Source organism: Bombina bombina, chromosome 4 (genome assembly GCF_027579735.1).
Source record: "Bombina bombina isolate aBomBom1 chromosome 4, aBomBom1.pri, whole genome shotgun sequence".
Taxonomy (NCBI): Eukaryota; Metazoa; Chordata; class Amphibia; order Anura; family Bombinatoridae; genus Bombina; species Bombina bombina.
The window spans coordinates 276,961,659-277,250,016 of NC_069502.1; the positions used below are offsets into that span (position 1 = coordinate 276,961,659).

At 38.3% G+C, this 288,358-nt stretch overlaps 1 protein-coding gene across 1 annotated transcript; it reads right to left on the minus strand.

Annotated features, from left to right (window-relative positions):
* Positions 1–23,202: 23,202 nt before the first annotated feature.
* On the minus strand, positions 23,203–213,151 carry SPSB4 (splA/ryanodine receptor domain and SOCS box containing 4). The gene is made up of 3 exons (XM_053709977.1): positions 212,739–213,151; positions 137,068–137,938; positions 23,203–23,791 (listed from the first exon to the last, which is right to left on the minus strand). The coding sequence occupies exons 2-3, from the start codon at positions 137,759–137,761 to the stop codon at positions 23,664–23,666; spliced, it is 822 nt and encodes a 273-aa protein (XP_053565952.1). The 5' UTR covers positions 137,762–137,938; positions 212,739–213,151; the 3' UTR covers positions 23,203–23,663.
* Positions 213,152–288,358: the final 75,207 nt, after the last annotated feature.

Sequence of the window (288,358 nt, forward strand, 5' to 3'; positions counted from 1 at the left end):
CTCTGTAACATGGTGACATGTTTTACAGATAGGACGTCGTCACTTGTAGAAACCAAGTTTCTTTTTTAACCATGTGCTTGCAGGTTTAATAGGAAGATCTGAGGGAGATAATGCATTAGCTAGAGTTTTACCTCTTCTAGCTACAAAATCACAGCCTTGCCTAAGTACATCCACAATTATGGGATCAGTGTGTAAAATTTGCATAGATTCCCTGATTATGTTACAAACTTTGTAATAATCTTTGCTGAAAGTTTTGATAAATTTCAGCTTGTTTTGTTTAGATTTTTTATTTTTGTTGTGTTTATATTTCAACAAGTTATCTCTTGGCATTTGTTCAACTTCACTTTTTATTTGATTTAGCAATTCGGAATTGTAGCCCCTTTTGATTAATCTTTCAATAATGATGGAGGCTTGTTGTTGGTAATCATTGTCAGTGCTACAGTTCCTTTTAGCTCGTATGAATTCCCCCTTGGGAATTCCTTTGATCACGTTTGGGATGGCAGGAATTGAATTCCAAAGTGGTATTCCCTGCTGTAGCTTTTCTAAAGAGAGAAGTTTTGATTTTTTCAGATAAATTGTCTCCTATAATTTCTAAATCAAGAAATTTCAGAGACTGAGCATCAATCTCTCCAGTGAATTGGATACCACACTCATTTAGATTTAGATATTTACAAAACTGTTCAACCTCATCCTCACTACCCTCGATGATGAAAAACAGGTAATCGATGTAGCGATAATATTGGATAATCTTATCCCTGAACGGATTGCCAACCGCAAAGACGTGGGTCAGCTCCCACCATGCCATGAAAAGATTGGCATAGGATGGGGCAAATTTTGCCCCCATCGCTGTCCCACGTCTTTGCAGATAGCAATCTCGTCCGAACATGAAGAAATTATGTGTTAGCAGGTATTCGATGGCTAATAGGAGAAAATGCTTAACATTTGGTTCAAACTTACCATATAAGTCAAACACATGATCCATAGCTGCCATCTCTTTTTCGTGTGAGATGGATGTGTATAAAGATGTTACATCCACTACACAGAATTTATAGGTATTTTTCCAGGATATATTTTGCAATTTATTCAATAAATCAGTGGTATCTTGTATGTAACTGGGGATTTGTCTCACTAAAGGCTGTAAAAAAATGTCCACAAGCTCAGATTAGGGGTTCATTGAGGGAAGCTATTCCCACAATGATGGGGCGATCAGGGGATTTTTATAATTTTTATGAATTTTAGGGAACATGTGAAAAACAGGTATGACAGGGAACTGTGGTATTAGATCCTCAATATCTGTAATTTCAACTACATTGTTGTTTCTGGCTGCTTTTACAATATTTGCTAGTTCCTTCTTGTATGTCTCTGTAGGATTATCATTAAGTTTGATGTAAACTAAGGCATCAGAGAGTTGTTTCTGTGCCTCAGCAATGTAGTCAGAGGTGTTTAATACGACCACATTGCCGCCTTTATCAGACGGCCTTATTGTTATATCAGTATTATCCTCTAGATCTTTAATAGCCTGTCTCTGCTTGTTTGTCAAGTTACTAACTGTGTATTTGTTTTTTTTCATGGTTTTGTCATATAACACCCTTAGCTTCTCCTCTACTGTTTTTTTTTTTTTAAAAAACATCAATGGCCTTACTTCTGGCATGCACAGGGTAAAAATAACTTTTACTTTTACATTTTCTTTTTTGTAGACTCTGATCTTGAGTCAATTCAGCCCTATTCTCTATAGACATATATTGTAGGTCAGTTACAGAACACCAGTCAAGGAAACTCATAGGCTTATTAGTATCATACAGAATGGCCTGGCAAAGCGAAGAGGTCCCTAAAAGATTTTACAACATTTGAGATCTATAGAAAATGAGGATTGTGACACTCCTGTCGCGAGACACTTTAGAGAACAACATAACTCTGATGTATCCAAACTAGCTGTACAGGGCATTGACCATGTCCCGTGCTGGAAAAGAGGAGGAGACAGGGAAAACAAATGAAATAAAAGAGAAATCTACTGGATGTTTTCACTTAAAGGGCCATAATACCCAAATGTTTAAACACTTGAAAGTGATGCAGCATAGCTGTAAAAAGCTGACTAGAAAATATCTCCTGAACATCTCTATGTAAAAAAGAAAGATATTTTACCTCAAAAGTTCCTCAGTAGCCACCTCCCATTGTAAAGGATTTCTAAGCAGCATATCAGTGTGTCTGTCCCGGGACATCTTAGGGAATGAGCATCGTGAACTCTCATATTATTTCAGCAATCAGGTAAAGGAAGCTTACTATGAAATCTCATGAGAGTTAAGTCAAATCTCATGAGATCACAGTAAGAGTTCGTGACCTCAGCACTGCTGATGCTGATTGGCTGCTGTTCATTTCTTCATTTTTTTTTTTATTTTTACCTGCAGCTGGGAGCAGGTGAAGTATAACTTTTTACACAGAACTTACTCTGCTGAGCTGAGGAGATTGTGAGGTAAAATATCTTCCTTTGTTACATAGAGATGCTCAGGTGATATTTTCCTGTCAGCTTTTTACAGTTATACTGCATCAGTTTCAAGTGATTTAGCATATGAGTATTATGTCCCTTTAACACCAGTAGTCCTCATGGCCTTAATATAAGAAGAGATTTGGATACGTTTACTTAATGTAATGTTGTCTCTACTAAATAGTGCAATATAGATATCTCTAGCCTCTACTGTCTTTTTGCATATTCCTACGTCTTAACAAATTGTTCTTTATAAATTTCATAAGTTCAGATGATATCTTGACAATTTCTGGCTCTCTGACAGTAACCTTATATGTACATCTAAATGTTGTTCCTTTAAATTTAGACATTTTAAGTCTTTGTTTCTTCAGGCATACTTTAGTATCCCATTATATTCTCTTTTAGAAATTTCAAAAGTCACGATAACTTCTTAATAATTCTCTGCCTAATGTGAAATTATCATTTCAAAATAAAATTATAAATGATAGTGAATTTTAGGAAATTAGCAATAATCAGTTGCTTTTATATATTTTTCATACATTAGTTATCTCCCTTTTGGTGCTTTATATAGGTTGATATACCTTTAAGAATATAGGTGCTAGTGTTTCCTCCTTTTTTCTTTAAATAGAAGGTGTGCACAGGTGTTCCCATATGCAGTGATCAAGTGCTGAGGCACGAAACATGTTTGCCAACTGGTGTCTCTGTACACACTGAGTTAACTTTTAACTCTATTTTTCTTGTTGCTACGTTGTGATTTTTACTTGGATTTATTAAAGATTTTTTTACCTTTTACTGAGCAGGTGTCTGTGGACTGTTTTGCGCTATATTTTTCCTACTGGTTTTCTATATATATATATATTTGTAATTTGAAAATTGGTAGTAACATTTAAAGGACAATTATAGACCCTACATAGTTGGATTAATAGTTACCATGTGAATAATTAAATTGATATATAAAAAATATTACCTTGATGCTGTTCCTTAAAATGCTTATAAAGGACTGTATCGTCTCTTTTATGTTCTATCCCCAGTATATGTTCTCTGATTAGATCTTTTAGCTTTCTACTAGTTTGTCCAAAATATTTCAAATTACATTCACATTGAATGAGATGTACCACATTCATATCGGTAAATCTAATAATCTCTGTAATCCTTAGTTCCTTACCCATTTTATCTGACTTGATCTTCTTAATCTTACTACTATATTTGCATGACTTACAGTTATGGTAAGGGAAAAAAACCTTCTATTTTCTCTCTATTTAAATCTTTAAATCCACTCTCTTTCTTATTTTTGTTTTTACCTCTATATTCAAGCGGAGCAAGTAGATTCTTACGATTTTTTGCTTTCTAGTAAATAAATCTTTGATTTTTCCCCAATCTATCTCCTATTATTGGATCTTTTAGTAAGAGGTGCCAGTGTTTGTTAACTATTCTTTTAAACAGTTTATGTTGTGCAGAGTAAGTTGTTATCTGTATTTCTAACTCCATTGGATTGGATTGGAACTAAGGATTACATTTGTAAACTTTTGTAGAATTTTCTTCTTTTGGACATTCTTATGTTATATACTATCTATCTATCTATCTATCTATCTATCTATATATACACACACATAATATAGATCATTATTAATTAGTGATTATCTACTGTTAAACACCTAGCGCTAAATACAACCCAGTTCCTTCTTTTCACTATCTTTCTATTAGGTATCTCTTGGAAAAAGATATCCCGCATTTCTGGTTTTTATATCCTTAGCTGCTGATATTAACATTTAACATTGACAATATATTCACAATTCTGTCAATTTTGTTTCCATTCTATTTTAAGTACACCACCAATTTATTGTGTACACCAGATATAACTATTACCAGCTATTTTGGTTATTAGTTTCTTTAATTTGTATGTACACTTATTACTTGCTGTAGTACATACAAAGAATATATAGCTTTTATCAGTCCTTTCTGGTCTCTCATAGCCAGTAACAAATCGTTACAGCCTCTTTAGCTTTGCGCACCCTACAAAAAGCTTACACCTACACTTGTTGGAGGGGTACTCTACTTTGTTTGCATATTTAGAGAGTACTACGTTTCTCTTTGTAATTACTGCAACTTCCCTTTAAAACTAAGTACACTAAGATTATAGCGTTGTCTTAATAGCTGCAATTTACCCAAAGTATCTCCAAAATCTTTAGAACTACTTATTATATCATCATGTGAGGTCCGAAACTCTAACATTTTAAAACCTTGTCAAGCCCCTGGCCCTGACAGCTTTACTGGAGCTTCTCGTAAAACATTATATTATCTTTAATTTTATACTACAAGGCATGTTAAGTACAAGAATTGTAGTCATGCCTACAGCGAATAAAGAAAGCCCACTGTGAAAGCCCACTGAAAGCTAACTTATTATGATCTTAAAATATGTAAAAATTCTAACCACCAGGCTTAATTCCTTTCTTCCATAATAAAACTAGATCATGCGGGATTCACCCACATAGTGAAGCCCTAGCTAACATAGGAAGAACACTTAATTTCAAAGATTAAGCAAAAAGTAAGATGATACCTGTATTGGTTTAGAAGCCATAAAGAACAACATTTTATATGACTGACAAGACATATCTAGAAGCTACTCTTGAAGCATATATTTCTGGTCTCTATATAAGCTATCAAAGCCCTATATAGTTCTGCCACAGTGCATTTTAGCATATATTAATTATGGTCATTATATATATATATATATATATATATATATATATATATATATAAAACCAGTACTCGCCAGGCTTGATTTATTTTTATAAAATATTGTACACTCCATCTCCATTTTAGCCGTTAATATAGCACATGTCCACCATAGCTGAACTTGAACAATGCCTTAGCGTGGATACCTGGAGAGGACGCTGATGAAACTTTGCAAAAGGACAGTTGTATGATACTGCCACCATTAGGCCCCCTACCTCCATTTACTGAGCCACTAAAGCCAGAGTTAAAGACTCAAGCTTGAGCTTGCATTGATCTGCCAAGAACAGCTGCATGAGACTGAATCTATGATACTACCAAAAGGGACCGCCATGTTAGGGGAACCAAAGAAATCTTAGCCATGTTTATCTTCCAACCAGGGGCAGAACTACAGGGGGGTGCATAAGCTGCAACTGCGATGGGGGCCCAGCTTTAAAAAATTAAAAAAAAAAAATGTTTCCAATAAAAAATGTTGACCTGCCACTGCCTGCACTGATATCATGTGAGTGTGATGTGATGCTTCACTAGTGTCTCTGACTACAGGGGTTAGTGTTTCTGTTTTACCCATTGGTGTTTATGTGTATGTATGTATGTATGTGACTGTGTGTGTAGTTATGCATGTATGTGTGTGTGTGTATGTTTGTGGAACCAGCAAATTACAGACCTTGTTACTACAGCATGGGGGGGGGGGCGATGGGTAAGCAGTGTCACAATACAGTACCACTATATACAGTATGGGGCGGGCTGGACCATGTCACAGACTACTGCGGTCACTTTATAAAGTACTGGGGCGGGTAGGCTCAGGCCAGCCATCTCACCGGCAGATTACAGACTGTGTCACTAACTCACTATATACAGTACTGTTGGGTTAAACAGTGTCACTATATACAGTAATAGGGGGTCAGACCATCTCACAGACTGTGGGCACAGGGTACCTCCTTTTGCAGACGTGTAATCTGATTCACATTTTTTTTCTGTGTAAAATGTTAAAAAAAAAAAAAATATGATATATATCAAATTCACCTTTTTTGGGGGGGGGGGGGGAAAGGGGCTTTTTAGATTCTTGCACCTGGGCCTTGTGGTTTCTAGTTACAACTTTGCTTCCAACCTTGACTGTAAACAAACCATAGTATATTTCTTCTATAAGGTATGACGAGTCCACGGATTCATCCTTTACTTGTGGGATATTATCCTCCTGCTAACAGGAAGTGGCAAAGAGCACCACAACAGAGCTGTCTATATAGCTTCTCCCTTAGCTCCACCACCCCCCCAGTCATTCTCTTTGCCTACTCTAAGTACTAGGAAGGTTAAAGTGAAAGAGGTGATAAAATGTTAGTTTTTATTTTCTTCAAGCAAGAGTTTGTTATTTTAAATGGTACCGGTGTGTACTATTTACTCTCAGGCAGCAGATGGATGAAGACTTCTGCCTGGAGGCTGATGATCTTAGCATTTGTCACTAAGATCCAGAGCAGTTCCCACAGAGGCTGAGGGGTACAAGAAACTTCAGTGTGAGGAATGTTTTCATGCTATATAGCAGTGAGGTATGTTCAGTCATTTTTTCTGGAGAGACTGTGGTATTTCAAAAAGGCTGACAGTATCCCCATGAGGGTAAGGGTAAGCAGTAATCCTAAGAGTTATAGAAGGGTATTACTAAGCTTGCATAAGGGGCTAATTAAAAAATGGTTGACACTGAGTTTTGAATGTTTGTGGGCAAACGTTTTTTGTGAACTGGGAGTGCTGTTAACGTTTTTTGGGTTACCAATAATCCAGGAGGGTCAATGTATGACCACGGTGGACTTAAAGGATGTGCATCTACACATCCCTATCCACAAAGATCATCACCAGTTCCTCAGGTTCGCCTTTCTGGACAAGCATTACCAGTTTGTGGCTCTTTCCTTCAGGTTGGCCACAGCTCCCAGAATTTTCACAAAGGTGCTAGGGTCCCTTCTGGCAGTTCTAAGGCCGCGGGGCATAGCTGTGGCGCCCTATCTGGACGATATCTTAATCCAGGCGTCGACTTACCAACTAGCCAAGTCTCACATGGACTTAGTGTTGGCTTTTCTAAGATCTCACGGGTGGAAGGTGAACGTAAAAAAGAGTTCACTTATCCCTCTCACAAGAGTTCCATTCCTGGGAACTCTGATAGATTCGGTGGACATGAAAATTTTTCTGACGGAGGTCAGGAAATCAAAGATTTTATCCATCTGCCGAGCTCTTCGTTCCATTCCTCGGCCGTCAGTGGCTCAGTGTATGGAGGTAATCGGACTAATAGTAGCGGCAATGGACATAGTTCTGTTTGCTTGCTTGCATCTCAGACCACTGCAACTATGCATGCTCAAACAGTGGAATGGGGATTATGCAGATTTAGCTCCTCAGATAAATCTGGATCAAGAGACCAGAGACTCTCTTCTTTGGTGGTTGTCACAGGAGCATCTGTCCCAGGGAATGTGTTTCCGCAGGCCAGCGTGGGTCATAGTGACGACGGACGCCAGCCTTTTGGGCTGGGGTGCAGTCTGGAATTCCCTGAAAGCACAGGGTTTGTGGACTCAGGAGGAGGCTCTCCTCCCGATAAATATTCTAGAACTGAGAGCAATATTCAATGCGCTTCAGGCGTGGCCTCAGCTGGCTTCGGCCAGATTCATAAGATTCCAGTCGGACAATATCACGACTGTAGCATATATCAATCATCAGGGGGAACAAAGAGTTCTCTAGCGATGATAGAGGTTACCAAAATAATTCGATGGGCAGAGACTCACTCTTGCCATCTATCAGCAATCTATATCCCAGGAGTGGAGAACTGGGAAGCAGATTTTCTAAGTCGTCAGACTTTTCATCCGGGGGAGTGGGAACTCCATCCGGAGGTGTTTGCACAATTGATTCAGCAATGGGGCACACCAGAATTGGATCTGATGGCGTCTCGTCAGAACGCCAAACTTCCTTGTTACGGGTCCAGGTCAAGGGATCCTCAGGCAGTACTGATAGATGCTCTAGCAGTACCCTGGTCGTTCAACCTGGCTTATGTGTTTCCACCATTTCCTCTCCTTCCTCGTTTGATTGCCAGAATCCAACAGGAGAGAGCTTTGGTGATTTTGATAGCACCTGCGTGGCCACGCAGGACTTGGTATGCAGACCTGGTGGACATGTCATCTCTTCCACCATGGACTCTGCCACTGAGACAGGACCTTCTGATTCAAGGTCCATTCCAGCATCCAAATCTAGTTTCTCTGCGGCTGACTGCCTGGAGATTGAACGCTTGATTTTATCCAAGCGGGTATTCTCCGAGTCGGTCATAGATACCTTGATTCATGCTCGAAAGCCTGTCACTAGGAAAATGTATCATAAGATATGGCGTAAATATCTTTATTGGTGCGAATCCAAAGGCTACTCATGGAGTAAGATCAGGATTCCTAGGATTTTGTCCTTTCTCCAAGAAGGATTGGAGAAGGGGCTATCAGCTAGTTCCTTAAAGGGACAGATATGTGCTTTATCAATTTTATTGCACAAGCGTCTGGCAGATGTTCCAGACGTTCAGTCGTTCTGTCAGGCTTTAGTTAGAATCAAGCCTGTGTTTAAACCTGTTGCTTCGCAATGGAGTTTAAATTTAGTTCTTAAAGTTCTTCAAGGGGTTCCGTTTGAACCTATGCATTCCATAGATATTAAGCTTCTATCTTGGAAAGTTCTGTTTTTAGTTGCTATCTCTTTGGCTCGAAGAGTTTCTGAACTATCTGCATTGCAATGCGACTCACCTTATCTTGTTTTCCATGCTGATAAGGTGGTTTTGCGTACCAAACCTGGATTCCTTCCTAAGGTTGTTACTAATAGGAATATTAATCAGGAAATTCCTTCTCTATGTTCCTTCTTTGTGTCCTAATCCTTCCTCTAAGAAGGAGCGTCTGTTGCACAACTTGGACGTGGTTCGTGCTTTGAAGTTTTACTTGCAAGCGACCAAAGATTTTCGTCAAACATCTTCTTTGTTTGTTGTCTATTCTGGAAAACATAGAGGTCAAAAAGCTACGGCTACCTCTCTTTCTTTTTGGCTGAAAAGCATCATCCGTTTGGCATACAAGACTGCTAGACAGCAGCCTCCTGTAAGAATTACAGCTCACTCTACTAGAGCGGTGGCTTCCACATGGGCTTTTAAAAATGATGCTTCTGTTGAACAGATTTGTAAGGCTGCGACTTGGTCTTCGCTTCATACCTTTTCCAAATTTGATACTTTTGCTTCTTCGGAGGCTATTTTTGGGAGAAAAGATCTTCAAGCAGTGGTGCCTTCTGTTTAGCCATCTGTCTTGTCCCTCCCGTTCATCCGTGTCCTGTAGCTTTGGTATTGTATCCCACAAGTAAAGGATGAATCCGTGGACTCGTCATACCTTATAGAAGAAAAGTAAATTTATGCTTACCTAATAAATTAATTTCTTCTATGGTACGACGAGTCCACGGCCCGCCCTGTCATTTTAAGTCAGATTATATTTTTTGATTTTAAACTTCAGTCACCTCTGCACCTTTTAGTTTCTCCTTTTTCTTCCTGTACCTTCGGTCGAATGACTGGGGGGTGGAGATAAGGGAGGAGCTATATAGACAGCTCTGATGTGGTGCTCTTTGCCTCTTCCTGTTAGCAGGAGGATAATATTCTACATGTAAAGGATGAATCCGTGGACTCGTCGTACCATAGAAGAAATTAATTTATCAGGTAAGTATAAATTTACTTTTTAAATCAGAACAGTCACTAAAGGAAAAGATGAAGCTGAACCCCAAGTAAGGTGCTACAATTTTGAGCTCTGATAACTAACAGCACATCCAGAACCTCAGTGAAAACTGTGGAAGTAATAGCTATACCAAGCAGAAGAGCTACAAATTGATATTGTCCAGGAAGACAAAAACATAATTTATGCTTACCTGATAAATTTATTTCTCTTGTAGTGTATCCAGTCCACGGATCATCCATTACTTATGGAATATATTCTCCTTCCCAACAGGAAGCTGCAAGAGTCCACCCACAGCAAAGCTGCTATATAGCTCCTCCCCTAACTGCCATATTCAGTCATTCGACCGAAAACATGCAGAGAAAGGAAAAACCATAGGGTGCAGTGGTGATTGTAGTTCAAATGAAAAAATTACCTGCCTTAAAGTGACAGGGCGGGCCGTGGACTGGATACACTACAAGAGAAATAAATTTATCAGGTAAGCATAAATTATGTTTTCTCTTGTTAAGTGTATCCAGTTCACGGATCATCCATTACTTATGGAATACCAATACCAAAGCTAAAGTACACGGATGATGGGAGGGACAAGGCAGGTACTTAAACGGAAGTTACCACTGCCTGTAAAAAACCCTTTCTCAAAAAAATAGCCTCCGAAGAAGCAAGGTATCAAATTTGTTAAATTTGAAAAGTATGAAGCGCAGACCAAGACTCCGTCTTGTAAATCTGTTCAACAGAAGCCACATTTAAAAAAGGCCCAAGTGAAAACCACAGCTCTAGTAGAATGAGCTGTAATCCCTTCAGGAGGCTGCTGTCCAGCAGTCTCATAAGCTAAATGAATTATGCTTTTTAACCAAAAAGACAGAGAGGCTGCTGAAGTCTTTTGACCTCTCCTCTGTCCAGAATAGACAACAAACAAGGTGAACGTTTGATGAAAACTGTAGTAGCTTGTAAGTAAAACTTTAAAGCACAAACCACGTCCAATATTGTGTAATAGACGTTCCTTCTTTGAGGAAGGATTAGGATACAAGCATGGAACAACTATATCTTGAGTGATGTACTTGTTAGATACCACCTTAGGAAAAAACCCAGGTTGGTACGCAGGACTACCTTATCCGTACGAAGGACCAGATAAGGAGAATCACATTGTAACACAGATAACTTGGAGACTCTACGAGTCGAGGAATTAGCTACCCAAAAGGAACTTTCCAAGATAAAGATTGATATCTATGGAACAAAAAAGGTTCAAACGGAACTTCTTGAAGAACCTTAAGAATCAGGTTTAAGCTCCATGGCGGAGCAACAGTTTTAAACACAGGCTTGGATCTAACCAAAGCCTGACCAAATGCCTGAACGTCTAGAATACCTGCCAGACGCTTGTGCAAAAAAATAGACAGAGTAAAAATCTGTCCCCTTTTAAGGAATTAGCTGACAACCCTTTTCTCAAAAACATCTTGGAGAAAAGATAATATCCTGGGAATCCAGACTTTACTCCATGAGTAACCCTTGGATTCATAACAATCAGATATTTACACCATATCTATGTTCAATTTTCCTAGAGACAGGCTTTCATGTCTGTATTAAGGTATCAATGACTGACTCGGAGAAGCCATGCTTTGATAACATCAAGCGTTCAGTCTCCAGGCAGTCCATCTCAGATTGATTCTATTTAGATGGTTGAAAGGACCCTGAGGTAGAGAGACCTGTCTCAGAAGCAGAGACCGTGATGGAAAGGATGACATGTCCACCAGATCTGCATACCAGGTCCTGCGTGGCTACGCAGGCGCTGTCAAAAACACCAAAGCCCTCTCCTGCTTGGTCTTGACCTCCGGAGAAGAAATCCCACTCCCCCGGAAGAAAAGTCTGACGACTTAGAAAATCCACCTCCCAGTTCTCAACACCTGGGATATGGATAGCTGATAGACAAGAGTGAGTCTCTGTCCAGTGAATTATTGTAAGACTTCTAACATCGCTAGGGAACTTCTGTTCCCCCTTGATGGCTGATGTAAGCCACAGTCGTGTATATTGTCCGACTGAGTATGATGTACCTCAGAGTTGCTAACTGAGGCCAAGTCTGAAGAGCATGGAATATCACTCCCAGTTCCAGAATATTTATTAGAAGGAGGGTCTCCTCCTAAGTCCACTATCCCTGAGCCTTCAGGGAGTTCCAGACTGCATCCCAACCTAAAAGGCTGGCATCTATTGTAACAATTGTCCCATCTGACCTGCGGAAGGTCATACCCTTGGACAGATGGACCCGACATAGTCACCAGAGAAGAGAATCTCTGGTCTCTTGGTCCAGGTTTAACAGGGGGACAAATCTGTGTAATCCCCGTTCCTCTGACTGAGCATGCATAGTTGCAGCGGTCTGAAATGTAGACGTGCAAACGGTACTATGTCCCTTGCCGCTACCATTAAGCCGATTTCATTCATGTACTGAGCCACCGAAGGGCGCGGATGGGATGAAAAAAACACGGCAGAAATTTAGAAACTTTGACAACCTGGACTCCGTCAGGTAAATTTTCATTTCTACAGAATCTATCAGAGTCCCTAGGAGGGAAACCCTTGAGATTGGGGCTAGAGAACTCTTTCCTTGTTCACTTTCCACCCATGTGATCTCAGAAATGCCAGTACTACGTCCGTATGAGACTGGGCAATTTGGATGTTTGACACCTGTATCAGGATGTCGTCTAAATAAGGGGCTACTTCTATGCCCCGCGGTCTAAGGACCGCCAAAGCGACCCCAGAACCTCCATAAAGATTCTTGGGGCTGTAGATATCCCAAAGGAAAGAGCTACAAACTGGTAATGCCTGTCTAGAAAGGCAAACCTGAAAAACGATGGTGATCTTTATGCATCACAATGTGAGGATAAGCATCCTTCAAATCCATTGTAGTCCTCTATTGACTCTCCTAGATCATAGTTAAGATGGTACGAATAGTTTCCATCTTAAATGACGGAATTCTGAGGAATTTGTTTAAGATCTTTAGATCCAAAATAGGTCTGAAGGTTCCCTCTCCTTGGGAACCACAAACAGATTTGAGTAAAAACTCTGTCCCTGTTCCTCTCTTGGAACTGGATGGATCTCGTACACAATGTAAGAATGCCTCCTTCTTTATCTGGTTTGCAGATAATTGTGAAAGGCGAAATCTCCCCTTTTTTTGGGGGGGGGATCTTTGAAATCCAGAAGATATCTCTGGGATATAAATTCCAATGCCTAGGGATCCTGGGCATCTCTTGCCCACGCCTGGGCAAAGAATGAAAGTCTGCCCCCTATAGGATCCGTTACCGGATAGGGGTCCGTTCCTTCATGCTGCCTTAGAGGCAGCAGCAGGCTCCTTGGCCTGCTTATCTTTGTTCCAGGTCCGATTGTCTCCAGACCGCCTTGGACTGAGCAAAAATTCCCTCTTGTTTTGCCTTAGAGGAAGAGGATGCCACACCTGCCCTGAAGTTTTTAAAAGGTACGAAAATTATACTTTTTTTTTTTTTTTTTTGCCCTTGATTTAGACCTATCCTGAGGAAGGGCATGACCTTTTCCTCCAGTGATATAAGCAATAATCTCCTTCAAACCAGGCCCGAATAGGGTCTGCCCCTTGAAGGGAAGTTAAGTAGCTTATTTATTAAAGTCACGACAGCTGACCATGATATAAGCCATAGCGCTCTGCGCGCCAGTATAGTAAAAAACAGAATTCTTAGCCGTTAGTCTAGTCAAATGAACAAGGCATCAGAAAACAAAGGAATTGGCTAGCATAAGCTTGTCAAATATATTCATCCAATGGAGTCGCTTAACTGTAAAGCCTCATCAAGAGACTCAACCCAGAACGCTGCAGCAGCAGTGACAGAAGCAATGTATGCAAGGGGCTGCAGGATAAAACCCTGTTGAATAAACATTTTTTATCCATTGGATCTAAAAAGCACAACTGTCCTCGTCAGAGGTAGTGGTACGCTTAGCTAGAGTAGAAACTCTTCTCTCCACCTTAGAAACTGTCTGCCAGAAGTCCCGTGTGGTGGTAACTATTAGAAAACATTCTTCTAAAAAATAGGAGGGGAAGAGAACGGCACACCTGGTCTATCCCATTCCTTATTAAAAAAATTTTAGTAAACCTCTTTAGGTATTGGAAAAACATCAGTACACACCGGCACTGCATATTATTTATCCAGTCTACACAATTTCTCTGGCCCTGCGATTGTACACATTCATTCAGAGCAGCCAAAGCCTCCCTGAGCAACAAGTGGAGGTTCTCAAGCATAAATTTTAAATGTAGAAATATCAGAATCAGGTTAAATCATCTTCCCTGAGTCAAAAAAAATCACCCACAGACTAAGCATATTGTGAGGTAGTATCATACATGGTTCTTAAAGCGTCTGTATGCTCTGTATCTACCCCCAGAGCTAACTGCTTTCCTTTAATTTCAGGTAGTCTGACTAATACTGCTGCCAGAATATTATTCACCACCTTTGCCATGTCTTGTAAAATAAACGCTATGGGCGCCCTTGATGTACTTGGCGCCATTTGAGCGTGAGTCCCTGAAGCGGGAGTCGAAGGGTCTGACACGTGGGGAGAGTTAGTCGGCATAACTTTCCCCTCGACAGAATCCCCTGGTAAAAGAAACGCTATGGGTGCCCTTGATGTACTTGGCGCCATTTGAGCGTGAGACCCTAAAGCGGGAGTCAAAAGGTCTGACACGTGGGGAGAGTTAGTCGGCATAACTACCCCCACGACAGAATCCTCTGGTGATAATGTTTTTAAAGACAAAAAATGATCTTTATTGTTTAACATGAAATCAGTACATCTGGTACACATTCTAAGATGGGGTTCCACCATGGCTTTAAAACATAATGAACACAGAGCTTCCTCTATGTCAGACATGTTAGAACAGACTAGTAAGTTTGGAAAACACTTTAAATCAAGTTAACAAGCAAATATATAAAACGTTACTGTGCCTTTAAGAGAAACAAATTTTGTCAAAATTTGAAAAACAGTGAAAAAAAAGGCAGTAAAACAAACTAAATTTTTACAGTACATGTAATAAGGTAACAGAGCATTGCACCCACTTGCAAATGGATGATTAACCCCTTAATGCAAAAAACAGATAAAAAAAAAAAAAAAAAAAAATGACAGACGTTTTTAAAAACAGACACAACAAACTGCCACAGCCAACAGTGGGAAGCTTCAGTTAACTGTTTCTATGCAAAATTTAAGCCAGCCATGTGGAAAAAACTTAGGCCCCAATAAGTTTTATCACCAAACATATGTTAAAAAACGATTAAACATGCCAGCAAACGTTTTAAAACACATTTTTACAAGAGTATGTATCTCTATTAATAAGCCTGATACCAGTCGCTATCGCTGCATTTAAGGCTTTACTTACATTACTTCGGTATCAGCAGTATTTTCTTAGTCAATTCCATTCCTAGAAAAATATTTTACTGCACATACCTTATCTGCAGGAAAACCTGCACGCCATTCCCCCTCTGAAGTACCTCACTCCTCAGAATGTGTGAGAACAGCAAATGGATCTTAGTTACGTCTGCTAAGATCATAGAAAAACGCAGGCAGATTCTTCTTCCAAATACTGCCTGAGATAAACAGCACACTCCGGTGCCATTTAAAAATAACAAACTTTTGATTGAAGAATAAACTAAGTAGAAAGCACCACAGACTCTCACGACCTATCTATGTTGAGGCTTGCAAGAGAATGACTGAATATGGCAGTTAGGGGAGGAGCTATATAGCAGCTTTGCTGTGGGTGGACTCTTGCAGCTTCCTGTTGGGAAGGAGAATATATTCCATAAGTAATGGATGATCCGTGGACTGGATACACTTAACAAGAGAAACAAACTCATGATTTTTGGGGGGAACAGGAGTGTGAAGGTAAATATCCTTTAAGACTATGGTTGTCATAAACTGACCTGGCAGGACTAAAGGAAGTATTGACCTGATAATGCATGAGGGAACCCTCAAAAAACGTATTTAAAGATACCAGACCCAGAATGGGTCTGAAGGTACACTCCTTCTTGGGAACAATAAAGAGATAGGAAGAAAACTTCTTTCCCTGATATGGCAGGGAAGCAGGACTATCTCCCCCAATTTCTATAGCTCATGGATACACTGAAAGAAAGCCAACCTGTTTTCTGGCATTTTTGAAATATGGGACAGAAACCTCCCAGGAAGAGGACGAGATTGAAAACCTATTCTGTACCCTTTAGAAAAATCTTCATCACCCAAGTGTCCTCAACAGACTGAATGACTTCTGTATTTGATGCGGACCAAAAGGAGCAAAAACTATTGTTTGATTTGCCCTTGGATCTGGATTTCTTATCCTGGGGAAGAAAAGTTCCCTTGCCCCAGTAACACAGGTGCCTTGTGTGAGGCTTGAACTCACAAACATTAGATTATGAGACTGATGGGCTATCAACTGCGCTAAGAAGGCTGGAATGATAGATCCAAACCTGGCCCAAACAAGGTTTTTTTTTTCAATGGATAGGGATAAGAATCTGTACTTTGAAACTATGTCTGCAGACCAAGATTTCAAACACAAAACTCTTCTAGTAGGAACAGCTAGGTCAATAATTATTTGCATTGGTGCAAATTATTTCAATAAACGTATTTATACATACACACACTATCATGATACAATCATGTGGAGTAGTTGATACCTGGTTTGGCTATCCGGCAGAGGTGGCATTGTGTTTCAGCCTGGAAAAGGTTAATGTTAATTGCCTTTTTCTGTGTGTGAAATCTGCTTTCAGAAAAGCTGTAAGCTGAGACCCCCTCCTTCCCCCCCTCCTTAGCCTAGTGTAACTGTGTGTAGGAATGCAGTACGCTCCTCCCCTTGGAGACTGATAGTGGGAGCTAAGACTTGTTTGCATTAGCTGGACTCATAAATTATAACCAGGGTGTTGTCTTTGACAAGACAAAGAAAGTTTGGTTTAAATATGTAGCAGAAAGACTTTTGGGTAAAATTGTCCTGGGACCCAAACCACTAACATCAGGAACGTCATTCTCCACATATCTAAAGTAACTTGGTAATAAGTTAGATATTGTGTGTAATTCTTTTCATATCCCATTTTTTTTAAAGAATTGTAGCTTTGCAATTGTATGTTATTTTGAATGTCTTTATAATTTTTCACTGTGTAACCTGTATTGATATTTTGTTATTAAACACGTAGAAAATCTAATTCTGTCTTTTGGGCTCTAATATCCAAATTCACACTCCTGTTGAGGCAAGGTTAAAGGCACGTTACCTAATTGTTAATTAGAGCAGTGTGGACAGGATTTGGGGAGTAATGAGGTGTCCCATTTAAGGTCCTTTTGCAGAGTTGCAAGGTTAAGGGAACCAGAGCTATAATATATATATATATATATATATATATATATATATATATATATATATATATATATATATATATATACACACACACAGGGAGTGCAGAATTATTAGGGAAGTTGTATTTTTGAGGATTCATTTTATTATTGAACAACAACCATGTTCTCAATGAACCCAAAAAACTCATTAATATCAAAGCTGAATAGTTTTGGAAGTAATTTTTAGTTTGTTTTTAGTTATAGCTATTTTAGGGGGATATCTGTGTGTGCAGGTGACTATTACTGTGCATAATTATTAGGCAACTTAGCAAAAAACAAATATATATCCATTTCAATTATTTATTTTTACCAGTGAAACCAATATAACATCTCAACATTCACAAATATACATTTCTGTCATTCAAAAACAAAACAAAAACAAATCAGTGACCAATATAGCCACCTTTCTTTGCAAGGACACTCAAAAGCCTGCCATCCATGGATTCTGTCAGTGTTTTGATCTGTTCACCATCAACATTGCGTGCAGCAGTAACCACAGCCTCCCAGACACTGTTCAGAGAGGTGTACTGTTTTCCCTCCTTGTAAATCTCACATTTGATGATGGACCACAGGTTCTCAATGGGGTTCAGATCAGGTGAACAAGGATGCCATGTCATTAGATTTTCTTCTTTTATACCCTTTCTTGCCACCCATGCTGTGGAGTACTTGGACGCGTGTGATGGAGCATTGTCCTGCATGAAAATCATGTTTTTCTTGAAGGATGCAGACTTCTTCCTGTACCACTGCTTGAAGAAGGTGTCTTCCAGAAACTGGCAGTAGGACTGGGAGTTGAGCTTGACTCCATCCTCAACCCGAAAAGGCCCCACAAGCTCATCTTTGATGATACCAGCCCAAACCAGTACTCCACCTCCACCTTGCTGGCGTCTGAGTCGGACTGGAGCTCTCTGCCCTTTACCAATCCAGCCACGGGCCCATCCATCTGGCCCATCAAGACTCACTCTCATTTCATCAGTCCATAAAACCTTAGAAAAATCAGTCTTGAGATATTTCTTGGCCCAGTCTTGACGTTTCAGCTTGTGTGTCTTGTTCAGTGGTGGTCGTCTTTCAGCCTTTCTTACCTTGGCCATGTCTCTGAGTATTGCACACCTTGTGCTTTTGGGCACTCCAGTGATGTTGCAGCTCTGAAATATGGCCAAACTGGTGGCATCTTGGCAGCTGCACGCTTGACTTTTCTCAGTTCATGGGCAGTTATTTTGCGCCTTGGTTTTTCCACACACTTCTTGCGACCCTGTTGACTATTTTGAATGAAACGCTTGATTGTTCGATGATCACGCTTCAGAAGCTTTGCAATTTTAAGAGTGCTGAATCCCTCTGCAAGATATCTCACTATTTTTGACTTTTCTGAGCCTGTCAAGTCCTTCTTTTGACCCATTTTGCCAAAGGAAAGGAAGTTGCCTAATAATTATGCACACCTGATATAGGGTGTTGATGTCATTAGACCACACCCCTTCTCATTACAGAGATGCACATCACCTAATATGCTTAATTGGTAGTAGGCTTTCGAGCCTATACAGCTTGGAGTAAGACAACATGCATAAAGAGGATGATGTGGTCAAAATACTCATTTGCCTAATAATTCTGCACTCCCTGTATATATATATATATATTATTATTATTATTATTTTTTCTAATTTGGGTTTTCTGTATTTGGTTATGTTGCACATAAAATGTGCCCACCACTAGTTGGTAGAGTCAATCTGAACTTGTTATTTAAGTAGACAACACTTGACACTATCATTATGTTAGCAAAATATCCATTGTTTTGCAGTTCCTTATCAATTCTGGTAAGTTCATTTAGGGACGAATATGAGCAGAGCTAGTCTTCTAAAGTTTGCAGTCTGCACTTAAAGTTCTCAGAAATGGAAATCCCACAATTTCACACTTAAATGTTTTGTTTATTTTTAAATAACGTTGCACTGATTTTCAGACTCCTAACCAAGCCCAAAGTTTTAGTAGTATACTGATGTATATCTACTCCAGCTTGCTCCTGTTTGTGTAAAGAGTCTTTTCATATGCAGAGGAAGGGGGACGTTTTTTTTCTCTTTTTTGCTATAGAACCACTTGCAGTGGGTGTTCCAGCTAATCTTTTCAACAGTGCTAAACTGGGAGCTTCTAAGTACATTTTTAAACGGTTTTATACTGGATTTTTATATCAGAATCTGTGCATATTATTCTTTATAGTAGTGTCTATTACATGCAGTTAAATGAAAATTGGTGTATACTGTCCCTTTAAGTATTCTAAACATATTTTTATGAGCAGATTTTGCTTTTCACATTTATCATCTACTGACTACTTTCTCACATAAGCGCTAGCATAGAAATAAACAAAATAGGCAGTTTTGTTTTTAAGAAGTACACTTTATTAGAAAGGGTCATTTCATTTACTCAATTTCACACAAACCCCATCCATGTGTGAGACTTTTTTTTACTATTTGACTGAGCATTTGTCAGCTCCATAGATGCCACATGTGTTTGGATAGGCAGTAAGGCACTGCAGGAATATGCTTACCATCAGGAGTTCTCTAAATTTATCACAACGTGGATATTAGGATACCTACTTGTAACCCAACTCCTGAAGCAAATGATGTCCCAGAAGTCAGTAAAGGACGTGTGTGCAATACAAAGATGGCAGATGTATAACATATTCAACACCTTGCCACAACCTCCATTTCTAATTTAAACAATGTTTTTTAAGATCAGGTTTAAAATTATATCACACATTAGAAGCAAACATGCTGCATTGTATAATGAAACCCAAGTATTTTGTTTTAAATGTACATACTTTCAGTTTCCTACCAATTCTTACAGACAACTGCATCTATAGTAGCATCACTACATTAAAAGATTGATATTATGTGCTGGTTTGCCACGCTGCCCTTTAACGGACAGAAAATGTCATAGCAACTGCAAATTTATTGTTCCCCTTTATACCTTGGTGGTTTATTCATCTTGAAATAATAACAATGGATCAAGAACTCCTATACTGCAAACAATTCATATCTCGTGTCTGTTCCTTGAGACACTCATTATAGGCAATAGCCAGAATGTGTAAGAATAATTAATGAGCTAAAAAGCATTTATGTGCACAACTAGAACTCTATGCAAATTAGCTTCTGATCCTTCACTTCGCTAGGCTGGGGCCTTGCTAAATAAAAAAAAAAATAATCAAAATTTAGAATTACTGCTATAAAAATAAAATTTAACTGCTGTCATATATCGTGTCCCATAATTATACTGCAAGATATTCATTTTTTATGGTTTGATATTATTATAACTCAAGTTCTTTTTTTTCCTTTTCTTTTTTTTAGCCACAGAAAGGTTAAAAAAGTAAAAAGAGTAATGCACATGGCAAGTAACAAAGAAAGCAGCATGTTTTACTCAGTTAAAGGGACATAATACCCAAATGTTGAATCATTTGAAAGTGATGCAGTATAGCTGTAAAAAGCTGATAAGAAAATATCATATGAACATCTCTATTTAAAAAGGAAGATATTGTATCTTAACATTTCCTCAGTAGCCACACCCAATTGCAAATACACTTTAAACAGCCAATCAGGGTGCTAGTGTCGGGACTTACATGTGATGGTGTATCTGGTATGTGCAGGCACAGTCACTGTATTTACATGCTCCGTTTAAAGAAATTCACCTTGAGAGCTCTATGAGATCTCAGTAACGCAAAGTACTGATGAAGCGGATTGGCTGTTTTTTTCATTGTCTATTTGACAGTTAGGAGTAGCTCTGGATCACAGAGATCTTACTCTGGTGGGCTAAAGAAATTCTGAGGTAAAATATCTTCCTTTTCTAGACAAAGATATTCAGGTGTATTTTCTTGTCAGCTTTTTACAGTTATGCTGCATCACTTATAAGTTATTAAGCATATGAGTATCATGTCCCTTTAAGAGGAAGCCTGGCAGGCTCTCTGACAATTAAAATGTTAAAAAAAAAAAAAGTTGGAAGAGCACATTTTTTTTTAGGAGTAGCTCTGGGTCACAGAAATCTTACTCTGGTGGCCTAAATAAATTCTGAGGTAAATATCTTCCTTTTCTAGACAAAGGTATTCAGGTGTATTTTCTTTTCAGCTTTTTACAGTTATGCTGCATCACTTATAAATTAAGCATATGAGTATCATGTCCCTTTAAGAGGAAGCCTGGCAGGCTCTCTGGCAACTAAAATGTTATAAAAAAAAAAAAAACTGAGTTGGAAGAGCACATTTTTTTTTTCATTTCATTTTTTTCTGTTTTCATTTTTAAATAGGATCCAATCACTTCTAAAAAGTTAAATAAACAATTTATCAAATATATACATTAAAAAGAGAAAACTATTTAAAGTTTATATAAAGTAAAAACCATTTCTTCAAATAAAAAGTGACAAGAATTTCTTTGTACAATAACATTATAAGAAGGGAAAAAAAAAATATTGACAAACATGAAATCTTGAAAACCTAAAGTATCAAGCATAGGTTTCAAAATACAAATCTGACAGAAATCAGCTTTGGTTTATTTTAACTAAACTGACAATAAGATAATTTGGGAAACCAGAAGTCTGCCTTTAATCCACACAGTCATATTTTATTTAATTCACACATAGTTTTCCAATTTCCAGATTAAAATAAATGGATGATTTTTTTGGTCAGAATAACCAGCCACTTGTTATTCCTTATAAATTGCAGGTTCCACTGCCATAAGGACACTAATTCTATTTGGTGAATTATCCGGGACTTGTACATAAATTTCAGCTGTATTTTAATTTATATGGTGAAAATCTAAATTAAACACTCTGTGGAGTATATCAAATAATTAGTGCATTTATATATATATAAAAAAAATGTCATTGGATTTTGTAATGTGTTTTCAATCTATAATAAAGAATCATCACGTTTAAGGTGGTTGGCCTTATGGCTTCTATTGATATGTACAGGTTGCTTGAGAAACAACACAGTAGATTTTACCTTGAATCATAAGTTGTGATTGATCAAGAAATGTTAATTCTACTAGGTGGAAATGATATAACTGGTGTGGATGGTAATAGTTACTAAAATATTTTCATGTGATTTTTTTTTTTGGGACCACTTAAAGGTATAGGCTTTAGATTACAAAGCAAAAACTGGTGCTATAAATGCAACAAAGAGCAAATCCCAAGCTTGTTTAATGCCCATACAAATGTATAGCTTGTGGAAAATTAGAAGTTTTTTTTTAATTATTAATGAATTAAAAAAATCCCTGTAATGTAGAAGTCTCCACCTCTAGTTAAATGAATCCAAACCACCAGTCAGTCCCAACCAGCCCCCTAATAGTTCCATTAAAAAGACAGTAAATTCAAAATAAAATGTCCATGATTCAGATGGAGCATGCAATTTTAAACAACTTTTCAATTAATTTCTATTGTCTATTTTGCTTTGTTGAAAAAAACATAACTATGTAGTCTCAGTAGCAGCAATGCACTGATGAGAGCTAGCTACTGATTGGTGGTTGCTAATATATACCACTTGCCATGGCTGACCCCATCTGTTTAGCTGGCTCCCAGAAGCACATTAATGCTTTTTAAACAAATTATACAAAGAGAATGAAGTGCATTTGATAATAAAAGTAAATTGGAAAGTTGTTTAAAATCATATACTCTTTCTGAATAATAAAATAAAATGTTGTGTTTAATGTCCCTTTAATAGAAAACATTCCAGAGCCTACAATACCACCAAGAATGCCACTGGCTGACAGAAAAGGCATCTCCTGATTGGCTAAAACAACCAGAAATAGCAGATATAAACATAAGAGGGTTGTTTTGGTCATTCAGTGGCAACTTGAATAAAATATATATTTTAATTAAAATTATATTAATTCAGCTTATATGTTTACACCTTGTACCCATTTGTACAGGTATTAGACAAGGTTAAAACTTGCCCTTTAATAAACTGAATCCTCCTATGGCAGTTTAATAAATATTTTGCACTTGTATCCCTTATTAAGTAATGATTTCAGTGCATTTTCATTTAAATCAGATATATGTATGTGCCTTTATCCCTGGAAAATGACTATTTATCTTCTAATGATTTAGATTTATTTCATATTTATTTTAATATCAAAATAAAAAAAAAATGAACAGCTATCAGGAATCCTCGTGTGCGTGTTCAGATAATAATAAGCTAATACTGAATGGAACATCAGGTGTTTTTTCTACTATCAGTAATGTTCGTTGTCACGACTTCCAGAAAGACAATAAAACAAACAATATATATATTAAAAAATTAAATAATGCTCAAGTGTCCACCACAACGACTTGTGTTTCCATGTAAACAATATTTGCTGTTTTGCATTATTTCTTTTCTTTGTTGTCCGGTTGAGGCTATGAAGGTCTGGATAATGTCACTGGTACTGTAAATAGTTTTTCAGCGCTTGAGGCAAAGGTAAAGACTCAATTTGGTGCAAACGGTCTCTGCCAACAGCAAAACGAACTGATCTCCGACTTAAGTCCATTAAAGGCAGTGGCTCCGCTAAAACAAAAAACACAAGGAGAAATGTTTTACTTTCAAAAGTAAAATATGAGATTTTCTCAAAAACATTATAAGAAGCTCCATTATTTTATCCAAGTATATACATAAAACAAAATGACGTTACAGCTTAATAAACACACACAGTCGCTAACATGACTCTGCTCCTCTGATTGTCCAGTAGCTCTGCCAAGGAACATTAACCCCTTAATGACCACAGCACTTTTCCATTTTCTGTCCGTTTGGGACCAAGGCTATTTTTACATTTCTGCTGTGTTTGTGTTTAGCTGTAATTTTCCTCTTACTCATTTACTTTACCCACACATATTACATACCGTTTTTCTCGCCATTAAATTAACTTTCTAAAAATACCATTATTTTCATCATATCTTATAATTTACTATAAAAAAAATTATAAAATATGAGGAAAAAATGGAAAAAAACACACTTTTTTTAACTTTGACCCCCAAAATCTGTTACACATCTACAACCACCAAAAAACACCCATGCTAAATAGTTTCTAAATTTTGTCCTGAGTTTAGAAATACCTAATGTTTACATGTTCTTTGCTTTTTTTGAAAGCTATAGGGCCATAAATACAAGTAGCATTTTGCTATTTCCAAACTACTTTTTTTCAAAATTAGCGCTAGTTACATTGGAACACTAATATCTTTCAGGAATCCCTGAATATCAATTGACATGTATATATTTTTTTTTAGAAGACATCCCAAAGTATTAATCTAGGCCAATTTTGGTATATTTCATGCCACCATTTCACCGCCAAATGCGATCAAATACAAAATATCGTTCACTTTTTCACAAATTTTTTCACAAACTTTCGGTTTCTCACTGAAATTATTTACAAACAGCTTGTGCAATTATGGCACAAATGGTTGTAAATGCTTCTCTGGGATCCCCTTTGTTCAGAAATAGCAGACATATATGGCTTTGGCATTGCTTTTTGGTAATTAGAAGGCCGCTAAATGCCGCTGCGCACCACACTGTGTATTATGCCCAGCAGTGCAGGGGTTAATTAGGGAGCTTGTAGGGAGCTTGTATGGTTAATTTTAGCTTTAGTGTAGTGTAGTAGACAACCCAAAGTAATGATCTAGGCCCATTTTGGTATATTTCATGCCACCATTTCACCGCCAAATGCGATCAAATAAAAAAAAAAACGTTAAATTTTTCACAATTTTAGGTTTCTCACTGAAATCATTTACAAACAGCTTGTGCAATTATGGCACAAATGGTTGTAAATGCTTCTCTGGGATCCCCTTTGTTCAGAAATAGCAGATATATATGACTTTGGCGTTGCTTTCTGGTAATTAGAAGGCCGCAAAATGCTGCTGCGCATCACACGTGTATTATGGCTAGCAGTGAAGGGGTTAATTAGGAAGTTTGTAGGGAGCTTGCAGGGTTAATTTTAGCTTTAGTGTAGAGATCAGCCTCCCACCTGACACATCAGACCCCCTGATCCCTCCCAAACAGCTCCCTTCCCTCCCCCACCCCACAATTGTCCCCGCCATCTTAAGTACTGGCAGAAAGTCTGCCAGTACTAAAATAAAAGCTTTTTGGGGGGTTTAGGTTTTTTTTTTAAAAAAAATAATAATTATTCTGCTGTATAGGACCCCCCTTAGCCTCCAACCTCCCTGATCCCCCCCAAAACAGCTTTGTAACCTTCCCTATCTGCCTTATTGGGGCCATCTTGGGTACTGGCAGCTGTCTGCCAGTACCCAGCTTACACAAAAAAGTGCTTTTTTTTCTTATTTTTTTTTTTCTGTAGTGTAGCAAGCCCCAAACCCCCCCCCCCCACCAAAAACCCCAACCACCTCATTGATCGTTTTTTTTTAAAGTAATATTAAAATGATTGCAACTTTTTCTGTAGTGTAGCGGTTCCCACCCGCTCCCTCCCCGTGCACGCGCCCGCCCCCACCCTCCCGTGCACGCGCGCGCGTCCGTGCGCGCCCCCGGGCATCCCCGCCCACGATCCCGCCCCCCTCCACATCTCCAGGGCCATCGATGGCCGCCACCCGCCTCCCGGTAATGCTCCCACCCACCAACGAAGGAAGCCACCGATCTCCGGTGCAGAGAGGGCCACAGAGCATCGGATGGCTTCAAAAGGTTATTGCAGGATGCCTCCATATCGAGGCATCACTGCAATAACCGGAAAGCAGCTGGAAGCAAACAGGATCGCTTCCAGCTGCTTTCCACACCGAGGACGTGCAGGGTACGTCCTCAGGCATTAACTGCCTTTTTTTTGAGGACGTACCCTGCACGTCCTCGGTCGTTAAGGGGTTAAAGGGCCACTAAACCCAAAATCTTTCTTTCATGATTCAGATAGAGAATACAAATTTAAACAACATTACAATTTACTTCTATTATTTATTTTGCTTAATTTTTTAGATATCCTTATTTGAAGAAAAAGCAATGCACATGGGTGAGCCAATCACATGAGGCTTCTATGTGCAGCAACCAATCAGCAGCTACTGAGCATATCTAGATATGCTTTTCAGCAAAGAATATCAAGAGAATAAAACAAATTAGATAATAGAAGTAAATTAGAAAGATGTTTAAAAATGCATTCTCTTTCTAAATCATGAAAGAAAAAATGTGGGTATCATGGCCCTTTAAAGGGACAGTCTACACCAGCATTTTTATTGTTTTAAAAGATAGATATTCCCTTTATTGTCCATTCCCTAGTTTTGCATAACCAACACAGTTATATAAATACACTTTTTACCTCTGATTACTTTGTATCTAAGCCTCTGCAAACTGCCCCCTTATTTAAGTTCTTTTGACAAGCTTGCAATTTAGCCAATCAGTGCTGGCTCCTAGGTAACTCCACGTGTGTGAGCACAGTGTTATCTACATGACACACATGAACTAACACCCTCTAGTGGTGAAAAACTATTAAAATGCATTCAGAAAAGAGGCGGCCTTCAAGGTCCATGAAATTAGCATATGAACCTCCTAGGTTTAGCTTTCAACTAAGAATACCAAGAGAACAAAACAAAATTGATGATAAAAGTAAATTAGAAAGTTGTTTAAAATGACATGCCCTATCTGAATCATGAAAGTTTATTTTGGACTCGACTGTCACTCTAAGGAATCAACTGAGTTTAATACCTTTGAGTACAAAGAAACTGTTTTACTGGCAAGTATATAAGGCCATCTTTCTATCTTACATCTATTTTATATGCAAGGCTACATGCACAAATCTTACAGAGCTTAAACACTTTACCTTCAGAAGACCTTCAGGTGTGGATTATGTTGGACTTGTATAAATATAATTCTAAACTAGAACACTCTTATTAGTGTACACCTTTACAATTTATAAAAGGGACAGTGCATTGTAAAACAGTTTTTTCCTTAATGTGTTTCCAATGACTTGTTATACCAGCTGCAGAGCATACAATGTTGAATGGTTTCTTTAGGTTTGTATATGTATATGTAATAGCTGTGTTTGCTCTTTAAACTAAAACCCATTAAAATTGGTTGATCTTGCAGGGAATTAAGATGTTCTTATTTTATCACATGCTTCTTTAGAGTATCTCTGTCTATAGTTCCAAAGTCCAATGATTAGAGAGAAAATTAACATTTTGTTGCTTATTTCTCATATCTCCCCACTGGGAGTGTAATTTCTTATGCTTGGTATATTCACACTGCTTTTGTATAGCCTATACTTAAGTATATAAACTTTCAGTATAGGTAGGGATAACAGGAAAAATTAGCTATTTTAAATGCTGATATGAAGGTAAAGGAGCTATCTGTAAACAACTTAATACACTTCAGCGGGTAGATAATTTGGAACAAATGAAAGGGGAGAAACATGTAGGGTAAATTGTCCCTTTAACAGCAAAATACAGTCAGTAAAGTTTTGGGCATCAAATTGAGAGCATGAATAAATTAAAAATGACACTAATATGATTGTGTAACTGTGTTTCAGTGTGTGTTGGTTAAGTATTACTTAATCTACTAACTACACTAATATTATTAATAGGGAACAGGCACCCTAAAATAAAAAAATGATGGGGGGAAAAAATGTTTGTATTCACAATGTAGCAACTAATAAAATGTATATTCTCTGCCAGATTGCTTTGATCTATTAATCACTTTTTTTGACTGCTAAATTGCCAGCACAAAGCTATATTTTAATATCAACAGCTGCCATTCCGTGTAACTGCCCTGATATCCCTGCCAAAGGAGGTATTGAAGAAAGCATTAAGGGCTTGGAACTAGCTTCTTTAGACTGTAGGGCTAAACATGCCGCAGACACTGCAGTGTGCTGTGGGTTTTTTTCCACAGGAAACCATAGGCTTCCTTATAGGCTATGAAAATACAAGTCATGGAGAATTTTACAGAAACATACTGTATGAAACACACACATTCCAATGTCTGCCCTTCTGTGAGAGCAGCACCTATTTAACGTTGTTGGCATAGTGCATTGGTCTCAAGCATTTTTAGATTTTGTGGCTTTGTGATACCCTCATTCATTTTTAGAAAAAAAAAAATAGGGCCTCCATTAATTTAGTCAGATAAAATAAAAATGAGTAACAGTATTGTTGAAAAAGATATAAACTAAATTTATATTTATATATATATATATATATATATATATATATATATATATATACACATACATACACATACATACCATTTTATGACCTAGAAGAGAGGAGCATTCATAAATATACATTATATTGTGTAAAAAATAAAAAATACATAACCAGAAGCCCAGCTTCCATGTTTTCCCAACTAAATTTCCGATGAGCCTGGAAGCATGCCCAAAATGAAATGTGTATTAGCAATTGCAGTTATATTTATTATATATTTATATTGTGCACAATTGGGGAAACTATATCCATAAGCAAACTGTTTAAAGGAAGCCTAGTAGATGGCATAGTCTAAAAAATAAGCCTTACAAAATGGAAATAGAATGAATAATTAAAAAGCAGACCATTAAGGGTTAATATCCCTGGCCCAGTGTTGCTACCCTTTTGTGTCTGGCTGGCAGAATATTCTAATTGGCTCTCTGCTCAAGTATGCATTTTGTTAAAGGGACAGTAAAGTCAAAATTAAACTTTCATGGTTCACATAGAAGTAAATTTGAAAGTTGTTTAAAATGGCATGTTCTATCACATTTGCTTTGTTCTTTGGTAGCCTTTGTTAAAGAGTAAACCTCTAAACGCTCAAAGGTGCTTAGGTCTGTGCATGTGTCTTTAGCTTTCTATGGCAGCCGTGTTTGCAACAATGTTTGTAGTATGCAAGTTTCATTTTTACTTTACTCTCCCTTTAACTTTGAACCTCTGTGGATGTAGTTTTGGTTCTGCTGTTAGAACTCTTTAAAGGTTTTTATGTTTAATTGCTCTAGTTAGACAATGGGTGCGGTCCCTTCTGATTGGCTCAAGCCACAGCTCAATTTCTGCCAAAGATAAGTGTCTGTCAATTCAGTATGAGTGTCAATCAAATGCACATAGGTCATTTAAACCCTTATCTCATGACATTAATATGTATAGCTTAGAAAAAAGAAGAGTAATAAGTATAATATGAAGAGTAATAATTTTTAAGCTGAGCACAATAAGCAGTCTCATAAAGCTCAGACCCAGAGCTTTTCGCACAAGAAAAGCAACATCAAAACACTGGATCATTATCTTAAAGGGACATGAATCCAAATTCTTTCTTTCTTTCATGTAATTGGCAAGAGTCCATGAGCTAGTGACGTATGGGATATACAATCCTACCAGGAGGGGCAAAGTTTCCCAAACCTCAAAATGCCTACAAATACAACCCCCCACCACACCCACAATTCAGTTTTACAAACTTTGCCTCCTATGGAGGTGGTGAAGTAATTTTGTGCTAGATTTCTACGTTGATATGCGCTTCTCAGCAGGCTGAAGCCCGGTTCCTCTCAGAGTGCAGTGAATGACAGAGGGATGTGAAGGGAGTATTACCTATTGAATACAATGGTCATCCTAACGGGGATCTATTTCATAGGTTCTCTGTTATCGGTCGTAGAGATTCATCTCCTACCTCCCTTTTCAGATCGACGATATACTCTTATATACCATTACCTCTACTGATTCTCGTTTCAGTACTGGTTTGGCTATCTACTTTATGTAGATGAGTGTCTTTTGGTAATTATGTTTTCTTTTATTTATGACACTCTCAGCTATGGTTTGGCACTTTATATGTAAAGTTCTAAATATACGTTTTATTCTTATATTTGCCATGATTCCGGTTAATCAGTATACTTCCTTCTTACAGACTGTCAGTTTCATTTAGGGAAATGCATATGAAAAGGAAAAAAAAAAGAAAATTATTTCTTACTTGAAAATTTTTCAAAATTGACTTTCTTTTCTTAATTGCGGGCTGTTAGGCTTGCGGGAGCGCAAAATGCTATAATTTATTGCGTAATTTTTGGTGCTAGACTTTTTGGCGCAAGAATTACGTTTGTTGACATAATTTCGACATTTCCGGTGTCTTAGTTGGCTCCGAGAGTTTTCGCGTAGTTGCGTCATCTATGACGCTCGTGTTTGTTGCAGACGTTCTTGGCGCCAAAAAATATTTTGTCTGTTGTGGGCGTCAAACTTGGAGCCAGATTTTTGACATTATTTAAGTCCTTATTTCATTTTGCTTCTGGTTTCCAAAGGCTTATTTTGTTTGCTTTTTTTCCCATTCCTGAAACTGTCATATAAGGAAATTGATAATTTTGCTCTATATGTTGTTTTTTCTATTACCTATTGCAAGATGTCTCAATCTGACCCTGTCTCAGAATCTACTTCTGGAATGCTGTTGCCTGATGTCAGTTCTACCAAAGCTAAGTGCATTTGTTGTAAACTTGTAGTTTGTGTTAGTTGTCATGATAAACTTTCAAACGCAGACAATATTTCCATTAGTAGTAATCCATTACCTGTTGTTGTTTCTTCAACATCTAATGTTCAGGATATTCCTGTTAATGTGAGAGAATTTGTTTCTTATTCTATTCAGAAGGCCCTGTCTGTTATACCACCTTCTAATAAACGTAAAAGGTCTTTTAAAACTTCTCATAAATTCGATGAATGTTTAAATGACCGACAGCATTCTGATTTATCTATCTCTGATGAGGATCTATCTGGTTCAGAAGATTCTGCCTCAGATATTGACACTGACAAATCTTCATATTTATTTAAAATGGAGTATATTCGTTCTTTATTAAAAGAGGTGTTGATTGCATTAGATATGGAGGAGACTAGTCCTCTTGATATTAAAACTAGTAAACGTTTAAATTCGGTTTTTAAACCTCATATATTTATTCCAGAGGTTTTTCCAGTTCCTGATGCTATTTCAGATGTAATTTCTAGGGAATGGAATAGTCTGGGTACTTCATTTCTTCACCTTCTTCAAGGTTTAAGAAACTGTACCCTTTGCCGACTGATAGATTGGAATTTTGGGAAAAGATCCCCAAAGTTGATGGGGCCATCATTACTCTTGCAAAGCGTACTACTATTCCTACGGCAGATAGTACTTCTTTTAACGATCCTTTAGATAGGAAGCTTGAATCTTATCTAAGGAAGGCTTATTTATGAGGTTCTTCTCATAAATTCTCTTGGCATTCTTTTAGAATTCCTAGAATTTTACAGTTTCTTCAGGATGTTTTGGATAAGGGTTTGTCTGCAAGTTCCTTAAAAGGACAAATCTCTGCTCTTTCTGTTCTGTTCCACAGAAAAATTGCTAATCTTCCTGATATTCATTGTTTTGTACAGGCTTTGGTTCGTATCAAACCTGTCATTAAGTCAATCTCTCCTCCTTGGAGTCTTAATTTGGTTTTGAGGGCTTTACAGGCTCCTCCGTTTGAGCCTATGCATTCTCTGGACATTAAATTACTTTCGTGGAAAGTATTGTTCCTTTTGGCCATCTCTTCTGCTAGAAGAGTTTCTGAATTATCTGCTCCTTCTTGTGAGTCTCCTTTTCCGATTTTTCATCAGGATGAGGCGGTTTTGTGGACTTCATTTAAATTTTTGCCTAAAGTTGTGAATTCCAACAATATTAGTAGAGAAATTGTTGTCCCTTCGTTGTGTCCTAATCCTAAGAATTCTTTGGAGAGATCTTTACATTCTTTAGATGTGGTAAGAGCTTTGAAATATTATGTTGAAGCTACTAAAGATTTCAGAAAGACTTCTAGTCTATTTGTTATCTTTTCTGGTTCTAGGAAAGGTCAGAAGGCTTCTGCCATTTCTTTGGCGTCTTGGTTAAAGCTTTTGATTCATCATGCTTATTTGGAGTCGGGTAAATCCCCGCCTCAGAGGATTATGGCTCATTCTACTAGGTCAGTTTCTACTTCCTGGGATTTTAAGAATGAAGCTTCTGTTGATCAGATTTGCAAAGCAGCAACTTGGTCTTCTTTGCATACTTTTACTAAATTCTACCATTTTGATGTTTTCTCTTCTTCAGAAGCAGTTTTTGGTAGAAAAGTACTTCAGGCAGCTGTTTCAGTTTGATTCTTCTGCTTATAATTTCATTTTTTTCATTATAAAGATTAAAACTTTTGATTTGGGTTGTGGATTCTTTTTTCAGCGGAATTGGCTGTCTTTATTTTTATCCCTCCCTCTCTAGCGACTCTTGCGTGGAGTTCCACATCTTGGGTATTTGCTATCCCATACGTCACTAGCTCATGGACTCTTGCCAATTACATGAAAGAAAACATAAATTTATGTAAGAATTTACCTGATAAATTAATTTCTTTCATATTGGCAAGAGTCCATGAGGCCCACCCTTTTTATGGTGGTTATGATTTTTTTTGTATAAAGCACAATTATTCCAATACCTTGTTGATGCTTTCGCTCCTTTCTTATCACCACACTTCTTGGCTATTCGTTAAACTGAATTGTGGGTGTGGTGGGGGTGTATTTATAGGCATTTTGAGGTTTGGGAAACTTTGCCCCTCCTGGTAGGAATGTATATCCCATACGTCACTAACTCATGGACTCTTGCCAATATGAAAGAAATTAATTTATCAGGAAAATTCTTACATAAATTATGTTTTTACGATTCACATAGAGAATACAATGTTAAACAACTTTCCAAAGTACTTCTATTATCTAATTTGCTTCATTCTCTTGGTATCATTTGTTGAAGAAGCAGCCATGCACTACTGGGAGTTAGCTGATCTCATTGGGTGAGCCAATAACATGAGGCATATATATATATATATATATATATATATATATATATATATATGCAGCTCTTGAGCCTACCTATGTATCCTTTTTGAACAAAGGATACCAAGAGAACAAACCAAATTAGATAAAAGAAAGGAAAGGATTACTCTGTGAAAAGCATTACTGGGCTAAAAAGAAGCTGCATCCATGTGGTAAATCGCCAAAGAACAAAGCTAACAATGGTATTGAGCTGGTTGTTCGTTCCTGTGAGTGTGCTTCTCGCTGTATGTGTGTGTTTTATATATATATATATATATATATATACACACACTGTATATATAATATATACACACATATACACACAGTACATACATACAGTCACACACATATATTGATAATATTACAGATTTCTTTACTGCATTATTTTTTTCTTGATAAATCTGGTGCATGAATTTACTGTAGCCAGAAGGCTTTGATCAGTTACCGCAGTAGAAACTGCTAAGAGCTCACTTGAACTTTGCTGGATTTCTAACTCCAGGTTTTCTTTCATCTTTTTTTAAAGCATTTATTAATCTGTAAATGCAGCCATTATTATATGTACCATTATATGTACCAGAAGTTATCTCACTTCAATGCAACTACTTTGAAGATGTAATGTTGCATTAAGTCATTGATGACCCAAATGCAATCAATGAAAGACCAAAGAAACAACAAACAATAAGAAAGAATTAGCTGATTGGGTTATTAAAGAGACAGTCTACATTAAAATTGTTATTGTTTAAAAAGAAAGATAATGCCTTTGCTACCCATTCCCCAGCTTTGCACAACCAACATTGTTACAATAACATTTACATTTCTAAATTTCTGCCTGTTTGTTAGCCACTGTTTCTTATCACATGCTTCTTTTATTAGCTTTTCACAACAGAAGACTGCTAGTTCATGTGGGCCATATAGATAACATTGTGTTCACGCTCGTGGAGTAATTTAAGAGTTAGCACAACACAGCACTAATTGGCTAAAATGCAAGTCAATAGATAATAAATAAAAAGTCATGTGATCAGGGGGCTGTCAGAAGATGCTTAGATACAAGGTAGCCACAGAGGTAAAAAGTATATTAATATAACAGTGTTGGTTATGCAAAACTGGGGAATGGGTAATAAGGGGATTATCTATCTTTTAAAACAATAAAAATGATATTGTAGACTGTCCCTTTAAGTACAGGAGAAATTAAAAAGTACATAAAATTGTAATGATTTACAGCATTTTATTTTCTGCATAATTGCTTGCATATAACTGTGTGTTTAACCCCTGCAGAAAGACCGCCCCAGAGCAGTAATGCACTACTGACTGATAGCTGAACGCATCTAGTGATCAAATTACATACGTGCGAGCCACCAATTACCAGATGGCTCACAGCAGTGCACTACTACACCTAAACCTACCTAAATATGTTTTCAACAAAGGATACCAAAGCATCAAAGTACATTTGATAAAAGACAAAATAAAAAAAGTATTTGAAAATTGCTTGCTCTGTCTGAATTATAAAAAAGAAAAAAATATTTGTCTTTCATGTTCCTTAAAATGGCAAAAAGCAGCAAATAAAAGCAATAGTCCTAAATGCATATTTTGCACATTACTGAAAGATGAAGAAAATGACAAATCAAAAGTGTATATGTACGAAACCAATATGCATAACTTGTTGAAAGTTTGAAATTGAAACATTTTAAAACTCTCCCTATATCAGGACATATTACAGACAGCAGAGTTATTAATAGCAAAGACTTAAAATGGCTTTAAAAATAAGAACGTTTGCAGCAAGTTAAGTATGCTTTTCTGCTTAAAGGGACAGTATACACCAATGTTCATATAAAAATGTAATAGACACTTACTAAAAAGAAGAATATGCACAGATACTGATCTAAAAAAATCCAGTATAAAACCTTTTAAAAACCTACTTCAAAGCTCCTAGTTTAGCTGTGTTGATGAGGTTAGGCTGGGACACCCAATGAAAGGGACTGAGAAGGGAGTGAGAGCCGACCCTCCCCTCTTCCCTGCATATGAAAAGGCCCATTACACAAACAGGAGAAAGCAGGAGTCTGTAGACTTGGGTCTACATCTGATACTTTGGGGCTTGGTTAGGAGTCTGAAATTCAGCACATGGCATTATAAAAATAAGTAAAACTATACATTGTTACAAAAACACTCCCAGATGGGCTATGGATCACCTACAAAACATTTATCCAAAGAAAAATCAAGTGTATAGAGTCCCTTTAAAGTGGCATTGTACTCCTGTATATCAAAGAGCAGTATTAGCCCATGCTGAAAATATATTTTTTCACCTGAAAAATGATAAAAATGATAAAATGCCCTCTTTAGATGAAAGGAAAAAAAATCACTACATGTCCCTTTAAATGATTATGCTTTAAAAGGACATAAAAAAGGTAGGCAGCACAAACCCACCATAGAACCAAGCAGCACCTGTGTTCATTTGACCATAAAAAGCAGAACGTTTTGTGCCCAGCGCACCAAGAATACTCGCCATTCCCTATGCTAGTACCTCCCCCTTTTTATATCCATTGAAACCATGTCTGTTTTGTAAGCAGAAGACATATACTTGCCTCACTGAAAACTGCTTTCTTTCTTGTTTTGCAATTATTATGACACTGGTATTGACTTATATGTCCCTTTCACAGGCTACTTAAATAACATAAGAGCATATGGCCCTGAGAAAAAGAGGCCTAGTTTGCCAGTCAATTGCTCTACAGTAGTGGCTGGAACCCAGTATTACTCAATGGGCTGCATATGTGGCCTCAAAAGGTCCAGACACTATTTTTACTCCTTATATTGTTTCCATTATAAAATTAAAATACTCTGTATTTTGGGGTAAGTGGGTTAATAGGGGGCAGGTAGTACATGTCTTTTGTAGAGTAAACAGATCTGTGCTTCCTGGAAGTACAAATTAAATACTGGGGGGCATGAGAGAGAGAGAGAGAGAGAGAGAGAGAGAAAGAGAGAGAGAGAGAGAGAGAGAGAGAAAGAGAGAGAGAGAGAAAAAGAGAGAGAGAGAAAAAAAGAGAGAGAGAGAAAAAAAGAGAGAGAGAAAAAACAGAATTTATGCTTACCTGATAAATTACTTTCTCCAACGGTGTGTCCGGTCCACGGCGTCATCCTTACTTGTGGGATATTCTCTTCCCCAAAAGGAAATGGCAAAGAGCCCAGCAAAGCTGGTCATATGATCCCTCCTAGGCTCCGCCTACCCCAGTCATTCGACCGACGTACAGGAGGAAATATGCATAGGAGAAACCATATGATACCGTGGTGACTGTAGTTAGAGAAAATAATTCATCAGACCTGATTAAAAAAAAACCAGGGCGGGCCGTGGGCCGGACACACCGTTGGAGAAAGTAATTTATCAGGTAAGCATAAATTCTGTTTTCTCCAACATAGGTGTGTCCGGTCCACGGCGTCATCCTTACTTGTGGGAACCAATACCAAAGCTTTAGGACACGGATGAAGGGAGGGAGCAAATCAGGTCACCTAAATGGAAGGCACCACGGCTTGCAAAACCTTTCTCCCAAAAATAGCCTCTGAAGAAGCAAAAGTATCAAATTTGTAAAATTTGGCAAAAGTGTGCAGTGAAGACCAAGTCGCTGCCTTACATATCTGGTCAACAGAAGCCTCGTTCTTGAAGGCCCATGTGGAAGCCACAGCCCTAGTGGAGTGAGCTGTGATTCTTTCAGGAGGCTGCCGTCCGGCAGTCTCATAAGCCAAACGGATAATGCTTTTAAGCCAAAAAGAAAGAGAGGTAGAAGTTGCTTTTTGACCTCTCCTTTTACTAGAATAAACAACAAACAAAGAAGAAGTTTGTCTGAAATCTTTAGTGGCCTCTAAATAGAATTTTAGAGCACGGACTACGTCCAAATTGTGTAACAAACGTTCCTTCTTTGAAACTGGATTCGGGCACAAAGAAGGTACAACTATCTCCTGGTTAATATTCTTGTTGGAAACAACTTTCGGAAGAAAACCAGGCTTAGTACGCAAAACCACCTTATCTGCATGGAACACCAGATAGGGCGGAGAACACTGCAGAGCAGATAACTCAGAAACTCTTCTAGCAGAAGAAATTGCAACCAAAAACAAAACTTTCCAAGATAATAACTTAATATCTACGGAATGTAAGGGTTCAAACGGAACCCCTTGAAGAACTGAAAGAACTAGATTAAGACTCCAGGGAGGAGTCAAAGGTCTGTAAACAGGCTTGATTCTAACCAGAGCCTGAACAAACGCTTGAACGTCTGGCACAGCTGCCAGCCTTTTGTGAAGTAAAACAGATAACGCAGAAATCTGTCCCTTCAGAGAACTTGCAGATAATCCCTTCTCCAAACCCTCTTGTAGAAAGGATAAAATCCTAGGAATTTTTATCTTGTTCCATGGGAATCCTTTAGATTCACACCAATAGATATATTTTTTCCATATCTTATGGTAAATTTTTCTAGTTACAGGCTTTCTAGCCTGAATCAGAGTATCTATTACAGAATCTGAAAACCCACGCTTTGATAAAATCAAGCGTTCAATCTCCAAGCAGTCAGTTGGAGAGAAACCAGATTCGGATGTTCGAATGGACCTTGAACAAGAAGGTCCTGTCTCAAAGGTAGCTTCCATGGTGGAGCCGATGACATATTCACCAGGTCTGCATACCAAGTCCTGCGTGGCCACGCAGGAGCTATCAAGATCACCGAAGCCCTCTCCTGGTTGATCCTGGCTACCAGCCTGGGAATGAGAGGAAACGGTGGGAAAACATAAGCTAGGTTGAAGGTCCAAGGTGCTACTAGTGCATCTACTAGAGTCGCCTTGGGATCCCTGGATCTGGACCCGTAACAAGGAACCTTGAAGTTCTGATGAGACGCCATCAGATCCATGTCTGGAATGCCCCATAATTGAGTTATTTGGGCAAAGATTTCCGGGTGGAGTTCCCACTCCCCCGGATGGAATGTCTGACGACTCAGAAAATCCGCTTCCCAATTTTCCACTCCTGGGATATGGATTGCAGACAAGTGGCAGGAGTGATCCTCCGCCCATTGAATTATCTTGGTCACTTCCTCCATCGCCAGGGAACTCCTTGTTCCCCCCTGATGGTTGATATATGCAACTGTCGTCATGTTGTCTGATTGAAACCTTATGAATTTGGCCTTTGCTAGATGAGGCCAAGCTTTGAGAGCATTGAATATCGCTCTCAGTTCCAGAATGTTTATCGGGAGAAGAGATTCTTCCCGAGACCATAGACCCTGAGCTTTCAGGGGTTCCCAGACCGCGCCCCAGCCCACCAGACTGGCGTCGGTCATGACAATGACCCACTCTGGTCTGCGGAAGCTCATTCCCTGTGACAGGTTGTCCAGGATTAGCCACCAACGGAGTGAATCTCTGGTCCTTTGATCTACTTGAATCGTTGGAGACAAGTCTGTATAATCCCCATTCCACTGTCTGAGCATGCACAGTTGTAATGGTCTTAGATGAATTCGTGCAAAAGGAACTATGTCCATTGCTGCAACCATCAATCCTATTACTTCCATGCACTGCGCTATGGAAGGACGAAGAACAGAATGAAGAACTTGACAAGAGCTTAGAAGTTTTGATTTTCTGACCTCTGTCAGAAAAATTCTCATTTCTAAGGAGTCTATTATTGTTCCCAAGAAGGGAACTCTTGTTGACGGGGAAAGAGAACTTTTTTCTATGTTTACTTTCCATCCGTGAGATCTGAGAAAGGCTAGGACGATGTCCGTATGAGCCTTTGCTTTTGACAGAGACGACGCTTGAATCAGGATGTCGTCCAAGTACGGTACTACTGCAATGCCCCTTGGTCTTAGAACCGCTAGAAGGGACCCTAGTACCTTTGTGAAAATTCTCAGAGCAGTGGCTAATCCGAATGGAAGTGCCACAAACTGGTAATGCTTGTCCAGAAAAGCGAACCTTAGGAACTGATGATGTTCCTTGTGGATAGGAATATGGAGGTACGCATCCTTTAAATCCACCGTGGTCATAAATTGACCTTCCTGGATGGTAGGAAGGATCGTTCGAATGGTTTCCATTTTGAACGATGGAACCCTGAGAAATTTGTTTAGGATCTTGAGATCTAGAATTGGTCTGAACGTTCCCTCTTTTTTGGGAACTATGAACAGGTTGGAGTAAAACCCCATCCCTTGTTCTCTTATTGGAACTGGATGAATTACTCCCATCCTTAACAGGTCTTCTACACAATGTAAGAATGCCTGTCTTTTTATTTGGTTTGAAGATAATTGAGACCTGTGGAACCTTCCCCTTGGGGGTAGTTCCTTGAATTCCAGGAGATAACCTTGAGAAACTATTTCTAGTGCCCAAGGATCCTGAACATCTCTTGCCCAGGCCTGAGCAAAGAGAGAAAGTCTGCCCCCCACCAGATCCGGTCCCGGATCGGGGGCCATCCCTTCATGCTGTTTTGGTAGCAGTGGCAGGCTTCTTGGCCTGCTTACCCTTGTTCCAGCCTTGCATCGGTCTCCAGGCTGGTTTGGGTTGAGAAGTATTACCCTCTTGCTTAGAGGATGTAGAAGTAGAGGCTGGTCCGTTTCTGCGAAAGGGACGAAAATTAGGCTTATTTCTAGCCTTAAAAGACCTATCCTGAGGAAGGGCGTGGCCCTTTCCTCCGGTGATGTCTGAAATAATCTCTTTCAAATCAGGACCAAACAGTGTTTTGCCCTTGAAAGGGATGTTAAGCAATTTTGTCTTGGAAGACACATCCGCTGACCAAGACTTTAGCCAGAGCGCTCTGCGCGCCACGATAGCAAACCCTGAATTTTTCGCCGCTAATCTCGCTAATTGCAAAGCGGCATCTAGAATAAAAGAGTTAGCCAATTTAAGTGCATGAACTCTGTCCATAACCTCCTCATACGAAGATTCTTTATCGAGCGACTTTTCTAGTTCTTCGAACCAGAAACACGCTGCCGTAGTGACAGGAACAATGCATGAAATTGGTTGAAGAAGGTAACCTTGCTGAACAAACATTTTTTTAAGCAAACCCTCAAATTTTTTATCCATAGGATCTTTAAAAGCACAACTATCTTCTATGGGAATAGTAGTGCGTTTGTTTAGAGTAGAGACCGCCCCCTCGACCTTAGGGACTGTCTGCCATAAGTCCTTTCTGGGGTCAACTATAGGAAATAATTTCTTAAATATAGGGGGAGGCACAAAAGGTATGCCGGGCCTTTCCCATTCCTTGTTTACTATGTCCGCCACCCGCTTGGGTATAGGAAAAACATCAGGGGGCACCGGAACCTCTAGGAACTTGTCCATCTTACATAATTTCTCTGGAATGACCAAATTGTCACAATCATCCAGAGTAGATAATACCTCCTTAAGCAGTGCGCGGAGATGTTCTAATTTAAATTTAAATGTTACAACATCAGGTTCAGCTTGTTGAGAAATTTTTCCTGAATTTGAAATTTCTCCCTCAGACAAAACCTCCCTCCTGGCCCCTTCAGATTGGTGTGAGGGTATGTCAGAAGCGTTATCATCAGCGTCCTCTTGCTCTTCAGTGTTTAAAACAGAGCAATCGCGCTTTCTTTGATAAGTAGGCATTTTAGATAAAATATTTGCAATAGAATTATCCATAACAGCCGTTAATTGTTGCATAGTAATAAGTATTGGCGCACTAGATGTACTAGGGGCCTCTTGTGTGGGCAAAACTGGTGTAGACACAGAAGAGGGTGATGCAGTACCATGCTTACTCCCCTCATCTGAAGAATCATCTTGGGCACTATATTATTATCTGTGGCATCATTGTCCCTACTTTGTTTGGACACCATGTCACAATTATCACATATATTTAAATGGGGAGACACATTGGCTTTCATACATATAGAACATCGTTTATCTGATGGTTCAGACATGTTAAACAGGCTTAAACTTGTCAACAAAGCACAAAAAACGTTTTAAAATAAAACCGTTACTGTCACTTTAAATTTTAAACAGAACACACTTTATTACTGAATATGCGAAAAAGTATGAAGCAATTGTTCAAAATTCACCAAAATGTCACCACAGTGTCTTAAAGCCTTAAAAGTATTGCACACCAAATTTGAAAGCTTTAACCCTTAAAATAACGGAACCGGAGCTGTTTTTACATTTAACCCCTATACAGTTCCAGGAATCTGCTTTGCTGAGACCCAACCAAGCCCAGAGGGGAATACGATACCAAATGACGCCTTCTATAAGCTTTTTCAGTGGATCTTAGCTCCTCACACATGCATCTGCATGCCTTGCCTTCCAAAAACAACTGCGCATTAGTGGCGCGAAAATGAGGCTCTGCCTATGACTAGAGAAGGCCCCCATCTGAAAAAGGTGTCCATACAGTGCCTGCCGTTTTTTAACAACAATCCCCAAGATTATAATAACTATAAAGCGCTATAATCTGTCAAATATGCTTAGCAAGTAATCGTTTTAGCCCAGAAAAATGTCTACCAGTTTTTTAAGCCCTTATAAAGCCTTTATTCTTATACTTAATCTAAGAAAATGGCTTACCGGTCCCCATAGGGAAAATGACAGCCTTCCAGCATTACCAAGTCGTGTTAGAAATGTGGCCATCATACCTCAGGCAGAAAAGTCTGCCAACTGCTTCCCCCAACTGAAGTTACTTCATCTCAACAGTCCTGTGTGGAAACAGCAATCGATTTTAGTAACGTTTGCTAAAATCATCTTCCTCTCACAAACAGAAATCTTCTTCTCTTTTCAGTTTCAGAGTAAATAGTACATACCAGCACTATTTTAAAATAACAAACACTTGATTGAAGAATAAAAACTACATTTAAACACCAAAAAACTCTTAGCCATCTCCGTGGAGATGTTGCCTGTGCAACGGCAAAGAGAATGACTGGGGTAGGCGGAGCCTAGGAGGGATCATATGACCAGCTTTGCTGGGCTCTTTGCCATTTCCTGTTGGGGAAGAGAATATCCCACAAGTAAGGATGACGCCGTGGACCGGACACACCTATGTTGGAGAAAAAGCTATACGTATATACAAATACTACAATAAATATACCAAATATCACAAAGAAAAAAAAATGTGAAATAAATGTGATAACAAAAATCATAAAAGGAAAACCAAATAAAGTTCTGAATAAAGGATATGTCTGTGTCCTCTGGATGAGTTTTTCAGCTTGTTAGCATTCCTCAGTGAGATCCCATAAAAAAGGAAACAGAAAATTGCAACATAGTGTGAATCTGTAATGGCACTTTGAGGAAGTAGTTGTTTTGTAACAAATGACTACTCACATTTGTTGGAGCTTTCCACTAAGCTCAAGGATATGCGCACTCCCACTTTATACTGATGGGAAAACAGTACACTAGGCAAAACTTGGATACAAATTTATTTTAAAATATATAAAAGCGTCACATAAGCCTTGATAACACCACAATGTAAGGGTACAAAAGCAGATATGCTGTAATAAATGCTTCAAATCGCCAAACTTGCAAAGAGGTAAATGGATCAGCAGGAGTGTGACCGCCGAAACCAAAACCTCTTTAGTAGCAAGACAGTAGCGCTAAGCCCCCAGGTGTCCTGGCTAGTGTAGAGACGTGATAAAACTCAATATAGAAAAGTGCCATTACAGATTCACACTATGTTGCAATTTTCTGTTTCCTTTTTTATGGGATCTCACTGAGGAATGCTAACAAGCTGAAAAACTCATCCAGAGGACACAGACATATCCTTTATTCAGAACTTTATTTGGTTTTCCTTTTATGATTTTTGTTATCACATTTATTTCACGTATATACAAATACTGTCTGCTGCATGTTAGATACAGATAAAACAGAATTTATGCTTACCTGATAAATTACTTTCTCCAACGGTGTGTCCGGTCCACGGCGTCATCCATAACTTGTGGGAATATTCTCTTCCCCAACAGGAAATGGCAAAGAGCACAGCAAAAGCTGTCCATATAGTCCCTCCTAGGCTCCGCCCACCCCAGTCATTCGACCGACGGACAGGAGAAAAAACAGGAGAAACCATAAGGTGCCGTGGTGACTGTAGTTAAAGAAAGAAATTCATCAAACCTGATTAAAAAAACAGGGCGGGCCGTGGACCGGACACACCGTTGGAGAAAGTAATTTATCAGGTAAGCATAAATTCTGTTTTCTCCAACATTGGTGTGTCCGGTCCACGGCGTCATCCATAACTTGTGGGAACCAATACCAAAGCTTTAGGACACGGATGAAGGGAGGGAGCCAATCAGGTTACCTAAACAGAAGGCACCACGGCTTGCAAAACCTTTCTCCCAAAAATAGCCTCCGAAGAAGCAAAAGTATCAAATTTGTAGAATTTGGCAAAAGTGTGCAGGTAAGACCAAGTCGCTGCCTTACATATCTGATCAACAGAAGCCTCGTTCTTGAAGGCCCATGTGGAAGCCACAGCCCTAGTAGAGTGAGCTGTGATGCGTTCAGGAGGCTGCCGTCCGGCAGTCTCGTAAGCCAATCGGATGATGCTTTTCAGCCAAAAGGAAAGAGAGGTAGCAGTAGCTTTTTGACCTCTCCTCTTGCCAGAATAAACGACAAACAGAGAAGACGTTTGTCTGAAATCCCTTGTTGCTTCTAAATAGAACTTTAAAGCATGAACTACATCTAAATTGTGTAACAAACGTTCCTTCTTTGAAACTGGATTCGGACACAAAGAAGGCACAACTATTTCCTGGTTAATATTCTTGTTGGAAACAACCTTTGGAAGGAAACCAGGTTTAGTACGCAAAACAACCTTGTCTGAATGGAACACCAGATAGGGCGGATTACACTGCAAAGCAGATAACTCAGAAACTCTTCTAGCAGAAGAAATAGCAACCAAAAACAGAACTTTCCAAGATAACATCTTGATATCTATGGAATGTAGAGGTTCAAACGGAACCCCTTGAAGAACTGAAAGAACTAAATTCAGACTCCAGGGAGGAGTCAAAGGTCTGTAAACAGGCTTGATCCTGACCAAAGCCTGAACAAAAGCTTGAACATCAGGCACAGCTGCCAGTCGTTTGTGTAGAAAGACAGATAAGGCAGAAATCTGTCCCTTTAGAGAACTCGCTGATAATCCCTTATCCAAACCTTCTTGGAGAAAGGAAAGGATCCTAGGAATTTTGATCTTACTCCATGAGAATCCCTTGGATTCACACCAACAGAAATATCTTTTCCATATTTTATGGTAAATTTTTCTAGTTACAGGTTTTCTGGCTTGTACCAGAGTATCTATTACAGAATCCGAAAACCCACGCTTAGATAAAATCAAGCGTTCAATTTCCAAGACGTCAGCTGGAGGGAAACTAGATTTGGATGTTCGAATGGACCTTGTACTAGAAGATCCTGTCTCAAAGGTAGCTTCCATGGTGGAGCCGATGACATATTCACCAGGTCTGCATACCAAGTCCTGCGTGGCCACGCAGGAGCTATCAAGATCACAAGGCCCTCTCCTGCTTGATCCTGGCTACCAGCCTGGGAATGAGAGGAAACGGGGGAAACACATAAGCTAGTTTGAAGGTCCAAGGCGCTACTAATGCATCCACTAGAGTCGCCTTGGGATCCCTGGATCTGGACCCGTATCAAGGAACCTTGAAGTTCTGACGAGACGCCATCAGATCCATGTCTGGAATGCCCCATAATTGAGTCAACTGGGCAAATATCTCCGGGTGGAGTTCCCACTCCCCCGGATGGAATGTCTGACGACTCAGATAATCCGCCTCCCAGTTTTCCACTCCTGGGATGTGGATCGCAGATAGGTGGCAGGAGTGATCCTCCGCCCATTTTATGATTTTGGTCACTTCTCTCATCGCCAGGGAACTCCTTTGTTCCCCCCTGATGGTTGATGTAAGCAACAGTCATCATGTTGTCTGATTGGAATCTTATGAATCTGGCCTTTGCTAGTTGAGGCCAAGCCCTGAGAGTATTGAATATCGCTCTCAGTTCCAGAATGTTTATCGGGAGAAGAGACTCTTCCCGAGACCATAGCCCCTGAGCTTTCAGGGAGTCCCAGACCGCGCCCCAGCCCACTAGACTGGTGTCGGTCGTGACGATGACCCACTCTGGTCTGCGGAAGCTCATTCCCTGGGACAGGTGATCCTGGGTTAGCCACCAACGGAGTGAGTCTCTGGTCTTCTGATCTACTTGAATCACTGGAGACAAGTCTGTATAGTCCCCATTCCACTGTTTCAGCATGCACAGTTGTAATGGTCTTAGATGAATTCGCGCAAAAGGAACTATGTCCATTGCTGCAACCATCAACCCTACTACTTCCATGCACTGAGCTATGGAAGGTCGTGGAACAGAGTGAAGAACTTGACAAGCGTTTAGAAGTTTCGACTTTCTGACATCTGTCAGGAAAATCTTCATTTCTAAAGAATCTATTATTGTCCCCAAGAAAAGAACTCTTGTCGACGGAGACAGGGAACTTTTTTCTATGTTCACTTTCCATCCGTGAGATCTGAGAAAGGCCAGAACGATGTCTGTGTGAGCCCTTGCCTTTGAAAGAGACAACGCTTGTATCAGAATGTCGTCCAAGTAAGGTGCCACTGCAATGCCCCTTGGTCTTAGAACTGCTAGAAGGGACCCGAGTACCTTTGTGAAAATCCTTGGAGCAGTGGCTAGCCCGAATGGGAGAGCCACAAACTGGTAATGTTTGTCCAGAAAGGCGAACCTTAGGAACTGATGATGATCTTTGTGGATAGGAATATGTAGATACGCATCCTTTAGATCCACGGTAGTCATAAATTGACCCTCCTGGATTGTAGGTAAAATAGTTCGAATAGTTTCCATTTTGAACGATGGCACTCTGAGAAATTTGTTTAGGATCTTTAAATCCAGAATTGGTCTGAAAGTTCCCTCTTTTTTGGGAACTACAAACAGATTTGAGTAAAACCCCATTCCTTGTTCCACGGTTGGAACTGGGTGTATCATATCCATTTTTAACAGGTCTTCTACACAATGTAAGAATGCCTGTCTCTTTATTTGGTTTGAAGATAAGTGAGACATGTGGAACCTTCCCCTTGGGGGTAGTTCCTTGAATTCCAGAAGATAACCCTGAGAAACTATTTCTAGTGCCCAGGGATCCTGAACATCTCTTGCCCAAGCCTGAGCGAAGAGAGAGAGTCTGCCCCCTACTAGATCTGGTCCCGAATCGGGGGCTACTCCTTCATGCTGTTTTGGTAGCAGCAGCAGGCTTCTTGGCCTGCTTACCCTTGTTCCAGCCTTGCATCGGTTTCCAAGCTGGTTTGGTTTGTGAAGCATTACCCTCTTGTCTAGAGGCTGCAGAGTTGGAGGCCGGTCCGTTCCTGAAATTGCGAAAGGAACGAAAATTAGACTTATTCTTGGCCTTGAAAGGCCTATCTTGTGGGAGGGCGTGGCCCTTACCCCCAGTGATGTCTGAGATAGTCTCTTTCAATTCTGGCCCAAAAAGGGTTTTACCCTTGAAAGGGATATTAAGCAATTTTGTCTTGGAAGATACATCCGCTGACCAAGACTTTAGCCAGAGCGCTCTGCACGCCACAATTGCAAACCCTGAATTTTTCGCCACTAATCTAGCTAACTGCAAAGCAGCATCTAAAATAAAGGAATTAGCTAACTTAAGTGCGTGAATTCTGTCCATAACCTCCTCATACGGACTCTCTCTACTAAGCGACTTTTCTAGTTCCTCGAACCAGAACCACGCTGCTGTAGTGACAGGAATAATGCACGAAATAGGTTGCAGGAGGTAACCTTGCTGTACAAAAATCTTTTTAAGCAAACCCTCCAATTTTTTATCCATAGGATCTTAGAAAGCACAATTATCCTCAATAGGAATAGTAGTGCGCTTGGCTAGTGTAGAAACTGCCCCCTCGACCTTAGGGACTGTCTGCCATAAGTCCTTTCTGGGGTCGACCATAGGAAATAATTTCTTAAATATAGGAGGGGGGACAAAAGGTATGCCGGGCTTCTCCCACTCCTTATTCACTATGTCCGCCACCCGCTTGGGTATAGGAAAAGCGTCGGGGTGCACCGGAACCTCTAGAAACTTGTCCATCTTGCACAATTTTTCTGGAATGACCAGGTTGTCACAATCATCCAGAGTAGATAGCACCTCCTTAAGCAGTGCGCGGAGATGCTCTAATTTAAATGTCACAACATCAGGTTCTGCCTGTTGAGAAATTCTACCTGAATCAGAAATTTCCCCATCTGACAAAACCTCCCTCATGGCCACTTCAGATTGGTGTGAGGGTATGACAGAGCAATTATCATCAGCGCCCTACTGCTCTACAGTGTTTAAAACAGAGCAATCGCGCTTTCTCTGAAATGCAGGCATTTTGGATAAAATATTTGCTATGGAGTTATCCATTACTGCCGTCAATTGTTGCATAGTAACAAGCATTGGCGCGCTAGAAGTACTAGGGGTCTCCTGCGTGGGCAAAACTGGTGTAGACACAGAAGGAGATGATGTAGAACTATGTCTACTCCCTTCATCTGATAAATCATCTTGGGCAACTTTACTATCTGTGGCAGTACTGTCCTTACTTTGTTTGGACGCTATGACACAATTATCACACAATTTTGAAGGGGGAGACACATTGGCTTCCATACATACAGAACATAGTTTATCTGAAAGCAGAGACATGTTAAACAGGCTTAAACTTGTCAATAAAGTACAAAAACCGTTTTAAAACAAAACCGTTACTGTCTCTTTAAATTTTAAACAGGGCACACTTTATTACTGAATATGTGAAAAACTATGAAGGAATTGTTCAAATTTAACCAAATTTGCACCACAGTGTCTTAAAGCATTCAAAGCATTGCACCCCAAATTTCAGACCTTTAACCCTTAAAATGAGCCGTTTACAGTTTACAGTTTTAACCCCTCTACAGTCCCAGCTACAGCCTTTGCTACAGCCTTTGCTGCGACTTTACCAAACCCAGGGGGGTATACGATACCAAATGAAGCCTTCTAGGAACCTTTTCAACTACTTTCAGACCCACACACATGCAGCTGCATGTCCTGCTCTCAAAAGTAACTGCGCAGTAATGGCGCGAAAATGAGGCTCTGCCTACTACAGAGAAGGCCCTTCCTGACTGGGAAGCTGTCTAAACCAATGCCTGACGTAAAAAAACGTTCCCCAAAGTTTATAAAGTGTGAATTTCAACATCAAGCTGTATAAAATGCCCAAATAAAGCAATCGATCTAGCCCATAAAAGTGTCTACCAGTTTTATAGCCCATAATAAGCCCTTTATTCTGTATGAGACTAAGAAAATGGCTTACCGGTCCCCATGAGGGGAAATGACAGCCTTCCAGCATTACACAGTCTTGTTAGAAATATGGCTAGTCATACCTTAAGCAGAAAAGTCTGCCAACTGTTTATCTCATCTCAACAGTCCTATGTGGAAACAGCAAACGATCTTAGTTACTGCTGCTAAAATCATACTCCTCTCACAAACAGAACTCTTCATCTTTTTCTGTTTCAGAGTAAATAGTACATACCAGCACTATTTTAAAATAACAAACTCTTGATAGTAGAATAAAAAACTACAACTAAACACCACATACTCTTCCCCATCTCCGTGGAGATGCTGCTTGTTCAGCGGCAAAGAGAATGACTGGGGTGGGCGGAGCCTAGGAGGGACTATATGGACAGCTTTTGCTGTGCTCTTTGCCATTTCCTGTTGGGGAAGAGAATATTCCCACAAGTTATGGATGACGCCGTGGACCGGACACACCAATGTTGGAGAAAGACAGATTTTACTCAACCATTAAATGTATCTTACTTATTATAGATTGTTGACTGATTATAAAAGGTCTCCAAAGGTGACAATCTCAACAAGATAAACACGGCAACATCAGTTAGACAGTACCCATTAAAACAATGGGGCCAAATAAAGAATATTTGTTATACTTTCATTATAGGATTGTGCCCTGATTCTTATTTTAAGGCAAAATATAAACACACAGTTGAAGTTAGAAGAAAATCACTATTCAGCTGTGATACAGAACATTGGAGAAATAATACACTCATGCTGCATTTAAGAGATGGAACATGAAAAACTACCGTACTAATGGCTCCCACTACATGATTACAAGACAAATGCTTGCAGTTTAACAGTGTTTGCTAAAAAAATGTGCTCATCTGGTAAACGTGGCTTAAAACATTGTATGTTGGATGACAAGATTAAGGGGCCTCATCTTCATCAGTTGCTGTGCAGTTTACGGCACAGCTTGCATGTTAGCCTATACATTAAAGATTAAAATAACATCCCGTCCGCACTGCAGCTAACTGTGCTGTGCTCATTCATCTTCACTGCTCCCTGCGAATGGCTCATATCCTCAACAGACTAAACAATTCTTCGTTCACAAGCCAAGAGGAAAATGCAGTGACTGCAGCTAATATACAGCACATACAATTGTGTGGGATAACCATAATGCATTGCACAAATACTAAAAATACAAATATGCACCTTGCTTTATTTGTATTATCTTACATGTCGTTGTGCTAGGCAGGCTTATGTGACTTTGTTAGGCACAGATCTATGCATAATTCTGAAAAACCCAGAATGATACTGCTCACTAAAGTGCAATAAATCATATATAATAATGTACTAATAACCTATAGAAAAGATAGCTCTATAATATAAATGTATTTCAAATATTTGCAGCAAACAGTTGCAGGCAAAGGTGTATACTGCCTAGGGCAGCAGAATTTATGGGGGCAGCAAATTTGAAGGGGTAGTTATAGGGCATTATGGTTTCCTGCTCCAGTGCCCTCCAAATGTTTTGTTTATTAATGGTATAAGAAATTAGATTAGTTGTCTAGAAGGGGTGTATGACCCATCTACAAAAGGTCCCTGACCTCCATCTGAGATCTGTGCACCCCCCCTTAATTTTAGCAGAAGAGTTAAGTGTATATACAGTGCCTGTAACTGAGGTATTAAGATGATACAGATGGTCACTGTTAAGATCACTATTTTAAAACGAGGGGGAAAAGAGATCCATTTAACACCATCAGTCTAGCTTGTTTAATTACAACGGCAAAGCATTTATTGACATAGTATTTTACAATCTGTTTTGTTTCATAGATTGCTTATTTTTAGTCTGATTACTTCCCATTATAACTATATCTGTACTTCATCCATAATATTCCTTTTTAGCACATCATATATATTTAAAGAGAAATTATGCTAATGTAACACTTTTCTGCCTTATGTCTCATCAACCCTATACATTAAAGGGACATTAAACCCAAAAATTTTTTCATGATTCAGATAGAGAATACAATTTTAAACAACTTTACAATTTACTTCTATTATCTATTTTGCTTCATTCTTTATATATCCTTTGCTGAAGAAATAGCACATGGGTGAGCGAATCACACGAGGCATCTATGTGCAGCCACCAATCATCAGCTACTGAGCCTATCTAGATATGCATTTCAGCAAAAGATATAAAGAGAATAAAGCAAATTATATAATAGAAGTAAATTGGAAAGTTGTTTAAAATTGTATTCTCTATCTAAACCTCGAAAGAAAAGATTTGGGTTTCATGTCCTTTTAACTGTAAATTAAAGATGTTGTCTTCCTTTAAGAGAGGGAATTCTAAATTGTATTACATTTTATTGCATTTTTTTGGGGGGGGGGGTTGTAAATGAATATCCCTGTAATGAGGAAAATCGGGCTCGCCATCATGGACCACTGGTTTTCAAACCAGTCCTCAGGCCTCCCTAATAGGCCAGATTTTGAGGATATCATTTGAACTGGAGCACAGGTTAAATAATCAGCTGGTTAGTAAACATGGTTATTAACCTTGTCTCAACCAAGGTAACCCTGAAAATATTGACTGTTAGGGAGGCTTAAAGGGATACTAAACCCAATTTTTTTTCTTTCATTATTCAGATACAGCATGCAATTTTAAGCGACTTTCTAATTTACTCCTATCAATTTTTCTTAGTTCTCTTGCTATCTTTATTTGAAAAATAAGGCATCTAAGCTAAGGAGCCTGAACAGCACTTGCTTATTGCCGATGTCCAATCAGCACGGACAACCCAGGTTGTGAACAAAAAATGGGCCAGCTTCTAAACTTACATTCTTGCTTTTCAAATAAAGATAGCAAGAGAATGAAAAAAATTATAATAGGAGTAAATTAGAAAGTTGTTTAAAATTGCATGTTCTATCTGAAGCATGAAAGAAAAAATGTGGGTTCAGTGTCCCTTTAAGGACAGGTTTAAAAACCAGTGCCCTAGATCATTGGGGCTATGAGAGATTTTCTTAATAGACATTGAGCTTCTATCTAATAGACCTGTATTGCACAAATATGAATACAGCGTGAATCCCGAAACGCGTCAGCCTTTTTAACAATGTGATGTAAGTCGCAATCTGTTACCCTGATTTTAATGGATTACTTGTGAATAATAAAGTTTTGGACTTTTATACAACTCCATTTTAAGCTCCGTACTTGCTTTTTGCTGGCTTGCACAAATATGTGCCTTCTGTTATTTTAAGAATCAAAATAAACAGTGTTAAACTTTTCAACATGCATATATATTTTACATTTTTAGAATTTGATATCCCTTTAAGGTCTTAAGTTTTGTCCTTAGACACGTTAAGACTTTTTTATTGGAAAATATATCACCCTTTCAAATCTCTTTATGATAATGTATTTTCCAGTTAAAGGGACATTATAAACTCATTTTTTCTTTGCATAAATGTTTTGTAGATGATCTATTTATATAGCCCATAAAGTTTTATTTTAAAATAAATGTATAGTTTTGCTTATTTTTAAATAACATTGCTCTGATTTTCAGACTGCTAACCAAGCCCCAAAGTTTTATGTGAATACTGTCAGCTACCTTCTCCGGCTTGCTGCTGTTTGTGTAAAGGGTCTTTTCATATGCAAAAGAAGGGGGAGGGGGAGTGTCTTATTTGCCACTCGCAGTGGGCTTTCCAGCTACCTTTTCAACAGAGCCAAACTGACAGCTTCTAAGTAATTTTTTAAACAGTTTTATACTGGAAGTATCTGTGCATCTTATTCTTTATAGTAGTGTCTATTACATGCAGTTATATGAAAATGAGTGTATACTGTCCCTTTAATGTTAACTCTGCTGTTTACAATCAAATTAAAGAATTCTACGTGTTCTCTCTGGTTAGCTTTTCATCCATCAATATCTAACCTACATAGTCAGTTTAGAACGTCTTCATTTTCATGCTTCAACTCTCAAGCAGACTAAACAGTTCACGGGTCAAAGAACACAAGGGGAAGTCTTATTTCATAGAAATTAATTTTGCCTTTGTGAAATGCTGCACATTTTAACCTTCACTTACCTATGACTGACCCGAAGGAAACAAACTGTATATGCTTTTGCCAGCAGAATCTACAGAGCAGAAAAACTTTACATACTAACAAGTGATACGATACACAGGCTATCTATTATTTATTACTTCAGTGTTACCTCAGATTCTGTTTCCCCCTTACTTTTATCTTTTTTTTTGTACAGTCAAAACATAAATGAAAGTCCAACCTTAAATCATGTCACTAACAATGTTCAAAAGGGACAATATGGTAAAAATTAAAGTTTCATGATTTAGATAAAGCATGCAATTAAAAATAAACTGTTCATTACACTTCTATTATCAAAACGTGCACATTCTTTTTATATGCACACTTTCTGAGGCTCAAGCTTCTACTGAGCATGTGCAAAAGTGCACAGTATATACGCATAAGCAGTTTGTGATTAGCTGATGACTGTCACATGAAAAAGGGGGGAGGAAAACTTGGATTAACTTTGAAATTTGATAGAAAATATTATACTGCTTGTTTTAACTTCAATGCAAATGCTCTTCCTTTGTCTTTTATTATTTATTTGTCAATCATTCCATTAAACTGTACTTAGTGGCCCTTTAAAGATTTCAGTCTACAAAATATATGTTTTTGTGTGTTTGTTTCAGTGGTACAGTCAGTCATAATTAAAGGGAAAATGAACCCACATTTATTAAAGCTGAGGCGTACAGGGGCGCGTATACGTGCCCCTGTACGCCTCAGCTCGCCTGTGGCGGGGCGAAATTACCCACAGCTATTCGCCATTGCACACAAGTGCAATTTTTGCGCTTGCGTGCAATCCCACCCCCTGCCCGCGCACAGCCAATCACACGCGGGCAGGAGCTGTCAATCTCCTTGGTCGGACTCAAACAAGGAGATTGAATTTCGCCACAATAGAGGTGGCGAAGATCTTAGGGAAGCAGCGGTCTGGTGACCGCTGCTTGATAAATTACGGCGAGAAAGTTCTTGTAAGAACTTGCAACTGTAGGGGCTTGATAAATCGAGCCCTTATTCTTTCATGATTCAGATAGAGCAGGCAATTTTAAGCAACTTTCTAATTTACACCTATTATCATTTTTTCTTCGTTTTCTTGGTATCTTTATTTGAAAGAGCAGCAATGTAAGTTTACCAACCGGCCCATTTTGATAGCGCTTGCTGGTTGGTTGCTGCATTTAGCCACCAATCAGCAAGCGCTACCCAAGTGCTGAACCAAAGATGTGCTGGCTCATAACCTTACATTCCTGCTTTTTCAAGTAAAGATACCAAGAGAGTGAAGAAAAAAATGATAATAGGAGTAAATAAGAAATTTGCATCCAGACGGCCTCTTCAATTTTCATCCCGAGCGGCGAAGTCCTGATTCAAGTGGGGAGAAGTCTTCACTCTTCATCCATGCGGCATCTTCTATCTTGATCCCGGAGGCGCGGAGCGGCTCCATCCTGAAGACATCCGGCGCTGAGCATCCTCTTCATACAGTCGCCGCCGTACACTGAATCTTCAATGCAAGAGACACGATTCAAGATGGCGTCCCTTGCATTCCTATTGGCTGAAAAATTTGAATCAGCCAATAAGAATTAGGGCTGCTAAAATCCTATTGGCTGTTCAAATCAGCCAATAGGATTTAAGCAGCTCTCATTCTATTGGCTAATTCGAATTAGCCAATAGAATGAGAGCTGCTTAAATCCTATTGGCTGATTTGAATAGCCAATAGGATTTTAGCAGCCCTAAAAAGCTATTTTAAGAATGTTGTTTTACCAACCATAAGAACAAGGTTAATGTGACAATATTTAAGGTAAAGAAATGATTTGTCCTTTCTCTAAAAACAATAAAATATTGAGCATACTATTTATAAAAAGATATGTGCCAGATCACAAGCATTTTACACCATAACTGGTGAACATGTATGATCTGTTGTTGTTTACCGTTTATGTGCACAAATAAAAAGGAAATGAAGATGTGATTGCTTATTGATTTGTACAGGTTCTTGAAAACAACTACATCCATTTTATAGAACCTTTGCTGCACTTCTATGTACATTAATGTCACAATATATCACAGGATTTGTAAGCTACTTTCCATAATTGAATTTTACTGGATAAAACAGCTGATAAAACAAATTAAATTACACAATTATTTTGATTTAAATGTATCTAAAATGTGTTTTAAACAGGATACAATGTAACTATATATATATATTTAATCACATTATTTTCTTTAAAGGGAAATGAAACCCCAAAAAATTATTTCAACATACAGACAGAGGATAAAATTTTAAACAACTTTCCAATTTACGTCTGTGATCAATTTTGCTTCATTCTCTTGGTATTCTTTATTGAAGGAGCAGAAATGCACTACTGGGAGCTAGCTGAACACATAAGTGAGCCAATAACAGGTATATATGTGCAGCAAAAAATCAGCAGCCAGCTCCCGAGCCTACTTAGGTATGCTTTTTAACAAAGGATATGAAGAGAACAACGCAAATTAGATAATAAAAGTAAATTGGAAATTTGTTTAAAATGGTATTCTGGCTTTGGGGTTAACAAACAAGTACTGGCCCCAGATACCCATGTACTCCCCAACATCTATCCCACTAATCATCATCTGGACACCCTACAGGAGTAAGGTAGGTTCCCTGGGGTGACAATCCGATAAGGTCAAGTAAGTGGGGTGTATGCAAAATGTTATAAAATATATATTGCTGAAAAATGAGAGCTCTATGCTGTAGGTTGACCATGTGAAACATTAAAGATGATTGTGTGCTTATCACGCAGAGAAAATCATTCAGCTTCAGTAGTATCTATAGTATAGTATATAGTATTTTTTTATGTTTATTCAGATGTACTGCCTCATATTGTAAGTATGAGTTAGAAATGCATCAGATGAAGCTTGTGCATGTGAATTTGCACTTGGGAGTTCATTTAACTATATATCCTTTTAGACTTTTCAACCTGTGTGTTTTCTAGCTGAAGAAAAATCCCCTAAGAGCTTAAATTGGTTAAGCAAGGCAGTCATAAAGAATTCTAACTTTACACTCCTTGCCTTTTACACTCAAACCTGACCATGCCTTTATGACACCCCTCCCTCTCCCTGTACTCACTGTCTGTCCTTTTAACCTTTAATAGGATTTAAACTATACTTTGCACAAATTCTGATCAGTATGATGGAATTTACAGACACGAGAAAGAGAGCAAATTTTGTATGTTAAATAAGCATTTGTTATTCAGATAGAGAATGCCATTTTAAAGAACGTTCAAATCATTTCTAATTTGCTTCATTCTTTTGGTATCATTTGATTAAAATCCTCCATAGGTATGCTCAGGAGCCACAATACACTACTGGGAGCTAGCTGCTGATTGGTGCCTCTAGTAATTGGCTCACCAGATGGGTTCAGCTAGCTTCCAGCGGTGCGTTGCAGCTCCTTCAACAAAAGATACCAAAATATTGAAGCAAAATTGATAACAGAAGTAAATGGGAAAGTTGTTTAAAATTGTATGTTGTATCTGAATCATAAAAAAAAAAAAAAGGGGGTTTCATGTCCTTTTAATCCAGGGGTGGGCAACTATCAGCCCTCCAGATGTTTTGGACTACATCTCCCATAATGCTCTTTCAGCCATAATGCAGGCAAAGCATCATGGGAGATGTAGCCTATAACATCTGGAGGGCCGGTAATTGCCACCCCTGCTTTAATCAGTATATATATATATATATATATATATATATATATATATATATATATATATATATATATATATATATATATATATGTATATATATATACATTGATTTGTTGTGGATATGTCAGTCCCTAAGATAACAGATTTTATCCTATACTATAAAAGGCCAAGTGTGTTTGTCCGAAGCTGTCTGTCATGCGCAGTAGAGACAGCACGCGGACAAACACACTGGCCTAAGTCCCTACCTGTTCTGCCGACTGCGCCAAGCAGAAGTGGGCGTGGCCGACCATGAAGGGGCGGGGCCTAACGTGAAAGCCCGTGAAGGGGGCGGAGCCTAGCGTGAAGGCCCGTGAAGGGCCGTGGAGAGAGCTCAAACAGCTCAAGAGAGGGTGGAGGGATGTGGGGAGATGTTGGGAGAGGGGGGAGATGTGCAGTGAGGGGGGAGATGTGGAGAGATGTGGGAGATGTGGAGTGAGGGGGGAGATGTGGAGAGAGGGGAGAGATGTGGGGAGATGTGGAGAGAGGGGGGAGATGTGGAGAGAGGGGAGAGATGTGGAGAGAGGGGAGAGATGTGGGGAGAGGGGGGAGATGTGGAGAGAGGGGGGAGATGTGGAGAGAGGGGGGAGATGTGGAGAGAGGGGGGAGATGTGGAGAGAGGGGGGAGATGTGGGGAGAGGGGGGAGATGTGGAGTGAGGGGGGAGATGTGGAGTGAGGGGGGAGATGTGGAGAGAGGGGGGAGATGTGGAGAGAGGGTAGAGATGTGGGGAGAGGGGGAGATGTGGAGAGAGGGGGGAGAATTGGAGAGAGGGGGGAGATGTGGGGAGATGTGGGAGATGTGGAGAGAGGGGGGAGATGTGGAGTGAGGGGGGAGATGTGGAGAGAGGGGAGCGATGTGGGGAGATGTGGAGAGAGGGGGGAGATGGGGAGAGATGTGGGGAGAGGGGGGAGATGTGGAGAGAGGGGGGGAGATGTGGGGAGAGAGAGAGGGGGGAGAGAGAGGGGGAGAGAGAGAGGGGAAAGAGAGAGGGGAGAGGGAGAGAGAGAGACAGAGAGAGAGGGGGGAGAGGGAGAGAGAAAGAGAGGAGAGAGAGAATGAGAGAGAGAGAGGGAGAGAGAGAGAGGGGGGAGAGAGGGGGGGAGAGGGAGAGAGAGAGGGGGGGAGGGGAGAGAGAGAGAGGAGAGACACAGAGAGAGGGGAGAGAGAGAGAGGGGGGGGAGAGACGGGGGGGGGGAGAGAGAGAGGGGGGGGGAGAGACGGGGGGGGGGAGAGAGAGAGGGGGGAGAGATAGAGGGGCAAGAGAGAGGGGGAGAGGGAGAGAGAGAGACAGAGAGAGAGGGGGGAGAGGGAGAGAGAAAGAGAGGAGAGAATGAGAGAGAGAGAGGGAGAGAGAGAGAGGGGGGGAGAGGGGGAGAGGGAGAGAGAGAGGGGGGGAGGGGAGAGAGAGAGAGGAGAGACACAGAGAGAGGGGAGAGAGAGAGAGGGGGGGAGAGACAGAGGGGGGGGGAGAGAGAGAGGGGGGAGAGATAGAGGGGCAAGAGAGAGAGAGAGGAGAGACAGAGGGGGGAGAGAGAGAGGAGAGAGAGAGAGGGGGAGAAAGAGAGAGAGGGGAGAGAGAGAGGGGAGAGAGAGAGAGGGGAGAGAGAGGGGGAGAGAGAGAGAGAGGGGGAGAGAGAGACAGAGAGAGGGGAGAGAGAAAGAGAGAGGCGAGAGAGAGGAGGCGAGAGAGGGGAGAGAGAGAGAGAGAGGGGTGAGATAGAGAGAGAGGGGAGAGAGAGAGAAAGGGGGGAGAGAGAGGGGAGAGAGAGAGAAAGGGGGGAGAGAGAGAGGGGGGAGAGAGAGAGGGGGAGAGAGCGCAAAAGAGAGGGGGAGAGAGAAAGCAAAAGAGAGTGGGAGGGAGAGAACGCCAGGGGTGGGACCACTGTAATGCAAAAAATGGCCCGTGTGAACGGGCTTTAGGACTAGTAATAAATAATTGATAAATACATATTTGAAAAAAATACATTTATTAGGATTATTAAAATGATTCAAAGTAGACATCAAAATGTTCTCTATCCTAACCCTATATCACTGATACCTCAAATATAAATTCATCATGAAGTTCAAGGATAGATTTGCAATAAGTATAGTTTTGCAACAGTTGTTCCCCAGGCTTCAGGTGCAAGCATAGATTTAGTGTTTCATTTCAAAAACAAGCTGCTCAATTCAGGACTGTGAAATGGTTAAATTATTCATAAGCCGTACCCACGGCAACCTCAAGGGCTGTAAAAAGGTCACTGGTTTTCATAAACACCAAAGAAAAGACATATATTATTAACTGCTCCCACTAAGTTATTTTAAAGATGAGCAATTATGCCCCCCCCCCTTTGCATTTCTTCCACAGTTCAGTTTTGCAAAGTGGCGTGGCTTATTATTTTATTAACTTCTCAAAATAAAATAATATATTCTCCATTCAGACCATTTCATAAAAGAGAATTATATGCATTACCGTTTAGACAGAACATGTTTTATGAATGAGTTTACAGCTAACAAAAAACAGCAGCGGATTCTTTGAAGTTGGCAATACTTAGTCACTCAAGAATCACATCAATGTAACCTTGGCAATTCACCTTATTGTTTATATCTTTAGGCAATAAAAAAAGCATAATGCAAGTCATCAGCAGAGCATATGCTAATGATTCTGACAAAATTATATATTATTACTAGATACCAGAGTAAAACAAAGATATGCCAGCTGCCAGTCATTCATAAAACGATTATCTTCTTTTAATGCCTCTTTTTCCACTTTTTTTCTCTGTCCTCCCAAACAAAAGGACCCTTGTTAACAACCTTGTCCAATGGAAGTGGTATGAATGTGCATTGTGGTTCAAAAATGTGCAGTAGGAATAAAAGGGGGGAATGCTTTCCACTCTACTGTTCCTTAGGATAAAGTGATTGTAAAATGTAATGAATTGAAGCCCAAATGTGTGCTGGTATTACAAGTAAAGCGCAATGTGAACACGAACACAAGTTCATATTAAATGGAAGCTTTGCGCTCACGAGAGCGTGCTTCCATAGGCTCCAATGGGAGCCTTGTTCTCAGGCTGTCAGACAGGATGAGAACGAAGCACAGCGAAGAGAGCAAGTCATGTAGCGTTGGGCAGCAAATATATATGTATATGAATATACACATATATATGTATGTGTTAATATGTATATAAGCATTTACATATATATTTATAGAGAACACACAGTCCCCATAGAATGCAATGTAAAGGCACTTTTAAATGCCTTTTTTTTTCTAAACACCCCACATCCGCTCAATTTAAGCCCTAAAAACTGCTTTGTGCAGTTTTAAAAAAAAATTAAAAAAAAATGCTAATATTTTTTTTATTTGAAAAACCCACACTATACTTAATTTAGGGGGCAATTGGGGCACATTTTGAAAATTAACAAGAGATCTGATCTCTGGTTAATTTTCGGAGTGCTAATTGCTACCGCGAGCTCGTGGTAGCAATAACCAGCCACTTGTAATGGCTGGTTATTTATTGTTTGCCTGTAAACGAGTGAATGTTCCCGTTTATGGGTGAGTGATAAATTAGCCCAATCTATAATCTAGCCCAATATGTTTACTTAAACATGATTTTATTTTATCTATATGTGTAATCCAAAATGTCTGCATTTACTACCACTTTAAGAGAAATTGAGCCTAGAAGTAGTGAGGAGATATGGGACAGTAGTGAGGAGATATGGGACAGTAGTGAGGAGATATGGGACAGTAGTGATGAGATATGAGACAGTAGTGAGGAGATATGGGACAGTAGTGAGGAGATATGGGACAGTAGTGAGGAGATATGGGACAGTAGTGAGGAGATATGAGACAGTAGTGAGGAGATATGAGACAGTAGTGAGGAGATATGAGACAGTAGTGAGGAGATATGGGACAGTAGTGAGGAGATATGAGACAGTAGTGAGGAGATATGAGACAGTAGTGAGGAGATATGGGACAGTAGTGAGGAGATATGGGACAGTAGTGAGGAGATATGGGACAGTAGTGAGGAGATATGGGACAGTAGTGAGGAGATATGGGACAGTAGTGAGGAGATATGAGACAGTAGTGAGGAGATATGGGACAGTAGTGAGGAGATATGGGACAGTAGTGAGGAGATATGGGACAGTAGTGAGGAGATATGGGACAGTAGTGAGGAGATATGGGACAGTAGTGAGGAGATATGGGACAGTAGTGAGGAGATATGGGACAGTAGTGAGGAGATATGGGACAGTAGTGAGGAGATATGGGACAGTAGTGAGGAGATATGAGACAGGACGCAGGAGAAAGGTATCAATCACATTGTGTAACTATTCTTTCCTTGGGTGGGATGACCTAGCCAGAAAGAAAAAAAAAAAAGGTTTTCTCAACATAAAAGAGTATTTATTTAAATTTGCACCATTTCTGCTTTTGAAGGCATAAGAATATTTTGTGCATCTCAGGAAAAATAGCTACTAAGAATTTAACAAGGATAACTTCTATACAATTAAAGGGACATAAAACAAGTTGGGATAGAGACAAAATATAATATGTACTTTCATTACTTTACCTGCAAATTTATACTGCAGTGCCTCACCATTAGCCCTTTCTTTTAAGTTTCTGAATTGTAAAGCTCTAACACCCCACACATTTTCTTCTATGGCTGTATCTATATCTATTGTTGCTTTTGTAGAATACAAAGGTGAATAGGGATTATATGCTGGAGCATGCCTAGAAGCTGTGAACTCAGTTGAAATACAATGCCTGTGTCTAAACACTGATAAGGGGGGGGGGGTGGAGCTGGCTGCTCCATGCAGCTTAGCTATGTAATTCATTTTGCTTATTTTTGAAAATTATTTTAAAATACTTGCTAGCAATTTTTAAACAATTTTTTTATGCAAACTAATTTTAATTAATTAGCCCTTTTAGGATATGCAAAGATCTCAACCTGTTTTATGTCCCTTTAAAATGGTTAAATCTTGTTCTCTGTAAAAGGAACAATTTATTGAGGAACATTTTATCAACAATCAGAACTATGTTGCTCTTTATTCATTTGTCTCATCTGTTCCACTGGCACCCTGGTATTCAGCTACCATCACTGTTTTTGTTATGCTTTATTAAAAAGATATATACAACACAGACACATTATGCATTCAGTCTTATGTACCCCACTACCCTCAACATCTAGAATGAGAACTAACTTTCCTATAGCCAACGAAAAGAAGATGGATCATGTTTCTATTTTGACCAATGCACAATAATTTTAGAAAGGTTCAGAGACATGGCCATGGTAAAAAAAATCCATTATGAGTTATTTTTTTCTCATAGTATTTACAGTAACACACAATAAAAGCTCAACACCGGCTCCAGTTTCCCGGTGAGAACACCAGGGTTTTAACCTCTCAAGCCTTTGGAGTATTCATAAAGAAAAACAAATATGTCTGCCACCAAGTGCTGTACCTCTGATAGATGAAACATTCTGCATTTTCGCCCTCCTGATGGTTATGAATTGAAAAATAGATCAATGTCAGTTGCAAACTAGAAGATATTGTAGGATTAGCTATCACAACGCTAATAATGATGGAAGATGACAGAAAACATTTATGGAGCCTAATTTTGATTAATAGGCGTTAACTTAAAGGGATACTAAACCCAATTTTTCTTACATTATTTAGATAGAGCATGCAATTTTAAGCAACTTTCTAATTTACTCCTATTATCAATTTTCTTTGTCCTTTGCTATCTTTATTTAAAGAGCAGGAATGTAAAGGTTAGGAGCCAAACAATTTTAAGTTCAGGACCCTGGATAGCGCTTGCTTATTGGTGGCTACATTTAGCAAACCAATAAGTAAGCATAACCCAGGTTCTAAACAAAAAAATGGGCCGTCTCTTAAGCTTTACATTCCTGCTTTTTTAAATAAAGATATCAAGAGTACAAAGAAAAAATGATAAATAGGAGTAAATTAGAAAGTTGCTTACAATTGCATGCTCTTTCTCAATAATGAAAGAAAAAAAATTGGGTTTAGTACCCCTTTAACAGAAGATTTCCAGAACTGTCAGTCGTTAATGATGGGTGGGCAAATGGCTGTGAAGTAACTAAAAGTTCTTCAGGGAGTTACAAATAATAACAGATTAATTGCTTTTTATGATTAATTCAATCGTTATATCTCTCACACTGAGCAGCATGTAATAATAATGTTTTTTTTTCTCCCTACAACAAAATCATGTTAGCTGTCAGCAATGTGTGCTGATTATTTGTTATACAATGATGCAGTTTAAAGGGACACTGAACCCAATTCAGATAGAGCATGCAATTTTAAGCAACTTTCTAATTTACTCCTATTATCAATTTTTCTTCGTTCTCTTGCTATCTTTATTTGAAAAAGGCATCTAAGCTAAGGAGCCAGCAATTTTTTGGTTAAGATAAGAACCATGGACAGCACTTTATTATTGGTGCTGTCCAATCAGCAAGAACAACCCAGGTTGTTCACAAAAAATGGGCCGGCATCTAAACTTACATTCTTGCTTTTCAAATAAACATACCAAGAGAATAAAGAAAATTTGCTAATAGGAGTAAATTAAAAAGTTGCTTAAAATTGTATGCTCTATATGAATCACAAAAGAAAAAATTTGGGTTCAGTGTCCCTTTAAGTCCCCAATTCAATACTACCATTTTAGCTCATCTGCTCAGACAAAGGAATAACACAATACCCTCATATTTATACACTACAAACAAAGCACACAAAATGTTAAATTAGGGGTTGACCAATATATGCGGAACTTTGAGCCAGCCCCGAATACGGAGGCGCAAAACAAACTTTTGTAGTATCCAGAGAAGGAAAATATGTATAGCAAAAATATATATAATAATTTAAATCAAGGGTCAACAAACCCAGGAGCCAGGGCTGGCTCCTAGAACTTTTCCGCTGGAACTTTTTGGATTATTCTCCATTTATCCACATTCAAATACCACATCCGGATTCTAAAAGTATATCTAGCTCCTAAATTGTAAGCAGATTTGTCAACCCCGATCTAAAACTTTACAAGTCAGAGATAAAATGTTAGTTACTAAGGCTTGCTGGCAAGGAAGATAAAATTGTATGGTTTACTTTAGGTTTTGAGTGGCACTTGTTTCTGCACCTGCATTCCTCACTGTTTGTCCTGGCACTTGCATGTCCAGTATCTGAGTGGATAGGAGGTAAGCAGTATAAAGGTGCACCATTCTTCATTTTATTTTTGTCTATAGATATATGAGCAATAGAACAATAGGAGCCACCCGGAATTTGTTACTCCCTTTTATAAAAATATATGAAACCCAAAAATGTTCTTTTGTGATTCAGACAGAGCAAACAATTTCAAATAAAGTTTTCAATGTACTTCTATTACCAAATTTGCTTTGTTCCCATGGTATTCCTTGTTGAAGAGATACCTAGGTAGGTGTTTGGCGCACTATGTGGCAGAAAATAGTGCTGTCATATAGAGCTCCAGAAATGTGCAAGCTCCTAAACTTACGTCCCTGCTTTTTAACAAAAGATACAAAGAAAATGTGATAATAGAACTAAATTAGAAAGTTGTTTAAAACTGCATGTTCTATCTGAATCATGATAGAAAAAAAATGCATTTCATGTCCCTTTAAGGATGTGTTCATTACAGAAAGTGTACTAATTCAAGGAATAGACACATTCTGTGAGGTAATGCAATAATGTCTGGGAAAAGCATATGACTATCCTCTGAATAAACTATGTAAACACCACATGGTCATACACAAGGACATTTTGTTTCTTTCCCTTCAAAATCTAGGTGTCAATAAGATAATTAATGTCAAATGTATTTGAACATGGGCTTACACACTACAGACAACCCCCTTTTTAATATAAGTGTGGGATGTGCATTTATTGACTTGTTTGGTTTATAAAATGTAGCTGAATATAGCTTTTGCAGCCACCCACTAAAACTGGTATTAAAGGGACACTCAATCAAAATTAAACTTTCATTATTCAGATAGAGCATGCCATTTTAAACAACTTTACAATTTACTTCCATTAACTAAATGTGCACAGTCTTTTTATATTTAAACTTTTTGAGCTCCTACTGAGCATGTGCAAGAATAAGTGTGTATGCATTTGTGAATGGCTGATGGCTGCCACATAGTACATGTATGCATTTGTGATTGGCTGATGGCTGTCACATGGTACAGGGGGAGTGGAAAAAGACATCACTTTTAAAATTGTCAGAAAAAAAATCTACTACTCATTTGAAGTTCAGACTAAGTGCTATTGCGTTGTCTTGTTATCTTGCATTTGTTGATTATGCAAATTAACTGATCCTTTAAGACAGGCATCATTTCTACTACTATTTTAGGTTAGCAGCAAAAACGGTGCACATCTTTTCCAAACAGCATTCACCATCTGCAGCCAGCAGGGAGGATTTCAGGACATACATATTTTTATGTATTTGTTTATTTATTTATTTAACAAAATTATGAACACAGATGCAGTCTGAATGCCCTGAAGGAGTACCCACAGCTACTGCTCTGTACTATACTTTTTGTGTACTAGCAAGATAATAAATTTAGCTCACTAATTTACCCCAACTCTATCTGAATGTTTAGACATGCTGGCCTTGGACTGCAGATCAGCTTTTAATTTTAGATAAAAAAAAAAGAAAATTGCGTATGAAAAATAGGCTGGAGTTAAAATAAAGGCGGCAGCGGTGATGATGACTTCCAATTTGTGGCTACAATTTATCATAAGTCTTATCACAATATCAGCAAATAGTTGGTGTTTCAAAAGGAGACAGGAAAAGAATTTGTCAAATGAGTAATCGGTCAATGTGTCACTTCAAATACAATGTACCATAAATATTCAGATGGAAAAAATGCCACACAATGTACTCAAGTAACTTCTAAGATGACCATGTAAAGCTGTCAAGCCGCCAAATTCCACTCACATTGGACAGCAAATGATATTGAGTTGACATTTTCACTTGCAGGTGGATATCAGGTTTTTAGCATATAAAATAGGACTAGTAACAGCTAAAATATAAAATTGTGATAACTTGCTGATAAATAATACCCAACTGAAAGGGCAGGGGTTAAGACTGCCACTGACAGGATTAATTAATCCAAAACACTGTAACTAGTGTACAACACAGGGTTAACTAAACCCACCTGTTACGACCCATTTACTACAGGCAGGGCTAAATATCCACCTCTGCCATCAGCTTGCCACAGACGATACGATTTGCAAAGCTGTGATAACTGGGGGAATAAAGGCATGAAGGGGTTAACAACACAGGGTTTTCAGCCACCGTATTCCAAATCCTTACCAGAGTGTAAGAGACAACCCACATTAACCCCCAAAATTCAACATTTGCTGCCACCACCTAAAAATGGACTATTCAGGGTTTTTTGGCTATCCCTAAATTAAAGTTGCATTAAAGGGCTAGTAAAGTCTAAATTAAACTTTCATGATTCAGATAGGGCATTTAATTTTAAACAACTTTCTATTTTAATTGTATCATCTAATTTGCTTTGGACTCGTGGTATTCTTAGTTGAAAGTTAATCCTAGGTAGGCTCATATGCTAATTTCTAAGACCTTGAACGCCGCCTTTTATTTGAATGCATTTGACAGTTTTTCACAACTAGAGGGCATTAGCTCATGTGTTTCATATAAATAACATTGTGCTCATGCCCGTGGAGTTATTTAAGAGTCAGCACTAATTGCCTGAAATGTAAGTCTGTCAAAAGATCTGAGATAAGGTGGCAGTCTGCAGAAGCTTAGATACAAGGTAATTACAGAGGTAAAAAGTATATTTCTATAACAGTGTTGGTTATGCAAAAATGAGGAATGGGTAATAAAGGGATTATCTATCTTTTTAAACAATAACATTTTTGGTGTTTACTATCCCTTTAAACCAAAAGAAAAAAACAAATATATAAAAAATAATAGTTTGGTAACATTATTTTCAAGTTGACGGAAACTGTGTACTTAGCTACTAGATCCCAAAGACAGATCTGATTAAATTTATATTTTAATCTAAAAAAGGTTCACAGTGCATAAAAGGGAGATATAAATTAAACTAGATAGCATATGCATATAAATAAAAATGCAAGTAATTAATAGACACTAGACTCACACAGCTGCAAAACAATTACAAAAAAACATAATTTATGCTTACCTGATAAATTTATTTATTTCCGGGTATGGTGAGTCCATGGAATCATCAATTACTAGTGGGAATATCACTCCTGGCCAGCAGGAGGCAAAGAGCACCAAAGCAAAGCTGCTATATATGTCACTTCCCTTACCCATAACTCCAGTCATTCAGCCGAAGGGAAAATGGAAAAAGAAGATAACACAAAGGTGTAGAGGTGCCTGAGGTTTTAGTTAAAAATAACTGTCTTAAAATTAAGGGTGAGCCGTGGACTCACTATATCCAGAAATAAATACATTTATCAGGCAAGCATAAATTATGTTTTCTTTCCTAAGATATGGTGAGTTCACGGAATCATCAATTACTAGTGGGAACCAATACCCAAGTTAGAGGACACAGATGATTAGGGAGGGACAAGACAGGTAATCTAAACAGAAGGCACCACTGCATGAAGAACCTTTCTCCCAAAAGAAGCCTCAGCTAAGACAAAAATATAAAATTTGTAAAAAGTATGCAGAAAGGACCAAGTTGCAGCCTTGCAAATCTGTTCTACAGAAATGTCCTTCTTGAAAGCCCAAGAATAAGGGGCAGCCCTAGTGAAATGAGCTGTCCAGCAGTCTCATAAATCAAACGCATTATACTACTCAACCAAAGAGAAGTATCTGAAGCTTTCTAACCTTTATGTTTCCCAGAGAAACAAACAGCAAACTGGCAACAATCCTTAGTCACCTGTAGATAGAAAAGAAAAGCACGCACAACATCAAAGTTGTGAAAAAAAAACGTTCCTTATGAAAAGAAAGATAAGGACACAGAAGGAACAACAATTTTCTGATTAATATATATATCCGAAACCACTTAGGAAGAAAACCTAACTAGTAAGAATAACCACCTTAACTGCATGAAGGATAAGATGAGGTGAATCATACTGCAAAACTGAGAGCTCTGAGACTCTCCAAGCAGAAAAGAAAGTAATGAGAATTGAAAAACAAAACCTTCCAAGATAACAACTTAATATCTATAGAAAGTAAAGGTTTAAACAGAGCCTACTGCAAAACTTTAAGAACAAGGGTAAAACCCTTAGGGGGAGCAACCAACTTAAACACAGGCCTGACAAAAAGATTGCACATCTGGCACGTCCACCAGATGCTTATGTAGCAAAAAAGACAATGCAGAAAACTGACCCTTCATGGTACTGACTGACAAACCCTTCTCCAGACCACCCTGGAGAAAGGATAAAAATTCAGAAAAACCCCCGCTTAGACAAAACTAAGCATCCAATCTTCAAGCAGTCAGCTTCAGAGATTTAGATGAAGGAAAAGACCAAAAATCAGAAGTCTTTCCTCAGAGGTAGTCTCCAAGGTGGAGAGACGACATTTCAACTAGGTCTATATACTAGATCCTGCAAGGCCACGCAGGGGCTAATAAAATCACTGCCGCTCTCACCTGAAAATACGAGTAATGACTCGTGGAAAGAGAATAAATGGAGGAAAAAGATATGCAAGACTGAAAAACAAGAAAAACATCAGAACATCTATCAGGACGGTCTGCGGATCACATGACTATAAACTGTACCTTCGAAACTTGGCGTTCTGTCGAAACGCCCACAGAAGCCAACTCCTGAAACCCTCCATGTGAGGGTCTACCTAGAGAACACTTCCGGATGGAAATGCTCACTTCCCGGGATGAATTATCAGTCTGTTTAGAAGTCCGACTCCCAATTGTCCACCCTTGGAAAGTGGACGACAGCAAATGTGAGCTTCCTCCCACTGAACAATCCAAGTCACCTCCTACATGGCTAAGGAACCCCTAGTTCCTCCCTAATGGTTGATATAAACCCTTGAGGTGATATTGTCTGACTGGAACCAAGCTAGGGACGACTGAGGTCAAGTTATCAGAGCATTGCGAATTGTCTCAACTCCAAGATGTTTAAAGAGGAGAGCAGACACTTCCGAGTCCATAATCCTTAAACAAGACCCAGACAGTTTACCAGCCCAGCAGGTTGGCATCCGTGGTCACATCACCCAGGAATATCTCCAGAAGCACGCGCCCGGAGATAGATACTCCTGGAAAAATACTACAGAAGAAAGTCTCTTGTCATCTGATCTAAATCTATCCTTTATGACAGATCTGAAAGTTCTCCATGTCATGGAAAATAGCAAAAGGAATGATGTCCAGGGAATACCATCAGACCAATATCCTCCATACACAGGGTCACAGAAAAGTAAGAAATATCATCTGCAGCTAAATCCAAACTCCCAACCTCCTGGTTGCAAGATGGCTAATCTATTCACCGGCCACTAGAGCTTACTGTTGGCTGGACAGAAGACTGCAAAGTGGGGAAAAGAAATAAATCTTTGATTTTCTGACCTCTGAAAGACATCTCCTAGATAAAGAATCAAATAAGGTCCAAGCATACCACACCTGGTGTTCCCAGACGGTCTCCCATCCAGGTACTGACGAGATCTGACCCTGCATAACTTCCAAGATCAAACAAAATCGGGTGCATTCAGGGTATTGTGGCGGTAGTCCCAAATAAATTACCCTTGTGGATAGAAAAAGGGAACTCTTCTCCAAATTAATTTCCCATCCCCAGAAAAGAAGATTGGACAAGATCTCTTAAAAGAGAGTTAGCTTGAAGTCAGGATGATACCTGAACTATATATTGTCCAGAAAAACACACTTGCAATATCACAAGACCTAAAGGTCTGACTGGGATGGTGCAAACTAAGAAAACTAGAGAAGATTCCGATTAAGGAAACAATAAATCTCTCAGGTCTAAGTTTGTTATGAACAGGCCCACTAGAACCAAAGGAGAAAGGATACTACTTTGAAATATATGAGGTAAATACCTATATCCTGTTCCTAATCTGGGACTGGAACTGTCACTCCCAGAGATGAAGACCCTGAATCCTGTTCAAGGAATGCCTCTCATCCTACTTGGAGAAATCTGCCCCTGAGAGGAAAACTTAGATTGGACTCGAAAAGGCATGACCCAAACAAAGTCTCACCCTTAAAAGGATACACTAGATGCGTGTATTTGGAGAAAACAGAAATAATTGAATCTGCAACTGCAGAACTATAAAGCCTAAGCTGTACAACTAAACCACAGGTAGGCTTCTCAGCTGACCATAGATTTCAGTCACAATGCCTGGCGGCTAGTACAGCAATTCTAATAAGACAAGACATTGCTCCAAATGAACAATTAAACATCCAGCTTCTTACCTATGTCAGAAAGAAAACTAGATTATCTCTGCAGAGATCTAAGCTCTCTGATTAAAAGTAGAAAGTTCCCTTCTACTAAAGACACCGTACATTTCAAGAGAAATAGCGACAGAAAAATCCTAAAAATTACGTGAAACAGGGAGAAATATCACCAGTTTCTCTATAACAATCCTGTTAACATCTCACAGCATGTCTAGAACCCTTCCAGAGAGGAAAGAAAAATATAGAACAGATAAAGTTCACAAAACAGACAACGATATGGATTGGTGTCATCCAGTCAGCCAAGACCTCCTGACAATATAAGAGGCTTTGAAGCAAACAACTGAAGGATACCACTTCAGTAACAGATGAAGGAATTATACTGTTCAGATCTGAGATTTCAGCCTCAGAAACTACCGGCGAATCCTCCTCACTAACTTGGAAGAAGACAAACCTGCGTAGCAGCATGTGGAGCAGAAACCCTCTGATCTGAGACTTAAAATGTCCTCTTGCCTCTTCCCTGAAGTAAAGGAAAACAGACCAAGCCATGGATACCGCAGAAGATACCTGAGCTTGCAACTTCTGTAAGCAAATACACTCCTCTAGGAGATTGAGAGGAACCACAGGGCACTACATGTGACGCCATATAGACAAGGGACATAAAAGGAGAAAGCTGTGGCAGTGCCTTAACAGCAACATCCTTGGGGACATAAAGTTAAAACCAATCTGTACATTTAATAGCATTTGCAAAATCAGAGGTACAGAAAAAATAAATGTTTAAACAAATTCTTAGCTGAGCAAGTCTTCCACACAACTTCAGCATCAGTAGAAGGCATTATACTGCCTGAATCCGAAATTTCATCCTCAGATGCATCCAAAGAATCTTCATCCTCAGACTTCTGAGAGGAAATACTTTGATTAGCCACTTCAGGATCAGAAACCTTACTTTCTGTTTCTTTAAAATTTCCTTTTGAGTTTTCCCTGCAACATGGGAAAAAAGCAGACGGCTACTCAGATACCGCAGAAGATACCGGGGCAGAAATATCTTGAAAAATATCTCCAGACGGAACATGTGAGGAAAAGTAGGGCACTGCATGTGCAGATGAATAGGATTGGGACGCTTGAGGAGAAAGCTGCGGCACATCTGAAACAGTAGGCTCCTGAAAAGCATCCACCTTAGCTAATGGTGGCTCAGGGTCAAAAAGTAAATTTCTATAAGCTAAAGTTCTTTCACTACATGAAGAACAAAATGGTACTGGGGGTTCCACCTGGGCATCAAAACATAAGCTGCAGGTAACATCCTGCACAGCCTTTTGATCCATAATACAAAAAGAAGAAAATAAAAAAAAAATGTAACTTTTTTTTATTTTTTATCTTTTAACAAAGGATATAATACAGAACCAAAAAAATGTTCTTAAATAAATGTTCCCTTTAAATTTACCAAATCAAGAAAACATACCCCAGGCAACACTCTACACCTCAGCAGAATTACTGAGGTGCCCTACCTGTCCTACAACCCGCAGCAAACTGAGGAAAAAAACGATCCCGTTTACAATCCGGATTTACAGAGAAGCAAAAACAGCAAGAAGCCTTCTAAACAGCAGAGCAAAAAAAAAAACCTGATATCACAGAATCAGAACCTCCCTAAAAGGGGCAGTCCTACAGCTGACAAAAAAGCAATTTTTTTATTTTATTTTTTTTAAAACAAACAACTTTCTTGAAAAACAGGTTTAAAAACAAACAATAAACCCCCCCCCCCCCAAAAAAAAGAAAGTACATAATCTGTTACTAAAAACGGATCCTCACTGAGCCATCAATAAAATAAGTAACTCCTCACACTAACAGTGCCTGCAAAAACTGCCATAAAAACCTGCACCCTGACAGGAATAATAGAAACGTCCCTGCAGCGTTTCAGCTGAGTAAGTGCCACATTTTTCCTTGCTACATAGAAAAATAAAACTGGCACTTACCTCAATAATTATCTGTCCGGCAGAAGGACAGCTCACCTGGTTTGAGAGGATGCCATCCCTCACATGGACTTGTGGAAATACAGAAAGACTGAGTAAACTTACTCAGGCTATCTAAATAGGGCAGTAAAAGGTTTTGGGAAAACGCAGTGAGGATTGAACACCACAAGTTCCCAATTACTTAAAGCAATCTTTGCCCTACTGAAGAGACCGACATGGGTTAAGGCTAGACCCTTTAGAAAGATCAGAGCAAACCTACTCTGCTTTAAAATAAAAAAATCTTGATTGTAGATCAGACAACAAAACTTCACCTCCTCCTTGCACCACAGGCAAAGAGAATGACTAGAGATTATGGGTAAGGGAAGTGACATATATAGCAGCTTTGCTGTGGTGCTCTTTGCCTCCTCCTGCTGGCCAGGAGTGATATTCCCACTATTAATTGATGATTCCGTGGACTCACCATATATTAAGAAATAAATAAAAAGATTACCAGAGTAAAATGTCTGCATTAAACCATTAGAATCTTGTAGGAAAAATCATGCACCTTACATGAGATCAACATTTTCTCACAAAGTTAGTTTTGTAATCAGTTTCAATGCAAACTTTTCAGAGACCCTGAATATTGTTTCACAGGACTGGTGGCTAGCTAAGGTAAACACAAAACAAAATGTATACTTACCTAATAAATTCTTTCAAGGTGGTGACGGTCATCAAATGTGGGATCAAACTTCAGTCCACTAGGAGGAGGCAAAAAATATCCAAGAGCTTTTAATCCCATCCTGTGTAGAAATCACTGTATGTAGAAGAGGCCATAAGGAGGAGGCTGAAGGTTTAAATCCCAGCAACACCTGAGGCAGGCAAGCGACAAAACTTCTAAACAGAGAATTACTTTCTTTACCTAATTAGCTCCTGTACACCCTTCTGTCCTATTGTCCGCTCTCTGTGTCTCACATAGGTCTGAGAACCCCTATCTGAAGCACTTCAAATTTTCACCTTCTCTTGTTCAGGCAAAAATTAAGACAGAGGTATACAAGGAAATGGGAGAGATTTTTGCCTCCTTCTATTGGTCTGGAGTTTAATCCCACATATGATGGCTAGTGGACTATCCCCACCTTATGAAAGAAAAAAGTTAAAGCGCATGAAAGTACAGAAACTAAACATGTTTTTTTTCTTTTTTGGGTGAGAAAAATGTTGAATCAGTGGTAAATTTATTTTGTAATTAGCAAGAAAATGGATACTGCCTTTTTCAATACAGGAACATAAAAAAAAACAGTCTAAACGTTTAGTATACCAAATTTCAAATGGAACAATTACTTTATAAAAAAGTGTTTATTCTCATTTGCTGATTGAAACAACTCCCACAGCTATATAGTGCTGGTTGGGACAAGCCTACACAAACACAAACTCTGATACATTACCATAACATTTTTACAGGGGACACAATGGATAAAATGTGCCGCTTTGATAATAATGAGAGAATATGATTTACAGACCAAGTGACATTTATATTAGAGTCAAATTTAGCGACTAATGGTCACATGACAAACTACAGACTGTGTTGCACATTCAGCCGACATCACACCACTCAATGCAGTAGAATTGCATAATTAATAAGTACATAATAAAAAGACAACGATTTAATGCATAGGGGCCTATTTATTATGGTGCGAGCTGACATGATCCAATATAGCGGATCATGTCCGCTGCATACGCTGTCGGCATTTATCATTGCACCAGCAGTTCTTGTGAACTGCTGGTGCAATGCCACCCCCTGCGGGCAATCGGCTGCTAGCAGGGGGTGTCAATCAACCCGATCGTATTAGATCAGGTTGATTTCTAACGATTTCTGTCCGCTGCCTGAGAGCAGGCAGACAGGTTATAGAGCAGTGGTCTTTAGACCGCTGCTTCATAACTTCTGTTTACAGCGAGCCTAAATCCATACAGAGCTTGATAAATATGCCCCAAAGTCTGAATATCAAATAAGCAGTAGATGTTTTTCTGACAAATTTATTTTTTCTTCCATTTTCTGGCCTCCGTATCATGTGAGAGACATCAGCCAATCATAGACTAGTATACATATACCCTGTGAGCTTGTGCACATGCTCAGTAGGATCTTGTTCCCCACAAATTGTCTATATAACAAGATTGTACACAAATTTGATAATGGAAGTAAAATCGAAAGGTTCTTTAAACTGCATGCTCTTTCTGAATCATAAAAGTCTATTTTGACTTGAGTGTCCTTTTAAGTATTTATTCTACCATTTCCTTTTTCTCACTATGACATTTACCAGTCATCATAAAATTCCTTATTTTTCATTTCAGTGATGGGTAATTATGGTAGTTTTAAATAAAAATGACAGTCTTGTGTGCAATAAACAGCCTTGATTACTTCATAAAACACTGCCATTAACCATAAAATATAATAAACCATTGCAACCCTTCTGTACACTGTGGTACTTTATTCAGCTAACCAGGGGTGTCCAAACAATGCTGGCTGAGCATCATCGGAAATGTAGTTCCAAAACCTCTGGAGAGCAAAGTTTGGACACCCCTGCAACCATTTATTTAAAAACACTTGCAATCCACCCTACTCAGACATAAAAATAAACCAACCCATAATTGAAATAGTTTTCCACATCATATCAAACACACTTGTGGAAACTCTGTGCATCATGATGGAAAATAATATGTGAAGCCACCATTAATTTAAGTCAGCCTTCCTGTCAGGCCATATTCATGACACTGGGTATGACATGATTAAATTATAATTCTACAAATCAAAATATGAACTGGTACACAGGGGATGGAATGAAAGATTATTGGCGAGAGAGAAGGTTATAACATTAACCTGTAAGTACTGGACTCATCATTTTAAGTGTAAAGGGGCATAAAACACATTTTCTTTATATATACATATATATCCCCAATAATACACTATGGGCTAGATTACAAGTGAAACAGTAGTTTGCGCTCCACGTTAACCCGCTAGACTTCGGCTTTTTGCACGTGTTGGGTTGCACGAGTATTAAAATGTGAAAGTACAAAAATTTGAGATTGTGCGATAACCCGACGCGCGCAAAAAGCCGAACTTTGAATATCACAAATATATTCCTCATATTCTTCAATGGAGCTGAAAAGTGGAAAAGATTGCCCCAAATATTCGAAACTAAACTTTTAATTTTTTTTTATCACAACAATGAAACGGACGGTTTTATATTCCTTTCAGCCCACTAGAGTCTTTCAGAGCTCATGAAGTACATAAGCCTGGACTTACTCAAAGAGAAGTAAAGCACCAAATAGCAGAAAGTTCTCCTTTGAATACAATACATATACTGTGTATATAGATAGATAGATAGATAGATAGATAGATGTTACACGCTGATGCCATGAGATACACAGGAGTGCGCTGGCATAATATGGCTAGTAAGTATTTCAGTACTGACATCCTCACACGGTACATGTCTAGGATGGGCAAACACCACCTGATTAAGCTACTATTTCCCAGCCAAGCCTCTCTCTCTATAATAAATACCTCCGGCTCCAGGACAGACAATGGCACTACAGGTCTTCGCTAACAGCCAGTAGGGCAGGGCTGTCAAATTACTTTAAAATTAATTTAAGCCTTAGCAGCCAGCAGAAAATTGAGGACCCAACCCCACTTGTTTAGGAGTCGAACAATGGAATTTGTAAATAGATAAATGTGAAATTTTACAAAATACTAAAGCCAAAAAGTTAAATTCTAGTAGCCATGTAATAAATGTTTTAGGTAACTGTCAAAAACAAATTACTTTCCACGGAAAATATTAGTTAGATTTCCTACCAACTAAATTGCAGATATGATACCTGAGATATTATGATTTACCAACCAGGAGCACAAGACAACTTGTAGCATATTCATCTGCATAAAATATTAGACGTGTTCAGGCGCCAAAAGTCTTCTTAAGATGTGAATACAGGCTAAAAATCTGTTCTTATTACAATGCTTTGCAATCATACATTGGAAGCATCTAGCCAGGCCTTTCTTCTTCTGCCAGTGCTGTTCAGCTAATGTAATCACAGATTGGGAACAGGAAGCTAAAGTCATTTTTCAGAGATGTTACACTGCCAAGGTATATTTAGGTCTCAGCATTTGTTTGGCTCAAGCACAAGTGAACCTTAAAGGGATATCAAATAGTGTAATATATCAAATATTGTATTATAAAATGTTTAATTATGTGTAATTAAAAAAAAAAAAAAAACTGGGCTGTATAATTTTATTATTTGTCCCATTTTTCTGTAATTTAACTTTGAAAATTGTTTTTTTTTTTTTAAATTCTACTGAGTCTCTATAAAGTATTGGGTGCCATCAAGTTTTCCCTTATATCTATTTTTCCTGCTGATGACAATTAGGGGCAGATAAAAACAAGGAATTAAAAAGACTGTCCAAAAAAACATAATTTATGCTTACCTGATAAATTTATTTCTCTTGTAGTGTATCCAGTCCACGGATCATCCATTACTTGTGGGATATATTCCCTTCCCAACAGGAAGTTGCAAGAGGATCACCCACAGCAGAGCTGCTATATAGCTCCTCCCCTCACATGTCATATCCAGTCATTCGACCGAAACCAAACAAGAAAAGAGAAAGCATAGGGTGCAGTGGTGATTGGAGTTTTTAATTAAAATTTAGATCTGCCTTGAAAAGACAGGGCGGGCCGTGGACTGGATACACTACAAGAGAAATAAATTTATCAGGTAAGCATAAATTATGTTTTCTCTTGTTAAGTGTATCCAGTCCACGGATCATCCATTACTTGTGGGATACCAATACCAAAGCTAAAGTACACGGATGATGGGAGGGACAAGGCAGGAACTTAAACGGAAGGAACCACTGCCTGTAGAACCTTTCTCCCAAAAACAGCCTCCGAAGAAGCAAAAGTGTCAAATTTGTAAAATTTTGAAAAGGTGTGAAGCGAAGACCAAGTCGCAGCCTTGCAAATCTGTTCAACAGAGGCCTCATTCTTAAAGGCCCAGGTGGAAGCCACAGCTCTAGTAGAATGAGCTGTAATCCTTTCAGGGGGCTGCTGTCCAGCAGTCTCATAGGCTAAACGTATTATGCTACGAAGCCAAAAGGAGAGAGAGGTTGCCAAAGCTTTTTGACCTCTCCTCTGTCCAGAGTAAACGACAAACAGGGAAGAAGTTTGACGAAAATCTTTAGTTGCCTGTAAATAGAACTTCAGGGCACGGACTACGTACAGATTATGCAAAAGACGTTCCTTCTTTGAAGAAGGATTAGGGCACAATGATGGAACAACAATCTCTTAATTGATATTCCTGTTAGAAACTACCTTAGGTAAAAACCCAGGTTTAGTACGCAGAACTACCTTGTCTGAATGGAAAATCAGATAAGGAGAATCACAATGTAAGGCAGATAACTCAGAGACTCTTCGAGCCGAGGAAATAGCCATCAAAAACAGAACTTTCCAAGATAAAAGCTTAATATCAATGGAATGAAGGGGTTCAAACGGAACTCCTTGGAGAACTTTAAGAACCAAGTTTAAGCTCCACGGAGGAGCAACAGTTTTAAACACAGGCTTAATCCTAGCCAAAGCCTGACAAAATGCCTGGACGTCTGGAACTTCTGCCAGACGCTTGTGCAAAAGGACAGAGCAGAAATCTGTCCCTTTAACAAACTAGCAGATAAGCCCTTTTCCAAACCCTCTTGTAGAAAGGACAATATCCTAGGAATCCTAACCTTACTCCATGAGTAACTCTTGGATTCGCACCAATATAAGTATTTACGCCATATCTTATGGTAGATTTTTCTGGTAACAGGCTTCCGTGCCTGTATTAAGGTATCAATAACTGACTCTGAGAAGCCACGCTTTGATAGGATCAAGCGTTCAATCTCCATGCAGTCAGCCTCAGAGAAATTAGATTTGTATGGTTGAAAGGACCTTGTATTAGAAGGTCCTGCCTCAGAGGCAGAGACCATGATGGACAGGACGACATGTCCACTAGGTCTGCATACCAGGTCCTGCGTGGCCACGCAGGCGCTATCAGAATCACTGATGCTCTCTCCTGTTTGATCTTGGCAATCAGTCGAGGCAGCAGCGGAAATGGTGGAAACACATAAGCCATGTTGAAAACCCAAGGGGCTGCTAGGGCATCTATCAGCGCCGCTCCCGGGTCCCTGGACCTGGATCCGTAATGAGGAAGCTTGGCGTTCTGGCGAGACACCATGAGATCCAGTTCTGGTTTGCCCCAACGATGAATCAGTTGAGCGAACACCTCCGGATGAAGTTCCCACTCCCCCGGATGAAAAGTCTGGCGACTTAGAAAGTCCGCCTCCCAGTTCTCCACGCCTGGGATGTGGATCGCTGACAGGTGGCAAGAGTGAGACTCTGCCCCGCGAATTATCTTTGAGACTTCTAACATCGCTAGGGAACTCCTGGTTCCCCCTTGATGGTTGATGTAAGCCACAGTCGTGATGTTGTCCGACTGAAATCTGATGAACCTCAGTGTTGCTAACTGAGGCCAAGCTAGAAGAGCATTGAATATTGCTCTTAACTCCAGAATATTTATTGGGAGGAGTTTCTCCTCCTGAGTCCACGATCCCTGAGCCTTCAGGGAGTTCCAGACTGCGCCCCAACCTAGAAGGCTGGCATCTGTTGTTACAATCGTCCAATCTGGCCTGCGAAAGGTCATGCCCTTGGACAGATGGACCCGAGAAAGCCACCAGAAAAGAGAATCTCTGGTTTCTTGATCCAGATTTAGTAGAGGGGGCAAATCTGAGTAATCCCCATTCCACTGACTTAGCATGCATAATTGCAGCGGTCTGAGATGCAGGCTCGCAAATGGCACTATGTCCATTGCCGCTACCATTAAGCCGATTACTTCCATGCACTGAGCCACTGACGGGCGTGGAATGGAATGAAGGACACAACAAGCATTTAGAAGTTTTGATAACCTGGACTCCGTCAGGTAAATTTTCATCTCTACAGAATCTATAAGAGTCCCTAGGAAGGAGACTCTTGTGAGTGGTGATAGAGAACTCTTTTCCACGTTCACTTTCCACCCATGCGACCTCAGAAATGCCAGAACTATCTCTGTATGAGACTTGGCAATTTGAAAGCTTGACGCCTGTATAAGGATGTCGTCTAGATACGGAGCCACGGCTATGCCTCGCGGTCTTAGGACCGCCAGAAGTGAGCCCAGAACCTTTGTAAAGATTCTCGGGGCCGTAGCCAACCCGAAGGGAAGAGCTACAAACTGGTAATGTCTGTCTAGAAAGGCAAATCTCAGGTACCGATAATGATCTTTGTGAATCGGTATGTGAAGGTAGGCATCCTTTAAGTCCACTGTGGTCATGTACTGACCCTCTTGGATCATGGGTAGGATGGTTCGAATAGTTTCCATTTTGAATGATGGAACTCTTAGGAATTTGTTAAAGATCTTTAGGTCCAAGATTGGTCTGAAGGTTCCCTCTTTCTTGGGAACCACAAACAGATTTGAGTAAAATCCCTGTCCTCGTTCCGTCCGCGGAACAGGGTGGATTACCCCCATTACTAGGAGGTCTTGTACACAGCGTAGGAATGCCTCTTTCTTTATCTGGTTTTCTGATAACCTTGATAGATGGAATCTCCCTCGAGGAGGAGAAGCTTTGAAGTCCAGAAGATATCCCTGAGATATGATCTCCAAACGCCCAGGGATCCTGGACATCTCTTGCCCACGCCTGGGCGAAGAGAGAAAGTCTGCCCCCCACTAGATCCGTTTCCGGATAGGGGGCCGTTCCTTCATGCTGTCTTGGGGGCAGAAGTAGGTTTTCTGGCCTGCTTGCCCTTGTTCCAGGACTGGTTAGTTTTCCAGGCCTGTCTGTAACGAGCAACAGTTCCTTCCTGTTTTGGAGCGGAGGAAGTTGATGCTGCTCCTGCCTTGAAATTTCGAAAGGCACGAAAATTAGACTGTTTGGCCTTTGATTTGGCCCTGTCTTGAGGAAGGGTATGACCCTTACCTCCAGTAATGTCAGCAATAATTTCTTTCAAGCCGGGCCCGAATAAGGTCTGCCCCTTGAAAGGAATATTAAGTAATTTAGATTTAGAAGTCACGTCAGCTGACCAGGATTTAAGCCATAGCGCTCTCCGCGCCTGGATGGCGAATCCGGAGTTCTTAGCCGTTATTTTGGTCAAATGTACAATGACATCAGAAACAAATGCATTAGCTAGCTTAAGTGATTTAAGCTTGTCCATAATTTCATCCAATGGAGCTGTGTGAATGGCCTCTTCCAGAGACTCAAACCAGAATGCCGCAGCAGCAGTGACAGGCGCAATGCATGCAAGGGGCTGCAAGATAAAACCTTGTTGAACAAACATTTTCTTAAGGTAACCTTCTAATTTTTTATCCATTGGATCCGAAAAAGCACAACTATCCTCCACCGGCATAGTGGTACGCTTAGCTAAAGTAGAAACTGCTCCCTCCACCTTAGGGACCGTCTGCCATAAGTCCCGTGTAGTGGCGTCTATTGGAAACATTTTCCTAAATATAGGAGGTGGGGAAAAGGGCACACCGGGTCTATCCCACTCCTTGCTAATAATTTCTGTAAGCCTTTTAGGTATAGGAAAAACGTCAGTACACACCGGTACCGCATAGTATCTATCCAGCCTACACAATTTCTCTGGAATTGCAACTGTGTTACAGTCATTCAGAGCAGCTAAAACCTCCCCAAGCAATACACGGAGGTTCTCAAGCTTAAATTTAAAATTAGAGATCTCTGAATCAGGTTTCCCCGGATCAGATCCGTCACCCACAGAATGAAGCTCTCCGTCCTCATGTTCTGCAAACTGTGACGCAGTATCAGACATGGCTCTTACAGCACCAACGCGCTCTGCATCTCTCCTAATCCCAGAGCTATCGCGCTTGCCTCTCAATTCTGGCAATCTAGATAATACTTCTGACAGGGTATTATTCATGATTGTAGCCATGTCCTGTAAGGTAATTGCTATGGGCGTCCCTGATGTACTTGGCGCCATATTAGCACGCGCCCCCTGAGCGGGAGGCGAAGGTACTGACACGTGAGGAGAGTTAGTCGGCATAACTTCCCCCTCGTCGTCTGGTGATAATTCTTTTATAGATAAAGACTGACCTTTATTATTTAAAGTGAAATCAATACATTTAGTACACATATTTCTATGGGGCTCCACACTGGCCTTCAAACATAATGAACAAACAGATTCATCTGTGTCAGACATGTTTAAACAGACTAGCAATGAGACTAGCAAGCTTGGAAAACACTTTAAAATCAGTTTACAAGCAAAATAAAAAACGCTACTGCGCCTTTAAGAAGCACAAAACCTGTCTCAAGTTGAAATAACAATGAACCAAATCAGTTATACCAACCAAAATTTCACAGTAAATGTATTAAACTAGCAGAGCATTGCACCCACTTGCAAATGGATGATTAACCCCTTAATACCCAAACCGGATAATCAATAGAGAAAAAAACGTTTTTAACACAGTCAAACACACTGTCACAGGTCTGCTGTGACTGATTACCTTCCTCAAAATGACTTTTGAAGTCCCTTGAGCTCTCTAGAGACGTCCTGGATCATGCAAGAAGAAGCAGGAAGACTGAGTCTGAATTTTTACTGCGCAAAAAAGCGCTAAAATAGGCCCCTCCCACTTATTATTACAACAGTGGGAAGCCTCAGTTAACTGTTTCTATGCAGAAATTAAGTTAGCCATGTGGAAAAAATATGCCCCAATAAGTTTTATCACCAGTGTACCTCAAAAAAACGATTAAACATGCCAGCAAACGTTTTAAAAAACATCTTTTTTAAAGAGTATGTATCTCTAATGATAAGCCTGATACCAGTCGCTTCTACTGCATTTAAGGCTTTACTACATTACTTCAGCCGGATACCAGTCGCTTTTGCTGCATTTAAGGCTTTACTTACATTACTTCGGTATCAGCAGAATTTTCTTAGTCAATTCCATTCCTTAGAAAAATATTTTACTGCACATACCTTAGTTGCAGGAGACCCCGCACGCCATTCCCTTTCTGAAGTTACCCCACTCCTCAGAATGTGTGAGAACAGCCAGTGGATCTTAGTTACTTCTGCTAAGATCATAGAAAACGCAGGCAGATTCTTCTTCCAAATACTGCCTGAGAAAAAAACAGCACACTCCGGTGCCATTTAAAAATAACAAACTTTTGATTTAAGAAATAATTAAGTATAAAACACCACAGTCCTCTCACGACCTCCATCTATGTTGAGGGTTGCAAGAGAATGACTGGATATGACATGTGAGGGGAGGAGCTATATAGCAGCTCTGCTGTGGGTGATCCTCTTGCAACTTCCTGTTGGGAAGGGAATATATCCCACAAGTAATGGATGATCCGTGGACTGGATACACTTAACAAGAGAAAAGGCTGTGTGGAACATACGACTATCTAAAAAGGTTTCCACACAGTCCTGTTTGCACAAAGGGAAATAATCAGAAAACTAGTAGTTCAAACATAGTGGTGCCCATTACTTTAAAGAAACTAAAACTTTACACTTATATTTTCAACGAACAACTAATACAATTGTAAAAATGCATCTACAAATTATTCTAGGGCTAATCTTTGCTTTGAATACATCAATATGTCTAGCATGTATTTCCTGTTTAACATATCTTTAAAATACAAAAAAAATGTGAATAGCTGAATCTTTTTAAAATAAAATAAAATAATAATAAAAGTAATAATAATAATAATAATAATATATTTTAAAGTCATACAGGAAACTTTTTTCATGCAGATTTTTTAATGCAAATATTTCTACATGTGAAAATGTCTACACAGCACCAAGGAATCTTCAGCATGATATTAACTGTTATGGCTTAAGATATTCCTTGTGTTTCACAGCTCTTAAAACGTTACTTCTGCCTTCTGTTTTTCTCCAAAAAGTTTGGCAGGTCCCTTACTAGATCTAAAGCATTAAAGTGTTCCTCTTTAACAGTTAAAGGGACATGAAACCCAAATATTTTCTTTCATGATTTAGAAAGAGTATGCAGCTTTAAACAACTTTCTAATTTACTTCTATTATCTACTTTGCTTCATTCTATTAATATAATTTGCTGAAAAGCATATCTAGATAGGCTCAGTAGCTGCTGATTGGTGGCTGCACTTAGCAATGCACATAGGCGAGCCAATCACACGAAGCATCTACTTATTCAACAAAGGATATCTAAAGAATGAAGCAAATTAGATAACAGAAGTAAATTTGAATGTTTAAAATTGTATTCTCTACCTGAACCATGAAAGAAAAATGTTGGGTTTAGTGTCCCTTTAAAGGGAATATTTTTGTGCATTTTTCTCTACTATAATGCCGATTAGGGCAATCTTAGTTTAATAAAAAAGTGCACAAATTTGTTAAAAAAAAATTGCGCTTGTGTGCAATGCCGAATACCTGCGGGTATTTTCGCCCCGCCACAGGCGAGCTGAGGCGTACAGGGGCGCCCCTGTACGCCTCAGCTTTAATAAATCTAGCCCTTGGGGTAGAACTTCCCTGGGACCCAAGCAGCTAACATCATGGAAGGGAATTATCCCATATACAGACCACTGGATCTTTGGTAATAAGTGTATGGTATTGTGTTTATTTATTTTATGCCCCAAATTATTTTTAAAGAACTATATCTTCGCTCATGTATGTTATTTTGAATGTGTTTATAATTTGGCACTGTGTAACCTGTATTGGTATTTTTGTTATTAAATACATAGAAAATCTAATTTTGTCTTTGGGCTCTAATATCTGAATTCATACTCTGTTGAGACAACGTTAAAGGCATGTTACCTAATTGTTAAATTGTGTGAGTTCCAAGACACCCCTTTATTCAAAGTTTTGGTGGTGGCAGTGACTGTTATACTAGGTTGGTGTGGACAGGATTTGGGGGTTAATTTGGTGTCCCTTTGAAGGTCCTTTGTAGAGTTACAAGGTTTTAGGGAACCAGTGGCTTATTGCTATTAATCCCTTCATGCCCACACCCTCCCTATTGAGACGTTGAAAGGCTTAATTCGTCACAATTAGCTTTTTGTTAGCATCACTTCACTGTAAGACATGGCATATAGATACAGTCAGTTTGTATGAAACTTGCATACTTCTATGAGCTATCAAATTATTGGTCGCCAATGATGACACTGCATGAAAACTCTGCTCTTCTACTGAAATATGAATTGAACCTGCCCCTTATATCGGGTTTAAACATGTATCAAAGCCCTAGAAAGTGAAAAAGACAACCTCATTACTATAACTTTATACTGTACAGAAGAGAGAATGGGAATCACTGAATAACATCTGCTATGTTTAGAAACAGCTTCCAAGCTATGTGTCCTCTCCTGAGGCTGGCAGTTATTTTACGCAGATTACTGGAATAAAGTCTCCAGACAGGATATATGCACAGCCATCGTCTCTGAAAGATGAAGCATGAATCATCCTGGTGCCTCCTACTCTAGCCCCCACCATCTACTTGCAGCAGAACAGCAAGGATGCAACTCAAACAGACCATGTGTAAAACCCCTGTATATTTACCTATAAACAGAGGAAACCGCTAGTACCGTGTAGGGCAGGGGGTCTGTACAATCTTAACACATTTCTGATTGTATAATGCATACTTAAAGGGACACTGAACCCAAATTTTATCTTCTGTGATTCAGATAGAGCATGCAATTTTAAGCAACTTTCTAATTTACTCCTATTATCAATTTTTATTAGTTCTCTTGGTATATTTATTTGAAAAAGAAGGCATTTTTATTAGTTCAGTACTCTGGAGAGCACTTTTTTATTGGTGGATGAATTTATCCACCAATCAGCAAGAACAACCCAGGTTGTTCACCAAAAATGGGCCGGCATCTAAACTTAAATGCTTACATTTCAAATAAAGATACCAAGAGAATAAAGAAAATTTGATAATAGGAGTAAATTAGAAAGGTGCTTAAAATGTCATGCTCTATCTGAATCACGAAAGAAAAAAAATGGGTTCAGTGTCCCTTTAAGTGGACACAGAATTAAAATAAAAAAAATAGATGCAAATAAATTCATGTCAATTTGAAATAGAAGCATTATTATTATTATCATCTTTATGTGTTATGCTCCAACAGATTTTGCAGCGACAATACAGTGAATACAAACAATAAAGACATGACAGAGAAGGCAGCATGGGACAGAATAACTACAGGGCCCTGCTCCCTAGACATTTAATAATCTAAGAGGTACTTTTGCAGTATACTTGCAAAAGCAAAAAAAAAATGTTCCTAAGTAAAAGCTCTTACTGTTTCAGTGCACCAAGACTATGTGCATACAGCATTGCAAACACAGCACCTGCTCAGAGGGGTGACACCCATTCATCAAAGATCATGAAAGCTGATATATCAGACAACTGAGGTAAATATGCCTCAATACAAAGAAAAAAACATTCAATGAATCATAAATGAAAGTAGAATCCTTTTTACAAATCTATAAGTGTATTGCAAAAATGCTTCTATATTCTTTGTAAAGAGTGTTCCTTAATCAGCTTTAAATACAGTAAACTGTTATCTGCTTCATGCCTGACTTCACTGTAAAAAGATAAATCAGCTATACATTAATATTAATGGGCTATATGGGCTCTGAATGACTGTACTACCTGGTTACAACTACATGAAGAAAAAAAATGCTGTAGGGTTTGAATGAAATGTAGAGTTTGTGGTCACTTTAGAGGTGGCCTGCACACTGTAATAAGGTGAACTCGGGAGGGAGGAGGGAGTATGAACCTACAACGATTAACCTTATTTGTGTTTACTGCCCCTTTTAAGGACTTAAATACATCTAGAACCAGTGTGCATGCATATTTTAATTAGTAATAGCCTTTATAATTAGAGACAATCTGAACAAGAAGCTTCAGAGTGCAGGAGCTTCAGCCACTCTATGCTAGACTCTTCAGCAAAACAAGCTAGGAAATATGACAGCTGTATATCTAGAAGCACTGTTTAATAAAGAAGACTAACAAATAGTGCATCTATCTTTGAATAGGAGATATCCAAAATGTTTGTGTAGTAGTAGTAGTAGTTGTAGTAGTAGTAGTAGTAAGTGAAAGCAGAACTGTGGGTGTTCCCTACTGTCATTCACCTACTTAACTTCTGCCACACATTGTTCAGGGTGTGTGCACGCTCATGAGAATTCTTCAGTATCAAGGAAAGGAGGCAATTGCAAGCAGAATTATAAACATATTATAAAAGAACATTTAAAAAAAAAAAAAAAATACTAAAAGTTTAGAGCGACATTAAATACCTCTAACAAATGCATAATAAAAAGACAATGTAATAATACTTAAGGGCCCATTTATCAAGCTCCGTATAGAGCTTGAAGGGCTGTGTTTCTGGCGAGCCTTCAGGTTCGCCAGAAACACCAGTTATGAAGCAGCGATCTAAAGACCACTGCTCCATAACCTGTTCGCCTGCTCTGAGGAGGCGGACAGATATTGCGTGAAATCATCCCGATCCAATACAATCGGGTTGATTGACACCCCCTGCTGGCGGTAAATTGGCCGCGAATCTGCAGGGGACGGCATTGTACCAGCAGTTCACAAGAGCTGCTGGTGCAATGCTGAATGCGGAGAGCGTATTGCTCTCCGCATTCAGCGATGTCTGTCGGACATGATCCGCTGATCGGATCATGTTGGACAGTCATTTAATAAATAGGCCCCTTAGTCTGAATTTCAAATCAGTAGTTGATTTTTTTCTGACATTTCAAATTTACTTCCATTTTCCCTGCCCCCTATATCAAGTGACAGCAATCAGCCAATCACAAATGTATATATGTATATACTGGGAAAGGAATCTTTGCACATGCTTGGTAGGAGTGTGTGCCTGAGAAAGTTTGTTTATAAACAGATTTTGCTAATTATTATTTTTTAATTACATGCTCTGTCTGAATAATAAAAGATTCATTTTTTTATGTTAGTGTCTCTTACACACATTAGAATTACCGCTAGTTTGAGGTAGAATATGCCACCCTGACTTTTAAAGTGCAGTCCTTTTTTCAGTTGATAAGGTCAGGCTGCCACAAAGAGAAAAACAAGTTGTTCTACATTCAGCTCAGTTTTTACAAAATCACAGTGCGCTAAGTCTGTCTTTAAACCAACAACACAAATGGAAGTGTTCTGGAACCTGGGAAGCACTGCTTTTACTTGGCTTTTAACAAAATGACTGACTTTTTCCCCACCTTTACATACTAAGTTTTGCTTCAAGTTTTCTGGGAAAGCTGCCAAACACTCTATTTCATGAGTGGTTTCATGGAATCTGAGGTGCCGGGTTTTTCTTGCATAATACTTATTTTTCCTTTGACTTTTGGTATAAGGGTATAATGTGTTTTAAAAGCTTCCTCATAAAGGAACAAAGTAAAAGCTGACAGCTAAATCTGAATGCTAAGATTTTAATAGTATAGTCTTACATCTTAAACACCAGAGATTGTTTCCTCCAGCATCAGTAAAAAGGATACATTACAGACAGAGAAAACACGCACGCGTGAAGTTACATCAGTCCATATTACGGTGGTTCGTTCTATAACACCCTAAGAACTCCCAGTAAAGTGATACAATAGAAAGATGTAAATATTGCACACTCAAACTTTATATATATATATATATATATATATATATATATATATATATATATATATATATATATATATATAAAGGCAGAAAAGGTGATGAAAGACTTCAGATTATAATATAAAATGTTTATATATATATATAGTAAATAAGTCTGCCATATACTTTATGTAAAGGGGCATGAAACCCATTTTGTTATTTTATGATTCAGATAGAGCATGTGATTTCTAATTTTCTTCTATTATCTAATAATTTGTTTAGTTGTCTAAGTGTCCCTTGTTGAAAATGATACCTAGGTAGGCTCAGGAGTTGCTGATTGGTGGCAGCACATATATGCATGTTATTGGATCAATAGCTAGCTCCTTGTAGTGTTTTGCTGCTTTTTCAACAAAGAATGCAAAGAGAATGAAGCAAATTATGTAATATAAGTACATTGGAAAATTGTATGCTCTATTTGAATCATGTTAGATTTTTTTTTGTTTCATGTCCCTTTAAGAATTAATGGTTTTCCATCTCTGAGGCTTGGAAGTGTACATGGCAAACATTTTCACATTTCCGCCTCTAATTAGCCTCAGCAGAAATGATCAGATAGGGAACTACAAAACAATCACCATAGCTACCTTTGTTTGGCTACTCCAAATAAGGCAAATAGTGGATGCAGTTTGGCTAATGAAAAACAATTACGACAAGTATATCGTGCTCTATCTGAAGTCCTAGATGCTTAGTCTGTAATACATAGGCAATGAGTCAAGGGAGTAACTAGTCCTTGCTAGGCCCCAGGGTAAAGGCTATACCAGGGGGCACCCCCAATTCAACAGTGCAACACTAACTGTTTGCAAACTGCATAAGCTGAGACAGCAGCCACATACAAGCAAGAGGAGCTGCTTCTCTATCAATGTGATTCATCCTTCCCTCCTGTGCCTGAGGATATGTGTGTTGATGAAAAATATGGTGGCAGGCTTTCCTGTTCAGCAACACTGTTGCAACCATCTTGGAAACCCTGAAACCATATTGTAAAGGCAAATCCATACTATTTCCTTAACCCCTTGCACCATTTGGATGTAGACTAGCTGCCAGTAACAAAGATGGAGGAGGGTTAGAAAGCTGTATGGGGAAGGAGGATCAGAGAGGGTGAGGAGTGATCTACACTACAGAAATAAAAAATTAAAAATATTTAAAAATAAATAAAAGCCCTGAACTACATACCGGCAGATTGTCTGCCAGTACTTAGATGGTGATGACCAGTGGGGGGAGGAGGAGGGAAGAAGGTGTTTGGAAGGATCAGGTAGGAATAAGGGTGTGGGAGGGTAATCCCTACAATAAAGCAAATATTAACCTTACAAGCTAACTGATTAACCCCTCCTCTGCTGATAATTTTAGAAGTGTGGTGCACAGCTGCTATTTCTGAACAAAGTGGACCCCAGAGAAGCTTTTACAAGCATTTGTCTTATTATGGCAGTAGTTGTGTGTAAATAACTTCAGTGAGAAACCCAAAGTTTGCGAGAAAGTAAACAAATGCTTTTATAGGATCATATTTGGCAGCTTAAATAGTGACATCAAACCAAAATGGGCCTAAATTAATACCTTGGGTTGTCTACTTTGAAAATATATATAATTTCCATAGGTTAATCAAAAACACAAAGACTCTATTTCTGAGTGATTGCAAAAATGCTAAAAAAAAATTCCAGTACTTTGGGGAAGCTTTTCTCTGAAATTCAAGGTAGCAAAAGGGTTAAATTGAACCTAGTATGCAAGGGGGGCAGACATGATGCAGGTGGAGTGATCTCACCATGGACTGCAAGACCCAGATGGGCCTCTCTCAGTTGAGATCTCTGAGACCCCTGTAGTTACAACCCCTGCAATGCATTAACAAACCAGCTCTCTATACACAGTGCCTTTAGCAGAGAATGTTGTGCAGAAACAAACACACAAAAAATTTAATTGTTCAGTTAACTGTTTTAATTCTCACATTTCAATCTTCACAATAAAAAAAGCCTAATCTTAAAGGACCTTAAACCCATTTGCAGAGCATACAATTTTAAACAATTTTCCAATTTACTTCTATTGTCAAATGTGACTAATTTTCTTGGTATCCTATGTTAAAGACGCAATGCACTACTGTGAGCTAGCTGAACTCACCTGGTGAGCCAATGATAACAGGCATATATGTGCAGCCACCAATCAGATGCTAGCTCCCAGTAGTGCATTGCAGTTACAGAGCCTACCTGGGCATGCTTTTCAACAAAGGATGCCAAGAGATGGAAGCAAATTAGATAATATATTTAAAGTGGAAAGATGTTTAAAGGACCACTAAACACAAACTGTAAACTACATGATCTTGTACCTTCATATCTGAGAATACATTTGCAATGAAAACTGCAGCTTTATTTTATCAAATGAGTATATTGTTTTACGTTTATTAATTTCACTGATTTCCCTGAACAAAATAATCCTTGCTAACCAATCACAAACTTATATTCAGATGTAGCATGAACTCTGTTTGCATATGTGCAGTTGATAGAGACTGGAGAAGCTTGCCCTTATCTTTTCCTTTAAGGGGGTTTTGCACTGATTCAACTTAGTTATTGCAAAAAATGATTCTCTTATCATGATTGTTGATGCAAAACCGATAATCCACATTTTTACAAACATGTGACTGCTGAGAATCTTAGGGCGGAAGGGTAAAGTAAACAAAGCTTGCATAAATTGCCTAAAAGTATTTACCCAAACCTCCCTGGGAGAAAGTGAAACAAGCACAATGTGTAGATGTATTTTACAGCAAAATAAATAATGAATGTATATTCCAATAATGTTTCACTTGCAATAATGAAACATTTTATGCATAGTTGAAATATCAAGTTTAATGATCCTTTCCGAAGTCTTCATCCTAAAGGGACAGGAAACCCCAAATTTCCTTTTACGATTTGGATAGAACATACAATTTGAAACAACTTTCCAATTTACATTTATTATCAAATTTGCCTCATTTTCTTGTTATCCTTTGCTGAAGGATCAGCATTGCACTACTGGCAGCTAGTTAGCCAAACACAAGAAACCATGTGTGCAGGCACCAATCAGCAGCTTGATCCCACTAGTGTAAGATATGTGCATATTCATTTTCAACAAGGGATACCAAGAGAACAAAGCACATTTGAAAATATAATTATTATTATTTTTTTAAGTGTCTTAAAATGGCATGCTCTATCTGAATCATGCAAGTTTAATTTTCATGTAACCTTAAAATAAATCACATTTTAGGGGGCATATCTACCAATCAGAGTGAATGTATATTCTTGTGCAGTCTGCATCTCCTGGTTTGGTCAGGTCAGTAGTACAGTACTTACAACTATACAAATATAGATGGAGTTCATTAGAAGTGAAAGATAAGCAGAGCTTCCATCCAAATCCTACCGGGGTTTTCCGGAAACCCGCCCACCCAATAAGCCGCCCATGGGCGCTTATTTAAGGTGTGCGGTTATATGGGGTGAAACATTATCTGAGCTCAGCTCTGGTTATATCTTTTGGAGATTATGTTATATGCTGTTTAGGGCTGAATATCGCAAAAAAGTTTAACATAATTAATCCTAAAACAAAGCTAATCGGACTCCTAACGTATAGTTCACAGTAAGAGGAATACTAAGGGCTAGATTTATTAACGCCCTACGGCTGCAAGTTCTCACAAGAACTTGCTCGCCGTCATTTATAAAGCAGCGGTCACCAGACCGCTGCTTCCCTAGCCTCTTCGCCACCTCTAATGTGGCGAAATTCAATCTCCTCGGTCTAGTCAGACCGAGGAGATTGACAGCTCCTGCCCGCGCGTGATTAGCTGTGCGCGGGCAGGAAGTGGGATTGCAGGCGAGCGCAAAATTGCGCTCGTGTGCAATGCTGAATACCTGCGGGTATTTTTGCCCCGCCACAGGCGAGCTGAGGCGTACAGGGGCGCGTATACTCGTCCCTGTACGCCTCAGCTTTAATAAATCTAGCCCTAGGAATAATAATAGCGTGTGCACGTTACACAGCTCTTACCTGAGACTTATCCAGAGACTCGAATACATTACGGAGCTTACTTCCGTGTCAGTAGGGCGTCAAAAAGAAAAAGTTCCTATTTGAGAGTTACATGAACATTTTACCAGATGCTGTATGTATCTGGTTATATTTAAAAATTTGAAATGCCAGTTTGATTAAACATGCTTTTTTTTTTTTTTTTTAAATGTACATGAAGTAATAAATGTACTTACTACAAGAAAATAAAGCATTCTCTTTTTATTTATTATGGCCTAGCACTTTAAAATCATTCGGAGGGGCTATCAGCATCCTACAGACTGGTATAAGTGACTACCGTATTATAGCCCTGGGCTGTTATTTGGCCCAAGAATGAAGACCAAAAAAAATGTTTTTTCCATTTAACGGCCCTGGGTGGGTTTTCGGAAAACCCCTGTACAACGTAACCTCCGATACCCTACAGTTGGCCTTTCTTTGGCTGCTACGTTTGCATCTGCACCATTATTATTATCGGTTACTTGTAGAGCACCAACAGATTCCACCATGCTTTATTATTTTTTAATAGAGTTTTTCAAGAAGGTTAAAATAATTTTATTAAAGGCGACACTAAAGTCAAAATGAGAGAGTTTCATGATTCAGATAAAGCATGTAAATTAAAAAAAAACTTTCTAATATATTTCCACTATCAAAGTGTGCACATTATTTTTATATGCACACTTTCTGAGGCTTTAGCTCCTACCGAGCATGTGCAAACATGCACTATATATATATATATATATATATTTATATATATATATATATATATATTTATATATATATATATATATATATATATATATATATATATATATATATATATATATATATATATAAATAAATATACACACATTATTTGATTGGCTGATGGCTGTCATATGATACAGGGGAAGGAAAATTGGATTAACTTTGAAATTTGCCATAAATATTCTACCGTTTATTTCTAATTCAAAGTGCAATTGCATTGTCTTTTTTTGTGTGTATTTGTCAGTTATTCAATTCTACTGTATTCAGTAGTCCTTTAAGGGTTTGTGCGTAAGAAGAAAAAAAAAAAAGAAAAAGCTTTAAAATGTTTCTCTTTCTCTAAGTTGCAAGGTTATATGAAGGGTTTTAGAAAAAGTTACACGGTCTCCAGAGACAGAGAGCATATATAGTTTGCTTTATTGGTTTCCGCCCACAGACGCACAAAAATAAGAAAATCAATGGATGGAGAGGCTCACTTTGCATTATTGATGCGGATATGGCACAAAATATCCATACAACCATTAGATGACCTCTAAGAGCAGCCTTAGCTATATTTAACCTCTTCAATGCTAAAGGGTCCAAATAGTACATTAATCATCAATAGTATAGAAATGAAAGCCCACAAACCAGAATCTACACAAAAATACACCTCCTTTCAAGCAGCAATGTGTGTGCAGACATATCCTTACAACAATAACAATCAGAAGCTGCTCTGAGTCAGCCACTCATGCATTATTCAAAACTGCACAGGCCCAAACTTCCTCTGGCTGCTTTTGTACTCATCCTGCCCAGCTATCGACAGATAACGCTGCAACATATGTTAAAAGACAAGCCTTAGCAGCCATATGGTGTTCTTTGATGTTGACAGTAAGAATAGTGACGGCCTGTTATTTGCACAGATATAGGCCCAACCGATCTCTTACACGTGGGTGCACTGTAACAAATATTTAAGGAGGTATCATTTATGGTTGTAGACCTTTTATTCTATTGATTGAGGGGTGTAACTGAATCTCTTTGAGAACCAGGGCAAAGTGATCTTTCTCTTTTAGAGCCTGATATTCATAAACTAGCTGCTCAGGAGAAAAACTCTAAGAAGACTCATTGGTAAGCAAGGCTTTTAAAATATAGTGTTCTTACAATACATTACAGTTCAAGGTCTAAAACAAATCCCAATATCAGGCCCTTAGTCCGTGGTAGACAATATGCACTTGTACAACCTTTCTGTACAAATATTGTGACAGGATTTTCTTACAGAAACACAGTGCTGGCCATCTTGAAAACCCTGCCACCATATTTGTAAAGGCAATTTTTTGGGGGAGGGGCAAACAAAGGGTCAGATATAATACAGGTGGCACCTGGGCCCTATTAGGCTCCACTGTGGTGACACTACTACTGATTACAGTGCAAGATGGGGTCACTAGAGCATGGGTCCGATCTGATTAAAAATTTGAGACCTTTGAAACCCCTGTCTTTACACCACTGCAAGATTTTCAAGTAAAGCAGGTGTCACCCACTTGCTCCCAGAGCACTCCCACACACAGCAGATCAATGTTCTGCAACACACTGACAGCTAAGGCATTAAAAACTGATATTTCCTTAAATTTGTTCTCCTACACAGTTCAGGGAGGGATAAAATGCTGTTTTTTTTTCCACCCATGTCCTTCAATATATCTTTCTCTGTTAGAACCAAGACAGAAAAAGCTATAATCAAAGTAACCTTCCTCTACTGACAATGGCTTCTGTACTGTTATCATATCGCTGTTGAGGTTATTAAATAAATATGTGGACAAATAACCTTTTAAGTTTATCATATGAACCAGCATTATAATAAAATTGACAATATTAATGCTGATAATTATTCATGTAATAAAACATCCGACACTGTAAATTACAGATGTAATAAAAAGATATTATTGGTTACAGGGGCAGTAAACATTGTTAGACTATGTTAAAATTATTGCATGAATATTTTTTTTTTTTTTTTTTTTTAAAGGGACAGTCTACTCCAGAATTTTTATTGTTTAAAAAGATAGATACTCCCTTTATTACCCATTCCCTAGTTTTGCATAACTAACATGGTTATATTAAAGGGAAATAATACTCATATGCTGAATCACTTGAAACTGGTGCAGTATAACTGTAAAAAGCTGACAGGAGAATATCACCTGAGCATGTAAAAAAGGAAGATATTTTACCTCACAATTTCCTCAGCTCAGCAGAGTAAGTTCTGTGTAAAAAGTTATACTCAACTGCTGCTCAGCTGCAGGTAAAAAATAAATAGATGAAGAAATGAACTGCAGCCAATCAGCATCAACAGTGCTGAGGTCATGAACTCTTTTACTGTGATCTCATGAGATTTCATTTAACTCTCATGAGATTTCATTGTAAACTTCCTTAATCTGAATTGGGAAATAAGATCAGAGTGCACGTAAGCTCGCTCCTTCTGCTGTCCAGGGACAGACATACTAATTTGCTGCTTAGAAGTCCTTTACAATGGGATGTGGCTACTGAGAAACTTTTGAGGTAAAATATCTTTATTTTTTACATAGAGATGTTCAGGTGATATTTTCTAGTCAGCTTTTTACAGCTATACTGCATCACTTTCAAGTGTTTAAACATTTTGGTATTATGGCCCTTTAATATACTTTTTATCTCTGTAGTTACCTTGTATCTAAGCCTCTGTAGACAGCCCGCTTATTTCAGTTATTTTGACAGGCTTGCATTATAGCTAAGCAATGCTGATTCATAAATAACTCTTCTGGAGTGAGCACAATGTTATCTATATGGCACACAACATGAACTAGCACTGTTTAGATGTGAAAAACTGTAAAAATGCACTGAAATATGAGGCAGCCTTTCAAGGGCATAGGAGTCAACCTAACTTTAGCTTTCAATAATGAACAAAGCAAATTTGACGATAAAAGTACATTGGAAAGTTGTTTAAAATTGCAGCCCTATCTGAATCATGAAAGTTTAATTTCGACTTGACTGTCCCTTTAATTATAAAGATGTTTACAATCCCCTAAAGTGTTTTTTATTTAAAAAAAAAAAAAAGGTTCATTCATATCTTTGGTTCCATATTGGTCTTTGAAAACCTGTGCTATTGTCTACTTATAACCCCATTAATGGTCTGTTTTTATGGTCAGTAAACAACTTGAGAGAGTAATAAATAAGTTTTAGTTATGTATAGTAATACAGCTTTTCAAAATACTTTCATTGCTAATTCTCTTAAAATTCTTAGACCTTGAAAAGTACCCTGCTGACTTCTCAAGGCTCATAGTGCTACATATCTGACTCTAATTGGCTTTAAACTATAAAACAATGTACTAATATTCAGACTATAGCTAACCTAGTAAACAGTTTTATTTCATCCTAGATTGGTTCCTCCAAATAAACTTTGGCTATTGAAAAACAATTGCAACAAACAAGATGTTAACTTGTTTCAAAAAGTTTATACTTGGCTGATGTGATTCTATAGCAGGTTTTGTAATTACAAGATGTTTGTGGCTCTTTAAAGACAGGTTCTGAGAACCAGTACACTAGCTGAACACATCTGAACAAGAGATACACATAGCAACCAATCATTAGCTAGCTCCCAGTGGTGCCTTGCTGTTCCTGTGCATACCTAGGTATATTTTTCAACAAAGATTGCCAAGAGAATAAAGTAAATTTGATAACAGAATTCAAAACTGAAAAGACTCTTAAAATTGCATGCTGTCTAAATCATGAAAGCTTAATTTTGCTTTTCATGTCCCTTTAAGTACTAATCACAAAAACTGAATAAACTTCATATAGGAATTGTCACTGTGAGTCAATGAGCATGTGTATTTCTGTATCAGCAGCACACATGACAAACATCTAGCAATTGTCAATACAATGAATCCCAAAGCTTAGCAGCACATCAAGATGCCATTAGGCCAAGCGAAAGCTCCAAAAAAGAAGAAAGAACTCCGTAGAGTCAGTAGAAGATCCCCAAAGTGCTGCCCTGAGGAAGTCCCTGTCAGTCAAGGGGATGAAAAGCGTCTTCTACTAACTGACTCTATGGAGTTCTTTCTTCTTTTTTGGAGCTTTCGCTTGGCCTGATGGCATCTTGATGTGCCGCTAAGCTTTGGGATTCACAGACTGTACCGCAATTGAAAGTGAGGGATTGGAGCAATTACTGTTTGAAGTCAAATCTTCTAATGAATCATACGGGGTTTGAATAAGCTCCTCAAGGCCGGATTACTGTGGGCCTATTATGCTACACCAAGCACCATAAGGACTTCAAATTAGACGTTTGCAACAAGTGATTTAACACAGCGTTTCACATTTTGATTAATTGTTTCTGCAAAATTGTTTTGTTGCCCTTATAGTTTAACTATAGCTCTTGTTTCTTTCTGTATTGTTATATTTATAACTAGATCCAAAAATAGGTGGCGCAAGTTAATGCAGTTCTGACTTTAGTGGTATGAATGTAAATATTGTCTCCCTGTGGGTCCAATAATGTTCTCACTACACAGTGTGCAAGGTTACGTGGAAAAGTAGGTAAAGTCCCTCTAGGACATACAAATAAAAATCTCTAAGCTAAAGTTCCACAATACAAACAAGTATTTATTGAATAAAGATTTTAAAATTATATGAGATTCGATATAGCGGGGTTATTCCATACACAAAAAAGCTGTAAAGAACTAAAATAAAATAGTACAAAAACGGAGGCTAAGGGATATAGCACTCCACCGGCTTTTTCTGTACAGCAGAGGGAAGCAGGGCCGCCATCAGGGGGTGACAGGGGTGACTCCTGTCAGGGGCCCAATGAGCCAGGGGGGCCCCATGAGGCAAGAACAAAAAAAAAAATTTTTTTTTTTTTTTTTTTTTTTTTAAATTTGGGCAGCCACCAGTGCAGTGGGTACTACAGCAGAGTGCTAATTGAGCATGGGAAATGTTATTACAAGAAGTAAAGTATTAGCATTTGAGAGGATTTCTTAGTGTGCACTAAACCACTATGCGCAGTGTGAGACAGACTTGGCACTTTGTACAGTGTGTGTCAGTGGTAGTAGTTTTTTTGGGGCTAGGGGTCCATAAAAACAATTTTTTTTAGCAGAAGTGTATTTATGATTATTTGACAATGCTGTAGAAATTCTATATTTAAAACCATGCAGAAATGTTTCCTCCTCAATACACAAATGGTAGATGCCCTTTTGGCAGATATGTATATATATATATATATATATATATATATATATATATATATATATATATATATATTACATTCCAGTTTACTGCCCCTTCATGCAAGGACTTTCCAGATGCAAGGAGGCATTTTATCTAAGATTTTTACATCTGCATAAAATTTTATACTCTCAGACTAAGATTGCTCAGTGTTTGAAATGAGACAGGTTAACTTAAAACTGTTCAGTTTACACTACAGCTGGCTTAATTTTGAAATACATACCAACAAGCCTAAATCCTGCATTTATCCAGATCTAATGGTATGAGTACCACAGCTTATGGTCCCACCAAGACCATATAGAGTACAGCATTTTCAAAATCCATAAGTACAGCTGACAACTGGGAAAATGTGTACACTATATTTGAAGTGGGGCTCTTGGTTGGGGAAAATGGGGAAAAAACAAACAAACATCATATGTCAACCTTTTAAAGGTACTTTTCTTCATCTAGCCATCTACCCAGTTCATTAATGTACAATTTTGAATTCACAGAATTATTTTTGTTTGCACATTTACAAATACTGTATGATTCTTTAAAAAGTGATCTCTTAATTTCTTAAATTTTTTTTATCATGCATGTCACACACTGTTGATTTAGGGGATGCAAGGTGCATACATGTTTCCTCCTGTGAGTGTTTCTGTGGGTGTCTGTGTTTGTCTTTGTGCTTTGGTTTGTGTCTCTGAGTGTGTATGTATTTTTTATTTGTGGGTCTCTCTGTGAGGGTGGGTGTGTTTGTCTTTGTGCATTTTCTGTGGATGTCTGTGAGGGTGTGTGCATACGTCGTTGAGCTTTTTCTGTGGGTGTCTCTGTGAGGGTGTGTGTATGTTTGTCTTTGTGTATTTTCTTTGGATGCCTCTGTAAAGGGTGGGTGTGTATGTCTGTGTTTTCTGTCGATGTCTTTGTGAGGGTGTGTGTGTATATGTATGTATGTCTGTGTTTTCTGTGGATGTCTCTGTTTGGGTGTGTGTTTTATGTGGATGTCTCAGTGAGAGTGTGTGTATGTATGTCTTTCTGTGTTTTTTATGTGGTTGTCTCTCTGTGTATGTATGTCTTTGTGTGTTTTCTGTGGGTGTCTCTGTGTGTGTGCAAGTTTGAGTTTGTGTGTGTGTGTGTGTCCATTGTCTGTTCCTTTTTAGGACATTTTGACCTTACTACTAATTATTCACATCTTTCTACAGACTTTGAGACTAACAAGACCTTTCCGGAAGTAACCAATCCACCATTTAACTTTGAAATTATTGTTTAGGCAGTTCAGGGCCCTTCCTTTCAGCCACTGCATGCTGTTGTCATAATTTAGTTGTCATCTTCCTTTACAAAAAGTTAATCAGAACTCCATATTTTGTTTTCTAATTCTCCTTTTTCTTACAAAACTGTAGTTTACCTCATTACTTGTCAGGTCAATGTAAACACGTGCTAAGTGTCTGTTTGGGTGTCTGTGTCTGAGTGTGTTTCTTTGCGTGTCTGCTAGAGTGTCTATATGTGACTCCTTATGTGTGAGTGTGTGTGTGTGTGTTTCAGTGTATGAGTGTGTCTGTGTGTTTGTATGTTACTACCTTTACAACATTTCCAAGTTTAAATAGACACTTAAGAATAAAGTGCATATACGTTTTAGTCACTTGGTCAAAAATTGCACATGTCAAAGGGGGGGGGGGGCCCTGATCAATGGTTGAGTCAGGGGCCCCAAAATTTCTAGTGGCGGCCCTGGAGGGAAGACGTCAACAGTGCACTGTTCGAAGGAAGGAATCCCTACACTCAGCGTGAAACCGTATGTAACTTACCTCTGGTCAAATAACAGAGACGCTGAAACTTAAGAACTAATATTACAGCAACTTATTATTAGCCGTGAATCTGAAATACCGCAATAGGCTACATTTGTCACATTTGTTTCCACATACGATATTAGTGACGGAAGAATAGCAACCCCTGTTTGCCAGAATATGAGCCTATAAGGAACTGTTAAATACTTGCAAAACTCTTTAATACCTGTACAGTTTTTATGCTGATTTAACGGACACTAGGCACATGTATTCATTTATGTATTCACATATGTTTTTTAACTGCCAGTGGTTTGCTTAGAGGTATAAGAGTCCCCTTTTTTATCTTGTTTTTATTTTGCATTTATACCCGCTTGTTTTGTACTATTTTATTTTAGTTATTTTAGTTCTTTACAGCTTTTTTGTGTATGGAATAACACCGGTGTTTTACAATTGTATAGTATACAGAATTTTAATATGTGAATAGACCGCTATATCGAATCTCATATAATTTTAAAATCTTTATTCAATAAATACTTGTTTGTATTGTGGAACTTTAGTTTAGAGATTTTTATTTGTATGTCCTAGAGGGACTTTACCTACTTTTCCACATAACCTTGCACACTGTGTAGTGAGAACATTATTGGACCCACAGGGAGACAATATTTACATTCATACCACTAAAGTCAGAACTGCATTAACTTGCTCCACCTATTTTTGGATCTAATTACACTCAAAACCGTTGGGATAAGTTTTTTAAAGGTGAGCTTAGTTCTGCCCATCTGAATAGATAATCACTATCGTTCATTACTTTATATTTATAACTACCACATAGAAACTATCACATAGATCCTCACAAATTTATATCATGACAACAATACCCTTCATGTTGGGGTTGTCCGCTAATTAAGGTGTTGTGGTTGGTTATTTTATAACCTAATCCGTGAATGTGTCTTGCATTTTTACATGTGCTTTGGACCTATATGAACTACATTTATATGCTGTTTAGTTTCTGAGGTTATTACATAGATCCTAACTTGGATTTCATGGCAACATATCCCTTATATAAGTTTGTGGGGTTGCCCTATGATGGAGGTGTTGTAAGTTTTCTATATTTGCTAGCACCTTTGTTTGTTGTCCCCTTAAAGAGACGTCTCTCATAATATTTGATTATTTAATTATTATTTTTTTCTCTTTTTTGACTATATATTTTTGTATTTAATAAATTTATTTATATATATATATGAAATCAAGATTAAAGGGACAGTCAACACCAGAATTTTTGTTGTTTAAAAATAAAGATAATCCCTTTATTACCCATTCCCCAGTTTTGCATAACCAACACAGTTATAATAATACACGTTTTACCTCTGTAATTATCTTGTATCTAATCCTCTGCTGACTGCCCCCTTATTTAAGTTCTTTTGACAGACATGCAGTTTAGCCAATCAGTGCTCACTCCTAGGTCACTTTACGTGCATGAGCTCAACGTTATCTATATGAAACATGTGAACTAATGCCCTCTAGTGGTCGAAATGTATTCAGATTAGAGGCAGTCTTCAAGTCTAAGAAATTAGCATATGAACCTCCTAGGTTTAGCTTTCAACTAAGAATACCAAAAGAACAAAGAAAAATTGGTGATAAAAGTAAATTGGGAAGTTGTTTAAAATTGCATGCCCAATTTAAATCATGAAAGTTTTTTTTGGACTTGACTGTCCCTTAACTACTGCTCCTTCATAAGCATGATACTTTCATTTTCCTAATAAGGGATATAAATGTAAGACTACATAATTTACCAGGAGCATATGAAAACCACTTGTATTGCTTAAAATGAGTAATACCTAAAATATTTATTTATTAGACATAGGGATTTAAGCTGAGGGCAATTGTATGATTAGGTTTGTAATATCAAGCTATGATTTACATTTTTAATTCTGTAACATATGAGAAACCATTGTATAAAGTAACAGATGGTGACATTAAGCTACGGTAAATGAGGCTCACAAAGGCAAGAGCAGAATAATTCAAAAGACATCCTTAAAGGGACACTAATGTCAAAATTTAAATTCCAGGATTCAGATAGAGCATGCACTTTTAAAAGGGATACAACATTGTGCTCCTTTAATAAAAGCAAATATGTTGAATCAAAGTAAACCTAAAAAGAAACAAGTAAATGAACACTTAGAAATGATCAGTGTAGTTATTGCCTGCAGCTAGATACAAGAGCAAACATTACATAACTTAAAGGGACATTAAACCCCAATTTTTTCTTTCATGATTCAGATAGAGAATACAATTTTAAAAAAACACTCCAATTTACTTATATTATCTACTTTGCTTAATTCTTCAAATATCCTTTGTTGAAGAAATAGCAATGCACACGGGTAAGCCAATCACATGAGATCTATGTGCAGCTACTGAGCCTAAATTTGGGTTTAATGTCCCTTTAAGTTCTACTGTCACATGATTTTGCCTGCAAAAGTCCTCTACTGAGCATAGACGATAACTGACAATAACTGACTACAGCTAGGGCAGATGTTTCCTTGAAACACTTTAAAGGAAAAGCTGTTTGTTTGCTTTCCTCTAGCGACCACAATCTCTTAGTGGGGTTGTGACAGGAAGTAATGGACCCTTCACAAATGAAGTAAAGAAAATATAAAACGAAAAGGATGAAACAATACATATATCAATATTTTTTTTATTACAACAATGAAGGAACTTTTCAATTTGCTTTTATTAGCAAATTGTGCACAGTCTTTTAATATACACATTTGAGGCACCAGCTCATACAGAGCATGTGCAAGAGGTCACAGTGTATACATATATGAGTCTGTGATTGGCTAAAGGCTGTCACGTAATATAGGAGGTAGGGAAATGTTAACATTTCAGAAAAAAACCTACAAAGAAAATGCTATTGCATTGTATTTTTAGTGGTCCTTTAAAGGAACACTGCACCCTGTTATTTTTTCAATTCCATCTAAAAGAGAGTATTTTAAATTGTCTTAGTAAAAAATAAAATAAATTGAGAACGCCCCATTTACGGAGACACAAACGGATGTAATTTAAAAAGTTTAAAGGCACATAAATCATTGCATTTCAAATTCAAATAGAAAGCAATGTGTTACAAGATATAGCTGGCATTTGCAGAATATGCATATTTGCAGCATACTGATGATGAGTCAGTAGCAGGATGTGCACTTTTTGCTGATGCAGGGATTATTGTTACAAAAAAAAAATTTGAATAAAAAAAAAAAATTATGTATCGTTTCCAGTCTACTGTATTAAAAGCTATTATTGTCTTGTGCCCCATATATTTATTTTATATATGTATTTACTTTGCTGATTCTCATATTGTTTCTGCTGCTGAATGATAAACATTAAAAAACATACATAAGAGTATAAAAATATAGTTATACATTTATATGCTATATATCTGCAGTCAAAATGCCCTCTCTTCCACACAACAAAGGGGGGGGGGGGCAGAATTGAATTTATTAGCTATGCTAGGGAGTGTGGGAAAAGTGCAATTTTCCCATATATCTTACAGAAAAAGTAAGCAAAATAATTAATAAATGTGTCTTGCAATGTTGTTTTAATTGTTAACACCTTTTTCGGTAATGTTAATCTATGCAAACATTCCATAAGTTATTCATACTAATTATTACTAGGACCCATTCATGTATCTCAAATTTAATTATCTGACACATAGGGATATTTCACAACAGGGCCTTTATTTGTCTGTTTATTCTTTATTAACTACACTGCTCTCAACATTAAATAAATTTCATGAAATAGCTTCTATTGTCTGTAAAAATCTTAACATGCCTCTGTTTGCTTTATGAGTACATAATATGGAACATATTGCACTTGGTGATCCTATGTCACATAAGCCCTATTAGGGCTATACAATATATTAAAGGGACACTGTACCCAATTTTTTTCTTTCGTGATTCAGATAGAGTATGACATTTTACGCAACTTTCTAATTTACTCCTATTATCAAATTTCCTTCATTCTCTTGGTATCTTTATTTGAAATGCAAGAAAGTAAGTTTAGATGCCGGCCCATTTTTGGTGATCAACCTGGGTTGTTCTTGCTGATTGGTGGATAAACTCATCCACCAATAAAAAAAGTGCTGTCCATAGTTCTGAAATAAAAAAAAAAGCTTACATGTCTTTTTAAAATAAAGACAGCAAGAGAACGTAGAAAAATTAATAGGAATAAATTAGAAAGTGGCTTAAAATTGCATACTGTATCTGAATCATGAAAGAAAAAATTTGGGTTCAGCGTCCCTTTGAATCTCCTCATTATAAATAATATAGGCACAACCAACTGAGCAATTTCTGCCAAGCAATTCTGGATCAATACACATTAACATTGTTGGAAATTACATGTGTCAGACTGTATTCCTGATCTTGATGCTGTGCAAACAGAGATTTTCCTATTTACTGGCTGAAATGGCTAAATATAGTATATCTTTTCCAATATCTCATGATGTGTGGAGAAAATTAAAATGAAGTGACAGTGAATGAGCCATACTATTCTAACAATGACAGCATTTTGCTTTGCTACTAATGTTATAGGATGAAAAGTGCATACAATGCAATAACATAAGCATTTTCGATTTTTTTGCAGTTGCAAATTAGACATATATATTTCTGCCACATACAAAGTCCCATTTGGGATCAATTAAGCAACAAATTAAAAGGTTTTGCACACAACTGGCACTTTGGAAACATTATACAACACATTTAGTAACAAATAATATGCAAAATAGACTCATATTTATGGGATCTACAATTCAGTACACATCTACAAACTATTTTTAAAGGGACACTTTAGTATTAAGATTACATGGTCTAAATGACTTTTTTTGCAGTACTTGCCATGGACCTCTGAGTTTTTAACCCCAACTAAGGGGTTAAACACAAAGGTAAAGTCCCACTAGGGAGCCATAGATCCCAAATTGAACACAACAATGATTGGCAGGATCATGTGACTACCACTGCAGACTGGCTCCTTTGCTATTTCCTGCTTGAAGTTGGGACCAACAGTTCACTGCAGCTTCTGAGCAGGATTTTATGGGTTATCCCCAGCGAGTAGTGCAAATTAAATTTAATTAATTAGAGCATGTTATTTTTGCACTGCAATGTCAACAGAAAATAAGTTTTTGGATAGATATGGTTTAAACTGTCTTACATAAAAAAAATACTTCCAACAATGCATTGGAAGAGAAAAGTGAAAGGAACACACACTCGAGAGGGTAGTAAATAAGGCTACTGGAAGTAAAGATTTACTTTGCCAGATAAGGGCTAAAAGTTTATTTTCTATAACAATGTATTACAAAAGTTGTTTAAACTTTAAAGGACCATTAAACACTGTATAATTGTATAATCAACAAATGGATAATAAATATAAAATGCAAAAGCACTTACATTTAAAATAAGTAATAGATTTTTTTTCTGACAAATTTCAAAGTTAGCTACATTTTCCTTCTGCCTGGATTATATGACAGTCATTAGCCAATCACAAAATGCATATACGTATATTCTGTGCATTCAGTAGGAGCTGGTGCCTCAGAAAGTGTGCATATAAAAAGACTGTGCGCATTTAAATAATGGAAGCTATATGAACAAGTCCCCTTAATTAACTGGTAATAATGTATAAAGAGTTGTGTTTTTTTTTTTTTTTTTAGTAACGTGTTAGAAAATAATATACAAAGTACAATAGCGGCATGAAAATGAAAACTCTTTCATATGCACGGCAGAAATATTCACGTATACTGTGACTGTGTGTTAGATTTACTAGCCCTAAGGTGGGGTGTAAAGTCATATATAAACCCATAAAACATATTCTAGAAACAGTGTTGAGAATTGTTGAGAAAACAAATATACAGTAGGTCGGCAAATTAGAAATCCCATGAGTGATCCAGTGGGAAATACTTATATATACAGTATCAGTATATATATATATATATATATATATATATATATATATATATATATAAATATATAAATATAAATGTATTATTATTTATTTTATTAATATTATCTTCATCATCATCATCATCATTATTATTTTAAATCTGGACTATACTATTAAATATCTATGATTAGAAGTGTAATTGGCTCCTCAAAACATTTTACTACATTTTCAATTTCACTAACAGAGCTTGACCAATCACATTTGAAAGAAGTACAACTGGTATTATCTAATTGAAACAAAAGACTATATCATACCTTAGACATAAAAACTATGAAGGGTAGATTTATTAAGCTGCATATGCATCTTTTCTGGCTACGTGGAACAGGTCTGCATAAGCAATTCTGCTGCCATATATTTAAAAGGCAGAAATTGCTACATTTTTCCTATCCGCTATCTCAGAAGTGGCGAGATCAATCACCCCAAACCTCACTTGTTTGGTGTGACTGACATACCTTGTTCTAGTGCAATTGGTTGTGCTGGTGCAGGGGGCGGCATTGCACAAGAATCCTCTTATGCAATGATACATTTTGCTGTGCGATGAAACAACGCAAGTGGTGATTGCAGACAACCAGCTTCACTTATTGCAAACCTTTCCGCCTGCAGGGATGGTAAATTTACACCTAAGTATTTCATGGCTTATCTCCCTTTTGTCTGCAGTATGGAACATATACAGTACAAAAAATAATAATTAACAAATGTCTTCTAATTAACAAATGTCTTTTAACACTTTTGAGAGGCTTGATAAAAGCAACATCTTTACTACCGAAAGGAATTTTAGTTAAACGGCTTTCAAAACACCAAGGGGAAAAAAAGAATCCCAAAATGATATAATGTCTTCATGCTGTTCTCAACAGCTGCTGTGTATACTGGTAGGAAAGTACAAAAGACCCTAAACATGGAAAATGAGCAGGAATTGTTAATATTTCAGATGAACAAAGGCTTAAACTTGAAATTTTAGACACATGCATCTGCCGAAGCAAATAACGAACAGCGAGTTCCGGATGTTTCATGTGTCTGAAACTGAACATGAAATAAATTGGCAGTGAAACGTATGAAGAAAAAGCAATAGGCACTTTAATGAATCTTTAAGAAGTCAAGGAAAGAGGCGCATCTGGTTGTTCCTTTGAATTCTATTATAAATATTTAAAGCATCAAAAAAAAAAGGCAAACATAATGTGTCATTCCTGGCCGATAATCATACTAAAATTATTATGGTTACATCTCAATTCAAATTGGTTTGTTATATCAAACTAATTTAATGAGGATCTCCAGGTACTTTTTATTTTTAAGAGTACTGAAAGAAAATATGGAAAGGTTAAAAACCTAAGGGTGTGACAATTAACAGGCCAATGCTGCTAGAATTTTATTTCTGATGCCTACATTGTTGGATCTTTGTAAAATATAATATTTATAGAAATGTCATTTCCTGGACTTCTCTTTATTTTCATCCTACATTTTAAACACATTTTCCTTCCATAAGGCAGGGAGAGTCCACAACTTAATTCCTTACTGTTGGGAAATACAACACCTGGCCACCAGGAGGAGGCAAAAACACCCCAGGCTTAAATATTCCTCCCACTTCCCCTATCCCCCAGTCATTCTTTGCCTTTCATCACTATTGGAGGTGGCAGAGAAGTGTCAGAAGATTTGGATATTCCTGTATGGGTATGTTCCCTTCAAGAAAGGACTGGAGTTTTAAGTAATCATGTCAACCTCTCAGTGAGAGTATTGATGAAAGTTAGAGTCTGGTGATGCTGGGAAAGTTTTTCTGTGAACCCATCCAGACTGTCGCTAACAGCCCCTGAGCAATCAGTGTTGACGAGTTTCACTGCTTGCTACTACACACTCAAGTCCATGTGAGAAGCGCTGCTGCAAGACTGTCACACTTGAGAGGCTGTGCCTTTTCCACAGCATGGATCCTGGAGGGTAAGACCGTTTTTTATATCTACATTGTAAAACGCTATACAGGGTCACAGTGTGGCTCCTTTATACCTCGCTAGGATCAAGGGTTAATATCTCCTTCAGGGAGATTATTTGAACGGTTTGGGGATTTATATCTGCTTAAAGGGACACTGAACCCAATTTTTTTCTTTTGTGATTCAGATAGAGCATGACATTTTAAGCAACTTTCTAATTTACTCCTATTATCAAATGTTCTTTATTCTCTTGGTATCTTTATTTGAAATGCAATGATGTAAGTTTAGATGCAGGCCCATTTTTGATGAACAACCTAGGTTGTCCTTGCTGATTGGTGGATAAATTCATCCACCAATCAAAAACTGCTGTCCAGAGTTCTGAACCAAGAAAAAAGCTTAGATGCCTTCTTTTTTATATAAAGATAGCACGAGAACGAAGAAACATTGATAATAAGAGTAAATTAGAAAGTTGCTTAAAATTGCATGCTCTATCTGAATCACAAAAGAAAATTTTTGGGTTCAGTGTCCCTTAATGTTAGAGTTGTTTTAGGCTCATAGGCTGTGTGTTTTTGGCTTTGAACAAACAGGTTTCACTTTCATTTTGGAAGTGTTGAGTAGCTCATAATAGCTTGGCGCCATTTTTCATAGCAGGGGAAGTCCTGTCTTACGTACCACGTGAACGGGTGTGGTCTCTTTCATTTCCTAAGATCCTGCTGCAGACATCACTCCTGAGGAGAGCGTTTTTTACTGTTCGCTGTCTGGGTCTAGGATGTGGTAAGTGCCCCAGCCATTGGGAGTATTAAGGTGCCGTTTTTTAAATAAAAGCGTTTATTTTTTATTGTCCTTCTGTGGGTATATACAAAGCTATGGAGGACTCTGATACTACATTAGAAGGTTCTGCTCCTTATGTACGGATTAATAATTCCTGTTTATATTGTGAGGAGGCTGTAGTTTGCTCGCCTGCTCAATTTTGTTCCCTTTGCCTAAATACTGTTCTAAAGTCTAAGAATGGAGACAAGCCTGCTAATACTCATTGTGTCATTATCCCTTCTGAGCCGTCTACTTCTCAGGAATCTGGGTCACGAAAAATTACTACCCTCTCTACATAAACCCGTTCCACATGCAGTTCACCGCGGCTCAACTAATCCTCCATCTGGAGGGGGCTATTTTCCAGCGGACTTTGCCGCACAGTTACAATCGGCGGTGTCTGCGGCCCTGAGTGCCTTACCTCGCTCTAAAAACGGAAGAGAATGGTTAAACATAGTTTTCCTGACCTTGAGCATTCTAAATATTTGTCGAATTTAGCTACTATATCCCAGCTATCCGAGGATGAGTTAACCTCTGTAGCTTCAGAGGATGAACTTCAGTTATTAAATCTCCTTCAGTGAAGGAACACTCCTTTAGATTTAAAATTGAGCATCTGCGTTTTTTATTAAAGGAGACTCTGTCTACTCTAGAGGTTCCAGAGGCTACACTCCCTGAGGAGCCTAAGATCCCTAAATTAGACAGGGTTTATGAAGATAGGAAGGTCCCTCTGACTTTTCCTGTGCCAGTTAAGATGGCGAACAATATTATTATTAACAAATCGGAAAGAGTAGGAACTTCTTTTTGCCCCTCGTCTACTTTTAAAAAATTATTCCCGGTCCCTGACTCTCAATTAGATTTGTGGGGATCCATCCCGAAGGTGGATGGCACTATTTCCATGCTGGCTAAGCATACTACTATCCCTCTGGAGGATAGTTCTTCGTTTAGAGAGCCTAGGAATAAAAAAAAATGGAAACTTTTCTGAGGAAGATGTTTCAACATACAGGGTTTTTATTTTAACCGGCTGGAGCAGCTACCTACTGGTGTGACACTCTGTCGGAGCTCATTGAAGTGAAGACTCCCCTCGAGGATATTCAGGAGAGAATTAAGGCACTGACAATTGCTAACTCCTTCATCTGTGATGCGAATATGTAGATTATTTGCATAAATGTTAAGGCTGCTGGCTTTGCGGTTCTTTCCCGCCGGGCTCTATGGTTTAAGTCTTGGTCTGCGGATAAGACTTCTAAATCCAGACTACTTTCTCTTCCCTTCAAGATTTTATTCGGTCCAGGGCTGGACTCCATTATCTCTGTGGTTATCGGAGGGAAAGGTGCCTACCTACCGCAAGATAAGAAGAATGGGCCTAAAGGACAGCAACTGTCTAATTTTCATTCCTTTTGTGCTGACAAGTCGCACCGACAACAGTCCTCTTCCAAGTCCGAGCAGCCCAAGAGTACTTGGAAGCCCGCTCACTCCTGGAATAAGTCCAAACAGACTAAGAAGCCCAACCAGAACAAATCGGCATGAAGGGGTGGCTCCCAATCCAGGATCAGAACGAGTAGGGGGCAGACTGTCTTTTTTTTCAGATGCTTGGTTCCAAGATGTATAGGATCCTTGGGTCCTCTAGGTTGCATCTTAAGGATACAGGATAGGATTCAAGTCTCATCCACCCAGGGGCAAATTCCTATTCTCCAGTCTTTCGACAAGACCAGAAAAGAGGGCTGCCTTCTTAAGTTGCATACGCGATCTCTCCTCTCTAGGAGTAATTGTCCCGGTACCTACAGCAGAAAGAGGTTTGGGGTTTTATTTAAACCTTTTTGTGGTTCCAAAGAAGGAGGGAATTTTCCGTCCAATTCTGGACTTAAAGTGCCTAAACAAGTTTCTGAGTGTTCCCTCAATAGACACAATAGACCTGAAGAATGCATACCTTCACGTCCCGATTCACAGGGAACATTTTCAGTTCCTGAGGTTTGCTTTTCTGGATCAGCACTTCCAGTTCATAGCTTTTCCGTTTGGCCTAGCTACAGCTCCAAGGATATTTACAAAGGTTCTGGGAGATCTTCTAGCCGTTGCCAGAACATGAGGTATTGCAGTAGCACCTTACCTGGACGATATCTTGGTAAAGGCACCATCTTTTCATCTAGCAGAAGAACATTCGGAGTACCTTCTCAGTCTTCTTCAAACACATGGATGGAAGATAAACTTGGAAACGAGTTCTCTTACTCCAAGTACAAGGGTGAATTTCCTGGGAACTATAATAGACTCCATATCCATGAGAATATTTCTCACAGATCAGAGACGTTGCAAGCTAACTTCTGCATGTCTTGCCCTCCAGGCCTCCTCGAGACCCTCAGTGGCTCAGTGTATGAAGGTAATCGGACTCATGGTGTCCTGCATGGACATCATTGCTTTTGCAGATTCCATCTCAGACAACTATGCATGCTGAGACAATAGAACAGTGACCATTCAGATCTGTCTCAACAGATTGTGCTGGACAGACTGTCGAGAGACTCGCTCTCCTGGTGGCTCTGTCCAGATCATCTGTCCCAAGGCATAAGCTTTTTGAGACCGTCCTGGGAGATTGTGACTACGAACACAAGCCTTTCCGGCTGGGGAGCCATATAGGGTGCCAAGAAGGCACAAGAGGAGTCCTCCCTTCTGATCAATATTTTGGAACTCTGGGCAATCTACAATGCCTTGAAGGCTTGGCCCCTTCTGGGTTCACTCCAGTTTATCAGATTTCAATATAAACTTGGATGCCTATATCAACCATCAAGGGGGAACAAGAAGTTCCTTGGCAATGAGAGAAGTATCTCAGAGACTAGAGTGGGCGGAGGCTCACAAATGTACGCTGTCAGCAATCCACATTCTGGGTGTGGACAACTGGGAAGCAGACTTTCTCAGTAGGCAATCCTTTCACCCAGGGGTATGGTCTCTTCACCCCGAGGTGTTTGCAGAGTTATGCAGCGAGCGGGGGACGCCTGAGATAGATCTCATGGCATCCCGCCTCAATACCAAGCTACCCAGGTACGGGTCGAGGGATCCTCAGGCGGAATTGATAGAGGCCCTATCAGTACCATGGAGGTTCAGTCTCATATATCTTTTTCCTCTATTACCGCTTCTCAGGATCCCTTCATTCATCAAAATCTAGATTCTCTGAGGCTGACTGCGTGGAGATTGAATGCTTAGTCTTAGCTAAAAGAGGGTTCTCTGAGCGTGTTATCAACATTCTGGATCAAGCTCGTAAGCCAGTTACACGTCGTATCTACCATAAAGTGTGGAGGACTTACTTGTATTGGTGTGAGGAGCGTGGCTTTTCCTGGCATAAGGTTAAGGTTGCTAGAATTACTGCACAAAAGATTGTCTGGGCTTCCGGATGTGCAGTCCTTTGTTAAGACTCTGGCTAGGATCAGACCTGTGTTTAGAGCTGGGGCTCCGCCTTTGAGCCTCAATCTTGTTCTTAGTGTTTTGCAGCAGGCTCCGTTTCAGCCTATGCATACTGTTGACATTAAATTGTTATCTTGGAAGGTTCTTTTTTTGTTGGCTATTGCCTCTGGGCGCAGAGTTTCTGAGATTTCTGCTTTGCAATGTGATCCCCCTTATCTAGTTTTTCATGCTAAGCCGGTTTTATGCACTTAACTAGGGTTCCTCCCTAATTTGGTATCGAATTTTAATATTAATCAAGAAATTGTTGTTCCTTCCTTGTGTCCTAATCCTTCTTCAGCGAAGGAACGTTTGCTTCATAATCTGGATGTGGTTCCTGCCTTGAAGTTCTATCTTCAGGCTACTAAGGAATTCAGACAATTTTCCTCTTTATTCGTCATCTATACAGGGAAGCGTAAAGGGGCATAAGGCTACTACAACTTCTCTATCTTTCTGGTTGAGGAGTGTCATCCGCTTAGCTTATGAGACAGCGGGACAACAGCCTCCTGAGAGGATAACGGCTCATTCCACTAGAGCAGTGGCTTCCTCTTGGGCTTTTAAGAACAAAGCCTCAATGGATCAGATTTGTAATGCGGCTACTTGGTCCTACTTACAAACTTTCTAAATTTTAGAAGTTTGATGTGTTTGCATTGGCTGAAGCAGCTTTTGAGAGAAGAGTTTTGCAGGCTGTGGTGCCCTCAGAATAGGGTCCACCTCTTTTTTCTGTTCCCTCCCGTTATTCATTTAGTGTCCTCTGGAGCTTGGGTATAGTTTTCCCAACAGTAAGGAATGAAGTTGTGGACTCTCCCTGCCTTAAGGAAGGAAAACATAATTTATGCTTACCAGATAAATTCCTTTCCTTCCTGGCAGGGAGAGTCCACGACCCTGCCCTTAATTTATTTTTTTGATGGGCAGCTCCCTTTTTACATTATTTCTTCTGACACCTTTTATACCCTGATGTATCTCCTACTTTTCCTTGTTCCCTCAGCAGAATGACTAGTTGATATGGGAAGTGGGAGGGATATTTAAGCCCTTGGCTGTGGTGTCTCTGCCTCCTCCTGGTGGCCAGGTGTTGTATTTCCCAACAGTAAGGAATGAAGTCGCGGACTCTCCCTGCCAGGAAGGAATTTATCTGAAAAGCATAAAATATGTTTTTAAGCCCTGAATTATGGAAAGTGCCTTCACATTGGTTCTTCTAAATTAATGATAGCAAGTGCCACATGGAGGGGATTTTACCATATTTTTCTAAAAATGTATTGCATTCAGCATGCTATAAAAAAGGGCATAACTCTCCCCAGTTCCCCCTTTGTAATCATTTTTGATTCTGAGAGTGCAAAAGACTCACAGCAATTAGTTAATAATAAAGATGAGGGAGTAGAAAATTGCATAAAAGAGGTTTGAGGCGAGAAGGCTAAAATTGGGTTGAATTTATAAACATTATATTCAGTCCAGAATAAAATAAACTTAGTGCTGAAATAGTGCTGCTATCTAGTGCTCTTGCAAATGGATAACATTCTTGCAGAACTGCTGCCATAAATTGCTCCAAAAATGGGCTGGCTCCTAAGCATACGCCCTGCTTTTCAACAAAAGATACCAAGAGAACGAAGAATAATTGATAATAGAAGTATGTTAGAAAGTGGTTTAAAATCTCATGCTCCAGGGGTTTCATATCCCTTTAAATTGAAGGTAGGTGTTAAATGTCAAAATTCTGACAGTTCTTCAGATACACATTTTAAATGAACCAAATTGAAGTTTTAAATATTTCAAACTGTTTGTTTTTTGTTTTTGTTTTTTAAATAGTTCTATTTTAAATACATTTAAAAAAAAAAAGTCATTGAATACAGATTATTACAGTAACTGTAAATGTTGTTTTCCTTTTTAATAAAGTCTCTAGAGCCATGTGTCATACCAGATGAAGCCAGAAGCCCGAGAACATTGGCAGATGAAGCTTGAATTCTGACTAGCTTAGGGGGGGCAGATCAAAAAACAAAACAAAGTACCCAAGTACGTATAATAAACTCCCAAAAACTATACATGCACAAGCTGAGACGCTGACATGTGGAGTAAGATGTAGGCGTAACTAGAAACCACAGGGCCCAGGTGCAAGAATCTAAGAAGCCCCCCCCTCCAAAAAAAGTGAATTTAATATATATTATTTTTTTTTTACATTTAACACAGAAAAAAAAATGTGAATCAGATTACGTCTGCAAAAGGAGGTAATCTGTGCCCACAGTCTGTGAGATGGTCTGACCCCCTATTACTGTATATAGTGACACTGTTTAACCCACCAGTACTGTAAATAGTGAGTCAGTGACACAGTCTGTAATCTGCCGGTGAGATGGCTGGCCTGACCCTACCCGCCCCAGTACTTTATAAAGTGACAACAGTAGTCTGTGACATGGTCCAGCCCCCCTGTACTGTATATAATGGTACTGTATAGAGTCTTTTAAGCTGGGCCCCCACCCTCAGGGGCCCAGTCGCACATGCAACCTCTGCACCCCCTGTAGTTTCGCCCCTGTGTAAGAAATAGAGTATACGAAAACTCTTGCTTGTAACAAAACACCAGCTTGGTCAACTTTCTGGGAAAATGTGGTTCGATGCACAGCCTCTCTCCTGGCTTCTCCAGCACCTTCTGCCTGTGTTTGTTTATAAAGGCAACAGGCAAAGGTCAACACAAACTCCAATACTATAACCAATAACAACCTTAAGAAAATATCTTGGAGACATGCTGGGCAACAATTTAAAGGAAATGTATAAAGCTCATTCTAAAAGGTCACTGGAAATGAAATTTGCATTATAAATTTAAATTCTGCTTTTGGAATGAGAGTCAGATGATGGTGGTGCCCAAAATGAAAACACAGAAATCAGATAATAAAATAGGTCAACAGTAGTTATGATGAAGAAGAAGAAATGTTTAATATGTAGGAGAAAAGAAACATTTGCATGCACTGCCCAAACCAATTAGGAGACACAGATGTTGGCAAGAAAGCCAAAAGTTCACTAGCAAATGGCATTTGACTAATGTTGCAGTTGGCACCATACAAATATAAGCTGACCTACCTGGCAATAAGTGACTTATACCATGAGGCACATTGTAGTCCTTTTTAAGTTTGTTTTATATAAAAGAGGGTATTTAAAATGTTCCTTTTGTTGTCTTTTTGAAAAATGTCCTTCTTCACCAGTAGAGCTGTGGGGTTGTTTTGTTATGAATACACATTCGTGACGAAAATCAGATTTTTGTTTTCGTTTAATGAAACAAAAATCCAAAGAAAAAAAGAAGAAAAAATACACATGAAAATTATCAGTATTTATTTCCTTTCATTTTTTAAGGGGTTAATACTTACCTTAATGTGCCCTGGAGAGCTCGCTTACCCGATCCTCTTCTTGTCAGAGTCCTGGCACTACTAACAGGACACTCTGCACACTCGGCTCCAAGGACCTGCACTAAAGTTAGTGCAGGTTCTGGGAACCAAGCGCATTAAGACTACTGTTGGCGCGGCTGGGGCTCTGGGAAGAAGAGGATAGAGTTAGTGAGCTCTCAAGAGCACATTAAGGTAAGAATTGTAGCTTTGAAACATTTACATTAGTTTTAACGAAATAAAAATGTAAATGTTTAACTAAAAATTTGTATTTGTTTAATTTTAAACTAAACGAATACAGAATAACGCAGCCACCAAATATTCGGGGAAACTAATTTCCCAGAATATTTGGAATAAAAATTTCACCCAAAACAAAAAATATCTTGGCTGCACATCTCTAGTACCTACCATCTAATGAAAGTTATTAGAATGTACATATCAGCTAATGAGCATTAGTAGAAAGTACCTATTGAATAATGAGCATTGGAAGGATGCACTTTAGAGCCTAAATTAAAGGTTGAGACCCAATACATAAGTTTGATTACTTATTGTTGCTTACTAGAGAAGCATCCTGCAACTGGTTCCACATCTTTAAGCTTGTAAGAAGTACATGAAGCATTAAAATATTCATCATTTACTATGAGCCAAAAAAGTCTGCCAAGCTCCGCCTCCTGTAGTGTGTATTTTTGGTATGTTAAGTTTCTCCTATCACAATCGACTCTACTTGCACAGGCTGATTTGTGCGTGTGCAATTTGAAATAGCGAACTTAAAAATATTAACCATGCACTGCAAAACTGTCAGGAAAACAACTAACTAAACAAGAAGAAAAAGAAAGTTGTGGGTGGAGCTTGGCAGCCATTTTTGGCTGCTAACAAATGAAAAAAAAAACACAAATGATTTTTTAAAAGTTTAATGTACTTCTTACAAGCTTATAAATGTGGAACCCGTTGCAAGATGCATGCCTGGTATGTAACAATAAGTAATAAAGAATAATTATTGGGTCACGACTGTCCCTTTAAGATATAATGATTCAGATAGAGCATACAATTTAAACAACTTTCCAATTCACTTACATTATCAAAATGCACAATCTTTTTATATGCACACTTTCTGAGGAACCAGATGACCATGTGCAAGAAATTACAGCATAACTGTATATGCACTTTGTGATTTTCTGATAGCTGTCACATGATGCAGGGGGGCATAAAAATGAATAAACTTTTAAATTTGTCAGAAAAAAAAATTCAGACTAAGTTTTTGCATTATCTTTTTATGATGCATGTGTTCATTATGCAATTCTACTGTATTTAATGGTTCTTTAAAGGGATTGAAAAGTCAAAATAAATCTTGCATGATTCAGATAGAGCATGTCATTTTTAAATTAATTTATTTTTTAAAATGTGCTTCGATCTCTAGGTAGCCCCTGTTGAAAAACAATATGAAAATATCCTACACTAGTGGGAGCTAGCTGCTGACTGGTGCCTGCACACATTTGTTTCTTGTGATTGGTTAACTAGATGTGTTCAGCTAGCTACCAGTAGTGCAATGCAGTTCCTTTGGGAAAAGATAACAAGATAATGAAGCAAATTTGACAACATAAGTAAATTGGGAAGTTGTTTAAAATTGTATGTACTATCCAAATCATGAAAGAAAATTTTGAGGTTTCTTATCCCTTTAACCGCTTTGATGCTTATGACGAGAATGGGTCGTCAAGCAATGACTATAAGCACATGATGACCCGTTCTTGTCATTAAGGGGAATTGCTGATCACATTCCCGGATCGGTGATTCCCCTTAACCACAGGCTCGACCGTTGGTAGTATAGTAGATGGCCCTCCCAGAGCTACATGGAAGTTCTGGTGATGTCACCATGAACGTGCGAGGTGACATCACAGAGGGGGCGTGAGCACACTGTGACAGGCAGCTATGGGAGTTGGATGGGGGTCTGTTTAAACTACTCAATCTCGGCTCCCTTACTACCCACAGACACCCAAGGCTCCTCATTTGAAAGAGAATCACCTACTCTTTCATCAAATGATAGGGGCATTGGAAAGCCACAAAAATCCAGATCCAAAAAAAATGAATTTTGTCTGTTAAGTCAGATGATCACTGTGGTAACAGTAAACACCTTGCAAGAAAAAAAAAAAAAGATTTATTTCTGTAGTGCACAACTGGGCCTCTCTAATCTATATTACCCCCCCCCCAAAGCCTCTATGGGCCCCATAATTTCACATGTGGCTACCCTTGATAAAAATGTAAATTGATCACAGTAGCAACAGTGATCATTTAGCCATTTTCAATTTAGTTACTAAAATGTCAGCAAATACATACTTTCTTTTTTTTTTAACATTTTTTGCTGTGGCTCTCTCACATGACATGAAATATAAATATAATAATATTTTGAATATTATGAATCTGTTGGACCTGCTGAAACCCCCCCAATATATAATTTGTATAGGTCCCTCATTGAAATTTAAATTTCAATAGGGTTTAAATGTATGTAGAAAAAAAAAGCTAAAAATTGGCTCATGACTGGGGAGTAATAAAAAGGCTTAGCAGCCAATGTTTAAATTACTTTTGTATATTACATTGCGTAGAATATATATTGTCTAAAAAAGAAAAGCCGAATGCCGCATTTTGCCGTCTTCTTTTGCATTCATTAGTGAACGAAACTGACATATGCACAAGTCTAGTTTTATTGCTATAGTTTAGATATACGTATAAACAAACAAAAAAATATTTTTAGCCACTTTATGGAGGTGAAAATGAAAAAAAAAACCATAATATTTTTCAACCCATGTTCAGCTGTAATTTAAATAGTATTAGGATTATCAGTGTCAAACTCATTCAATCTCAGCAGAGTGAAAAGACAAAAAGATGATACTAAACTCTAGTCAATGTAAACCACAAAAGATCTTCCCTGGTATCTAAAAACTTTTTTCTTTAGAGGAGAATAAATGGGTACAAACCCTTTCAATTCAGATGACCCTGGAAGTGATTAGCATAGCTGTGAAGCAAACGATTAACCTTCATGGTGTTCACATACAAAGTTTTACCACCCACAACTGCAATAGAACTTTCAGACACTAGCAGCATTACACAGTTTCTTCTTTTGATATTGTATTTGCAAACATAATTTACTGCTCTTCCTGTCTTTTGTAGAGGAAAACACTGAAAGAAAGATTTTAAATTTTTTTTTAGTACAATGGGTATCTTCTCAATCTGTATTTGTAGCTCTGCTTGACAGACAGAAGCCTATTGAATATAGGTATTATTTACCATCACTTTAAATAGGAAAATGTCACTCTCCGCTCTCCCTGCACACAAAAACAAACAAACAAACATTGTAAGTATAAAATATACAGAGAAATACAGCAGGTCAGTGTAAGATGAAACTATCACTCATCCAGAATGATCACGTATTGGTTTTGTTGGGGGGGGGGGGGGGTGTTGAATCCTCAATTTTATATCTTAAAATTATTTTTTCAACCACACAAATGCATCTATTTTCAAAATGTTGAAATCTATAAATGGTTTCTTTTAACCCCTTAGGACAAGGCCATTTTTCAATTTCTTTCCCTTAAAGAGACAGTATACACTCATTTTCATATGACTTCATGTAATAGACACTGCTATAAAGAATAAGATGCACAGATACTGATATAAAAATCCAGTATAAAACTGTTTAAAAATGTACTTAGAAGCTCTCAGTTTAGCTTTGTTGAAAAGGTAGCTGGAAAGCCCACTGCAAGTGGCAAATAAGACACCCCCCTCCCCCTTCTTTTGCATATGAAAAGACCCTTTACACAAACAGGAGCAAGCTGGAGTAGGTAGCTGACGGTATTCAAATAAAACTTTGGGGCTTGGTTAGGAGTCTGAAAATCAGAGCAATGTTATTTAAAAATAAGCAAAACTATACATTTAAAAAAACCAAAAAACTTTATGGGCTATATAGATAGATCATCTACAAAACATTTATGCAAAGAAAAAATGAGTGTATAGGGCTCCATGTACTAAGCCGTCAATTCATCCGTCATTGTAAACGCGGATAAACTCGCCGTTACTTGCCGCGGGCGAAATGGTGTCCGCTGTCGCTATGTACTAATAATCCCCCAATAAATAGACAAGTCTAGCCCGCCGCGAGCAGTGGCGGATTATTGATAAATTTGACGCCTCGCTCGCCGCGACTAAGCTGATGTACTTAACTTTCAGTTGAATTGTCTGGCCAATTATTAACACGTGACATGCAAGGTGTCACGAACATCATAGTAGTCGCGGGAATAGAATTTTGCTCCTATAAAAGTTCAACTTATCTAAACAACTTTATTATTGTTCAAAATTTTTGAAGAGTGATTACAGAGCGTTATTTTTGTAATATTTATTTACAATTTGGATATGGCTTCATCTGGATCTGATAATATATAAATATTAATATAAAAATAATTATAAAGATTGACAACTATACAATACAAATTTAAAATATAGATTACTCTTTAATTACAGTCGACAAATTGGGCGCAATTTACGTACTTGGAAATGAGAGACAAATTTTTGTTGAAAAGGTAGCTGGAAAGCCCACTGCAAGTGGCAAATAAGACACCCCCCTCCCCCTTCTTTTGCATATGAAAAGACCCTTTACACAAACAGGAGCAAGCTGGAGTAGGTAGCTGATGGTATTCTCATAAAACTTTGGGGCTTGGTTAGGAGTCTGAAAATCAGAGCAATGTTATTTAAAAATAAGCAAAACTATACATTTAAAAAACCAAAAAACTTTATGGGCTATATAAATAGATCATCTACAAAACATTTATGCATATAAAAAATGAGTGTATAATGTCCCTTTAAATCTGTGCAATGGAGATTTCTTTTATAGACACAAACTAACAGGATAGTCAGGTGTAATGCTCTCCATTCTTCTAATGATGGATTCAAATTACACAAGATTTAAATTTTAATAACAAATGTCAGTCATTGGTTGCTAATATTGTATACACACATACGTTAAGATTTCATCAAATCTAGTAAAATGCTCTGAATTTTGAATGGTTTTCAATTTTAGCAAATCAAATAGAACTCTTGATTTCTTTTCAAATCTGCAATGTTATGTATTAAAATACATCTTAACCCTTTAGAAATCAGGACTGCGATGTATTGCTATTTAAAGTATTGTAGCATTCAATATCAAACAAGTTGCTAAACATTTTTCTATATGTTTAAGAGTTTGTATTAACCCCATGACGCTGGTCGTTATGCCCTGAAAGTTAAGTACATCAGCTTAGTCGCGGCGAGCGAGGCGTCAAATTTATCAATAATCCGCCACTGCTCGCGGCGGGCTAGACTTGTCTATTTATTGGGGGATTATTAGTACATAGCGACAGCGGACACCATTTCGCCCGTGGCGAGTAACGGCGAGTTTATCCGCGTCTACAATGACGGATGAATTGACGGCTTAGTACATGGAGCCCTATACACTCATTTTTTCTTTGCATAAATGTTTTGTAGATGATCTATCTATATAGCCCATAAAGTTTTTTGGTTTTTTTAAATGTATAGTTTTGCTTATTTTTAAATAACATTGCTCTGATTTTCAGACTCCTAACCAAGCCCCAAAGTTTTATTTGAATACCGTCAGCTACCTTCTCCTGCTTGCTCCTGTTTGTGTAAAGGGTCTATTCATATGCAAATGTAGGGGGAGGGGGGGAGTGTCTTATTTCCCACTTGCAGTGGGCTTTCCAGCTACCATTTCAACAAAGCTAAACTGAGAGCTTCTAAGTACATTTTTAAACAGTTTTATACTGTATTTTTATATCAGTATCTGTGCATCTTATTCTTTATAGCAGTGTCTATTACATGAAGTCATATGAAAATGAGTGTATACTGTCTCTTTAAGGGAAAGAAATTGAAAAATGGCCTTGTCCTTAAGGGGTTAAAAGAAACCATTTATAGATTTCAACATTTTGAAAATAGATGCATTTGTGTGGTTGAAAAAATAATTTTAAGATATAAAATTGAGGATTCAACCCCCCCCCCCCCCCCCCAACAAAACCAATACTTGATCATTCTGGATGAGTGATAGTTTCATCTTACACTGACCTGCTGTATTTCTCTGTATATTTAGTTAAACTGAGAACTTCTAAGTAAGTTTTATACTGGATTTTTAGATCAGTATTTGTGCATCTTATTCTTTATAGCAGTGTCTATTACATGCAGTTATATGAAAATGAGTGTATACTGTTCCTTTAAACTGCAGATAATCACCTTATCAACCCCCATACAGGTATGGGGGTGGTTAGGACAGGTGATTAAAGCCTAAACCGCCACCTCCCAACGCAAACTAGAACTACACTAACCCCCTAAGTTTCATGGGGAAGAAAAATCTAAGTTACAAGAAATAATAAACTACAGTATCCAAAATAAAAAAACACCATTATACTAAACACTAATCTACATGCCCTATAAAATAAAATAAACACCCAAAACAAAAACCCTAACACTGAAATAAATTACAATAGTCCTTAAAAGGGCCTTTTGTAGGATACTGCCCTAAAGATATTTCAGCTCTTTTAACAAATAAAAACAATTACAAAAAAAAACCCTCTACACTACAAGCAACCCCTAAAATGACAAAATCCACCTAAAAAAAATATCTTAAAAAATAAAAGTTAAAATAAACAAGCCTATTCTAAAAAATAAAAGAACCCACCCAAAGAAGCCCTAAGTAACCCCAAAAGTTGTACTCGCTGTTCAGCAGACTTTGGCAGACTCTGCTCCGCATCTTCTTTTCTTTCTTACTCTCTTCCTTGAGCCCTGCCCTTCATGTGGTCGCCGCTGCGCAGTGAATTTTCGTAAGTGCAGAACCCCTTTATATAGGGGTACCGCTTTATCCCGATTGGCTGATTTGCAAATTGTTGCAAAACAGCTGCTATATAGTGCTGCAGACATAGAAGTAAATTGGAAAAATTGTTTAAAGCTATATGAATCATGAAAGACAAATTTTGAGTTTAATGTCCCTTTAAAAAGTACAGTAAAGTCCAAATTAAACTTAAATGATTCAGATAGGGCAGGTAAACATCTTTCCAACTTACTTTTATCATCAAATTTGCTTTTTTTCTCTTGGTATTTTTTAGGCTCATAGGCTGATTTCTAAGACTCTGCAGTCCAACTCTTATCTCAATATCTGGCTGTGAATAGCTAATAACATGTACTGTCCATGTGTCATATGCCATATAGATAACATTGTGCTCATTCCCATGAAGTTATTAAGAGTCAGCACTAATTGCCTGAAATGCGAGTCTGTCAAAAGATCTGAGATAAGGAGGCCGCCTGCAGAGATTTAGATAAAACTAATTATAGAGGTAAAAAGTATATTACTATAAGAGTGTTGGTTATGCAAAACTGGGGAATGGTAAATAAAGGGGTTATCTATCTTTTTTAAACAATAACATTTTTGGTGTTGACTGTCCCTTTAAAGTTCTATACCTTTTACTAAAAATAAGTTTATGGTGTGAAGGGGGTGCTTAGATAATTAATCCATATTACAAATTAATCCAGAACACAAGATTTCACACAAAATGTGAGGGAGAAAAATAAATCCTAAAAGAGAAGTTACTACTAAATTAGGCATCACCTGAAGAAGGGTTGCCACCTCGGACACTTATGAGTTACACATGCTGAAGGGTGTGCAGGGAGGAATATGTATTGTGCGGTTCATCAGCCGTATTATTGTGATGTACAGAGGCACATAAATATTCCGCCCACCTTACCCTGCAGCATGCGTGACTCATAAGTGTCTAGGAAAACATGGCCGAGGTGGCATCCCTAGCCTGAATCCCTACCTGATGAACACTAAAGTAACAATTAATTTTTATATATATACGCTTTCTAACGCACCAGCTCCTACTAAGCATGTGCAGGCGTCCACAGTATATACGTAGAGGAGTATGTGATTGGCCGATAGCTGTCATATAAAACATGGGTCAGGGAAATAAAAGGAAAAATTTATATTTGTCAGAAAAATTACATTGCTAATATGAAATCCAAATAAGTGTTATCCCATTGCCAATTTATTATGCATTTGCATGTTATGTAATTCTTCCATACTGAATGGACTTTAAAGGAAGCACCTTAGCCACAAGATCATAAGCCCAGACATCAAATACTTTAATTTATAAAAATAAAAATGTCCTCACACAGAGCTTACCTGTTTAAGAATATTTAGGAGCCAGACAGTGGTATTTGTATATAAATATATAGAGAATACCTCAAAAAGTTAGGAGCCGGGGTTGAAATTCTAAGAGGCAGTGACTCCCTGGCCTCGGGGTTTGTCAAGTCCTGTGTTATACCAAAGTAATTGGTTAAATTGACAGAAAATTAATGAAACAAACATTCCCGCTTCCAAAAACTCTGATAAGTTATTTGAAATACCACTTAAAGTCATTTTGTCTTAATGATAAAATTGATCTTACATTTTTTAATTTTACATAGTCCCTGACTGCCCAACTGGTTTAAGCCTTTTTTTTTCTTTTGTCAGCCAGTCAGTCATCCTATCAATGCTGCACCACATACTTAAATGGGCATTTTGTTACAGAGAGTTTTTACATTAATTACAAATGATAATTATATTGCTATATATTCAAAATATCTACTCTTTAAGTGTGTAAAAAAAAGCCGCAAGAGGCGATGAGCAGCTGGTTTCTGGCTGGTTGTGCAACTGAAACAGCTGCTGGTACACACTGAGAATTCCTACAAGGTACTACTGATTGCAATTTAGCAGAATTGCTCCAGTGGCTTCCTTCATTACATCTAAAACCTTTACTGTGCACAAGGCTAATATAATCATAGAATTCACATTTAATTTGTAGCAGGTCTGGGCACTTACAATTTACAGTTGTTAATAGTACCCTGGAATATCATTAGGGGCCCCCTATCTATTTGTAAAGACGCGCAGCAGAAAACAAATTGTTGCCTTATTACCACGTCACACAGTCTACAAACAGAGATGACAGTGGCTACAAGCGATCCAAGCATTACATGAAAATGCGAGTTTACAAAAGAGCCTACTTACATGCAAATCACAAGAAAACTCCCCTCATAATAAAAAAATGACTATCTTTGGAAAAAAAAAAAAAAAGTTCTCTCATGCATATAAAAGTGCAGCAATTAAACATGTTAAAATATTTTTTATAAAAAAAAAGTTAAAGGAATAGATGTGTCACAGGCCAATGACAACAAAGCTTTATTGACAGGGACGCAACCCTACAAGCATCCACATGAAAAAAATATGTAACCATTTCCATTAACCTTGTTTAGTTGTAGTAAAGAAAAACTGACTTTATATATCCCTATGAACGGAATTTAGTCTAATCTGCATTACTATTATCATAAGAATAAGATATTTAAAGGGACATTTTAATGTTAATAATAATATCACCATCCTGGTGTGGGAGTTAAACATAAATTTGACTTTACTGTCCCTATAGTATTAGTAGTAACTATTGCACACATGCATTTGTTGCTTTTTTCAATTTAAATAGGGTTTACTTAAACAGTTTACTGTCAAATTGTTTTTCCCTTAGTGTATTTCCAATGACTTGTAATACCAGCTGTACAGTATAAAATCTACAAGAAATGTTCAGGTTTATTTGTATGAAATATCTGGTATTGTGGTGCTTTTAAACCACAGCCTATCATTTTATAAGTTATCTCTTCTACACCCCACCAGGAGTGTCATTTCTTCTGCTGGCTGTGTTTTCATTGCCTATCAATAGCTTATACTTAAGTCTAGAAACTTTTAGTATGGGTGGGGATACCACAGGCTAAATCAGCTATTTCAAATGCCGGTAAACGAGCTACTTGTAAACAATTGAATATACTCCAGCAGGTAAAATGGAACATTGGGAACAAATTAAAGGGGAGAAATGTTTGGGATAAACTGTCCCTTTAAGATATTTAGCATATTTAATTGCTGCTCTATCATATGCATGACAGAACATTTTTAGGAACAATGTATCATTAAAGGGACAGTATACACTCATTTTCATATAACTGCATGTAATAGACACTACTATAAAGAATAATATGCACAGATACTGATATAAAAATCCAGTATAAAACTGTTTAAAAACTTACTTAGAAGCTGTCAGGTTGGCTCTGTTGAAAAGGTAGCTGGAAAGCCCACTGCAAGTGACAAATAAGACACTCCCCCCCCCTCCCCCTTCTTTTGCATATGAAAAGACCCTTTACACAACAGGAGCAAGCTGGAGTAGGTAGTCGAGCGTATTCACATAAAACTTTGGGGCTTGGTTAGGAGTCTGAAAATCAGAGCAATGTTATTTAAAAATAAGCAAAACTATACATTAATTTAAAAAAAAAAACTTTATGGGCTATATAAATAGATTATCTACAAAACATTTATGCAAAGAAAAAATGAGTGTATAATGTCCCTTTAAAGGGACATACAGTAAAAGTGCAAAAAGAAAATGCTCAGATTTGTTATATGCAAGCAATAGTGCAATAATAATGTGTTAAGCCATGTTCAATGTGTTAGAATAGAAAACTGTGGTTGGGGGAACTCCCAGTGTTTATAATGTGATTGGCATAGTCCTCTGTATATGTATTGATATTTGCTGTCAGGAACTGTGCTTATATGTATTACTAGTCCTAAAGCCCGTTCACACGGGCCATATTTTGCAGTACAGCGGTCCCACCCCTTGCTCTCTCTCTCCCCCTCTCTTTTGTGCTCTCCCCCCTCTCTTTTGTGCTCTCTCCCCCTCTTTTTTGCTCTCTCTCTCCCCCCTCTCTTTTGCTCTCTCTCTCCCCCCCTCTCTTTTGCACTCTTCCCCCTTTCTTTTGCACTCTCTCCCCCTCTCTTTTGCACTCTCTCTCCCCCCTCTCTTTTGCGCTCTCTCCCCCCCTCTTTTACACGCTCTCTCTCCCCCTCTCTTTTGTGCTCTCTCCCCCTCTCTTTTGCGCTCTCTCTCTCCCTCTCTTTTGCACTCTCTCCCCCCCTCTCTTTTGCACTCTCTCCCCCCCTCTCTTGCACTCTCTCTCTCTCCCCCCTCTCTTTTGCGCTCTCTCTCTCCCCCCTCTTTTGCGCTCTCTCTCTCCCCCCTCTCTTTTGCTCTGTCTCTCTCTCCTTTTTTTGCTCTCTCTCTCCACCATCCCTCTCTTTTGCTCTCTCTCTCCATCCCTCTCTTTTGGTCTCTCTCTCCCCCCCCTCTCTTTTGCTCTGTCTCTCTCCCCTCTTTTTGCTCTCTCTCTCCACCCCTCTCTTTTGCTCTCTCTCCCCCTCTCTATTGCTCTCTCTCCTACTCTCTTTTGCTCTCTCTACCCCCTCTCTTTTTCTATCTCTTCCCTCTCTCTTTTTCTCTCTCTCTTCCCTCTATTTTGCTCTTTCCCCTCTCTTTTGCTCTTTACCCTCTATTTTGCTCTCTACCCCCTCTCTTCTGCACTTTCCCCTCTTCTGCTCTTCCCCCTCTCTTTAGCTCTTTCCTATCTCTTTTTGTCTCCCCCCCTCTCCACCGACCACGCCCCGACCATTTTTTGCAGTACAGCGGTCCCACCCCTTGCTCTCTCTCTCCCCCTCTCTTTTGCGCTCTCTCTCCCTCTCTTTTGCGCTCTCTCTCCCTCTCTTTTGCGCTCTCTCTCCCTCTTTTTTGCGCTCTCTCTCGCTCCACCTCTTTTGCTCTCTCCCCCCCTCTCTTTTGCTCTCTCTCTCCCCCCTCTCTTTTGCACTCTCCCCCCCTCTCTTTTGCACTCTCTCTCCCCCCTCTCTTTTGTGCGCTCTCTCTCCCCCTCTCTTTTGCGCGCTCCCTCTCCCCCTCTCTTTTGCGCTCTCTCTCCCCCCCTCTCTTTTGCGCTCTCTCTCCCCCCCTCTCTTTTGCGCTCTCTCCCCCCCTCTCTTTTGTGCTCTCTCTCCCCCCTCTCTTTTGCACTCTCTCTCCCCCCCCTCTCTTTTGCGGTCTCTCTCCCCCCTCTCTTTTGCTCTCTCTCTCCCCCCTCTCTTTTGCTCTCTCTCTCCCCCCTCTCTTTTGCTCTCTCTCTCCCCCTCTCTTTTGCTCTCTCTCTCCCCCCTCTCTTTTGCTCTCTCTCCCCCCTCTCCCCCACTCTTTTGCGCTGTCTCTCTCTCCTTTTTTTTGCTCTCTCTCTCCACCATCCCCCTCAGCACAATGTTATCTCTATGACACACATGAACTAGCAATGTCTAACTGTGAAAAACTTTCAAAATGCTCTGAGCTAAGAGGCGGTTTTCAACAGTTTTGAAATCAGTTTAAGCCTACTCTAGGTTTAGCTTTTCAAAAATACCACCAAGGGAACAAAGCAAATGTAATGATAAAAGTCAATTGAAAAGTTGTTTAATTTTGACTAGACTGTCCCTTTAAAGTAAAAGATCAAGCCATGACAATGAAACATGGGAGCGTGGCCTAAGCAGCCTGCTCAATTGCTATAGTTCAGGTGACCAATTACACAGTTTTCCCCTAAATCAGATCTCTTTTTTTTTGGTGATAAAATGTTGGTTTTCAATCCACATGACTTTGGCTTCAATATAATTATTTCAAAATGACCAGTAAATACAGTAGATTTGCATAATCAAGAAATGCATGATAAAAATACAATGCTAGCACTTAGTATGAAATTCAAATGAGTAGTAGATCTTTTTCTGACAATTTATTTCCACTCCCCCCTGTATCATGTGACAGCCATCAGCCAATCACAAATGCATATACGTATATTCCGTGAAGTCTTGCACATGCTCAGTAGCAGCTGGGGACTCAAAAAGTGTAAATATAAAAAGACTGTGCAGATTTTGTTAATGGAAGTAAATTGGAAAGTTGTTTAAAATTGCATGTTCTATCTAATTCATGAAAGTTTAATTTTGGACTTGAGTGTCTCTTTAACCCCTTAATGACCGGACCATTTTTCAATTTTCTTACCCTTAATGACAATGGCTATTTTTACATTTCTGCGGTGTTTGTGTTTAGCTGTAATTTTCCTCTTACTCATTTACTGTACCCACACATATTATATACCGTTTTTCTCGCCATTAAATGGAATTTCTAAAGATACCATTATTTTCATTATGTCTTATAATTTACTACAAAAAAAATAATAAAATATGAGGAAAAAATGGAAAAAAACACACTTTTTCTAACTTTGACCCCCAAAATCTGTTACACATCTACAATCACCAAAAAAACACCCATGCTAAATAGTTTCTAAATTTTGTCCTGAGTTTAGAAATACCCAATGTTTACATGTTCTTAGCTTTTTTTGCAAGTTATAGGGCCATAAATACAAGTAGCACTTCGCTATTTCCAAACCACTTTTTTTCAAAATTAGCGCTAGTTACATTGGAACTCTGATATCTGTCAGGAATACCTGAATATCCCTTGACATGTATATATTTTTTGTTAGAAGACAACCCAAAGTATTGATCTAGGCACATTTTGGTATATTTTATGCCACCATTTCACCGCCAAATGCGAGCAAATAAAATTTTTTTTTTACATTTTTCACAATTTTAGGTTTCTCACTGAAATTATTTACAAACAGCTTGTGCTATTATGGCACAAATTGTTGTAAAAGCTTCTTTGGGATCCCCTTTGTTCAGAAATAGCAGACTTATATGGCTTTGGCATTGCTTTTTGGTAATTAGAAGGCCGCTAAATGCTGCTGCGCACCACACGTAAATTATGCCCAGCAGTGAAGGGGTTAATTAGGTAGGTTGTAGGGAGCTTGCAGGGTTAATTTTAGCTTTAGGGTAGAGATCAGCCTCCCACCTGACACATCCCACCCCCTGATCCCTCCCAAACAGCTCTCTTCCCTCCCCCACCCCACAAATGTCCCCTCCATCTTAAGTACTGGCAGAAAGTCTGCCAGTACTAAATAAAAGGAGTTTTTTTTTTTTTTTATAAAAAAAATAAAATATTTTAGCTGTGTTGGACTCATGCCTTAGCCCCAACCTCCATGATCCCCCCCCCAGCTCTCTAACCCTCTCCCCTATCTAATTGCGGCCATCTTGGGTACTGGCAGCTGTCTGCCAGTACCCAAATTTTTTCCTCTTTTGGAATTTTTTATGTTTTCTGTAGTGTAGTAGCCCACCACAATACCCCTATCCCCCTCCCCCTCCCAGATCCTTTTATATTATTTTTTTTTTAAATCTTTTTCCCCCCCTCTTCCCTCCTCATTGGTGTCAGTGGCCAGCTAATGCATGCGCACGCGCGCCCCCCCGCACGCTCCCGGCACCCGGCGTGCACATTGCACTTCTAGGAACCGGATGCCGGGTAGCAATCGGCCGCCCACCCGCCTCCCTGTTACGTTCCCACCCACCAACGAACCGGCACCATCGCTACCGGTGCAGAGAGGGTCACAGAGTGGCTCTCTCTGCATCGGAGTCTTCTAAAAAGGTATTGCAGGATGCCTCCATATGGAGGCATCACTGCAATACCCTGAGAGCTGCTGGAAGCGATTGCGATCGCTTCCAGCACTCTGTTAGACAACTGACGTACCAGGTACGTCCATTGTCATTAACTGCTTGTTAATGCATGACGTACCTGGTACGTCAGTTGTCATTAAGGGGTTAATGGAACCTAAAACTCAAATAATTCAGCATAAAGGGGTCTACAAGGATAGTTTTGTTGCTTTGCTGACAACCCAAACCGTTCTGCCCTGCGAATACGTAAACAGAATTTAGAAGAAGTAAATCTTAATGGACAAGCTTCAGTTACGCTTTCCAAATGCTGAATATTGCAATTCATAAAAAGCTTATTTGTATTGCTAACTCAAACCTCTCAAGAGACAGTGCTGAAGACTGCATTCTTAGAAACGTGAATTCACCCTTCTTTGGCAATTAGTGTTTATGAGATCTGCCGAGCAAACAACAATAAAAGAATTCTAGCTTTCTGTTGGTCCCAGTGATACTGAAATTGCTGCCAGGCATTTTCAACTCTCATTCAAGCATATATAATAGATAAATCTATACCAGCTGAATTTGGTGAGTGTCTCTGATAAGGGATTTGCAGACACCTTTTTTTTTCAACCAAATGCACACAGACAATGTAACAAAGAAAGGTTGAGAAATCCCATTAAAATAAAGATTCTGTAGCAACAAAAGCAAGATTGTATTTATTGCTATAATTCTTCCTGCTCACAGTGACAGCAGATTGAGCAATTTATTACTGATGGGATATTATTTTAATGAATACTTGGGGAGATATCTAGCTTTAAAAGCTTTTATACTTATACAATGTCACTACTTCATACATCAGTTCAGCAAACCTATATAAATAAAATAGTGCAAGAATCAAGTAAAACAAATGAAACATGGAAGCCAAAAGTTAAAGGGCCAGTATACACCAATTTTCATATAACTACATGTAATAGACATTACTATAAAGAATAATATGCACAGATACTGATCTAAAAATCCAATATAAAACCTTTTAAAAACTTATTTAGAAGCTACCAGTTTAGCACTGTTGATGGGGTTAGGCTGGGACACCCACTGAAATGGGCTGGAAAGAGCAGACCGCCCCCCCCCCCCCCCATATTAAGAGACCTTTTACACAAACAGGAGCAAGCTTGAGTACGTAGACAACAGTCTATTTCTAAAACTTTGGGGTTGGTTAGGAGTCTGAAAATCAGCACAATGTTATTTAAAAATAAGCAAAGCTATACATTAAAAAAACAAACACACAAAACCCTGTATGGGCTATATAAATGGATCATCTACAAAACATTTATGCAAAGAAAAATCTAGTGTACAATGTCCCTTTAACACTGAACTATCTTCCCAAAAGAAGTCACCTGACGTGTAAATAAAAAGTAAACTGCTAAAATTTAAAGGGACAATCAAGTGCAAAATAAACTTTCATTATTCAAATAGGGCATGTAATTTTAAACAACTTTGCCATTTACTTTTAATCACCAATTTTGTTTTGTTCTGTTGGTATTCTTAGTTGAAAGCTAAACCTAGGTAGGCTCATATGCTAATTTCGACCTTGAAGGCCGTCACTTATCGGAGTGTATTTTGACAGTTTTTCACCATTAGAGGACATTAGAGTTCATGTGTGTCATATAGATAACATTGAGCTCACGCACGTGAACTTACCTAGGAGTCAGCACTAATTGGCTAAAATGCAAGTCTGTCAAAAGAACTGAAAAAAGGGGGCAGTTTGCAGAGGCTTAGATACAAGGTAATTACAGAGGTAAAACGTGTATTCATTTTATAACTGTGTTGGTTATGCAAAACTGGGGAATTGGTATTAAAGGGGTTTTACTATCTTTTTAAACAACAAAAATTCTGGTGTAGACTGTCCCTTTAAGAAAAACATGCTGTCTAAAGCAAGGATGTTATTTAACAGCTGGACTCATTCCTAAATCTCCATTGAGTTTTCACCAGTTTGGTGGAATAAGCAATAATCAAACAGCAGGATTTCATTTTGGGGGATTTATTACAGATATATAACCAGTTTTTCAATGCTTTTTCTACTATCCTTATGTCAAATGGAGCATCATTCTTATGAAAAAGAATCAGTGTCTCTTATATAAACACAATGCTTTGAATACACTTTGGTTATGTGACAATTATTCCTGGTTATTTTTGAGTCAGGTCAAAATGAGCGCTTTATAGTGTTTTCACTCCCACACTAAACTGCAGGTACCGCCGTTTATTGTGACAAAGAAAGAAAATATTACATTGTTTGGAAATGGGATTTCGGCTTTAAAGAACAAACAGCAACTGCAACTGAGTATTATATTTTATTCTTAAAGGGACATAATACTCATATGCTAAATCACTTGAAACTGATGCAGTATAACTGTAAAAAGCTGACAGGAAAATATCACCTGAGCATCTCTATATAAAAAAGGAAGATATTTTACCTCACAATTTCCTCAGCTCAGCAGAGTAAGTTCTGTGTAAAAAGTTATACTCGGCTGCTCCCAGATGCAGGTAAAAAAAAATAAAAAATAAAAAATGAAGAAATGAACAGCAGCCAATCAGCATCAGCAGTGCTGAGGTCATGAACTCTTTTACTGTGATCTCATGAGATTTAACTTAACTCTCATGAGATTTCATAGTAAGCTGAATAGGGAAATAATATGAGAGTGCACAATGCTCACCCCCTAAGCTGTCCCAGGACAGACATACTAATATGCTGCTTAGAAATCCTTTACAATGGGAGGTGGCTACTGAGAAACTTTTGAGGTAAAATATATTTCTTTTTTACATAGAGATGTTCAGGAGATATTTTCTAGTCAGCTTTTTACAGCTATGCTGCATCACTTTCAAGTGTTTAAACATTTGGGTATTATGGCCCTTTAAAGGACCCGTAAATATAGTAGATTTGCATAATCAACAAATGCATGATAAAAAGACAAAAATCCAACAGCACTTAGTCTGAACTTGAAATGAGTAGTAGATTTGTTTCTGACAATTTTCAAAGTCATGTCTATTTCTACTCCTCGTGTATCATGTGACAGCCATCAGCCAATCACAAATGCATACACGTTTATTCTGTGAATTCTTGCACATGCTCAGTAGGAGCTGGTGACAGTGTTAGAAGTAAAAAAAACTGCACATTTATTTAATGGAAGTAAATTGGAAAGTTGTTTAAAATTGCTGCTCTATCTGAATCATGAAAGTTTAATTTTGACTTGAGTGTCTCTTTGATATACTATTGCCGAGTTTCTTGCTATTTATGTTGTGATCCCACATAAATCAGCTTGTAACCTAACACATTCATTACAATCTGATAGGGCTTTCCATCTCCCTTAGACCAGGCTAGACTCTCAAAAACTCCAATATCACATCAAGCTGTAGTATGATGTCCCTCATAGATTTCTAAATAGAGAAATGTTACTGTATCTAAGTCATGTTATATTTTTCAGTATGAAGGAGAGGCAAATGCTCCTGTGAGATTAGCATTTGAGAATTTACTAATTTATCATAAATAACACAATTTGTACAACCGTATGAAAGATCATTTAAAACCTAAAAAAAAACCACACAAAGGGCTCGATTTATCAAGTGTCGGTGGACAGGGGCGTACATATTTGCCCCTGTTCGGCGTAGCTGGCCTCTGGTGGGCAGAATTTCATTGGCGGAATTCAGCATTGCACAAGAGCGCTATTTTGCACTCTTGTGCAACGCCATCCCCTGCCCGCGCACAGCCAATCACACGCGGGCAGGAGCTGTCAATCAGATTGAAATTCTCCACCTAAAAGGCGGAGGAGTTGGGGAAGCAGCGATCTGATAAATACGGACTGCAGATTCTCTTGTTCTCTGGAGCTGTGGAAATATGTTCTAGGAGTGATGAATCACGCTTCACTATCTGGCAGTCTGATGGAAGAATGCTATCTACCAGAATGCACAGTGCTTACTGTAAAGTTTGGTGGAGGAGGGATAATGGTCTTGGGCTTTTTTCCATGATTTGGGCTGTGTCCATTGAAGGCTCATCTTAACGCTAAGGGATACAAATACATTTTAGACAATTAGGTGCTTCAAACTTTGTTGAAACAGTTTATGGAAGCACTACGACCCTGTGCACAAAGTGAGGTCCATGAAGACAAGTTTGGTGTGGAGGAACTCAAGTGGCCTGCAGAGAACTCTGACCAGAGGCCCATTACACACCCAAATCTTGTGGAAAGCCTTCCTAGAAGAGTAGTGACTGCTATAGCTGCAAAGGGGGGACGACCCCATATTAATGCCCATTATTTTGGAATGGGGTGTTTGACAAGTTCATATAGGTGTGAAGGTTAGGGGTCTACATACTTTTGGCCATATATGCAGTCCTTGACAAATATGTTCAAAAATTAGGAGCCAGTAAGAATATTAAGGAGCCAGGCATATTTTTAGGAACCAGACAGTTGGATTTGTATATAGATATATGGAGAATACACCAAAAAGTTAGGAGCCAGGGGTAAAATTCTAGGAGCCAGTGACTCCCAGGCTCCTGAGTTTGTCGAGCCCTGATATAGTGTACATAACTGTTGAAACCAATAGGAAATGCAAGTTGTATATAATTTGATTCGAAGTTCATTGGCTAATAGGCCAATACTCACAGCTCTATCAGAGGACAATTATACATCTTCTCAAACATGAAAAAAAACAACTAGTTTTGTTCAGTATATGAACGTCCGATATTCAAAAACAGAAAAAAAAACCTGTAAAACATTTAAAATCCAGTTTACTAGATGTAACAAAAAATGACCAAAGCGATATTTTATACCTAACTCTCCACTAGAGCCTTTATGGTTGTGCTTCTGTAATATTTTAACCCATCTTTCAGTTATAGCTACCTATACTTTCAGTGCACAATGTATGGTATCTAAACCCTTAATTTGACATTTCATTTCACCTTACCATAAAAAGGGAAGTGCATAGCATAACTTTAAATCATAAATAAAATAACAATCGAAATAGTTTAAGCCAATTCTTCAGGGGTGGTAAATCACAAAATGAACTCTCTGTGATGTCATGAAACTAAATATTAATAAAATCCATGTGCTGACACCATAGAATGTGAGAGAAATATACAATCAAGTTCTCATCAATAATTGTATCCCTGACAAAAATATGCAGTTGCAAAGATACAGCCAAAACACTTCTGTAATTTACAATTAGAAGCTCTGGATTCCTGCCATGCCACTAGTTTACCACTAAATATATATATATTTAATACACACAGCAATGAATATAACAACTTGGATACTTTGCTTTGTTACAATCCTGAGAGCTGGAGTCATCACAAAAAAGTGGAACTTTCCATGCAGCAGCTTTCAAGAATTTTGTTTACTGGCATAAGAGGCAAAGCTAAAACCAAAAGAGGCCAGCAAACCCAGCATCTGACTGGGCGCAGCCAACTTGTGTGCAATCAGTAGGTGTCAGAATTGCTGGTGCCAACTCCATGTAGGCTTGCTTAGTCTTTCCCACCTGTGTCCTTTGTATGCTGACAGTGTATACTGAACAGACAGAATGCTGTACTCTGTGAATAAGATTAAGAAATACTTTCTTGAAAACCAATGGATATTTTGTATATTTTGATACTACAACCCGGCAATTATCATAGATACTCATAATTTGCATTAAAGAGACAGTAGTTTGAAGCTCAACCGACGAATTTGCACTTGAAACATATAAAAGCCCTGTAAATAATAATCCTGTTTAATCATTATGTTAAAGGGACACTGAACCCAATTTTTTTCTTTCGTGATTCAGATACAGCATGCAATTTTAAGCAAATTTCTAATTTACTCTTATTATCAAATTTTCTTCATTCTCTTGGTATCTTTATTTGAAATGCAAGAATGTAAGTTTAGATGCCGGCCCATTTTTGGTGAATAACCTGGGCTATTCTTGCTGATTGGTGGATAAATTCATCCACCAATAAAAAAGTGCTCTCTAGAGTTCTGAAACAAAAAAGAAGCGTAGATGCCTTCTTTTTCAAATAAAGATAGCAAGTGGTCGAAGAATAATTGATAATAGGAGTAAATTAGAAAGTTGCTTAAAATTGCATGCTCTATCTGAATAATGAAAGAATATTTTTTGGTTCAGTGTTCCTTTAAATTTACCAGTGAATTTGTGGTATAGCAAGACCCCATCCTCCCCCTGGCTGCTGCTGTTTTTATTTTTTTATTTTTTTTTATTTCAGCCAATCAGAAAGTAACTTTTGAAGTAATAGGTGTTTACACCATGTGCTCACTGTGCTGCTGCACATGCATAGTATGTTGCATTACAATGTTATCAGTGAATCGCAATACGCGAGGAAGCTATGTAAAATCTATTGGAGTGAGCAGCTGTCTTCTGGTTGGCTGAGTTGCTTGCTCCTGGTTATAAATTAAAAATATGTTTTGTATTTTTTATAAAAGTTTACTATTCCTTTAAAAGTATAAACATAATTTTTGTTATTTGTTTCACATAAAAGAGATTTCCCCCCCCATTTTTTTTAAACAGATGTTTTTGGTCTGAATAAGCCTATTTTTTTTTCTTCTGATTCATGGAGACTATATTAGCAGTCAAGAAAGGCTTCACAAACCTATCCCACAAATAGTAGCATATAACAGGAAATGATTGTTATAAAATCTTTAAATTTAGACTCTCGAAGAGGGATCCCATAGAAGAGTATGTGTAAATACAGGGGAAAAAAAGTTAAAAAGAAAGAGCTATAGGGTCGCAAGTCCTAAAATGACATGTTCTAAAATTAGTATGTCATTTTTCCACTATTATGGATCTTTAAATTGTGTGTGTGTATGTATGTATGTATATATTATATCATTAATATACTGTATATTATAGTTCTTTAAATTGTGTGTGTGTATAGATTTATATATATATATACACACACACACTGTATATATTCATTTATATTATATAATTAATATATATATATATATATATATATACACACACACACACTGTATATATTCATTTATATTATATAATTTATATATATATATATATATATATATATATATATATATATATATATATATATATATATATATATATATATATATATATATATTATGGATATTTAAAATTGACATATCAGGGACTATTGTATCCCCTTCATCAGAATTGATAAAGGGGATACAATGAAATGGATGCAATAGTCCCCTAAAACGCCAAAACATTTTGACGCTATTGATACCTAAACTTCCTCTGGGTGCAGCTTGATAGATTTGAAAGACCCTAAAAGTATATTTCACAATTTGAAGAGCTTTGTGCATACATGCGACTCTTATGTCGTACACAATTAAAGGGACATTGTGCAATAGTTTTTCTATTTATGTATAGGACATCCATGCACTGCAATCTTAAACGTGTTACATTTACATGGATTTGTAAAGCAAAAGAAACTCAAGGACACACCCCTTAACAGACTGTGGATGAACATAAATTATCTTGGACCATGATCTAAGCAATGACTGTACAGAATGTTGCAGGGTCTGTTAATTTCACCATACTAAATGATAGAGGCATTCCAGCCTTTCTTTAAGGAGTGGAATAAGCACCATTTTTAGAAGTATTTTACACCAAACTCTAGCATTATAAATGAGCATATAAAGCCATGCTATTTTCATTTTATGGGGGATTGAATTTTTAATTAAATTTCCCTTTCAATACACATGCCATTTTTACAAACATCCCCAGAAAAAAAGATGGCAATTATCATTTACTACTCTATATATATATTTAAATACATATACTATTGAGCAGATCCTAGAAATATTTCTTTGACTTGTTTGCTTATAATTTTTTAAACACCCCTCTCAAGTCTTGCAGCATGTACTTTATAAAAATAAAACATTATGATGCTAATATTTATCTTGACATACCTAATATTTTTAGAATATCGTGACAGGATTTAAGTAGCTTAAAGGGACATAAAACAAGTTGGGATAGAGACAAAATAATATATGTACTTTAATTACTTTACCTGCAAATTTATACTGCAGTGCCTCGTCATTAACCCTTTCTTTTTAATTTCTGAATTGTAGAGCTCTAACTCCCCCATACATTTCCTTTTATGGCTGTAGCTATAGCCACCTTTGTTTTAGTAAAATGCAGAAGTGAATAGGGATTATCTGCTGGAGCATACCTAGTAGCTGTGAACTCAGTTGAAATACAATGCCTCTGTCTAAACACTGATAAGGGGGGTGGAGTTAGCTGCTCCAGACAGCACAGCTTTGTAACTAAATTTCCTTATTTTTGAAAATTATTTTAAAATACTTGCCAGCAATTTTTAAACAATATTTTTATGCAAACTATTTTTACTTAATTAGCCCTTTTAGGATATGCACACATCTCAACTTGTTTTATGGCACTTTAAAACAAAAATTATGCATCAAAGTCAAAATGTCATGAGAGATAAATTACCCTAGAAGTCTTGGAAATTTGGTATGAACAAAAATACTAAGCAATTTATTATGACACACTTTTTAAAATAAAAGAAGTAATAATTAAAAGTACTTACGATCAAGTCCATTGATGTATCGCATTGTAATTTCACAGTGACCCCATACAGCACTGACAATAGGATAAAGTTTTTTCCCTTTAAGTCCTCTGAAAGCAACACCTAAGTATTGGCCATCTACTATGAAGCTAAGTGTCCCCTCATCCATGTCTAGCACCACCAGCAAAGAGTCTGGGAGTACAAATGATTCATCAGGTTCTAGAAAGGCTGGATATGTTACCCCAGGTTGGTTTTTACAGTTGTGATACAGTTTGTTGCGTCCCAGGTCCCAGCCCCAAGACTCACTATTGCTTCCCACTAATGAGGTGTATCCTACAGAATGTAAAGGAGAATCTACAGTTGCCACCCCTACAACAGCATGTGTTCCTCTCTGCCTTGTGGGCCAATGGATCTGCCAAACATGAAGGCCTCTTGTGTAGCCAATTTTTCCACGGATACAGTCTGTGCTTTGTGCAACCGGGTGTCGATGGAACGTTAGCCTGTCATCCTCTTTCACAAAGATATTCAATGACCGATCCTCATTGTTCCAGCCATGTTTGCATTGAACATCCAAGGTGGCCATTGGCATATCCAGCAGCATATCTAACCGAGCGGGTTTGCAAAAGTCAGGACCCCTCAGTTCTCTTTTAACTGGCCTGTATGGGGGATCCCGTACATCCACAGATTTTATGCTCCCCGAGATCTTCTGACCCATTTCTCAGCTCTGGGTTCACAACTGGGAAGGGATAGGGGAGAGGGACAATGTTCTTTTGTTACCCTCTGTTACCTCATTAAAATACTTGATCTGTAAACCAACCACTTCTGAAAGCAATAGAATCCTGGAAGACGTTCAGCATAGAAGCTTGTCAACTACACTTGTAAATGGATGTTCCTGCAAGAAAGAAAATATCTTTTAACCCAGGAGCAGGAGAGATAAAAAAATCATTTAAACACGTAAATATACATCATCAAACCTCAGCCTTGAGGAACAGCCTTGAAGAGTCTCAAAAACGCACGTTCTTAAACATTAGTTATCTTATAATAGTATACGTTGCTACTAATTACTCATTGTGACAAGCTTCTCTCTTGTACAGTAACCACAGCTAAAGAGAAACATTTTAAAATTATTTCCTAATATGTTTAAACAAAATACCCAAAAAAGTTATATTTTTAGTGAACTTTCATGAGAAAATATTTATAGATGGAAAAAAAATAAATTATAAACTGCTAATAAAATGATTAAGTTATTTTAAAAATGATACCATAACAAAATGTGCAGTTTATAAGAAAACGTTTTACTCATGTCTTTGTTAATCCTTTCCCATTAAGATTACCAAATGTATTAAAAAAAAAAAAAAAGGAAGAATAAATTCTATTCATTATAAATGAAAACGTACTCAGATCCCATTTGCAGTCAATAAGGCATTATCTAAGGCTGTTTAATATGCATTTTAATGTGAGTTTCCAGACTGAATGGAAGACTCACTCACTGCCAGGAAAGGAATGCACTCACTGTGCCCACTCATTCTACTTGACACCGTAAACTCATTCACCCACCTAGATTCATCTCGGATTATCCAGAGCTCAGACTTATCTGGGGCTTTTCCATATATAACAAGATCTTTCACATTTAAAGGCCTAAAACCAAATTGCATCTAATTCTTTGTCATCAGCTGCAGCTGAGAGTTTTATGCACCCTGTACAGACTCTTAGTAACTGAAGCACTAACCAGAAAACAAAATGTGCCTAAAATTGTACAGAGCTCACAGTGTACAACACAGACAATAACTTCCTCTGATTCACAATGGGATGCAGACATTCGCTGCTTCCCTTCCCTCTACATCAGTCTAGCCAAAACCTCGCCTTTGGATAAAAGAGCATTACTTGCATTCTTGTAATAAACCGTTTGAAATAGTCATTTACAGTCATTGTTTCCTACTATTTTGTTTCATTTTTTCCCCCATTTGTATAACCTGTGCACAATATCTCTTGTTTTTTCTCCCTCTTGGAGTAAAGTGGTAAAAGGAAGCGGCAAATAAAGAGTTAATCTGTGAGTTCAATCTATTTTGCTATTTTCTGCCCAGGCTGTTCAGTGTTAGGCATCGCTAAGTAATAAATGTAATAAATCTTCAGTTTTACATAAAAGACCTACTTAAAGGGACATGAAACAGTATTCATGATTCAGATAGAGCATACATTTTTAAACAACTTTCCTAGTTACTTCTATTATCAATTTTGTTTCATTCTCTTGGTATCCTTTGTTGAAGGAGTATCAATGCAGTACTGGGAGCTAGCGGAACACATCGGTAAGCCAATGACAAGAAGCATTTATGTACAGCCACCAATCAGCAGCTAGTTTATAGCTCCTGGGCTTCCTAGGTATGATTTTCAACAAAGGATACCAAGTGAACTAAGCATGTAAGATAATAAAAGTTGTTTAAAATTGTATGCTTAATGTAGGAAAAAACATTGGGTTTCATGTCCCTTACGCTTTGTATACATGTATGTGTGAGTATATATGTGTATATGTAGATATGTGTGTATATTTACACCCTTACAGTAGTTAAAGGGGACAGACAACATAGATAATATTGTTCAGTTATTGTGCAGGATGAGTATCTGGCAGTTGACAGTTGGCTATTTGTCCCCCAAAAGAACCACCATTCCCCCTTGATAGCCAGACAACAAACAAAGGGTTGTTTCACTAATCAGCCACATTGCTGGCGACATTGCTTTTATTTTAAAGTATTGCTCTCCTGCTCAGGATGAAGGCATCGGAGGTGAATTCAAATATGGAAAACTTTATGTAAACCATGGGTTTCCTTTGGAGAAACACAACCTTTGAACAAACTAGGGTTGCATCGATACCATTTTTTTATGACCGAGTACAAGTACCGATACTTGTTTTCAAATACTCGCCGATACCAATTACCGATACTTTTTTTTTAATGTCATGTGACAGTTTGCCAAGCACAATACAGACTAATTATTTAAGATTCCTTCTTTATAATTATAAAGGACTGTAATTTAAAAGACATTATGAAATAATAAAACAGTTTTATTTGTCACAAAGCTCACTGAACATGTTTATAAATAAAAAATATTACAATAAAATATTAAATTTAAAGGGGTGATGCAATTGGGTTGTAGAGCTGTTATATAACATCAATCTGACATTTGTATGGAGGTTTGACTCTAAGCTGAACAGTCTTTCACTTTCCACCATACTGCATGGGGCAGAAAGATATTTTTGGGCCATTTTAGCCAGAGCTGGAAATTTGTTTATTAACTGCCCAGTACTTCAGGGGTTTGTCTGAACGAGGTACAGTGATCTCTCCTACAATAATACAAATAACAGCAATTTGTATTGGCAGAACAGTAGTAAGCAATTTTTTTTAGTTTAGTCTCCACTCCAGTTTAAAATGAAATGGGAACATGCAGTTTGAAAAAACGCCACAAAATAGCTATGGGTAGGAAGTGCAGGTATCGGTTTAAGTATCGTTGCATTTGCACGAGTACAAGTACTCATGCAAATACTTGGTATCGGTACTGATACCGATACTAGTGCAACCCTAGAACAAACTATAAAACTTTTCTCCTAAATGGTTATAACAGTACATGTGGATCAGTGACGTGCAGTAATAGGAGGCAGGGGAGGCAGTGCCGCCCCTGTCCAATGAGGGGAAAAAATGTTTTCAAATAATATTTTTTTTTTTAAAAAAAAGTGTTTTTTCATCTTATTAATTTATTGGTCACGCCCACCCTCGCCCCAAGGGTACCCCCCCCACCCCCGATGGTGATTACTCATTAATGTAGTTACTATGCGGTGTGCGCTTGCGCTGAAAATTCAACATCCATTGTTGCGCAATTAGGAGGCAGTGAGCCGGTCCGCTGCCCTCCATTAATTGCGCAACAATGGATCTAAATAACTGTCTGCTGCTCACTACAGAGCTGCGCCACCCGCTGGTGACTTACCGGGCTGTCACACAAGCTCCATTGGAGGCGGTTATCAATACCGCCTCCATGATGAGCTACATCACATGAGCCAATCAGGAGTTCAGCAGCACTGTGGGGAGGCGTGCCTGCTGGGCTGCTGATTGACAGGTGTGGGACTGGGTCATGACGTAGCGCCGATACATCAGACTGGCGGGAAGACCCGGTGCTGCAGCTGCCGCAGCCTAGCTAACTAACTAACTATGGGCCTTGTGTTGTGGCTGTCTGTGGAGGAGGGCTGCCCTGGAGGACAGGACTGTGCTGCCTGGAGCCTGGAGGAGACTCAGAGGACTGAGGAGGAGGATGATGGTGGACGGAGGAGCGGAGCCAGTGCCACGTGGGTGCCTGTGAGACAGTCAGTGTGACACTGACGACCTGACCGGATTCTTTCTCAGGTAAGTTCATAAAATGTGGCAGGGGCAGCGGCGGCGCTATTATAGGGGGACCGGTGGAGCAGCTGTCACTCATGTGATACCGGGCTGGCCGCACTAACAGTTATTTTCTTCCTGCAGCATGGGACATATTTTGCAGGTGGTGTTAAATGCCTAGTATTGAGACACTGCAAATCTGCTATGATTGATTGTGCCAGGAAGCCTCAGAATGGGGTGTGAGTGAGCCTGTAACTCCAGCCATTCTGCACTAAACACATATTGCACTGTTACATATGGCAGACTGGCAGGTATGCAGTAGGGCAAAATGCAGAAAGAACCTGGTTATGTGTTTTCTGCATCTGCTTTCAAATGAAATAAATTGTGATGTGTGTTGGGGGGGGGGGTAGCAGCACAGCAGGTATAAAAATGCATTTCAGTGGGAATTTAACTTAAATTAACAGCACTAAATAATGTAAGTTAAATTCCCACTGAAATGCATTTTTATACATGCTGTGCTGCTACCCCCCCCCGCCCAACACACATCACAATTTATTTCATTTGAAAACAAATGCAGAAAACACATAACCAGGTTCTTTCTGCATTTTGCCCTACTGCATCCTTGCCAGTCTGCCATATGTAACAACAAATGCAACAGTATATGTGGTAAGGTTTAGTGCAGAATAGCTGGAGTTACAGCACAGGCTTTTATTTGCTGGTCATTCCATAACCACAAGAAAGGGAACCTCCAGCTTATAATGCCTCTGATGCTATCACTAACTCAAGCATCAAAGAAAAAGTAACCCAGGTTTGCTTTTCACCCTCACACTTTTTTTTAACATTCTGTGTGTGCTATTATTTCTTGCAATATGGCAGCAATTTCAGTATCACTGTAAAAAAAAGCACATTACAGTAGAGCAGTTATAGTAGAACAGACAAGTAAGCAGTTTATTGGAGTACTATGTTTCCAAAGCTTTACCTAATCTGCTCTACCTCTAAACACCTATTGTAAATAGCACATCAGAAACTGGAATGTTCCCAGGAAAATACTAGGGACAGTTTATAAGTATGAATAAAGTGTTTCAACATTTTACTTCTGAGCCTATATTCAGCCCTTTGCTGATGCATTTTTTATACTTAATTACCAAGTCCATACCTCAGGGCAGATGTTTACTTCCAGGACAATTGTACTAACAGATAGGAAGCCATTATACTGGGATTGTCCTAGCAAAATAGGGACAGTTGAGAAGTATGAGAAAGTGGCTCATATGATAAAAAACCCTACATTTTAACACTTTTACTTCTGAGCCTTGGCTGACAGTTTTTGAACTCTATGCAAAATTAATTTCATTTTTATGTATTGAGGCCTAATCCATTAGATGATTTGTGCAAAGTGAGTTTAAGATCATTTAGATTTATAAGATAACCTAACTATTACATACTTTTTGAGTGGCTTCTCACTGTGCAGGTAGTTGTAGTACTTAATAAATTGCTTTTTTTATCAGTAAATAGTCTCTAATTGTAGATACATATTGCTTTATTAGAAAAAATATAAAAAAAGTGTGAGGGTGAAAAGCAATGCTGGGTTACTTGATCTTTGATGCTGGTGCCCCTATAGCACACAGAATCTCAAAGATGATCTCATAAATGCACAGGGAGGGACTGGGTAATGGGTATATTTAATTACTATTCTCAATCTCTTCTCTAAACAGTGTCAGTGATGATGACCATATAAGTTACAATTGAGGTCTGTCAGTCATATGAAAGCTATCATTTTGTTAGAAAAACCTGAATTATTTTACAGTCCATGTACACACCCCTAGAAAATACTCCTGAAAGTTTATTTACTTTTATATGGCCAATTAGGAACATTTATAAATGAGCCACAGCACATATCAGCCAATCACAGTACAGCATGTATAATGCTAGGGGGGATGAAAATGGCAATATTATATATTATGGGAGAGTGTGTGTGAGGGAGAGTGCCTGTGTGTTTTTGTGTAAGTAAGTGAACTGTGAGGCAGTGAGTTTGTGTGTGTGAGAGAGTATGTCTATGTGAGAGAAAGGGTGGGGGAGAGTGTGTGTTTTGGAGTGTGACAGAGAATGTGTGTTTGAGGGAGTGTTTTTCTTTCTTTCAGTTATTCCATTCATTTTGCTCCATGTTGCATAAGACTATAGACCCTATACACCTTTTTCATGTCTCTTTTTAATGGTAAAATAGTGCTGCCATATGTTATAAATGGCATACAATTTCAAACGTTTCAACTTACTTCTATTAACATTTTGCTTCATTCTTTTGGTATCCTTTATTAAAGGAGCAGCAATGCATTGTGGGGAGCTATCGGAAAACAATGGTAAGACATAGGCTGAAGGTGTATATGTGCAGCCACCAATCAGCAGCTAGTTCCCCAGCTCTTGAGCCTACCTAGGTATGCTTTAAAATAAAGGATACTAAGAGAACAAAGCAAATTAGATAATAGAAGTAAATTGGAAAGTTGTTTAAAATTGCATGGTCTATCTAAATTCTAGAGTGTTTCTCAGGCGTATCATGGCCAGTGCCTCACCAGCCTCTGACCTCACCGCACGTCACTGATGTGGATATGCAATGGTTAATGCCAACATTTTTCTTTCCGGAATCATTTAGAGCATTTGATTTTAAACAACTTTTCAATTTACCATACTTCAATTATTAAATTTGCTTCATTCTATTGGTATCTTTTGTTGTTGGAGCAGCTATGCACTACTGGAAGTTAGCATAATACATCTGGCGAACTAATAAAAAGAGGCATTTATGTGCAGCCACCAATCATCAGCTAGCTCCCAGTAATGTATTTCTACTCCCTAAGCTTACCTAGGTATGCTTCTCATCTAAGGATGCCAAGAAATTTAAGCAAAATAGGTAATAGACATAAATTGGAAAGTTGTTTAAAATCATATGCTCTGTCTGAATCATGAAAATAGAATGTTGGGTTTTATGACCCATTAAGGCATTTTAGTTTCACTTCACTTTTTTTTTTGTTAATTAAGTTCTAAATATTCTCATATTTACTTAGAAAGGAGGAGAGTGGGTTGCACATTGATAAGGGTCTGAGAAACCTGGTTGCTAGGGCCTCAGAAGCATCTTAAATTGCTGTAGCACTTGGATACATGGGCCTGACATTGCATCACATTTTATAGTGACATAGGAATGCAGCGATTATAACGGCTGTGTTTGCATTCTGCAGTAGCTTAAAGGGACAACGTACTTACATTCTGAAAAACTGTATTGAATTAGCAATGCAATAAAATGATCAAATGCACAGAACACAAAAAATACAGATTATAATAAAAAAATGATCTAACTCAAACTTCCCTGTTAAAGCGTGCCCACCTGATTTTGCTGGGACTCCCTTTGAAAAAGGGCAGCGTGAACATGTAGAGTGCACACCCCCAGCAGATAAAATATGCAAATGAGCTGTCCGTAACAACCTATTCCTCCGTAACAGCACTTTTCATAGATTGTACAGCAGCACAACAGAAGCTGTCTCTCTATTACTATCTCACAGCACTTTCATCTTATATCTCTTCTGCAACTGCTGTCCTGTGTATTGTAGTGCAGGTTGTTTATTGGCAAGATAGACTACCAGCTCTAGCAGAAGAGATCTAAGGCAGGGCTTGACAAAGCCAGGGAGCCATTGGCTCCTAAAATTTTATTCCTGGGTGCGGGGTGCACTCTACATGCTTGAACAGCCCTTTGTGATTGACAACGAGAGAGCAGCCATTGATTACCAGGTACTATAGGCTAGATTATGAGTGGTGAGCTAACTCTAGTGTGCAAGCGATATGGGGAATTTCTCGGATTTTTGCATGAAGGGAATAGCGTGTGTATTATGAGTTGAAACTAAATGTGTTCGCTTGAGCACAAATCGAACATAACGCGCGTTACGTGAGACAAAAAAAGTGCTCAAAACACATAAAAAATACATTTATCAGTACAGTTACATGCATGTCTTTTTAATGCATTTTTTAAAATAATTTTTATCAGACAGTATTAATATAAGGGCTCAAAGATATGAGGTCTCAATTGTTAGAAAAAAAAGTCAGACAAAGGGCTTTAACACAGAGATACAAACATATATTTAGATATGTGTGTGTTTATATATATATATATATATATATATATATATATATATATATATATATATATATATATATATATATATATATAGGTGTGTGTGTTTGTATGTGTGTGTTTGTATGTGTGTGTACATATACACAAATACATAGCTGAAAACATGAAAAATCATATTTATGTTTAATAAAGTATTTAACTATGTATTTACAGTAAATATTTCTCATTCCAATGTTCTTCACATATAAATATATATATATATGCATACACACACACCTATATATATATATATATATATATATATATATATATATATATATATATATATATATATATATATATATATATATATATATATATATATATATATATATATATATATATATATATATATATAAATTAGTGATTGAATGTGTTGGGCTACCTGCTACAAATATTCTCTAAAGGGATATAAAATATCTATGAAAGTGCAAGGATATGATATTTCTCTAGGTGATAGGGTCCCCATTAGTGAGTGGAGAAAAAGTTAGCATTAAGAAAGAGTGGAGAAAAAAAAGAAAGAGTGAACAGATATGAGAGAGGAGAGAGAAAGAATGGAAAAAAAAAAGATATGAGGGTCAGGCTCGCTGGAAACAGAAGTTATGAAGCGGTGGTCTAAAGACACTATTTCTGCTGCAAATACCTCTGCCAATACATCCAAGCATTCTGCTAGCCTTACTCGCTGCATTACTACATTGTTTATTATATTTGAAATCATCTGAAATAATAATTCCCAAGTCCTGTTCCTCATCTGTAACAGTCAGTAAAGTGTCATTGAGTCTGTAATTAACTTTTGGATTTTTTTCCCTAAATGCATCATTTTACACTGTGCTGTGTTAAACTTTAGATCCCAGTCATTTGTCCAATACTATAATTGTTGTACATCACTTCTCATTTTGTCTACCCCCAATGAAACATCTACTCTATTACAAATGTTTGTATCATCTGTAAACAGACATACTTTCCCCTGTAGCACTTTAACATATTTATCAGAGATATCAGCAAACAATGGTGGGGATATTCGAAATTCCACTTTTTACTTTCAACTCATAATACAGAAGCTACCCGATGTGCGCAAAGAGCCTTAGTCTAGCGAAGTTAACGAGTGAGCAAAATAGCACACCAATCGTAAAATTGCCCATAATATATGGGCTATAACTTGCCCATGTTGTCCCGGTGTCCCCATGGCAACTAGGAAGCGCAACCAATACAGAGGGAGGGGGCAATTGCCCTGTTGCCCACCCGGATCCACCACTGCTGTGCATAAGCTTTTAAACCGCTATGCACAGCTTTCAGACGAGCGATGTCATCATCATGAGATCTCCACACTTGCCTAGAGCCAAACAAACAAAAAGGAACAAGTAGGACGCTGTAAAACAGAATTTATGCTTACCTGATAAATTACTTTCTCCAACGGTGTGTCCGGTCCACGGCGTCATCCTTACTTGTGGGAATATCTCTTCCCCAACAGGAAATGGCAAAGAGTCCCAGCAAAAGCTGTCCATATAGTCCCTCCTAGGCTCCGCCCACCCCAGTCATTCGACCGACGGACAGGAGGAAAAAACAGGAGAAACTATAGGGTGCCATGGTGACTGTAGTTAGAGAAATTAATTAATCAAATCTGATTAAAAAACCAGAGCGGGCCGTGGACCGGACATACCGTTGGAGAAAGTAATTTATCAGGTAAGCATAAATTCTGTTTTCTCCAACATTGGTGTGTCCGGTCCACGGCGTCATCCTTACTTGTGGGAACCAATACCAAAGCTTTAGGACACGGATGAAGGGAGGGAGCAAATCAGGTTACCTAAACAGAAGGCACCACGGCTTGCAAAACCTTTCTCCCAAAAATACCCTCCGAGGAAGCAAAAGTATCAAATTTGTAAAATTTGGCAAAAGTGTGCAGGGAAGACCAAGTCGCTGCCTTACATATCTGATCAACAGAAGCCTCGTTCTTGAAGGCCCATGTGGAAGCCACAGCCCTAGTAGAGTGAGCCGTGATTCTTTCAGGAGGCTGCCGTCCGGCAGTCTCGTAAGCCAATCGGATGATGCTTTTAAGCCAAAAGGAAAGAGGTAGAAGTCGCTTTTTGACCTCTCCTTTTACCAGAATAGACGACAAACAGAGAAGATGTTTGTCTGAACACTTTTGTAGCTTCTAAATAGAATTTTAGAGCACGGACTACATCTAAATTGTGTAACAAACGTTCCTTCTTTGAAACTGGATTCGGACACAAAGAAGGTACAACTATCTCCTGGTTAATATTTTTGTTGGAAACAACCTTTGGAAGAAAACCAGGCTTAGTACGCAAAACAACCTTATCTGAATGGAACACCAGATAGGGCGGAGTACACTGCAGAGCAGATAACTCAGAAACTCAGAAACTCTTCTAGCAGAAGAAATAGCAACCAAAAACAAAACTTTCCAAGATAACAACTTAATATCTATGGAATGTAAAGGTTCAAACGGAACCCCTTGGAGAACTGAAAGAACTAGATTTAGACTCCAGGGAGGAGTCAAAGGTCTGTAAACAGGCTTGATCCTAACCAGAGCCTGAACAAATGCTTGAACATCTGGCACAGCTGCCAGTCGTTTGTGTAACAAGACAGATAAAGCAGAAATCTGTCCCTTTAGAGAACTCGCTGATAATCCCTTATCCAAACCTTCCTGAAGAAAGGAAAGGATCCTAGGAATTTTGATCTTACTCCATGAGAATCCCTTGGATTCACACCAACAGATATATCTTTTCCATATCTTATGGTAAATTTTTCTAGTTACAGGTTTTCTGGCTTGTACCAGAGTATCTATTACAGAATCTGAAAACCCACGCTTAGATAAAATCAAGCGTTCAATTTCCAAGCCGTCAGCTGGAGGGAAACTAGATTTGGATGTTCGAATGGACCTTGTACTAGAAGATCCTGTCTCAACGGTAGCTTCCATGGTGGAGCCGATGACATATTCACCAGGTCTGCATACCAAGTCCTGCGTGGCCACGCAGGAGCTATCAAGATCACCGAGGACCTCTCCTGCTTGATCCTGGCTACCAGCCTGGGAATGAGAGGAAACGGTGGAAACACATAAGCTAGGTTGAAGGTCCAAGGCGCTACTAATGCATCCACTAAAGTCGCCTTGGGATCCCTGGATCTGGACCCGTAGCAAGGAACCTTGAAGTTCTGACGAGACGCCATCAGATCCATGTCTGGAATGCCCCATAATTGAGTCAACTGGGCAAATATCTCCGGGTGGAGTTCCCACTCCCCCGGATGGAATGTCTGACGACTCAGATAATCCGCCTCCCAGTTTTCCACTCCTGGGATGTGGATCGCAGATAGGTGGCAGGAGTGATCCTCTGCCCATTTTATGATTTTGGTCACTTCTCTCATCGCCAGGGAACTCCTTGTTCCCCCCTGATGGTTGATGTAAGCAACAGTCGTCATGTTGTCTGATTGGAATCTTATGAATCTGGCCTTTGCTAGTTGAGGCCAAGCCCTGAGAGTATTGAATATCGCTCTCAGTTCCAGAATGTTTATCGGGAGAAGAGACTCTTCCCGAGACCATAGCCCCTGAGCTTTCAGGGAGTTCCAGACCGCGCCCCAGCCCACTAGACTGGCGTCGGTCGTGACGATGACCCACTCTGGTCTGCGGAAGCTCATTCCCTGGGACAGGTGGTCCAGGGTTAGCCACCAACGGAGTGAGTCTCTGGTCTTCTGATCTACTTGAATCACTGGAGACAAGTCTGTATAGTCCCCATTCCACTGTTTCAGCATGCACAGTTGTAATGGTCTTAGATGAATTCGCGCAAAAGGAACTATGTCCATTGCTGCAACCATCAATCCTACCACTTCCATGCACTGAGCTACGGAAGGACGAGGAATAGAATGAAGAACTTGACAAGTGTGTAGAAGTTTTGACTTTCTGACTTCTGTCAGGAAAATCCTCATTTCTAAAGAATCTATTATTGTTCCCAAGAAAGGAACTCTTGTCGACGGAGACAGGGAACTTTTTTCTATGTTCACCTTCCATCCGTGAGATCTGAGAAAGGCCAGAACGATGTCTGTGTGAGCCTTTGCCTTTGAAAGAGACGACGCTTGTATTAGAATGTCGTCCAAGTAAGGTACTACTGCAATGCCCCTTGGTCTTAGAACCGCTAGAAGGGACCCGAGTACCTTTGTGAAAATCCTTGGAGCAGTGGCTAATCCGAATGGGAGGGCCACAAACTGGTAATGTTTGTCCAGAAAGGCGAACCTTAGGAACTGATGATGATCCTTGTGGATAGGAATATGTAGATACGCATCCTTTAGATCCACGGTAGTCATAAATTGACCTTCCTGGATTGTAGGTAGAATCGTTCGAATGGTTTCCATTTTGAACGATGGAACCCTGAGAAATTTGTTTAGGATCTTTAAATCCAGAATTGGCCTGAAAGTTCCCTCTTTTTTTGGGAACTACAAACAGATTTGAGTAAAATCCCATCCCCTGTTCCGCCTTTGGAACTGGGTGTATCACTCCCATTTTTAACAGGTCTTTTACACAATGTAAGAATGCCCTGTCTCTTTATTTGGTTTGAGGATAAGTGAGACATGTGGAACCTTCCCCTTGGGGGTAGTTCCTTGAATTCCAGAAGATAACCCTGAGAGACTATTTCTAGTGCCCAGGGATCCTGAACATCTCTTGCCCAAGCCTGAGCGAAGAGAGAGAGTCTGCCCCCTACTAGATCCGGTCCCGGATCGGGGGCTACTCCTTCATGCTGTTTTGTTAGTAGCAGCAGGCTTCTTGGCCTGCTTACCCTTGTTCCAGCCTTGCATCGGTTTCCAGGCTGGCTTGGTTTGTGAAGCATTACCCTCTTGTTTAGAGGATGCGGAATTAGAGGCCGGTCCATTCCTGAAATTGCGAAAGGAACGAAAATTAGACTTATTCTTGGCTTTGAAAGGCCTATCTTGTGGGAGGGCGTGGCCATTTCCCCCAGTGATGTCTGAGATAATCTCTTTCAATTCTGGCCCAAAGAGAGTTTTACCCTTGAAGGGGATATTAAGCAATTTTGTCTTGGAAGATACATCCGCTGACCAAGACTTTACAATTGCAAACCCTGAATTTTTCGACGCTAATCTAGCTAATTGCAAAGCGGCATCTAAAATAAAAGAATTAGCCAACTTGAGTGCGTGAACTCTGTCCATAACCTCCTCATACGGAGTTTCTCTACTGAGCGACTTTTCTAGTTCCTCGAACCAGAACCACGCTGCTGTAGTGACAGGAACAATGCACGAAATGGGTTGCAGGAGGTAACCTTGCTGTACAAAAATCTTTTTAAGCAAACCCTCCAATTTTTTATCCATAGGATCTTTGAAAGCACAATTATCCTCGATAGGGATAGTAGTACGCTTGTTTAGAGTAGAGACTGCCCCCTCGACCTTAGGGACTGTCTGCCATAAGTCCTTTCTGGGGTCGACCATAGGAAATAATTTCTTAAATATAGGAGGGGGGACAAAAGGTATGCCGGGCTTCTCCCACTCCTTATTCACTATGTCCGCCACCCGCTTGGGTATAGGAAAAGCGTCGGGGTGCACCGGAACCTCTAGGAACTTGTCCATCTTGCATAATTTTTCTGGAATGACCAGGTTGTCACAATCATCCAGAGTAGATAACACCTCCTTAAGCAGTGCGCGGAGATGCTCTAATTTAAATTTAAATGTTACAACATCAGGTTCAGCCTGTTGAGAAATTTTTCCTGAATCTGAAATTTCCCCATCTGACAAAACCTCCCTCATGGCCCCTTCAGATTGGTGTGAGGGTATGACAGAGCAATTATCATCAGCGCCCTCTTGCTCTTCAGTGTTTAAAACAGAGCAATCGCGCTTTCTCTGATATGCGGGCATTTTGGATAAAATATTTGCTATGGAGTTATCCATTACTGCCGTCAATTGTTGCATAGTAATAAGCATTGGCGCGCTAGAAGTACTAGGGGCCTCCTGCGTGGGCAAAACTGGTGTAGACACAGAAGGAGATGATGTAGAACTATGTCTACTCCCTTCATCTGATGAATCATCTTGGGCAACTTTACTATCAGTGGCAGTACTGTCCTTACTTTGTTTGGACGCTATGGCACAATTATCACACAATTTTGAAGGGGGGGACACATTGATCTTCAAACATATAGAACATAGCTTATCTGAAGGTGCAGACATGTTAAACAGGCTTAAACTTGTCAATAAAGTACAAAAACCGTTTTAAAACAAAACCGTTACTGTCTCTTTAAATTTTAAACAGTGCACACTTTATTACTGAATATGTGAAAAAGTATGAAGGAATTGTTCAAAATTTACCAAATTGTCACCACAGTGTCTTAAAGCATTAAAAGTATTGCACACCAATTTTCAGAGCATTAACCCTTAAAATAAAGAAACCGGAGCCTGTTACAGTTTTAACCCCTCTACAGTCCCAGCTACAGCCTTTGCTGCGACTTTACCAAGCCCAGGGGGGAATATGATACCAAATGAAGACTTCTAGGAACTTTTCCAACCACTTTCAGATCCACACACATGCATCTGCATGTCTTGCTCCCAAAAGTAACTGCGCAGTAATGGCGCGAAAATGAGGCTCAGCCTACAACTGGGAAGGCCCTTCCTGACTGGAAAGGTGTCTAACTCAGTGCCTGACGTTAAAAAACGTTCCCCAAGCTTATAAGTGTGAATTTCAAACATAAACATGTATAAAATGCTCAAATAAATCAATTGATTTTGCCCATAAAAGTGTCTACCAGTTTTACAGCCCATATTAAGCCCTTTATTCTGTTTGAGACTAAGAAAAATGGCTTACCGGTCCCCATGAGGGGAAAATGACAGCCTTCCAGCATTACACAGTCATGTTAGAAATATGGCTAGTCATACATTAAGCAGAAAAGTCTGCTAACTGTTTCCCCCAACTGAAGTTACTTCATCTCAACAGTCCTATGTGGAAACAGCAAACGATTTTAGTTACTGCTGCTAAAATCATCTTCCTCTCACAAACAGAACTCTTCATCTTTTTCTGTTTCAGAGTAAATAGTACATACCAGCACTATTTTAAAATAACAAACTCTTGATAGTAGAATAAAAAACTACAACTAAACACCACATACTCTTAACCATCTCCGTGGAGATGTTGCCTGTGCAACGGCAAAGAGAATGACTGGGGTGGGCGGAGCCTAGGAGGGACTATATGGATAGCTTTTGCTGGGACTCTTTGCCATTTCCTGTTGGGGAAGAGATATTCCCACAAGTAAGGATGACGCCGTGGACCGGACACACCAATGTTGGAGAAACGTACACAGCTTCTACTATGGAGTTTGGCTAGGGGGTTACAAACCAACACAATTACATTTAAAATTAAGAAAAACTACTCAGTATTATATAATGGCACCCAGATAGACTATACAAACAGATCAGTTGCTAAACAAAAATGGAAACAAAATATTAGTGTATAATGTTTCTTTAATTTGTGTAGTTAAAGGGACATGAAACCCAAAATTTTTCTTTCATGATTCAGATAGAGAATACAATTTCAAACAACTTTCCAATTTACTTCTATTATTTAATTTGCTTCTTTCTCTTGTTATCCTTTGCTGAAATGTTTATCTAGGAAAGTTCATGTGCAGCAGAGAACCTAGGTTCTAGCTGTTGATTAGTGGCTGCATGTATAAACTGATTGTCATTGGCTCACCCATGTGTTCAGTTAGAAACCAGTAGTGCACGGCTGCTCCTTCAACAAATGATACCAAGAGAATAAAACAGATTAGATAATAGAAGTAAATTAGAAAGTTGTTTAAAAATTGTATTCTCTATCTGAATCATGAAAGAAATGTTGTGGGTTTCATGTCCCTTTAAATGTGTCCAGTATTCTGGAAACTTGAGTTCCTATACATGAATGCATCTATGTGTTTAAACAGCGTTAATAACCATTAGGTAAAAAATTCTGTACGGCTCTCTGGTGCACAAAGCAGGGCGCTTTCAAAGTACAGGATTTAAAGGACCATTAAATACAGCAGAATTGCATAATTAACAAATGCATAATAAAAAGACAAAGACGAATTTCAAATGAGTAGATTTCTTTTGACAAATTTCAAATTTACTACAATTTTCCCTGTTCTCTGCATCATCTGACAGCCTTCAGCCAATCACAAAACACATATAAATATCTCTTGCACATGCTCAGTAGGAGCTGGTGCGTCAGAAAGTGAGCATATAAAATAATTGTGCACATTTTAATAATGGAAGCAACATGGAGAGTTTTGTTTTTTTAACATGAAAGTTTAATTTTGACTTTAGTGTCTATTAAATTATCTAATCAGCCACTACTGATGGACATCTGATTTGCTTTTTGTGCTGCAGACTGTGGTTTGCTTTTTTTCCTTGAAAATAGACTACACGTGTGTACCAACCAAAAATGGATCATCTATAACACAAATGTACATAAAGATGGCTAAAATCTCCCTACAGTGTCAGTGCATAAGCATTTTCATAACTTATTATCTCTATTAGTGCATTGTAGAGGATATGGCTGTTAATTGTTGGGAATGTACAGTATATACTGGGGTATATTTACCAATGTGCGAGCGGAAATTAAACGAAGTAGCGTATCATGTCCGCTGCACATCGATACGCTGTCGGCATTTATCATTGCATCAGCAGTTCTTGTGCTAGCAAGGGGGTGTCAATCAACCCGATCGTATTTGATCGGGTTGATTTCTGTCCGCCGCCTCAGAGCAGGCGAACAGGTTATGGAGCAGCGATCTTTAGACTGCTGCTTTATAACTTCTGTTTCGGGAGGGCCTGAAGACTTGCGGGAAACAAGGGGCCTCATGCCCCATATAGAGCTTGATAAATATGCCCCATAGTATTAAGCTGGATTTAGTCATTTTAATGTGTGCTTTGCTCTGTGTACTTCAGTGTTGTGTGAACCCTCTATCCTTTTCATAAAATAGTATTTCCTCAGATTTCCTTTCCATCAAGCTCCCTCTAGGTTCAGAGGTTGACCTTCTGTACCCATTCCATAGTTCTCTTCCTAAAATATGCTTCCTGTTTGTACACTGCTGTAACTAAATTGTAGCACCTGTAGTATTAAAGGGATAGAACGGGTGCATTTCAATTTGAAATATAAGCATTTTGCAATATACTTTAAGACAAAAAGACTTCTAGTAAAAGTCATTACAGTTTTTCAGCGGCATAAGCGCATATCCTGTTATGGCCTGTGCACCAGTATTCAAACACTATGCTTGCTCAGAGAGTTGGCGGTAGTGTGTATTGCTTCTGAAGACATCATTTGTGCCATACAAGCTACCGCTGACCCTCTGAGAAACTGTGGTGTGTATATGTGCGTATGCAGCAGAAAAAACAATAATAACTTTTATTAGAAGCATTTTTGCTAATGGAAGTATATTGCAAAGATGTGTCTATTTTAAATTGAAATGCACATTTCATTTCTGACATTTCTATCCCTTTAATGGTTTAGCATGTGCAGTATGTGATACAGATAAGTGAGCAAACACCTTTACATGGAACATATTACATTAGCAATATTTCCTAAATGAGTCATTTAAAGGAACATTAAAGTACGTTTATGTGCATCAGCTATTAGTAACTGCATTGCAAAAGATATGTGCACATAAATATTTAAAACTGTAATCTTGTTAACAACATTTGCACTGTTTTTCAGTCCAGGAACACACACACCTTAAAGTGAATGTAAAGTTTAATGAGAAAGTGCCCGGTTTTTAAAAAATAATATTAAAAACAGGGGCACTTTCATTCATTAAACTTCACGTTGCAGCATTGTTTTTTAAATACTTACCTTTTTCCTTAAAGGGACACTGAACCCAAAAATTTTCTTTCGTGATTCAGATAGAGCATGCAATTTTAAGCAACTTTCTAATTTACGCCTATTATCAATGTTTCTTCGTTCTCTTGCTATCTTTCTATAAAAAAGAAAGCATCTATGCTTTTTTCTTGATTCAGGACTCTGGACAGCAGTTTTTGATTGGTGGATTAATTTTGCAACGCCATGCTTGATTCACCAAAAATGGGCCGGCATCTAAACTTACATTCTTGCATTTCAAATAAAGATACCAAGAGAATAAAGAACATTTGATAATAGGAGTAAATTAGAAAGTTGCTTAAAATTTCATGCTTTATCTGAATCACAAAAGAAAAAAATTGGGTTCAGTGTCCCTTTAAGAATCCCAGACGTGGCTCCTCTGTACTTACCTCAGCAATGACGAAGCTGACTTCCTCCAATCATGGAGTGGCCTCACAAGATGGATGCTCCGGGGTGCACGCCTTGATTGGAGGAAGCCAGTTTAGTCATTGCTGAGGTAAATACAGAGGAGCCGCGGGCGGAGTATCGCAGGTCTGGGATTCCTAAGGAAAAAGGTAAGTATTTAAAAAACAACGCTGCAATGTGAAGTTTAATGAATTAAAGTATTGAATCAATATCTAGTTAGGCATCTGGAGCATTACATGGCAGGAAATAGTGCTGCCATCTAGTGCTCTTGCAAATGGATAACGTTCTTGCAAAACTGTTGCCATATAGTGCTCTAGAAATGGGCCAGCTCCTAAGCATACATCCCTGCTTTTCAACAAAAGATACCTAGCGAACAATAAAAAATTGATAATAGAAGTAAATTAGTAGGTTGTTTAAAATGACATGCTGTATCTGAATCATGAGAGAACATTTTTGGCTTTCACATCCCTTTAAAGAAAACAATTGAAAATTAAACATTTTATTACTTATGTCTCCTACCTCCTACTGGAGTGTAATTTCTTCTGCTTGCTATGTTTACACAGAGTTTTTTTAGACTATACTTTTTGATCAGTGCTAAAGGTTGTTTAAATGTCCAAATTTTCTTCAGAGATAAGATAAACATATTAAACAGGCATTTTTTTTAAAAAAACAGAAACTGTATGTCTCTGGTCTACAACACAAGGTAAATTTTCCTAACAAATTACAGTTTTAAAAGTTTCTAAAACATTTATTTTGTACGCAATTAATTTTGCAACGCCATGCTTGATTAAATAAAAAGTGAAAAAAATAAAATTATATATATATATAAATAAATAAATAATACTTATATAAGATTTAGCAATTCTTTTGTTTCAAGGGTTAACTGGTAACCTCAATAAAGAGCATTGTTTGTTGTGCGAAACTCGTCAGAGGTCTCACTTAGACTATGGTGCCCTTTATGGACTATTAATTTTTAGTAATGTAACAATAAAGCACTCTATTTTTATTGCATCATTCCTCTTTGGCAGTGTTTTTACTCTGTAACCGAGGCTATGTTCACCAAGTATTGTTGTTAACTGGTAACCTCCTCAGGGAAAGTAACCTCAAAGTGAAAAAGGGAGAGAAACAAGTCTCATAGCGTTACACTGTATAACTGATATACTGTCCATATAATCATCAGATGGGAGCAAATCAGAATACTCATACTCTTCAGAGATATAATCCAGCTCTGAGATATAAATAGTGTATACATTATAGTGTAAAGAATCCACTTACATACACAGGATCGGTCTTCTAAGAAAATTCAATTTATTAAAATGGTTTATAAAACAATTTAAAATAATGTGACAAATATGTCAGAGAACAAGCACAAATGATAGAAACACGGATGTTCACAGTCAAGTATCCAAAAGAACAGTCCGGTTAGCTTCACCTTCCAAGTGCCGGCCATACGCCTTGTCCCTCTCTGTGACTTGCCCACAAAGTCTCCAATCTCACATACAGATAGACAAGCACACTCTCAGTAACGAACACCAGCTCAATAATGTGTTAGCCTGTTCTATGGTGATTTACCATCTGGGTGTAGCTTCTTTTAGCCCAATAATGCTGTTCACAGAGAAGATCTTTCCTGAAGTACATCAGTCTGATCTCGCCTAACAAGGTCAGTCCAGTACCGAAATACCAGGCAATCACTCTCTCAAAAAGGAACATGGCAACCCCAGGTGATTGTTTCGGCCTTCATTGGACCTTGTCAGAGAAGTGCAGCCACATTACTCTAAGCACAATGAGCAAGGAGTCCATGCCTGGTTTCCCCTTAACCACCTCTATATACACATAGACATAAATAAATTCGTCACTTTTATTTACAGTGACCAAAAATGATCCACTGTTGTGTTACTGTTGGGTCTGCTACCCTACACCAATCAAAGCACGCTGCTTCGCAAAATAGCATATGAGGTACTTAAAGGGACATGAAACTCAAACATTTTCTTGCGGGCAAGAGGCAAATCTGGGCAAGCTCACATGATGCCGATTACCTTATAATATATTTGTATTTGCTTACAATTAGGGCTGCAACTAACGATTGTTTTCATAATCGATTAATCGGCCGATTATTTTTTCGATTAATCGACTAAAAAAACAAATAACTTTTTTCCCTATATTTAAAATAAAATCCACATACTGATTGTTATAAATATAAACTTCCGACTAAAACTTTACATTAAAACAACTGTTGGTCCAATTTTTTTAGTAGAACAAATTTTTATAATTAAGCAAAACAAAACCACAACCTGTTTAAAAAGAGGTAAAACTGGTAATAGGTAGACTGCCACTGTTTATAACATTCTGTTTCTCATGATACAATCATGTGGAGTAGTTGATGCCTGGATTGGCTGCTCAGCAGAGGTGGTATTGTCTCAGCATGGAAGGGGTTAAGGTGAACTGTTTGTTCTGTGTGTGTGAAATCTGCTGCAGAAGGCTGTAAGCTGAGATTCCCCCCCTCCTTCCCCCCCTCCTTCCTTCCCCCTCTTTAAAGGGACAGTATACACTCATTTTCATATAACTGCATGTAATAGACACTACTATAAAGAATAAGATGCACAGATACTGATATAAAAATCCAGTATAAAACTGTTTAAAAACATACTTAGAAGCTTTCAGTTTAGCTCTGTTGAAAAGGCAGTTGGAAAGCCCACATCAAGTGGGAAATAAGACACTCGCCCCTCCCCCTTCTTTTGCATATGAAAAGACCCTTTACACAAACAGGAGCAAGCTGGAGAAGGTAGCTGACGGTATTCAAATAAAACTTTGGGGCTTGGTTAGGAGTCTGAAAATCATAGCAATGTTCTTTAAAAATAAGCAAAATTATAAATATTTTTTAAAAAACAAACTTTATGGGCTTTATAAATAGATCATCTACAAAACATTTATGCAAAGAAAAAAAAGAGTGTATAATGGCCCTTTAAGAATAGTGATGTAGTATAACTGTGTGTAGGAATGCAGAACGCTCCTCCCCTTGGAGACTGATAGTGGTAGTTAAAGGGACAGTCTAGTCAAAATTAAACTTTCATGATTCAGATAGGGCAGGCAATTTTAAACAACTTTCCAATTTACTTCTATTATCTAATTTGCTCAATTCTTTAGATATCCTTTGTTGAAGAAATAGCAATGTACATGTCTGAGCCAATCAAACAAGGCCCTTATGTGCAGCAACCAATCAGCAGCTACTGAGCATATCTAGATATGCTTTTCAGCAACTGATATCAAGAGAATGAAGCAAATTAGATAATAGAAGTAAATTAGAAAGTTGTTTAAAATTACATGCTCTTTCTAAATCACGAAAGAAAAAAATTGGGTTTCATGTCCCTTTAAGACTTGTTGACATTGGCTGAAGTCGTCATAAATTATAACCAGGGCGTTGTCTTTGACAAGACAAAGGAAAGATTGGGTTTAAGTTTGCAACAGATATACTTTTTAGTCAGAACTGCCCTGGGGACTCAAGCGACCATAACATCTGGATGGCAGCTCTCCACGTATCTAAAGGAACTTGGAAATAAGTAAGATATTGTGTGTAATTGTTTTTCGTGTCCCATTTGGTTTCTAAAGAACTGTAGCTTTGTATTTGTATGTTGTTTTGAGTGTCTTTATAATTTTGCACTGTGTAACCTGTATTGATATTTTTGTTATTAAACGCATAGAAAATCTCATTCTGTCTTTGGGCTCTAATATCTGAATTCACACTCCTGTTGAAACAAGGTTAAAGGCACGTTACCAAGGTGTTAAATAGTGTGAGTTTTTAGGGGTTCCCCAGAACTCCCCTTTAATTTAAAAGTTTTGGTAGTGGCAGCAGGGAAATTGTTAATTAGAGCAGTGTTGACAAGAATTGGGGGCTAATGAGGTGTCCCTTCTAAGGTCCTTTTGCAGAGTTGCAAGGATAAGGGAACCAGAGCTGTGTGCCATTAACCCATGCATGCCCACACCCCTCTATTGTGAAGTTGAGAAGGAGTGATTCGTCACAAACTGGCTGGCAGCGGTGGGGATATTTAGAGTTTTTTAGTGCTATTTGGATAGTACTAAAAGAAATTGCATGTTTTTGTGCAATTTCCCAAAGACAGAACTCAGTGCCTGATTACATTGACATTACAGTGCAAAGAAGCAGTTTTTTCCCCCTCCCTCTTGTTTGTTCGTTGCTAATCTCATTATGGAAGCATATAGAAAGATGCCGAAAGAATCCCTGGAGCTAATTTGTCAGGAGAGAGCCATTGCAACTTTTGGCAAAACAAAGGATCAGTTGGTCCAGGAACTGCAGCATGCACATGGCCTTCCAGCAGAGCAGGAAACAGGCACAGAGAGGGTTACTGTGGAACTGGTAACCCAGGAGATGATACCTACTGTTGTTACCCCTGTGAGTGAAAAGGAGTCTGAGCTACAAACAGCACTCAGGTACTTGGGGGATGCTGATCCTAAACTGAGAATGGAATTGATCCTCAAGTTTCAAGAAGCAGCTGAGAGAAAGAGGGAGGCTGCAGAAAGAGAGAGAGAAAGAAAAGAAGAGAGAGAAAGAGAGAGGGAGGGAGGCTGCAGCGATAGAGGCTGCAGCGAGAGACAGAAAAGAAGAGAGAGGCTGCAGAAAGAGAAAGAGAGAGAGAGAGAGAGAGAGAGAGAGAGAGAAAGAGAGAGGGAGGAAAAGGATGCTCAACGGAGACATGAGCTGGATATGCAGAGGAATAGAACCAGCCTGTCTCCCCAAACCAGTGAACGCGGGGAAACCGCAACAGAGAGGCCCCGTCTGGAGTATTTTCCAATGTTGGAAAGAGACACTGACTTGGATGTTTTTCTGAGGGGCTTTGAGAAGGTATGCAAGCAGTATCAGCTGCCCCCAGAGCAATGGGTTCGCTATTTAGCTCCTCGCCTGAAGGGTAAAGCACTGTATGTATTTGCTTCCCTTCCAGGGTAGGATGACCAGGACTATGAGGCCATAAAAACAGCCTTATTAAAAAGTTTTAACCTCACTCCGGAATTCTACAGGAAAATTTTTTTGGAGTCTTCACCAAAGTGCAGAGGACAGCTGCACAGAATATGTTGCACAGCTAAGGTCTGCTTTTAAGCAATGGCCTGGGGGCCTAAAAGTCCTCACTCATGAGGCTTTGGAGGATTTGATGATCTTGGAGCAGTTCATGCAAATGCAAAGTCCTGATGCCAGAGTATGGATTCTGGACAGAAAGCCCAAAACAGTGGCAGAGGCTGCAGATCTGGCTAATGATTAGGCCAACAACAGAGCACCTGAAACAAGGCAGGCAGCTATTCAAGCTGTGTCTCCTAAGTGGAAAAGAGCAACCAAGCTAGCAGAGATACCATCTCATCTACACCCTACAGCCAGAGGCCACACCGGGACAGGGGGATACCCGCCGGTGTTTCACTTGTAACCAGATGGGGCATCTGAGTTTCACCTGCCCAGAAAAGAAGAAGCCTGAGGGTGGGAATGTGGCTGGGGCACCAGCATCTGTTTTGTTTGTGGGTGGGTTCCCAAGGCAAAAGCGGAGAGATAACCTACAGAGGGTATCTGTGGGTGACCAGGTGGCAACAGGACTCAGGGATAGTGGAGCTTTGGTTACCTTGGTGCATCCTGAAATGGTAAAGCCGGAGAACATTATACCAGGGAGGACTGTGTCCATTCAAGGAATTGGGGGAGTTTGCCCCGCAGTGCCTGTGGCACGAGTGTACCTTGATTGGGGTGTGGGAAAAGGTTTGCGGGAGGTGGGGATTTCTGCGGATATCCCCGTTGATGTTTTGCTGGGCGATGATTTGGGCTGGATGCTTTGTCAGTATGCCCCAGAAGACAACACATGCAACCTGGAAGGGCCAGTAGAGGGCCCTGCACCAACTGAGGTACTGGGTGAAACTTTGGGGGACCCAGAGGGGAGGCTGGGGATGGACACATCGCTAGCTGCACCAGAGCTGGAGGTATCTCACCAAAGGATAAAGGATGATTCCCTTGAACATGATTGCTGGGAGGGGGGCTGAGGGTTAATGCAGCTCTGCCTGTGTGTACACCAGTAATGTCTTGTTCTGATGAAAAGGGATGTAATGAAAATGTTTGTGACAATGTTACTTCTATTGAACCTGGGCGCTGGGAGGGAGAGCCTAGGGAGGGATGTATTGAAAATGTTTGTAACAATGTTGCTGCTATTGAACCTGGGCACTGGGAGGGAGAGCCTAGGGTTAATGATGATTTACCTGAACCTGTACCAGTACTGTATTGTGCCAGTGAAAAGGGGTATACTGCCATTGATTGTGACAATGGGATGCCTGATGCAGTGTGTGGGAATGTGAGAGAGCAGCAGGGCTGGGCTGTGCTAGAACCAGCATTGCATATGCCAGGAGGAGTGAATGGCATGGCTGGTGTAGGGGTCAGAGTACATCCTGCCCTGTTACAAAGGGTAAAACAAGATGGGACCTTAGGTGTGGCTGTGGACCTCCCCTACAAGAATGGCAGATGTGAGGAAGAGGGGGAGGAAGATGTAGCTGCAGTGACTAACGAACCTACTACTCCTACAGAGCATATTTGGGTAGGTGTGAACAGTGGAGTATCTGGCCTAAGCATAGCAAGAATTGCTCTTAGTCCCCCAGTGAGTTACCCTGAGGGGCTGCTAGATCCCTTTATGAGTGAGAGCGAGTGTGTGATATCCTGCAAGGAAATGTCCTCCATGAGAGAAATTGTGTCAGCTGATGCTAATTGTTACAAGGGGCAAATGAATGCTGAGAGTGCGCAGGAAGGGCGGATCTGGTCTTATGAACGAGGAAAGACTAGTATTTAGGTTGACATAGGGGATCAGCGTGGGCTGACCCCCTATTTCCACCATTTTAAAAGGGGAGGTGTCACAATACAATCATGTGGAGTAGTTGATGCGTGGATTGGCTGCTCAGCAGAGGTGGTATTGTCTCAGCATGGAAGGGGTTAAGGTGAACTGTTTGTTCTGTGTGTGTGAAATCTGCTGCAGAAGGCTGTAAGCTGAGATTTCCCCCCCTTCCTTCTCCCCCCCCTTCCTTCCCCCCCTCCTTCCTTCCTCCACTTTAAGAATAGTGATGTAGTATAACTGTGTGTAGGAATGCAGTATGCTCCTCCCCTTGGAGACTGATAGTGGTAGTTAAGACTTGTTGACATTGGCTGAAGTCGTCATAAATTATAACCAGGGCGTTGTCTTTGACAAGACAAAGGAAAGATTGGGTTTAAGTTTGCAACAGATATACTTTTTAGTCAGAACTGCCCTGGGGACTCAAGCGACCATAACATCTGGAATGGCAGCTCTCCACGTAGCTAAAGGAACTTGGAAATAAGTAAGATATTGTGTGTAATTGTTTTTCATGTCCCATTTGGTTTCTAAAGAACTGTAGCTTTGTATTTGTATGTTGTTTTGAGTGTCTTTATAATTTTGCACTGTGTAACCTGTATTGATATTTTTTGTTATTAAACGCATAGAAAATCTCATTCTGTCTTTGGGCTCTAATATCTGAATTCACACTCCTGTTGAGACAAGGTTAAAGGCACGTTACCAAGGTGTTAAATAGTGTGAGTTTTTAGGGGTTCCCCAGAACTCCCCTTTAATTTAAAAGTTTTGGTGGTGGCAGCAGGGAAATTGTTAATTAGAGCAGTGTTGACAAGAATTGGGGGCTAATGAGGTGTCCCTTCTAAGGTCCTTTTGCAGAGTTGCAAGGATAAGGGAACCAGAGCTGTGTGCCATTAACCCATTCATGCCCACACCCCTCTATTGTGATGTTGAGAAGGCGTGATTTGTCACACTGTTACTCACTCTTTTAGAAACTTTGCATTGAAATGCAAAAATTTCAACATGTCCACATGCTCCTAGCTGAGTCTGGCTCTCTTTTTGCCTGCAGCAGAGAAGAGACGCTCAGATGGTGTTGAGATGCCTGAGATGCATAAATAGGGTTTTGCCAGTTTCAACAAGGTGGGCTATTTATCTTTGTTAGTTCTCCACCAGTGCAAGGGAACTCTCAACAAAGTAAGCCTGGACTTCATTTTAACATAAAAAAATATTGAATATCTATATGCAGTGGTAAATAACTATCTATAAGGTTAGGGGGAAAAATATCTAGTCCACTCTTAAAATAACAGATATATACTTACAGGTTATATTTGGTACACATTCCAATTAATTAAAAATAGGAAGAAAAATAAAGGCAAAAGGGCTAAAGACTATATATCAGTAAAAGGACACAGCCTTACACATTTATCTATAGAGTACAAATATCAGCAATAGGAAGCGATCCGCTAAAAATTGTGAAAACGGGTAATAGTGACATCAATTAATTTAACAAATGCCATTAATCTAGGGCTAGGTGTAAATAACAAGCTTGGCACTATATCATGCAAAGCATAGTCCTAAATCACCTGATTTTATATAAACAATCCAAATTATGACTCCTATTTTATTTCTGGGTTGCACATAAGACAGGAGTAGTTGTTAACTTAAAAATTAACTTATACTGTCCTAAAAAGGTGAAAAGTAAACGTCTGTAGACGTCCTTTAGGCTAAGGGCATAACCATAATACACAATACCATGTGCAGGAGCTCATTGGAGTAAAACAGTTGGTGCTGTGCACAGACCAACTAATTGCAAACCAACTAATCGATTATGAGATTCGTTGACAACTATTTTCATAATCGATTATTATCGATTATGCCGATTAGTTGTTGCAGCTCTACTTACAATAGATTTACTGCCTATTACAATTATTTGTTTTAAAAGTAAAAGGAATAGGATTTTGTCATTACAGTTGTACAAGAATTGTTGTGGGAAATGCCAGGATTTAAAGTGTTAATAAAAAAAAATATGTCATCATTTACGTGCATATAATTCTTATAATCTGGCTTTAAAAATAAATTTGTCTGGAACAGCAGGTATGAAGTACAGTAACTATCAGAGAATGTGTGGTTTGATTTTCTGAGGTAATTTATGGATAATCACAGCAAGACCAATTTCTCATCACTGATACAGTCTGGGTTACAGGACATCAGGAGGGAATGAGTCATTATTTAAGCATTTCACAAACTGTAACAAACAGGAACAAAAAATAAATAGTGTTAGTAAAAAATATTTTAACTATTGCAGGCATAATACTGAAGGGATGTGAATTCATTCGTAGATCAGCATTTGTCAATGTGAACACACAAATATCTGTGCAAATCCAGATATTTGTGTTTTGGACTTTAACAAATTAGCCAAATGCCGCAGTCTGTGGCCATTTTAGTTAGTCAAACAAATGCTGGATTACAAATGAATGCACATCCCTATCATATAGTAGTGCTTGACAAATGTGTTCTGAGTTTAGAGGCCACAACAGAAATGTAGAACCCAGCTTCATAGCACACACACATCACAACATTTCCCAGAAGATTACTAGGGCAGGATATGGAGTTGAAAGGAACAGAACAGCAAGGGGAGGGGCTAAAAAAGTAATGAGTAATCCAGTAGTAGTTTCAAAAAAAGATAAAGTGAACAAAGTAAATTGGATGCTAAACTTTTTTTTTTTTGCATGCTATGTCTGAATAATGAAAGCTTAATTTTGAATTTTATGTCACTTTAAAGAAAACCGGTTCAGCACCTTGAGATAATTTAAAATTACAAAATGACCAGATTTTCAATTTTTTTTAATGGTAGTCTATGTGAGAGGATAACACAAAGCTAAAGACAAAGCTAGCGAATAGATTATTTCAGTTTGCCAGGGAAATAGAGCTACATTTGCTTCCAGTGCTTCTTTTCAAAATGTGATTTGATTTGATTTTATTTATTTGGTTTGCACAGTATGTCTTTGTTCAATTTGCTTACACAACCTATATCCAGATTGTCTGTTCCAGGAATACAATGAATTTGGAAAATCTATTTAGTTTTGTTTTTCCCACCCTATACAAATTTTTATTAGTATGTTGGTTTAGGAAAATTCCCATAGTCAGCTAGTTAACTATCCTTGTGTGCAAGATTAAAATCAGTTTTGGTCAATAAAGAGATTGTGAGCATTATTGAATAATTACTTTGTACACATATGAGAATCAGCTAACCTCATACTTAGACTGATTTTATGTTTATCGTTTAATCATAAATAAATCTCAATGCAGATTGTCTCTATGTAAAAATGCACCAAATGGCTAATTCTCTATGTGCAAATGAGAGCTGCCATAGACGTGGACGTTAGTTACTAGCGTCTATCAAATGTCTTTTCAAGGGCACTCCCATCCCAACAAGCAATTTAATATTTATTAACCTACTTATGGAGAGGAATTTAATACTGGCAAAGAGTTAAAGTCAGACTACATGTTCTTCAAACCTACTGCAAAATGGATATATATATATATATATATAACAAGTTAGGTCAGCCTATTTAAAGTTGCATGTTAGAAGTGGGCATTATGCAGTCTATGAGTAAGGCTCTATAGGAGCTGAAACGCGTCAGACATAGCCCACCACCTGTGCTCCTAACAGCCCTCATCTATCTGGCCATGTTACTTTCAATGCCTGCAAGTTAATACTCCACATGGTATTTGCAGAGCCGTTGTGTGTGTTTTATATGCGCTATTTCTTCAATAAATGAACCTGTTTTGAGCATCTTGTCCGGACACTCGTTTGTTTCATATATATATATTTTTATATATTTATATATATATATATAAACATCAATAAAATAATAAAATGGACACACAGTTAGAAGGGCATTTACATGGCTTAAAGGGAAAGACCAAATTAAACTTTCACGATTCAGATGCATGCAATTTAAAAAAAAATTCTAATTTGCTTTCATCATCAAATTTTTTTGTTCTCTTGTTATTCTTAGTTTAAAGCTAAACCTAGGTAGGCTCATATGCTAATTTCTAAGCTCTTGAAGGCCGCCTCTTATCTGAATGCATTTGAGAGTTTTTCACAACTAGAGGGTGTTAGTTCATGTGTTTCATATAGATAACATTGTGCTTACGCACGTGAAGTTATTTAAGAGTCAGCACTAATTGCTTGAAATGCAAGTCTGTCAAAAGATATGAGATAAGAGGGCAGTCTGCAGAGGCTGAGATGTAAGGTAATCACAGAGGTAAAAAGTATATTAACCCCTTAATGACCACAGCACTTTTCCATTTTCTGTCCGTTTGGGACCAAGGCTATTTTTACATTTTTGCAGTGTTTGCGTTTAGCTGTAATTTCCCTCTTATTCATTTACTGTACCCACACATATTATATACCGTTTTTCTCGCCATTAAATTGACTTTCTAAAGATACTATTATTTTCATCATATCTTATAATTTACTATAAAAAAATTTATAAAATATGAGGAAAAAATGGAAAAAAAACACACTTTTTTAACTTTGACCCCAAAATCTGTTACACATCTACAACCACCAAAAAACACTTATGCTAAATAGTTTCTAAATTTTGTCCTGAGTTTAGAAATACCCAATGTTTACATCTTCTTTGCTTTTTTTTAAAAGTTATAGGGCCATAAATACAAGTAGCACTTTGCTATTTCCAAACCATTATTTTTCAAAATTAGCGCTAGTTACATTAGAACACTAATATCTTTCAGGAATCTCTGAATATCTCTTGACATGTATATATTTTTTTTTAGTAGACATCCCAAAGTATTGATCTAGGCCCATTTTGGTATATTTCATGCCACCATTTCACCGCCAAATGCGATTAAATACAAAAAAATGTTCACTTTTTCACTAATTTTTTCACAAACGTTTGGTTTCTCACTGAAATTATTTACAAACAGCTTGTGCAATTATGGCTTAAATTATTTTAAATTAATCTCTGGGATCCCCTTTGTTCAGAAATAGCAGACATATATGGCTTTGGCGTTGCTTTTTGGTAATTAGAAGGCTGCTAAATGCCACTGCGCACTACACGTGTATTATGCCCAGCAGTGAAGGGGTTAATTAGGGAGCATGTAGGGAGCTTTTAGGGGCAATTTTAGCTTTAGTATAGTGTAGTAGACAACCCCAAGTATTGATCTAGGCCCATTTTGGTATATTTCATGCCACCATTTCACCGCCAAATGCGATCAAATAAAAAAAAAAAACGTTACATTTTTCACAATTTTAGGTTTCTCACTGAAATCATTTACAAACAGCTTGTTCAATTATGGCACAAATGATTGTAAATGCTTCTCTGGGATCCCCTTTATTCAGAAATAGCAGACATATATGGCTTTGGCGTTGCTTTGTGGTAATCAGAAGGCCGCCAAATGCCGCTGCGCATCACACGTGTATTATGGCTAGCAGTGATGGGGTTAATTATGTAGCTTGTAGGGAGCTTGCAGGGTTAATTTTAGCTTTAGTTTAGAGCTCAGCCTCCCACCTAAAACATCAGACCCCCTGATCCCTCCCAAACAGCTCTCTTCCCTCCCCCACCCCACAATTGTCCCCGCCATCTTAAGTACTGGCAGAAACTCTGCCAGTACTAAAATAAAAGCTATATTGGGGCTTTTTTTGTGTGGCATATTTACATATGCTGCTGTGTAGGATCCCCCCTTAGCCCCCAACCTCACTGATCCCCCACCAAACAGCTTTCTAACCCACCCCCTCTGCCTTAATGGGCGCCATCTTGGGTACTGGCAGCTGTCTGCCAGTACCCAGTTTAGTAACAAAAGTATGTTTATTGGTTTTTTCATAGCCCTTTTCTGTAGTGTAGCTCCCCCCCCCCCAGACCAACCCCCCACCCCTTCCAGAACCCTTAGATCATAATTTATTTAGTTAAATGTTGTTTTTTTTTACTCTTCTTAACTTAACTTTTGCTGCAGTGTAGCGGTTCCCTCCCGCTCCCACCCCGTGCACGCGCCCGCCCGCCGCCCCCTGTGCACGCGCGCACTCCCGTGCGCGCCCCCGCCTGTCCCGCCCCCGATCCCGCCCCCCTCCCCTTCATCCGGCACACCGATGGCCGCCCACCCGCCTCCCAGACTTGCTCCCACCCACCAACGATACCGGCCACCGATGTCCGGTGCAGAGAGGGCCACAGAGTGGCTCTCTCTGCATCGGATGGCCAAGGGGGGTTATTGCAGGATGCCTCCATATCGAGGCATCACTGCAATAACCGGAAAGCAGCTGGAAGCGAGCAGGATCGCTTCCAGCTGCTTTCCAGACCAAGGACGTACGCCACACGTCCTCGGTCATTAACTGTATTTTTTTTGAGGACGTGTGGCGTACGTCCTTGGTCCTTAAGGGGTTAAACGGACACTGTACCCAAAAATTTTCTTTCATGATTCAGATTGAGCATGAAATTTTAAGCAACTTTCTAATTTACTCCTATTATCAAATTTTCTTCATTCTCTTGGTATCTTTATTTGAAATGCAAGAATGTAAGTTTAGATGCCGTCCCATTTTTGGTGAACAACCTGGGTTGTCCTTGCTGATTGGTGGATAAATTCATCCACCAATAAAAATGTGCTGTCCAGAGTACTGAAACCAAAAAAATGTTTAGATGCCTTCTTTTTCAAATAATGATAGCAAGAGAACGAAGAAAATTTGATAATAGGAGTAAATTAGAAAGTTGCTTAAAATTGCATGCTCTTTCTGAATTACAAAAGAAAAAATTTGGGTACAGTGTCCCTTTAATATAACTGTGTTTGTTATGCAAAACTAGGGAATGGTAAATAAAGGGATTATCTATCTTTTAAAACAATAACATTTTTGGTGTTTACTATCCCTTTAAAGGGACATGAAAGTGCAAAAAAGTTAGCTGAACACATCTGGTGAGTGACAATAGGCATATGTGTGTAGACACCAATAACCACCTAACTCTATGTAGTGCATTGTTGCTCCTGAGCCTACCTAGATATGTTTTCAGCAAAGGATGCCAAGAGAATAAAGTCAATGAAGTCAATTTGATAACATAAGTAAATTATAATTGTATGCTCTGTCTGAACCATGAGGGGCGTATTAAGGCATAGGCCAACGAGGCCGGTGCCTAGGGCAGCAGATTTTTAAGGGGCAGCAGAATTTTGAGTCCCTAGGGCCACTCTACTGAACTCAGGGCCGGGTGGCTAAATCAACCAGGGCCCGGCTATTGCTATCCTATGGGATTGTATGTGGGTGCGCATGACGTGGTGACAGTGGAGGCGGAGCTCACTTGCGCAGCCTGGCCTGGACTGAGAGGGAATGCGGTATTCTTCCTGGCTCCACCGCGTGATTGAGACTCACAGAGACTACACAGAGCAGTGTGCACTACACCGTGACCACTGTGAAACAGCATATTCCTTTCTCCCTTCAATACATCTTCATTAGGCATTAAAATACTTAAACGGATTAGTCACTAAATACTTGTACATTTACTGTTTGTCTATCTGTCATACATGCAAAGAATAAGTATTTATTGCTGAATCTATACAACTATGTGACTTAAAACACAACTGAAAATATGTTGTATGCATTTAATACATTAAGAAACAATACAAGTATATACTTTATTATGATTGTATCATGTGACTTTATCCCCTAGGATACGATTCCTAAACCTATCATAACTACTGTTGTAATTTTTAAGTACTTTTAAAGGCCAGTTTGTATATTCATTACATATTTATCCAAGCAGATATTTTGCTTAAATGACTGTCAATTACCAAAGAAGATGTTTAAAGTTAAACAACTACCTACTGACAAACTATCAAACAGTGAAGGATATTTTTTTCTGATATAAACACTTTAATCATCTGACTTGCAAAATAATGTCTTAATATATATATATATATATATATATATATATATATATATATATATATATATATATATATATATATATATATATATATATATATATGTGTGTGTGTGTGTGACCAGAGTGAATGCAAGACCTGGTGAACATCTACTTAAAAAGTTTTTTAATTTTTTTACACCCTGCCCCAAAAATATTATGTCTAAAAAAAGGCCTTAAACCCGGGGTGGGGTGGGGGGTGGGGGGCAGCAGAATTTTGAGTGCCTAGGGCAGCACAAAACCTAAATACGCCCCTGATGAAGTCAACATATATTGATACAACTGTAGTTAGTCTCAGTGACTACATTTAAAGTGAAAGTAAATTTACAGCCTCAACATTACTGCCATCCATTAAGGATCATTAGATAAGTATAGTCGCTAACTTTTTTTTTTTTACAAAATATTAGTCTTTAGTAGTTATTTATATCAGTAATCTCTTACCTTTTTCCGTACTAACTCCGCCCACCCACTCATTTCCTGATTTCTCTCCTTTACACGTAAAACCGGTCCCACCCACTCTCACGTGTACATTCGTGCGCGTTCTCGTGGTGCCTATTCTATTGCGCATGTGCATTAAACATCGCTGCTGGGATAACATACTGTCAAAATGTATTCCTTCTTATTTCTAGCATTAAAGGAGTTGAATAACTTCATAGGTGTTTGGCAACTACTTGTGGTTTACCACAAGATCTGCATGTTTTCCGGTCTTCTTCATTTTGATCCTGTATAATATAATCTTGAAGACTTTGTTCCTTCCTACTGTCAGAAGGGCTCTATTTGGTTTAAGTAGGATGAGGTGGTTCTCAAGCAAGTTCACTAAATTGCATATCGAGCAAAAGATTGTTTTGCCACCATCCCAGTCTACTTCACCAGCAAGCAAAATACTTCCGTGTCTGTATTTGGTGGGATGTCCGAGTTTCTACCTCTCTATATGCTGGAGGTTCAGAGAAAAGGGCTAGTTTAAGCAAAAGTCAAACTTCTCAAGCTGGACAGTGCTAAATATGATCAATATCTAAGAAGACAGAATAACCCTTGAAGGGTTTTTAGCAAGATTTTAAAAGGTCAATTATCTTGGTTAGCAAAACATAATAACTTAAATATATATATTTTTAGAGATTCTGTCATATATTTCATATGAGCCTTTTGTCTGGTCAGCAGGCAGTGGCGGATCCAGAGCCTGGTCTCGGGAGGGGGACTTCCAGATTTTTTTGTGGCGGCGGACAGAAAATAATGAGTGCTTATAGAACAGACTATTTTATTTAACCTATCGTACAGCTCTAACCTTATTTAAAAACAGTCACATTTGTCTTTCCAAATTATGGATTTAAAAAATTAGAAACAGGTGACATTTAACCACATATAACTTTATTATTTAACAGTTTTGTAGACTTTTTTATCAGGAGTTTGTATACTGATTATAGAACAGAATATTCAAATAAAATAGTCTGTTCTATAAGCACTCATTATTTTCTGTCCGCCGCCACAAAAAATATATAGATTCAATCAAATCAAATAATAAAAGCAGGGTCATAATCTTAAATAAAATGTTCCAGACGAATGCCCAAATAAACAGTATTGCATAATTGCTGTTACTTGGCAGTCTGGACACTACAGTATAGAGTGATAACAGAGAATATAGAATATAAGCAAAAAACAGACAGCGCTATATAGCACCATATATAAATAAATCAGAATCACACAATCTATACTTAAATCTATAAAATATATAAGTTATTAGTAAGTTGAATGAGGACGTCAGAAATGTCACCATTACACAATGTAGCAGCCTATCATACTATGCCTTAAGTTTCTTAAACTAAATAGTGTATTATTATTTTCCATTAACTAATACTTGTATTCTTTTCTTTTCATTTGCTGTTATTTTTGCACATTAAATATAATTTCCATGTTTCTGATATTTTTTTTTATCCATCATGAATATTCCTCCTCTCTCACTGTACAGTTCCCTAATTATGGGGTTGCATCTGTAACTAATTCATTACCAGTACGATGTTGCAGTTTATTTGTATGAATTCTTATTTAAATGGGTTTATTTAAATACTTTAATTTAAAAGCATATTTAATTCTTTGTTTTAAATTTTCATTTTGTTTAATGTTTTGGTTTTATAGGCTTACTATTAACCCCTGCCAGAGTGGGAATACTTTATAGGAACACAAGTTATATAAATACCTGGTACAGTGAGCTTACGGTGTCTGCTAGTAGTGAGCACACGGCTTACGCTAATATATACTGCGCTGAGTCTGAGCGCCGGCGTGTGACGTCACCGGCGCTCAGCAGTGCCGCGATAGCTGACAGCGGCAGCTCAAACCATTTAATCTGTCTTCAAGTTCTGAGTCATTATGGGCCTTCTTGGATATTGATTGACCTGGACACTGTTAAAACATGGCTTCGGTCACGAATGTCAGAACTTCTGACATTCGTGACCGAAGCCATTTTTTAACAGTGTCCAGGTCAATCAATAGCCAAGAAGGCCCATAATGACTATGAGCCGGCGGAATAGGGAAGCCCTCTCTCAGTATATTCTCGGGAGGGGCAATTGCCCCGTTGCCCCCCCACTTGAATCCGCCACTGTCAGCAGGGATAAATATTCTTTTGCAGATTTTAATCTGTTTATGTCCATTAGCTTGAAAATTGGCCCTAATTTTGCTTGCAAATTATTCCAAGATGAATTCTAAGGCCAGTTTCACTTATATTATTCTAATAAATTGTTCCACAAACGTTATTAATATTCATAGTTCAAGAAAGTTTCTTTATATAAGCCTCAATACATGACTGGAGACAACCACAGAAACGTAGAACGTCAGAAAGATAAGGCAGTGTACAAATAAAAATAAACCACAAATACTGTATATATTATAATGTATCGATCATTTTCACTTAATTTGACTTGGAATGGAACTTTATGTTTAATGGACTGATCACCAGTAATTAAGACTGCATAAGGTCATCCTCAGATATGATATAAAACCTAATGAAAACAAGGTGTCATTTTCAGTTTCAAAGATAAGTGTCCTGCTCACCACATCCTTTGGTTACTTCTGCTGTGTATAAGTGGATAATTATACTTTGAACATTTAGTACTATCTTGTCTGTGTGTGTTTTACCTTTTATTCAAATGTAATGTACTGTACAGAAGGTATGAGCGCTTATCCTCATGAACTATTCCCACACTATTACTAGCAAAACTGGAAAAGTACTCAAACAACCACAGCGTTTTATCAGAAGATTTTATACAGAAAAGGTGCCCATACAAACAGAGAATGCGCATGCGTATTTAGCTTGGTGGGCTTGAAAGTAGTCTGTTGGGACGCCAGTGGGGGGCCAATTAAAGGATTATAACGTATTCATCATTAGTAAATAAAATACATTTTAAAAGCCAGGCAGAGTTACGGCGATAGAAACGATCAGTGTTAAAGGTACTTTTCAATGATTTCTAAAAACGATGTTACAAAAATGATGACTTAAACTCACACTAATTTTAGATTTGCTATAGAAAGCTGCATAGCAGTGCGTGAAGGTTAACTTTAATCATGGTTTGGACCAGGAACTATATCATATCTCCTTTATACTCACATGTCTAGTGCCAAGACTAAGTAATAAATAAATCCCCAATTTAAACCCAAGAAGTAACAACTACATTTTTATTATAGAGATTAAAGGAACACTAAAGGGACAGTTAAGTCCAAAAAAACCTTTCATGATTTAGATAGGGCATGTACTTGTAGCCTCTCTGGCTAGGGCAAATGTGCCAGTTTCTAGGGACTGCTAAAAGCTCTACCAATTACGAACCTGGACTACCACCCCCCCTCCATCCACAACACACCTGACCCATCCATAACATGCCCATGGCCTGTCTCTAAGGTTGCAACTGTAAATGGGCTGCCTCATAGATGTCACCTCCCAGAAAGACTCTGTAAAATTAGGGAAGGATGTGCACTGAATACATAAGAAGGCCCTAGTTTACATGTCCCTGCTACATAGTGCACAGTGATAACTGAAATCAGTACATTAAAGGCTGTGACACACTGCAAGCAATGCGGTGCGAGGCGAAGCAGCTGCTTCGCACAGCGTCACATCGCTTCTGAAGTTGAAATATTTCATCTCTGAGCGCTCAGCTATGCGACCTGATGCAGCAGAGTGCCCAGAGATGAAAATGCAGGACACACTGAGCGCGCACAGCTGCATCTACACGCTGCGCGCTGCTCCGCTTGCAGTGTGTCACAGCCTTAACAGCACATTTTTACATCTGACATTTGGTAGGCCAAACGTAAAAAGAAAAATGTTAGATGGGCTCCAAGAAAGATCTGAAACACCAGTATAGAGGGAAAATAGCACACAACACATACAAAAATAAATACATTTATTAACAATCCTATATCACATACAATTATATATATATATATATATATATATACACACACACACACACATACATATGTACACACACATACATATATATATATATACATATATATATATATATATATATATATATATATATATATATATATATAATTTATAGAGTAACAAATCAACGTTCTACTTTACTAAAGGTTCATACGTAAAAGAACTTAGGAGAACCAGTAAATGCTTTTATTTTTTTGAGTGTCCATACCCACAAATAGTTAACAGTGCATCCAGCTTCTGATAATATGTGTTTAATAATAATAGGCAATTCATCTAAACACAATAGAATAGCATCATCAATAAATGCATAATTATTATGCAAAAGTGTCATGTAACCAGCACTGCCCAGCATAGTAGAAGTTAATTATTGTAACCTTAACTTAGGAATTCTCTTAGAAAACAGACAAATGTTTCTAAGGCCCTCTATGTGAGATGTTTGTCATTAAAGGGACATTAAACCCACATTTTTTATTTCATGATTCAGATAGAGAACACAATTTTAAACAACATTCCAATTTACCTCTATTTAGTTTGCTTCATTCTTTAGATATCCTTTGTTTAAGAAATAGCAATGCACATGTGTGAGCCAGTCACACGAGGCATTTATGTACAGCCACCAATCAGCAGCTTCTGAGCCTATCTAGATATGCTTTTCAGCAAAGAATATCAATAGAATGAAGCAAATTAGATAATAGAAGTTAATTAGAAAGTTGATTAAAATTGCATTATCTTTATAAACCATGAAAGAAAAAATTTGGGTTTAATGTCCCTTTAACACTGAGGTATTTTCAGAGCCCGATACCAGCCTTTAAAAACAATACAACTTGACAACAGTATTTCACCAATACAAAGATCTGAGGATAAGTAGCTGTCATGATACACTCATGGGGGCCTAGTTATCAAGCCGTCAACCTCAAATACGCTGGAATTCCGCAGCGTATTTGTGGCGAGGCTGATTCGCCTTAGTTATCAAAGGCTCGAGACCGGCAAAAGTAGAATTTTGTGACGTAAACTTCGATCCGCCGGACTCAGTCCGACACAGATCGATTCTTACGTCACTCCAGATGTTCCGCACACAAGTGCGGCACATTCTCACTACTTTTGCTAGTTATCAAAAAACTAGCAGGTACGCTCGGCACTTTTACGGCCCAGCGTACCTGGTTTTCAAAGCGCCAGCCTGGAGGCAGCGGATCCCATAGGAATCAATGGGAGTCTGACCATAGCGAAAGTACAAGTTCGCTGCTGACAGACATCCCATTGATTCCTATGGGAGCTGTCTACACCTAACACCCTAACATGTACCCCGAGTCTAAACACCGCTAATCTGACCCCCCCTACACCGCCGCAACTAAATAAAGTTATTACCCCCTAAACCGCCGCTCCCGGAGCCCACCGCAACTATAATAAATGTATTAACCCCTAAACCGCCGCTCCCTGAACCCGCCGCAACCTATATTAAATGTATTAACCCCTATCCTGCCCCCCCTACACCGTCGCCACCTATAATAAATTTATTAACCCCTATCCTGCCCCCCACTACGCCGCCGCCACTGTAATAAAATTATTAACCCCTAAACCTAAGTCTAACCCTAACCCCCCCCTAACTTAAATAATTAATTAAATAAATCTAAATAAATTAACTCTTATTAACTAAATGAATCCTATTTAAAACTAAATACTTACCTTTAAAATAAACCCTAATATAGCTACAATATAATTAATAATTATATTATAGCTATCTTAGGATTTATATTTATTTTACAGGTAACTTTGTATTTATTTTAGCTAGTTAGAATAGTTATTAAATAGTTATTAACTATTTAATAACTACCTAGCTAAAAGAAATACAAAATTACCTGTAAAATAAATCCTAACCTAAGTTACAATTAAACCTAATACTACACTATCATTAAATTAACTAAATAAACTACCTACAAATAACTACAATTAAATACAATTACATAAACTAACTAAAGTACAAAAAATAAAAAAAGCTAAGTTACAAAAAATAAAAAATTAAGTTACAAACATGTTAAAAATATTACAACAATTTTAAGCTACTTACACCTAATCTAAGCCCCCTAATAAAATAACAAACCCCCCAAAATAAGAAAAATCCCTACCCTATTCTAAATTAAATAAATTTCAAAGCTCTTTTACCTTACCAGCCCTTAAAAGGGCCATTTGTGGGGGCATGCCCCAAAAAGTTCAGCTCTTTTGCCTGTAAAAGAAAAATACAACCCCCCCCAACATTAAAACCCACATACCCCTAATCTAACCCAAACCCCCCTTACAAAAACCTAACACTAATCCCCTGAAGATCATCCTACCTTGAGTCGTCTTCACTCAGCCGAGCCACCGATGGAACTGAAGAGGACATCCGGAGCGGAAGAAGTTAATCCTCCAAGCGGCGCTGAAGAAATCTTCCATCCGATGAAGTCATCATCCAGGCGGCGCTGAAGAAGTCTTTGATCCGGCCGATGTCATCTTCCAAGAGGCGCTGAAGATGTCTTCTATCCGGGTGAAGTCATCTTCCAAGCCGGGTCTTGAATCTTCCTTCCGCCGACGCGGAACCACCTTCTTCACCGACGGACTACGACGAATGACGGCTCCTTTAAGGGACGTCATCCAAGATGGCGTCCCCTCAATTCCGATTGGCTGATAGGATTCTATCAGCCAATCGGAATTAAGGTAGGAAAATCTGATTGGCTGATGGAATCAGCCAATCAGATACAAGTTCAATCCGATTGGCTGATCCAATCAGATTGAGCTCGCCTTCTATTGGCTGATCGGAACAGCCAATAGAATGCGAGCTCAATCTGATTGGCTGATTCCATCAGCCAATCAGATTTTTCCTACCTTAATTCCGATTGGCTGATAGAATCCTATCAGCCAATCGGAATTGAGGGGACGCCATCTTGGATGACGTCCCTTAAAGGAGCCGTCATTCGTCGTAGTCCGTCGGTGAAGAAGGTGGTTCCGCGTCGGCGGAAGGAAGATTCAAGACCCGGCTTGGAAGATGACTTCACCCGGATAGAAGACATCTTCAGCGCCTCTTGGAAGATGACATCGGCCGGATCAAAGACTTCTTCAGCGCCGCCTGGATGATGACTTCATCGTATGGAAGATTTCTTCAGCGCCGCTTGGAGGATTAACTTCTTCCGCTCCGGATGTCCTCTTCAGTTCCATCGGTGGCTCGGCTGAGTGAAGACGACTCAAGGTAGGATGATCTTCAGGGGATTAGTGTTAGGTTTTTGTAAGGGGGGTTTGGGTTAGATTAGGGGTATGTGGGTGGTGGGTTTTAATGTTGGGGGGGGGTTGTATTTTTCTTTTACAGGCAAAAGAGCTGAACTTTTTGGGAAATGGCCCTTTTAAGGGCTGGTAAGGTAAAAGAGCTTTGAAATTTATTTAATTTAGAATAGGGTAGGGATTTTTCTTATTTTGGGGGGTTTGTTATTTTATTAGGGGGCTTAGATTAGGTGTAAGTAGCTTAAAATTGTAGTAATATTTTTAACATGTTTGTAACTTAATTTTTTATTTTTTGTAACTTAGCTTTTTTTATTTTTTGTACTTTAGTTAGTTTATGTAATTGTATTTAATTGTAGTTATTTGTAGGTAGTTTATTTAGTTAATTTAATGATAGTGTAGTATTAGGTTTAATTGTAACTTAGGTTAGGATTTATTTTACAGGTAATTTTGTATTTCTTTTAGCTAGGTAGTTATTAAATAGTTAATAACTATTTAATAACTATTCTAACTAGCTAAAATAAATACAAAGTTACCTGTAAAATAAATATAAATCCTAAGATAGCTATAATATAATTATTAATTATATTGTAGCTATCTTAGGGTTTATTTTACAGGTAAGTATTTATTTTTAAATAGTAATAATTTATTAAAGTATAGTGTAGTGTTAGGTGTAATTGTAACTTAGGTTAGGATTTATTTCACAGGTACATTTCTCTTTATTTTAGCTAGGTAAGCTATTAAATAGTTAATAACTATTTAATAGTTATTGTACATGGTTAAAATAAATTGAAAGTTACCTGTCAAATAAATATAAATCCTAAGATAGCTAGAATATAATTCTTATTTATATTGTAGCTATATTAGGGTTTATTTTAAAGGTAAGTATTTAGTTTTAAATAGGATTCATTTAGTTAATAAGAGTTAATTTATTTAGATTTATTTAATTAATATTTAAGTTAGGGGGGCGTTAGGGTTAGACTTAGGTTTAGGGGTTAATAATTTTATTACAGTGGCGGCGGCGTAGTGGGGGGCAGGATAGGGGTTAATAAATTTATTATAGGTGGCGACGGTGTAGGGGGGGCAGGATAGGGGTTAATAGGTTTAATATAGGTTGCGGCGGGTTCATGGAGCGGCGGTTTAGGGGTTAAACTATTTATTTAGTTGCGGAGAGGTGCGGGATCAGCAGGATAGGGGTTAATAATTTTATAATAGAGGGCGACGGTGTAGGGGGGGCAGGATAGGGGTTACTAGGTATACTGTAGGTGGCAGCGGTGTCCGGGAGCGGCGGTTTAGGGGTTAATAAATTTATAAGAGTTGCAGCAGGGTCTAGGAGCGGCGGTTTAGGGGTTAATACATTTATAAGAGTTGCGGCAGGGTCTAGGAGCGGCGGTTTAGGGGTTAATACATTTATAAGAGTTGCGGCAGGGTCTAGGAGCGGCGGTTTAGGGGTTAATACATTTATAAGAGTTGCGGCAGGGTCTAGGAGCGGCGGTTTAGGGGTTAATACATTTATAAGAGTTGCGGCGGGGTCTAGGAGCGGCGGTTTAGGGGTTAGTAACTTTATTTAGTTGCGGGGGGCTCCGGGGGCGCCGGTATAGGGGGTAGAACAGTGCAGTTTAGTGTGAGTGCTTAGTGACAGGCTAGCAATAAAGCTGGGAAAAAGCCGAAGGGCAGCGAGATCGGATGAGTGATAACTGTCACAGTCCGCTGCTCATCGCCCCGCGGCTTTTTGACAGCTTTATTTGATAACTTAGGCGAACGTATTCAAGGTCTGCGGCGGCGAAGGTAGGCGAGCTTAGGCGGGCGTATTGGGCCGGCGAAGCCAGAAAAGTAGACGGCTTGATAACTACCCCCCATGAGGTGTAGTCGATACCTGGAATAGTCATCCAGCAGAGGTGGTGTGGTGTCTCAGCATTGCGAATTGTTTTTCCTGTCAGTGTAAAATTCTATCTGTTTCCGCTCTTCATTGATCAAAAGACCCCCTTTAATCCCTGCTGTGCATGGAGCCAAACATTTACTCTTGATGCTCTGAGATAAGGAATACAGGAATTAAACCTCTGAATCAAAGAGAGGAGTCCGGGATCTTAAGAACTGTATTTTGCATCTATCCTGTTTTTTTGTATGTCCTTTTGTTTTGTGTAATTTGGCACTGTGTAACATTTATTTGTCATTAAAATATTAATAATCCAACTCTGCCTTTGGGCTCTAGTAGCTGAATTCACAAACCCTTAGAGACAAGGTTGTAATCAAGTTACCAAACTGTTACTTATGTGGGGTACTGGTAAATTTTCAGCGTTTGTTTATTTGAGTATTACTTCCAAGACACCCATATCTTAAAGGGACAGTATACACCAATTTTCATTTAACTGTGTAATAGACACTACTATAAAGAAGAATATGCACAGATACTGAACTAAAAATCCAGCATAAAACCTTTGAAAAACTTAATTAGAAGCTCACAGTTTAAACACTGTTGATGAGGTTAGGCCGGGATACCCAGTGAAAGGAGCTGGGAAATCAGGTGGAGCAGGAACTCCCCCCCCCCTGCATATGAAAAGTCAGATTACACAAACAAGAGCAACAGGAGTCTGTAGACCTAGGTCTACATCTGTCATTTTTGGGCTTGGTTAGAAAAATCTAGTGTACAATGTCCCTTTAAGTCATGGGTGCTTTAATCTGGGGTGGTGCAGGCAGGATTTGAAGGATAATTTGGTGTCCTTTTAAGCATTTTTAGAGGTATAGGTGTATGGTAACCAGAGTGCTATTAACCTCTTCATGCCCACACTCTCATGGGCAGATTGGTCTAGCCGTCATACTCGACTTGTAAAGGAATATGTGTTTATAAGTAATAATGCCTTGGAACAATAAAGAATGAAAAATGATTGGTGTTTGATATCAAAATGTTCTGTGCGGCCTAAAGACTTTATTGGACTACCTTGCAGGTAAATTAAGTGTGTCTGTGCAAAAGTTATGCTAATTAAAAAAAATCCAGGACTTTCTTCAACTGAGAATGCAAGGGCTATAAAAGCTGGAGGTGGATTACCGTACCCCCTCTAACCAAGATGGGAAAATTACCCCAAAAAGATTACTTTTGCTGAAGAGCATTTCTTTCTGAAATTGCCTGAGTGACTCAGGATCTACATCTTAATTCTCCTTGAGTGGTAAAACCCATACATTTGTTGGCTTGTTAATAGAGTGTGTAGGCTCTCTGTTTAAATCCTTTTTATTTTAAAACAGTATTAAAATGTGTGCCTTTGTATATCTCATTACTGTTATGAGATATACAATGTAATGTACTGTGAACATTTTTGACATAATAAATATTTATTATTATAGCATTGGCTTTCATCTTAACATTTGAATTCATGTTACTTGAGAGACTGGTAACAATTGGTAAACAAGTGTTCATCAGTTCTGAATTTTTATATACGCATTTAGATAGATTTTTGCTAATTCAGTTTTTGGATTTTAATCTGTGAAGTAGGGGGAATAGGGACTCCCAGTTTTAAAGGGACATGAAACTCAAAATTTTGCTTTCATCGTTCAGATAGCGCAAAATTTTTAACCCCTTTAGTGCTAATGACGGCTCTGAGCCGTCACAGAGTTTCCCACTCTGGTGCTAAAGAACGGCTCAGAGTCGTCACTAGCACTCTCCCACCTTGAGGGAGATCTTAGGGCTCCCTCCACTCCTACCCCGGCGAACGGGCCTGCATAGTGACAGGCATCACCGGGGCTTCACGTTATGCGCGGTGACTTCATGCGCAATAACGTGATGACGTCACCGCGCAACTTTATTTTAACAATGTTAAGTATAGGAGCAGGGGACATGCTGCTTAGAAGCCTGTATCTCAGGCATCTAAGAAGCTACAGACCCCCAAGACCCACCATTGGAAAGGTAATCGCCTAACCTTTCCAACTTAAAATCTTAGCACCCAGGTGGGAAAGTGCTTAGCACTCAAAGGGTTAAACAACTTTCACATTTACTTCTATTATCAATGCTGCTTTATTCTCTTGGTATCCTTTATTGAAGCAGCAGCAATGCACTATTGGGAGCTAGCTGAACACATTAGTAAGCCAATGACAAAAGGCATATATGTGCAGCCACCAATCCGGAACTAACTCCCAGCTCCTGCTTTTCCACAAAGAATACCAAAAGAACAAAGCAAATTATATAAAATAAGTAAAATTGGATGCTCTATCTGAATCATGAAAGAAAAGTTTTGGGTTTCATGTCCCTTTAACTATCCTTGATGGTGGTGTTCTAAAAGAATAGCAAACATATCAGATCAGCAAATGGAAGTGATGTTCCGTCAGCTGTTTGATCAAAAATACTAACCGAGCATGCGCTCCTCCTTGTTAGTGTGGCCAGATTGTTGGATACTTGTTAGAGCGCATGCGTCTACAAACGCCTTTGTATATACTGTATATATAATAATTTATCCTGCCACAAACTGCAGCTACTGGGCATGTTTTTTTATAAATGATATATACATGGGCATTTATTCCAAAAAATAAAAAAAGTGTCCAACAATCTGATGGCTATGTTTTTAGGTTTGTGACGTGCAGGCATTGGAGGAGTTCATGCACGGTGTGTATTTTTCATCAGACAGCTGACGGAACGTCACTTCAGTTTGCTGATCTGATATGTTTGCTATTCTGTTAGAACAGTGGCAGCATTTGGAGTTAAAGATGCAGATAGTGTGTGGTGATCAAATGAATCTGTGTACCCTCTAGAGCTAGAATAGTTTAGAAAGTGTTTTGTTAACCCTTTCATCGACACATCTCAGTCAAAGGGGCCTATTTATCATAGGTCTGTCGGACCTGATCCGACAGTGCTGATCAGGTCCAACCGACCTCGCTGAATGCGGAGAGCAATACGCTCTCCGTATTCAGCATTGCACCAGCAGTTCTTGTGAGCTGCTGGTGCAACGTCGCCCCCTGCAGATTCGTGGCCAATTGGCCGCTAGCAGAGGGGTGTCAATCAACCCGATCGTACCTGAAGGCTCGCCAGAAACACGGGGCTTCAAGCTCCATATGGAGCTTGATAGATATGCCCCAAAACCTCATCTGCACAGGAGAGGTGATTGTGACATATGGGTAAATTTATCATGGTGCGGACAGACATGATCCGCTATAGCGAATCATGTCCGCCGCCCATCGATAAATGCCGACAGCATACGCTGTTGGCATTTATCATTGCACCAGGAATTCTTGTGAACTGTTGGTTTAATACCGCCCCCTGCAGATCGGCCGCTAGTAGGGCGTGTCAATCAACCCGATCGTATTCTATCGGGCTGATTGCTGTCCGCCACCTCAGAGGTGGCGGACAAGTTAAGGAGCAGCGGTCTTAGGACGGGTGATCCTTAACTTCCGCTTAGGTGGAACTGAAGTGGAGTGGGTCGAAAGCAGCATCCACTGCTTCATAAATCGATCCCATAAACTCAAATAAGTGGTAGATTTCATTCTGACAAATTTTAAATGAACTATTTATGTTTCTGGACACTTAAAAATAAAAGAATTTACTGGTTCTCCTACACAATTTAAAGATAATTTCAATGATATGGCTCATTGTTAAAAGCACTAACAAATATAAAATTGATTTAAACAGAAAATAAATCAGTGGGATCTGAGCTGAGGCATTAAATACTTTGCAAATTCAATGTCAAAATGTTGTGAAAATGAAGGAATATTTATCTTTCTAGTCAGGTAACAATATTTTGCTAATTCACAGTGATTGACAAATTTAGAAGCAAGATGAACTATTTTTAGGAGCCAATAAATGGTAATTTATGTAGAAATATGTAGTATTAGAAAAAAGCAGCTCATATCATGTAAGAGCCATCTTTGTCAAGCACTGCTTAAATGGACATAAAAACGAAAAGACGGCTTTGAAATATGTCATATTGGATTTCAAATACACAGACTCATTTTGCAATATAATTATGTTTGCAAAAAATTAAATCAGTTAACATTTATCACAGATCAAACTTTAGTTTTGTGTTTTACCCAAAAGACAAGACACAGTACTGGCACAACAGTGCATGCACATAATAATTTAAAGGGACAGTAAAGTCATAATTAGACATTCATGATTCAGATAGAACATACAATTTTGAACAAATTACCAATTTAATTTTATTATTTTTTTGTTATTATGTGCTAAAATATTTATCTAGGAAAGCTCAGGAGCAGCATAGAATCTAGGTTCTAGCTTCTGATTGGTGGAGATATATATACACATATATATATATATATATATATATATATATACACATATATAATGATTATCATTGGCTCGCCCATGTGTTCAGTTAGAAACTAGTAGTGCATTGCTGCTCCTTAAAAAAAAGATACTTAGAGAATGAAACAAATTTGATAATAGAAGTAAACTGGAAAGTTGTTTAGGTTTCCTGTCCCTTTAACATTCTAGAAGTTACTGCTTAGCATTGGAGAAATGGTTTTAAAAGACACAGAAAACCTAATTTTTTCTTCTTTCAGGATTCAGATAGAGTGCATCATTTTAAACAACTTTCTGATTTACTTCTATCACCAAATGAGCTTCATTCTCTTGTTAACCTTTGGTATTGGAACATACATGCACTACTGGGAGCTAGCCAATAATGTGAGCCACTACCATGAGGCATATATGTGTAGCTGCTAATCATTTAATTTCTTCTCCTGAGCTTATCTAGGTATATTTTTTGAACAAAGGACACAAAGATAATTAAAGGGACAGTTCACTATAAAATAGTTTTTCCCTGAATGTGTTCCCCATGACTTGTTATACCAGCCGCAGTGTATAAAATGTATGAGGAATTGCTCATTAATGCTTCTTTTTGCAAAATAAATAGCTGGATTTTCTATTTGAAACCACAGCCCATCAAAATAGGCTTGGCTTGCTGACAGATCAGATTTTTTTTTTCCTTCTTATCACTCAAATGATTCCCTTTTGTATCTATTTGTCTGTACAATACTTAGAAAGAACAATTGAAAATTAACATTTTAGGGCTAATAATGTAATTTCTTCTGCTGTCTGTGTTTACATCTTTTCTCAATAGCCTATTCCTAGGTATAGAACCTTTCAGTATAGGTAGGGATACTACAGGCTCAATCAGCTATCTCAAGTGCCAATATAAAGGCTAAGGAGCTATTTGTAGACAATTTAATATACTCCAGCAGGTAAAATGGATAATTGGGAACAAATTAAAGGAGAAAAAGTTTTGGTTAAACTGTCTCTTTAACTAATTGAATGATGGGTAATGATGAAGATAATAAACAAAAAATAACTTTAGTACTAATCTTCTAAAAATGAATTAAAAAGGGACATGAAACCCAAAAATACAATTTTATCAAATTTGCTTTGTTCACATGTTATTCTTTGTTGAAGTGATACCTAGGTAGGTAGCGTGCACATGCCTGAAACACTACAAGACAGGAAATAGTGCTGACCTCTAGGGCTCTTGCTAATGTATAACGTTGCAAAACTGCTGCCATATAGTTCCGCAAGACACATGCACACTCCTGAGCTTACACCTCTGCTTTTCAACAAAGGGTAACAAGAAAACAAAGACAATTCGATAATAGTAGTAAATTTGAAAGTTGTTAAAAATCATATGCTCTATCTGAATCATGAAAGAAAAAAATTTGTGTTTTATATCCCTTTAAGTAACATCCGGTTAACAATGGAGGAAGAAAAAGTAAACAAATGTGACAAGATCATGACTGAGAAAATATATATCATCTGGTGCAGCTGGTGCAAAATCATGGGGAAAAGCAAAAGCAGGTGTCATCCACACCCACCTGCAGACCTGGACTGGCTCACCAGGGTGTTACTGGGTTAATCTGGACCCTGAGTGCCACCCCTTCCTTGTCTTGTGGCACGTACTGCTCTTATACCTTATTTTACAAACCCACTGATATGCTTGTTTAGCTGCCAAGGCTCCGTTTTCCTACCTTGTCCCACACAATGCAAATGGAAAAAAAAAAAAAAAAAGGAAGGAAGAGGGGCTGAAGGGACCATGTACCTGGGCAATGTTTCATTTAGGTATAAAGTAACAGTAAAACTGATTTTCTTATACTCGTATATTGTAAAAAATTAAAAAAATTAAATATATCAAACCTCTCTCAGGTTTACTGCAGCATTTTTTTATTTCTGCACCCCTAAGCACGAACCAAATATATGCAGTAAACATAAAAGTAAAAAACATTCCTGGTGTGTGTTGCTGTATATATAGGCGCAAGGTGAAATTTTGAAGGCACCCAGGATCGAGCATATACGATAGATAGATAGATAGATAGATAGACAGACTTCGGAATTATTGTTCCTCTAACCACAGACATACAAAAAAAAAATATTTTATAAGTAAAGAAAAAAAAACTACAAAAAATGTTGACTGGAACAATCTCACAAAGACAAACACGTATTTGTTACTTATAAAAGCAAGCAAGATAAATTAAGTGGTTAACCGCAAAACTATTAGGCTAAATAATCATAAAGCAGGAGGCAGAATAGGTGGTGTTGTTATTCTGATTTGGCTCACAATTCACAAGTGGTTAGCTGCAGATGAATTGATATTACATATCTGAGTAAAGAACCGTTTTTCTGGCGTCAGTAGGGAAAATGTTTCAGGCTTTCTGTTATGGTTCCAGTGTTTTGTGAAAACAGAACAGACCTTTCATGGGAATGCACCTTGGCACTGTCTGCATCATAAGAGGAAACTATACACTTGTGCTGTTTTTGACAACAGTATTCTAAAAATGTTACATTTATATGAGTTGTTCAACACAACTCAGATATTTGGCTTTATTAGAGACATTCACAGACACTGCTTTATATATACACATTACTGAGTTTATGTACACAGACATAACCCACACAACGCAATTGTATCAATAAATATTTACTGGAATATATTTATTTTTTTAATAGATTTGCACAAAATTGTTTCAGTCTTAAAGTCATGGAAAATATTTCTATTACAAAGCTTTAGTGTAACTTTATTAACTGGTCACATAATGCAGTTTCCTAAGAAGGTGCTAAAGATAAACTAAACATGATCTAATAAACTGCCTGTTAGAAGGCTGGATGTTGGTAACTAATTACAGCCTTTCTCTCCCAGCAGCCAGTCTGCAGTGCTATGACCAGACAAGACAGATCAGAGAAGCCTGCGGGTTATTCCATCTATCTCTAGATATCAGATTCCTACATTTCCTGTCAATTTACACCAGACTAATTTTAGCTACAGGATGACATAAGAATTCTAGAAAATACGCAAACGCCAAGAAGTCTGACCAGCCTTTACCATACACCTTAGGTTTATCAGAACATTGTCTATGTATAGCTATAACATAACATTTTTAGTGCTTAAATACTGAGTAGTAGTGTTGCAAGCTGAGTTATAGAGAAGCAACCACCTCAAATTAAAGGGACATTTCTAGTGGAAAATTTTCATGCTCTGATTTTTGCACCATTGAGGCTCCAAATCTATGTGTTTAATCCTGCAAGGTTAAAGTCTCACCTGGAGCCGCAAGAGCTGCAGATCTGAACACAGCTAATGAAGGGTTGTGTAACTGCTGCTCTCAACTGGCTGGCTGTTCTCCTGTGGGGGACTAGCGGATATCTGTAGCTCCTGAGCGTGAGGACAGAGTTAGAGCATTTGTATGGCATTGCGCTATTGATTTGGCACAAGCAATATTTGCACTAAAATGTCCCTTTAAAGGAAAATTAAAGTGCTTCTCTGCATTATATGAATACGATTTCACCATTGATGTGATTTATAGTTAACACATTTGAATAATCTTTTTTCAGAGTGCCTCAAAAGGAGGAGAATTTTTTTTATTGGGTGGTGGATATTTGTTGAATCTTAAAAGGGACATTAAACCCCAAAAATGTATTTCATGATTCAGACAGAGAATACAATTTTAAACAACATTCCAATTTACTTCTAATATCTAATTTGCTTTATTCTTTAGATATCCTTTGTTAAAGAAATAGCAATGCACATGGGTGAGCCAATCACATGAGGCATCTATGCGCAGGCACCAATCAGCAGCTACTGAGCATATCTAGATATGCTTTTCAGGAAAGAATAGTAAGATAATTAAGCAAATTATATAATAGAAGTAAATTAGAACGTTGCTTAAAATGGTATTCTCTATCTGAATCTTAAGAGAAAAAATGTGGGTTTATGTCCCTTTAAAGGGATATGAAACATAAAAACATTATTTTATGATTCAGACAGAGCATGCAATTTAAAAAAAAAAAAAAAGTTTACAATTTAGTTTTATTATCAAATTTGTAGGCATCTGGAGAACTACATGGGACAAAATAGTGATTCTGGTGAACTGCTTGTGCAATGCTGCCCCCTGCAGATTCGCGGCCAATCAGCAGCTAGCAGGGGGTGTCAATCAACTCAATCTTATATGATCGAGCGGATTGATGTCCGCCGCCTCAGAGCTGGCGGACTAGTTAAGAAGCAGCGGTCTTAAGACTTAAATCTTAAGATTTATTCACGTCACTTTTTTTTATACCAATGACAGTCCAGGCCAGTCGGTGACACTCCTCTAAGCAAACCCGCCGTGCGTTACAAATGCACATGTGCTACGTGTTGGCTCGCTGACTGACAGTGCTATAGTATGTAATTGTGAGCATGCGCAAGCTTTATTTATTTCAATCAGAAACATTGTATTGAGGATACAGAATGAAACGCATGCGCAGAGCGAACAACGAAGATTGAGATGCTAATACAATGACGTAGAGAGTTCAGCTCTCTCACCGGGATGAAGAAAATAACAGGAAGTAATGTAGGGGGCGGAGCAAGGAGCGATAACGCTCCGTAAGTAAAATATAAAATTTTATATAAAAGGAATAACAGAATTTAGAAAAAAACATAGCGATTTAGGTTAGACATACTTGATGATTAAGAATTTATTTTACAATCTGTCTAAATTTACCATCACTTTAACTCCCGTTTCCAGGGAGCCTGAAGGCTCGCATGGAAACAGTTACATTGGGGCACGTTCGGGCTGTGATAAAATCGTCCACAAAGTGTGGTATTATATGATTGTCAAAATGAATTAAGAAAAATGCTACTAATGGTTCATGTAACTTTGGTCCTAAAAGGATTGAAAACTTTATGCATACTATGGTGGTCTTTACAAAAGTGATCTTAAAACTAGACATTTGTTTCTAGGTCGTTGCAGATTTTTAGTGGCACTTCCGGCTGCATAATGGTCCCTCTTACATCTCCTTCCTATCTCCCATTCTGGTTACACAGATGTCATTTAGAGACTTTAAAACATATGTGAGATATTGTAAAAAGAGAACTTGGGTTTGGAGTTAATTAAAAGAAACAGGATTATTTTGTGGACATACAGCTTTATAGAATGGGTAATCCATAGGTACATAAGAGCTTTACCTAAGACACAATAAGACCAAAGAATAAATCAAGGCTTGACAAAGCCAAGGAGCAAGGAATCCAAAAATGTTACTGCTGGCTCCTAACTCCTACATTTATTTCTATTGAAACTTCCTATTTGGACTCCTCAAAATATGTGTGTTTCTCCTCAATATCAAGTCGGTAATAATAGCAAACATCCCAACTTCTTATAGAATAAATGTGATCATGGACATGTGGTAACACTTTTAAATCTCCAGTAAAGTGATATAGCGAGCTCAAAAAGAGAAGAAAAAGAATACAATAGCGCTACATATCTAAATAATAATATAACAGCTTAGCCAAATGTGAACTCACACAGGCAGTCCTAAAAATCAAGCTCAGTGTCCTGATGTTCTTTGGTATAGTCCTTTATCACATTTATTCTATAATAAGCTTTTGAAGTCCAATTTTTTTGTTACATTTTTGTATTACCTGCCATCTTTTCCTGGAGGCTTTATAGACGAGCAGGCCAGGGGACTTGTAGGACGGCTGTGCCAAGGAGGGGAGAGGATGCTGCATGTGAAACTTTCATGATTTGGACAGAACATGCAATTTTAAAACTACTTTTAAATTGAATTCTATTATCTAATTTGTTTCATTCTCTTGGTATCCTTTGTTGAAAATCGTACTTGGGTAGGTTCAGGAGAAGTAATGCACAAATGGGGGCTAGCTGCTGATTGTTGGCTGCTCCTAAATGTCTCCTTACATTGTCTCACCCAATGTGCTCAGCTAGCTCCCAGTAGTGAATTCCTGTTCTTTCAACAAAAGGATATCAAGAGAATGAAACAAACTTGATAATAGAAAACCGTATGCTCTAAGTGAATTATTAAAGAACAATTTGGGGGTTTATGTTCCTTTAAGTTCATTTAATATTTTTGCCTTACAAATAGGCCAATTATATTTTTATATTTGCTGTGATTTACAGATGTGAATATTATTAGTATCCTTATTACAAAGCCTCACAAATCCTGGAAGCTATGGACTACCAGAGCTTTATCAATCACTCTAAATTGTATAAGTTATTTGGCATCTATATAGTTATATCTATAGATTATAAACTTTTGTTAGCCTGCTAAAAAAAGTGCATGTTCCCTCAGCTTTCAGTCTTAAACGGACAGTAAACTTTCATAATTCAGATAGAGTATGCAGTTTTAAATAACATTCCAATTTACTTCAAATACCAAATGTACTTGGTTTCTTGAAATCCTTTTGTTGAAGATTAAACGTAGATAGGTTTATAGGACCTCAGGAGCGTGCACGTGTCTAGCTTGCTCAGGGACCAGTGTTTGCAACAATGTTTGCTGCAATGTTATACAAAGTTGCAAACACTGCTTCCATAGAGTTTTAGATACATGCACGCTCCCGAGGTCCTATGAGCCCACCTTTACTCTTCAACAAAGAATACCAAAAGAATAAAATTATAGAAAGTAAATTTGATAATTGAAGTAAATTGGAAAGTTGTTCAAAATTGCGTTTTCCATCTAGAATATAAATTGTTAGAATTGTAGCTCCATGCTATATTTCATCTAATTAAAGGGATAGTCTAGTCAAAATTTAACTTTCGTGATTCAGATGTGGCATGCAATTTTTGAACATTAATTTTTATTAATTTTCCAACATTTTAACATATAAATTTGTTTCTTTTACATTGTCTCATTTAACCTCACTGGTTACTTTAACACAATATACCCAAAAGCAAAAGAAAACCAAACATACCACTTTATCTTTAATCCTTTACCCATTTCGGAACCTTCTTAGCTTAATTATTTTATGACTTTTTTTTACCTTATAATTACTTATTATGCCAAGCAAAGTTTTAAAAAAATGTATATAATAAGAGAAAAAAAAAAAAAAACACAAGAAAAAATTTAAATACTTAATAAAGGGTAAAGAATCAATTTGAACTTTCGACCCGTCTACGACAATGTTAATACAACATTATTTGTTGAAAATTTTCTTAGACTTCCTGAATACTCAGGGTGACATATAGGATAGGTTATCTTGTCTCAAAGGGGGGGGGGGGAGACAAAAAAAAAAAATTCCATTTGTATGTTATATTGTTTTTTACCATATTCCCAAAATGACTAGTTCTGAGTGTCTAAATGGGTAAATTAAATGATCAATTTCTTTTTTAGGCAAGGTTTTTATAAATGAGGACCATTTTTGAAAAAAACTACACACACTACTTGTATCATAAAGTTTTGTATTATATTGTTCAAGTATGCATTGTTTTTTTTATAGAATGAATCATTTCTGGGATAGATGGAGCAGACACCTCCTTCCATTTTTTGAAGATCATATACCTAGTTGCTAATATGGCCACGTTGACAATTTTTTTTTTTATCAGATGGAGTTCTTAGGTTTAACCTAAGAAATATTATATTTATAAATGATAGGTCCAGGTGGGAGATTCCGACCCTTTTATTTAACCAATATTCCAGCTTCTTCCACATCATTTTTAATTTTGGACATTCCCACACCATATGTTTTAGATTAGCCGCCTTTAATAAACATTTCGGGCATTTATTAAATTGAGGGTTCCCCCATCTATGTCCCTTTCCAGGGGTAAAGTAAGTCATGTAGAGAAGTTTTATGTGGGATTCTCGCCAGGTTGCAGAAAGGGTTGTTAGTCTAACTTCTAATAGCAATGTTTGGATATAATCTGCCTCAGTCTGATCCTGAGCTAGGTTAGGCGCCCATTTAGATTCAATTCTTGATATATTATTTCTCCCTTTTTCTAAGTTCAAAAATTGATAACCGTAAGTGATTGATAACCGTCCCTTTTTAGCCTGATTCAGCCAATTCTCCAATGGTCCTAATGACCAACCCCATCCTGAATGATTTATCAATTTCCAAGTATAATGTCTTGCCTGTAAATAAACATAAAATTCCTTATGGGAAAGATCAAACTCCGTTCACAGGTCAGCAAATGTTTTAATAAACCTTCCTGAAATATCAACTAATTGTATTATTTTATCTAAACCCGCAACTTGCCATCTTTGTAATGGGATTGATTGTAAGCCCATTACAAGATGAGGATTCCCTTTCAATGGTAAATACTTAGAAGTGTTTTTATCTATTTTTAACAAATTACATATCTTTGACCAGGCTTTAATTGGAGTAAAAATAGCTTTAAGATTCTTAAATTCCATTGGTAATTCACCCAATTCAATATGTATTAGTGCTGTTGGAATGTATGGAGAAGTTATATTTCTTTCTAGATCATTGTCCGTTACATAATCTTTAAGGGAGATCCAATCTACTACAATTCGAGCCAGACCCGCCAGATTGTATAAATAAAGATCTGGTAAAGTAAGGCCTCCAATTTTTTGAGGTAAGCTAAGTTTGTCTAACGCAATTCTAGGCTTTTTACCTTGCCAGATAAATTTTCTGAGGACCATATTTAAAATCTTGACATCTTTAACCTTCAGAAGAACTGGAATATTTTGAATGATATATAACATTTTTGGAAATAATATCATTTTGTACAGGGCAATACGACCTGAAAGTGAAATGGGAAGATTCTGCCAGTTTTTCATTGTATTGACTATTCTCTTTAAAATTGGTGGAATATTAAGGCTATACCACTTCTCAGGTGTTAGAGATACTATGATACCTAGGTATCTAAATGATTCTTTAACAATTTTAAAAGGTATGTTTTTCTCCAGTTGATCAGGTCTTTTTAACCAAAATAATTCGGATTTTTATGCATTTATTTTGTAGACTGAGAACATGCTAAACTGATTTATAATTGAAAATAACTTAGGTAAATTTGTCTTAGTCTCTCTTATGTATATTAAGATGTGGCATGCAATGTTAAACAACTTTCCAATTTACTTTCATCATCAAATTTGCTTTGTTCTCTTGGTATTTTTGTTAAAAGCTAAACCACAGCTAGACAGCACTAGTTCATGTGTGCTGTATAGAAAACATTCTGCTCACGCCCATGGAGTTATTTATGAGTCAGCACTGATTGGCTAAAATGCAAGTCAGTCCAAAAGAACTGAAATAAGGGGGCAGTCTGCATAGGCTTAGATACAAGGTAATCACAGAGGTAAAAAGTGTATAAATATAACCGTGTTGGTTATGCAAAACTAGAGAATGGATAATAAAGGGATTATCTATGTTTTTAAATAACAAAACAATGCAAGATTATTCTATATATAAATGTATACATTAGAGACAGACAGAGGGCCTATGATGGTTTGGCGAGTTTATCTAGGCATCATCATTAGTATTGCAACGTCCCTTAAATAATTTTAGAAAGGCAAATTTTAGTTTGAAAGCTATTTAAGTTATGCGAAGGCTCACATATATTACAATTTCATTCTCAAAAAATAACCCCCAAAGATTTTCTGTGATTTTAAACATCAGGCCCAAAGAGAGTAGTTATTTAAAAAACATGTTAGGTTAAACACAGGAATAAGATTAAAAATTCAAATGCATATTTAAAATGTAAAGACTATTCACACCAAACTCCCGTGTATAAAAATATCTGCTAGTTGAATTCTGATGGACTTGAATACTGAAAGTTCATGTGTCTCATATTCAGTTGTACCAAATCTATGGATTGTATACAAATTATTATTATGTAAGTGGTGAATGCTGGTTAATGTACTATGGTTGAACACAAAAGACAAGGCACTTAAAGGGGCATCAATGTCTTTTTTTATATATGCATAAAATATAACAGCAATTAAAGGGACAGTCAACACCAGAATTTTTGTTGTTTAAATAGATAGAGAATCCCTTTATTACCCATTCCCCAGTTTTGCAAAACCAACACTATTATAGTAATATACTTTTTACTTCTGTGACTAACTTGTATCTAAGCATCTTCTGACCGCCCCTAATCACATGACTTTTAGTTATTATCTATTGACTTGCATTTTAGCCAATTAGTGCAGTGTCTGTCACTAGCCACGAGCGTGATCACAATGCTATCTATATGACCTACATGAGCTTGCTCTCCCCTGCTGTGAAAAGTAAATAAAATAGAGGCGGCCTTCAAGGGCTTAGAAATTATCATATGTGCCTTCCTAGGTTTGCTATCAACTAGAATACCAAGAGAACAAAGCAAAATTGTTGATAAAAGTAAATTGTAAAGTTGTTTAAAATTACATGCCCTATTTGAAAAATGAAAGTTTTTTTGGGACTTGACTGTCCCTTTAAGCAGTGCAGCAAAAAAGATTAGTCTATAAATCATGTTTAAACATTAAAAACTTTTGTTACATTTTGCCAATCCAGAGCAATCTTGAAATGGCCTTGACAAACAGAGCAGGGGTTTGAGCCCTTTGCTACTGCCATACTGCTGTTACCCGCTGTGAGCAGCCCGGTACATTTGGCCTTAATCGTGGCAGGTGCCTACCTGCATCTCTTCAAATGTCACACGGCATTCTGGGACTTGTAGTTCCCTTGCGCTTCCTTAGAAAGAATGCAGTTCCTGGGGACATAGTTGTGGGAAGCAGTGCACAAGCATACTGCATGGATAAAAGTGTGTTCTCATTACAGCAAAGACAAATGTGCTGAAGTGAGAAAAGGCCACTGTTGAGAACTGTTGCTGGTTATCAGTTGGTGAAAATGACACATCTTACCAGCAGCAGCATATATGTTACTTTCACAATGCTTTGAATAAAAAAACAAAGTTAAAAAAAAAGTGTGGCAATAAAATATGTGGCAATCACTTATTATATTGCCACATTTTGTATCAACAACACTTTTGAATGTGCCATAATGTTACATTGCTACATGTTTAATAACATTTGAGGCAATGCAATATTTGGCTGCAGATAGTTATCTATTAGTTACACATTACAAAATGTAGTGCTTTGTACTTGCAATACACATTTTTTTTAATCTTCAAGGCATTCAAAATAAGACATATGCAATGACTGACAAGGACTGTGTGGACCTTGGGCAAGCTACTGTTTGAAACATTTTGCCATCAAATTTTGCTGCAAGTTGAACACTGTGTATTCACCCAGTGGTACTAAACATTACTGTGGTTTGACTTGTAAAGCGGAGGACCAAGTATTTTCTCTCATTGTACAATTAGATTTTTTGCACTTTCCTATATAAATCTACTTCCAATAATCATAATATGAAATTATTTCTAACTCAGATCCTTTAGGGTATCACTTCACTAGAACACTGGCAAATGCGAGGATCACATTTATTTACTTAATTTATTGCACTTTTGTAATGCAAATGTTATACTAAGATCAATAGACCTCTTAAAGGGTGTCAGAACAAAATGACATGTCACAGTCAATAGCGAAGGGTGTTGTGCAGAATTACAGCTATATTAACTCTTACTTCATTGTTATTGTATTTTTATACAGATGTTTTACATCAATAGCGTTCATTTGGAATCAAAGTAATTTAAAATAATAAGACGGGATTATCAGAAAGAAAAAAGTTGGTACCTCTGCTCTTGACTATATACCTTTAAAATTTGTATATGTTTTAAACAGGTCCCTTAAAAATATTTCATGGTGTCCATTAATCTGCACATCTGCTGCTGTCTCAGATAGTGATGTCACAGAAAAAAATATTTTAGAGCAGGCAGACAGACATCGCCGGAATTCAACCCGATCGAGTACGATCGGGTTGATTGACCCTCCCTGATGGCGGCCCATTGGCCGTGAGTCTGCAGGGGGTGGCGTTGCACCAGCAGCTCTTGTGAGCTGCTGGTGCAATGCTGAATACGGAGAGCGTATTTCTCTCTGCATTCAGCGAGGTCTTGCGGACCTGATCCACACTGTCGGATCAGGTCCGCAAGACCTTTGATACATAGGCCTCATTATGTGTTTTGTTCTCTTGGTATCAGTTCTTGAAAAATAATACGCACATATCCTACACTAGTGGGAGCTGCTGCTAATTGGTGCCTACACACACATTTGTCTCTTGTGATTGGCTGATTAGATCTGTTTAGCTAGCTGCCAGTAGTGCAATGCTGTTCCTTCAGCAAAGAATAACGAGAATGAAGCAAATTTGATAATAAAAGTAAACTGAAAAGCTGTTTAAAATTGTATGTTCTATCTAAATCATGAAAGAAAATCATGGGGTTTTCTGTTCCTTTAGTACTTTAAAATAATCAAAAGTTTCAAAGTCTGTCTGTCTGCTATTAGACCAAAAAAAGATATAATTTTTTTATACTTGAGAAAAATTTAATTTGCATGTTTAAATGATGTGATGTTAGAAAATGTAGTTCTTTATATAGAAGGTAAAGATCATTTATGTTTGTTTTTGAGTTTCCCTGTCAGTTATGTTAGAGTTATGTTTTGTTTTAAAAAGCAAGTGCTGTGGTACCAGGTGACATTTACACCCAATGAAATGTGATGGCCCTGGAGCAGATTGTCCTGGAAATTTTGTTAGAATGGAAATGCAAACGAGAGACATGATGTAAGCCAGGGAATGTAGAGGAATGTGTGGGTTGGATTGTACTGTACAGCTAGAATTCCTAGAAATAAATCTCCGTAATAAGGAGTTTCCTTATACGTCACAATTCCTTGGAACACACTGAGGAAATGACCAGCAGAAGGTGGCTCGTACATTTGTGTGCTGTAATGCAAAGTGGAAACAATTATGTATCCAAATTTTAAGTCAACTTCAACATAGATGGAATACAAACTTTAAAAATTGAATTGTGCAAAAATGTCTTTTAAGTTCAATTGAGGACAGGTTTTTCCAGTGGTTGCTACACAATTACTTGAAAAGGGCAGTTTGTTTCCTGTAACAAAGTATTTCACTACCTGGGGGAATTGAAATCATTACACACACACACACACACACGCACAATAAAAAGCTATAAATAAAAACTGCATTTATAAATTCACACAGACATATTATATATATATTTTTTTCAATCTTTAAGAGTAAAGAAAAATAAATCTACTACCTGAGAAAATATTTATTTTACGTGTATTGAGGTATTGGCAGTGTCATGCAAGTACGTTAAAGCAAATGAAAGGATGTAGAAAAATGTAAACAAATCTAATATATTGCAGTGGTTTTATTACTTAAGGGGCCAATATAGAGCTAACATTATATGCACTTATCTGTTACAGCATGAAATTTTACACTAGTCGTGCTTTAATGCTATGTGATTAACCCCCACCCCCACAAAGGGATTAATCTTACAGTTAAAGTCCAGCTCGGGATCGGCAAAGCACTGGAGGTCTCAAGCGCAAACTGCCACTGATCCAATCAGTACTGCTAGTCACACAGCTGGGTCAAGCGACTAGCTCTGCTGATTGGGTCAGCGGCAGTTGCTGCTCAAGACCCTCATTCCATTTTGAAGTTACAGAATTAGCATTTTGGACTCTCAAGGTGTGGGAAAAGAACATTTTTTTTTTGGACTCTCAAGGAAGTGTGGGGGAAAAAAAAAAAATTTCCACAGCAGCAAGAAGTGTTTAATGTGACATTAATTTTTTTCCAACAATTGTCTCTGCTTCTATGTCAGCTTGAAGAGCTAAGACAGCAAATACATTAACCACTTGCTTCTTCTCTGTAGTTTAGATATGGTCAAAAAATGGAGGTGCAAAGCTCTCCTCAGCAGTCCCAACAAATAGCCATTGATTACGGCCTATGAAGTGGCTAATAAATGGTTACGGCCTACATACAGGCTAAAAAGGTGCACTATAAGCATATGGTAAATTAAGTTCAGCCTTTTCCATTAACAGTCAAATGTTGTGGTAGGAAACAGAGATGGTCTTTTATTAAAGGGATAGGAAAGTCAAAACTAAACTTGCATGATTCAGATAGAGCATGTCATTTTAAGACACTTTTAAATTCACTTCTATTTTCAAATGTACTTCATTCTCTTGGTATCCCTTGTTGAAAAAGAATATGCACATATTCTACACTAGTGGGAGTTGTTGCTAATTGGTGCCTGCCCACATTTGTCTTTTGTGATTGGCTGACTAGATGTGTTTATCTTGCTGTCAGTAGTGCAATGCTGTTTCTTCAGCAAAGGATAACAAGAGAACAAAGCAAATTTGATAATGGAAGTAAACTAGTAAGTTATTTAAAATTGTATGTTCTATCCATATCATGAAAGCAAATGTTAGGGTTTCCTGTCCCTTTAAGCTTTTTTATAGATTAAAAGTTATAACAGTTTTCTTTTAATTCTTCAAACATTATGTCCTATACATGATAACACTAGCTTAAAGGGACATTAAACACTAACACAATAGTGAGGTTCTACTAATCTTGCTATAGCTGTGTGTTGTTGTTGTTTAGTGGTGAAATTCAACAGAGTTTACTTAATTCTTCCCTAAGTAAAACCAGGGGAGTCTAACCCAGGGCACCAGGGCCTAAATTGAAGTGCATGGGTTTGTCAAGCTCCAACAAATTATATAATTTCTATTGCTGCTCATGTCTATTATTCTCTTTATTTATAATGCTAAGTGCTAATGTATTCTGCAGTGCTATATGGGGGGTTTACATTATATAAAAACCAAGAGGGGGAAGGCCGACAGAAGCATTACTGGGCCTGTTTCCCTAAACAGCTCAAAATCTAAGTGGAATTTAAAGACAATAGTTTATAGTATCCAATGTCCCTTTAACAAATTAGGTTGAGGACAAATGGGTTTATAAATCTAAACACTTGTTCAAATGTAATTGGATGAGTAATTCATCATCCTACAGTTATATTGATGTGGTAAAAAGGGGGGAGAGTGTAAAATAAATACCAATTAAATCTTTGAAAACAATTGCTTTTTTCACTTTATTGCAATCCATAATCACAGTTCTTCATTGATTTGTGTAGAGGACACACAATGATTAACATGATTATTTTTTGTCATTTTTTATAACTAGAGGACAACATATACATTGATAAAGCATTGATTACAGTCGCTTGAGGATTGGTGCAAACACACAATGTGGAAATGTCAAACCTTTCCCTATTATGTTAAAAAAAGAAAGTAATTTAGTATTTTCCCATGTGACTAATTACTTTACCTACCAGTAAATCTGCAAAAGCTGTGCCAACATGGTAGTTATTTGTTTTAAAATTATTTAGAATACTTTTCTGTTCATAAAACACAACAGCAATCTTTACCGTAAATTGTATGCATTTTTTTTACCATCTTATCTTTTTGATGGATGAATAAATCCCGTTTTTGTTTTTAGCCTTTTGAAGGTGTGTCCCAGACCACCATTACAGCTAAGGGAGCGGTCCTTTTATCAGCCATTCAGAAATATGCATTTTCTGAAGGTTTAAATTTAAACAGCTTTTACTTAAAGGGACATGAAACCCAATTTTTTCCCTTCATGATTTAACTAGCGCATTGGTTTTCAAACCTGTCCTCAGGCCTCCCCAACAGGCCAGGTTTTCAGGATTACCTTGGATGAGAGCAGGTAAAATTATTTCACCTGTGCTCCAATTCAGATATCCTCAAAATGTAGCCTGTTAGCGAGGCCTGAGGACAGGTATGAAAACCAGTGAACTATAGCATGAAGTTCTAAACAACTTTCTAATTTATTTCTTTTATCAAATGTTTTCAATTCTCTTGGTATCTTTTGCTAAAAAGCACGGACAGAACCTCAGGGGCGTGCATGTCTGGAGAACTATATGGCAGCAGTTTTGCAAGAATGTAATCCATTTGCAAAAGCATTAGGTGGCAGCACTATTCCCTGCCATGTAGTGACACCTACCTAGGTATCTCTTCAACAAAGAATACCATTGGAAACTTCTTCTTTTTTTTAAAAAAAAAAAATGCATGCTCTGTCTGAATCATGAAACAAACTTTGTTTGGGTTTCATGTCTCTTACATGAAGGTAATTGGCTATGTGCTAGAGATAACTAAGAACTATGTGAACAACTCTTTGAGGTAACTTTTTTTTATTTTAGATATGGTTTAAATACTCAAAGATGGCGCTTAGTGGATACCCTGAGGCAATATGTGCCAGTGAAATGGTGGAATAATGTGAAACAATTAACCATGAGAAAGCTCTGTAATTGAAAGGGATGTATAGAACTAAATCTTGAGCAAATCATAATGGACAAGCACAAAGGTCAGTTATACATGTTTAAAAGCGCAGCGGAATCTGTTGGCGCTCTACAAACAACTGATAATAATAATTATACATGTGAGTCCAGGGGCCAAAATCATAGCTAGATGTTTGAAGAGCAAAGGATTATGTAGTTTACTCTAGCAGTCAAGTTGTAGATGTAGTTTTAGATAGAGAATAATTTTTTCTCACGTGCATTACATGTGTATTCGGCTATGGAAAGATTTGGCCAAAAAATACACAAAGAAAAAATCGAAAAAGGAATGTATATATATATATATATATATATATATATATATATATATATATATATATATATATATATATATATATATATATATATATATATATATATATATAAATAAAAATAATGGTGCTAATCTTTTTCCCATATTAAGAAAACAGCCACACAAAAAAATATATTTGTAACTTGACACATCAAAAACAGATGGGTGACCCACATACCCCCCAATTTACTGTCAATCTGCATAACACAAGATTTTTTTTATTCCCCTTTTATGTGTATTGTCTGCTTTTCTCTACCACTGGGATCCATCTGTTTGTCCACATGGAAGATAAAAGACAGGGTATAAATCTCATATAGAACATATCTCTAGGGGCTCATGTTTTTGTCTGTCATTGCCTTCCTTTTTAGTATTGTAGCAAACATGCCATAAATGAATATTCAGCACATTTTTGTTTTCTGATTTACAGATTTGCTCACTAAGTCAGGCCACTCTAGCTTTTTTAACCTCTATCATTTGATGATAATATACTACCTGACAACAGTAGGCACAATGTCAAACACTTCCTTTACAGAAGAATACATAAATTAGTATGATATGTAGTGGTTATATTGCATCTAAAAATAAGGTTTTTAATTTTTTCAGGTATTTGTTTGGAGAGATCATTTAGATAACACTATTATAAACTATACCAAGGAACCCTTTCTTGGCCATATCACATGCAATGTTTTTAGCATTTAAATATTCTAGGTGATTTACATACACAATTCATGTTTTTTAATACGTTACCGGACCCTACATCTCAAGACAGATTTTACTTCAAGACACGAAAAATTAGAACTACAAATGTTTTTTTTACAATCTGTAACATCAGTATAATAAAATAATCACACAATCTGGATTTTTAGGGGTACAAAAAGGTCTTAAAAGTCTATTAAATACAGTAGAATTACATAATCAACAAATGAATAATAAAAAGCACTGAATTTCAAATATATATATATATATATATATATATATATATATATATATATATATATATATATATATATATATATATATATATATATATACACACACACACACATTTACATACAAACTCTTTTTCTTAAAATTGTATGGCAATGTTTAATTATTTTTATTCATGTGTTTTTTCAGTCAATTTACTTTGAATAGATTTGTCATAATACCCAGGTATTATTTTTAAATTAAGTTACCAATGATAAAGTAGCAATATTAAATAAAGTTTAAAGGTTATGTGTTTCATAAAGATTTATGACAAACCAGGTTTTGATCAGTTTGGGCTAAAATAAGATGATGATGATGGCAGCATACATGTGAGTAGCAATAAAAGGGGGATTGTTTTTTTGTCCTTTTCTAAGTAGACTACAAAGCAAGTCATTGGCTAAACTGTAGTGTCTGCTTGTATTAAAGTCACATTGGATAAAAGTCAAAGACAGTAATACAGCTTATTAAGACAGATAATGCTAACATAATAATAACAGACAAAAATATTACAAATAATAAATAAAAAATAGAAATAAAAAAATAAACAAATGTTTGCTTAAACTAACCTGGAATGCAGCATTATTTATATCATTTACTCTTGTATCTGCTATGAATTGGCTGTGAGTATTCTCAGAAGTAATTTACAGAATATGAGGAGCAATGTAAGCACCTGAGGAAGTGGTACCTCTGGTGCTTCCAGAAATATCAAAGAAAGAAAAATGTAATGTTTTAAATGGGACATGAATGCCAATAATATGCTTGTGTGTACAGCCCAACATTCTATGGTAAAGTACTTTGCAAAACAAAACAAAGTGTTAAAAAGGCAACTTTCTTTCAACACTAGATTGACACCTCAAAAAATGTTTCAAGCCGGCAATCTGAAAGCATACACACACATACATATACATAAACACATACACACAAACATACATAATATTGCCAGTACAAATGTTTACAGTGTCCGTGCATATCAAATTGTACATAAAATATTATGTCATTTTAAGAATTATTCACATCACTTTAATGCAAAAGTTGTGTTTTGTTTCTGAAGTAGGATAACAATAAATTCATTAAACAATATCCTACATGCCATCTAAAACAAATATAACTTTTCAGCTTCTCATTACCCACATAATAACATAATTTAGCTTGACTTGTAAATAGCAGGGTTACTTACAATTGTTAAACACTATAAAACTTTTTCATTATCAATGTGTAGAGCAGAGCTTTCCAAACTTTTTATGTTGGTGACACACTTTTTAGACCTACATCATTTTGGGACACAGTAATTCAGTTGTACTAGCAAACAAGAGGTTAAGCCAACTTTTTTTAAGAGATACGGACACATACATAAATAGTATAATAACAAAATGTATTTACAAGTAACAGTATGTATGTGCAAGAATTAAAAAAAAGTTTAATATCACCAATAGCTACCTACTATTTTAATGGCATGAACATAGTTTCTGAATATTTGGTGGAATATTAGATAAAGACACTCACTTTTCATCATCAAGCATTTTTAAGCTTCCACTTCCTATTCATATATCAAGAGCAGGAGTAGCAATGCACTACTGGAAGCTAGCTGCAAAAAAAAAACACTTTGACTTCTGACTTCAGCTCAGCATTTAAGCTGCCGCCCTCTGCGAGTCCAACTGACTACTGCCCGCTGCAAACACACTGCTGTCCCACTCACTGACTACACATGCAGTCACGAGCCGATTGATGAGACTACACCTGCAGTCAGGAGCCAATGTGCCGCCAAAGGGAATAGTTTCAGTACCTGCTGAGCTGCACCAATAGGATTAGATGATCTGTAACCCACTAGGTATCAATCATGTGTCAACCACGTGATATGCATAGCAGGCAGGTGGAAAGTCAGAAACCAAAAAAAAATTAAATTAAAAAAAATATGTGTTGAAGCAGGGACACACCTACTCACTGCTGCCGACACACTAATGTGTCACGACACACAGTTTGGAAAGCACTGGTGTAGAGGAACAATAGGCCACTATACATGAAGCAGGCACTTATTGTTTACCAAATGGATTCACTTCATATAAGCCATTTAAAATGAAGAATAATACTGGGTGCCATTGTTAATAGTTACCAGAATCTCTTAATGCAGTCATGCACGGCAAAATGGAGACACAAATTACTGACCCCCTCCTTGCCAATTTCCAATAACTCTGCATGGTCTTCCCAGGACAATAGAAATAAATTAGCTCTGCAAATGAATCAGAAGTGTCTTTTGCAGACAGCGAGTTCTTTGCGCCTCGATGGGCACACGTCAAGGTTCATTTCTTGGTTTACATAATGCAAACTGAGCTTTTCCCCAAGCACTGCAACCATTACTATTCTTCACTGCATCTGTGCCATTCGACTAGAGTTGGCATGAGAAATTGGCATCTAATTTGTGTCACAGCACTAATAACCATTTGGGTGCCAAGCTGGCTAGCTATTTTAAGTTCCCAATGAACAAAACCTGAGATTCCAAAAATAAAGAATTAACAACCAGAAGAGAAACAGTAAAAGGTTACATTGTTTTTTTGTTTGTTTTAAAAGATAATTTATTAATAATCATTCAAACAGAATATACTTTGGCATGGTTTTGTACTATAGTTAATGTATTTAATATACTAGAAAAGAAATTGTATTCTCAAATTTTTATCTTGTCATTTCCAGTGCTGTATATTTAGTTTGTTGTTCAGAAGGTCGATAAAATTCAAAAATCAGGAAGGATATCTTATAAAATACTTTAACCGGAAACCTTATTGAAACAGGATTGTAAATACATTACTAAGCACTACAGAAGAGCTCAACACATCACTACTGAAATATATGTGTATTAGATGTATTATTAATTGCTTAACCCATCTATAAATGTGAGCGTTTTTAACTGTGTTTTCGTTTCTTCACTTCATTATCAATAAAGAGCTAAACTGCATTCACTTTAAAGTAAAATTTACACAAATATACTAAAAGAGATTGTTTTCAGTGCCTGGACTGAATAATTATGTCTACTACAGGAATACACTAGTTAGTCATATATGCACACACTGGAAATATATATACATTGGAAAGATCAAGGGAACACATCTCAAGGGACATTAAAGCCATTTTTATATGCATACTCTTATGTTAACAAATAAGCACCACATTGCAAAAGATCTGCATACAAAACAAAAAGGTTTTAAAAACATTTAACCCTTTTCTAATGGTGAAAAAGCCCAGCACAGTTAGGACGGCATGGAACGTCCTAACGGCAGGAAAGGGTTAAAATGGGAACCTGTTAGCAAAGTTTGCACTGTTTGCAGTACATAGACATACCCCATGGAAAGCACCTGGAGTATGTTTATCCTATCACTGATTCAGCAAATGCTGTGTAGCATGTTGTAGGGTCAAGCTTCTGAATTACAAATGCACTGACTAGAGCAGTAAAACAAAAACAATTTTCAGAGGTAAATTGCAGAAAAAGCATGCAAAATAAATAATAAAAGAATAACTTTTTTTTTTTTTTTTTAACTATGCATGACTAAACATTTTATGGGGAATATAACAAAGCAGAACACTTAGGATCAGCAGCATTCACATAGCTGCCAATAACCATCTGCTCCCTGTTTAAGAGTTGTAATACGGCTCCCAAACGGGACTATATCTGGGGGTTAAACACATAGGCCTAATTTCTATGGCCATTGTAAAATGTGTAAACCGGTGGTAACAAGAAGTATCTCCATTAAAGAATATGTTAGCACCATTTACAACAGCAGTAGAAAATAGGCCATAGTTTAATGCAAACTCTGATCAATTAGATTATATCATGTGTGCATTAGAATGTCTCTTTAAAAATCTGAATGAATAAATATCTGATTTGTTTATGCAATGAGATGTGATCGATAGTGTGAAACATCTGTTATAATGTGACACAAAGTCATGTGTGATACAAACATAGGAATTGCTTTAAACCTGTATCACAAACAGCCAACAAAATGACTTTGTCATCTCATCAGTTGTTATGAGGAAAAAAAAAGGTTATGAAAACATGAATTATATGAGCATTTAACTGAATTGTGGTTCTGCAGTGTGCACTTCATTTTTACTCCCCACGTTATCTCAGCATTGCCAGCCATTAATCTAGCTGGCATGTACAATGTACCATCTCACCACAAGACTTAAAGGGACAGTCAATTCAGACAAGCAGCAGACAAAAGTTCACTGTATTTAAAGCTGGTGCAGAAATACCCTTTAAGGACGACTGGGCTCTCCAACCCTGGCTAGGAAGTGGTTTAATCTGATGCCTTTTATTTTACATAACTATTCTGTAGTCATTACTACAACATTGAAAGTTTTAGTATAAGTAGAGGTTTAAAAACAAAAAGAAGCAAATATATAAGATGACAAAATACAGGTAAATTAGTTATTTCTAAACAATTTTATACACTCCTAAAGACAAAAATGATAAACTGGGAATACATTAAAGCAGAGAAAAATGTAAAGTACATCGTCCCTTTATAGAGCTTTACTTTACCATTATAAGCCATTTTTTGTTCTAGCTGGGGACATTATGAAAGAATGGCCGAAGCCAGTGAACTATGATGCTTTCAAACACATCTTCATCATATTGTAAAGGAACCAAATATACTAGCTGTTAACTATTAATCATTCACCTGTATTTTCAAAACAAGGGTCCATTGTAAATTCCTTTTGGGAGCAAAGTTTGGTAGAATGAAGGTGTCCTAAATAATAGATAAGATAGAGAACAGCAGGTCTATAAACATATCAGACCATTCTCAGTAATGCACAAACCTGTATATTTTCAGAAATCTAATCTGCATTGTAGGCACTTTTGAGAAAGGTCTTTTTAACCCTTGGGGTTTGTATTTTATCACATTTGTTTTCTCCATTAAACAAAAAAAAAAAACAGTTTTAAAAGTTTGAGATTGTATTAGAAATGTGTGTAGTTAAAAAACAAAACAGCAATATACTTTAATTATTTATTTTACCCCCCCTTTTTATCTTAATTCTACTGAACTACTTTAAAATAATGGGTGCCCCCATGTTAACCCTTATCTATCTTCTGCTGAGGACAATTAAAAGACACTCTCTTTTATTGCCCGATTCATATTGGTCTCCAATTATCCTCAAAGGAAGAGATAGATAAGAAGGGGAAAACCCCATTAAAGTATTTTTATTTGTATATTTATATGCACAGTATATATCACCAATTAAAGAAATAATAAACCCAATTTTTTTTCCTTAATGATTCGGATAGAGCATGCAATTTTAAGCAACTTTCTAATTTACTCATATTATCAATTTTGTTTCAATCTCTTGTTATCTTTATTTGGAAAAATATGTAAGCATAGAAGCCGGCCCATTTTTGGTTCAGCACCTAGGTTGTGCTTGCTGATTGGTGGCTACATGTACCCACCAATCAGCAAGTTCTATCCAGGTGCCTGAACCAAAAATGGGCCGGCTCCTTAGCTTAGATTCCTGCTTTTTCAAATAAAGATAGCAAGAGAATGAAACAAAATTGATAATAGGAATAAATAAGAAAGTTGCTTAAAATTTGCATGCTCTATCTGAATCATGCAAGAAAAATGTTGGTTTAGTATCCCTTTAAACACTAAACTGCAGAAAATGTGCCCACAAAATAAATGTTTTCAAAGCATTTAAAATTATTTTTAACACAACTGCATTATTGTAGAGGTCAGGAAGACACCCTTTGAAAAGTCTTGAGTATGTTTATATTATTTAATTTACTGTGGTCACATAGGGACAAATATTAATTAACTCATGTATTAATCGAGCAATGGAATGTAGATTTGAAAGGAACACTAAAACCTTAAAAATGCTAGACATAAAATATTGCAAGCAAATTTAAGCCTGAGAATATTATGCAGATGTCGTTTCTAAAAATAGATTAGTAACATAAATATTTAAGAAGTATAAAGTTTTAGTTTCATCACAGTAATTGCTGCCACACTTTTACATAGTAACATAGTAGATGAGGCTGAAGGAAGACAGAAGCCTATCGAGTTTAACCTATACATATCATGTGATTAACAATAAAGAAGCTCTAACTGAGCTTGCATAATGCCATAAAAAGTTGACCTATTTAACACAATCTATCATATCCCTGAATTCTGATACTATCCAGAAATGCATCTAACGAATTGGCATTCACTACCTACTAGGCAATGAGTTCCACAATTTAATTGTTCTTACAGTGAATAAAACATTTACGTTGCTTGGGGGTTAAATCTTCTTTCTCACCATTAATTTGCTCCCAATGATCCACTTTACCTGCTGGAGTGTATTCAATTGTTTACAAGTAGGGATGCACCGATACCGATACTAGTATTGGTATCGGTACCGATACCAAGTATTTGCATGAGTACTTGTACTTGTGCAAATGCACTGATAATTAAACCGATACCTCTACTTCCTACCCATATGCTATCTTGTGGCGTTTTTTCAAACTGCATGTTCCCATTTCATTTTAAACTGGAGTGGAGACTAAACTAAACATTGTTTACTACTGTTCTGACAATACAAATTGTTGTTATTTGTATTATTGTAAAGGAGAGATCACTGTACCTCGTTCAGACAAACCCCTGAAGTACTGGGCAGTTAATAAACAGATTTACAGCTCTGGCAAAAATGGTCCAAAAATATCTTTCTGCCCCATGCAGTAGTGTGGAAAGTGAAAGACTGTTCAAATTAGAGTCGAACCTCCTTACACATGTCAGATTGGTGTTATACAACAGCCCTACAACCCAATTGTATCACCCCTTTAAATTTAATATTTTATTGTAATATTTTTTATTTATAAACATGTTCAGTGAACTTTTTTATTATTTCATAATGTCTTTTGAATTACAGCCCTTTATAATTATAAAGAATGAATCTTAAATAATAAGTCTGTATTGTGCTTGGTAAACTGTCACATGACATTAAAAAAAAAAATATCGGTAATTTGTATCGGCGAGTATTTGAAAACAAATATCGGTACTTGTACTCAGTCATAATAAAATGGTATCAGTGCAACCCTATTTACAAGTATTTCCATTGCTCTTATATTGGCATTTGAAATAGTTTATGTAGCCTGTAGTAAGTATCCCAACCTATCCTTAAAGTTTTTGGCCTTGAGGCCAAGCTGCGTTAACACAGCCCGTAGAAGAAATTACACTCCCAGTGGGTTATAGAAGAGATAAAGTAATAAAATGTTAATTTTCCATTGTTCTCTCCAAGTATTGGTGATTGGTTTATGGTCAGATATAAGATAAAGAAGCAGGTATATGTACACAATGTCATAAAGTAATGAGATCTGATTATACCTACAAGCTCAACCCATTTTATTAGGTTGTGGTTTCAAAACACAAAATCAGCTAATTCATATACACAAGTAAACGTTAAAAAAGCAAATCTCATACATTTTATACTCTGCAGCTGGTAAAAAAAGTAATTGGAAACACATTAAGGGAAAAACAATTTTATAGTATACTGTCCCTTTAAAGAATGAATTCTTGCCACAAATAATTGCCTTGGATTAAACAAAGCTTCTGCCAACTCTGTATATGGGCCTTGGATATATTTATATAAGTAATCATATCATCTCTCAAGTGCCTTTTGTTCTAGAGAAAAAAATCTATCCAGTTTGTTTTATCTCTCCTCATAGTCTAAATTCCCCATTCAGCTTATTAGTTTTGTGGGCCTTCTTTGAACCTTTTACTAATTTTGCAATGTCTTTTTTTTTTTTTTTTTTTTTTAAATTGATCCCCAGAACTGAGGTCTTACAAGGGATTTATATAGTGACAGAATTATGCTGGGTTTAGAAGCCTTGTTATTCTCATCTGATCTTTCCTGCTGAGACCAATTAGGTACTACAGCTGTAAAGAAAATAATCTCAGAGATTTTAGTGCCCTTTAACAGTCCTGCATAATCCACTCCAGATTATCTGCAGAAAGTGGAAAAAACACTAGTGTTAAAGTAAAGGGAAATTTAAAAAGAAATACTGAAAAGTACATTTTTAATTTATTTTGCATAATTACATATTTTATGGAGAATCACATTTTGAGTTTAACGGCCCTTTAAAGATATCACATTTTGCAGCTAAAGGAATCTGTTGTGCTATATAAAGATAACAGCAACAGTGTGCATCTGTCCTGCTTAACAGAATATATAAACATGCTGCATTACTTTTTTTCCCAATGGGAATCTCTCCATTACACTGCAAGGGCCCTGACTTACAGGAAAGCATTAATAATGCTGCCAAATGTAAGTGAATTAACAATTTAGAAAAAAAAGGCATTGAGTGCAGCTATATAACTTGTAAGCATAAAAAATGAGAATGTGATCCTGTGTAGATCACTTTATTATTTATGTTATTTTCCTACATGAATTTCATGGCCTCATTAATTAAGCGAACTTATCAAATCTTGTGTTAATAATTACAATTGTTACATTTTGTAAATATAAAACCCCCACTAAGGTAATGGACTCATATGTAAATACAATATCAGTTTAAAAGGGATAGTAAACACCAAAAATGTTATTGTTTAAAATGAGAGATAATACCTTTATTTAGCATACCCCAGTTTTGCAAAACTAACACTGTTATAGAAATATACTTTTTACCTCTGTAATTACCTTGTATTTAAGCTTCTGCTGAATGTCACCTTATCTCAGATCTTTTGACAGATTTGCATTTCAGGCAATTAGTGCTGACTCTTAAATAACTTCACGTGCATGAGCACATTGTTATCTATATGAGACACGTGAACTAACGCCCTCTAGCTGTGAAAAACTGTCAAATGCAGAGGTGGCCTTCAAGAGCGTAGAAATTAGCATATGAGCCTACCTAGGTTTAGCTTTCAACTAAGAATAACAAAAGAACAAAGCAAATTTGATGATAAAAGTAAATTAAAAAGTTGTTTAAAATTACAAGCCCTATCTGAATCATGAAAGATTAATTTGGACTTTACTATCCTTTTAAAAAAGTTTAGTGACTCCATTTTTGTTTGTCTCGTTATATTTACCCAACAATTTTAACTGATTTTACATATTTACCCAACAATCATAACTGACAGCTAAAGCATACTAAACACTGATACTACTTTACAAGGAGAAACAAAATAAATCCACATTCCAAAACTGTTGGGCAAATAGTCCCTAAAATAAAACATAAATTTGTATTTATTTTTTGTTGTTTGCAGACAGAAAAGCTATCAATCTGTATGAGGAAGTACTTGTTTGTGTTTGAGGTTCAATAATCTTAAATTATATACAAATTCAGTTACAAAAACCTTGTCCTACTAGTGTTTCATAGTGTAAATGAATGACAACTATATATGACAACTGTGATAATAATACACTTACTATTTAAACATAGCACGCAAGCTTAATAAAGAACCAATGTGATGCTATTGTGTTATTAATATAAAATGCTTGTGTTATACAAGTAAATCATTTATAATTCTACACTGCAATATATTGACTTTATATTTATTTGATGATATTATATATACACGTGTATATATATATATATATATATATATATTTGTGTGTGTGTGTGTGTGTGTGTGTGTGTGTGTGTGTGTGTGTGTGTATGTATGTATGTATGTATGTATGTGTGTGTGTTTATGAGCATTTTGTCACAGAGGTAATAAAAAAAAACACTTACAGTCATATTTATTAATAAGGCTATTTGAAGTCACCTCTGTTCAGTGACCTTAAATAAAAACACTCACTATAATGTTTACAGGACTGCTTAATGGCTTGTAATATTAGATACATCATGAAGCACAGAATCCAATATATACCATATGCAAGGAAGGAATAATTTGTCTACAAGGACTGCAATACCCCCACCCCTTCATGTCTGTCCTCTTTATATTAGATTATAGACATTGCGGAAACAGCTGCTTACAACATCATGCAATCCACTTACTATATACAATGTTGGGTAACTAGTCAAGTAATATGTGGACATGGATATAGTAAGTGACTGTGTATCTGAACAGAAAATATGCTATACAAAGAGGCCTGCTTTAATATTGTATGGCAGAGGGATAAAAAGGTCAGTGACAGTGCAAGCTCTTATAGGTACAATAAGATGCATTAGATGAGGGTCATGCTGGGATTTTCCATATGAATTTCATAAATATTAAAATAACACATTTGATGCCTAAGTCACTGAAACATGGGAAAGTACACTGTGTTTGTTTATCACTGTCAGCTCTGTCTTGAACAAGAACATTCCCCAAAAATACACCCATATGTTCTACTACATTCAAAGTATATTGAAACGTTACAAACCCTGGATATGTAGACACAATAAAGCTTACAGTTGTTTCCATAGAACTTCCTAGTGTAAACAGCAAGTGTGATGGTTGCAAAAATAGATTCATAATGTATGCACATCACTGGTGTTTGATGTTAATTGCATTTGAGAGGAGTTACTAGAGATGATTAGCTAAAAGATAAAGTCTGACTACATTCCTTAGATAAACAAAGACAGCTGAAGCATTGTGGAGACTGGTGTGAGTCTGACTTGTTTATGCACTACCCAACTTATATTTAATCAATAAAAAAGGTATAGATGCATATAATTTACCCTTCATGAACATACAAAATCTATTAGCACCTGAAATACCAAAGGGCTGCACTGCATTACTTAGTTTAAAAAAAACAAAGGTTAAAAAGGTGGAGCTGTTTTTCATCAAGAAGCAACGGTGTCCTGGGTTATATATTATTAACCCTCTATATCTCTATAACAAACGAAAGCACTTACCTCTATTCTTAGTATATCCAGTAAATGTCTTTTAAATCCACATATACGATACAAACCAATTCTAAGAGGAAATAAAAAGCTATATTTGATGAAAGAGTTAAAATCCTCTGTGCTTCCCAGATGTGAGAGCTCAGTCTCCAGACTGATCTTCCAAGTTATTAGCAGAAGATATTCCAGCATTCAAGGTCCAGAGCACAGCTTTAGCCACATCTGATCCACCCTGGGAGTTGAAGGCACTGTTATTTGCCACCACAAACACAATGTTCAGAGAATGGAAGAATACACCAGGTATCCAACAAAGAGGTGGTCTTTATCCAGCTGCATACCCTTTTGTCTTCGTTAGGTTTATGCTGGAGCCCTAAGGGGCCAGTTTTGCTTTGTGTTTAAAGATTACCTTTGTCAGCCCTAGCGCCTTCATGCTGGAGAGCCAGCCCAGATGGGAAGAGCCTAGTGCAGAAGCAGTGCCCCCATCCTGAAAGCTGATCCCTGCTGATCTCATCAGTTAGGACTAACTAATCCAATGGCCGGGGAATTAGGAACAGATGGAGACGCCCCCTTGCCTTTTCCTTCTCTAGCGAGAGCACACAATGCGAGGAGACCACCAGCTGGCTGATACTGGAAGTATCCTTATCCTGCAAATGGTAGATGATCTTCCGTTTTTTTTGATGCTTCCAGTGGTGACTGCGCATTGTCATTGAAAGAGGCACTAATAAAGGGGCTGTAATTCCCATTCATGTTGTTTTTTATGCAAACAATGAGCTTTCTCCCAGTAAAACACACTCTCCAGTGAAGCTCAAGTAATTATCAAATTTATGACTTTTAATGTCACATTTATTATACTCTCTAAATAAGTTGATCAAGTTTATTTTCTTTACTAATAGGCGGCTTGAAATGTTTTCCCCAAAACAGATATAGGGAGCCATGTAATGGCTCATTGGTCTGCCCTCTGCACAGTTTTTTTTGTGCCCACACAGGAACTTGGACTTTCTGTTAAATTTAGCAATTTGTTTCCTAAACTGTACAGAAGTGGTTTACACAAAAGTCACCATACATTTTAATCCTCAAATGTCAGCATAGAGGGGGGAAAAGATCAATTTTATTAAAGTGTATGTATGAAGAAGGAAACTATTATTAATGCTATGCATCAGCAAGATTAGGTTTAAATAAGCTATAATTTTGACTAATCATCCTACTTTGCTACTGATGATGTTCTCTGAAATAAATAAAAAATAATCTAAATGGAGCTATGACATTTATTTCATTTTATTTTAAGATCATAAAAAAAATATATAAAAAAAATATATAAAAAGTTCTGATGCTGTCTGAATAAATCATTTACATTTTTCCTAGCATAGTATTCAGTACACTCCCCATTTTCAAAAGGAAATTGTGTTGCTAATAAATTTATTTCAAGATCGACAACAAAAAAATTGCATGACAATACTTTGCAGCCTTTTTTTGGCAGCCAGGGGGTTAAATGTCTCAGTGATGAAGATTGATCAGGAACATTTTTTTTTTTTTTGCTGTGTAAAATATATAATGAATTGCAATACACCAGTGGTGGCAGCTGTCAGTCCGGGGACAGCATATGGCCCTCATAGCCTTCTGCTACTGGCCCCAGCATCTACCAGCATTCATTTATTTATTTATTTATTTATTTATTTTTAACAATAGAAAAACATCTACTTTTTGATGCTACACAACACCTGTATATTGTTTTCACTATTACTTCTCCTTTTAAAGGGACAGTAAACATTTTGATATTGCATTATACTATATATAATTATGTGCAGTTAAAAAACAACCTTTGCAATATACCTTTTTTGTTTTGCTTCATTTTCCTGTAATTTATAGGAATACTAAACCTTTTAAAAGGACAGCATACATCAATTTTCATATAACTGCATGTAATAGACACTACTATAAAGAATAATATGCACAGATACTGATCTAAAAATCCAGTATAAAACATTTTAAAAACGTACTTAGTAGCTCCCAGTTTAGATCTGTTGGTGAGGTTAGTCTGGGACACCCATTGGAAGGGGCTGGGGAAGCAGGAGCAGACACTCCCCCATCCCATGCATATAAAAAGACCCATTACACAAACAGGAGCAAGCAGGAATCTGTAGACTTCAGTCTATGGGGTATATTTACCAAGCACGGATGATGCTTATTCCGCACAAATCTTTTGGCTCGCTGGAAACAGAAGTTAAGAAGCAGCGATCTTAAGACTCGTCTGCCACCTCGTCCGCCCGCCATTTGATAATTCGGCCCCTACATCTGAAACTTTGGGGCTTGGCTAGGAGTCTGAAAATCAGCACATTTGATGTTATTAAAAAATAAGCAAAACTATACATTGTTACAAAAACACTCCCAGATGGGCTTTATAATGGATCATATACAAAACAGTTATGCAAAAAAATGTCCCTTTAATTTCAAGACTTTTCTGTTGTCTTGCTTTGATGTCTATTTTTTTTTAATCAACATATTGTTTGAACAATAGCCAAATTCCACCCATGACTTTCAATCTGGGCTTTCTTCTTCAGGAGCCAAAGCCAGCCCCGGTCATTATGTTTGTATAAACTTCATTGTTGTGAAGTTATTAGCTACTGAAACCAGTTAGGGAAATACATGTAGCTGTCTTAGCCTTGAGAAGTACACAGTGTTCAGAACTAAATTACATGAAATGGAGGCAAATAAATATTTAAAGGGCCAGTAAAGTCAAAATTAAACTTCTATGATTCAGGTAGAACATGTAATTTTAAACAACTTTGCAGTTTACTTTAATTATCAATTTGCTTCATTCTTTTGGTATTATTTATTGAAAACCATACCTAGGTACGCTCTCATTTAGCAATGCTCTACTTGGAGCTAGCTGCTGATTGGTGGCAGCACAAATATGCATCTTGTCATTTTGGGTTTCATGTCCCTTGAAAGTACTTTGCAAAGTTGTTTTACTTTGCATAACTAAGACATTTATATAAAATCTTAAGGTGTTTACTGGCCATTTCAGTCTGAAAATGAAGAGTTTACTATTCTAAGAACTAGAAGTGTATATGGCAGGCTTTATAAGCCTAACCCTACCACATAGCTGCCCCTAATTGTCTTCAGCAGTGATTATCAGATAAGAACTGCAAACAAGTGGAGATTTTACTAATACTATGACTGTAGATAATTGTGTCTACTCCAGTAACAAGTCTGCATTGGCTCCTCCAAATAAGGTAATTTGTAGTTGGAGTTTGACTGTTGAAACACAATTGCACAAACAAGGTTATAATACATTCCAAACATTTTCAAACTCACCCAGTATGTAATTATATTGCAAAACTGAATAAAAGTGCTGTAATTGCAAGGTGTTTATGACGCAAACAAAGATTTTGACAGCAGATAAGAACCATAGGTCCAACAATCCCAAAATTTCCTAAAATTGTAAGCTTATTTCATTTGTAGGATAGCCTTGTGCTTATCCCAGGCATTCTTGAATTCCTGCACAGTGTTTGCCCTTACCACCACTTATAGAAGTTTATTCCATTAATTAGCCACTTCCACAAATTACTCTTGAATCTGCTCCCCTTCAACTTGATATCATGATGACCTCCTGCTCTGGAATTGCTCTTTTTGTATCCCATTATTGTACACACAGCAATGTATAAAGACATGGCAGCACATAAATCGTGTATATTGGAAGCAGACATTTGAAATTGCATTTTAGAAGTCTCTGTAGGTGCCTTTGTTATTCACGTGCATTGTCAATCCTAAAACTCTTTTTTTTTTGTTCTCTAAAATAAAAGGCAGTACAGACAATTAGATGTCATATCACCTGCCCAACTTAAAGGGACATAAAACAGGTTGAGATCTGTGCATATCCTAAAAGGGCTAATTAATTAAAAATAATTTGCATAAAAAAAATTGTTTAAAAATTGCTGGCAAGTATTTTAAAATAAAAAATAACAAAATGAATTACATAGCTAAGCTGCCTGGAACAGCCAACTCCACCCCTCTTATCAGTGTTTGGACACAGTCATTCTAGGCATGCTCCAGCAGATAATCCCTATGCATGTTTGCATTCTACCAAAATAACAATAGATATAGATACAGCCATAGAAAGAAATGTGAAGGGGGCAGTGGCGGTTCTACACGGGGGGCCTACAGGGGCCAGTGCTCCTGTAAAAATGTCCCTGCCCCCCCCTGTGGCCCCCCTGAGCTGATGTGCTGCCTGTCCCTCATTGCCCGCAGGCTGCTGTTCTGTTCACGGCCCAATACGCTCCCAATAGAGGCTGCTCTCCATAGCAGCCTCGGGAGTCAATTCCGATTATCGTAGCTTTGTGAAGGTATAATCTAGATTTTATTAAAGAGACAAAGACGATTATTTTGCAATAGCCTTTTCCTTTACTGCTCAACAGCTATTCATAATTACAAAAAAACAGTTTAAACATTTAACATAGAGATAGCAGAAATGAAAACAATGACCAATAAAAAACAACCCTGCATGGTATGACTCAAAGCAGACCATTTGGAAAAGTTCATCTTGTTATAAACTGACCACACATAATCCCAACTGCCTCTTTGATTTTTGATGCTGGATAAGAAAAATGTGGAATCTTCTGAAATAAATCCATAAACTGAAATGAAGAAAATAATCAGGAAACAGAAAAAATAAAGAAAAAACTGGAAACATAGTCCATCTGAGGAAACTTGACACGAATGTGGAAATTCTGAAGAACTGGAAGGTAAAACATCAGATAAACCTTGAACCTGAAGAAAATCCATAGAAGAAATCCGAATTTCAGAACCCAGACGAAGAGGGACCTGGAGCTGAAAATATACAAATAACCATAAGTATTAAAACATTAACAGGGCATGGGAATAGGGAGGGAAAATAATTGTCTCTGTCTCTTTAATAAAATCTAGATTATACCTTCACAAAGCTAGGATAATCGGAATTTTATTACAAGGACAGAGACTTATATTTTGCAAGTTAAAAGCTAACAAATACAATTATTAATCTAATAAACATTGAGGTAAAGAATTTATAGGTTTAAAATAAAATTGTCTAAAAACAGAATCTGAAGACCAATCTGCGGCATTAAGAATGTCTTGAAGAGATGCTAATTTACAAAAAGCTTTAGAAGCAGCAGCTCCTCTAATAGAATGAGAAGTGAAAGATTTATCTATTCCTGCTTCATTCATAACCCATTTGATCCACCTGCTAATAGAAGTAGAAGAAACAGGAAGATGAGGAGGAGAAAAAGAAATCAAAAGTTGATTTGAAGAGGATTTACGAAAAGAAGAAGTATGTTTCTCATATTCTTTGAGACAAAGTACTACACATAAAAGAGGATGATCCGAAAAATAAGGATAAAATATAGAAGAAGACATACACCTAGATTTAGAGTTCTGCGTTAGCCGCCAAAAGCAGCGTTAAGGGGTCCTAACGCTGCTTTTTACCGCCCGCTGGTATTTAGAGTCAGTCAGGAAAGGGTCTAACGCTCACTTCCCTACCGCGATTCCAGGCTACCGCAGATCCCTATGCCAATTGCGTATCCTATCTTTTCAATGGGATCTGCCTAACGCCGGTATTTGGAGTCTTGGGAGAAGTGAGCGGTAGACCCTCTACCGACAAGACTCCTACCGACAAAAAAAGTCAGTAGTTAAGAGCTTTATGGGCTAACGCGTGAATATAAAGCTCTTAACTACTGTGCTACAAAGTACACTAACACCCATAAACTACCTATGTACCTGTAACAGTTTTTTGAAAATTTGTTAATATTTCCATTTGTTCCAAGTTGCTCTTTACTATAAATCTTAAGAAGATTATCTAGTAGGTCAAATGTGTAAGTCCCAAGTAAAAACCTCAGAGAGTGTTTCATGTTGAAATATAAGTAATAACTCATGTCTTTGGGTGATACCTATATTTCCTATGAAAATTAATGTAAAAGTCAAATCATGTATAAAAAAAGAACTATTCAGCCCTGGCAACAATTGGCAGTTCAATTTAAGCAGAGTTGACTATGAAAATAAAGATATAACCACTGCAATGATTAAAGGAAGAAAATCAGCACAAAAATAACTGGGAATAAACTGAGAGATTAAATTCAGTTTACCAGTTTAGAAAGAAGCAGTTCTTAAACTTTGAAGAGAGAGCTCTCGGTTTCCAGAGGTTCCGTCAGGAGAGAGGTATGCACAGAGCCGAGCTACACGCTGTGGAGGAAGCTGTTGGCTGTAGCTGTGTGAGACACTGGAAGAGCGGCTCGTAGGAGTGACGTCACTCAGTCGTGAGGGTGAGAGGACAGAGGAGCAGCTGAGTTCGGCAGTGGAGAGAACAGGCTGTAAAAGGCTTCGGTTTCCACGGAACACTGCAGTCCGGATGAAGGTAAGTCTAAACCAGGTGGAGAGGCAGACTAAATGTCAGCAGAAGCCGTAAATGGATCAAGGAAAACAAAGCAGTGTAGAGGCTAAAGGTTCAGTAGGTAATTGAATAGTACAGGGTTGGATACAACAATACCAAGCATTGGTATGAGGTATTCAGCGTCATTTATACGCTTTGAAGGAAACCTCCCCTTAAAGGGGTATTATGTTACAGGACTCCCCCCTAAAAGGAACCACTCCAGGGTTCAAGGTCTGGGTCGATCTAGAAATCTCCTATGAAAAAGGGAGACTAACCTAGGAGTGGAAAGGTTAACAGATGGTTCCCAGGAATCCTCTTCAGATGGGTAACCCTTCCAATGTACCAAGTACTGTAGACGACCAGAGACTTTCCTGGAGTCAAGAATGGCCCCAACCTCATATTCCACATCAGGGGTTATAGGTAACATAGGAATAGAAGGATCCACAGGTTTACGAAGTGTCCTGTAGGGTTTAAGTAGTGACACATGAAACGTGTGATGAATTTTAAGAGAGGGGGGTAATTGGAGAGTAACAGCATTTTCATTGATCAGTTTGGTGATGGGAAATGGTCCAATAAAGAGTTTGTTGAACTTTTTGCTGGGTACAGAAATGCGCAAATTCCTTGTCGAGAGCCAAACAAGATCCCCAACAGCGTAGGAGGGAGGAGGTCTATGCCTGAGGTCATAATACTTCTTTTGTCTTTGTTGGGCGATTTTAATCTTCTCGGAGAGTAGGGAAAATGTCTCAAGCATGGTATTGGTAAGATCATCAATAACTGGACAATCAGCGATGACCTCTGGGTGAAGATGAAAATTGGGATGATATCCATAATTAGCAAAAAAAGGAGTAGTTTTTATGGTCGAATGGTAGGTGTTATTATGGGCGAATTCTGCTAGAGGAAGTAGAGTTGTCCAGTTGTTTTGTTGTTGGGTGGTGTAGCATCTTATGTACTCTTCCAACCAATGGTTGGTGCGCTCAGTTTGTCCATTTGACTGAGGATGGAACGCAGTAGATAGTCGTTGGTCAATCTTAAGGGACTTAAATAACTGTTTCCACACCTTAGAGGTAAATTGAGAACCTCTGTCGGATGTTATGGTGTTTGGAATCCCATGAAGTTTTATGACATGTTTTATCAGCAGGAGAACGGTTTCCAGTGCTGTTGGCAGCTTATGATAAGGCACAAAGTGTGCCATTTTGGAGAAGAGATCAACAATTACTACTATAGTGTTATTCTTTTCTGATAAAGGTAGGTCCACAATATAGTCTATAGCAATATCTTTCCAGGGTCTGTCTGGAACTGGCAAGGAAAGAAGGAATCCTGTAGGCTTATTCCTTTTTTTTTTTTTAAACTTTTATTTATAACCAACATTGTGTTACAGTCATACAAATTACATGTCTTAGCGCCACGCAGGGCAATACATTGTATGATCATACAAAAATAAATGCCACATTACTAAAATCACATTGACATTAAGTGGGATACAGTAATATAATCTCTTCCATTGTCTTCTACATGTAATGATTATCGTCTATAAGGTAGTTGCACACAACGTTGGAATTTTTCATTGTTTTTTTTTAAAAAAACTGACAACACTAAACAATAATGATAATGCAAAAAAGGAAAAAGAAGAGAAAAGAAAAAAAAAAAGAAAAAAAAAAACCTGAATAATTCAACCGGAACTAATTTAGAATACTTTTTTCCTTTTTGCTCCCACATCAGTCAAAAGAAGGCCATTTAAATGTAATAAATAGCTATATATCTTTTCTTGTATTCTTTATAACTCTAAAGAGAGAGAAAAAAAACAAAAAAAAAAAACCATCCTCCGGACCCGCAAGACTCAATCTTAGCTGCAATAGCTCACAATTTTATGGGATATCTCTGAAATTCCTTATCCAAGATCCGGGAAATACTTGGAGCAAGACTAGCTCAGCGAAGCTGATAGAAGAAACAAATGGAGACAGAATCCGCTGCTGCAGTTGTAGTGAATAAGTCTTAATAGTGGGTGCCCATTCTACCAAGAATGTCTTAATTTTTTTTTCTGAAGCCTGTGATAAATGAAAAGATTCATATATAATTTGGGATTGTATCCCTTTAAGAATTATTCCTAGGCTAGGGGGCCTCTTAGCAATCCAGGATTTAAAGATATTATGGGGGGTAGTTATCAAGCCGTCTACTTTTCTGGCTTCGCTGGCCCAATACGCCCGCCTAAGCTCGCCTACCTTCGCCGCCGCGGACCTGAAAAAATACGCCTAAGTTATCAAATAAAGCTGTCAAAAAGCCGCGGGGCGATGAGCAGCGGACTGTGACAGTTATCACTCATCCGATCCCGCTGCTCTTCGGCTTTTTCCCAGCTTTATTGCTAGCCTGTCACTAAGCACTCACACTAAACTACACTGTTCTATCCCTATACCGGCGCCCCCGGAGCCCCCCGCAACTAAATAAATTTACTAACCCCTAAACCGCCGCTCCTAGACCCTGCCGCAACTCTTATAAATGTATTAACCCCTAAACCGCCGCTCCCGTACACCGCTGCCACCTACAGTATACCTAGTAACCCCTATCCTGCCCCCCCTACACCGTCGCCCTCTATTATAAAGTTATTAACCCCTATCCTGCTGATCCCGCACCTCTCCGCAACTAAATAAATAGTTTAACCCCTAAACCGCCGCTCCCTGAACCCGCCGCAACCTATATTAAACCTATTAACCCCTATCCTGCCCCCCTACACCGTCGTCACCTATAATAAATTTATTAACCCCTAATCTGCCTCCCCTACACTGTCGCCCCCTATAATAAATTTATTAACCCCTATCCTGCCCCCCACTACGCCGCCGCCACTGTAATAAAATTATTAACCCCTAAACCTAAGTCTAACCCTAACCCTAACGCCCCCCTAACTTAAATATTAATTAAATAAATCTAAATAAATTAACTCTTATTAACTAAATGAATCCTATTTAAAACTAAATACTTACCTTTAAAATAAACCCTAATATAGCTACAATATAAATAATAATTATATTCTAGCTATTTTAGGATTTATTTTTATTTTACAGGTACCTTTCAATTTATTTTAACTAGGTACAATAGCTATTAAATAGTTATTAACTATTTAATAGCTTACCTAGCTAAAAGAAACTGAAATTTACCTGTAAAATAAATCCTAACCTAAGTTACAATTACACCTAACACTACACTATACTTTAATAAATTATTCCTATTTAAAAATAAATACTTACCTGTAAAAAAAAACCCCTAAGATAGCTACAATATAATTAATAATTATATTGTAGCTATCTTAGGATTTATATTTATTTTACAGGTAACTTTGTATTTATTTTAGCTAGTTAGAATAGTTATTAAATAGTTATTAACTATTTAATAACTACCTAGCTAAAAGAAATACAAAATTACCTGTAAAATAAATCCTAACCTAAGTTACAATTAAACCTAATACTACACTATCATTAAATTAATTAAATAAACTACCTACAAATAACTACAATTAAATACAATTACATAAACTATCTAAAGTACAAAAAATAAAAAAAGCTAAGTTACAAAAAAATAAAAAAATAAGTTACAAACATGTTAAAAATATTACAACAATTTTAAGCTACTTACACCTAATCTAAGCCCCCTAATAAAATAACAAACCCCCCCAAAATAAAAAAATGCCCTACCCTATTCTAAATTAAATAAAGTTCAAAGCTCTTTTACCTTACCAGCCCTTAAAAGGGCCATTTGTGGGGGCATGCCCCAAAGAAAACAGCTCTTTTGCCTGTAAAAGAAAAATACAACCCCCCCAACATTAAAACCCACCACCCACATACCCCTAATCTAACCCAAACCCCCCTTACAAAACCTAACACTAATCCCCTGAAGATCATCCTACCTTGTCTTCACTCAGCCGAGCAGCGATGGAACTGAAGTGGACATCCGGAGCGGAAGAAGTTAATCCTCCAAGCGGCGCTGAAGAAATCTTCCATCCGATGAAGTCATCATCCAGGCGGCGCTGAAGAAAAGTCTTCGATCCTGCCGATGTCATCTTCAAAGAGGCGCTGAAGAGGTCTTCTATCCGGGCAATGTCATCTTCCAAGCCGGGTCTTGAATCTTCCTCCCGCCGACGCGGAACCTCCTTCTTCACCGACGGACTACGATGAATGAAGGCTCCTTTAAGGGACGTCATCCAAGATGGCGTCCCCTCAATTCCGATTGGCTGATAGGATTCTATCAGCCAATCGGAATTAAGGTAGGAATATTCTGATTGGCTGATGGAGTCAGCCAATCAGAATCAAGTTCAATCCGATTGGCTGATCCGATCAGCCAATCAGATTGAGCTCGCATTCTATTGGCTGATCGGAACAGCCAATAGAATGCAAGCTCAATCTGATTGGCTGATTCCATCAGCCAATCAGATTTTTCCTACCTTAATTCCGATTGGCTGATAGAATCCTATCAGCCAATCGGAATTGAGGGGACTCCATCTTGGATGACGTCCCTTAAAGGATCCTTCATTCGTCGTAGTCCGTCGGTGAAGAAGGAGGTTCCGCGTCGGCGGGAGGAAGATTCAAGACCCGGCTTGGAAGATGACATCCCCCGGATAGAAGACCTTTTCAGCGCCTCTTTGAAGATGACATCGGCCGGATCGAAGAATTTTCTTCAGCGCCGCCTGGATGATGACTTCATCGGATGGAAGATTTCTTCAGCGCCGCTTGGAGGATTAACTTCTTCCGCTCCGGATGTCCACTTCGGTTCCATCGCTGCTCGGCTGAGTGAAGACAAGGTAGGATGATCTTCAGGGGATTAGTGTTAGGTTTTTGTAAGGGGGGTTGGGTTAGATTAGAGGTATGTGGGTGGTGGGTTTTAATGTTGGGGGGGTTGTATTTTTCTTTTACAGGCAAAAGAGCTGTTTTCTTTTGGGCATGCCCCCACAAATGGCCCTTTTAAGGGCTGGTAAGGTAAAAGAGCTTTGAACTTTATTTAATTTAGAATAGGGTAGGGCATTTTTTTATTTTGGGGGGGTTTGTTATTTTATTAGGGGGCTTAGATTAGGTGTAAGTAGCTTAAAATTGTTGTAATATTTTTAACATGTTTGTAACTTATTTTTTTATTTTTTGTAACTTAGCTTTTTTTATTTTTTGTACTTTAGTTAGTTTATGTAATTGTATTTAATTGTAGTTATTTGTAGGTAGTTTATTTAATTAATTTAATGATAGTGTAGTATTAGGTTTAATTGTAACTTAGGTTAGGATTTATTTTACAGGTAAATTTAAGTTTATTTTAGCTAGGTAAGTTATTAAATAGTTAATTACTATTTAATAGCTATTGTACCTAGTTAAAATAAATTCAAAGGTACCTGTAAAATAAAAATAAATCCTAAGATAGCTAGAATATAATTATTATTTATATTGTAGCTATATTAGGGTTTATTTTAAAGGTAAGTATTTAGTTTTAAATAGGATTCATTTAGTTAATAAGAGTTAATTTATTTAGATTTATTTAATTAATATTTAAGTTAGGGGGGCGTTAGGGTTAGACTTAGGTTTAGGGGTTAATAATTTTATTACAGTGGCGGCGGCGTAGTGGGGGGCAGGATAGGGGTTAATAAATTTATTATAGCAGGTAAGCCCCGTTATAGAGACTATTAAACCAAAACTGGAGTTTCTGCCATAGTTGTTTTATTTTGGGGCAGTGCCACAACATATGCATAAGATCTGCTTTACCATATGAGCACCGCGGGCAATCGGCCCTTTTAAGAGGATAACATTTCGCTAACCTGGCAGGAGATAGGTAAAATGTATTCATTAATTTAATATGAGATTCTTTCCAATTTACCGATATAGGATAGTTAGCTACCAATTTGAGACTACGCAAGATCTTTTCTTGATCAATTGTAGGAATATAATTTGTCCATGAATTGACCATTTTCTCGATCAACAGTATGCCCTGTTTAGTGAGCATAATATCATAGATTAAGGAAATTGATGTGTCTCCGATTATAAATTTTTGGATACAAATCTTGACCTCGGACCATTCAGATCTAACTGAGGAATACCAGCTTTGGGAACTAACATAATGACGAACCTGTAAATAGGCAAAACGGTTCCCAGTACCTAGCAAATATCTTGAGAGAATAGTTTCCCAAGGGAGAATCTGGGTTTGATCATCCAATAACTGATCAATATCCTTAAGGCCTCTGTCCTGCCACTCTAGAAATACCTTTTGGTCAATTCCTGGCAAGAAAAGGGGGTTACCTCTTATGGGTAAAAAATCAGAAAATGAAGGATTCAATGCTAGTATACCACAGAACTTCTGCCATGCATAAATCGGATTTTTGAAAGATTGTAATATAGAGACTTCTCGCGGTAGTTCTTGTAATGGGCAGTGTAAAAGAGCCTTCAAAGACCAAGGGTGGATTAATCTGGATTCATACTCAAAAGAGGTAATCCTATTCGTTTGTGCTAGCCAATCTATAACTACTTTAAGTAAAGTTGCAATATTGTAATATCTAATGTTAGGAAAAGCTAGACCAGCATTATAGAATTTTTGAGACAATTTTTTCCAGTGATATACGTGGTTTTTTTAGCTTTCCAAATAAACTTGGAAAACCGGGAATTCAATCTACTTACATCTTTATTTGTGAGCATTAATGGAAGATTTTGTAAAGGATAAAGAATCCTTGGAAAAATAATAGTTTTGATCAGATTGACTGATGCAGTCATAGATAAGGGGAAAGCCTTCCATAGCTCAAGATCTTCTTTAATCTTCTGAAAGAGTGTATCAAGATTGGCTGAGTACCAATATTTGGGATTTTTATGAATCTCCAGCCCCAGATATTTTATAGTTGAGACTGTGCGAAACGTTAAATTAGTTTGTCGATTGGTTTCTTTACCTAGCCACATAAATTCGCTTTTATCCAGGTTGGATTTATACCCCGCGAAGGAGCTAAACTCCTCCAATATATTTATGACCTTAGGGATTGTGTCTCTGGTATTCTGCAAACATATTAGAATATCATCGGCATATAGTAAAACTTTTTAATTTGGATCTAGATCTGGTATCCCCGGCAAGATTTCTCTCAATCTGGTTGCCAATGGTTCAAGAGCAATATTGAACAAAAGGGGTGAAAGGGGACAACCCTGTCTTGTTCCTCTTTCTAATATTATCTTAGGAGAAAGCGTTTGATTCACCAGCAGAAAAGATTCTGGCTTCAAATGGATTTTCTGAATAAAATGTAAGAAATTATCGGCAAAGCCAAATTTCTCTAAGGTTTTAAATAAGTGAGTCCAAGCTATGCTGTCAAAGGCCTTGACTGCGTCCAACGTAAGGACTGCATTATCATTTAGATTATTTCTATATTTGAACTGATCACTATTCCAGCTATAGTCAACCAGCGTAGTTAATCTCCTAATATTCTTCGTAGAATTTCGCGTGGCGATAAATCCGACCTGGTCGGGATGTATAAGTTTGTCCAAGCACCCTGCAAGCCTACAAGCGAGAATAGAAGTTAAGATTTTATAGTCCGCATTAAGGACTGAAATTGGCCTATAAGAGGCTGGATCTTCTGGGTTCTTCCCTTTTTTCAAGATAAGTGATATATTTGCAGCTGCGAACCGATCTGAAATTGGTTTGTTAGTCATATAATAACTATTAAACAATTTCTCTAAGACTGGTGTTATTTCTACCGCAAGACTTCTATAGAACTCTGCTGGAAACCCATCAGGGCCAGCGGCTTTATTCGATTTGGATGAACTAATGGCTTTTAATATTTCTTCGGAAGTGATCTGGGCATTCAGAGATTCTAGTTCTTCTTTCTGTAGCTGGGGAAGAGTAACCTTATCCCAGAAGTTATCTTGGTTAGTGGAGTTACATTTCTGTTTAGAATATAATTGCTTATAATACTTGAAAAAAGCTCCACATATTTCTGTATTAATATATCTTATATCTCCTTCCTTAATACTAGAGATCAAGTTCTTCTTCTTCCTTGCTTTAACTAGTCTCGCTAGATTTTTAGCAGAGCTACCGTTAAAGCTTCTAAAATGTAAATTGATTTTGGTCTCATCTTCTAAGTGTTTTTGAGCTACAGATATGTCCCTCTCCTTTCTAAGAGCTATATATTTATTCCAATTCCTAGTGGATCGATCTCCATGATATTTTTTGTAAGCATTTTTAACCTGGTTGGTAAGTTGCAAGTCTCAGGCACGTTGTTTCTTATTTTTAATATCCAAAAATGACATAATTTCACCACGTAAAACTTCTTTTGATGCCTCCCAAAAAGTTTCAATCTTATAAAAATAAGAAATATTACGTGTACTATAGTCCTTCCAAGACTGCTTTAACCAATGGCTAAATCTAGGATTGTTGTAAAGATAACGTGGATAAAAAAAAGCCCTGGGAGTTTTAAATTTATTACTGTCATGGCATTTCAATATTAAGGATATGATTGAGTGGTCCGAGGTCATGATCTCACCAATTCCAGCCTCCACTTTACAAATCGAAAGTGATTCGGAGATTAAAAATAGATCTATCCTGGCGAAAGTCCTGTGTGCTTTAGATTCAGGCTTATTCCTATCTGTTTTACAGGTTATACAAACTGGACATAAGTCCACATATTGTTTAATGTCTGTGGTAATCTGTGGCCACCAATAAGATCTTGTAATTAGTTCATAGGTTTTGTTCATACCAGGATGCCCTGATAGGGGTGAGTCATGACAGGCAGATAATATCTGTTCTCTAAGGGAAGGGGGAACATAGAGTTTTGTGTTGTAGTAGTATAACCCATTCTCACCTTGTTTCAAGTCATACTTGTCTTTGGTATCATCTGTGAGTTGTTTTTCTTTTAATTTGGTAGTTGATATGGCTAGGGTTCCAACTATATTGTCTAACGGAATAAGTGGCTCATATGTCTGATTCCTAAGTGGTGGATTAGGAAGCCTGGATAGAAGCTTTAGTATTTTTAAGGCTGATCTGTAGGTGATGATATAATTAAATCTAGAAAAAAATAAGCTCCACCTCACTTGTCTGGATGTTAAGGTGCGGGATATTTTCAGGAATTCTAGATTACGGTGATCAGTAAATATAATTATAGGCTCCAGTGTACCCTCTAGTAGGTGTCTCCAAGTTTCAAGCGAGCTTTAAACAGCCAAGAGCTCTTTCTCGCCTATATGGTAATTTATTTCTGAGGATGTTAGAACCCTTGAATAGTAAGCTATGGGATGGATTACATTAGTTTTAGGATTCTTTTGAGATAATACAGCACCTATGGGATAGAATGAGGCGTCAACCTCCAGTATGTACAGGAGTTGTGGATCAGGATATGCTAGAATAGGTGCAGTAGCGAAAGATTCCTTCAAGATATTGAAGGAGTGGTTTGCCTCAGTGTTCCATTTAAATTGATTGTCAGTTTTTGTCAAATTAGTTAGGGGTTTGGCTATCGTGGAGAAGTTTTTAATACATTTTCTATAGAAATTAGAAAATCCTAGAAATTTTTGAACATGTTTTCTGGTTTTTGGTATGGGCCAATCAAGAATTGTTGGATTTTTGTTTTTTCCATATATATGCCTTTAGATGATATGTGGTATCCGAGGAAGGTAATCTCGGGTGAATGGAAAGTACATTTTTCAGGTTTAACATACAGGTGATGGGCCAATAATCTTGAGAGGACTATCCTAACATGTTTTATATGATCAGCTTCATTTGCTGAGAATATTAGGATATCATCCAACTAGATAACCAGAAATGTATCAAGGAGATCGCAGAATACATCATTTATGAACCTTTGGAAAGTGGCAGGGGCATTACACAATCCAAAGGGCATAACTGTATATTCGTACAGACCATACCTAGTACGAAAGGCAGTTAGCCACTCATCCCCAGAACGTACTCGTATTAAATTGTAGGCTCCCCTTAAGTCTAGTTTTGTGTATATTGATGACCCATGTAATCTTTCAATTAGTTCTGGGATAAGTGGGAGAGGGTATTGATCTTTTTTTGTAATCTTATTTAGTTCACGATAGTCAACAATCGGACGAATGGTTTTATCTTTATTAGAAACAAAAAAAAAATGCCGGCCCCAGCAGAGGATGTAGAGGGTCTAATGAATCCCTTCCTAAGATTCTCATTAATATATTCCTTTAAGGTATCAAGCTCAGGTTTTGAAAGTGGGAATATGTGACCATATGGAACCTTTGACCCAGGAATCAGGTCAATGGGACAATCATATTCCCGATGGGGTGGCAATGTTTCTGCTTCTTGTTTATCAAAGACTTGCAGAAAATCTGAATAAACAGAGGGAATGTTAGAATCTAACAGAGATAGGAGGGGTTGAATCAGAAAACATGTTGTTGTACAATACTGAGACTTGAATTCAAGTTTTTTTTCTGGCCAATGTACAAGGGGCTGGTGTTTATTTAACCAATGTCGGCCTAATACTACAGGAAAAATGGGGGACGGTATGACATCAAAAGAGATGAATTCTTGATGAATGTCATGAGTGGTAACTAGTAAGGGAATTGTTTGATGAGTGATGGGTCCTGACTCTAACTGTTTACCATCTATTAAATGTACAGAGACAGTTTTTTTCTTTGCAACAATAGGTATTTTATTCTCATTCACAACACTTATGTCTATATAACTGGCATAAGCTCCAGAGTCCAATACGGCTTTAAAGTTGTGTCGATTTTGTCCCCACTGTAAAGAGATAGCAATGAGGAAATAAGCAGGATTTTGAGCTGTCAAGTAATCTGCAGCAGAAGAAGTCTTACCTAATCTTTGTTTCTTTAAAGACGGACAGTCAGAGACAGCATGTTCCTTTGCTGCACAGTAGAGGCAAAGTCCCAGTTCTTTTCTACGGATTTTTTCTTCAGGGGACAGGGGTCCTTTAATGAACCCTATTTCCATGGCTTCATCTTGGCTCTTATTGGATGGTGTGTAAGATTTAGGGGTAGTAACCTTCATATATGAGTCAGGGGAGTACCTTTCCTGTTTTCTTTCCCTAATTCTTCTGTCTATTTTTATAGTTAAAGACATAAGTGAATCTAGTGTTTCTGGGATGTCTAATCTGGCAAGCTCATCCTTAATATTTTCAGACAGGCCTATTCTATATTGATTTTTTAGGGAAACCTGATTCCATTGGGAATCCCTTTGCCAGATCTTAAATTCAGAGATGTATTCCTCAACAGGCCTCTTATGTTGTTTTAAACCTCGCAGCTTAGAATCTGCAGTGAGTTGTCTGTTGGGGTCCTCATACAAATCTGATATAGCTTTGAAAAATTCATCAGTTGAATTTAAAGTAGGGTCATCATTTTCTAGGAATAAATCTGCCCATTGTCTAGGCTCACCTCTTAAGAAAGATATAACAGTGAACACTTTTATACGGTCATTAGGGAATGTTTTAGGTTTAAGTGTAAGAAATAGTTTGCAAGCATTGTGAAACTGCCTAAACGTCTTTCTATCCCCAGAAAATTTTTCAGGTGCTGGAATTGGGGGTTCAGGAGCACTGCTATCAGGGAGCTTAGCTGCACTTAACCCTTCCTTAATAATAGTTCTAAGTGTGAGTCCCTGACTTAACAGATCTACATTATTGAGCAATAATGTCGCCGGGATTCATCATGATGGTTAAGTCAGCTGGATGTTGTAGGCTTGGTATTCTGTAACAGGTTTTTGAAAATTTGTTAATATTTCCATTTGTTCCAAGTTGCTCTTTACTATAAATCTTAAGAAGATTATCTAGTAGGTCAAATGTGTCCAAGTAAAAACCTCAGAGAGTGTTTCATGTTGAAATATAGGTAATAACTCATGTCTTTGGGTGATACCTATATTTCCTATGAAAATTAATGTAAAAGTCAAATAATATATAAAAAAAGAACTATTCAGCCCTGGCAACAATTGGCAGTTCAATTTAAGTAGAGTTGACTATGAAAATAAAGATATAACCACTGCAATGCTTAAAGGAAGAAAATCAGCACAAAAATAACTGGGAATAAACTGAGAGATTAAATTCAGTTTACCAGTTTAGAAAGAATCAGTTCTTAAACTTTGAAGAGAGAGCTCTCAGTTTCCAGAGGTTCCGTCAAGAGAGAGGTATGCACAGAGCCGAGCTACACGCTGTGGAGGAAGCTGTCGGCTGTAGCTGTGTGAGACACTGGAAGAGCGGCTCGTAGGAGTGACGTCACTCAGTCGCGAGGGTGAGAGGAGCAGCTGAGTTCGGCAGTGGAGAGAACAGGCTGTAAAAAGCTTCGGTTTCCATGGAACACTGCAGTCCAGATAAAGGTAAGTCCAAACCAGGTGGAGAGGCAGACTAAATGTCAGCAGAAGCCGTAAACGGATCAAGGAAAACAAAGCAGTGTAGAGGCTAAATGTTCAGTGGGCAATTGAGTAGTACAGGGCTGGATACAACAATACCAAGCATTGGTTTGAGGTATTCAGCGTCATTTATACGCTTTGAAGGAAACCTCCCCTTAAAGGGGTATTATGTTACAGTACCCCTAAACCGAGGCCCCCCACATCGCCGCCACTCTAATAAAAATTTTTTAACCCCTAATCTGCTGACCGGACACCGCCGCCACCTACATTATACCTATGAACCCCTAATCTGCTGCCCCTAACATCGCCGACCCCTATATTATATTTATTAACCCCTAATCTGCCCCCCAATGTCGCCGCTACCTAACAACATTTATTAACCCCTAATCTGCTGACCGGACCTCGCAGCCACTGTAATAAATGTATTAACCCCTAAACCGCCGCACCCCCGCCTCGCAAACACTAGAATAAATTTTATTAACCCCTAATCTGCCCTCCCTAACATCGCCGCCACCTACCTACAATTATTAACCCCTAATCTCCCGCCCGCAACGTCGCCGCTACTATAATAAAGTTATTAACCCCTAAACCTAACTCTAACCCTAACCCTAACACCCCCTAACATAAATATAATTTAAATTAAACGAAATAATATTCCTAAAGTTAACTAAATGAATCCTATTTAATACTAAATACTTACCTATAAAAAAAACCTAATATAGCTACAATATAAATAATAATTACATTGTAGCTATTTTAGGATTTATATTTATTTTACAGGCAACTAACTAACTAATAACTATTTAATAGCTACCTAGTTAAAATAAATAAAAAATTACCTGTAAAATAAATCCTACCCTAAGTTACAAATACACCTAACACTACACTATCATTAAATTAATTAAATAAATTACATACAATTACCTAAAATAAAATACAATAAAATAAACTATACTATAATACAAAAAAACCAAACACTAAATTACAAAAAATAAAAAAGAATTACAAGCAGTTTAAACTAATTACACCAAATCTAAGCCCCCAATAAAATAAAAAAGCCCCCCAAAATAAAAAATTCCCTACCCTAATCTAAAATACAAAAGTAGTCAGCTCTTTTACCAGCCCTAAAAAGGGCTTTTTGCGGGACATTGCCCCAAAGTAATCAGCTCTTTTACCTGAAAATAAAAATACAATACCTCCCCCAACATGACAACCCACCACCCATATACCCCTACACTAACCCACCCAAACCCCGCTTAAATAAAGCTATCACTAACCCCCTGAAGATCATCCTACCTTGAGTCGTCTTCACTCAGCCAAGCCGAATTCTTCATCCAAAGTGCGCAGGGGAGGTCCTTGATCCGGTAGAAGTCTTCATCCAAGTGGAGCAAGAAGAGGTCCTCCATCCGGTAGAAGTGTTCATTCAGGCGGCGTCTTCAATCTTCATCCATCCTGAGCAGAGCTCAGGATGGATCAGCCAATCGTATTGAACTCGCATTCTATTGGCTGTTCCGATCAGCCAATAGAATGCAAGTTCAATACGATTGGCTGATTGGATCAGCCAATCGTATTGAACTTCAATCTGATTGGCTGATTGCATCAGCCAATCAGATTTTTTCTACCTTAATTCCGATTGGCTGATAGAATTCTATCAGCCAATCGGAATTGAAGGGACGCCATCATGGATGATGTCCCTTAAAGGAACCTTCATTCGTCGTTAGACCGTCGGTTGAAGAGGATGGCTCTGCGTCGGCTCCGTTGAAGATGGCTCCGCTCCGGATGGTTGAAGATTGAAGACGCCGCCTGGATGAAGACTTCTACCGGATGGAGGACCTCTTCTTGCCCGCTTGGATGAAGACTTCTACTGGATCAAGGACCTCCTCTGCGCACCTTGGATGAAGAATTTGGCTCGGCTGAGTGAAGACGACTCAAGGTAGGATGATCTTCAGGGGGTTAGCGATATGTTTATTTAAGTGGGTTTGGGTGGGTTAGAGTAGGGGTATGTGGGTGGTGGGTTGTAATGTTGGGGGGGGTATTGTATTTTTATTTTCAGGTAAAAGAGCTGATTACTTTGGGGCAATGTCCCCAAAAAGCCCTTTTAAGGGGCTGGTAAAAGTGCTGATTACTTTTGTATTTTAGAATAGGGAAGGGAATTTTTTATTTTGGGGGGCTTTTTTATTTTGTTAGGGGGCTTAGATTAGGTGTAATTAGTTTAAACTGCTTGTAATTCTTTTTTAATTTTTGTAATTTAGTGTTTTTTTTTTGTATTATAGTATAGTTTATTTTATTGTATTTTATTTTAGGTAATTGTATGTAATTTATTTAATTAATTTATTGATAGTGTAGTGTTAGGTGTATTTGTAACTTAGGTTAGGATTTATTTTACAGGTAATTTTGTACTTATTTTAACTAGGTAGCTATTAAATAGTTATTAACTATTTAATAGCTATTGTACCTAGTTAAAATAAATACAAAGTTGCCTGTAAAATAAATATAAATCCTAAAAAGCTACATGTAATTATTAGTTATATTGTAGCTATATTAGGGTTTATTTTATAGGTAAGTATTTAGTTTTAAATAGGATTAATTTAGTTATTAATAGGAATATTATTTTGTTTCATTTAAATTATATTTAATTTAGGGGGGTGTTAAGGTTAGGGTTAGACTTAGGTTTAGGGGTTAATAAATTTATTATAGTGGAGGCGAGGTCAGGTCGGCAGATTAGGGGTTAATAAGTGTAGGCAAGGTAGCAGTGACGTTGGGGGGGGGGCAGATTAGGGGTTAATAAATATAATATAGGGGTCGGCGGTGTTAGGGGCAGCATATTAGGGGTTCATATGTATTATGTAGGTTGCGGCGGTGTCCGGAGCGGCAGATTAGGGGTTAATAGTATAATGCAGTTTTCAGCGATAGCGGGGGCGGCAGATTAGAGGTTAATAAGTGTAAGGTTACGGGTGTTTAGACTCGGGGTTCATGTTAGGGTGTTATGTGCAGACTTAGAGAGTGTTTCCCCATAGGAAACAATGGGGCTGCGTTAGGAGCTGAACGCTGCTTTTTTGCAGGTGTTAGGTTTTTTTTCAGCCCAAGATGCCCCATTGTTTCCTATGGGGATATTGTGCACAAGCATGTTTTCCCAGCTTACCGCTACCGTAAGTAACGCTGGTATTGAGGGTTGAAGTGGAGCTAAATTAGGCTCAACGCACACTTTTTTGAGCCTAACTCAGCCCCTCAGACAACTCTAAATACCAGCGTTGTTGGAAGGGTGCGTTGGGAAAAAAAGCAGCGTTAGCTACGCAGGTTTTTAAAGACAAAACTCTAAATCTAGCGGATAGATTTAGTTCTTCTAGAAATATTAAAAAATTACACCTTGAGGTGAGAACATTTTAGAAGAAAAATCTATAGCCTTGACATCAGAAACCCTTCTGCAAGATAAAAGACAAAGAAGAGAAGCAAGTTTACAAGTTGCTTAAAGGGACAGTAAACACCAGAATTTTTGTTGTTTAAAAAGGTAGATAATCCCTTTATTACTCATTCCCCAATTTTGCATAACCAACACAGTTATAATAATATACTTTTTACCTCTGTGATTATCTTGTATCTATGCCTCTGCAAACTGCCTCCTTATTTCAGTTCTTTTGACAGACATGCATTTTTAACCAATCAGTGCTTGCTCTTAGGAGCTTCACGTGCTGGAGTGTCAGGTATCTGTTCTCTGCTGTATGTCCCTTTAACTCTGTCTGTTAAAAGCTTGTCTCTACCAGCACCAGCTGCTAATTAATGCAGTTAGTTGTGGCATTGCTACAGCTCTCACGCTAAAGAAGCTCTTCATATCTACAAAGGATTTACAAATACCTTCGCTTTCCTAAAAGCTAAAACTTATACTTGTTTCTCTATCAACAAGAGACCTTTTTTGCTAAGGAACTTTCCTGGATTTCTACAGTTGAATAAAACCGCAACTACCATTACTACATTATCTGAGCTAAGTACCGACATCCTGAGCGTTCCATTAACTCAGTGCTTCACCGGATTTCACCACCTTTCAACACTACAGATATATTCTGTTACGGTAAACAGCAAACAAACTGGAAAGAACTGTTCATTTATTCCTATGAGTGTATCCTCCGGAATTGCCAGTATCAAGAACTAGTGTCATTCAAACTGAACTAACCTATTTTCAGTTGTCTCCTTGTTTCCGGTAAGATCGGTTGGAAGATTGTTATCTCCGGTTCACAGATATCTAACTCTCACCGCTGCTAGTTGCGTCACACTGAGTGACAAGCTTGCTCCTCTCTGCAGCGTGAATCGGTCACGCCCACCTGTGACGTCAGTACAGCATCTAACGCTGCACAAACAGAGCAAGTCAGATTTCCTTGCAACAAAGTATTGCCTTAACTTGAACTTATCTTCCATTCTAACATCTTCAAGACCAGCACTTCTCAGCTACTTCCTTTTGATATAAGTTCTAAGCAGGATTCTCTCCTGTAACCAGTTAGTATTAAACAACATACTTGATTCACTAAAATTAGCAAATCTTCCTCCTTTCTGCTTCTCCATAAGTCTGCAGCTGTGATTCAGTTTATTGCAGCAATAGCATTTACCAAGGACTTTTATTCCTAATATATTCATACCTAACATATTAATTAGCCCAAAAGAATATGGATCCAGCAGACTTGCCTACTGTGGTGTACAACCTAACTCAACAAGTAAATCAGCTCACACAGGGCTTAAGGGATCTACAGGTGCAAAATGACAGCTTAAAGGCAATGATGAAAGATAATACCCCAGAACCACAGGTTTCTCTCCCTGAAAAATTTACAGGTGACAGGTCAACTTACAGGCAATTTAAGAATGCTTGCCATTTATTGTTCTTAATGAGACCTAAGACCTACAACACAGAAAGAATCAAGGTTATGACAGTCATCTCTTTTCTAAGAGGTGAAGCTAGAACTTGGGCAGATCTACTGTTTGAAAATGATGACCCTATCTTAGGTTCTCTTACAGGGTTCTTCACAGAAATGAGTCTTCTATATGAAGATACTCAAAAAAAGCTCTCTGCTGAAGCTAAGATGCGCTCACTCAGGCAAGGACGTAAGCCTGTTGAAGAATATGTTACTGAGTTCAAATTATATATAGCAGACTCTGAATGGAGTGAGATTGCTCTACGCAACCAGTTCCGGCTGGGCTTGTCTGATTCGCTCAAAGATGAGTTGGCCCATACACAACTTCCCAGAACCTTGGAAGGTCTCATTAATCTATCAATCCAGATCGACCGTCGCCTTCGAGAGCGACGCACAGAACGCCAACAGCCAGAGAGTTAATTTAAATACCAACCTCCATACACTGCCTCAGCATCAGCCAAAGAAACTTCTGTCCCTATGGAACTTGGGGTTGTAAAAGGTCCCCTGCAACCCGAAGAAAGGAGCCGTAGGAGACTTAAAAATCTCTGCATGTACTGTGCCTCTCCTGATCATACCGTGAAGGACTGTCCGTTACTCCTACGTCAGAGGAAGAGTAAGTTACAACCTATTACAAATTTTTTCACAACCAAAGTTATTAGTCCAGCTTACTGTACTCTTCCTCTCTCCCTACAGTGGGGTCGTCATCAAGTTCGTACTGATGCCATCGTGGACTCAGGAGCATATTCCAGTATTATTGATGTAACACTTATTAAGAAAAATAAAATACCACTTGTGTTAAAAGCAAAACCCATTTTTGTCAGAGTCATTGATGGTTCACAAGTTATTTCAGGCCCAGTTACTCATCAAACCATCCCTTTGAAAGTAACATCGGGTAGGGGGCAGATTGAATATCTTTCTTTCGATGTTTTACCATCTCCACTATTCCCTGTTATTCTAGGGTTATCTTGGCTCCAACTTCATCAACCAAGCATTAAATGGGGTACACTTAAATTGGATTTCGACTCCTCTTTCTGCAAAGCAAATTGTTCACCACAACAGTTTTTATTACAAATATCATCATCTGATATACCACACGAATACTCAGAATTCACCGATGTTTTTAGCAAGAAAGAAGCAGAGGCTCTCCCTCCTCACCGGTTGTATGACTGTCCTATCCAACTTCTTCCAGGGTCCTCCATCCCTGTTGGACACATATACCCTCTGTCACAACCAGAACTTGAATTCTTGAAGTCTTACCTTGAGGAGAATCTTAGAAAAGGCTTCATTAGACCCTCTACCTCACCTGCAGGGGCAGGTATCTTCTTCGTGAAGAATAAAGATGGTTCTTTAAGACCAATCATAGATTACCGACAGTTGAATAAGAGGACGATAAAAAACAGGTATCCTCTGCCCTTGATTCCAGAGTTGGTAGAACGTCTCAGCAAAGCCAAGATTTATACAAAACTTGATCTCAGAGGTGCCTATAATCTGGTTAGGATCAAAGAAGGGGACGAATGGCTCACAGCTTTCAGGACTCGATACAGACTGTATGAGTACACCGTGATGCCATTCGGGCTCTGTAATGCCCCAGCAACTTTCCAGTACCTAATAAATGACATCTTCAGGGATTTACTGGACGTTTGCTTGGTGGTATATCTAGATGATATACTTATATACTCCGACAATTTGGAGGAACACCAGAAACATGTCAAGTGGGTTTTAGGTCGTTTAAGAACACACCAATTATACGCCAAGCTAGAAAAGTGCATTTTCCATACCTCTGAGATCACATTCCTAGGATACCACATATCTCCATCAGGTGTACGTATGGAAGACAACAAAGTAGTAGCTATTAAGAACTGGCCAACCCCTAACTGCAGGAAGGATGTACAGCGCTTCCTTGGCTTCGCAAACTTCTATCGGAAGTTTATTAAAGGCTTCTCTGGAATCACCAAACCACTTAGTAAACTCACTGGCACTAACACCAACTTCTCATGGGACTCCACAGCTGAAAAGGCTTTCAGTTTTCTAAAAGATTCTTTCTCATCAGCACCAATTCTTCGGTTTCCTAACCCAGATCTGCAGTACATCCTTGAGGTTGACGCCTCAGAATATGCTATCGGTGCCATACTCTCCCAAAAGGAATTAATGTCAAAGCCTTTACATCCTGTTGCCTTTTATTCCCGGTTGATGACACCACCAGAGCTAAACTACCCTATTGGTGAGAAGGAGCTTCTTGTAATCAAGTCAGCATTCGAACACTGGCGGCATTTGTTAGAGGGCACAAAAATTCCCATACTCATTTATACCGACCACCGTAATTTAGAGTATTTACAGTCCAGCAAAACCCTCTCAGCAAGACAACTCCGCTGGAGTTTATTTTTTACCAGGTTCAACTTCCACATCACGTACAGACCGGGATTGAAGAATGGGAAGGCTGATGCCTTGACTAGGAATATCAATAAACCTCCTGCCTTAAGTGTTTCACAAAGTATAATATCTCCTGAACATTTCATTGGAATTGTATCCAAACCCCAAGACACTCTACATGTTGAACAAGAGCAAGACACTTCTCTTTCCAAGGAAAGATTATCCCTAAAAGATGGCCTCTACTATTTCAAACAAAAGCTTTATATTCCTACATCATTAAGGAGCAAGATGTTACAATGATCACCATGATCCACCCTTAGTTGGACATCCTGGTATCCGCAAAACGATTGAATTGTTACGCAGGAACTATTGGTGGCCACATATGGACCAAACAGTAAAGGATTATATAACTTCTTGTTTGATTTGTACCACCTCAAAAAAGGCTTCCTCAAAACCCTATGGATTGCTCAAACCTCTGCCCATTCCACCTAGACCATGGCATACAGTCGGAATGGACTTCATTGTCGAACTTCCCAAATCTAACAGTTGTAACACAGTGCTTGTGATTGTTGATCTTTTGACTAAAATGGCTCACTTCCTTCCCTACAAAAAGTTGCCTTCAGCTGCTGAAACCGCTGATCTCTTCCTCACTGAAATAGTTCGCTTACATGGAATCCCATCTGTCATTGTATCTGATAGGGGTTCGCAATTTACCTCGAGATTTTGGAGGCAACTATGTAAACTTCTACAAATTGATCATAGATACAGTACAGCCTTTCATCCCCAGACCAATCGGCAGACAGAGAGGGTGAATCAATGTCTGGAACAGTATATTCGCTGTTATTGTTCACATCAGCAGGATAAATGGATTCAAAACATCTTCATGGCTGAATATGCATACAACAATTCACAAAACTCTTCCACTACAACATCTCCTTTCTTTTCTAACTATGGTTTCCATCCTACGTTTCATTTCCACCCTCAGGCTGACATTGGCTCTCCTTGCATCAATGATTTAATTACTAACCTATCCGAAATACATCACTTTGTAAAGAACAGTATGGAATCCGCTCAACTTAAACAGAAACATCAGTACTAGAAGGAAAATACCACCTCCTTATCAGATAGGTGATAAAGTTTGGCTTTCTACCAAGAACTTAAAGTTAAAGACTCCATGTAAGAAGTTCTCCAAAACATTCATTGGTCCTTACATCATTAGTAAGGTTGTTAATGAAAATGCTGTCACTCTAGCTCTACCATCGTATCTTCGTATTCATCCCACATTCCATGTGTCCGTTCTAAAACCGTACGCTCCTACCCGTACTCCTCCGTCCCCTACTCCATCCAACTTGATTCAAACTGATGAAGAGATTTATGAAATCAACCGTATTTTGGACTCCAGAATTGTTAGGGGTCGTCTTCAATATCTTGTTAGGTGGAAAGGTTACTCCTCTGATGAAGATTCATGGGAGCCTTCTGGGAATCTGCAAGCGGATAGATTGATATCACGTTTCCATCATGCTAACCCGGATAGACCTGGACCTTTATGCTGCGGTGCAGCTCATTAGAGGGGGGGACATGTCAGGTATCTGTTCTCTGCTGTATGTTCCTTTAACTCTGTCTGTTAAAATCTTGTCTCTCCCAGCACCAGCTGCTAATTAATGCAGTTAGTTGTGGCATTGCTACAGCTCTCACGATAAAGAAGCTCTCTCTTCATATCTACAAAGGATTTACAAATACCTTCGCTTTCCTAAAAGCTAAAACTTATACTTGTTTCTCTATCAACAAGAGACCTTTTTTGCTAAGGAACTTTCCTGGATTTCTACAGTTGAATAAAACCGCAACTACCATTACTACATTATCTGAGCTAAGTACCGACATCCTGAGCGTTCCATTAACTCAGTGCTTCACCGGATTTCACCACCTTTCAACACTACAGATATATTCTGTTACGGTAAACAGCAAACAAACCGGAAAGAACTGTTCATTTATTCCTATGAGTGTATCCTCCGGAATTGCCAGTATCAAGAACTAGTGTCATTCAAACTGAACTAACCGATTTTCAGTTGTCTCCTTGTTTCCGGTAAGATCGGTTGGAAGATTGTTATCTCCGGTTCACAGATATCTAACTCTCACCGCTGCTAGTTGCGTCACACTGAGTGACAAGCTTGCTCCTCTCTGCAGCGTGAATCGGTCACGCCCACCTGTGACGTCAGTACAGCATCTAACGCTGCACAAACAGAGCAAGTCAGATTTCCTTGCAACAAAGTATTGCCTTAACTTGAACTTATCTTCCATTCTAGCATCTTCAAGACCAGCACTTCTCAGCTACTTCCTTTTGATATAAGTTCTAAGCAGGATTCTCTCCTGTAACCAGTTAGTATTAAACAACATACTTGATTCACTAAAATTAGCAAATCTTCCTCCTTTCTGCTTCTCCATAAGTCTGCAGCTGTGATTCAGTTTATTGCAGCAATAGCATTTACCAAGGACTTTTATTCCTAATAAATTCATACCTAACATGGAGCTCAATGTTATCTATATGAAAACATGAACTAACGCCCTCTAGTGGTGAAAAACTGTCAAAATGCTTTCCGATTAGAGGCAGTCTTCAAGGTCTACGAAATTAGCACATGAACCTCCTAGATTTAGCTTTCAACTAAGAATACCAAGAGAACAAAGCAAAATTGGTAATAAAATTAAATTGGAAAGTTGTTTAAAATTACATGCCCTATTTAAATCATGAAAGATTTTTTTTTTACTTTACTGTCCCTTTAAGGGAAAGTATTTCATTAGAAGGCCAAGATTGAAAGAGGGAAAATATTAAATTAACATCCCAAAAGGAAGAATATTTAGCCGAAGGAGGTTTCTTAATCTTTATAGATTTCATACGCCTGGAAAAAGAAATATGTTGACCAATAGGAGAATTATTAATTAATTCATGACCTTCCGAAATAGCAGATCTATAAATATTATTAGACCTATAGGCCAAACCTTCCTCAAAAAGAGAAAAAAGAAAATTTAAAATCTCATTTAAAGGAGCTGAAAAGGGATCCAAATGTGTTTGACTGCACCAGCCTGACCACTTAGACCAGGAGGATAAGTAACATTTCTTTGTTCCTGGTGCCCAAGAGTCTTGTAATAATGATCTAGCTGAGGAAGAAAGACCTTCGGAAGCCCAGGATCCCCTGAAATTGTTAATGCAATAAGACGAAGAGAACTTTGAAGAACTAGTTCATGAAAATCTCCATTTGGGTCTGACAGAAGATAAGGAACCATGGGAAATAGTATTGGAAACTGAAATGACATTTCCAACAGAGACGGGAACCAGGACTGAGTTGGCCAAAATGGGGATATCAGGAGCAGGGAAATCTTGCTCCTCCTGACAATATTCAATACTCGAGGAATCATCGAGAAAGGTAGGAATGCATAAGCTACTTGAAGTGGCCAGGATTGGAGAAATTAATCTATCGCTAGAGCTTCCGGATCCGGACGCCAACTGAAAAAGGGGAGAATCTGATAATTGAGACGGGACGCAAATAAATCTATCGAGAAAGGACCTCTGATAAGGAGTAATTTTTGAAAAAGGTCTGGGTGTAATTTCCAATCGCTTGAGTCTAGAATATAACGAGAACCTCAATCCGCTGCAGTGTTGGAGAGACCCGGGATATATTCTGCTTGAATAGAAATATTGTTCTGAAGACATTTATGAATGAAATTCTTTGTGATATCTGATAATTGTTTGGAATGAGTGCCACCCAAACGATTCAGATAACGAACAGTTGAAATATTGTCCATTCTTAAAAGAACTGAAATCAGAGAGTTTTGTTTGATAAAACTCTTGATTGCAAAAGAACCTGCTATCAATTCTAGGCAATTGATGTGTAACTTGCATTCCGAAATAGACCATTTGCCTCCGGTTATTTGAGAACCACATCTGGCTCCCCAACCCGAATTGCTTGCGTCCGATTCTATTATAATATCTGGAGCTTTCCCTAATATAGCTTTGCCATTTCAGGCTTCTATATTGGAAAGCCACCAGATCAATTCTAGTCTGGCTTCTTCTGATAAAGAGATTCTGTGAGAATAAGAAAAACTCTTCCTTAAATAATACATTTTTAACCTCTGTAAAGCTCTGTAATGTAAAGGAGCTGGGAAGATTGCTTGAATTGATGATAAAAAAAGTCCCACAATTCTTGCAAGGGTTCTCTAGTTTTATTTTCTTTGTTTTCTCTAAAGGTAAACTCAGAGTAGAAACCATGGTGTCTATTAAAAAAACAAGAAAGACTAATTTCTGGGAGGGGACAAGAACTAATTTCTTGAAGTTGACTAGAAAACCTAAGTTCTTCAAAATATCTAAAGTCATTTCCAGATGAAGAAGAAGTAGAGATGGATCTTGATTAATAAGGAGAATATCGTCTAAATAAATGATTAAACAAACTCCCCTGAGTCCCAACCAGGCTACAACCGGTTTTAAAATTTTTGTAAAAACCCAGGGGGCGGAAGATAAACCAAAGGGGAGGCAAGTAAACTGCCAAATAGAATATTTCCAAAGAAATCTGAGAAACGTCCGATGAGAAAAATTAATAGGAACTGTTAAATATGCGTCTGTCAAGTCCAATCTTATTAACCAATCATTGTCCATCAGACAATCCCTCAAAAGATGAATGCCCTCCATCTTGAAATGATTGTAAGAAAGGAAGGCATTCAGATTTCTCAAATTTATCACTGGATGAAGAGAACCCTCTTTCTTTTTCACAAAGAAGATGTTGCTGTGAAAAGAATCTAACATGTTTGGGGCTAGTTCTATAGCTTGTTTCTCTTTGAGATTGGAAATCTCTTGGTCTAATAAGTCTGAATCTGTTTTTGCGAAAACAATAGGATTTGGGATCCAAATCTTAAAAGGAGGGGACTTCTATTACATAAGCATCTGAAGTAATGACTTTCCAATTTTCTATGAAAAGGGATAATCTGATTTGAAGGAAGCAATTATTGGAACTGTTGGAATTGAGGTCTGTTGTTAAAGTATGAGTGACCAGGAAAACGACCTCTTCCTTTCCTGGTCCATTCAAAAACATGATTAGGTTGGGTGTAAAAAACTTTTTAGTAGATGTTTTAACTTTGTTACGAGAATTGAAGGTATTGACGTATGTGCTAAATTCCTTCAGGCCTAAAACCCCAAAAAGAAGACCCTCCACTTGAGGACACATATCTGTGGGAGCGAAGTCAGAAATTTTAGGATCTATTCTCCTTAAAACCATTTTTCTATGTTGAGAAGAAAGGGCAGTGTTAGCATCCCCAAATAAATAAACAGATCTTTGGATCCATTGTCTTACAATCTAATGATCCAACATAGCTTTATTTACAATCACTTCTTCCGTGAGTTCAAAAAAATTAGCAATTGGACCTAAAATATCTAAATATCTATCTTGACATGCTTTTAAAAACCTGTCCGGACCTTTTTTAAGATTAAAATTTTTATTATTCACAAATTTAACAATATTTGGATCAATCTCCAGAGTAATAGAGGTTTTATGGGGCAAATCAAGGCGGGGCATTCTGCTTTTAAAGTAGACCCAGCTTTATTGGAGAGGGATTTCCTTAAGTAATGATCAAGAAATTTAGCAACCCTCTTGGAGGGTCTCCAGTTGGAAGATCTAGGGTGTTGGGGATCTTCTGGATCTAAATATTCAAGCCCCTCATTATCTACCAATTTAACTTTAGATTTTTTAATTCATTTTTTAACTTTTTTAACTTTTTTGGCTTTTTTAGCTTTAGAAGAGTAATCAGAGGTAGAACTCTCAGAAAATTCTGGAGAATAAATAGACTGCCAATAATTAATATCTAAATCCATATTGGAGTCTGAAGACTCAGTTATAGAGACCAAGTCTACCTTCCTCTTGGCAGCACGCTTTTTAGGAGCAAAAATCTCAGACTCAGAATCTGAATTTAAATTTTTTATTTTACGAGATTTAACTCTATTGTCTGATATAGACAGAGTGGAAGCTCCTTCCTCAGAATCATCATAAACATTATCTCTAAATTCTTTAGACAAATGTTTCCTCTTTTGAGTAGAAAAAGTTCTGGGTGGTCCACAAATCTTTTTGACAGAATTAATAGCTGTCTGAAATTGATGTCTCAAATCCTTGATGGATGAATCAATTACATTTTTTACAGACTCAGTAGTTAAAGAATAAGAGTCTTCCTGAGACATTTTGCGTTAAAAGATAAATTAATAAGGTAATTAAAATAAATAAATTTCAAATAATTAAGTTATATAATATAAGAAATAACTCTAGGGAGATTTATCAAATAAAATCAAGTTAAGTCAAATAAATCTAAACTCTTTTTAAAACATCAGATAATGTAAAAAACCTAATGAAATAAATTAATTAATTAAGCAGAAAAATGAGTGAGAAAAAACCCTTATGTATAAATAGTTAAAACCGCAAAATAACAGTTATTTTTCTGTGAGTGTAAAGAGCAACGATGTAGCAACATCTGACTGAGGGAAGAAAGTGGGTGGGAAGGAGCTGCATCAGCTGAGGAGAGAAAAAACAATCGCGTCACAAAATGGGGGCGTGGCCATGTGACCCGGACGCAAGATGTCGGCAATAAACAGTAAGACCGACAGAAGGAGAAGTTAGACCGTAAGGAGGGAAGACAAAGAAAAGACTAACAAATCTTAGTGTTAGGACACAAGAGGTAAGAAATACAAAATAAGGACTAAAAAGTAATAACTAGCAAATAGAAAAAACGAACATGGGGAAAACGAAAGTAAAATAGAGATTAAAAAACATAAACAATAAGTAAAGTTAAATAACAAACAAAATCAAAATAATAAATATAATGATAAACAATATAATTTTTTTATAACTATTAATGAGCTCACAAAAAAACATATACTTATCTTGAGAGTAGCAAAGAGAAAAGAGGCAGTTGGGATTATGTGTGGTCAGTTTATAACAAGATGAACTTTTCCAATTGGTCTGCTTTGAGTCATACCATGCAGGGTTGTTTTTCATTGGTCACTGTTTTCATTTCTGTTATCTCTATGTTAAATGTTTAAACAGTTTTTTTGTAACTTTGAATAGCTGTTGAGCAGTAAAGGAAAAGGCTATTGCAAAATATAAGTCTCTGTCCTTGTAATAAAAATCAGGTCTGCTCAGTGACCTCACGTGACATGACTTACTATGTCACTCTTCTTGTGGAGCCTGGAGGAGGTGTTCATCCTACTGCTGGTGCGGGAATAGTGGCTGTGGAGAAAGGACCGAACTGCGGGTAGTCAACACACTGTGAGTCAATATTTGGGCATGCAGGAGTGGACTGAGCACTGCACAGGCATAATGGAGGCATTGCGGCACCCACCCGGCTCACCACAAAATTTAGCTTGACAGCTGGAATTTATTTCTGGAAGTGGTGGCATACACTCAGCTTGCTTACCACTAGTTTCTAGGGTTGCAAAAAGCGGTAAGCAAGCCGGGTGTATGCCGCCACTTCCAGAAATAAATTCCTACTATGAAGCAAATTTTTGTGGTGTGCCGGGTGGGTGCCGCAATGCCTCCATGAGGGCTGTTTCTATGGGTGGTGCCTCGAGCCGGCGAACTACCAGGGGTAGGAGTTAAGGACTGTCAGGGCTGGCCTTACAACAGCACAAGCGCGACAAGCCACGTTAAGTGGAGTCTGGTGGGGAAATGAGTGCGCACCTAAATTGAAGGTACTTTGTGAAAGTTTGTGGTGCTGGAGCCTGGGACCTAAGAGGCATTTGATTAGCTTGCTGGACTCTCATGCTGTTTATGGCTTAGCATCCCACCAGAGAACTCTGTAGCATTACACACTTTGCCACTATAGCAGTGGAAGAGTTACTTAGATGTTAACCCCTTTTAATGGGGTTAAATACAGTTACCAAGGAGATTTTTATTTTACTGCATATTTACTTTTTTACTTTTTTCAATTTTTAAATGCATTTATTTAATTTCTGCACACAAACTATATTTGTTCTGCTGCTGCAGGGTTAATGAGCGCTAATCGAGACTTGCATGCTTACACAATAAAGTCATGGCTTACTGCTCTAAAGTGTTAAAGAATATAAACTTTCTGTGCACAACTGGTCACTGTGTACTGCTTAAGGAAGTTACAAATCTGCTTTCTTTTAACCAAGGTTGCATAGTTAATAGTTTGGGCAATACAGTGAACAAGAACCTTCCACTTTGACTGGCATATTTTATGATTATAAAAAATTAAAGCAAAAGTGAATCTACTTTTTTGGTACTGTAATGTGTTTAAATTCCTGCATGTCTGTGTGTCTTTGAGCCTCTACATGTATATGTGTGTCTATCTCTATCCTTGCTTATACATCTCTAACTTTGCCATTGAGTGTGTGTCTGGGTCTTTCGCTGTATGGGGCCTAGTTATCAAGCCGTCAACCTCAAATACGCTGGAAATTCGCAGCGTATTTGTGGCGAGGCTGATTCGCCTTAGTTATCAAGCCCTAGATACCGGCAAAAGTAGAATTTAGTGACGTATTCTTCGATCCGACACGGATCGATTCTTACGTCACTCCAGATGTTCCGTACACAAGTGCGGCACTATCTGACTACTTTTGCTAGTTATCAAAAACTAGCAGGTACGCTCGGCACTTTTCCGGCCCAGCGTACCTGGTTTTCAATCCGCCGCCTCCAGGAATCAATGGGAGTCTGACCATAGCGAAAGTTCATGTTCGCTGCTGCCAGACATCCCATCGATTCCTATGGGAGCTGTCTACACCTAACACCCTACATGTACCCCGAGTCTAAACACCCCTAATCTGTCCCCCCCTACACCGCCGCAACAAAATAAATGTATTACCCCCTAAACCGCCTCTCCCGGAGCCCACCGCCACTCTTATAAACTGATTAACCCCTAAACCGCCGTTCCCGGAGCCCACCGCAACTATAATAAATATGTTAACCCCTAAACCGCCGCTCCCAGACCCCGCCACCACCTACATGATACCTATTAACCCCTATCCTGCCCCCCCTATACCACAGCCACCTATAATAAAGTTATTAACCCCTTTATAAGAGTTGCGGCGGGGTCTAGGAGCGGCGGTTTAGGGGTTAATAACTTTATTGAGTTGCGGGGGCCTCCGGGGGCGCCAGTATAGGGGGTAGAACAGTGTAGTTAGTGTGAGTGCTTAGTAACAGGCTAGCAATAAAGCTGGGAAAAAGTCAAAGAGCAGCAAGATCGGATGAGTGATAACTCTCACAGTCCGCTGCTCATCGCCCCATACTTGGTGCGCGGCTTTTTGACAGCTTTATTGATAACTTAGGCGAACATATTCAGGTCCGCGGCGGCGATGGTAGGTGAGCTTAGGCGGGCGTATTGAACCAGCGAAGGCAGGTAAAGTAGACACGTTGATAACTAGGCCCCTATGTGTCTGTTTCTATTACATGTATATGTTTTTGTGTATCCCTGCTGCATGTGTTTGTGTGTCTGTGTATCCCTGCATGTGTGTGTGTGTTTGTATTTAATGTTTAAATATCATTTGTTTCCGTTTTTTAATGTGACCCTCTGATTAAACACTGGCCCCACCTTGGCCCCCCCAGTAAGATTTGTCTAGAACCGCCACTGGTGGGGGGTAGTTAGAGCTTTACAATTCAGAAACTAAAAAGAAAGGGTTAATGGCGAGACACTGCAGTATAAATTTGCAGGTAAAATAATTAAAGTACATATTATAATTTGTCTCTATCCCAACTTGTTTTACGTCCCTTTAAAACTGATCAAGTACTCCTGTACTTTGTTTTACTTGCTGTAGCTTTGATTTAATGGATTGTACAGGCACAAAGGGCTTAAACTTTAAAGGGACAGTCTACTATAAAATGTTTATTGTTTTAAAAGATAGGTAATCCCTTTATTACCCATTCCCCAGTTTTGCACAGCCAACATGGTTATATTAATATACTTTTTACCACTGTGATTGCCTTGTTTCTGACAGCCCCCTTATCACATGGCTATTTATTTCTTAATCTATTGACTTGCATTTTAGCCAATTAGTGCTGTGTCATGCACAACTCCATAGTACAAAGCGCAATGTTATCTATATGACTCACATAAATTAGCAGTCTCTTGTTGTGAAAAGCAAATAAAAAGAATGTGATAAAAGGCTGTCTATAGTGGCTTAGAAAGAGGCAGAAATTTAGAGGTTTAAATGTTATAAAGTATATTAATATATCAATGTTGGTTGTGCAAAGCTGGGGAATTGGTAGTAAATGCGCTATCTTTTTAAACAATAACAATTCTGGTGTAGACTGTCATTTTAAATACATATGATAAATATAGTATAGTAAGATGAGATGAGGTGGACCTAAGGTGATGTTTTTGTAGAGAGACTTGCAAGTTTACTTATGCAGGTCCATTTATCAAGCTCCGTATGGAGCTTGAAGGGCCGTGTTTCTGGCGAGTCTTCAGACTCGCCAGAAACACAACTTATGAAGCAGCGGTCTAAAGACCGCTGCTCCATAACCCTGCTCTGAGCAGGTGGACAGGAATCACCGGAAATCAACCCGATCGAATACGATCGGGTTGATTGACACATCCCTGCTGGTGGCCACGAGTCAGCAGGGGGCCGCGTTGCACCAGCAGCTCTTGTGAGCTGCTGGTGCAATGATAAATGCAGAGAGCGTATTGCTCTCCGCATTTAGCGAGGTCTTGCGGACCTGATCCGCAGTGTCGGATCAGGTCCGCAAGACCTTTGATAAATTGGGATTGATTTTAAATCCAAGCATATATCAAACGCTAGGATTTACCATAACTAAAAATCAAGTGGAGGTTCAGTGATCATATATGTAAAAAAGGGTGCTAAACTCACCCTTTCTGTGCCGATGCACATATCTAACCTCAGCTGCTCCGGCCGCCCACGGCACATCGGTTCTCTACCAATGAGGTGCTGCTTGCACCTCTAAACCAATAGCAATGCGTGCATACAGAAACCTGTCAGATGACACACGTGGCTATTGGTTTAGAGGTGCAAACGTCCCCTCATTGAAGGAGACCGCCGTGGGCAGTTGGAGCCGCTAAATTTAGCTATGTGCATTGGCACAGAAAGGGTGAGTTTAGCACCCTTTTTTACATTTACGATCACTGAACCTCCACTTGATTTTTAGTGATGGTAGGTAAATCTGAGTGTTTGTTAAGCCTCTTGTGTTTTTGCAACCTGTTGTGTTTTTTTTCTTTATTGTCTTTTTATTGAGGCATAAAATAGTAACAACAAAGTAGATCAACAAAAAGTATACATTTTGACAGGACAGAAGATAGATAAGTCACAATAAATTGAACAGGTAATGTGGCCTCATTATAAAGCAATTAGAAGTCCTCAGGTAGTGTTCTGAAGAAACTGCATTAGGTTCCATGAAGTAATGGAGTTTCTTTGAGCTCCAGCAATACAAGAGCTTTTTGAAACCAATAAAATTCTATAGAAATCTTCAAGGTGCTTGTAAAATCAAACCTATAAATAAATAAATATATAAGAGAAGAAAGATTAATAGTAGAATATGGTAATGTGTGTTATATTATGGGCGAGAAACGTGAAAACTCCTCCAAAGCTGTTTGTTATTCATGTGGAGAGGTACTCCTGCCAAACACTACTCACGAATGCCATAAGACCCAGATGTCTACGCGAAGTCGGACTCCTGCACCCAGAAACCCTGAGCCCAGTTACAATGATTTTAGGTATGCCATAATACACTCATGAGGAGTAGTTGAAACCTGGATCAGCTACTCAGCAGAGGTGGTATTATGGTCTCAGCATTGTCAGGTTTAATCTGAACTGTTCTTTCTTTGTGTGGAATCTGTGTTTGTTCAGGAATGCTGTGGTCTCAAGACCCCTCCCCCCCCCACCCCTTCTCTTGTAACATGGTCTGCCTTTGAATTTTACTAGTCATAAATTAACACAAGAGTGGTGGTCTTGCCAAGAGAAAGGAAAAACTGGGTTATAACTGAATGTTACAGAGAAAGTAGGCAGAACCTGTCTGGGACCAGAAGTTGTAACATCAGTGAGTTCTCCACATATCTACAGGAATTTAAATCTGTTTAAAGTTTAGATATTGTTTTCATTTATGTCCCATTTTATCTTACACCTTTGCACATATCTTATTTTGTATGTTTTTTGTAATTTGGCACTGTGTAACCTGTATTGGTATATTTGTTATTAAACATAAAGAAAATCTAATTCTATCTTTGGGCTCTAATATCTGAATTCACACTATGAAGAGACAAGGTTAAAGGCACGTTACCTAATTGTTAATTGTGTGAGTTATTGGGTTTCCAAGACATTTTTTTTTTCAAAATTCTTGGTGGTGGCAGCGTTGATAACTGGGGTGGTGTAGGCAGGATTTTGGGGTTAATTTGGTGTCCCTGTATGTCCTTCGTAGAGATAAAGGTTAAGGGAACCAGTGGATGAGTGCTATTATTATTATTATTATTATTTATTTATAAAGCACCAACAGATTCCGCAGCACTGTTCATAGGTAACAAAGATAAAAGGACAGTACAATATGAGTCACCAGACAAAATTTAACAAACAAATACAGGGGGAATTGGGAGCCCTGTTCCCGTGGGAACTTACAATCTAAATGGGTAGGAGGGTGAGAAACAGGAGGTGGGGACTGCAAAGGTGGGAATGATGTTAGTGTGAAGTTAGATGAGGGCAACTATTAGGCAAGTGGAATTCATTAGTTACTGATTTAGTGTGGATTGAGCGTTTAAAGGAGGAGAGGTTGGGGGAAAGTCTGACAGCTCAAGCAAGTGCGTTCCAGAGGGTTGGTGCCACACAAGAGAAATCCTGTAGTCTAGCATAAGAGGAGGTGATGGTAGAAGAGGCAAGGAGTAGATCGTTGTTGGATCTTAGGGGACGAGCTGGAGTATATTTGTTGATGAGTGAGGACAGGTATGGGGGGGGCTGCATTGGTAAGGGCTTTGTAGGTCAGAGTGAGAATTTTGAATTTAATTCTGCTAGTGAATGGGGAGCTAGTGAGGGAACTCACAGAGGGATGCAGTGGATACAGAGCGTTGGGAAAGGTGGATTAGCCTAGCAGAGGCATTTAGGATGGATTGAATGGGGGGAGAGGCGGGAGAGAGGAAGGCCCGTTAGTAGGTTAACCCCTTCATCCCAAACCCTCTTCATAGTGACAGCTGGGTGGATAGGCTTAATCGTCACCTAATTATAAGGTAGGAAAAATCTGATTGGCTGATTGAATCAGCCAATCAGATTCAGGTTCAATCCGATTGGCTGATCCAATCAGCCAATCAGATTGAGCTCGCATTCTATTGGCTGTTCCGATCAGCCAATAGAATGCAAGCTCAATCTGATTGGCTGATCCAATCAGCCAATCAGATTTTTCCTACCTTAATTCCGATTGGCTGATAGAATCCTATCAGCCAGTCAGAATTCGAGGGACGCCATCTTGGATGACGTCACTTAAAGGAACCTTCATTCGTCGGGAGTTGCCGGAAGAAGAGGATGGATCCGCGTCTGCTGCTTCAAGATGGTCCCCCTCCGCGCCGGATGGATGAAGATAGAAGACGCCGCCTGGATGAACATGTCTACCGGTCCGGATGTCCTCTTCTTGCCGGATAGGATGAAGACTTCGGACCCTCTTCTGGACCTCTTCTTGCCGGATAGGATGAAGACTTCGGACCCTCTTCTGGACCTCTTCTTGCCAGATAGGATGAAGACTTTGGACACTCGTCTGGACGGATCGGTGATACCCGGCGTGGTGAAGATAAGGTAGGGAGATCTTCAGGGGCTTAGTGTTAGGTTTTTTAAGGGGTGTTTGGGTTAGATTAGGGGGTATGTGGATGGTGGGTTGTAATGTTGGGGGGGTATTGTATGTTTTTTTAAAATGCAAAAGAGCTGTTTTATTTGGGGCATGCCCCGCAAAAGGCCCTTTTAAGGGCTGGTAAGGTAAAAGAGCTATTAACTTTTTATTTTAGAATAGGGTAGGGCATTTTTTTATTTTGGGGGGCTTTGTTATTTTTTTAGGGGGCTTAGAGTAGGTGTAATTATTTTAAAATTCTTGTAATCTTTTTTATTTTTTGTAATTTAGTGTTTTTTTTTGTAATTTAGTTTAGTTGATTTAATTGTAGATTATTGTAGATAGTTTAGTTAATTAATTTATTGATAGTGTAGTGTTAGGTTTAATTGTAACTTAGGTTAGGATTTATTTTACAGGTAATTTTGTAATTATTTTAACTAGGTAGCTATTAAATAGTTATTAACTATTTAATAGCTATTGTACCTAGTTAAAATAAATACAAAGTTGCATGTAAAATAAATATAAATCCTAAAATAGCTACAATATAATTATTTGTTATATTGTAGCTATATTAGGTTTTATTTTACAGGTAAGTATTAAGATTAAATAGGATTAATTTATTTAATAAGATTTATTTTATTTAGTTAGATTTAAATTAAATTTAATTTAGGGGGGTGTTAGTGTTAGGGTTAGACTTAGCTTTAGGGGTTAATACATTTATTAGAGTAGCGGCGAGGTCCGGTCGGCAGATTAGGGGTTGATACTTGAAGTTAGGTGTCGGCGATGTTAGGGAGGGCAGATTAGGGGTTAATACTATTTATTATAGGGTTTTTGAGTAGGGAGTGAGGCGGTTTAGGGGTTAATACATTTATTAGAGTAGCGGCGAGGTCCGGTCGGCAGATTAGGGGTTAATAAGTGTAGGTAAAGTAGCGGCGACGTTGGGGGGGCAGATTAAGGGTTAATATATATTATGTAGGTGTCGGCGATGTTAGGGGCAGCAGATTAGGGGTACATAGGGATAATGTAGGTTGCGGCGGTGTGCGGTCGGCAGATTAGAGGTTATGTGGGGGGACCTCGGCGATGTGGGGGGACCTCGGTTTAGGGGTACATAGGTAGTTTATGGGTGTTAGTGTACTTTAGAGCACAATAGTTAAGAGCTTTATGAACTGGCGTTAGCCCAGAAAGCTCTTAACTCCTGACTTTTTTATGTGGCTGGAGTCTTGTCGGTAGAGTTCTAACGCTCACTTCAGCCAAGACTCTAAATACCGGCGTTAGGCAGATCCCATTGAAAAGATAGGATACGCAATTGACGTAAGGGGATCTGCGGTATGGAAAAGTCGCGGCTGGAAAGTGAGCGTTAGACCCTTTCCTGACTGACTCTAAATACCAGCGGGCGGCCAAAACCAGCGTTAGGACCACTTAACGTTGGTTTTGACGGCTAACGCAGAACTCTAAATCTAGGTGTATGTTTTTGTGTTAAAAAACATAAATTTAATAAACTAAACTTAACAATCAACAATAAGATTTGATCACATAATAGAACATCCACAACCAGTTAAACAATATTTATTAGATTCCAATGTATGCTTAGCAAATTCAGTGGTCTGCAACTCTCTGGTCTTTCCTATGGTGTGAGCTGGGTATGGCTAAGAGTCTGGCTCTTGTAGAATTGTAGGGATCATCCTAGGCAGTGTTCCCTCTAAGGCCAGTTTTGTGTGCAGCCCAGCAGTGAAAACAGTTAATTAGGAAACCACACCCTGCAATTAGCAAACACTGCATAATGAAGGTATGGTTCTTTTATAAACTGTAAGGCCAGTTTTGTGTACGGCACAGCAGTGAAACAGTTAATAAGAGAAGCATACCTTGCAGTCTGCATTATGCAGTGTTTGCTAATTGCAGGGTGTGGTTACCTAATTAACTGTTTCACTGCTAGGCCGCACAAAACTATCCTTAGAGGGAATATTGAGCCTAGGCATAGTAGTTCTTGGGCATGGGGTTCCTTGGAGAAGTAATGTTAATCTGATAAATGGTGTGGGCTAAGGTTTGTGATACACCATCCTATTTAAGGTTGTCATAAAGGTCATGGTGGAGTGCAGGGGTCAGCCATCTGATTTCACTTTATCTTAAAGTCCTGTTGTTATGAGTAATTTAGTTGAACAACTTTGGATGACATGGCCGTATTTTTTCACTATGGATTGTATTTCTTTAGGGGTGTTTGGTTTGGTTATGGGCTTTTAGTAAGAAACCATAATGGAATTGTTGAGTCAGGGAGTCAAGTATTTTTATCCATATCTACTTTAATCATGCACAGAAACTCAACTTCTATTTTTTTTTCCACCTCTTACCTTATACACTGCAGAGGTCAACTCAGTCTTATTTAGGTTTTTTCTCTTGCACTTGATCTTTTTATTATCTAAAAAAATCACTGTACCATATGCCACATAATATATAGTATGCAAGGTACAAAATAATGTTTATTCACATATTAAATAAAATGGTCTTATATCCTTTGTATAGTGTGTGAGGTTTTATTTCCCACACAATATAATGAGATCCAGTTTACCACATGTAGGGTGTTATTAGCCATAAGATTTTAAGTTTATAGATATATTTGTATTTCTTTATACATAAACTCGATTTTAATTGTATAGGACCCTACATTTGTAAAACTCATTATAATTTACAACCTGAGTGCAAATATATAACTGTATAATTTGTGTTGTTTTTGATTGTTTATTAAAGTAATTTTACATTATAGTTTTAGGCACTAGAAAAAAAAATAAAAATAAATAAATAGAAATCCAATCTCATAGCAAATTAAATAAACTTTGCATTGGAACATAGAACACTGAACCAATGGCTTTGGATTTTTCAGTAGCTACATTAGTGGAATTAAAAACCTGAACTTTTGAACCCCAGCTCAGCCTCTGAAAGTCAGAAGTTTTTTCTCCTGGAGGTTGATCTGTGCACTATAGTAACGAGACTTTAGGGCATAAAATGGGCACATTTTCGGTGATGATTCATACTTTTTTGTTTTCAAAATCTACATGCATATAGGTAATGTTTAAGTATGAGTGAATTTTGCCATTTTGATATTAGAAGTTTAGAACAAATGTTCTCCTCAACATTGATTCATCCTTTCAAATATTTCTACAGAATAAACTGAAGTCTATGGGAATCAACATTGGAATTTGATGAATATGCAAATGTTAAAGGTTGGGGGTTGTTGCATCAACTTGGGTGCAGGAACTGACACCAAGGAGACAAAAATAAGTAAACTGAAAGTTTATTTCCCAAGAATTTGATTACCACAAGGAGAAGAGAACAAAAGCAAAGTTCAGGGGTTAGGCCAGAGGTCAGGTACAGAGTTAACAGAGCAGTTGTAAGGTACCAAAGGTTAGACCACTGCCACATGTGGGTGTACTAAAGATACAGAAGGATAACTGGATACTCAGGATACCAGGCAGGATAACTGGAACCAGGATACAAGACAGAATATTTGGAAATCAAGATAGTCAGGATGCAAGATATGGTAACTGGATACTCAGGATACAAGGTATGATACAATGATATAAGGCAGGTTACAAGGATATCTGGATACTCAAAATTCAAGGCAGGAGATCAGGATATCTGGATACTCAGGATACAAGAATATTGTAGGATTTCTGAATACAATGATGAGAATAATGCAGGACTCTGGACACAAAGATGCTGTAGATATTGTCAAATTAAAGGGACATTATACACTCATTTTTTCTTTGCATAAATGTTTTGTAGATGATCTATTATATAGCCCATAAAGGTTGTTGTTTTTTTTTAAATGTATAGTTTTTGCTTATTTTTAAGTAACATTGCTCTGATTTTCAGACTCCAAAGTTTTGTGTCAATACCGTTAGCTACCTTCTCCAGCTTGCTCCTGTTTGTGTAAAGGGTCTTTTCATATGCAAGATAAGGGGGAGGGGGAGTGTCTTATTTCCCACTTGCAGTGGGCTTTCCAGCCACCTTTTCAACAGAGCTAAACTTAGAACTTCTAAGTAGGTTTTTATACAGTTTTATACTGGATACTGGATTAGTATCTGTGCATCTTATTCTTTATAGTAGTGTCTATTACATGCAGTTATATGAAAATGAGTGTATACTGTCCCTTTAACAAAATTTGAACAGACACCGGTGGGATTTAATTTTGATTGATTTTATGTATTAACTGGCTTTTGTACAAGCACACTTAAATTATATCTCTATAAGCATTTTAAGATTGTTTTAAAGGGGAACAATTTTTTTTTATTTTTTTTTTTTCAAATAATAATTTTTATTGAGGTGGTAAATTTGTAAATTACAAAATTATAAGAATATACAAAAATCACAAATTGAAAAGAGAACAGTTGCATCACGTATATTCAGTTATGCTAGTAACCATTTTTTAAGTGAGTAGTAAGAAAACAGGGGAAGGGGGAAAGTTGCATCTTATACAGTTGACATTGTTCTACCCTTACTTTAAAACAAGGCTTCAGGGAACAATCCTTTTTAAGTAGCAAGATTAATATGTCTGTAGTTCTAGAATTTATTTATTTTTGTATTTTCTATAATAGTTTAAAAAATTAGGCATGGGTGCCTTTAAAATATTGGATTGGCACACTGATGCGTTCCTAGGGAAAACCAGTGTATGCAGCTTTGATGTCAGGTCCCTGACAGTGCCCTCACCCAATGCGCCACTTTCAGGGATCACCAATAACTGAGAGATAAGGACACTTCTTCTCAAAATCCCTGATTCTTGCAGAGGCATGAAACTTAGAGGATGAATCCTAACACCATTCTTCCAAACACGACTGCATAAAAGATTCTCCTCTCTTGGCTGCTAATGTTTTACATTAGCTAAATTGCTGATATATTATAAATATAAATATATATATATATACTATATATATATATATATATATATATATATATATATATATATATATATATATATAATATATATATATATATAATATATACATATACACACAGTCATGGCCAAAAATATTGGCACCCCTGCAATTTCTGTCAGATAATGCACCACTTCGCCAAAAAAAGTGTGGCAATTACAATTGTTTTAGGCATTCTCATGTTTATGTTCATTTGTTTGTGTTGGTATGACACAAAAAAAGTGAAGAGAAAAAAAGCCAAATCTGATACATTCCACACAAAACTCAAAAAATGCACTGGACAAAAATTATTGGCACCCTCAATTTAATATTTGGTAGCACACCCCTTGGAAAAAATAAGCTGAAATCAATCACTTCCTGTAAACCATCAATGAGTTTCTTACACCTCTCTAGTGGAATTTTGGACCACTCTTTTTTTCACCAACTGCTCTAGGTCTCTCAGATTGGGTTCCTTTTCCCAACTGCTGTTTTGAGATCTCTCCACAGGTGCTCTATGGAATTGAGATCTGGACTCATTGATGGCCATTTCAGTACTCTCCAGCGCTTTGTCTAAACCATTCTTGGGTGCTTTTTGACGTGGCTGCTTGGGTCATTGTCCTGCTGTAAGACCCATGACCTCTGACGGAGACCCAACTTTCTGACACTGGGCCCTACAATGCACCACAGAATTCTTTGGTAGTCTTCAAATTTCATAATGCCATGCACACAGTCAAGACATCCAGTGCCTTGAAGCAGCAAAGCAACCCCCAAAACATCAGTGAACCTCCACCATGTATGACTGTAGGGTATTCTTTTCTTTAAAAGCCTCATGATGGGCTTTTATTCAAAAAGCTGTAATTTTGTTTCGTCCACAGCACATTCTTCCAAAATGATTTTGGCTTCCTCAGGTAAGTTTTGGCAAACTCCAAATGGCTTTTTATGTTTCTTGTGTCAGCAGTGGGGGTCCTCCTGGGTCTCTACCATAGCGTCCCTTTTCATTCAGATGGCGCATATATTGCAAGCTGACACATTTGCTTGAAGGTCAGCTTGAATTGTCTGGAAGTTGATTAAGATGCTTTATCCACCATTTGAACAATCCTTTGTTGCAATCTTTGATCAATTTTTCCCTTTGTCCATGTCCAGGGAGATTAGCGTACAGTGCCATGGGCTGTAAACTTCTTAGGAATTGTTGCACACAGTGGGATTGTAACCTTGTGATTGTCCATGCTTTTCCACAATTTTTGTTCTCAAATCCTCAAACAATTCTTTGCTGCTCTTTTTCTTCTCATGCTCAGTGTGGCACACAGAGACACACAACAGAAAGGTTGGGAGTCAATTTTTCACCATTTTAACTTGTGGGATTTCTATATTGTCAGCACCTGTTAAATTGATACAGGGTGAGTTGAGTAATTAGAAATTACAGGAACATCACAAACTTGAAATGCAATTATTTCTTACAAAGTTTGTATGCCGAAAATGGCAGGGTGGTGAAAGAATCACCTGGATGCAGGTGTAGGCAAACAAAGCCTTAAAAAAAAATAAAAAAAATGAACCACCGCACAAAGTATTAAGAAAAAATAACTAACCGCACGCACAAAGTATTAATAAAAATAAACTAGCCGCCCGCACAAAGTTTTTAAAAAAAAACTAACTACCCACACAAAGTATTAAGGAAAAAAATAAACATAACCGCCGTAACTAAGTATTAACAAAAAAAACCCAGAAACTACCTAACCCTTACATCGCCAAACCCCACAACGCCAACTAAATAAATTACAATATTAACCCTTAAACGACCAAACCCTACAATGCCCAATTAACTAATTATACTATTAACCCCTAAACCGACAAACCCCCACATCGCAATAAACCTAATTAACCTATATAACCCCTAAACTGCCAAACCCCCACATTGCAATAAACCTAATTAACTGATTAACTCCTAAACCCCCAACCCTCGACAACTCAAATAACTATTTAAATTAATAAGATCCCTAACCTAATAACCCCTAAATTAATCCAATTTTACTAAATTACAGTTAAAATAAAATACCTAACATTAAATTACAAAAAATTAATCGAACATTACAAAAAATAAAAAAGACTAACATTACAGAAAAAAATAAACATTATCAAAAATATTTTTTTAACCTAATCCTTATGAAAATAAAAAAGCCCCCCCCTAAAATAAAAACACCCCCTAATCTAAACTAAACTACCAATAGGTCCTTAAACAGTAAAAAAAACAACAACCACCAAACCCCCAAAAATAAAAAACCGTAACACTTAAAAAAACTAAACTACCCAATTGCCCCTAAAGGGGCATTTGTATGGGGCATTGCCTTAAAAGGGCATTCAGCTCTTTTACTTCCCTTAAAAGGGCATTCAGCTCTTTACAAGCCCATTAAATCCCTAATCTAAAAATAAAAAGACCCCCAAAAATAAAAAAATAAAAATCTAAACTCCCAAATAGGTACTCACCGTTTCTAAAGTCCGGCGGAGAAGGTTTTCTTCCAGGCGGCTCCGATCATCTTCAATCTTCGGCACAGAGCGGGGGGTGCGGAGCTGGCTTCCCCGATACACGGATCATCAGCGGCGGGTTCTCAGCGGCTGTTTTCAGCGGTGGTGGTCCAAAGCAGAGTGGGTGGGCTCCTCTTCATGCGATCGTCTGCCGCACACTGAAGATTAACTGCAAGGTAACCCCATATTTATTGAGGTATCTTGCATTCTTATTGGCTGAAATTTTGAAATCAGCCAATAGGATGAGAGCTACTGAAATCTTATTGGCTGATTAGAACAGCCAATAGGATTTCAGTAGCTCTTATCCTATTGGCTGATTTTAAATTTTCAGCCATAGGAATGCAAGTTACCCCAAATTGAAAGCGGTACCTTGCATTCAATTTTTGTGTACACCGGAGATGAAGAGGAGGCCTTCACCGCCGCTGAGAACTGCCGCTCCGGATCCACGCATCAGAAGACCACTCTGCACGACAGTTCCGCGACGGCCTTCGCTCCAGATAAAGATAGAGAGGATGGAGCCGCCTGAAAGAAGCCCTTCAACAATTGCCCTTTTAAGGGCAGAGAGAAAAGAGCTGAATGCCCTTTTAAGAGGTATCTTAGGTTTTTTCCGTGTTTTTTTATTTTGGGGGGCTTGGTGGGGTGCCCACTTTTCATGTATTTAATGCTGAAAATTCAGTTTTTTTTCCACTGGTTGTAGGGAATCCTGCAAATTACAGAACTAACAATATTCTGCACAGTGATTGTGAGGCTAGTATAAGAGATTATTGATATCGGTCAATAAATAATGCCACAGTAAAGAAGAGAAGATAAATAAAATAGTGGTCAGCAACCTATGTCATGCATGTGGCAGCACATAGATTCTATTTGGATTATTGGCCTGGCTGTTTAAAGCATTGGCAGGCTGCAAGTCAGTACACAAGTTTAAGGGACATTAAAGCAGTAGAAAGCAGTGACGCTGACAGAAGGGCTGCAAGGCCAGTGACTACAGTTAAAGGACCATTAACCCTTAATGAGCCGGACCATTTTTCATTTTCTTACCCTTAATGACAATGGCTATTTTTACATTTCTGCGGTGTTTGTGTTTAGCTGTAATTTTCCTCTTAGTCATTTACTGTACTCACACATATTATATACCCGTTTTTCTCGCCATAAAATGACTTTCTAAAGATACCATTATTTTCATCATATCTTATAATTTACTAAAAAAAAAAAAAAAGATAAAATATGAGGAAAAAAATAGAAAAAAAACAACGCTTTTCTAACTTTGACCCCCCAAAATATGTTAGCACATCTACAACCACCAAAAAACACCCATGCTAAATAGCTTATTACATTTTGTCCTGAGTTTAGAAATACCCAATGTTTACAATTTCTTTGCTTTTTTTGCAATTTATAGGGCAATAAATACAAGTAGCACTTTGCTATTTCCAAACCACTTTTTTTTTCAAAATTAGCACTAGTTACATTGGAACCCTGATATCTGTCAGGAATACCTGAATATCCCTTGACATGTATATATTTTTTTTTAGAAGACAACCCCAAAGTATTGAACTAGGCCCATTTTGGTATATTTCATGCCACCATTTCACTGTCAAATGCGATAAAAAAAAAAAAGTTCACTTTTTCACACATTTTGTCACAAACTTTAGGTTTCCCACTGAAATTATTTACAAACAGCTTCTGCAATTATGGCACAAATGGTTGTAAATGCTTCTCTGGGATCCCCTTTTTCAGAAATAACAGACTTATATGGCTTTGGGGTTGCTTTTTGGTAATTAAAAGGCCGCTAAATGCCGCTGCGCACCACACGTGTTTTATGCCCAGGAGTGAAGGGGTTAATTAGGGAGCTTGTAGGGAGCTTGTAGGGTTAATTTTAGCTTTAGTGTAGTGTAGTAGACAACCCCAAGTATTGATCTAGGCCCATTTTGGTATATTTTTATGCCACCATTTCACCGCCAAATGCGAGCAAATAAAAAAAAAAACTTTACATTTTTCACAATTTTAGGTTTCTCACTGAAATAATTAACAAACAGCTTGTGCTATTATGGCAGAAATTGTTGTAAAAGCTTCTCTGGGATACCCTTTGTTCAGAAATAGCAGACTTATATGGCTTTGGCGTTGCCTTTTTGGTAATTAGAAGGCCGCTAAATGCTGCTGCGCACCACACGTGAATTAATGCCCAGCAGTGAAGGGGTTAAATTAGGTAGCTTTTTAGGGAGCTTGCAGGGTTAATTTTAGAGAATAGCCTCCACCTTACACATCCCACCCCCCTGATCCCTCCCAAACAGCTCTCTTCCCTCCCCCACCCCACAATTGTTACCGCCATCTTAAGTACTGGCAGAAAGTAATAATAAAAATAATAAAATCTTTTAGCTGGGATGGACCCCTGCCTTAGGCCTCAACCTCCCAGATCCCCCCTCCAGCTCTCTAACCCTCTCCCCTACCTAATTACCGCCATCTTGGGTACTGGCAGCTGTCTGGCCAGTACCCCACTTTGGCCCCAAAAAAAACAAGTATTTTTATTTTATTTTTCAAATAACTCTTTCTGTAGTGTAGGCAGCCCCTCCACAATACCCCCACAATAACCCCACCCCTCCCCCTCCCAGATCCATTTATATTTGGAAAATTTTTTTTTACCTTTCCCTGGCTTTTTGCCCTCATTGGTGTCAGTGTGGCTAATGCGCGCGCGTGCATGTGCACATGCACGCGCGCCTCGTGCACACGCACCGCGCACATGCACGTGCACGCACACTATGTTCACGTGCACACGCGCGTGTCTCGTGTACGCGCGCGCACGCTCCCTCCCACCCGGACAACGGCACCATTACTACCGGTGCAGAGAGGGCCAAAGAGTGTCTCTCTCTGCATCGGAGGCTTGTAAAGGGGTCCATATTGAGGCATCACTGCAATACCCTCAGAGCTGCTGGAAGATTGTGATCACTTCCAGCACTCTGTTAGACAACTGACGTACCAGGTACGTCCATTGTCATTAACTGCTTGTTAATGCATGACGTACCTGGTACGTCAGTTGTCATTAAGGGGTTAAAGGGTCATGAAACCCAGAATTTTCTTTCATGATTCAGATAGAACATACAATTTCAAACAACTTTCCTATTTACTTTTATTATCACATTTTCTTTGTTTTCGTGTTATCCTTTGTTGAAAAGCAGGGATCTAAGCTCAGGAGTGTGCACGTGTCTGCAATACTATATGGAAGCAGTTTTGCAACAATGTTATACGTAAGCAAGAGCACTAGATGGCTGCACTATGTCCTGTCGTGTAGTGCTTTAGGCATGTGCACACTACCTACCTAGGTATCTCTTCAATAAAGAATAATATGAGAACAAGGCAAATTTAATAATAAAAGCAAATTGAAACCTATTTTAATGTAAATGTATAAATGTATTCATGTCCGCCAGACATCGCTGAATGCCGACAGCATAGGCTGTCGGCATTTAACATTGCACAAGCAGTTCTGGTGAACTGCTTGTGCAATGCCACTCCCTGTAGAGGCGCTAGCAGGGGGTGTCAATCAACCCGATCGTACACGATCTGGTGGATTGCTGTCCGCCGCTTTAGAAGAGGTGTATGAGTTAAGGACCAGTGTTCTTAAGACTTCTGCTTCTTAACTTCTGTTTCTGACAAGCCTGAAGGCTTGCGCGGAAACAGATCCATTGGGGTCGATTGACTGTTTGATAAATCGTCCCCTTAGGCTGAATTTCAAATAAGTTGTTAATTTCATTTTCTGTCCCCCTGCATCATGTGACTCCTATCATCCAATCACAAAATGCATATACTGCACGTATATACTGCACATGGCACAGTAGTAGCTAGTGCCTCAATGAGTGCTAATAAAAAGATTGTGCACATTTTGATAATGGAAGTGAATTGGAAAGTTGTTTAAAATTGTGTGCTCTATCTGAATCATGAAAGTTTAATGTTGACTTTAGTGTTTCTTTGAAGGGACATAAAAGGGTAAAAATAAAATGTCCTAATATGTTATAGCATTTTATTATTGCACTGTTGCTTGCATATAACTATGGTCTCGATTATCTAAAGCTATTCACTCTGGCAAGGTTATCTAAGAAGTCTTGTTAGATAGTACTGCAATGTTCCTGAAAGAATTTAAAAAAAAGTAAATTTTAGCTTGAGAGTTGTTTATATTGCTAGGAAGGGTTCTGGATGTGAAGGATAGATATCTACATTAAAATTAAAATATTTAAAAAGCCCATTAAGATTTTATGTGATCTCTTCCCAAGTTGATACGTTTTTGGTGCTCAGGACTATATTTTTTGCAGGGGTTAAACACATAGTTGAGCCAATAACAAGAGATGCGTATAGTCACCAATAACCAGCTAGCTCACAGTAGAGCATTACTTCACCTTGGTACGCTTTTCAACAAAGAATAGCAATTGAAATGTATCTTAAAATTGCATGTACTAAACCATTGATGTTTTATTTTGGCTTTCATTTCTATTTAGTAATAATAATATTTTTTTTCTTTATCAGTTATAAATCAGATTCAAAAAATGCTGTTGGCACTCTACTTTATAGTATAGGTTACCAACCTCTGGGATAAACAATAACCATTTCAAGGGGTATGCCCCTGGAATGCATACCACTGCAAATTGTATTATTTAATTGCTGATGTATACTATGCATATAAATATATTAAACATGATGTTAATGTCCTGTCAAGAAAGTACAGGGTAACTAAATGTATGTGCAAAGACCCTTAAAACTGTACCTAAATATTTGAGTTTTTGATAATGGTTACGAGGAAAATAATTGAAATTACTATTTCATAAAAGAGGGGTTTTAACAGATCCTTTCCACTGTTTGTTACAGTCTAGCTACTCCAGGCAAGCCTGTGACTTAGTTTGGTGGGTGCAAGGGTTAACAAACACTCTCTAGTCGTTACTGGACCTAGAAAAATGCCCAAACTAAATATTCATGTAATATGAGCATTAGACGTTTAATGTATTTATAGTTTTTGTACTTTAACTAGTAGAAGAATCTCATCATCAACCAACAATCTTAAACCTTAGAAAAAAAAAATTCTTATGGGATAATGGGATAGTGAATCTATGTTGGTTGTGGTTGAAAGTTATATACATATTTTTTTCTGCCCAAATACCATAAATAGGAGAGCCATGTGTTAATATTTATTAATTTTTTTTTTTTTTTTTATTATTTTTATTTCCAACATCTGTATAATACATGTTAGACTGAAAATATAATCTCAAAAGAGGTTTTGCCATGCAGATCTGTTATAATCCTTAAAAAAAATCCTAGCAAAACAAAAAGACTCAAACAATTTCAGTGTGTATATAGTGTGAATGAACATTCCTCATGTTGGATTTTTTCCATTTTGAAGCAAATATCAAACAAAGATAACAGCAAACGAAATAAGAAACAGAACAAAGAGAGAGAGAAAAAAAATCCATTCTTTTACTCTTCTTTCTCCCTCTCTTCTGTTCCATACATAGATATTTCATATAAAATCTCTCGACATTCTACCGATTTCTCCATGCCTCCAGAACAATACCTCTATTTATAAATGAAATAACATATTTAGATTGACAAACTGGTGAAATCATCTGTACTTGGGCATCTCTTGGTAGTGATTTAACAACTTCCAGCCATTTCACAAATAAACAATGTAATTCTCTTTTCTGAATTCATTGAGAAGTCTAGATGCTCTACCACAATCTGCAAATACCGTATTGTTTTGAGTATAGGCCGCACTTTTCCCCCCCTAATATAAATCTTTACATTCGGAGTGCGGCCTATAATCGGGGTGCAGCCTATAATTGAATCCACAAATAGAATACGGGGAACTAGAATACTGTCTCTGTGTTGCTGACGGACTAACATTGTTACACTTCTTTCTATTTGCGGTAGCGTGCATCTGTACAACTTTACAAAAAACGATAAACTGGGGTCGTGCTTGCTTTTTCACAATTTAAAAATATAATTTCGACCTGCTTATAGTACCGTATTTATTGGAGCTCATTTTCTTTTTGCTCGTGTCTATGATATAGAAAAAATACCTGTTCTTTTTGTAACATATACTTTAAAAAAATAAATAAAAAATATTAAGCCAGTAGTTTGCCTTATTCTAAAATCTACTTAACAAACAAGCAAGTATGTCTACCCTTGCCAGACTATACCTAGAATTACTATTATTCAATACAGCGTAACAGCAGGCTTTATATAAGCATTGTATATTAATTTAATGTGGGATTATTTCCAAGAGAGCGACCCTATTAATTTATCTAATAGACTGAAGCTCTGATAAATCTGTTTTCTATCTATCTCAGTAAACATCCTTTGCCAAATATGAGTTATTGATGTAATGTTCTTTTTCCATTGTTTAGATATGAAGACCTTATACCAATAGGAAATTGAATGTAAACCATCAGAATATCTATTAAATCACAGTCCCAGTTATGCCCAAATGTTTCTACGGTTTTATTGAAAACGTGTTTTAACTGTAGATATACAAAAAAATCCCTCTGAGGAGTGCGTTTTCACAGTGTGTTTTCTAATTCTGTTACTCAGGGTCTATTGACATTAAAACTGTTGTTTGCACAGTACATTTGCACATAGCGCTGTCAAATAACAGAATTAGAAAACACACTGTTGGAATTAGCTACCAGCAGTTAAAGTATGCATGCACGCATGGAGATCACCGCTTTAAGATTTAATAGGACACTCATTTTCATCTCTTTCGAGATTATCTACCTGAGCCTGGGCCCATGCTTATAATTGCGTAAATGCATTCCAAAGATTATTTTGAATCACCTGTGGAATGCAATTATGTAATTGAGAGCATGCGCACGTAGAGGTAGCCAATCTTGACAAGGTAGCTTTTTTTTGATAGAACACTGCCAATGAATGTGTGAATATTTATTGGTTTAAAAAAAATATAATTTTTCTCTTTATTATTCATTATATTACAATAGGGAGATCGCATGAAACCAATAACCTTAACACATGTTCAAATGGTGCTAACATTAACACAATGGGGCCTATCTATCAAGCTCCGAATGGAGCTTGGTGCCCCGTGTTTCTGGCGAGCCTGCAGGCTCGCCAGAAACAGCAGTTATGAGGTAGCGGTCACAAAGACCGCTGCTCCATAACCTGTCCGCCTGCTTTGAGCAGGTGGACAGACATCGCCGAAATTCAACCCGATCGAGTACGATCGGGTTGATTGACACCCCTTGCTGGCGGCCCATTGGCCGCAAGTCTGCAGGGGGCGGCGTTGCACCAGCAGCTCTTGTGAGCTGCTGGTGCAATGCTGAATACGGAGAGCGTATTGCTCTCCATATTCAGCGAGGTCTGGCGGACCTGATCCGCACTGTCGGATCAGGTCCGCCAGACTTTAGTAAATAGAGGCCATGGATTTCAACATAAAAGCTGTTAGACCAGTGAGAACAAAAGAAGACCAGCAGAAAGGGAAGATTCCTGGAAGAGAGGATGGGCAAATCATACCCAGCCCAGAAGGGGTGAACATAAGCTGATTTCAAAACTTGCAGCATCTAACGGACTAAGTATATATAGTCCTATCAACTATACATCACTGTAAACATAACTATACATATAGGTTTCTTTACACATGGCTATATTGTAATAAAATAAAAAATACATTTACATATTTTGGTTGTTCCCCATTTAGGAGAGGGGATTTAGAAAACATTTCTATTTTTTTCACAATATTACATTTTTCTTGGAATAGATACATTTTACAAAAAGTCATCCAACTTTACTACTACAAAGAAACTGTTTTATACTTTTTCCTAATAAATTTCTAAATGCATTATACATAATGTAAAAGACTTCATTTCCACTAAGCTAATGGTTAAAGGACCACTAAACACAGTAGAATCGCACAATCAATAAATGCATAATAAAAAGACAGTGCAAAAGCACTTTGAATTTCAAATAAGTAGTAAATTATTTTCTGACAAATGTCAAAGTTAGTTAAATTTTCCTTCCTAATGCATCATGTGGCAGCCTTTTATGTGTGCAAATCATTTTATTCTATTTTGTCACTTATGTAATTAAATATATATATATATTTTATATATTTCTATTGTTCACACTTCTTTTGTTGATTCAATCCGCACTGGGTGTCATTATTTGCATATATAGATTGCGTTATATGCTCACAAACCATTTTTTATATATTTTCTATTTTAAGCTGCTTTAGCGCCTGTGTTTTGAATTTTATGGTCTCTTTCTAGAGTCCATAATCATTCTTTTTAAATCATCATGTGGCAGCCATCAGCCAATCACAAAAAGCATATACATATATATCCCGTGAATCTTGCACATGCTCAGTAGGAGTTGGTCCATCTGAAAGTGTGCATATAAAAATATTTTGCACATTTAGATAATGGAAGGGAATTGGAAAGTTGTTTCAAATTGTGTGCTCTATCTGAATCCTGAAAGTTTAATTTTGACTTGACTGTCCCTTTAAAAGGATATTAAACACTAAGGGATAGATTACAAGTGTAGCGCTAAATTATTGCGCTCCTGCAAACGGGCAAATTTGCCAGTTTGCGGGAATGTGATACATAACCAGCCATTAAAAGTAGCCAGTTATTGCTACTACAAGCTCATGGTAGCAATTAGCGCTTAGAAAAATGACTATAGATTAGATTAATTTTGTAAAAGTGTCCCAAATGCCCTCAAAATAGAGGGCATTATAGTTTTTATTAAAAAAATGCTAAAAACAACTGAACTAGGCAGGTTTGGGGCTTTAAAGTTAGTGGAGGGCGGTGTTAGAAAAGAAACGTCGCTGAAAAGTGCCTTTACATTGCGGTCTATGGGAACTGTTCCCAGTAAATATATATGTATATAAGCATATACATATATATTTACAAATGCTGTAATTGCTGCACGATTTACCCCCTTCACTGCGCTTAAATTCTGTGCTGTCTCTGACAACATCAGAACAAGACTCCCATTGGAGCCTATGGAAATGCGTTCTCGTGAGCGCAATGCTTCCCAGTAATGCGAACACAAGCTTTACTGTCAACTTGTAATACCAGCGCACATTACCAAGTGCTGGTATTACAAAGTGGAGCAATATTATTGCTTTAATTAAAGCGACTTTTAGCGCTCCACTTGTAATCTGGCCCTAAATGCTAGATAGAATGATGCATTCAAAGAAAAGATTAATCTGAGAATAACATGTAGATGTATTTATTAAAGTTTCATTAGCTCTATCTATAATAATCTATATATATTTTATTTATTATTAAGTCCTAATGTAATTATAAAAATAGCTGAATGGGCCACATTTAGGGTTAATTTGTAATGGGAAGGGTCAGTCCTAACAATTTTTAGGGTGTACTTAGGTAAGTATAGTGTGCATGCAGAACATTTCAGATTTGACACATCTCACTTTTAGGTTGATTATCTCTGGTGGGGACCAGATAGAAACCAGGAATCTTTACAGATATAAATCCTCTATGGTTGCATTCTGCTGTAAAAATCTAAATTGGAGATTCCACTGGTTACAGAGCTATGGCTAGTAAAAAATTTAAGAAAAGACTACTTTATTTATGCATTTTGAGAAATGTCAAAATGTAATATAAGTATAACAAATAATAAAAATAAACTTTATATTACACTAATTATGTTTATGATTGACACAATTTCAAGATACATGTTTAATTAGAAGCTGTGAGATTTCCTCACTTAGTCTCTCGGAAATTCTGTGGGAGCTTACGGTGGCAGTAGTCATCTCGGCAGGTGTCAGTTTTCTGAGAACATTGTTTAAGGGAACCCATGCTTTGTCCACAGTAGATATTTTGAATGATGTTCTTGGCCCAGGTTTTAAATAATCATCACAGTTTCCTCGCTGATGTCCTCAATCACAGATCACACAGTCATTATTCCGTAGGATCAGGGGGATAAATATCATCACTGCATGTTCTTCAAACTTTTGCAATGCAGATTTTAAGAAGCATCTAATAGTACTCTTTGATACTGCCTCAAAATTGTGAAATTTTCTTGTACCTGGAATTCTCTAACACTTTTTAAACCTGTCCTTGAGTTTCAGTTAATAAAATGTAGTTACTTCCTTGCTTTTGTCATAAATGTATATAAACCCCTTAATCGTATCATTGCAAAAGAGGAACATATCTTCAGGGGTGAGGATTTGTCCCTCTGTTGTCCTCTGCAAACTAGCTTTGAATGTCTCCCACTTAGTTGTTCCTCCAACCCTTTCACGTGCATTTTTGATATGGGATATTGCAAAGACATTCTGTTATGTCTGTGGGATTTTTCTCTATCAGACCAATACAGGCCAGTAGTCTTCTTATCCCGGCGTCAAGTGGTAAGATAAAGGTAAATCCCAGGACTAAAGTTAATTTGGATTTAAAGAATGAGTTAGTGCAAGGATAGCCACAGGAAGGGATCTTTCTAAGTACCTGTCAGGGTACCAGGAACCAGACAGAGACATAAAATGCTAAATTAATCACACCTTTATTTAAAAAATAACAAAAAATAATGAGTCCAAAAGCCAATTGACAAGCCAGGAGTCAAGGCCAGAGCAGATAGTCAGATAAGCTGGGTCAGGAACCAAAGCGAGTAGACAGATGAGCCGAGGTCAGGAAAACGAAGATCAGCAAAGTCAGGAACTAGCCAGGGATCAGGAACCAGAAGGGACGTCAAACAAGCCAGATATACACAGAGACAGGAACACAGGAACTCACAGAGAGATCAGAGACAACGCAAGGGCAATGGCAAACAGGACTAAATAGGGAGTGATGACATCATCATCCTTGGACTGCAACCTGTCTCTATCTGATGATGTTCTCCAGTTTAGCCATAAGAGGGAGCCTGGGAGTAGTGAGCAGCATTACACACTTTGCTACAGGCAAGGAGAACAGGTGAGTCAAAATGGCAGCCAAGATAAAAAGCAGCAAATAACTATTAAAATCAGGATTACTCCCCAGCAGGAGGACAAAAGGCTTATTGGGGAAATGGGCATGGAAGGCACGGAGGAGGGCGGAAGCATGAACATCAGAGAAGGGGACCCATGAAAGCTCCCACGTACCGTAACCCCTCCAGCGAACCAAATACTGTACGCGACCTCTGGACATACAAGAGTCAATAATGCTGCTGACCTCATATTTTTCATGGTTGTCAACAGAAATAGGATGGAGATTAGGCAACAGAGTGGTACAGTACAGAAAAAGCAGGAGGCAACATCCACAGCAGAATAGGGTAAGCATTTTTAATGGTATGATGATTAAGACCCCTATAATCGATACATGGTCTTAACTCACCACCCTTCTTCATGAAAAATAAACCAGCCCCTGCTGGAGAGGCAATGTACCGGGCCACACTTTGTCAAAAACATCTTGGAACTCTCTGTACTCCTCTGGCAGTCAAGATACAAAAGAAGTGCACAATATTTTGACTGGTTTCCGGGGACAAGTGGAACAACATTGCAGAGACCATAACAATATTTTGGACCTTCACCAGTTGAGACTGGGATTGTGTTTTTAGAACTAGGGATCATCCAGAAAAACTGGAAAATGCGGAGAGGTTATCACCTGGAACTGAAGAGTTTCATAATGGAGAGCCCCAACAGCCATAGATAATGAAGCAGTTTCATGAGTAACGAGTGTGGGCTGAAGGGGCCTGCCATCAATGGCTTCAATAGCAAATGGAGCGGACCGAGGTTGTACTGGAATGGAGTGCTGTGATACAAAAGCACTGTTAATGAAATAGTCCACAGCATCAGAGTCTTCAAGAGCCTGGGTGACTATGGAGGAGTCCATCCAGGAAAGGACAACAGTGACCAAAGGTCTCTCTTTTTGAGGTTCCAGGGATGAGTATAAACCACCCAAGGTCTGTCCTCGACAGGACCTTAGGTGTGGGCGTTTCCCAGACTTGTAAGACAAGACTTTAAAAGGTGACCTTCTAACCCACAATAGAGGAAGAGCCCCTCCCTCCTCCCTCTGTGGAGAGGCGCCTGAATCCCAGCTGCATAGGCTCAGCAGTACCTGGTATCTCAGGACCCGGAAGCAAGGAAGGTGAGGGAGTCATGGGTGGGAACGAAAACATAGGAGACAACTGGATAGTAGGCTTCCGCAAGCACTCCTTGAAGGAGGGTCTTTCTCTGAGTCTTTTGTGAATTAGGATTAGAAAAGACACCAAGGTCTCGAGATCCTGTGGTAAATCTATAGCTGCAACTTTGTCTTTAATCATATCAGAAAGCCCATGAGATAAGGCGGCAACAAGGGCTTCATTGTTCCAACCTACCTCTGCTGCAAGTGTACAGAACTCAATGGCATACTGGGCTACAAATCTCGCACCTTGCTGAATTGTCAAGAGTTGTTTGGCAGCAGAAGAGGAGTGAGCCAGAACATGAAATACCCATCGAAATGAGGCCACAAATTCAGGGTAATTATATATTAGAGGTTTATTATTCTCCCACAAGGGATTAGCCCAAGCAAGAGCCTTGTCAGAGAGTATTAAGATGAGAAATCCCACCTTAGCTCTGTCAGAGGGAAACACCTGAGGTAACATCTCAAAATATATGCCCACCTGGTTCAAAAAACCTCTACACTGATTAGGATTGCCTTCATATTTCTGGGGTAGAGGTGCAGAACCGGACATGCTCCTGGTAGGACTAGGTGCAGCAGCGGAAGCAGGAGCAGCCATGTGCTCTGATCCAAGTGTGCAGTTCGAGTCGGAAGGGTTTGCAGGGCTAGTGCAAATTGATCCATGCAGTGATCCTGTTCCTCTATCCAGGAAATGATGGTAGATAAAGGTGGATTATTGGTACCACCAGGACTCATGGCCCTTGCGTAATGGCAGGGTACCACAAACCAGAAAGAGATGTAAAATGCTAAATTAATCACACCTTTATTTAAAAAAATAACAAAAATAATAATGATGATGTTCTACAGTTTGGCCGTAAGAGGGAGCCTGGGAGTATTGAGCAGCATTACACACTCTGCTACAGAGGGTGCCTGGTGTTATGATAGTATACTCGCACAGTTGCACTGCATCACATATAGGTTAGCAGTTTGTCTTGCTTGGAACTTTCATACTTAGCCCCTTGCTGCCGGTGTTCTGTATTATTTGCCGACTTCATTACGTTCATCTACATCCGGCCACCTACCAAATTATTACAAAGCCGGTTGATGCATGCGCTCACTGCAGCATTGCTACAATAAAGTTCAAAATGACACTAAATAGCATGCATGCGCCCATGCCGCAGTTGGCAAAAATTACAGAAGTGGGTCAAACACAGTTTTGGCACTAGCTGGTCAGGTGGCATACAAATTGATTGTGTGAAAAAAAGATAGGTGCTGTATGCCCAATGAGTAAATAAAACATCCTAAATACAAATTGATTGTACTTATGTTTTCACAGTATACATAGTTACAAGCACTCTGGGGACCTACACAATTTGGACATTAGCTGGGTGGCAGACAAATGGATCGTACCTATTTTACATAATATCAATATTTACAAACTCTTTGGGGGACATCTAGTACTTGTGTACATCTAAGTACTTGTACATCTAAGTGCTTGTAACTATGTATATTGTGAAAACATAAGTACAACAATTTGTATGCCACCTGACCCAGTTAGTGCCAAAACTGTGTTTGACCCACTTCTGTAATATTTGCCGACTGCAGCATGGGCGCATGCATGCTATTTAGTGTCATTTTGCACTTTATGTCTTCAGTGTTGTTTAAATCAATTCTCTTTTCTGACTCTGGTATACTCTTTAAATTACAGAGCCAGATAAGGTAGCTCTGCTCAGCCCTACCCTGTTCCTCTAGTTGCACAGTACAAAGGCAGCTCAAACACTAGGTCCCATACATCTAGGATCAGGAACCTTAACAGGGATTGACAGCTCTCTGTGAGGTAACTAAATAGGACTAACTCTTTAAAATAAAAGGAGAAGGGAAAACTAGGATGATGATGATACAATTACATATGTTGATATATAGCTATATTCTCCAGAATGCAAAAAATAATAATAAAAAAGCCTCACTTCAAAGTTAAACTGAAGGTGCTGGCTGATTCAACAAAACTTTCCTAACTGATCTAGATTGAAGAAATAGCAATGCACATGGGTGACCCAATCTGTGTGCTGCTACCGAGCCTATCTAGATATGCTTTTCAACAAAAGATGTCAAGAGAATAAAACAAATTAGATAAAATAAGTAAATTGGAAAGTTGTTTAAAATTACATGCTCTTTCTAAATCATGAAAGAAAACATTTGGGTTTCATGTCCCTTTAACTTTAAAGTAAAGCTTTTTTTTTGCATTCTGGAGAATGTGGCTACATATTAACATATGTTAAAAAATGTTTAAACTGTAGTTCCAGGAAATTAACAAACCTTGATTTAAATAATAATAAAAATCCTATAACCTTGAGCTAAAACACAAGTAACATATTGGCACCATTGAGAGTGGTCATAAGACATAAACAATTGTATAACCTTCTGTGAAAATACAAGAAGTTAATTTCACAATAGCATATAATTTTACTTGATTTATTATCATTTTATTTGCAACTATTATATTCATTAATGCATATCATTGTAAAACATTACATTGAAATAAATGCATTCATTAAGAAATTCAGTAAAGCATTTTTTTTTCATTTGTAATAACTACCGTTATTGATAAACTCCCCAATAGCTAAACTATGTAGCATTATAAACATGAATAAATTATGTGCCTGTAACAATACAGTTTGAGAAACTTGCCCTAGGTTTTATTAAAGGGCCTTGTGTATAGGTTTTAAGGTGGCAGGGGGGCCTGGTGGGGTCCTGTTGTCTTTTTAGCGACTGTAACATTGTTACCTACATAAAATGGGTACCAATGTAATAGTGACTTTGATCAGAAATGACCTGAGGACTGTTTATTCTGAACAACTGTCAGGTGCTGTTGATAAGTGAGTCACCACACAGAGTGTATAACCTGGTCACTAAAATGGAGTCACTATACTAAAGCACCAGTGCTACTTTTTTGCACGTAGCATAAGACCTTAGCACCTGATGATTCCTCTCTTCCCACATACGGTGCAGCAGCATCCGTACCTCACACTCACCCTTTCTTTGTCACAGAACATGTTTCATGATTCCAGGATGGACAAGCAGCAGCCCTAGTACCATCCTAAATAGTAAGCTGCAGAGCTGGATTTGCTCCCGGATGAGCACCTCTAAACCCTTAATGTTATTTATTGTTATACTGTACATTTATATATATATATATATATATATATATATATATATATATATATATATATATATACACTCAGTCATGGCCAAAAATATTGGCACCCCTGCATTTCTGTCAGATAATGCACCACTTCGCCCAGAAAGTAGTTGCAATTACAAATGTTTAGGTATTCTCATGTTTATTTTTTTGTTTGTATAGGTATGACACAAAAAAGCCAAATTTGACACACTCCACGCAAACTCCAAAAATGGACTGGACAAATTTATTGGCACCTTCTCAAAATTGTAAGAAAATTTGGCATTCCAAGTTTTTGATGCTCCTGCAAAGTTGTAATTAAACTCACCTGTATCTCAAAACAGCAGCTGGGAAAAGGAACCCTTCCAATCTGAGAGACCTGGAGCAGTTGGCGAAAAATTCCAGTAGAGAGAGGTGTTAGAAACTCATTGATTGATTTCAGTTATTTTTTCCAAGGGGTGTGCTACCAAATATTAAATTTAGGGTGCCAATCATTTTGTTCAGTCCATTTTTAGAGTTTTGCGTGGAATGTGTCAGATTTGGCTTTTTTTTTCTCCACTTTTTTTGTGTCATATCAATTCAAACAAAAGAAATAAAGATGAGAATGCCTAAATATTTGTAATTGCAAAATTTTCTGGGCGAAGTGGTGCATTATCTGAAAGAAATGCAAGAGTGCCTATATTTTTGGCCATGACTGTGTGTGTATATATATATATATATATATATATATATATATATATATATATATATATATATATATATATATCAAAAAGTTGCCAAACGTAGCAAAGTTCAGGATTATTCTGTGTGCTAAGGGAGGCTGTCACCTTCGCGACATGCAGTGTTGTAGAAAGAAGATATATATATATGTTTTAAATACAGTCCCCAAGAAACAAAACAGCGTATTTCTCCTTAGTTGCAGCACTGGTCTTAACATGCAGACATAGTAGCGTATCCAAGAAAGACAATTGCGGCAATGGTAAGGCTTTAAATCCAACTGGATACTCAGAACCAGAAAGTGTTAACCGCATACACATTGAAATGGCCCAACTGTTTAGAGATATTCTCCCAGTCCCAACCTGACAGCTACTGTATCAGCAACAGCAATATAGCTCAGAGCCAAGTAAAAAGTACCTTATTTCCGGAGAAAAATATATAAAGTCAGGCCAAACAAACAGTTATGTAGACACGTTGCCATGCATGTATATGTACTCACAATGCCAAAAATCCACAGTTTGCTAGGAAATGCTGTATTCAGAAAAGCCGGGTACAATCCCTGTAGTTTGATTCCGGGAAACACTGCTCAGCCTCTCACTACTGCACACGCCTCCTCCAACGCTGCGTAGTCATCAGGGCCAGCTGGAGCCCGTGTCGGCCAGGACGTGCTTACGGAAGTGGAATCCCAGTATTCCACAGTAAAATGTGTAAAAAAAAATATCCAATGCTCGTCCACGGTAAGAGATAGAGTCACTCAGAATCCAGAGGTAAAAATGATAAAAAATTATCTTTATTGTGAATACTCCAAGGGATAACACATGTACAAAAACGATCTCAGCTAAGAGAACAGTTAGTGAAGTCTGACCGGTTTCGGCTCAACATGGCCTTAGTCATAGACACATGATGTGTCTATGACTACGGCCATGTTGAGCCGAAACCGGTCAGACTTCACTAACTGTTCTCTTAGCTGAGATCGTTTTTGTACATGTTTTATCCCTTGGAGTATTCACAATAAAGATTATTTTTTATCATTTTTACCTCTGGATTCTGAGTGACTCTATCTCTTACCGTGGACGAGCATTGGATATTTTTTTTACACATATATATATATATAGTATGTATATATATATATATATATATATATATACATATATGTATATATATGTATATATATATATATATATATATATATATAGCGGGTAAAGGTAAAGTCAGATATTGGATTAAACGGACATATAGGATATGGGATTTCACGGACATTACCCTAGCGGCTGTGTGTAAAGCCCGATGTATGATCATAAATCCCCTCAGAGTCACTGAATCAAACATATAGCATGTACTGTAATTACCCCATCTTCACTAACTTTTTTGCCTCCGCCTTGGGGTTCAAGGGGGGCAACCTCCCTCCCTTGTAAACCTCATTCCCCAAGGTTTACTTGGGGTATATGCAAGAGGATCTGCACCTTCCTTGAACCCTCCATGCAGAGGCAAAATAAATAGTGTAGATTACCCTGATGTGATTTCTAAATGCATTGTGCCTTAAAAGCTGCATGTTTCAGATCTCTTTTTAACTTTACTCACTCAATCACTATTGGGTTTGTAAAAGCTTAACAGAGAGAGAACCGTCATATGTTACTTTCACAAGCCATTTAATGGATCTCTCTAGGGAGTATAACGCTTTATCGGAAATAAATGCCTATCTGTCACTTTTTCCCTTCTTGCTATTTTATAGTCAGAAATGTACAGTCATCATTCCTGCTTAAACATATTCATCTTGTAACCCAAAATAATAAACTAAATTATTTATCCATCCTTATTCCATTTTGTAGAGTTGCACAGAAGGGTTACAATATAACGATAAAGGTTGCTTTTAAGAGCATAAAATCTGGATCTTAAGCAAGCAAATATGTAAACTGATCATTAATCAGTTACTTTTGAAAGAACACTAAAGTCAACATTAATCGTTCATGATTCAGATAGAACATGCAGTTTTAAGAATCTTTCTTAATTTATGAATTACATTTAAAGTGAAAGTAAATCCTAGCGTTTTACAAAGGCTAGGATTTACTATTGAAACAAATAAAGGGGACTTTCATTCATGAAGTATAAGATACTTCATGTAGAAAGCTCCTTTATTTGATTCAATCGATCACCGTGTTTACCTTGTACAGCAGCCCACGGCAAATTTTTTTTTACCTCTTAGCCAATAGCCGTGCGGTAAACCCGGCACTCATGGGCGCCAAGCCAGATTTATCACACAACTATTGGCTAAGAGGTGAAAACATCACCTCTTAGCCAATTTTTTTTTTGCCGTGGGCTGCTGTACAAGATAAACACGGCGATCGATTGAATCAAATAAAAGAGCTTTCTACATGAAGTATCTTATACTTCATGAATTAAACTCCACTTTATTTGTTTCAATAGTCAATCCTAGCGTTTATAAAATGCTAGGATTTACTTTCACTTTAATTTACTTATCAAGAGGACTAGAAACAAGTAAAAAGGTTTCTAGAAATGCAAAACAGGACGGAATAATGTATTGATACAATCATTACAATAAAATAACTATAATGAAAACGTCAACAGTTGTTGGTATAAAATATTTAAACAATCTAATAAAAAATGTACATTGCACTAAGTAACGAAAACATATTCCACCAAGCAGAGACTAATACGAAGAACATAATATATTTAAGTTCTTGTGATTTGGCTATAGCAAATCTGCAAAGTGTTAAAGAAATTATGTTAAACTACATGCCCGTTATAGACAGGGCAGGATTTACATCTCAGGTGCCTGTAGGCACTGTAATGTTATTAACATGTCATGTGATGGAACAATTACACTTGATCTCCAGCTCTGGAGGGTTGGGGCTCCGCTCCGGAGCTACAGCAGCCTCAGCTATCAGATCTCCCTAACGCCGGTTACGGACCAGGAAGGAGGCCGCAGATCCACCTCGTATCTAGTACTACCCGGGACCCGACCGCAACTAAGCAGCTGCTGACATCGACCTGCTCAGCTAAATCCAGGACAAAGAAAGTGTCCCTTGGCCTGGAGAGGGTGTAAAACCGAACCGGTAAGTGCACCCACGCTACATAGGGACAGAGCGCTGTGGCGTGAAAACGCCGCCATCTTACCTTTCTCCACATCAGTCTCCCATGCTCCCACACCAGACCCGCACATATCTTTGAGACTCTGATAGCCACATAGCGGGTAATAACCCTGAGGAAAGGGGTAGTTATATGATATTGGGGCACCGCAACATCAGATCCGAACAGTGTCTAAAGTAACCACATATACAGACTGGGCTAAAGTTACTCAGGTCCCGGCCCTGCTCCTACTCTGAAACTTGCTCCCCATATAACCGGCCAAGACTCTTCAACTACTAGGGGACACTACTACTGTTATTACTATTGCCAATATTGTTGACAGACATACCCACAGGTGCATACGTTATTGCTGCCCCTGGGATCCCATCACTAAAGCTACCAAGGGAGATAAATCTGACCTAATACTGGACCTCCTCAACTGGGGGAATTTGAGTATAGCCCCGCATAGCTAGTGCAACAAACTGCAACGTAGGGAGTCCTGCCTATAGGAGATTTGGGATCATTCAAGGCTCTCTATCTCTACTGAAACAGGGGGCTATTATAGTGACTGCAAGGGCAGCATCCCAGCAAGGCACACCAGTGCATCCTTACCACCCCACACATATCTGGGTCTGCCCTGAACTAAGAATTACTGGACCTGCTACGCAAGCTGCTGTGTACTTTATCCCCTCCCCCTACCATTTCCCACCTGCCTCCACAGGTGGGTCATATCATCATCCCCTTTGCCCACTTCGTCAACAGGAGACACATCCCCTGGGGAGCGGGGTAAGTACTGAGGACTGCTGTTGTCATGTGCGGGGCCCTAGGAAATAGGGACTAAATCTACATAGAGTTCACGCTTCATGAGAGTAGCCTGATCCTCTCCCACAGTCTCACTAACCACCTGCAAGAGATAGGACATTTGACCACAAGACCCTAAGAATACACTGTCCTTGCCTGAATATTATTCTCTCTCTGTGGGGATCAGTCCATGACAACATGTAATTAGACTCTAAGTGTCTGTGACCCCGCCGGCCAATGTACCCCCATTAGCATATGTAAAGCAAGCAGGTTCTCAGCAGTAACGCACAAGTCTTCATACGTAGCTCCATCTCCTACTATAGCAGCATGTCACAGTCTCATAAAAGAAAGCAGAAACCCCATATCACGCCAAAGAGAACCGTTGTAGATCACTTCCATCCTCGTTCCGACACAGCCCGGACGAGATCAGAAGATGAATACTCAGATACAGGTAGTGCCTCAGATACCCAGGCCGGGTCAGCACTAATGCAAAAAGCTTCACAGGCTCTAGGGGCAACCAACAGCTCAAATAACAACATGATAGATGCCATTCAATCTCTATTATCCTCACATCATTATTTCCTAACCAAGAGATTTGACAGATCCCATGCGGACTTAAAGAGAGATATTGGCCTCATAGGAGAGCGAACAGACGCGCTGAAGCGCAAACAAGAGGACCTAACAATAGACCACACCAATCTCCTCAGCTACTCCCAGTCTCTAGCCATTCAAATTGCTGATTTAGAATTGAAGCTGGCGCATCTAGAGGATAGATTGCGCCGAAATAACATACGTATTAAGGGCATACCGGAATCAATTTTACCACAGGACTTAGAGAAATACCTACATGGCCTATTTGACACAGTACTGGGGCCTGTGGCAGGTACCAAGGCTTTTATAGACAGAGCACACAGAGCTCTCAGAGCACGATCCGCAGACGGAGGGCAACCAAGAGACGTAATAGTGAGGTTGCACTACTACACATACAGGGAAAAAATCCTCAGAGCTCTGGCTAGAGATAAGCGCCTACCTGAAGAATATGCTGGACTGCAAGTATACCCAGACCTTTCCACCCACACACTACAGCTTCGCAGGCACTTCCAACCCTTCACCAAAATTTTGAGGGAGAAAGAACTAAAATACAGGTGGGGGTTTCCAGTAAGACTTTTCATCACGAAAGATGGTCACCAATTTGTGGCCACCACCCCCCAACAGGCACGTGAATTGCTGCAAAAATGGGACATGCTCCCTAGAGATGAAATAGAGCGCTCCACAGACCCAGGGTTGGGCACTGGCCTGAGAGCATCGGCCCCGCCATGGAAACCTTTACCTCAAAGACTCTCTGGCTCCGCTGGAAAGTCCACTGAGACCATCAAAAAGCTCAGAGACCCTACAGGACCTCATCAGGAGATGGACACATAGAGAGCCTGCTTGCATGCCTTGCATACTTTACATGCTCTACTCACTGTACTCCTTGAAAGTAGAAGAATGGACAGTCTCAGGGGGAACTGCCCTCTAAAGCTCAAAGATGACCTCCCAGACTAAACGGAAAGAAGACGGGTGAGATTAATATGCCTGCATGTTAGAGTTTACTTACCTATCTAAATAATGGACACTAGCCACAGTCTTTCAACTTGTTTGTTATCTATTGCTAATAACACATACACTGTTGTTTTATTGTATTGACATGTATCGCTGAGCTCTTGACTAATCCCATATTATACTATGGTACCCCTTTTGACGTTTGATAGCAGGAGTGATTGAACTTAGTTTACGTATACATTAGAAAGCACATAGCAACTGTACGACTACCACTACCCTAGGGTTTAAATGCATGAACCAGACTTACGCTCTGACCATGCCATAGACAAATGCCCTTTGTTAAACTTGGCCCTACTTAGCAACTGCTGAGCCATTAGTTTTTCTGCTATAGATACACGAGACGGTCACCCTGTCTTTCCTGTGACCTTTGGCAGTACATTACTGACAGTAATGACTAGTAGACCCGCAGTAAGCGGCTCATAGGCCAGGAGAGGCTTAATGCCTCCTCGAGACCCAGATCCTCTAACAGTACTTTGGCCATCAGACCAAGGCTCCCGACTATAAATTATGTACCTGACTACAACGTAACATGTCCTAGTCTTTAACCCAAACCTTCTCTCTAATCAGCCCAGATATGACGGAACACACACTGTGCCCCTAACAAGAGTCGGACCGCACAACACATAGGGCTCCATATTAACCATAGGAGATGAAACAATATCTGAAAAGGGAATAGTAGTTTTTTGCTCCCCCGATACCTTTACGTTTTCTTGTTTAGCACTGATTAAGATTTAACCTGTTGAGCTTAATGTTTTTGTTTCAAGGTTTACAGTATTGAATGTTTTATCATGTATGACATACATATGCAACCCTTATGTTTTGCCTTTTTCATAGAATCTTAAAGTACATCCTAGGCCGGCGGGGCCATGGACCCCTCTCCGCCTAGCTCCTCCCCCAACATAGTAGTTGTGCCCCACTGGCTTTGCCCGGTTGGTGCACTCATTGCGAAAGTGTATATTTACCACTTTTAACCAGTCATAGAGGTTTTTCCTTGGTAACACTCATTACTTCACAGTGCGTTACGTACTCCTATCCCCCACAAGTGCAAACCCCAAACTCCTCCACCTGAACACTAATTAGATCTTCTAACCTTAGTGACCCAGGCTGCCGCTCCATCACTCTCATAATGGCCCCCATTCGCATAGCCACACTAAACACACAGGGCCTGAACTCCCCTACTAAGAGGAAGCTATTGCAGAGTTATACTTTAACACACAAAATCCACATCATGTTCTTACAAGAGACGCACTGGATAGGGGAACCTCTGGCCTCTGGGATTTCCCAGCATTACCCGGTGTGTGAAGCTGCCTCCAACTCGGATGGCAAGACCAAAGGAGTTGCCATCTTGATTAGTAGAGACCTGTCCTTTAAAATGGAATATGTTGAAAGAGATAGTGAGGGTAGATTTCTGATACTCATTTGTTCACTCAATCAGATACTGTTCACTTTAGTCTCGCTGTATGCACCTAATTCCAAGCAGACCCCCTTCCTTCGCAAACCTCTAACGCATGTAAACCAGATTAAAAGGGTCATCTACTCATTGGGGGAGACTTTAATATGGTTTGGGACCCAGCCGTAGACAAACAGTCCACCCTCACGACACACTCTGACAGAAGCATTTCCTCTACTTCCAATGCCTTTCGGAAACTTATATACCAACACAACCTGTATGATTCTTGGAGGTGCCTGGCGCCTTCAGTAAAAGACTTCACTCATCACTCAAAGGCCCATAATTCATACTCCAGACTGGATTATATATTTTGTGACTTGTGGTCCCTGGACCAATTTACTAATCCTACCATTAGGCCCTGTACATGGTCAGACCATGACATGGTCTGCCTAGATCTTGCTACACTACAAGCCCTGATGCATTGACCCCCTTGGAGACTTCCCGAGCAATGGCTATCAGATATAGAACTACCAGCACTCCAGGAGGTTGTGAAGGAGTTCTTATCACATAATGACACAGGTATCACTGATATAAACATAGTTTGGGCCGCTCTTAAAGCGTACCTTCGGGGACACTTTATCAAAAAAACGGCCCGACGGCGTAAAGAGAGCAGCCAGTCCTTAGCAGCACTGTATGGTGACCTGCGTGCCCTTGAGCAGACAAACAAGCTGAGCCCCAGCACCCAAGTAGCCCGTCAAGTTGGACTCATTAGGGAAGAGATCTCCAAGAGAGATCTATCACGGGTCCAGGAAAATTTACACAAGCTCAAACAATTATATTATCACAAGGGGAATAGGGCAGATAAACTCCTGGCCAATAAGCTCCGCCCGTGTACGCTGCAGAACAGGATACCCCGCATTGCGACCAGCAGAGGCGAGGTACACTCTCCCAAAGAAATAGGCGAGGCATTCGCTAATTACTATTCCTCCCTGTACAATATTAAAACAGAAGAGACTGGTGAATCCGACCGTAGCAATACCCTTGAGTTTCTAGGAAAGCTGCCTATGCCCACCCTATCTGAGGAGACCAGGGCCGAATTAGAACGGCAGTTTACCCTGGAAGAGATCAAAATAGCCATAGAAGATCTTGCATCTCACAAGGCCCCTGGGCCAGATGGGTTTACGGTGATGTTCTACCGTGTACTTAGCCCGATTATAACCCCGATCTTGCTCCGCGTGTTTAAGAATGTAGCCACTAAGGGCGCATTCATGGCAGAATTTTTGGAAGCAAACATTACCACAATTCACAAAGAAGGTAAAGACCCACTACTGTGCTCCAGCTATAGGCCCATATCACTTATTAACGTAGATGCTAAGATGTATGCCAAAATCTTAGCAAACAGACTAGGGAAACACCTACAGTCAATTATAAACCTAGATCAAGTGGGCTTTATCCAAGGGAGACAGGGAACTGACAACACTCGGCGCCTTCTAAATATCTTCTCGGAGGCTGCAGATATGGGACTCCCAGTACTCACCCTGTCATTAGATGCCGAGAAGGCGTTCGACAGGGTGAGGTGGGATTACTTATTCCAAACCCTCTCGGCATTTGGAATACCGTACCCTTTCATTACAGCGACCAAGGCCTTATATTCGGCCCCTACTGCAGTTGTTAGAGGTCTAGGATTTTGCTCCCCTAAAATCACAATTGGTAATGGAACCAGGCAGGGGTGCCCTCTTTCCCCCCTGCTCTTTGTCCTAGCCATTGAACCCCTGGCGATTGCCATTAGGGAATCAACACTAATACACGGTGTGCAGATGCACGACATCCCCCAGAAGCTAGCGCTCTTCGCGAATGACCTCACGGTCTTCCTATCGGACCCGGTAGATTCTCTCCCCCCATTGATGACCCTTTTCCAACAATTTGGGGAAATTTCCTATTATAAACTGAACGTGGCCAAGACAGAGGCCTACTCCATTAATATCCCACAGGATGAGAGAGAGGCTATACAGCACACCTACTCCTTCAAGTGGTCTTGTAGGGGAGTCCGTCACCTGGGGGTCTTTCTATCCCATAACAAGTCGATAGTGATCAAGGAAAACTTTGCAAAGTTACTAACAGCTATCACTTCGGAACTCAATTCGAAGAGATATAGCGAAATCTCCAGGATGGGCAGAAAGCTGCCCTTAAGATGATGATATTGCCAAAGCTCACCTACCTATTCCGCTGTATTCCGCTGCCAGTTCCATGTACACTGATAAGGAAGTATCAGGCCCTCTTTAACACATACACCTGGCACGACAAGAGACCTCGGGTGGCTGCACATATCCTACAAATGCCGATAGAGAAAGGAGGCCTTGGGCTCCCTAATGTCAGAAAATTTTAAGAGGCAGCAATGCTGACTCATGCTACAGCGTGGGGTAAAGGTCTTCCCCCGACGAGGTGGAGAGAGCTAGAACAAGCCTCACTACCAGCATTCACTAACTTGGAATACTTGCTTTGGCTGCCCCCGCATTGGCAATCCAAAATTCATGTCGCAAACAGCATAGTGAAAGGATGCCAAGAAGCTTGGACTAAATTGAGACACAACAAATTTGTGGCCCCACAGCCCTCGCCAATCCATCCAATAAGGGGTCTCCTAATGGGACTACTCAACACACATCTTAATGCATGGGCTACTACAGACATAAACAATGTGGGAGACTTCTATCGTAATGGACAATTAAAGACACACAGGGACATGCTGGACCTTCCCTCACTGACCCCCAAACTCCACTTTGACTTACTGAGACTGCGTACGCTAATGAAATCTTGGGGCTTTCTAGGCGACTCACTGAGGGACCTTACCATCTGGGAAACACGGTGGATAGCTAACACCCAACAATACAAACCCCTCACAGTACATTACCACTGTCTATTAGAGGAAGAGGCTATTCCAAAAACAATCCATATGACTGCCTGGGAGAGGGACTTGCAAATTACATTTACGCCAGATTCCTGGAGTAAGGCCATCAGCTCAATGAAAAAGGCAACCCACTGTGTCACACTATATGAGTTATACTTCAAGGTGATCACCAGATGGCACTTGTTTCCCACAAAATTACGGAAGCTCTACCCTGAGCACTCGCAGTTTTGTTGGAGGGAGTGTGGGGAGCCGGGGTCCCCTATCCATGTTTGGTGGACCTGCCCTAAATTGACAACCTATTGGCAAAAAGTAGAAAAGATCTGTAAAGATTTAGACTTAACGCCAACCTTAAGCTCAGCTCTGGCCATTTTACATCTAGAAATAGATAAATAGAAAACCAAGCGTAATCTCCTGATTTATGTCCTAATCTCTGCTAAATTGCTGGTGGCTAGAAATTGGAAAAAGAGTCAACCCCCCAGACTACAGAGTGTGATAGATGGGGTGAACTACATCAAAAATATGGAAAACTACGTAGCTAGGGAACAGCGCCAGCTGAACGATTATTGCTTAACTTGGGAACCCTGGGAATCCATGCTGGCTCGTATAGCCCCCACCTAGATACTCAGAAATGGGGAGATAGATAGGAAAGTAACCTCCCCAGTCACCATCACCCCTCACCCCACCTGTTTCTCTTTTCTTCTCACCTCTTACCCCGGCGCCTCTCTAGACACTAAGATGGTAGCCTGCCATATTGATTAACAACCAACAGGTGGAGAGGGGCCAGAAGGTCCCCCAAACTAATAGGAGTCCGAGATGTAATGTACTAGTCTGAACCATACTGTTTGTTTACTTCCATTGACTGGTTTATTGATCTAAAGAAATCACCTTTGTAACATAGTAATATATGATTGTATATCCCTGAAGAGTCATTGTCTATTCAAAAAGGTGACCTCTGTAAAAACGAGGATTTTCCTGCAGGGAGAAGTCTACACTTTCATTTCTTGTCTGTACTCACAGAACCCTACACTTATGTATGTACCTTTCATGCATTGTTGAATATTAACACTGTCATTATTTTTATTACCGAAAGATTGTATGTTAAAATATATCCTCAATAAAAAAGTTTACTTTAAAAAATAAAATAAACTACCAAGAGACCTTAAAAGGGCCTTTTGTAGGGCATTGCCATCAAATCAGCTAATAGGAATGAGAGTTGCTTAAATCCTATTGGCTGATTAACATTTTTTGCAATATAAAGTAGGTAGTGTAGGTATATATATATGTGTGGATGTGTATTGATGTTTTTATATGTGTATATATGTATTTACAGATATATATATATATATATATATATATATATATATATATATATATATATATATATATATATATATATATATATATATACAGGGAGTGCAGAATTATTAGGCAAGTTGTATTTTTGAGGATTAATTTTATTATTGAACAACAACCATGTTCTCAATGAACCCAAAAAACTCATTAATATCAAAAGTTTGTTTTTAGTTATAGCTATTTTAGGGGGATTTTTGTGTGTGCAGGTGAATATTACTGTGCATAATTATTAGGCAACTTAACAAAAAACTAATATATACACATTTCAATTATTTATTTTTACCAGTGAAACCAATATAACATCTCAACATTCACAAATATACATTTCTGACATTCAAAAACAAAACAAAAACAAATCAGTTACCAATATAGCCACCTTTCTTTGCAAGGACACTCAAAAGCCTGCCATCTATGGATTCTGTCAGTGTTTGATCTGTTCACCATCAACATTGCGTGCAGTAGCAACCACAGCCTCCCAGACACTGTTCAGAGAGGTGTACTGTTTTCCCTCCTTGTAAATCTCACATTTGATGATGGACCACAGGTTCTCAATGGGGTTCAGATCAGGTGAACAAGGAGGCCATGTCATTAGATTTTCTTCTTTTATACCCTTTCTTGCCAGCCACGCTGTGGAGTACTTGGACGCGTGTGATGGAGCATTGTCCTGCATGAAAATCATGTTTTTCTTGAAGGATGCAGACTTCTTCCTGTACCACTGTTTGAAGAAGGTGTCTTCCAGAAACTGGCAGTAGGACTGGAAGTTGAGCTTGACTCCATCCTCAACCCGAAAAGGCCCCACAAGCTCATCTTTGATGATACCAGCCCAAACCAGTACTCCACCTCTACCTTGCTGGCGTCTGAGTCGGACTGGAGCTCTCTGCCCTTTACCAATCCAGCCACGGGCCCATCCATCTGGCCCATCAAGACTCACTCTCATTTCATCAGTCCATAAAACCTTAGAAAAATCAGTCTTGAGATATTTCTTGGCCCAGTCTTGATGTTTCAGCTTGTGTGTCTTGTTCAGTGGTGGTCGTCTTTCAGCCTTTCTTACCTTGGCCATGTCTCTGAGTATTGCACACCTTGTGCTTTTGGGCACTCCAGTGATGTTGCAGCTCTGAAATATGGCCAAACTGGTGGCAAGTGGCATCTTGGCAGCTGCACGCTTGACTTTTCTCAGTTCATGGGCAGTTATTTTGCGCCTTGGTTTTTCCACACGCTTCTTGCGACCCTGTTGACTATTTTGAATGAAACGCTTGATTGTTCGATGATCACGCTTCAGAAGCTTTGCAATTTTAAGAGTGCTGCATCCCTCTGCAAGATATCTCACTATTTTTGAC

Coding starts and splice junctions, on each gene's coding strand:
- SPSB4 (XM_053709977.1), bottom strand. CDS start 137,761: ATGGGTCAGAAGATCTCGGGGAGCATAAAATCTGTGGATGTACGGGAT. Junction 23,792..137,067: donor ATACATCAATGGACTTGATC/GTAAGTACTTTT, acceptor TTTTTGTTTTAG/CGGAGCCACTGCCTTTAATG.